General features: G+C 45.8%; 3 protein-coding genes and 2 non-coding genes across 11 annotated transcripts; 4 read left to right on the forward strand and 1 right to left on the reverse strand.

Annotated features, from left to right (window-relative positions):
- The first annotated feature begins 220 nt into the window (after nucleotides 1-220).
- LOC141425399 (small nucleolar RNA U13) lies at nucleotides 221-319 on the forward strand. The gene has a single exon (XR_012450445.1). It is a non-coding gene; the product is annotated as a small nucleolar RNA U13 (small nucleolar RNA).
- A 12,952-nt stretch (nucleotides 320-13,271) lies between these two features.
- Nucleotides 13,272-40,379, reverse strand: Abraxas2 (abraxas 2, BRISC complex subunit). The gene is made up of 9 exons (XM_074078117.1): nucleotides 40,271-40,379; nucleotides 36,036-36,126; nucleotides 32,131-32,167; nucleotides 29,516-29,582; nucleotides 21,660-21,850; nucleotides 20,545-20,664; nucleotides 19,944-20,028; nucleotides 17,909-18,023; nucleotides 13,272-15,422 (listed from the first exon to the last, which is right to left on the reverse strand). The coding sequence occupies exons 1-9, from the start codon at nucleotides 40,367-40,369 to the stop codon at nucleotides 14,953-14,955; spliced, it is 1,275 nt and encodes a 424-aa protein (XP_073934218.1). The 5' UTR covers nucleotides 40,370-40,379; the 3' UTR covers nucleotides 13,272-14,952.
- On the forward strand, nucleotides 39,731-125,398 carry Eef1akmt2 (EEF1A lysine methyltransferase 2). Of its 6 annotated transcripts, none has more exons than XR_012449593.1 (7): nucleotides 48,843-48,977; nucleotides 50,190-50,255; nucleotides 50,939-51,053; nucleotides 67,644-67,751; nucleotides 71,281-71,497; nucleotides 75,463-75,647; nucleotides 125,261-125,398. XR_012449593.1 is itself a non-coding variant. In XM_020157864.2 (6 exons), exons 1-6 carry the CDS (start codon nucleotides 48,868-48,870, stop codon nucleotides 75,555-75,557), a joined length of 711 nt encoding a protein of 236 aa, XP_020013453.1. In that variant the 5' UTR covers nucleotides 48,843-48,867; the 3' UTR covers nucleotides 75,558-79,585. The 6 variants fall into 6 exon arrangements, 3 of the variants coding, with proteins under 3 accessions (XP_073934224.1, XP_020013453.1, XP_073934225.1); XR_012449594.1 differs by lacking the exon at nucleotides 125,261-125,398 and adding an exon at nucleotides 87,595-91,169; XR_002212014.2 differs by lacking the exon at nucleotides 125,261-125,398 and adding an exon at nucleotides 74,699-74,815 and having other exon boundaries at nucleotides 75,463-79,585.
- On the forward strand, nucleotides 66,864-66,945 carry Trnas-gcu (transfer RNA serine (anticodon GCU)). Its single transcript has one exon. It is a non-coding gene; the product is annotated as a tRNA-Ser (tRNA).
- On the forward strand, nucleotides 125,381-201,294 carry Fam53b (family with sequence similarity 53 member B). 2 transcript variants are annotated; one of them, XM_020157848.2, is made up of 5 exons: nucleotides 125,421-125,522; nucleotides 130,282-130,374; nucleotides 133,501-133,555; nucleotides 145,837-146,612; nucleotides 197,232-201,294. In XM_020157848.2, the coding sequence occupies exons 1-5, from the start codon at nucleotides 125,445-125,447 to the stop codon at nucleotides 197,589-197,591; spliced, it is 1,362 nt and encodes a 453-aa protein (XP_020013437.2). In that variant the 5' UTR covers nucleotides 125,421-125,444; the 3' UTR covers nucleotides 197,592-201,294. The 2 variants fall into 2 exon arrangements, with proteins under 2 accessions (XP_020013445.2, XP_020013437.2); XM_020157856.2 differs by lacking the exon at nucleotides 130,282-130,374 and having other exon boundaries at nucleotides 125,381-125,522.
- Nucleotides 201,295-204,595: the final 3,301 nt, after the last annotated feature.

The following is a 204,595-nucleotide window of genomic DNA, read 5'->3' on the forward strand; positions in this document are numbered from 1 at the left end:
GTGCCTTCTGGACAAGGACCAGCCCTCACCCACTGTGGGGAAAGACTCCCTGCTCGGAAACAGTGGTCCTTGTCCACCAGAAAATTCCCACCCACCACCCACACTCAGCTTGGGAACTCCTTGTCACACAGACAAAAGAACAGAGGTTCCCGAAGACAATGCCAGATTACTCAGCGCTGAAAAGAATTGAGCTATGTACCCATAAACAGACATAGGGGAGATCCTTCTTTGGTTCATATGTGATGATGGGTTGTCCACGCCGTTGAGTGACATGTCTCCCTAATACCTTTTTACACATCAGCATATTACCTGTCTGATGTGGAAAAAAAACAAAAGGAAAAGACATGGAGGAAACCTATATGCAATTACTAAATGAAAGAAGCCATCTGAAAACCAGATCAGATGACCTTCTGGAAAAGGCAAAACCATGGGGACCTTAAAAAATGGTTGTCAAGGTCAGGGGAGAGAGGGATAAATAAGCAGAGCATAAGCAGAGCACAGAGAACTCTTTTTTTTTTTTTGAGACAGTCTCTTGTATGTAACCAGGCTGACCTCAGTCTTTCAAGTGCTGGGATTCCAGGGGTATACCACCACACTGAGTGTCATTGCTTAAGGCAATTGCTTAAGGTTCTGCAATATTGTAATTATGGACACACCACTATACATGTATCCACACCTAGAGGGTGTACGACACCCAGCGTGAACACCAGCGTAAACTGGCCCTGGCTGGTTGATAATGGCATGTCAATATGGGTCCATTGACTTACAAATGTAATACTCTGGCACCTGAAGTTAATTTTTGGCAAGGCTGTAGGTGTCTGGGCAGAGAGCATATAGGAACTCCTGGCACTTTCTACTCACTTTTGTTGTGAACTTAAAACTGCTCTGGAAAAATAAAGTTTATTAATTAAAAACAAAACTCAAGGCTGGATACAGTGAGACACACCTATAGTCCCAGCTCTTGGGAGACTGAGGCGGAAGGATCGCTTGAGCACAGGAGTTTGGGACCAACCTGGGTAACACAGACAGACTCTGTATTCAAACCAAACCAAACCACCCACTGAGCACACCAAATTACTTCCTGTCTCTCGCCTTTGCACTTGCTGTCTCTCTTGCCTACCTGGCAACCTCATCTCCCAGCTTTCCACCTTGTCACGATGCACTCCCTCCATGAAGCTTCCCCTGACTCTCTTTTGAGCTATTGCTACACTGTGGAAATGCTTTTATGATTTCATGTATCACGTATTCTAATAATTCGTTTCATAGCTATTGTCTTGTCTGCTGCCCTCAGGGCCTAATGAGCCTTTGGGTTTTCTAAACCGTGCTGTCTGCTGTCTCCCCTAGGCACATGGACACTCCTGAGGCTTCTCCCTGCACTCCTCCAGGTTCCCAGTCATCCACTGATTTCGCTTTTACACTCGCACCACGAGTCAACCAAGTAACTGACATTTGTTTACTACTGGAGCGGGGAATTGTTGTGCTGTCTAGAATTCTAGGCTGCAAAGTCCTTGGAGATAAGCAAAGGTTTTATAGTTACAAGCAATGTAAACAAGCCCTTTCTAACTTTTACCTGAAGGATTATGAGTAGCCTGAGCCAGGGCCAGCACAGGCAGGAACCAGGACATCTCAGGGATCTCCAGATATCTTGGGTGCTGAACCCCTTGGGCCATCCCCCTAGGCTGTGGCCACCAGGTGACTCAGCTCCAGCCACCCTTCAGTTACATACATCTCCACTTAAGATTCAAATATCTAGAAAGTGTGAGTGGATTAGTTTGGGTCAGGTGTCCACCTCCATGATTAGGGACTCAGAGTCTTCTGCAAGCCATTCTGGGACTGCAGGAAGAGGAATAGACGTGGAAGCATTTTATCCACTAAGGCAGGATTGTGTCTTGCACACCAAACAGTGTCAAACGACATGTGCTCAAGTATTTCAAAGGTGACGAATGAGCGGATGAACCAACATTCCCTCCAAGTCTTCCAGCCTCTTCCCCACCCATGACTGGCTGTGCCTAGGGGCTTTACACTTTCTAAATCTGTGAATGACTTCTCTCAGGGTCTGCCCTGCTGAGAAGGGCACTATGAGTTAGACCAGCTGCTCAGTAGAGCCACAGAGCCCTGCTACAGACTATAGAAAGCCAAGCCAGAGACACCAAATCAAGCCAGAGGAGGAGGAAGTTTCTGAACTATACGGGATTCTTCATTCTATGAGATTTTTCTCAGTTGTGAGTTCCCAGTGTACAACATTGACTTTGCTCAAACTATCCAGGAAGATGGATGTACCAAAAATTGGGAGTAATGGCACCTGACAAATCATCTTTAGCCACCTCTTGCTCTCATAGGGCGAGAAACTAAGACCCAGGGAGGTACGTTTTGCTCAAAATCAGCACATATTTATGGCAGGCCTCCTAGATCTCAGTCATGGATCTTTTTACTGTGCATTGTGGTGGATGCTGGAGACCTCAGCCATGGGCCTTTTCTTGCTGATGTGGACATTAACTGTCTTCATCAATTTGTGGAAGCTGTTTCTTCCACTCTTCCTATCTTTGGGGTCCTCAGATCCAGAACGGTGGCGGTTCTTCCTCAGGGCTACCTAAATGAACTATAGCACTCCATGTGATTTCCTCACTTTTCACCGAGGTTCAGTGTTAATAACCAGGCTTGTTCCCACTTGTAGTGGTTAGCAATCACTGCCTACCAACTCATCCCCAAAACAGTAATAAATAAATTATAAGAAATAATAGCCACATATTTATTAAGATAAATGAAAATATTTATAAAATAAAGCTCAATAATAATCATTTAGTTCACAATTCTACAAGTTGGCAGTTTAGGCTAGGCTCAGCAGAGCAATTCTAGTCTTGGTTCATCTTCCGTTTTATGTGCAGTCAGCCAGCTATAGATGGGTCTTCAGACAATGGCGATGGGGGAGTGCTATCTTGATGGGGCTCTCTCACGTATTTAGGGATCAGTGGGTTGGAGACCATTGGGCTCTGCTCCATGGTGGCCCCCAGGCTTCAGCAGACTTCTCTGGGCTGTTCTCATGGTGAAGGAAAAGGTTTAAGAGGGAGGCCAGAATGCTCATTTTATTTGCAGTACTTTATTGGCCAAACAAAGTCCAGCTCATATTCAAGGAATGGAAGGGTTTACATATTATTGCAAAACTCATTGCAAAGCATTATTCATAATTGCTAAAAAATGTAAACAACTGAAATGTCCACTGACTGATAAACGGATAAACAAGTGTGCCCTAACCATTCAATGTAATGCTATTTGGTCATAAAAAGCAATGGAGTACTGCTACTTGGGGAGCTAAGATCGAGAGGATTGTGGTTTGAGGTCAGCCTGGGTCTGTGATGCCCCACCTTGACTAAACAAAGCTGAGCATGGTGGTGCTTCCTGTCATCCCAGCCTCAGTGGGAAGCATAAAATAGGAGGATGGAGACCCAGGCCTGCCTGGGCAAAAAGTGAGACCCTATCAACAAAATAACCAGAGAAAAAGGGCTGGAGTGTGGTCAAATGTCTAGCAAGCATAAGGCCCTGAATTCAAACCCTAGTACTACAGGGGTATGGTGTGGTAGGGGAAGCAATGAATACTGACACATATGGATGAACCTTTTAAATGTTGTAAGTGAAAGAAACTAATCACAAAAGATAACATATTGTATAATTGCACTTATATGAAATATCCTAAATCATAGTGACAGAAAGTAGATTAAATTTCCAAGGGCTGGGGTGAGGGGGAGTGATTTCTTTTAGGGACTATGAAAACGTTCCAAGATAAGATCGTGGTGATGGTTACGCAACTCTGTGAATGTACTGAATTGCACACATCAGGCAAGCCCTCTACCACTACCTCCATCCCAGTTAAGTTGTACACTTTAGAAAGGAGAATTTATGGTATATGAACTAGATCTCCATAAAGCTGTTATTTTTAAAGTAGACAAGCGAAAAAAAAGTCCTGCAAGTGAAACCTATCAAAATAAGAAAATGTCTTTTTGAAAAATTTATAAATCAAGGCAATAACATTTTCATTCTCAATGAATCTTTCTTACTATTTAATAATTAAATAAAAGTGAAATTTAAGATTTTAAGGATATTTTATGGATTTTTTTTTGTCCTCAAGGAATATTTGAAATAACATAATTTTATTATTGATTGTTCAGAACCATGGTTCCACTGAGAAGAATTTGAATGTAGAAATTATTGATTTGGTATAGATAGAGTCAATGTAAGTTAGAGAGAAACTCTAAAGTTTTGGCCAGAGTTTAGAAAATTATTGGAAAGTTTTCATTTGAAACTGAGTATTTTCAATTATCTGTGAATGGTGCCATGAAAGATATAAATCAGTTATCACTAAATCTTTTATTTAAGCAACATTTATCTTCATGCGAAATATCAGAGTAAATTAGTATGTTAAAAGAGCTGAAAGCTGAGCTGTGCATCAGTGGCTCATGCCTGTGACCCTAGCTACTTAGTGGGGCTACCTGGGAGGACTGTGGTTACAGGCTACCCAGACAAATAGTTTGTGAGGTCACATCTCAACCAGTAACTGAGTGTGATGGTGCAATAGGTAAAATAGGAGGAAAGAGATTCAAAATGGCCTGGGCAACAGGTGAAAACCTATCTCCAAAATAATCAGAGCAAAAAAGGCCGGAGGCATGGCTCAAGCCAAGACGTAGAGCACCTCCCTAGCAAGCACAGCACCCTAAGTTCAAACCTCACACACAAAAAAATTTAAAAATAAAAAAGAGGTGAAAACCTAAAAATTGGAAAATAGAAGGATATTTCAATTTCAATGGACAGTCTGAGGAGGTAGAGCCACAATAGTAGCTCAGAACTTGAGTCTGCTGTTCTCTTTGGTGGAATTAACTTTGTAACAAGGAGAGTGTTGGGCCAATGGACTCACCGAAAGGGAAGGTGACATTTCAACAGAGTGGTCTCCCTTCCTGCGGGTCTGTAAGAAAGAAACGCCCTGACTGTTAAAGTTGACAGCGTTAAGGGACTGACCATGTAAAGCAGATAAAGGAAAGCATGAAAAAGGAGCAGAGGTATTAGAAAAATAAGGAAGTATCTATGCCTTTTGAAATATCAAGGTTGCAGTTACTAGGAAAAAAGCTATTAAATTATCTAATAAATGTCATGAGAACATATCTACTGTTCTACAATAGAAGTAAGCAAATATAATAAACTTTGAGGTCTTTTATTTAATCCTGAAAGTTGGCCAACTGATGTTTGCAAATCTCTGTGGATTTTATTTATTTTACTTAATTAATTAATTTAATTTAATCTTTGTAGGGCTGGGGTTTGAACTTAGAGCCTTGTGCCTGCAAGGCAGGCATTCTACCACTTGATCCAGGCCCCCCAGCCCAAATAGAGTTGAGCTAACTTAAATGTTATTTAAGTTCAATGATGTTCTAATCGTGCTCCCAAGAGAGCTCATGATGGAGATTCTGGCTACACATAAAAACCTAGGTAGAACCTAAGTCCAGGAAAATTCTAAAAGTAGATGTGTTGGGTTAAGCAGCAGCTGAGGGAGAATTCAGCCTTATGAGTAAGATCGTGGATCCCCTACTTCATTGTACTGCGTTGTCACTTGCTGCTGCTGGTTTAAGGAAAAAGCCACTGAAGAAGTTTGATGCAATTCCCAAGTCAAATCAGGGCCCAAACAGGCACCATTTTGCTAATGACAGCTGTGCTAATAAAAGTTTAAAAGGGTCTGGAAACTATTAGAATGACCTGATTAATAATTTATTCTATAACATATACTCCTTCCTTCAAGATACACAAATATTTGAAATATCTTTATAAAGTTCAATAATGAAATATATTAATTTTATTATTTCCATTAACTTATATTCCATACCAGTCATTGAATTTTTTTTCATTGAATATTTTTAACATTACCTTGCCTGTCGGATAGGAATTATCAGCCCTGTTTTGTTTTTATTTTCCCCCAACTTTCTTTAATATAAAATTTCAAATTCTTTAATTTTTTTTGCAGGGGCAATACTTGGAGTTTGAACTCAGGGCTTCTTGCTTGCTAGGCAGGCACTCTACTACTTGAGCAACTCTGGTGGTCCTTAACATTTTTTGGGGGAAGGAGGGTGCCAGTGACTCACACCTGCAATCTTAGCTACTTGGGAGACTGAGATTAGGAGGATTGTGGTTCGAGGCCAGCCCAGGCAAATAGTTTGAGAGATCCCATTTCCAAAATAACCAGAGCAAAATGGACTGGAGATTGTGGCTCAAGTGGTAGAGCGCCTGCTTTGCAAGTGCAAAGCCCTGAGTTCAAATCCCTGTCCTCCCTTTCCCCCCCACCAAAAAAATTCACCAACGTTGGAAGAATAGCACATGGACGCTCACCAGTCCATCACTGTTGGCTATTGTTAGCGTTCGGCTACAGTTCTCTGTGTGCTTTGTGCCCCGGACCTGCAACTCGTATTTCACAAATAGTACCCAAAACCCTCATGATAATTTCTGATCCAAAGGTCTCCATATGTCCCATATTTATCTTTTCCAAAGTGAAAGCCAATCGAAACGCTGTTTATATACTCTCTTGGTCAGAATGGTTCCTACATCTTTTTCCTCCCATGACATTGACTTTGTGAAGAAACTAGGCCAGTTATCCCAGACAAGAGTCCAGATTCTCGATTTGTCTGATCTCATATGAAATAGGTTAATCAATTCCCGTGTATTTCCTGACAACTGGACGTCAGGCCTTCATCCTGGATTAGATCCCAGTTGCAAAGTGGGAGGGATGCTTCAGAGGTTATGAGTAATTTTTAACTGAGTCACATCAGGAGACTCCCGACGTCATGCTGCCTCTTTCAGCGATGTTGATCAGTGGCCACAGCAAGGTCTCGCCACAACAAACACTTTTGAGACAAACAAGGACCTCGGGAGGCAACAGAGCACTGGGTAATATTAAGAATGACTAACTTCATTAGAGTTTATGCTGCTTAAATGTCCTCGGGCTGGAGGAGTGGCTCACGTGGTAGAGCACCTGCCAAACAAGCTCCAGGCCCTGAGTTCAAACCCCAGTACTGCCAAAACAAAAGGAAACTGTACTCGATTTTTAGGTGTTTGGGGTGGCTGAAATGATGAGATGCTGGGGATATGCTTTAAAAGTAAAAGAGAAAGGGTAGCTTAAGCAAGTGCATCAAATTGCTAGTGATTCTTGGAACTGGGAGAGGGAAAAATAGTGGGGTTTTTACTATCCTTTCTATTTTTGTTTATCTTTACATTTTTCCTACTTAAAAAAAGAGGAGAAAAAAGCCAGGTGTGGTGGTACATCCTTGTAATTCCAGCATTTAGGAGGCTGAAGCAGGAGAATGGAGAGGTTGAGGCCAGCCTGGGATACATGGTAAGGCTGCTTAGTGAAATCTGCCCTCCCCTGCAAAAGAAAAGAGAAAACAGCAAGACGACAGGATTAATTAGGAGATGCCAAAGGCAGCCAAGCTAACTTCTGAATACATGCTGGTAAGCTCCCATTCTCAGTCCCTTGATCGCTCATCAGTCCTTGGTCCTGGCTCACATTATTTTCTCCCAGTGTACCAACTGAATGCCCCACAGCCACCTTTGTAAAACAGATAGGAGCATTTCCACAACAGTTTTAAAGGGTAAAATACCATTTGCAATCATCACTTTTTAAGGTTCACTAGCACTCATTTGCCCAAGTAAAAGGCCACAGATAATTTTCCAAATGTTTAAACAGTGACACTAGCTATTTCTTTTTTTCTGTTTTTTTTGGAAGTACTCAAGCCACTCCACTACTCTTTTTGCATTAGCTATTTTTTTTTTTACAAAGTTTTACTGATAGACCTAAGCTATTTGAATAAATGAAAATAATTCTGGTTTTAGACTGAATGTGTAAACCATAGCTCTCCCTCCCAAATTGATTTTTTTTATTATTTTATTATTCATATGTACATACAAGGCTTGGGTCATTTCTCCCCCCATTTCTCCCATTTCATTGGGAGAAATGACCCATTAGCTATTTTTTTTCCTTTTTTTTTTGCAGTACTAGGGTTTGAACTCAGGGTTTTGCACTCACAAGGCAAGTGCTCCACCACTTGTGCCATGCCTCCAGGCCTATTTGCTTTGGTTATTTTGGAGATAGGGTCTCACTTTTTGCCCAGGTCGGCCTGGACCATGATCCTCTTATTTTATGCTTCCTGCCTTAGCTGGGATGACAAGGACACCCACTCAGCTTTTTTTCCATTGAGATGGGGTCTCAACTAGCTTTTTGCCTGAACTGGCTATAAACCATATCTTCCAGATCTCAGACTCCCAGGTAGCTAGGATTATAAACCTATAGGGTTATGAGCCACTGGCACCCAGCTTGCATTGGTTATTTTTGAGACAGGATCTTGCTTTACACTTGGGCTGGCCTGGACTGTGACTCTTTTTATGATCCCTGGAGTAAATGGAATGACAGACTTTTGCTGCCACACCCAGCCATTGTTTGAGATGGGGTCTCTCAAACTTTTTGCCTGGGCTAGACTACAATGGCTATTTCTAAAGGTGGATTTTGTTCTTTGACTAATATCCTTGGGCCCGTTTCCTATCCTGCCTCATCATCCTTTTTTTTTTTTGGTAGTACTGGGGGTTGACCTCAAGGTCTGGTGCTTGCTAGACTGGCGCTCTACCACTTAAGCCATGTCCTCAAACCCTTCCTGTCTTAGCAGACAGTTCTGTGAGCTACACCAGGGTTTGGGTTCAAATGCAGATGGCAGAATCTCAACATGGGCTTGCAGCAGAATGCAAGTAAAGAAAGGAGTGCTTTTCTCCACGCCCATCCAGCCTCCTTTAGGAGGCTACCTGTTTTCAGACGATGACCTTGGCTTCTCAGGTCACTTTGTTGGAATAAAGACCCTCTGGTGTCAAAAATAGACACACCAGAGACAGAAAATCTTGACAAGGCAATTTCTTTTGATCAAAAGGTGCAAGCACATATTCACTCCAGCTGAGCAAGCACAAAATGGGTGACAGTGGCTTCTCCTTATATCTGCCCCTTACCTGGGATTTGTCCAGGTCAAAGGTTCACAGTCTTTCCTGATTGGCTAAAAGGCTTGGGGGATGGGTTAGGGCATGTAATTTGGAGGGTAATTTTCGCAGGCAAAGGCACAAAAAAAAAAAAAAAAAAAAAAAATGAAGGAGAAAAGAAGCGGGGAGGGGCAGGAGAGGAGAGAAGAGAAGAAAAAGGTTATAGTGTAGGCCGAGAAGTCAGAATTGTTACCAGCAACCTCTGTCCGGGTGGTAATGTCTGTCTTATCACAATTACTTAGGTGAAATAAGTTTACCTGTGGGACTCTACTTGGCTCTCGTCTGTTACAGTTCCTACCCTTTCTTTAGCACCACGTGTTTACTCTGCAGGAGACCCTGGGGATTCTGAGAGGCCTCAGTCACTGTCCCACCCTAGCGGGCCTCTCCATCTACCCACATTCAGACATGAGGTCTGCCTGGGCTGAGCCTGCATCCAAGGTATGTGCAATCCTCCCAGTGAGTCAGACGGGTTTTCTAAAGGTGACATTTGAGCTGTCTGCGGAACAATGGGTAGGATTGTGACAGACTGAGAAGGAGAATTCTTTAAGGGGTCAAGTTCTTGCCATCTTGTTTGTGCCAGGGCACTATATTATTTCTAGAGAGCTCTTACTTCCCCCCAGTTCCTCCCATACACACACTTCAAAACTGTTGGAAAGGTCTTTTGTGTGATCAACATTGCAGTACAGCTAAACCACATCTGTTTGTAATCAGTTCTGACCTAGTGGCCCCCAGCTCTATCAACCACATTTGGTTGTCAACAGCACATGTCCTAAACAAGTACAAGCTTGTTTTGGAACAGAACACCTCCCAGGCTGTGTGGATATAAACTGGACTAACAAGTCTACACCTAATACTCAATATACTCTAAAGTATCCCCAGCAGGAAGGGCTCCGTACTGCAGCACAACAGGCAGGACACACAAATCTTGCCAAGTATCCACAAAATCAAGGAAATCATTCTTACTTTTTTTTTTTGCTGTACTATGGTTTGATCTCAGGGCTTATACCTTGAGCCACTCTGCTAGCTCCACACCCCCCCCTTTTTGTGTGTGGTGGGTGTTTTCCAGATAGGGTCTTGAGAACTATTTGCCTGAGCTGGCTTGGAACCATGATCTTCCTGATCTCTGCCTCCTGAGTAGCTAGGATTTCAGACGTGAGCCATCAGCACCCAGCTCATTCTTACATTTTAAGACTCCATGGATATGAGGATGACCTGGCTGTGACATCTGTCACCCCATTGATCGCTAGGGTTGATTTGGCTGATTTGGCTGGCTAGATGGGTATCCCCTTCCTCCCTCAGGGCTCCATGTGAGTGAGTCCTTCCCGAAGCTGCACACTTGGTCGAAGAGGACGACCATCCCTGGTAAAGGAGGACCATTTCTTCCCTCAAGGGTATAGGAGTAGCTGTGCTTCCCTGCTAGGACCTCCAAACAAGCTCTCAAGACTCCAAAAATCCATGTTGTAGTAAGCACCTTTGCCTTAGAGAAGTATAATTCCTCTAGTTTTGAACCACCTTCAATCTCTGAAGGCGTTTTTTTGCAGTACTGGGGTTTGAACTCCAGGCCTATACCTTAAGCCACTCCACCAACCCTTTTTTGTGATGGTTTTTTTCGAGATAGGGGCACACGAACTATTTGTCTAGGCTGGCTTCGAACTATGTTCCTCCTGATCTCTGCCTCCTGAGTAGCTGGGATTACAGGCGTGAGCCACTCACATATGAAGGCCTTTCTTAAGGAAATTAAGGAAATGGATTCTGAACTAACAAAAGATGAACTGGCCCCAGATTTATTAGGGGGGAAAAAAAAAAAGGAAAACAGTGTGAATGCAAAGCAAAATGTGAGTATGCAATTGTAGTGGGCACGAGAAAGGGCTGACTGTATGCTGACCACAAAGCTGGAGAAAGTGGCGCATGGGGAAGAGAACCAGAGAATCAGGAACATTTCTAGAATACTTCTGGTGGTATGCATGGGATAATTCATATAGTCAATGACCCACATTTTTGAAGTCTTATTACACAAGCATTTATTGCAAAAAAAAGTTATGAGGTATGAATAAGTATGAGATAAGAAGAACAGCCCTCATTGTCACGAGCCAGTGACAACAGGTTAACACTTAGGTGAACAGCCTTCCACGTTGTCCCACACTGTTTTCTGCCAAGTGCAGTCCAACACCCATAAAAATCAGCTCACACCTCACACACGCTTTGGAAACCTGCATTTCCTCATTTGACATCTAGAAACCATCTCCCCATGTCAAGAAATCTTTTTGACTTTTACCTCAATCTTTTTTTTTTCTGGTGCTGGGGTTTGAATTCAGTCCTTCTAGCTTGCTAGGCAGGCATGCTTCTATTTGAGCCACACTTCCAGCGTACCCCTCAATCTTATTTTTGGGGGTGGATATAACTGTAGTTTGAGCTCAGGGCTTCACACTTGCAAAGCAGGCGCTGTACAGCTTCAGCCATTCCTCCAGTCCATTTTGCTCTGGCTACTTTAGAGATGGGACCATGACCCTCCTGATCTCAGTTTCCCAAGTGGCTAGGATTATAGACATGAGCCACTGGTACCCAGCTCTACCTCAATCTTTTTAATGGCTTCAGGGACTGTTTCTTCTGGATAATGTGCCAAAATGTAACCACTTGACTATCATTAGTAAATGGTACTCCCAGCTTTTGACTACTTGAAATATGAAACTTTGCACAACAAGCACCTACTTCTAGGTACTGCACTACAGTTCAGACTCTGGGTAACATCTGGATTCAAGGGAACATCTCCTATGGATGTTCCAAGGCTTCGTTGCTAGAGGGTGCTCCTATCCCAGTGTCCTGGGATCAAATAGCCAATTCAGCTGTACTCTGTATCTTATTTAGGACATCACAAAAACCACTGTAAAAAATCAGATAGTTAAGCAAAATCCTAGGACTTCTCAAAAATCTGTTTGTCATTGAGCTGAAAAATAAACTTTCCCCATTATTTATTAGTGCCACATTTGCAGGACTATTGGCCTTCAGGCTTCCGGTCTGGCAGAATTCAGGTTTGCTGTGTGTGGGGAAAGTATGAAGCAGAACCTCGTAAACAGATGAAGATCTTTTAGTCACTGAAATGAAATCTACAGTGAAGGCAAATCAGATCCAGAACAGTTTCTATGGGGTTTTTATTTTAAATTCTCCTAGTTTTAATTAAGGGTTTGAAAGATAAGTTAATTTAAATCTTTTTATTAAAGCAATTAGTGTCACTGTCTTCACTGTCTGTAATTTTAAAATATGTATCTTGAATATTTGGGGATGAGATTTCCATTTGTAAGGTTTTTTGGGTTTATTTTTATTTTTCAGTACTGAGGTTTGAACTCAGGGCCTGGTACTTGTTAGACACACTACCAGTTGAGTTACTCCACTATCTCCCATTTTTATGTTTTCATTAAAATCAATTACAACACATAATTAAACATTTCCAGATTTCTAAATAAGCTAAAGAATAGTCTTCTTTTCTCCAAATAGTTGGAAGAGATTAAAATCATGCTGAAAACAGACACCTTCGGTTTTGGAAGAGAGACATCATTCAACTGCAGTGACATCCAGAATTCAGAACACCCCCACTAGCCAGCAGGTCTTTATTCTATGGAGACCCCAAAAGACCTATGACGATCTCTGAGCAGCAAGTTCTTCATCTCAATTGCTGGGTGACACAAACCAAGGACCCACTTCAAATAAGAGCAGTTCTGGGACAGGTGCCTTGTGGGGACCTCTCCCAAGTTCAGTTTTACACTCACTGATTCTCTAAGTAGGTTGGTACTCAACATGCTCCCTGTGAAACCAGGCACATTTTACTAAGTTGTGTTCTTGGCTTCTTCCTGAAACCGCTCTGACACGTAAACTCTGTATATGGATTGGAGACAAATTTTAATGCTCTTAAAAACCCCTGTTATCACCAGTGGCTTACACCTGAAATCCTAGCTACTCAGGAGGCAGAAATCAGGAGGACTGAGGTTCAAAGACAGCCTGGGCAAACAGATTTCAAGACCCATTCTCAAAAATACCCAACATGAAAAAGGACTGGTAGAGTGGCACAAGTGGGAGAGTGCCTGCCTAGCAAGCATGAAGCCCTGAGTTCAAACTCCAATACAGCTAAAAAACCAAAAACAAAAAAAACAACCTTATTATCTACTATGAAATTCCAGAAAGAGTCCACCGAAGCAAGACTTCGGTGTTGAGACAGACATAAAACAATAGTATCATGATTAAATAAGTTTTTATTGTCACATTTAACTGCTTTGTCAGATATACACTGTAGATTTCAATATGGCATAAAAATAAAAATATTTTCCTGAATGTCAAAATATGAACAGAGGAGATAGCAATGGCACTTAAAAATTAAATTCACACTGGTGCTGAAGCGCTAGTAGAGAGCAGATAAAAGCTGGAACACATTTGCTGACACAGTGATCTGCAACATTTCAAATCAAATGGCAGTGGTATAAAGCCAACAAAACCAGGACAGCAGTTAAAACATAGACCCCACATAGTGCGTTCCCAAAGAATGGCAGTTTTAGCATCTCAAAAGTCCATATCAAGTCGTCTGATTTAGTTTTGGAGCTGGAGCTCATGAGTAAACTTCTCTCCTATAAAATGAAACTGTTGTTTTGGACCAGGATTTTAACCCCCTCTAATGACTTCCTTCTTCTCACAGGTTTTAACTAGTCCAAAGGAAAGGCAGTTAAGCTCCAAGTATCAACTTCATGGGCTGACCTCATCATAAATGGGGGGGTCTGACCATTTCCAAACCAGGAGCCCAACATAGTTATGAATGTCTTAGTGGTTTCACACATTCTGGGCAAAACTAGGAAACAAGCAGTAATTAAATAAAAACATAAGTGCATCCCAACAGTCTCTACACATTCTGTAATTATCCCCCAAATGGCAACTTAAAAAAAAGTAAGTATGGTTATTTGGACTTAAAATTAATCTTTATTCAAGTCTCAAACAATTTATTAAATGCCTTTTCTCCACAAAATAAAACTAAACCTAGGATTTGTCAGAAGATCTAAGTGAGTTATATCCCTTACAATGAACTCAGCTAACTCCACTGTGTCTGGAATCTGTTCATTGTAAAACGCAGGCCCAGCATGTAACTCCTTTCTGTTATCCACCGCTGTGTGTCCCTCCTCTAAGACTCCAGAACAGAGATCATCATGTGCTACTGTAATCCACCAAAAGAAAAGTAATTACTTTATTTTATGACATAGTTATTTGGATGATTACTTATTGGTAATTAGTATTTCTAAATTTTTTAAAGGCAACCATTTAAAATGACAATACACTCAGGCTAGTAGAAAAAAGTTGAAACAAAGCCTTCTCTTTCAGATCTTACAAAGTCATGCAAACAAGAGAAGGTATATCTGATTTGTTCCAATCAGGCTTCTTGGAATAAACAAAATTTCTCTTCTGGCAAAGATGAATTTGGCTCATCACAGAAAGAAGCTCTTTGAAGGCTGCTGCTAAGCTTGCTTCCCTTTGAAAAAGTAAATTTCAAGGCATGACAGTGCAAGAGGTAAGTTTTGATCTACAGAACATTTATAGACAGATTGTGCTTAGTCTATAATTTCCAATTTATTTTTAAAGAACAGAAACTACACTGATAAGTTTCATTTTGCCTAGATTTACCAGTACTTCCACGAACCGCACCAGAATTAGGACAATTTGATTATCTTAATGATTCTGTCATGAAACCTGTGTACTGCATCCAGAGGTGAGGACCAGGGATGGAGGCTTCTACAAGCTCTGTGCACAAGGACCCTCCTCTCAGGAGCCATGGTATCTGAGAAAGCAGTTCTCCCTCCAGATTTAGTCCTCAACAAAACTTTTTAATAAGCCAGTAAGAAAAACAGTGCCAAGTGGAGAGTTTCTTTTGCTTAGCTAAATCTGGGAGGTCTGAATGTTCCGGGGGTCCTCATCGGGCTGTGTCACAGGTTGTGAATCCTTTGAATGTGAATATTCACGATTAGATGACTCTGTAGGGTCGACCAAATTTTCATAATCACTGTCATCTGACTCCTCACCATTGTCTCCAGCTGCTCTTTGGGAAGGAAGAAGATCTGCTCCACTTCCAGGATACTTCAGTCCAGCACTGGTGGAAGCATAATTGGAAGAGCCCACGGCTTGAGGTCGAGGCATGAAGACACTCCTTTCCACGCGAGAATGGCTCAGAGTACTTTCTTGATTGTTTGGGTGAAAATCAGAGTATGGGGGAGGAGGATCAGAAGGCTCTGCATCTGCAAGTATACTTCTACCTTCAGCTGCGAACCCAGAGTAGGGCATCCGAGGACTGAACGCTGGATCTGAGCTTTCAGATGGCATCTGTCTGCTTAACATCGCCTGCTGCAATCCTGGGTGAAAACAGGAAGAACATCGTAACACCTGTGCTTTCATGTCCATGCATAACATGAATAAGCTGAATGTTCTGGAAAATAGCAACAGGAGTGTGAAATTCATTGTGACCATTATTTTACAACTGAACATTATGTTGCCACTTACAAAATATTTCGCTATACATTAATTCATTTAGCCCCATTAACAGCTTTCTGATCACTGTTATTATTATTTCTATTACATCTGCAAAGAAACCCAGAGTTCAGAAAGACTAAGCAATTTGACTAGAAGTGGGGCCCTGAGACACAGAACACAAGCGTTACTCCAGTCCTGTGCTATTTGCCCATCTGTTGCTCACTGTGCTCAAATACTTGGGACTGAAGGACTGACTTAATCCTTACCAGCTTTCATTAGTCTTTCTTGACACCCGCACATCAAATACAGCAGATCCTTTGTATCCCTGGGTCTATGGCTCCAAGCAGATTCTCCACTGAGGAAAACCGTGAACGCACAGGGTACATAGAGCTCAGAGCCATACTGCGGTTGCTTGGTTCATGTTCCCATGACACTGCCCAACTTCTGCTAAAGACGTGCCGCCCTTCAATGAGTTTAAAGTTTTTACTTTTTCAACTCAATTAACCACACTGACTTTTTACCTTGCTTTTAGGGCACCATTTGCTTTTGGGGAAGGCAGATTTTCACAAAATTAAGGGCAGGGAAACAGTAGATCACACAATGATTTAAACACAACTGATGATAATGCATCTGCATCAACTCAGCTGCGTAATCTGTGCATGGGAATGAAAAATTATTTATTTTCTATTATTTTATTTACTTTTTTTTTTAACCATACTTGGGGAAAACCATGTGTAAGGACTGGAGGAGTGGCTCAAGTGGTAGAGCACCTTCTAGCAAACTCAAAGCCCTGTTCAAACCCCAGTACTGCAAAAACAACAAAAATAAATAAAAAAAAAAATGGTGGGCTTATTTTACTGTCTAGCTACCCATCACAATGCACTTATGCACCTCCTTCTTCTTAAAAGTTTAAAAGCCTGACATTACCTCTTCTCAATCTTTAGGCCAAGATCAAGTGTAAAAACCCTACGTCAGGTGGCCAGTTTTCCACTTGACCACGAATTTACCAGTTTTAGAAATGCTCTGAAACAGCTACAGTTTTTAGTCTACACAGCATTAAAACACTTTTTATGGGTTGGGAGTATAGCTCAGTGGTAGAACATTTGCTTTCTTACATGTGCAAGGGCCTAGGTTCAATCCCTAGCAACACACACACACACACACACACACAAATTATATGTTGGATGTTAATCCAAATTTACTTCAATGGCCATCAAATATTCCATTATATATTTGTACTATATTTTTTTAATTTTTATTTTTTTAATTTAAATTGAGCTGGGTTCTGGTGGCTTATGCTTATAATCCTAGTAATTTAGGAAGCAGAGATCAGGAGGACCACAGTTCGAAGTCAGCCCAGGAAAATAATTCACGAGACCCTATCTCGAAAATACCTAACACAAAAAAAGGGCTGGTGGAGTGGCTCAAATGGTACAGTGCCTGCCTAGCAAACATGAGGTACAGTTCAAACCCTAGTACTAAAAAACCAAAATTATAGCTCTATATGTTTATAATATATTATAACTCATTCAACTACTCTACTATTAATGATTCAATTACCCTAAATCCCTGTCTATGTTTCCAATTTTTTTTTTTTGAGACACAGTCTTCCCACATAGTCCTGGCTATCTTGAACTTATCATCCTCCTGCCTCAGTTCCCAGAGTGCTGGGATTACAGGGGTATGCTATCACACTCAGCCATTTCTGATTATTTCTATAAAAATAAGTCAGACATCATTTTCCTGGAAATATAAATTAATATTATATTAAACAAATTGCATTTTAATTGGTATATTCTTACTAAGTTAGAAAAGCTTAGCCATAAGCTTATTTCTTTTACACTCGATATTATTTGTCATACATTTTATAAATTTTATGTAAAAATGTTAAATCTGGTGATAGAGCAATATGTCTGCTACCATGCTATAATTAGATATTCATGCCTAATTTTCATCTACCAGCTGGTTCACAGCTATCAAAAATCAGACATGTCAAGCCTTCTTCATGACCCTGACTATGAATCAAATCTGTATGTTAAAGAATTTTAGATAGCTTTTTGTGGGATTATAATGAACACAGGATATGTTCTCTATGTGTGAGGCATACCAGGACTAGCTTAGTAATGATCATCACACCACTGGATTTGCTCCAACTTCTGCTTTAGCTTTTCGATCTGTGGTCTTTTCCTTTCAGTTTTAGAGACTTAAGGGATGCTATGAAAAACAGCACATCCTCTTAAACAGCTTAACAACAAGGTTAACTTGGGGCTTGCTGAGAGTAGAAGAACTTATGCCATTAAATGTCTAATTTGTATTTAAAATAAGACATTTTCCTGATATTAAATGGTAAAATTAGTAAAAAACTTACTTCTTTCTTGTTCCTTTTCATTTTTCCTCTGAGTGATTTGTCTTCTTAATTTGTTCACTTCTGCCTGGCAAGATTCAACAACTCGCTCACTCTTTTCTACATCTGCACACACTGCCTGAGAAAACAAAGCCACACAAGAAAGATTAGCTTCAAATCCAAGCATGAACCATTCTGTCAACTCAGTCTTGTTATAACTTTAGGAAAACTTCATATGGTTTATCAAGTTGAAACACAGACACATTAGGTAGGACAAAATCATGGAGGTCCGAAAGACCAAGAATTGTATTTTTTTGAGACAGGGTGGTGCTACGGTATGTAGCCCATGCTGGCCTCAAACTTGCGTCAATTTCCCAAGTAATTACAGATGAGTGTTAACAAGCCTTGCATAGGATTGTTCTTATTCACTGATTTGCTTTCTTAATTTTAAGATGACTGTGCAATTCAGCTTGTAAATTCTTGGAAAATAAGGATAAGATGGGAAAGATACAATCTTTTCCTTTGATTAATCATTTTTATTGAAATAAAAAGGGAATTTTGATACCAGTCTAGCTTACAAGGGCAGAATAAAAGATAAAACAGAGAGATGCTTTCAAAATTTATTATCAGTAATCAAAAACCAGCGAGGACAGATTCACTTAACTGAAAATACTTATAATGAGGGAAAACGGGGAAAGAAAATAAACTTCAAAGTCAAGGTTTAACAAAAGTAACTATTTAAAACTGCATCTGTGTAATTCAGCCATTAATAATCACTCTGAGATGCCAGTGTCTTCAGAGCTAGCCTTCTTCATAAGGAAATGTGTGACAGTTACTTTGAAGTCCTTTGGTTACTTTGGTCAGTGCTGGTAATCTGAAAAGGGCATGGGCATAAATTCAGGACAAAAAGCTGTTTTCCACTGGTCATTCCTCACATAACAGAAATACCAGAAACCTCCAGAAAGTAAGTTTAACACCAGTGAGCCTGTACAGAGTTCCTTATACTGCGAGGAGGTGCAGAGTGAGCTAATTTGGAACACAGACACTAGAAATTGCCCTTGCATGTTTTCTCACTTTGCCCCAGGTGGTACTCAGTCTGCCTTCCCATTTTTTCAGATGCTGCCTTCATTGCCCTCTCTTTTCCTTGGAGCTGTCTTCTTAAAACCAGACTTTCTCTAATCCTAGGAGTGATTCCTCAACCTTACCACTTTCCTTCTGGTCTTCAAAGGCTAGTTAAAAGGCTCTTTTGCAAACTACTCCTAAAAACACATCAGGGTTAATGAAAAGAATTGGGAAAGTACTGTTAGCAGTCAGCTTAGTATCTGACTCACAGAAAATGATTCCATAAATATTTGCTGCATGAATGAGTAGGAATGAACAGGCTCCACTGCAGTCCTCCCACTCAATAGACACAGCTGAGTGCAAAGCAAGTAGACTAGAAGGAAGGAAGAAGAGCTTTCTTAAACTTCTGACGTTGTCTCTACTTAGAATATGCCTGATGGAGACAGTCGTGTTCTTAGCAACCTCCTTTAAATTCATTTTCCCAGAAAAAAGCTCTATTGCAAATGGGGTCATGAGTTGTTTTAAACAGTAGTATTAATAATGTACTTCAGAATCTACTTCTGGCACATAATGAGTAGCAACCTCCTTTAAATTCATTTTCCCAGAAAAAAGCTCTATTGCAAATGGGGTCATGAGTTGTTTTAAACAGTAGTATTAATAATGTACTTCAGAATCTACTTCTGGCACATAATGAGTAGGACAGGCTTTTGTAGGCTGACATGAGTAACTACTCTATAGATCTGATAGAATTTCAGGAAAGTACATTCCGAGTTTGGACCACTATTCATCTGCCAGCTGGAAGATGATAAAAAATTAAAAGTAAGCACAGGTGATGTGGCTCATGTGGTTGAGAGCCTGCCTAGCAAGGGCCAGGCCCTGAGTTCAAACCCCAGTACTGAAAAAAATTAAAATAAATAAAATAAAATAAAACCTAAAGTAGAGTTAAAGCATTTGAACAATATAAACAAGATGAAAACTAAAAAATAAATCAGTTTACCTGTACTTTCTCCTGAAGTGCATTATAAACCTGATAAATTGCCCTGATGTCTTTCATTACTCCATCCTTGTCAAAAAAGTCAGTACTAGAAGACAGAAAAAAGATGTCACAAAGTTATTAAAACAAACATGAACCTGGCAGGTACTTTTCCTTATCACTTCTACCACAATCTATTCATTAAATGCTATGGTTCCAAGGTGATAATGACTAAAATGCCCGTACTGCTAGAATTACAGAAGAGAAATAAAAAAGAACCCATGCTATCAAGACAATTTAAAATACAGTAAGTTACACATTTTTCAGTGATTATGTTTAACTTTTAGAAACTTAGAAATATACATACCATATCCAAACTTTTACATCAAATATAAAAAAAACTGTGGCAAATGATAAAAACAGTAAAAGTAAACTAGTTTTTCAGTAAGAACAAAATGTTGATATATGGTGACGGTGATGGTCGAGAGAATTGCCTCCCTGCATTCTTTAATATCCATCACAACAAACTTGATTTCACGTATCTCCACACACTTTTAAAATATTGACAAAAGAAATATTTATGACAAAAGAAAGGAAAAAACTCTCCTTTTACCTTTAAACTTACCCATGCTCTTTAATAACTTTGGCATAACTCTGAGAAGTATTTGGCACTGAAGACACTTTGTACTCTTGCTGGCTAGTATTGCCTAGATTGGGAATAGCAAGTGATATCCTTTGATTATACCTATGAAGAAAATGGAGACAGACATCATGTAAAAAGTACCACTTTTATACATACATACATGTGCATATGTATATATACATGCTATATATATAGCCTTGCTATGCTGCTTGGGCTGGTGTTGAACTTGTGGGCTCAGACAATCCCAGTCCTGGGATTACAGGTGCACAGCTTTTAAAATATCACTTTAAGAATGGTTCAGCAATAAGATTCTTAGTCTCTGCCATTGATAAACTAATGGAAGGTGTCATAGAGCACCTACTTCTACAGACAAACCCAGGTTGTACGAATAAGCAATGGTTTCCCTTCTTTTAAAGTAGAACTTGACTGCAAAGTCCTTGAGGGCAAAGGTAATATCTTATACATCTTTTGCATACCCACAGCAACTGACAAGGAAGAAAAAAAATCTATGGAGTAACTAATGAAATCTTGTAAATAGTTATATAACAACAATGGTTATTTAACTAAAATATTCTTTAATAACAGTTGTTTTCACTGATGTCAACTTAATTTATCCTACTGTGAATGAATTCCAGTGGGAAAGCTTTCTGCTGTGTACAGGCAGCAACACGACCACATAATCCTGTTTTTTCACTTTAACAAGTTTACAATGTAATGCCTTCATTAGCCAGTAGGTGGATCAAGTTTATAATTGTCTTTGAAATCTATGTTCTAAAATTACAATCAGATTTTTGAAGCAATAAAATTGCATTTCTACATGATGGGCTATGAAGAGGCAAATGATGGTTTCTACCTGCTTACTCCCATACTAACTTATGCATAATAAACATGTCTTGCTAATGCTTGTTGATCTAAAAAACACTACAGTTTATATAAACAACTGACAAGGAAAATACTTTCTCTAACTAAAAAGAGAACAATAAAAGCTTTTCTTTAGCGATGCTGAAAAATGCGCCACACATTTTCAAAGTCATGACTCTGTTACTTGTACCAATTTTTTTCTTTTTTTGTGAGGCAGGAGGATAAGTTTTCTTTACCTGCGATTTGGTCTAAAAAGAACATATTCTAAAGCATGAGTGGAATTGTTGGCAGTAGAGATGAAGCTGAAGAGGAGGAAGACGAGGTCAGGCACACCAAGGATGCGGGTGAGTTGTTTATGGATAACCTGCTCTCTGTATGACATCTGCTGCTGTGTGTTTCGTCGAAATCTATACCACCCAATCACTTTCTGCAGCAAAAACAGAAGTGTTAAAAAGTTGTACGAAATCTTACAAATTTAATTCTAAATGTATCCAAACAAACGCTTGTACACAAATGTTCACAGCAGCTTTATGTCTAATAGCCCAAAACGGAAAACAGCTGATCAACAGGTGAGTGGATGAACAAGCTGTGGTACTTCCATACACTGGAATCCACACTAATAAAAAGGAAAAAAAGAGTGGTACATATAACATGCATGAATCCCGTCTGTGAATCAAAGAAGTCAGACCCAAGGGAGGGAGGAGTACATGCTAAATGATTCTATTTATCTAAAATTCTAGAATATAAAATGAATCCATAATGACACAGCACAGTTCAGTGGCTGAGGGTAGAGAAGGGTGAGGAAGTGGAATTACAAAAGGGCACAAGGCCCAGTACCACAAAAAAAAAAAAAAAAAAAGGCACAAGGAAATTTTGGCAGGTGTGTTGTACTAAGGTGGTGGTTTCAAAAGTGACCAAAGTATACACTAAATATGTGTACTTTATCATATGCCAATTATACCCAAAGCCTATGTTAAAAGTTTAGCTTCATCAGTTCTAATCACAACTAAACTAAACTGGGTAAGTAAATTAAATGCTAGGGAGAATATGTCATAATGTCCCTTGCTGGACATGTGGAAAACACACAAGAGACATCTGGGAGCTTGCCAAAATGCATTCCTGGGCCCCACCCAAATCTGCACAATTAACCTGGAAGGTAGAACCAGGAATCCAAACTTAAGATAAGTTCTCTCTTTCTCTCTCTCTCTTTTTTTTTTTTTTTTTTTGGTGGGACTGGAGTTTAAACTCAGGACTTTGTGCTTGCAAAGCAGGCGCTCTACCACTTGAGCCATGGCTCCAAGATAAGTTTTCTTGATCATTGTTGTTCTCACTCTAGAGATGATCTGCTTTCAGCCTACTGAAAGTGTACTCCTTTCCTAATAAACTTCACTATCACTTTAACTACAAAGAAAAGGTTTTATTTTGCATATTGAAATTTGTTATCCTCCACTGTAGAAATAGCTTAATTCCTTATTAGAAAAACAATCTTCATAAAGCTTCCTTCTTGAAACAAACACTGAGTAAAAATCTTGATTTAAAAAGTAAAGACAACCAGGAATGGTAGTGCATGCCTCTCATAAGCTTTCTTGCAAGCTCCTGTTCCTCCTGACCTAACTGGTGGTGATGGGAGATGCAGAAAGGACAAAGGATAGAAGACAGACATGAATAAAGTTGGGGTCAGGTGTGCTAGGTGCTCAGCTGGAGACGCACAACAGCCTCTTTACTTCTTTTCTCTATTATTCTCTTCTTTTACTTTGATTCTTTTCTTCTCTATTCTTTAAGGCTTTACTTCTTTACTATTCTTTAAAACCTGGCTTCTTTTCTATTTTTTAAAGTCTCTCTCCTCAGACTTGCACTGTCCCATGTTCCCTTTTAAAGTCTCGGTGCTCAGATTTGCACTGTCCCATGTTTCCTCTAATCTCTAACATAACTCAGCAGCAGCAGCAGCAGCCAGCTGCATCATTCAGCAGCAGTCCCCTCATAAGCCGCCCAGGCAACAGCTTCTGCTTCTCACAAGCAGCCAACCAATCAACCCCAATCAATCCATCAATCCAATACCATCAATCAACCATGTCCTCCTTCAGTGAGTCTTTCATAAACAAGGAGGTCATGCCTCTCAGGGAGGGGCATGACATTGTAACAAGAGAAACCTGCAATCCTACTTCTCTGAACTTAGGAAACGCAGCTGTGCTGCATTCTGCCCTCTTCTGTGGTCGGGGCCATGCCAAACTCAGCCTGCAGATTATTTGACACAGCTGTGCTTATGTCAGGTTCTCATAGGCTTCTCATAATCCGCTCCCTACAAATGCCTATAAGCCCAGCACCAGGGAGGCAAAGGCAGGAGGATGGTAAGTTTGAGGGCAGCCTAGGCTACATAGCAAGTTCAAAGCCAATATGAACTATATAACAAGAGCCTGTGTCTCAAAAAACAAAACAAACAAACAAAAAAAGCCACCCAAAAAATAAAGGTTAATTTAAAACTGTTAACATTACATTAAAATAGCAATTTAGATTGGGATCTGGCACTTTCATATAGAAAGGAAGGAAACTAGCTGTCACTGAGCACCCATGCCAAACCCTCCTTTTTTTCAGTGTTAGATCTTTCAAGAATCGTTTTGTCTGAAGTCACACAACTGAGTGATAGCCACAGTGTGGAACTCGGCTACCTGTCTCCACTGTGGAACACTAACTTTCAAATTCTGTTTTGTCACATGATCAAAAGAAAAGCAGGGGAGGGGCTGGAGGCATAGGTAAAGCAATAGAGCGCCTGCTTTGCAAGTGTGAAGCCCTGAGTTCAAATCCCAGTCTCTCTCTGTCTCACACACACACATACACACACACAAAATGCTAAAAAGCTAAAAGTAGTTTTCCATTCAACCAAAAGTAGTTAGAAAAACTATGCACTGGCTAAAGCTATCAATGTATGTGAACATGTGAACATGGCACTTTCATTCCATGAAATAATCCTCTGTACTTAATACTAGAACTACCTCTGTAGGCCTGGGGCACATCTCATACTTTCTCTGTCTCTCTGCAAAGATTTGCACAGCACTCAGCATATTGCCTGTTTCATGAAATAGTCACTGATTAGCAGAATCTTGCAAGAGGTGAATGGATGAGTAACACTGTTCTTCAGTTATGACAATTCCAACTGCTTTTATTTGTTGATTTTCTAAGAAGCAAATGAAGGGTGAGATGCCAAATTAATTCACATTGGTGATACCTACAACTTACCTTTTAGAACAGAAGAGCTAGTTACAAGATTATTGAGAAACTAGGCCACTAGTGTTGACAAGCACATTTTGGATGACTATGTGTGAGTCAGAACAAAGAATTACAGGTATCTTTCCCTAAACCTTATGTTCCACAGTTTTCCAGACTCTTCCCTAATTTTGACATTCACTTACATTTTCTGGAGCCAAAGCAACTGTCCTAACACTGGGTACATTTATTGGCTTTAGTTTGTGTTCTTTGGTACAGATGATAATACTGAGCTAGCTGTTTTGTTTTTGTTACCTATTTCAGAGTAGATGCTTTCAGAAGATAGAAACCCTCCTTCATATTTCATGCTTGTGTGGTGTTAGATAAACTGAGGCCTGTGGAAACTTCATAAACACAATACGGCTTCTGTACTACTGAGGGCTTTTCATGTGAAGCACATTGGCCTCTATCTCAACCCTAACTTTTAAAATGCTCCTGTGTAGGTAGTATACCATCCTTGGAAGTGAAGATATGATTTTGTGCCTGTCCTGGGCAGAAAAATCCAAACTCGAATCAATCATAAAGCTTTTTTATCACATAGATATTACATATCATCTTTGCTTTTGAACTAAAAATTTGGATATTTGAAAAAAATCTGGGGTGAATATGATGGAAATGTTATGCACTCAAAACGAGACCTGTCAAAACTATTCTAAGAATGGAGGAAGAGGGAATAAAGGAGAACGACAGAGGCGCTAAATTGAACTAAGATTGTAAGCACTTTTGTAAATGTCATACTGTATCCCTAGTACAACAATATAAATTTTAAAAAAAGGAAATTTTAAAAAGAAAAAAACCTGTACATATTAAATGCAGAGTACCACAGGAAGTACAACTTTATACTGTGAAGTGCAGTTTCTTAACAAATCTGAAAACAGAACATAATTTCCAAGTAAAACGAAACAAGCAACAAGCTCATCTATTTTATAAAGGGAAACTTAAGCATTTGTTTAGCACCAAATTCTTTTGCAGTACTGGGGACTGAACTCAGTCTCACACTAGCTAGGCAAGCCGTCTACCAGAGTCACACTCCCAGTCCTTTTGCTTTTAGTATGATTTTCAGATAGTCTCCTATTAACTTTGCCCAGAGAATCCTCCTCCTCTTGCCCTACCTCCTAAGTAGCTGGGACCACAAGCATATACCACCAAGCCTGGCTTGTTTTTGAGATTAGGGTCTCACTAACTTTTGCTCTGGACTGGCCTCAAACAGTGACCTTCCTGTCTCTGTCTCCCGAGTAGCTGGAACTGCAGGTGTGGACCACTATGCCCAGCCCTGTTTTAGCACTAAATTCTATACAATCTAAACTAGAGATCAAAGCAGACACTGGTGGCTCACGTGTAATCCTACCTACTTGGGAGGCTTAGATTTAGAGGATTGCAGTTCAAGGCCAGCCCTGGAAAATAGCTTGAGAGACCCCCATCTCCAAAATAACAATAGCAAAATGGACTAGAGGTGTGGCTCAAGCAGTAGAGCACTTTACAAGCACAGAGTCCTGAGTTCAAACCCCAATCCCACTCCCCCCCAAAAAAAAAACCCAAACAAATAAACAAAAAACCTAGACACCAACATTTAACTTTTTTGAGACTCTTAGTCCTAGAAAAAGCAAAGCCAACTACAAATAATAGTCTACAAATGGTCTACTGTGTTTCAAAAAACAAATCCTACTTTAAAACCCCCAAATTAATTTGGAAGCATGTCCTTACCTACTAGTGAAAAAAATACATAAAAGAGTCCTTTTCTGTTTTTTCAATTATAAAACACATGGTAATTGAAAATTTTTGAGTGGACTGAGATTTGAACTCAGGGCTTCCCACACATGCAAAGCAGGCACTGTAGTGTCTGAGTCACACGTGCAGTCCATTTTGGTCTGTCTATTTTTGGAGATGAGGTCTTGCAAACTATTTGCCCAGGATGGCCTCAAACTATGATCCTCTGATCTCAGTCTCCCAGTAGTTAGGATTACAGATGTGAGCCACTGGCACCCAGCTCTACCACAATCTTTTTAATAGCTGCAGAGACTATGCTGGTCATTAAAATTTTTATCAAATAATGTCTTTCTTCATCACTGGCATTTCCCTATCCATTTTCTACTTCCTTTCACAAGTTTGGTTGGCTTCCTACCAGATCTATTTCTGTGTATTTGAACTCTCACACAAACATTTGTTTTTAAATAAAATGGGTTCAAACTGTAATAGTGCTTTTTCATGGCAGTGGGGATGTATCTCATAGTACACTGCATGCTTAGCATGTGTGAGGCCCTGTATTTAATCCCTGGCCCCCAAAATAAAACCCACTGACTGTTTTCATTTAACATAACTTAGGAATTATTTTATAACCTAGGCACTGGTGGCTCATGCCTGTAACCCTAGCTTTTCAGAAGGCAGAGATAAGGAGGATCACAGTTCAAAGCCAGTTCAAATAGTTCTCCTATTTGAACTCTATCCCTATCTCGAAAATACACAACATAAAAAAGGGCTTGTGGAGTGGCTCAAGTGGTAGACTGCCTGCCTAGCAAGCGTGAGGCCCTGAGCTCAAGCCCTAGTAGCATTAAAATAAATAAATAATTAAGAAATCATCTTATGTCATTACATGAAAAACACCCTTTTTTTTTCAGTACTGGGATTTGAACTCAGAGCCTATACCTCTCTCTTGCTGTCTCTCTCTCTCTCAGTGCTAGAATTGAACTGAGGGCCTCATGCATTCTAGGTAAGCACTCTACCACTGAACTATATCCCTAGGTTCTCAGTCTTTCTATTCTTTTCCCAATGTGATGGGCAAAAATAAAATAAATTTTAAAATGGTATCTCATTGTTTCAATCTGTTTCCTGGTTGACGTGGGACATCTTTTCATTTCCTTTGTGGCCATTTATGCACTTTTTTCTTTTGTGAATTTCCTATTCATTTTCTTTATTCTCTTTTGGTTTTGTTTTGTTTTAGATGGTACTGGGGGTTTGAACTCAGGGCTTCAGGCTTGATAGGCAGGTGCTTTACAGCTTGAGCCATGCCTCCAGCCCTTTTTGCTCTGCTTACTGTTGAGACAGGGTCTCTCACTCTTTGCCCTGGCTGGCCTGGACTTCAATCCTCCTACTTATGCTTCCTGCAGTACCTGGAATGATAGCTGTGTGCTACCGTGCTCAGACTTTTCTGCTGAGACCAGGTCTCATGAACTTTTTCTTTGTCAGGGCTGGCCTGGAACCAAGATCTTCCTGACCTCTGCCTCCCAAGTAGCTAGAATTATAGGTGTGAGCTGCCAGAGCCCAACTGTTTATTTGTAATACTGGGGTTTGAACTCAGGGCCTTTTGCTTGCTAGACAGGTGCTCTATCACTTGAGTGACACCACCAGCTCAAGCTGTTTTATTTTTTTGAGACAGGGTTTTACTATGTAGCTCAGCTGGCCTCGAATTTTTTTTTTTGCAGTACTGGGGTTTGAACTCAAGTCCTACACCTTGAGTCATTCCACCAACCCTGTTTTGTAATGGGTTTCTTTTCAAGATAGGGTCTCACAAGCTATTTGCCCAGGCTGGCTTCAAACCACGATCCTCCTCATTTCTGCCTCCTGAGTAGGTAGGATTACAGGTGTGAGCCACCGACACCCGGCAAAAACTCAGCAACTTGAATCTTGATTCTCCTGCCTCAGCCTCCCAAATGCTGGGATTATGGATGTGTACGACCAAGCCTGGCTCCTTATTTATTCTTATCACCTAAAGTTTTGAAATATATTAAAAACTTTCTGGTACTTTTTTTCTTAAGTACTTAATGTTTAATGAAAAAAATTAAGAAATTGAATATCCATAACACAAAATATCTGAATTTATTTATTTTGGTAGTAGATCTGAATTTTTTTTTTTTTTTTGGCAGTACTGGGGTTTGAACTCAGGGCCTGAGACTTACTAGGCAAGCATTCTATCATTTGAGCCATCCTGACAACCCAAAATATCTGAATTTAAAATGTATATGCACTCCAGTGGTGAGTACTCTATAAAACTGCTCCAGTAAGTCTCTCCATGGCACAACTTTCATTTTTATGAAATATAATAAAGGCTCATAATAAATATGAAAATGAATGAAAAAGTAAGGTGGCACCGGGAGATGAAGGATGGACTGCTAAGAGATTCCAGAATGTTTGATCCTGGGCAAATCCCTGAAAGTAAGAGCTGGATGGCATGTGACTTCTGTGACTGCACTACACAGGCAGTCTGCTTGGAACGCAGGACTGAGCACCACTGAGCTCGTTCTCACACCAGAAGCCATTACTCCCTCTTTCTAATCCATCCTTTCAAAGTTCCTACTTCTTTTATCCTTACCCACTTATTCAGACTTGCTTACCAGACATAACCAGACCATTATAAGCATATTGACGGAAATAATAAACATGTGACTTTTTAGAAAAATGTGTTCAACTTCAGTTGAACTTCAAAGAGTAACATATCCAATGATGTTTGATTGCAAATTACATCTTTTAGAAATTCTTTTCCTGGTTATAAAATTAATGAATGGGTGTTAAACAGCTGTAAAATTTTTAAATTACAAATTAAAAAGAATTTACTTCCAAAGTCAACTTAACTGTTAACTTCCCAGAATACAGTTCATTTTTTCTTCCCATTTATCAAAATGGACTCATGCTATAAATATCTATTTTTTTCCTATTGATAGAGTGAAGCATTGTCTCACATCTGCAATTTGCCTTTAAAATATACTTAAGTTAACAGAACTCTTTTAGTATGAAACCTCAAGGTTCAGTTTTTACATTCCTTTCTGTTTTTAAGTTCGGGTGCTAAGATAAGGAACTATTTCTGAAGCTGACTAAACAATAAATAAATAGAACATACCTTTCTTCGATCTTTAAGAATCCTGTCCAAACTCTCTTCATTAACTTTGCTTGCGTAATCATAAAAACTGTTTTTGTACAGGAAAAAATATTTTATTAGAATCTGATAGCACATGACATGAATGTATTTAGCTGCATGTATTTATGGGGTATCTAAACTTAATAAGGATATAATTGCCTGTCTTCAGAGATATATAAAGAGAACTCAATCCACATGCTTCCCTGGTACGAAGCTTTGTTTCATATCAAAGAATACTCCAGAGATCGCTACATTCCAAAGGTGTTACTTCCACATGTAGGAGGTACTGATAGCAAGTAATTACAAAATGTGTGGTTTCAAATGGCTGTGACATCTTTCCTTTGTTTCTAAGTACCAATTACTTATGAGAAAAGATAACAGCAGCTTATTTTCTGAGAAATGAAGAAGTGAAAAGAATATTTATTGAATGGTTAGTAAGATACTCAGTTGCATGCTTTCTCATAATTTCTCATGATTCTTACCTGAGTGCTGGAATGTATGAGTTTAGCCCAACAATCAACAAATTTTATTCCTAATTTTGTAGATAAAGATAGCAAAATTAACTAACCTGTCCCAATTTGCAGAGTTAGAAGGAATGGGACTTAAAGCTAGGTCTGGCTGGCTTCAAACAATGCACTCACCTACCTAACAGACTGATGTGACAGGATAGGTGCACTTTCCTATCACTAGTCATGATCTTAGGAATCCCATCCTTCTCTCCCTACCATAAGCCCAGGTCGTGAAGGCAGGAATGAGTTCAAGGTATAGAAAAAAAACACCAACTCAGGCATCAGGAGACACAAGTTCTAGTCCACTGTCTACTTCTTTTTTTTTTTTGCAGTCCTGGGGCTTGAACTCAAGACCTTTACCTTGAGCTACTCCACCCACTCTATTTTTGTGAAGGGGTTTTCAAGATAGAATCTTGCAGAACTGTTTGCCTGGGCTGGCCTCGAACCACAATCTTCCTGATCTCCGCCTCCTGAGTAGCTAGGATTACAGGTGTGAGCCACGAGTGCTGGCTACTGGCTACTTCTTACTGTAGGATCTGAGGCAAGTCACTTAATCCATCTGGTCTCCATTTCCTTTTTTTTTTTTGAGTTTGGAGTAGACAGGTGATTTTCTTTTTTCTTTTCCTTTCTGAAATTTTGCTGTACTAGGGCTTGAACTCAGGGACTCTTCAACTTACGCCATGCCTCCAGCCCAAGACAGATGATTTCTAAAAGTTTCTTTCAGCTCTAAGTGTCTGAATTAAACTCAATCAAATCTTTGTTCTAGTACTACTGTGCTGACAGTGCTTTAAGGAATTCCTCAGCAGAGTGAGGAAGAGCACATCCAGTGGCGCTGACAGACCCAAACCAGATACTTCCAGAGGCAATCTGTGGACCTGGACCTGACACATTTCATCTGCTCTAACATTCTTTTCAAATGAAGCAGTAGTTGTTTGTCTAGCTTCCCCACTCCTTTTTCCAGTTATGTGTAAGTCTAAAAGAGGTGAGGTTTTTGGCTACTTTGAGGCTTTGTTTATAGATAGCCATCTTGCAAAATGAAAATACTCTAAAGTAATCAGTGAGTAGGGGGTGTATGTGTGGAGTGGATGTGGCACAAGCCCTTAGGGGTGCTTAGGTATAAATGGACTGGGTGTTTGGAGTGGTCGGAGTGAAAGCCGCACAGAACAAATGGCAGGAATAGCCAGGCAGAAGGGACTGGTGGGGGTGAAGGAAGGATGGATGTGCTGATCAAGAACACTGAATGATACTTGATTGGTACTAGGGGAAAGCACCGGCCTGCCTTCTGGCAAGAGAGAAGTAGGGCCTCAGGGACTTTTATTAAACACACAGCTGAAATCATACCAGCCATCAAGTGGAAAGGTTTAGGGCTAAGAAAGAGGGTGGTGGTTTGGGAGAAGTTTAGTTGAGTGGGAGATACTGGACTTTTCCCCCTCACTTTTTCCCTCCTGATATCTTGCCATTGTTTGCTTTTTCCCTTCTGAATGTTTCTCTTCCCATTTCTTTCTTTCTGTGCTTTAGCTGATAATATGAAACTGATGCATATTAACTTAATTCAACACAAAAAAAAAGTCTTGTGTTCCTTTTCTTTTTTTAATTTTTTTTTTGAGATGGGGTCTTGCTGCATTGCCCTGGCTGGTCTTAAACTCCTAGGCGCAATCATTTTCCTGCTTTAGCCTCACAAATAGGTGCAACTACAGGCGTGAGCCACTGTTCTTTACATTTTAAAGTAAACCACTGAGCACTTTTTATTTACTAAGACCCCATCTCAAGAAAAACACTCCTTAAAGTATTTGATCTTTATGTTATCCTTGATTAACTTTGATCTCTATGTACAGAGCTCTTCATAGGGAAGCTAAGGGGAAGACTTCCATTCTAAATCACCAAAGCCACAATATATACATTCCCTCTCCCCTTTTCCTAATCTAACACAATGCCATGCACACAGCTAGAACTCAGTGAATAAGATTTTGAGTTCTCTAGTTATACTTGTGACTTTACAGCCATAACCAGCTATCAATCTAAATTCACTAGCTTTTTAATCAATCCTTTCAATAAGGGCTGAAAACTATAAAGAAGCATGTGGCTTACCTAAAAAGTTTTGAACAAGGCTGATGGTTATGAATTTCTGTAATTAGAAAGAGAAATACATTTCAGTTAATCATGTAAGACACAGGCAACTATAAAATATCTCAGAATTTTTTTTAAAACCAAAATCTCAGACAATAAGGACAGTTTTCCTCTTCCAAAGAGGTGCTGCATGCATAGTAGGAAAGGCAGCATTGCTACTTACCATTTAAGACCAGGGACAGTCTCAGAACAAAGTAGACTGCAGAATGAGTTCTGCTTCTATTTATCCGTGTGTGACGAGCACACAGCTGAAGGTTTTTATTCAGGAACACACAGCTATTGTGTGCCTTATTCAATCTTACCTATTTCAACAAAGCATCATAGGAAAAAGTAACCACTGACTGCAAGCATTTAATCAAAGGGGATAAAAGCTGGAGGACAGCTTGGGAAGAGAAGGACCTTAACCACCCCACCATCAATAACCAGCTAACAACTCATGACAACTTGGGCCAGGTGTTTTGAAGGGGAAGGAATTCTGAAAGTCTATTTACCCTTTCAAAAATGGTCAGTACTGAGGAAGATAGTCATTTATAAGGCAGATCCTAACAGCTTTTGAAAAGCTGCTGTGATTTAGCAGAATGAACAATTTTTTCAAGCTCCTCAGGGGGCTTTGGGTCTGGTTTCTTTATAAGTCTATGAGACTAATTGACCATTCAATTCTATTTATCACATTCTCCTAGAGAGCAAGGAATCACCTGCTGTTTAAATAAAGTCACAGCCTCAGAGTTCCAGGCTATAATTTTACCTCAATTAAAATGAAACCACAACCTTACAGGACACAGGGCTATCACCATTAGCTTCTGTTCTTATATTAATGCCACCGAAACAACTGGCACAAATACAAAACTTCCACAAGAGAGAGGAGCTCATTTGCCTAGCTACGATGTTGATACAGTGATGAAAATAAGACAACGCCATCTAGAAATACTTCCGATTTTGGTGCTAAAATTGATATAGCACACCATTGGAAGTTATTTCCCATTAGTCTATGGTATGTAGGACATTTTTAGCAAAAGTATTACCTAGAGTCAGAGAAAACAAAAACTCATCTTCTACTTTAAGAAAATACATTTTGTTTAACAAAATTCTTGGGGGAAGTTCTGAACTCTAATTGCACACTCATGTCATCAGACTGCCCTACCAGTTTCCTCCATAATCTCTAACTTGGGGGCTGATGGAGTGGCTCAAGTGGTACGAGTGCCTGCCTAGCAGGCGTGAGGTCCTGAGTTCAATCCCAGCAACACGACAAAGAAAAAAAAAAGTTAGGTTCAGACATGTGGTACTTATCATGTGGTATTTTCTGAAGGAAGTTAAAGCTTTCTTGATTTTTTGCAACACTAAGCACCACATGGAGAAAACAGGGTGTTGGTCTCAAACACGACAAAGCTGCACATTGGAATGAAGTTGGAAGACACAATAGCTGACAGGTAGACCCTCGAAGCAGGTGGAGGTTGAGCTGGGATTTCCAGAGCTTCCCACTTCTCAACAGCTCATCCGTACAAGTGACTCATCTGGAAGGTACCTTGTTCTTGCTTCTCTTCCTGGTGTACAACATTTCCTCTCCTTTCCCCTTCCACTCCCTCAAGTAACTGTTACTGTGTAACTTCTGAGAATACCTCTGTGTCTGCCTCCTTCTATCACTCCTACAACTAAAGTACCAATTGAAATGAGTTACTGCAGATTTTTAAATATATATTCAAAACAAGATGCAGACATAGAAAGTACTCCTTATTGTAGACAGTAATGTAAAGGTGTCTGTGTGTGGACTTAGATGTTTTCAACAAATAATAAATATGGTCAGTTTATTTCACTTAAAACACCTATTCTGGAGGTTCACCTATGCCAACTCCTCACACAGCTGGCAGGGAATACTACTCATGGCTCTTAATGTCTGACCTTTCAGCCTAGGGTTTCCAGTGTCCCTGGTTTCCATTTTCAAAAGAAAAATGCTACAATGGTAACAGTACCTTTAAAATACTAGCAAACTGCCAGGCACCAGTGGTTCCTGACTGTAATCCTAGCTACTCAGGAGGCAGAGAACAGGAGGATCACAATTCCAAGCCAGCCCAGGCAAATACTGCACAAGACCCTATCTCGAAAAATATCCAACTAAAAAAGGGCTGGATGAATGGCTTAAGTGGTAGAGCGCCTGCCTAGTAAGTGTGAGGCCCTAAATTCAAACCCTAGTTAACACCAAAAAAGAAAAACAAAACAAACAAAAAAACTAGTAAACTGTCCATGAGATCCACAATTGTTTCAATCAATGAAATGAATACAGCTAATAAATTAAAGATTGTATACTATATTCTTGGCAGTATATTAACTGGGACTCTATTGAGAGGTATTTCTCCATATCTGGAATACCATGGAAACTGAACAAAATCCAGAATGCTTAGGGATCAAAGAATCAGAACATTATGCTATGTAGAATTTGCATTACTTGGATAGAAGAGTTTTCATTACCACTGTTTCTTTAAAAGTGAATACAGGCTGGATATGTGGCTCAGTGGTAGAGTGCTTGCTTAGCATGTATAAGACTCTGAGTTCAATCCCCAGCACTATGAAAACAAACAAACAACAACAACAAAAAAAGGCAGAATATTCACCAGAAGTGTGATTTTTACTGTCAGCTAGCTTCATCTGGCAATTTAACCTTTATTTCCCAGATCATTTTTGAAAACCCAGATACAAATTACAAATAACTACATGGATGGATGTCCTATGAAATAAAATCCTCCACTTTAGGATTTTAGAAAATAAATCAAAACCACTTCAATTAAAGATGAACTAAACCCTGCACACATAACAAGTTTTTACTTAGATTGCAGAATTGTGGTGACAGGCTTTCATAGTCTTGACTCTTTTGAAGACACCTCAACTCTATCCTTACCCTTGTCCCCTATTCCACATACTTGAAGGCTATCAGACCAGGCTTGAAGCTGATGACTTGATCCCAATGTGACCTAACTTGCCAGCAGTATTTCCAATCACAAGCCACTTGCCTTCATATATCCTGAATTTTAGTCACAGAGAAGCAGGCCAGATTCCCTTGTCTTATGCACTCCGTGCTCTCTGCTGCCCTGAATGTGCAGTCCTCTGGCCTTGCATTTGCCTTCTTTAAAATGTCCTTCCTGATTTCTCCACTAGCAGTTCTTCTCTCATGTTCACACACTTAATGGGACTTTCTTTGCTTCGTTCTTACAACATTCATCTTGCACTATCTGGTATTTCTGTTTACCTGTCTTAACCTCCCCGTAATTCCAGAAGACAGGGATGTATCTGGATATTCCTTTCTCTGCCTAGCACATGCTTCAATCAAGGAAGTTCTTCAATAGATGTTTGCTGCACAAATAAATGAAACATACTTCACCTTATTCTGCGTATCAGGACATGCTGTTTGGTGAGCTGCTCAACATGTACCTGAAAGAACTCTGCTAATTATCAAAAGGCATCTGATCCAAAGAGAGGGGATGCATCTATAAACACTCTTTCTCTTCTCCAGCCATCTCCCCGAAAGTGACTTTTTGGCTTTTATCCCTCAAAAGGCTGTGTAGGTTTAATAAGTAACTCATGTAAGCAAGTATGACAGTCTTTGCCACATCCCTCCAGGAAGAACCAGGATAACACATTCACTCATTATAGGATGAAGGGATACTGGCAAGGGGGAGAACCTGATCTACAAACTTCAACTCACTGTGGTCACAGTGCTGCAGTAAAAGTAAGACCAGTTGGTGGGTAAGGGACAGCTTTACAAAAAAACACACTTACTCTGTGCACTGACATGAGTCATCTCATATCACTTATTAGTGCAAATAACTTTAATTATTAAAAAGGATATTTCTAAGGTCAATGATAAACTTACTTACCAATTACTTGCAGAAATTCTGTGTTACTGATTTGTGAGTCGCTGATGCTAAAGGTTTCCTCTTGCCTTACCTCTCCCAGCAAAAATCCTTCCTAAAAGTAACAAAAGAAAATAGTTGTAGACTAAATATAATTTTTTCTAAAATTAAGAAGATTGAGGACAATGATTTTATTTTTCTAAGAGCAGATATTAATGGTATAAAGGGGTTTCATTGTGATAGTTACAATATGCATGTAATGTACTAATTTTCCCCCATCTGTATTACTCCTTCTCAACTACCCTTCCTCTTTCACCCTGAGGATGCATTATTTTATAATTTTAACAATAATTCAAAAAAGCTTGGCATGTAAGCATATATTTTATAAACCAATAGTAGACTAAAGCAATCTGGACTATAGATATATTAATTGGATTGTTTGAAAAAAGGATCCCATAATAAAACTTTTTTTTTTTTTTTTGAGGTACTGGGGTTTGAACTCAGGGCCAACCACTCTGCCACTTGAGCCACTCTGCTAGCCCTAAAACATTATTTTTAATCCTGTAAAATCTTTACTGTTTTTAGGTGAACTCATTACCTAAATCCTACTAAGTGTCAGAAAAGCCCAGGGAGCAGAAATATCCCAGGGTTGTTTTCTTGAAATGGCATACAATTTATTTCATGTTTTTAAAACCCTGCTAATGATGAAATGGTAAAGAAGTTAGCACAATGACAATTAAGTACTCTTGGATAGCTGGCATAAGAAATTAGGATTTCAGCAAATACATTTCGTACCATTCACATGAAAATTTTTCATAAATTCAAAAGTTAATTTATAACTTTGGAGACTATCACCAAACCAATCTGGATTACTTCGAAGATTATCTACTGTTTGAATGCTGCTGCCCAAGCACAGCTGCAGAAGATAAACCCTAAACATCAAAATAACTTTCCTGCAGAGAGGATGAATTGATAACGTGCCTCAGAAGCTCTCGCCAGATAGGTGCATGGCTCACTCCTTCTCTTCATGCAGATCTTTACTCAAATGGCACCTCACCAGAGAGGCTTTGTCAGACCAACGTAAGGGAAGTCACATCTGCCAGGCACTCTGTCCCCTTTACCATGCCTTCTTTTCTTCTTAGTCTTCACACTATTTGCTATTTTAGTTACAGAATGATTGAAGTAAATAAATGCCTACCCCCGGCTAAAATGTGAACTCCACAAGAGCAGGTGGTTTGTGCTTGCTTATTGCTGTACCTTTACACCTAGCATAGTGCCTAAACCTACTAGATACTCAACAGTGGTTGAAACAATGTCCTTGTATTATACATTTTTCAATTTTAGGTTGATCCATCGAACCAGGCTTCCTACTTTAAAAGCATTTCCAGTTACAAGTGGGAATGTGTAGGGGTGAGAGGAGAAAGATGCTTTACAGTCTCACTTTTGTATTTGATTTGGGGAAGAGGAGTGTCCTAAAATCCCCAGTTACCACATTCAGAGCATTCCTCAAAGTCAAGTAACATATAGATTTCCTTTACAAAAACAATTTCAGACCCAAATAAGAGTTCATGACTGTAAGTTTGAAAAATACTGATGAAACAAACTTGTTTTACCCCATGAAAGTCTTTAAAGTATATGTTCTCAATATAAAAGAAGCTTTGTCTTATAATACACAAAAATAAAACTTTAATCAAAATTTGAAAAATTAATATTCCCAGAGAACTTTATATTCTTAAGAATATGGTCATGGATTCCTAGCGTTCTATAGCTGAGGGTTCCCAGAATTAGCAAAAAAGATACAGCATCCAGTTAAATATGAATTTCAGATAAATACATTCTAGTATAAATGTTCTAAATATTGCATAAAAATTATGTTTCCCTGAAATCCAAATTTAACTCAGTGTTCTGTATTTTTCTAGTAGTCGTAACAGTCCTCAGTGTGAAAAACAGCAATATGAACCAACAGTAACATCAAAACACTGTGAAGCATGGACATGTACCCATTGGTCTGCACACCTAAGTCACTGTCACTCCATGGCAAAAGGCAAACTATACTGTCAGGCTCAATCCAAATCCAGAATAATGCCTGCTAAGGGACAGCCTGGAACATAAGTACAGTTTCTACATTTTTAAATGGCTGGAAATAATAAAAATAGGAATATTTCATAGGCTGTTAAAATTACATGAAATTCAAATTTCAGAGTCTATAAATGAACTTTTATTAGAACAGTCATTGTCATCCATTGTCTACAGTTGTTTTCTCCATACAACACCAGTTGAACGGTTGCTACAGAGACCATATGGCTCCCAAATCTTAAAAAAAAAAAAAATTGACTGTCTTTTACTATCTGGCCCTTTGCAGAAAATGTTTGCTAACCTTAGCTCTATAGAATAATGTCTGGGTTTAAATTCATTTCTTGCCTGGACAAAACATGCACTACAAACGTAAATTCTTGGTTCTTCCGCTTTAAGACTGAAATTACTTTCAAGCATCCCACATCCATAATTGTGGCAAGGTTAACATAAATAGGCATGGTCATCTAAAACACAGTTGCAAACAATTGTCATTGGTGAAACTTTCCATCAAGATATTAAGGGGATAGCTCTTAAGATAATAATAATCTAAGTAATATGGCCATCTCCCCACAGTTTGTAGAAAAACTATTTTTCAACAGGTAGCTTCTTGTTCTTAAAATAATCCTGCCTAGGGCTGGTGGAGTGGCTCAAGTGGAAAGGTGCCTGCCTAGCAAGCCTGAGGCCCTGAGTTCAAACCCCAGTACCACCAAATAGTAGTAATAATTGTGCCTTAACCATAAACTATGATATTACTAGGTACTCTATGAGAGTAAAGAAGCCTCATTTGAACCCATATTTAATAATCCATGGACAGTAGGATTATCACAAATCACCTAAGTTATTTAATAGCTGACTGCAGTACGAAAGGCCAGTGTCCAGAGCTCCCTCTGAAAAAACTTGTACTGTATATATTCCTATCATTAATCTCTACCATCAACCTTGAAGAGATGAAAAGCATAATAACCATTCACTTTACTAGTGGAATTACCTCTCTGTGAATATTGTTATTAATGGAAGCTAAGACGGCTGACATCAAATGCAGTATCTCCTTCTGCAGTACAATTTTGCTTTGTAATGACAACCACAACCTCCCACACATTTAATGAATTAACTATTAACGTCCCTTTAAAATAGCCCCCTCTCCCAATTTGATGGGCATCCTGTAGAGATGCCCACCAAATTAAGTATCTACTTTAAGAGAGAAAAACAATCTCGTTTCACAAAGATTTTCCAACCACTGACATTAAAAAGCAGTTCGCGAATCAGGTGCGGGTGGCTCACGCCTGTAATCCTAGCTACTAAGGAGGCAAAGATCAGGAGGATCGCGGTTTGAAGCCAGTCGGGGAAGGCAAATAGCTCGCGAGACCCTATCTCGAAAATACCTAACAACACAAGAAGGGCTGGTGGAGTGGCTCAAGGTGTAGGCCCTGAGTTCAAACGCCAGTACCGCAAAAATAATTAGAAAAAAGAAAAAGAAAAAGAAAAGGCAATTCGTAAAATACAGGCTCTGAAACAGACAGGCTTTGCTTCCCCTGGAAGCATTAACCATTAGCATTTCTAATCACTCCTACGTGGGCCTGTCACTTCCCCATTTCACTGCGACTAGTTCCGTGGTCTCAGAACATTCGCCTGGGAACTAAATATGCAACTTCAAGGAAATGCAGACAGACCCTACACCTCACACTCGTTTACATTCTCCATTTCCGTCGGGACGAAACACACACTCACACAACCGTGTCTACCAGGTAGGAGTAGTGACAGCGGTGGTTTCACTCATTGCACCCCACGACAACCTGTGAGGCCGGCGGGCGGGGCTCGGTGCTTCCGCACTAAAAGCTCTGCCCCTGGGCTCTTGCCGACCCCGGGTGCCCCTCGAACGTCTACAAGCCTGACTCTCAGGGAGGGGCGACCCCTGACACTGTAGGAAGCCGGGCGGGACAGGATTGTTAGACCTTGGGACAGCTGTCCCGGGACGGCCGGGAGGCGAAGGGCAGCAAGTGAGGGACCCATCGGGGACGAAGGGGCTCGCCGGGGGCGGGAGCCGCCTGGGTCACCAGCTCCTCGGGTCGGCCGGGGAGTCCAGGGCCGATCCGCCAGTGGTCCCGCGGTCCACCCGGGAGGACCACTTCAGGAGGAGGCTGAAGGCCCCCCCAAGCGGCAGCGGCAGGGGGCCCGGCACCTACGTGGTCAGCGTTGCTGTTGGCGCTGTGGAAACACACAGCGCTGAAGGTGTAGCCCGAAATGGAAGCCGCCATGATGCAAATCTCCAACTTTCCCATCATGCCCCGCGGAGGGCGCACAGCCTTCCGGCCGGCTCGCCGCTAAGCATCCTGGGAAATGGAGTCTGCAGCTGAGGGCTGGGTGGCTGCAGGAGGGAGGGAGGCAGACTGGTGGGGCTGTGCGCGGAGCGTCCAGGACCGAGTGCGGAGAAATGCAGGCTTTCAGATCAAAAAACCAGCAGGCACCCATGGCTCACTTCTGTAATCCTAGCTACTTGGGAGGCTGTAGGATTGTGGTTCAAGGCCAGGCCCGACAAATAGTTTGGATGGTCTTCCCCTCCCCCAGTCTCCAAAATAATCAGGGCAAAATGGACCGGAGGTGTGTCACCCCAGTCCCACCAAAGTCAACAGCAACAGCATTGTCGCCTCTGTAAGAGTCTAGCGCTTGACAGGCCTCATATTCCACAGTTGACCCTTTTGCAAATGAAACTTTTAGTATTAAAAACCAACATTTGCAGATATGACGGATGAAAGGCGGGCGATAATTCAGGCAATTCGAGAATGACATGAGGTGACTTCAACTTGAACAGAGCACAGCCTGCCTGGTTGAGACTAGTGCATAGAGGAGACAACAGAGGAAGGGGACTCACATTAATCCGGTGATGGCGGAATGGGGGTTAGAAGTAAAGGGTGGTGAGAAGTGATTGGATTCTAGGTACAAAAGATTGCAAATTTAAGCCGGAGGTGGTGGCTGGCATTTGGAATCCCACCACTTGGGAGGTGGAGGCAGGAAGATAGCAAGTTCGAGGCCAGCCTAGGCTACATAGCCAGCCTCAGTCTGTAAACAAATAAATAAATAAAGTGCCAATTTAATGAAAAATCATGAAAGAAGATTAAAAGCAACAAATAGCTAAAATAAACTATCAAAGTTAGAAAAAAAGAAACCTACTAACATTATTAATCATTATATTTCAATTTGTTGAGTCATGTTCAAAACTGGGCTCTTGGTTTCCAGCAAAGCTCCTTCTCTTACACCCTTTTCAAGCTCAGCAAATCGAACTGTTTTCTGACGGTTACACAAGTCAAAAACCTTAGAGTCAGTCTTTCTCTCACACCACACCTTTGATCAGCTAGCAGTGTTCAAAATATATCCAGAGTCCTACAGTTCACCTCCAGCATACCTGCCACCTAGTTCAAACCACCATTGTCTTGTCTCCTGGTTACTACAGTAATGTTCTATGTCAGGGAGCCCCAACAGGTGGCTGTTTTGTTCCTCAAGAGATGCTTGGCAATAGTTGAAGACATTTTCCGATGTCAAACTTAGGAAAGGCCTCATAACAAAGAACTGCCCCTTCCAAAATGTCAGTGGTGATGGGGCTGCTTTTGCCTTTAACCCTCTCTGCCAAGTAGTAGCCAAAATGGTCATGTCAACATTTTAATGTAAAATGTAAATCATGCTGCTTCTTGGCCACACCCCAACCTGACCCTTATTCTACTTCTGACTTCATTTTCTGCTACTGCCCCCTTTGTTTACTTTTTTTTATTTTTATTTTTTTCATTTTTCTTTTATTATTCATATGTGCATACAAGGCTTGGTTCATTTCTCCCCCCTGCCCCCACCCCCTCCCTTACCACACACTCCGCCCCCTCCCTCTCCCCCCTACCGCCTCAATACCCAGCAGAAATTATTTTGCCCTTATTTCTAATTTTGTTGTAGAGAGAGTATAAGCAATAATAGGAAGGAACAAGGGTTTTTGCTGGTTGAGATAAGGATAGCTATACAGGGAGTTGACTCACATTGATTTCCTGTGCGTGGGTGTTACCTTCTAGGTTAATTCTTTTTGATCTAACCTTTTCTCTAGTACCTGTTCCCCTTTTCCTATTGGCCTCAGTTGCTTTAAGGTATCTGCTTTAGTTTCTCTGCGTTAAGGGCAACAAAGGCTAGCTAGTTTTTTAGGTGTCTTACCTATCCTCACCCCTCCCTTGTGTGCTCTCGCTTTTATCATGTGCTCATAGTCCAATCCCCTTGTTGCGTTTGCCCTTGATCTAATGTCCACATATGAGGGAGAACATATGATTTGTGGTCTTTTGGGCCAGGCTAACCTCACTCAGAATGATGTTCTCCAATTCCATCCATTTACCAGCGAATGATATAACATTTCGTTCTTCTTCATGGCTGCATAGAATTCCATTGTGTATGGATACCACATTTTCTTAATCCATTCGTCAGTGGTGGGGCATCTTGGCTGTTTCCATAACTTGGCTATTGTGAATAGTGCCGCAATAAACATGGGTGTGCAGGTGCCTCTGGAGTAACCTGTGTCACAGTCTTTTGGGTATATCCCCAAGAGTGGTATTACTGGATCAAATGGTAGATCCATGTCTAGCTTTTTAAGTAGCCTCCAAATTTTTTTCCAGAGTGGTTGTACTAGTCTACATTCCCACCAACAGTGTAAGAGGGTTCCTTTTTCCCCGCATCCTCGCCAACACCTGTTGTTGGTGGTGTTGCTGATGATGGCTGTTCTAACAGGGGTGAGGTGGAATCTTAGTGTAGTTTTAATTTGCATTTCCTTAATGGCTAGCGATGGTGAGCATTTTTTCATGTGTTTTTTGGCCATTTGAATTTCTTCTTCTGAGAAAGTTCTGTTTAGTTCACTTGCCCATTTCTTTATTGGTTCATTAGTTTTGGGAGAATTTAGTTTTTTAAGATCCCTATATATTCTGGCTATCAGTCCTTTGTCTGATGTATAGTTGGCAAATATTTTCTCCCACTCTGTGGGTGTTCTCTTCAGTTTAGAGACCATTTCTTTTGATGAACAGAAGCTTTTTAGTTTTATGAGGTCCCATTTATCTATGCTATCTCTTAGTTGCTGTGCTGCTGGGGTTTCGTTGAGAAAGTTCTTACCTATACCTACTAACTCCAGAGTATTTCCTACTCTTTCCTGTATCAACTTAAGAGTTTGGGGTCCCCTTTGTTTACTTAGCTTCAGCTACACTCCTCTCTTTTCTGCTTTTTGAATATCCCTAGCTCTTAGAGTCTTTGCACTTGCTGTTTCCTTTCCCTGGAATACTGGTCTGCTGGATAGCTACATGACTCACTCTTTTATGTTTGCCCTAGATGCTTTGATGGACCACCCAGACCTCCTCTTGCAGGAAGGATTCACTTATTATCTTGATTGCTGGGGAGGTTGTCTTCTGACAGCTCTCAGCTTTCAGTTTTCAGCTCTCTCCTGGAGTTGTCCCTGATGGAACAGTATGTCATCGCCCAAGGTCATCCTCCCATCCTGGGTGAACAACATTCAATGCCTGGTCAGTGTGGCTCCTTTACTCCAACTTGGGACAAATCCAAAAGACTTTCTAGCTTCTGAGTGCCCACAGTCCATGAGGAGAGGGGTTTGCTAGAGCTCCATGGTGAGGGTATCCCAGCCCAACTACTTCCTCCAGCCAATGCTGCTTCTTTTCCCTCACAGCAGATGTTGATCCTGGGAGCACTCCCTGATCAACTTCTTCCATATTCATCTCAGTCTCAGACTCAGCCTCTGCTTCTCTGGTATACAACCTTTGACAACCTTGGTTAGGTTTTCACTCAGTGCCACACCTCACAGTGTCCTTCTCTGGTCACTGGAACGAGGATGACAATGCTTACTCCATCTTTCTTAATATTTCTTCCCCGATTTACTTTTCCCTTTACCACATCACTATCAAGAGCATCATTTCTGTTTTATTCATTTATACTGTCTATTGTCTTTTCCCCTCCTCCAACCTCTTCTGAACTTCATGAACATGAGGATTTGTGTTTGATTTGCTTACCATTGCATCTCATCAGATGGAAGAACGCCAATACATAACTGGTGGTCAAATGTTGCATGAAAAAGTGAGAGGGTCCCAGGAAAGATGGTTTTGTTCCATCGGCAGGTGGCTGTGGGGGGATGGAGACAAAAGAAGGCTTGCTAATAAGGAGGGGTCTTGGCTACGCAATCAGGAAACAATTTGGGATACAGGAGATGAAAGAGGAAAGAGAGCCAGATGTACTGGCAGAGTTATGGGAAGGGAGAAAGAAAGTAGGGAGAGAAGGTGAGTAGCTGCAGTGAGATTCTGGATTGTGGGAAAGAGAGACAAGGATGAAGGATGTTTAGGATCTAGTAATGTGTGTTGTGTGATGTAATCTCTCTTAACTGCCTTCCTCATGAAAACCTTCAGCAAAACATTTAGAATAGCCAGGTACCGGTGGCTCACGCCTATAATCCTAGCAACTCAAGAGGATTGAGGTTCGAAGGCAACCCAGGCAAACAGTTTGAGAGACCCTATCTCGAAAATACCCATCACAAAAAGGGCAGGTGGAGTGGCTCAAGGTGTAGACGCTGAGTTCAAACCCCAGTACTGAAAAAAACAAACAAACAAACCTCAAAAACATCTATGAGTCTGAGATTGAGGCTGTATGTCGTGGTTTCACTTGGAGTCTTTAGGATAGACTTCGTGGGCTCCAGTCTTAGCTCTAGCACTTACTGTGCAACCTTGGACAACTCTGTGGATTGACAACTGTGAAAGCTCAGGTAGCTATCTATAGGTGTATCTGAGAAAATATACTGGATGTGGTTACCCAGTTCCTGGCACACAGTACAGCCTAATGATTGTTATTCTTATTATGAAGTAGTTTAAAAAATAAGCGATCAATCTATAGGCATTGACAAGAACAAGGATATCATTACAGCACCGCGGTTAAGTGAAGATGCAAGAGGCTGGGTTGGTGGTTCATGTCTGTAATCCTACTTGGGAGACAAGGCAGGAGGATCCTGAGTTCAAGATCAACTTTCCCTGGGCAGAGTTATCAGGACCCTATCTCATAGCCAAAATACAAAAACCAAAGGACTTGGTGAATGACTCAAAAGGTAGAAAGTTTGTTTAGCAAATAAGAGGTCCTGAGTTTAAAAAAAAAAAAAGCAAGTTGCAAATACTGCAAATGGTCAGATTCCACCTATACATATAAAAAAAAAAAAAAAAAAAGAAAGCAATGTAGCCAGGCACCAGTGGCTCAGGCTTGTAATCCTAGCTACTCAGGAGGTGGAGATCAGGATGATCGAAGTTTGAAACCAGCCTAGGCAAATAGTTCTTGAGACCCTATCTCAAGGTAAAGGCCCTGAGTTCAAGCCTCAGCACTGCAAAAAAAAAAAAAAAAAAAAAAAAAGCAATGTGTTTCCATATGCATATATGCATGGGAATGACACACTCTGCTAGGATGAATCTGAAAGTGGGAACAAGTCTAGTTTCATTTGGATTATGCCCCATATTGCAGCTCAGGAAAGCAAGATTTAAGAGGTTTAAGTTAAGTAACTTGCCTAAGGTCATTCCTGGACAGAAGTAAGCTGCGATTGATGTTCAAGCCTGCTAGATGCCATAGTCTGTGATCAGGCAGGAAAATGCAAAGGAAAAGAATGAGTAGTGTCAGGTGCTGAAGGAGAGGGTAGCTGGCTGAGTCTTGAGGATCTATTTGGAGAAAGAGAGGGTAGCCAGGCAGAGATGGGGCCTGCTGAAGGACCTGGTGCTGAATGGCTCATGGAGGTTTATTGGGTAGCTGCTGCAATGGCCTCAGCGAGCAGTGAGCTGTGAGTGTGAGTGGTAGGGAAGTGGTGACTGGGAAATGCCTGAGCCCAGAGACCAAAAGGAGACTGTGAGGGAGCGAAGGACAGGGATGATGCCCCACTTTGGGTGACGGTATAGAGGGTCAGGGACAAATGGAATGCAGAACAGGTAAGAGAGGCTTTGGAGGCATGGGAGAGCCATGCACTTGAATTCAGTTTCATCCATTTTACTGTAACAAGGGACATCCAGAGAATGGCAAGAAAAATACGAAGCTTGGTCAAGATGTTAGAATAACTACAGGCCAAGAATCCTTTACTGGAAATGCTTGGAACCAGAAGTATTTCAGAATTTGGATTTTTTGGATTTTGGAATATTTGCACAGAATTTACTAGTTGAGGCTCCCTAATCCCCAAATTTGAAACCTGAAATGTTTCAAACTCTGAAAATTTTTGAGTGTGAAACTTTGGATTTTGGAGCATTTTGGATTTTGGATTTTTGGATTAGGATAGGCAACCTGTAAGAAGAATGATCGCTAATATTTCCTGAGCCCTGACAATATGTCAGCTCCTATGCTAACCTCTTTACATGTACACTGAATTAATCTAGTTACTCTTCCTGACAACTCTCAGAAGTAGACTCATTTTAAATTCTATTTTACAATTGAATTCTATTTTACGATTGAAGTAACTGAGCTCATATTTACTGAGCATTTGCCATGTTCCAGGGAGGTAGGAGTTTGACTAGACTGATGTAATTTATTCTCTACAATGCTCCCATGTGACAGGTATTACTATTATCCTTGTAATAAGAATGGGTAAACTGAGGCCCTAGGAAGTAAAAGAATTTGCCCATGGTCACAGACCATGAGGTCAGGACTCAAAACTAGGGGTCCAACTCCAGAGCCAGGTGCCCAGTGGCCATTTTTGAAGACTCATGTCAGAGCAGGAGGTGGTGAGAAAATAAAGAGGGGTTTTCAGGAAGGGTGTTCAAGGGCTGGTGGAGTGGTAAGAGTACCTGCCCAGCAAGCATGAGGCCCTGAGTTCAAACCTCAGTGCCACAAAAAACAAAACAAACAAAAAAGAAATGTGTGTAACAGTGCTGACTGCTACAGAGTCAAGGAAGGTAAGCCCTGCACTTAACCCTCAGGTTTGCCAATTGGGAAGTGCTTGAGAACTCTTGGGAGTGTGGTTTCAGAGGCATTATGGATGAATAGGTGCCAGTCCACAGGGATCAGAAAGCTGAGACAGGCATGCCTGTCTCGTAACTGCCTCATGTAACTGGTACCTGGTGGGAGGGACTGTGTTCCTTGGCATATTCTGCTTCCCTGGTGACAGGCTGTTCACTTGATGGAGGTTCTCTTCTCCCTACCAAGAATTTGGTTGCCCTGGTGATCAGAGGTGGTACCCCCAACAGCATTTTGAATTAAGCAGAGTAATCCTGCCTGGAGTCAGGAAAGGAACTTTGTATAAACCACCAGTTTTTCCCAGGCTCCATACCAACAACTGTTTATAGCTTTCATCACACACAGCAGAAACATCTTAAGTGTTGACGTGACACCAGGCTGAAGATGGGCTTATCTTTCATGGTTACTTCTTAATTAGAACTTAAAAGTTTTTAAGACCCACTCAGTCACACTCAAGCTTGCATTTTCTGTCATCTAGAGTCTAGAAAAGATCAAAGCAACCATTCACCCAGGGCAGCACTAATTGGCTGTGGTATCCGGTGGTTTTATTGCTCTGTAATAAGGTTACTTACACTCTTTCTTGAGTTCTTTAATCACTATGCGCATGGATTCCCATCTGCCTTTTACTTTATTCTATCATCAGTGGTTGCCTGAAGAACTTGGAACACTTTGTATTGGAGGAGATGCACATTCGGTTCTAATCAGGATTTCTGTGAGCTAGAAGAGCTGGTGGTGATGCTGACTACCTTCAGGGACTTATTACTGGGCTTCTGTCTGCTGAGTCAACAAAAGTGTAACCTAGGAAACAACTTTTGGTTGGAAGGCAGCCTTGCTAGGGGCCTCTGAGATCCTTGCCTAGGACATTGAACTATGCGTATTTCATTACTGCTACAGAAAATACCCTAGACCTTTGACCTATAAGGCAGTCAGACAAAGAGAAAGATGTCATCTCAGGTTCACAGGTTGATGAGTTTTTTAGAACAAGTCACCATTTATTTATTTGGAGCATGGTACAGTGACCAAAGTGGAACATGCAGAGGTTGAGACTTGGATAAGGCCAGGTGCCTGGCTCAGGGTAGAGCTGAGTCCTACCGAGGCATCCTATCATTGTGATACTCTTTTTGTTACACCTGAGGCTGGTGTATTGTGGGGTGCTGTGTGTATGCGTGTATGTGTGTGTGTGTGTGTGTGTGTGTGTGTGTGTGTGTAGGGGGTAGGGACATTCATTTCCCTGGGCCTAAACTCCCATGTCTGCCGGTGACATCAAGTCTGAAGAGCTCAAGCCAGAATATCAGTCACACATGGAATTAGTTGGGAAGCCACTAATGCGAACGACTGTCCCACTCACTTCCAGATCTGCCCACGACATAGTGAGATGAGGTGACTTGTGTATTAATTGGGCTGAGCAGTTGTCGGCTTTAGGTGATTCTGTGGTTTCTGCCAGCCGTTATCCAAATTGCAATCCTCTGAACTGTCACTTACAAATGTCAGTGTCCAAATATGGTTGCGCTAAGACCTAAACGATGGGGTTGCCGCTGACGTTAGCTGGAGGGTGCAGGCTGGAGGCGAGGCTCTCCCGGCCAACGCCTGCACTGCGCACCCGGCAGAAGCTCAGCAGCCCCGCCCTCGCCACGCCCCTCGCCACGCCCCTCGCCACGCCCACCGCCGACTCCCGGCGGCGTCTGGAGCAGTAGAGACGGCCGTCTTCCGCCGCCTAGAGCTGCCAGGCCTTCGCGTCCGCTCTGTCCGCGCTTCATCTCTATGGTGGCCCCAACGGCCGGTCTGGGCGCGGAGCGAGATGAGCGCGGGTGCTGACGCCGGCAGTGGCGCTGTAGCCGCGGAGTGGTCGCGACAAGGGAGTCCCGCGAAGGATGGCTTCGTCCCTTCGGTGCTGGGGACCCGAGAGCAGTAAGTGTGGCCCAGGAGTGGGGACGGTGAGCGGCGCTACCCGGGACAGGGAAGGGGATGGTGGAGTGGGACCCCGGGCGTCTCGGGGGATGGGGGATCCTAGGGAGCGTGGCGGGAGGGAGGCTGTAGGGCCTCCTTGGAGGTTAAGGGGTTTGATGAAAGGGAGGAATTCGCAGGAGCCGCCTTGGGCGCGGTACCCCGTTTTCAAGGGGCTTTTGGGGTGCGGGACGGACTCTGAAACTCTTGAACCTAAAAGGGCCTGGGGGCCAAGGGTAAGAGGCCGAGGGAGAGCTCTGGGGCCTGGGAGCTGGAAGGCTTGGGGGGAGGAGAACGACCCCAGTTGGAATCGAGCAACAGAAAGTGACCTGACCTAAAATGGATGCTCAGTAATTAATGAATTAATAGACGGACAAATGAATGTGGGGAATGATTAGGATTAGGGGTAACTTGGAGGGACGAGAGGGAGCTGGGAGTCTAGAGAGGTGAAATAGGAAGAGAAAGCAAATAAAGGGAGTGGGGGAATACTGTGCTTAAAACGAAGAAGAGAAAATTTAAGCTAAGGGCTAGAATATAGGGAGACTGCCCAGTAAGGGAACTAGCTTAGTGCTGAAATCTTCAACTTTACTATTATTATTTTCTGTTGTGGTACTGGGTTTTGGACTCTGCCACTTGAGCGATACTTCCAACCTTTGGTTTTTGTTTTTGAGATACAGTCTTGGAAACTTCACTGGGTCTGGTCTCCAACTAGTGGCTCTCATGCCTCCATCTCCCAAGTAGCCGGGGTTACAGGCGTCCCGTCGTCGTCATGTACGTGTGTCATGCTTTCCCCCCCTCCCCCATTTTAAGCTTAACTTTTAGGTCAATTTGGTGCAGTAATAACTTAATGCTTGTACAGTAAAGTGGTAGACTTGGGTCTGGGACTTAGAAATCCCAGGACAATTGTCTCTTTATTTTTTAAGCTAAAATTTATATAGCATTTATTATGCATCTGATTCAAAGTACTTTAAACATCTAGAGATGTAGAAAACTTACTCTGCTTGTCCATACTTTTCATTCTTTTAACCCAGTGCTGTTGAGAAATTCAACTATGTGCACTTACTGATAATGCTAATAATATTTTAAACCTGTCTTGTAACATATCGGAAGCATCCATTTAATTCACAATACAGTTTAGTTCTAGAATCTCACTTTGTATTTTCATTGTTTACATAGTTGGGATGCTGTCTATGAGAGAGAGCTGCAGGCTTTCCAAGAATATGGAGATACAGGAGAGATCTGGTGAGTTGGGGAAAAAAAGATCAGTTATGATCCAGAAGATTGTATATGTAGGGGTGTGTGTACGCTTATACCAAAGAAAGCCTAAGACTCTGGAACCCTGAGTTGAGTGTGGCTTAAATTGGTAGATTTAAAGTATCTCTTTTCTTTTTCAGTGACCCAGATTTCAGCTGACCAGAGTATTAGGAAATTGCTTTCATTCTGTAGTTGTCATTTTTCAATAAGAAAGAAATAAAATTTTAAATCATCAACATGTACTCATATCTCAGACAGCAGGTGTCAGAACATTTTCATGAGTTAATGCTGATATAGAGAACTATTAATAAATAGTATAGTGACCTTGTCTATTCTGTACACCCCGCCTTTGGTGGGACCGGGGTTTGAACTCATGCAGGCACGCTACTGCGGGAGCCACACCTGCAGTCCATTTTGCTGTGGTTATTTTGGAGATGGGGTTTTGAGAACTGTTTGCCTGGTCTGGCATTAAACTGCAGTCCTCCTACTCTCAGCCTCCCAAGAAGCTAGGATTACAGGCATGCCCAGCTTGTTCTGTTCTTACACAGTCACAAATACTACTACTTACTTTCAAAAAAGACCTAATAGGGCATATGGTATAAACAACTTAAGTGCAGTATAGTTGTATTTCGCTCTTTTCTGTTATTTGTAATAAATTCTGTTTCTAACAGGTTTGGGGAAGAGAGTATGAAACGACTAGTAAGATGGATGCACAAACACAAGATTCCATTGGATGCCTCTGTGCTTGATATTGGAACCGGAAATGGCGTTTTCCTGGTTGAACTTGTTGGTACTTTTAGTATTCATGTGTTTGAGCCAAATTTTGAAATGAAAGTTTTAAAAAGTCTTGGAATTGAGGGTATTAACCATCTAAATATAAAGAGTTAAGGTCGTCATTCCACTTTCAGTAGTAACATGATAGGACAGGAGACTGCATGGATTGTGATAAAGGACTAAGTGTGTGGTGCCCACCACTCCTGAATACTGCAGTCTTGAATGCCAAAATCCTAGGTGAAGTTTAAAATCCCTAAAGAATAAAATCCTGAAAACCATAATCCTGAAAGATTAAAATCCTGAATGTTGAAATTATGGAAGCCCAAGTCCTGAAAACTGCAATTCCCGTTGGAAGAAAAAGGTTGTATAAAGGGTAGACAACTGAATTTTGGGGAAGAGATTAGTACATTTTCAGTTGTATGTGTCATAGTTGTATCCTGTTAGGTGTAATGAATACCAAGAAACCTGGTTAAGCGTTAAACCTGTTACGTGTGTCTGTGAGGTTGTTTCCAGAGGAGGTTAACGTCAGTCTAGATGGAGTATGTGGGAATGTCCAATGTGAGTGGACCCCATTTAGTAGGATGGAGGAGTATAGAAAACAAATTGAGAAGGTAAATTGTCCCTCTCTGAAAGTTAGGACAGAGTCCTTCTCTCCTCCCTCTCTTTTTTTGAGACCTGGTCTCTATGTAGCCTAGGCTGGCCTGGAATTTGGTTTGTAGCTCAGGACACCCTCAGATTCTTTATCCTCCTGCTTTCAGCTCCCAAGCCTTGAGATTATAGGTGTGTGCCACCATGTCTGGCTGTAGGGTAGAGTTTTCTTCTGCTGTCTTGGACATCAGAACTCTGGCCTTTGGATTCCATGACTTAGACCCATCACCCCTGGGTCCTCAGGCCCTTGGACTGAGAGTTGTACCATTAGCTTCAGTGGTTCTGAGGCCTTTGGGTTTGTACTAAGCCATGCTATCAGCATCCCTGGTTCTCTAGCTTGTAGGTAGCTCGTTGTGGGATTTCTCAGCTATCATAGTTGTGTAAGTCATTTCCCCCAGTAAGTATTATATATCTCTATACATATCCTCTTGGTTTTGTTTCTGGAGAACTCAGTCTAATACAGATTCAGTATTGGGGAAGCAGACTATTATTCCTTCTTACTGTATTCCTCACATCACAATGGAAGAAATTTGCAAAATTGTTCCCTTGCAAAAAGGCTGTGATAACTTTTAAGTGTATTAGGCCATTTGATGGTGAAAAATGAAAATTAAAAAGCTATTTATTAGTGGTATGTGAAAATACAAAATCACTTAATTGCAAGACCAAGTAATAACCATGATTTCAAAAAGACTTACGTACTTAAAAAATTTGCAGAACAGAGTCTCCAAATAAAAGTGCAGTGAATGTCTCAAAGACCACAGAAGTGAAGTCACAGGTAAAAAATGCAAGAAAATCTTCCTTGCCCTTCATACATAGCACCATACTTAAAAAAAAAAAAAAATGCCCTTTCTCAGAAAAAAAATTGACAAGATCAGTGACCTTCTGAACCAAAGACACTGGAAGATAAGAGGTTCCTCCATTGTTACAAAGCATATTAAATGGTGGACTGTTATTACTGTTCTTGGTTAGGGGTTTGACTGTTGAAGAAGATAGATATATTTACTATGGAGTCTAACATGAACCAGTGCATGCCTCACTTTGCCTAATGGATGGCACTTTAATGACTGGAAAAAGGGAAGCACTTTTAAAAGCTTATTTGAAGATTTGGTGGACTTTGCAGAAGAAAATAGGTTTCAGTTGAATTACCAGACCATAATGACAGATTTGGAATTAGATATGATCAGGCATTCTAAAAGTAAATTTCAAGGTATGACCAATAAAGTTTGTCTTTTTCCACTCAGCCCAATGCAGTTGACAGAAAATTTGGGTGTGACTGGGTACATTTAGAGTGATGTGGCTGTAGACAGCAGAAAATTCAGATGAGTGTATTGGTCATACAGTAGTGTTTAAAACTTTAGTTTAAAACATGTCATTTGTCTGCATTAGCATTCCTTCCAGTTGATACAATCCCAGGAGCTTTTAATGAATTGAAGCCATGTTTGCTTGAGGAAGCCAGCAAAGTCACTGACTGGTTTGAGAATAATTTTGTGTACAAGCAGGGTAAGATATGCAATGGTCTTGCTGTTTGATCATCAGTACGGTTTCTGCCACATTTGTAGTCTGTATATGAGTGGAATTCTGTGTACCCCAAACAACCTAGAAGCATGGTGCTGAAGATGGGAAGTTTTAATAGAGAACAATCGTGTTGCTCTATATTGAGTCATAGAAGAATTTCAAAAGGAGCAGCACCATAGAAAATGAATGTTAATGTGTTCTCCAAGGGGGGCTGTGCCCTAAGAAAAAGCAGCTATTCATCTCAATGTAAGACTTCAAAATACAGTGAATATTTTGAAAGCTGGTCAGTACTTAGGGACTACCTCTGTGCAATTGTCCATAATATTGTAATATGTTTTTTTCATGAGTTGAATTTTCACGTTTATTTTTTTTTGTTTGTTTGTTTACCAGTATTTTAAATTGTCAGCATTTAATTTGCTGTGCTATGTATTTCATCTTTGGCATCATGTTTAATACCAGAGGTATAAATTACAGAAAGACTTTTAGAGAATTACAGTTTATTATTTTTGTGAATTTGTTTCTGCAGAAGTGCATTACCACAACCCTGACTTGGTGCGTTAAATGTTGGCTTCTATGTAAAAACATTGAGACCTCCTCAATAAATAAAGAGGTGTCTCTTTTGCTCATCTGCATTTATGAAAGATAAAATTTCCCTCCCTAGCTCGGCTCTTTGAGCAAGTGCAAGTGCGATTTTAGCTCATGACAGATTTTGATCTGTCTCCTCGAAAGACATAAGTTGTCTTTCAAGGTATTTCAGGTAACTGCAGTTAGAAAGCTGGGTGCACACGGTTACCAATCATAATAGTTGTGTTTATATATTTCACTTTTTTTTTCCTCTAGTGCTGGGGATTGAACCCAGGGTATAAAGCACCCAAGGCAGACGCTCTTACCGCTGAGCCTCATCCCAGCCCTACATTTTACTTTTTGACTTGTTTATTCCTCCCTGCCTTTCTCCTTTCCTTCCTTCCTCTTTTTGAGACTGGGTCTTGCTGAGTAGCCCAGATGGCCTCAAATTCACAACTGTCCTGCCTCCACTCCCTCAGTATGCAATCATGCCTGGCAACCTGTTTCTGTGTGGATATGTTTTGTCTGTTCGTAACTGTTAATACTTGTGCAGCTGTCCTTAATATACTTATGCTTTCAAAACATGTATATTATTGCCTAATTTTTTTGGATAAAGTGTCTATGAAGTGTTCTGTCATGTTTCTATGTTCCTCAGATCTTACAAAAATGTAAATAAATGTCTTTTTAATTCTTTTTTTTTGTGGTGCTGGTAATGGAACCTAGAGCCTAGTACTCTACCATAAGGTAGAGCCCCAAAATGAATCCTTTAAACAATTTCTAAAAATTAGTTTTCCAGTTACATTTCTGAGATTTTGACCTCTTAAGATTTTATACTTTAGGGATTTTGATTTTTTTGGATTTCAGCATTCAGGATTGTTGTTTGGGATTGTATCTTTTGGGATTATGGCCAAACCCTTAAGTGAGAAATTAGGGGAATCTGAGTCCTAGTATTGGTTTTTCTGGCTATGGTCTTGACCTTGAGTTAGTTTTTTTGGGCTTCAGTTTTTCCTAAGAAATCTATATGTATAAAAAGAGGATGGCTCTTTGCAATTTCAGTAGGGCGTATATACCTTATCTTAGGTGAGTATATGGTGTGAAAAGAAGCACTTAGTACATGGAACTGAGCTTATATTGATACAAGTTCTACTATTGGTTATACCATCACTGTGCCTGTAGTTTTCTCATTGCTATGGAGGAAGTATAAGATACAGGCTTCATCCTAGATGGTTTTACAGTCTGATGTGTAAGGATATAAACATAGGCATGAAATTGAGTGACTACCATGTGCTAAGCCTCATGCTAGACACTGGAAACATGAAAGTTTAGATCTTAGTTTCGATTGTTCCCAAAATAGCGGAGGATGGGCTGACATGTAGACAGTTAAGCTATAGCTTAGTGTGTGTGATAATGGATGTACTGAATAAAGGAGAGGAGGTGGTTAGTTTTGGAAAGGAGGGATGGGAAATGACCTTGGAGGAGTTAATATCCAAGTTGGGTGGAAATTGCAGGAGTGTGGGTGAAGTGTGAAGGGGGAGACAATTTCACCAATGAAACAGTGTCTAAAACACATGAAGGCTGAAGCAGCATATTATGTCTTGAGTCTGTAAATAATTGTTGAACTAGAACTTAAAGCATGTGTGAAGCATGAACAGAGTTGAGAAGTTAAAGGTAGCAGCTGTGTCAGATTTTGCCATGTTTAATAGTTCAGGTTTGTGACTTTAGGGGGAAAGGGAAATAAAACTATTAGCATGCTTAGAAAAATTTGTAATGGACTTTTTTGAAATATTGAGACATAGCTATGTACCTTAAAGTATAAGAATCAAAAATGTACAGTTTGATGAGTTTTTACAAAGTGAACATAGGCATGTAACAATCACCCTGGTCAAGAATGTTACAGAACTCTAGAATCTGGTCTTGAACTCCCTAACAATCATTGTTCCTTCTCTAAAAGTAACCACTGACCTCTAACCATTAGCCAAGTGAATGTTCACTTCATAGATTAAGTTGTTTGTTTTTGAATGTGTAAGTGAAACTCTTCAGTATTTACTCTTAGGTTGTTCACTCCATTTTCTGTGAGGTTCACTCACATTGTTTGTAGCCGAAGTTTATTCATTTTTCTTCGCTGCATTCCTGTATGGAGTTCCTTACAATTATACTAGTTTGATTTATTCATGTGTTATTTTTACCTGTAGATTCTTTGGTATTTTATTTATGTTTGTGGTACTGGAGAACAAACTCAGTGTCTTGCACATGGTAGGCAAGCGTGCTGCTGCTGAGCCAACTATATTCCCAGTCTTTTTTGGGGTTTTAATAGTTTACTTGCAGAAGCTAATAGTTTGTCCTTTGAGACTAAAAGTTTGTAGTTTGTTTTGGTGATACTGGGGTTTGAACTCGGCTTTGTGCTTGCGAGGTTGTAGGTTCTTTTAGATGTTCTACATCTGTAGTTAGGCGCTCTGTGATTAATGACAGTTTGAGTTTTTCCTTTTTAACCTTCTATAACTTTCTTCTCTTTGTTACACCATCTAGGACTGTCAGTGGAATGTTCAGAAGAAATGATAGAAGGCATTCTTACCTCTTTTTCCTTTTTCAGAGAGTGCTGTCAGTATTTTCTTCTTCCTTGTGGTGTTATCTGATAAGATTTTTTTTTTTTCCAGTACTGGAGATTGAACTCAGGGCTCCTCTACCATTTGAGCCACACTTCCAGTCCTCATAAGTTTGTTTTGTATATAAGACCATACCAAATTGAAGAAGTTTCCTTTTATTCCTATTTTGCTAAGAAGGGTATGTGTGCGTGATTCTTACAAATCTTATTTATTAGATGTTTTTCTGTGTTGAGATAATCATGATTTTTCTCTTGTAGTGTATTAATGTTGGTGAATTACATTGACTCATTTTCTAATATTAAGTGTGTTCTTGGAACAGATTCAAATTTTATATGCCATTAGCATATAATACTTTGTTTAGAACTCTTGCAGCTTTGTTTGTGATAGAGATTGCACAGCGATTTTCTTTTCTTGTAATATCCTTGCCTGTCAATTTTTGGTGTCAGGTTATGCTGGCAACATTGCACAAGATTCTATTTTGTGAAAATGTTTAAGATTGATAGATTTCTTCTTTAAATGTTTGGTAGAATTCATTGGTGAAACCCTCTAAATATGGAGTAACTTATGGGAAGTGCTTCTCTAAGCATGGAACTTTCACAAAATGAATACCTTTTTGTTTCTCACGAGTCTGATCAAGAAATAAAACAATACCAATACCATAGAAGTCCCCTGTGCTGTTTCCCATTCACTCCCTTTAAAAGGTAAACCACTATTTGGAGTTCTGTCATTATAACTTAGTTTTTTTTGTGGTGCTAGGATTTAAACTTGGGGCCTCGTGGTATAGTACCTATAGTACCTATAGGCAGGTACTGTACCACTTCAGCGACACTCCCAGCCCCTTTAGCTTCATTCATTTTTTGAATAGGGTCTTGTTTATGCCCAGGTGGCCGGGACTGCCATCCTCTGATTTATGCTCCCGGTGTACCTGGGATGACAGGCATGTGTCACCCCGCCCAGCTATTGGTTGGGATGGAGTCTTGTGAACTTTTTGCCTAGGCTGCCTCAAACTGTGATCTTCCCATTCTCCGCTTCCCATAGCTAGGATTAGCTGTGAACCACAGTGACAGCTAGGTTAGCTGTTTTTGATGTTAACCGTAGTGGTTTCTCACTGGGATTTTAATTTACATTTTCCTAATTAGTAATGGTGGTGAGCACCTTTTCATGTGATTATTTGCCACCTGAATGTGTGACCTTTTGTATTGCAAATGTCTTCATCCCCTCTGTGGCTTGCTTTTTCACATTCTTTTTTTGGAGGTACTCAGGTTTGAACTGGGCCTTGCATTTGTTAGCATGCACTCTAGGTAGAGTTCTTGAGCCACACCTCTAGTCCAACTTTCTAAGTCTTTGTATTTGGTTAGTGAAAGTTCTCTAACTCTGATCTCTTTTCCACTATTGTGTTGGCTATTGATTTTGATAACTAGCTTTTAAAATGTTAATTTAAAATTTAAAGTTAATCATTTCTTTGGGAAGAAAACCAAAATGACAAAAACCCTGGGACTTTGTTTGGGAATGCGATTCATCTGTTAATTTGGGGAGGATTTATATCTATAGTATCAGGTATCTGAATCCATGAATATGATGTATTTATCCATTTTCCAATTTATTAGGGTCTTTGATTTTCTTAGTAATACTTTATAGTTTTCTCTGTAGAGAGCTTAGATGTCTATTGTTATTAACCTAGAAGGTAACACCCACGCACAGGAAATCAATGTGAGTCAATGCCCTGTATAGCTATCCTTATCTCAACCAGCAAAACCCCTTGTTCCTTCCTATTATTGCTTATACTCTCTCTACAACAAAATTAGAGATAAGGGCAAAATAGTTTCTGCTGGGTATTGGGGGGGAGCGGGAGGGGGTGGAGTGGGTGGTAAGGGAGGGGGTGGGGGCAGGGGGGAGAAATGAACCAAGCCTTGTATGCACATATGAATAATAAAAGAAAAAAGAAAAAAAAAAAAAGATGTCTATTGTTAGATTCATTCCAAGCTGTTTCGCTTTTTTTTTCCATTTTGGTTGCAGTTATGCTTTTTAAATGTTCATTTTCTAATAGCTTATTGTTAGTATGTAAAAGTATAACAGATTTTTATATTGATCTTGTATCCACTAAGTCACAGTTAATTCTAATAGTTTATGGTTTCTCGGGATTTTGTTATTTTCAGCAATATCATGTGCAAATAATAGCTTTATTTCTAATTATCAGTATTTTGTATTACAGTGCAATGTATTTTTTTTTTCTTTTTTTAATGGGACTGGGGTGTGAATTCAGGGCTTCATGCTTGTAAAGAAGGAACTTTACCATTTGTTCTGTTTTGGAGATGGGATCTTTTGTATTGTTTGCCTGGGCTGGCCTTGAGCCTTGATCCTCTGAGTCTCAGCCTCCGAAATAACTAGGATTACAGGTATGTGCTACCAACTCCTGGCTGGTTTTTGTATTTATCAGAGTTAGGACATTTCTCTCTGTTCTTAATTTGTTATGAATTTAATCATGAATGGCTGTTGAATTTGGTCAGTTGCTTTCTGTGTCATTTGTTAAGATAATCAGATGTTTTTATTTTTAAATTCTACCAGTGTCAAATTATTTTTTTTCATGAGGGCCCTTAATTTTTTTTTTTTGTTTTGTTTTTTTGATGGTGGTGGGAGTTGAATCCAGGGCCTTATGCATGCTAGGCAAGCACTCAACCACTGCATTTCATCCCCAGCCTCCAACCTCTTAATTTTTAAATTGACATTTTTATTGAGATAATTTTAATGATTAATAAATGTCAAAAAAGACTTACATTCCTAGAGGAGACCAGTTTTGACTGGGGAAAAGTACTCTTTTATGTGCTGTTGGGTTTGCTTAGGATTTATATAGTTTCATGAGATAGGTTGTTTGACAGTTGCCCTTATTTGCAATTTTCTTGAGTGGTTTTTCTGCCAAGATTATGATGACCTCATGAAACAAGATGGGAAGTATCTTTTTACTTTTTAGTAGTAGTTCTTTAAGCTTGGCGTTGTTTCTTCCTTAAATGTTTGAAGAATTTCTGGTGACACTCTCTGGAGATGGAGTTTTTCTTACAGGGTTTTAAATTATAAATTAAATTTTCATATATTTAAGAATTCAGATTTTCTTATTCTTTTTGAATCAGTTGTGTTTTTAAGTAATTTATCTAAATTTTCAAATTTAATTGAATCATGATCTTTGTGATTCCTGTTAAATTTCTGAAAATTAATGTGTTGAATCTTTTTTTTCCTTGTCTATAGTTTTTTTTTGGTTAGGTTCTAATTGTGTAGTCACAGCTGGCCTTGACTCCTGGTCTTCCTTCAACCTCAGTCTGGCAAGTGCTGGGCTACAGGCATAAGTCACCACATCTTGTACAGAATTTTAGCACCTGTAAAGATACCTGTAATCCCATAGTCAGGTTCAAGATAGTTTTAACCAGGAAACTCATATTATCTCATGCCATACTAATAGTCACTTCTGTTCTTATCCCTAGTTTTGGATTTTCAAGAGTGTCCTATAAAATGGGATCATGTGGTGGGTAACCTTTGGAAACAGAGTTTTTGACTCATTATAATGCTTTTGAGGTTCATCCACATTTTTGCATGCATCAGAAATAAGTCTTATTGTAGGCACAGTGGCTCCTACCTGAGATTGGGAAGATGAGACCAGTCTTGGCAAATAGTTCCAGTCCCCATCTCCAAAATAACTAAAGCAAAATGGGTGGAGGTCTGAGGCAACGGTAGAGCCTGCTTTGCAAGGAAGGGTCTCACTGTGTAGCTCAGGCTGGCTTTGAATATGCTATGTAACCCAGTCTGGCCTCTAGCTCGTGATCCTCCTGACTCAGCCTCCCATGTGCTGGGAATACAGATGTGTGCCATTATGCCTGGTTTTGGAGATTTCTTTCTTTTTTAACAGTACTGATGTTTGAACTCAGGGTCTTGCACTTGCTAGGCAGGTGCTCTACCACTTGAGCCACACTTCCAGCCCAAAGAGTTTTTTATTTTTCCTCCTGGGACTGGGCTTTGAACTCAGGGCTTCATGCTTACAAAGCAGGTGCTCTACTGCTTGAGCCATACCTCCAGCCCACACCCCAAAGATTTTTTTTTTTTTTTTGGCAGTACTGGAGTTTGAACTCAGGGCTTGCTAGCCAGGTGCTCTAACACTTGAGCCATTCTGCAGCCCTTTTTTGTGCCTTTTTTGAGATAGGGTCTTACGAACTATGTGCCTTGAATCAAGATCCTCCTGATCTCACCCTTCCAAGTAGCTAGGATTATAGGCATGAGCTGCCAGTCCCTGGCTTAATTCAAAGATTTCTTTTTTTTTTTTTTTTTTGTAAAGATTTATTTATTTACTTGTGGGTCAGGGATTGAACCCTCGGCTTGCCACATGCTAGGCAAGTACTTTACTTCTTGAGCCATACCCCAACCCCCTCAAAAATTTCTTAATGTGATGTTTTAAAATATGAATGTTTTTCATTCCTACTGCTAGGAATTTGTGCCTTTTTTCTTTGACAGTGATGCTAAATATTAGTACTTTTAAATTGTTTCTAAGAACCAGCTTTCATATTTGTCTATTAATAATTTTTATGTTTCAATTTCAATAAATTCCTTTTTTATTATTATTTTGGTGGCACTGGAATTTGAACTAAGGGCTTCATGCTTGCTAGACAGGCACTCTTACCACTTGAGCCACTCCACCAGCCTTTTTTGTGAAGGGTTTTTTCGAGATAGGTCTTACAAACTGTTTGCCCACAACTGGCTTTGAACTTTGATCCTTCTGATCGTTGTCTCCTGACTAGCTAGAATTACAGGCATGAGCCTCTAGTGCTCAGCTCTTTTTTTTTTTTTGATGGGGGGAGGGAGGTTTGAGCTCAGGGCTTCATACTTGCAAAGCTGGCATTCTACTGCTTGAGCCACACCTCCAGTTCATTTAGCTAGAGTTATTTTGGAGATGGGGTCTTTCGAACTGTTTGCCTGGACTGACCTCCAGCCACCATCCTTCTGATATCAGATTCCCAAGTAGCTAGGATTATAGGCATGAGCCACCCGTACTTGGCAAATTTGCTTATGCTCTTTTTGTTTTTTTGCAGTATTGGGGCTTGAACTCAGGGCCTTTACCTTGAGCCACTCCACCAGCCCAATTTTTTGTGATAGGGTTTTTCGAGATAGGGTTTCCTGAATTGTTTGCCCGACTGGCTTTGAACCGCGATCCTCCTGATCTCTGCCTCCTGAATAGCTAGGATTATAGGTGTGAGCAACTGGTACGCGGCACACTTGCTTATATTCTTGATTGTAGTTCATTTTGTTTCTTTTTTGTAGGCTTATTAAAGATGGAAGCTTAGACTATTGATTTGAAGCTATTCATTTGTGACATAAACATTACTGAAATGCTGTGAATCTATGTGTAAGCACTGGCATATCCTGTGGTTCTGATGGGTCGCATTTCTATTTTCATTCAGTCTGAAGTACTTGTTTTTTTCTTTTATCTGGATTGTTTAGAATTCTGTTACTCAGTTTTTAAATAGAGGGGTTTTTCTATTAATTTTCTGTTGTATACTTATGGTCTAATTCATCTGTAGGTAGAGAACATACTTTGTATGATTTCAGTTCTTTTAAATTTGTTAGGGTTTAGCCAGGTGTTGGTGGCTCATCCTTATAATCCTAGCTACTTGGGAAGCTGAGATAGGGAGGATCACAGTTCAAGGCCAACCAAGGCAAATATTTTGTGAGACCTCCATCTCCAGCATAACCAGAGCAAAATGGACTGGAGATGTGGCTCAAGCAGTAGAGCATCTGCTTTGCAAACATGATGTCCTGAGATCAAACCCCAGTTGCACCAAAAAAAAAAAAAAAAGTAGTTAGGGTTTGTTTTATAACCTCCAAAATACATTCTATTTTTGGAATGTTTTATGTGTATTGGTAAGTGTATATCTTGCTATTAGAGTGGAGTGTGTCCTGTAAATGTTAAATTCTTCCAGTAGTTTGAGGGTTTTTTTTTTGGTGGTACTGGAGTTTGAACTCAGGGCGCTAGGCAGGCACTCTACCACTTGAACCATGCCCTCAGATGTTTTTTGCTTTATTTATTTATTTAATTTTATTTTTATTTGTTTTATTTTTATTTTATGTTTTTGCCTGGGGCTAGCGTCCCATTTTTTTTTTTCTTGGTACTGGAGATTGAATTCTGGGCCTTGTACTTGTTAAGCAAGCACAGTACCACTTGGGGTGCCCCCCTAGTCCTTTTGCTTTTAGTTTGTTTGCAGATAGAATCTCTTGATAACATTGCCTGGGCTGGCCTGGAGCCACGATCCTTCTGTTTCTGCCTTCAGAGTAGCTGCGACTACAGGTGTGAACCACCACACCCTGCTTGTTTTTGAGATAAGGTCTTCTAATTTTGCCTGGGGTGCCCTTGAACTGCCAATACTACTATCCCTGCTCCTCAGTAGTTGAGATTACATGTGTGTACACCCCCACACTGTGCCCTGGGATTGAACTCAAGACCTGAGTTGCTGCTGTGGCCGTGCCTCTCAGCCTCTCATTTACATTTATGTTGTCTTGAGTACAACCTTTACGGACATTGTGAGTCTTACCAGATGGTATACCTTCCTTTCTACAGAACTTCTTTAAAATTATTGTAGAGACATTTTATTAATTTTCCTTTATCTGAGAATGTCTTTATTTCACTTTCATTACTGAGGGATGTCTTTGATGAGCATAGAGTTTTGAACTGTTTCTTCAGTACTTTGAAAATGTTATATCACTTCTTTCTGATGTGACATAAATGAGAGATCTATTATTTGTTTACCCAGAAGTGTCATTTTTCTAGTTGTCTTTAAGATTCTTTTACTCTTTTGTTTTAGCAATTTGCTTATGATATGGTGCTTCTTTGCATTTCTTTGTGCTTATCATATTTGATGTGCACTGAACTTTTTGAATGTGTAAACTTGTGTCTTTCTACAAATTTGGGATGGTTTTTGCCCTCTTCAAAAAAAAATTTTTTTTTTATAAATATGGTCTTCTTTCTTTTTGAATCTGTAGACATGAACATCAGTTCTTTTTGTATTGTTCCATAGGTTCCTGAGACTGTTCATTTTTTTCAATCACTTTTTCTGTTGGTAAAACTTGATCATTTATATTGATTGTCTTCAAATTTATGGATCTTTTCCTCTGTTGTCTTTATTTTGCTATTGAGTCCATATGTTGCAATTAATTTATATGTTTCATGGATTCTAAAGGTCTCGTACCCTTTCTTTTTTTAACTTTACACCTTAACATATTGTAGAAGGTAGTTCATTTGTCCTAAATGGTTTTTGGCAGTGTTGATTTTCTAGATTCATCTCCATAGTAGCCCTTAATGTGTTTTCTGCTCCCTGTATTTTCTGTAAGTTGGAAATAGATGTGGAATGGAGTTCAGCAAACTGTAGTGTATGTGTCAGATGCAGGCTCCCTTGTTTTGATACATGTTGACGGGTGCAGCCTGGTCTGCTCATTTATGTAGTGTCCATGCCACTGAAGTGCTGCAGGCGAGTTGAGTAGTTGTAGCACGGACCGTGTGTCTGAGAAAGCCTGAAATCTCTTACTTTCTGTGTCTTTATGGGAGAAGTCTGCTAATCCTTCATTGAGAGATCTTAAATTCATGTGTTTGAGGAGGTGGTAGCGGTAGTGGTGATGCATATTTTCATAGATGACATTGTAACATTTGCTTGTTATGTTAATAGCTATCCAGGAACTTTGCCAATGTATAGTATGTTTTTATTGATTATCTACATTTTTTTTTTTTTTTTTTTGGCGGTAGTGGGGTTTGAACTCAGGGCCTACACCTTGAATCACTCCACCAACCCTTTTTGGTGAGCGTTTTTTCAGGATAGGGTCTCAGGAACTAATTGCCTGGGCTGTCTCCGAACCCCAATCCTCCTGATCTCTGCCTCCTGAGTAGCTAGGATTATAGGGGTGAGCCACCAACACCCAATGATTACCTACACTTTTGCTGTTTAATCTTAGATTAATATTTATCTTTGATTGTCTTGTGGCTCTCATTCTGTATGACTTAGTGTCAACTATAAGCACTGTTCTTGGTCTTTTTTTTTTTTCCTCACTCATGTTAGGCAAGGATTCTACCATTTGAGCCAGGTCCCGGCCCTTTTTGTTTTGTACTTTTCTTTTTCTTTTTGGTAGTACTGGAGTTTGGGCTCAAGGATTTGCACTTACTTGGCAAGCATTCTGCCACTTGAGCTAGCTATGCCTCCAGTTCTGCGTTTTGTTTTTGAGATGGGGTCTGCATAACTTTTCCTTGACTGTCCTTGAATGGGAGATCCTCCTGCTTCTACCTTCTGAGTAGCTGGGATTACAGACGTGACCACCATGCTGAGTTGTTATTGGCCTCTTGAAGGTGTTCCGTCTTCTTGTGCCCCAACCACTCCTTGGGTTCTGAGGATTGAACCAACTATGTTCCCAGTCCCTCCACCTTTTTTTTCTTTGGCAGCACTGGGGTTTGCACTCAGGGCCTTGCACTTGTTAGGCACGCACTCTACCACTTCAGCCATGGCACCAGCCCTTTTTGCTTTAAGTTTTTTTGAATATATTCTCCCTTTTATTCCCAGGCTGGTCTAGAATGCTTCCTGTGTAGCTGGGCTGGCAGGTGTGCGCCACAGACTTTTTGTCTGAGCTGCCCTGGAACTGTGATCCTCCTGATTTTTGTCTCCAAAGTAGCTAGGATTATAGGTGTTAGCCATCTTGTCTTGTTTATGAGACAGGGTCTCTCTACCTTTTTGCCTAGGCTGGCCTTGAACTTGAGATCTTCTGCCTCTGCCTCTCAAGTGTTAGAATTACAGCTCTGTGCCAACTACACCTGACTCTGACTTTTCTTTCTTTCTTTCTTTCTTTTTTACTAATCCTTGTATTTAATCTGCTATCAAGCTCACTTGAGTTTCTTAATTATTGCATAATCAATTCCGCTATTGTTTGGTTCACAACTCTGCCAAAATTCTGCGACTTGGCGTTGTCATTTATTTCAGTTATTTTAAAATCTGTTTCTGAGCCAGGTGCTGGTGGCTCATGCCTGTAATCCTAGCTACTCAAGAGGATTATGGTTCAAAGCCAGCCCTGGACAAATAATTTGAGAGACCCTATCTTGAAAATACCCACTATAAAAAAGGGCTGGTAGAATGGCTCAAGTGGTAGAGAGCCTGCCTAGCAAGCATGAAACCCTGAGTTCAAGTCCAAGTACTGTACCAAAAAAACCCAGAAATCTGTTTCTGCTGATTCTTTTATTTGTGTCTCCTTTGAAGTTTTCAAAGAGAAAACTTCTCTTTGAAATTTGTAATATCAGTTTCTTCCCATGGTTTTTAATCATTTATTGTTTCCTTGAATGACCACCTATTTTTCACTTGGTACCAGAAATTGAATGAAAAAACTGAATGTAAAAATCATCAGAGATAGTTTGAGGTTCTTAGTTTTATAAGTTGCACTGTAAGAGTAAACAGGTGTTGGAGAAAGAACTGGTAAGAATTAGCTAAAAGGATCATCCTGGGTTCTAGGTCTGATAGAGAAGGAATTGAGGGAAATAAGAAGAAAATTAAAATCCCAAAGAGTAGGAGATAGACAACTAAAAAGGTAGGACATCAGCATCAGAAGAGGGGATATTCGACATTATGGCTAAAAATAAAAATGAAGTTAGTATGGCACATCCCTTTAATTCTAGCATTCAGCAGGCTAAGGCAGCAGAATTATGAGTTCGAGGCTAGCTACATAGTAAGACCCTGTCTTAAAAAAAGCAGCAAACGACAGCAACAAAGGAGCAGACTCTCTGGAAAATAGGTAGTGTGTATGTTCCTTGAGTTTAATTTAGGAATGAACCACTTAAGTTGAGAGGTGTAGATAAATCTTAGTGGTCAGTGCAGGAGTATGATGACTTTTGAAGGAAGTGATGCTTGGTAAATGGAGAAGGCCACCAAGTGAATTGCAGGCCACATTGTACTTTGCAGCTTCCTTTGTTTTTTTGCATTTCCTTTGAAATTATTTTTAGCCTTTTGGTCTAAAAATGTCCAGTATAGTTAAGCAAGTAGGTGAAGAATAGAAAATGCCATGCTTTTGACACAGTTGCCTAGAAAGGTTTATGGTTAGCAGACAGCAAAACTCTTGCCTCCTTGGGGACACTCATTCTTGCTCTGCCTACCTCACTGGTGCTTGGTAAAGATCTAGTGGAATGTGTCAGCTCTTTCAAAGGTGAGAAAGCACCGCACAAATGGATGGTGCTTCATAATCACGTGGCTGGTGGAGAACTGAGTCATTATAATTACACTAAAGGGAAAAATTTAAAATCAGCCACTTAACTGCATGCATTAATGTATTCATATAACTTAGTTGGGTTAAGTAATATTTATGATAAATTTATGTGTGAATTGGGGAATATCAGCATCAGAAGTTACTATTACATTTTTCTGCCTGAGGGCTTCTACATAAATTTTCATTATCTTTGGGAAAATGAACTTCCTTTTGAGAAAGCAAATATTATTGTGATGAGGTGGCTGAGTGGTTAAGGCTGTGGACTGCTAATCCATTGTGCTGTGCACTCGTGGGTTCAAATCCCACCTTCTTTGTTTGGAGTCTTTAACCTGGCAGAGTGGCTTAACTGGTTAGAGTGCCTATCTAGCGAGTGGGAGGCCCTGAATTCAAACCCCAATATCATCAAGGTGTTTTTCCTGGGTCTTCAGAAAAAATTGAAGGCATGACTCAAGCAGTAGAGCACCTGCTTTGTAAGCGTGAAGCCCTGAGTTCAAACCCCAGTCCAATCAAAAGAAAAAAATGTATTTTAGCTGGATGCCAGTGGCTCATGCCTATAATCCTAACTTCTCATAAGGCTGGGATCAGGAGAATTGCGGTTCGAAGCCAGTCCAGGCAAATACTTCGTGAGACCCTATCTTGGAAAAAACCCATCACATAAAAGGGCTGGTGGAGTGACTGAAGGTGTAGGCCCTGAGTTCAAGCCCAAGTACCTAAAAAAAAAAAAAGAAAGGAAAATATAAAAGATCAGTTGTCATAAATTTAACCTTTGTTTTTGGTGGCACTGGGGTTTGAACTCAGAGCCTTGTGCTTGCTAGGCAAGCCTTCTACCACTTGAGCCACTCTTCCAGCTAAACTTTTACATTGTTAATGTTAAACATTGTACATTACTGGATATATTGTCATTTGATGTATAACATTAAAACACTTTTAGTAAAGTAATACTATAATTCATAGGCAAAACATTATATTAAAACTTTTAAACTAAAGCATAAAATTGTTTCTCTGTCTCTAGGCAAAATTTGGTTTCTCTAATATTACTGGAATTGACTATTCTCCTTCTGCAATTCAGCTTTCTGGAAGTATTATAGAGAAAGAGGGATTATCAAACATTAAGTTGGAGGTAACTATTATTTATATTACAGTTTTTATTATAGAAGCTATAACGTTTAAAAGTTCGTAATGTATAGTAGATGCTGACATCTTTTGAATTCATAAATTAAAGATCAATTGTAAATAATCCAAATTGAAACATTAAAAAGTAACTATTAAAAATTTAATCTATTTAATTTAGGGAAGTTTCTCTTCTTCCTTGTGTACTGTCTATTCATACACTACCCACCTTCATGTTTGCAAAAACACCTGATACCTAACTGTGAATTAACCAGATAAGAAAGTGGCAGATACTCAGTGGCACAATGCAGCCGGAGATCAGTGAGCGTATCTTCACATATTAGAATCTGTGAGACCATGCCTCACTTCGAAGCTCTAGAATTATGTAAAAGCTGACTATTCTGAAGTCCTGCTTGGATAGCTAATAGGCTCTTGGTTAGAGACTTTGTGAAAACTCATGGTTTTCTCATGAAGTGCTCTTCTCAGGATTTCCCATCTCTGTCGTTGGTACCACCGTTCACCCTATTGCACTGACCCAAAGCCCAAGGACCCATGTTGATTCTTTTCTCTCCTTAAGTCCTGTGTCCAGTTTTGTTAGTTTGTCTTCAGAGTGTATCAGGAATATGATCACTCCTTGACATTTCAGCTGCTGTGTGCCAATTCCAAGCCACCATTATTGCTCTCCTGTACTACCACAAAGTCAGCCTTTTATTTTGCCCCCTCATTTCCAGTCTTTCAGGCCAGGTGTACGTGGACATGATAGCCAGAGTGAGCTTTGAAAATGAAAATCAGTTGGTATCACTTCCTTGCTCACACCCTCCATTGGCTTCTCTTTGCATTCAGAATGCAGTCTGAACTGTATACCAAGCCTTAGGAAATCCCTCATTTATTACTTCTTTCCCCTTTATCCGATACTCCATGGTCACACTGGCTTGTTTTCTGTTCCTGAAACATGTCAAACCTGTTCTTGAGTCTTTAGACTTGCTACTCCCTCTGCTTAGACTGTTTCCCCAGATCTTAGCACATTGAGTTTGTTTTTATCATTGAAGTGTCTGCTCAGATATCACCGCAGAGAGGTCTTTCTGGACTGCTTTTTCCTACATATTTCTTTTCAGGGCTGGTGGAGTGACTCAAATGGTAAAGTGTCTGCTTAGCAAGTGAGAGGCCCTGAGTTTGAATCCCAGCACCACTAGAAAAAAAAAACTAAATATTTCTTTTCTCAGTCACTTACCGTCTTATTATTGTTTTTATTTTCTTTCTTTTTTCTCTGAGGCCTCTCTTCTTGACTTGCAGATGACATCTTCTCCCTGTGTCCTCATGTGGTCTCTCATTGTGTCTGTTTTTTATTTTCTTAAATGCACATTATCTGAAATAGTTTCTTAAGCTCATGTGTCAGTCTTCTGTTACTGTGACTGAATACCACAGATTGGATAAGTTTTACAGAGTAGATGTTTATTGAGCTTACCATTCTAGAGACTGGGAGTCCAAGAGCGTCGCACCTGCATCTGGCAATGGCCTTCGTCATGCATCGTAACTTGGTGGAGGGTGTCACATGACATGACAGAACAAGCATGCTAGAGAGATCTTCCTTTTATAACAAAGCTACTCTCAATAATCCATTAATCCAGTTATGGAGAGAGCCGTCAGGACTCAGTCACCTCCCACGGGCCCCACCTCCAAAGTACCGTTAACTCATGAGCTGGAGTACACACTCAAATCATAGCAGCTTATCTCTTTCTTTATAGAGTAAAAGACATGTTCTGATACAGGGACCTTTTCTGTTTCATTTACTGTTACGGCCTGTATCTGAAAAGTACCTATAGGATAGTTATTCACAGTAGATTTGCTGAATGCAGGAGTACTTTTCTACAGGTATTTAAGATGAGGAAATGTCTCCAGAGTTAGCACTTCATAGTGGGAGTCATTATTTGGCTTCAGATGCAGTGAATACGGTGCTTTGGATATGAGGAAGGTGGACAGACCTGTCTTCAGATATAAATACATGCTGAGTGTGATGGTGCCCACACAGCAAGACCCTACTCAAAAGAAACCAAACAAAAAATATGTAAATATGTACTTTTTTTTCAGTTCTGGGTCAGGGCTTCATGCCTGCTAGCCAGGTGCCCTACCCCTTGAGTCATGCTTCCAGTCCTTTTCATAGTAGTTTTTTTGGAGATAAGGTCTTGCTTTTTATCCAAGATCCTCCTATTAACTCTTCCCACTGTAGCTGGGGTGACAGGCATACACCACCACATGCACCATTTTTCTATTGACATGGGGGTTTTACAAGTTTTTATTTACCTATTTTTTTTGCTCAGGTCTGTCTTGAACTGTGGTCTTCCTGATCTTAGTCTCCTGCATAGCTTGGAATGATAGGTGTCATTCCATAAACCACTGCACCCAGCTATGTCTGTGGCGGGGTCTCGATAACTTTCTGACCCGGCTGTCCTTGAGCAATGATCCTCCCCAACTCAGCCTCCCAAGTAGCTAGGATTAGAGGCATGAGCCACCTGCACGGCTGATGTCCACATTTTTAAGTCAATAGTTTAATAAAACTATTTGTAATTACTTATTTGTGTGAATAAATTGTAAGATAATTGCTTGTTTTTTCAAAATAGTTTTTCAGAATTAAGTTCATTAGCAAATTTTTGTAACTGTTTTATAAACTTGAGGCATATCACTGTTTCAAATACTTGTATTATTTTATTTTATTTTATTTTTTTTTGGGGGGAACTTGGGTTTGAACTCAGGGTTTTACACTGCAAAACAGGCACTCTACCACTTGAGCCACACCTTCATATCATTTTGCTGTGGTTCTTTTGGAGATGGGGTCTTGTGAACTATTTGCCAGGGCACCTCAAACTGCAGTTCTCCCAGTCTCAGCCTCTCAAGTAGCTAGGATTACAGGTGTGAGCCACCGGCCCCTGGTTGTATTAGTTTATTGAAAATAGGAGGCTGATGTATGACTAAAGAATTACTGTGCATAATATTTCCCAAGTAATTACAGTTAAGTAGCCACTTAATTTCCTAAGCTTCGTGCCACTCATATCCATTAGTAGGTTTGCAAGCTGCTGAGTCAAAGCAGAAGAACTTCTGAGGTGCCGTGTGTACTTCAGGTCACACAGCTAGACTATAAGCTTAGATTCTTATTTCCATTGACCTGAGTTCCAGGTGAATTTTGTCATTTTGATAAGCATGAACTATTTTAGTTTTTGAGAGAAACAAACTTTTTCATAAACCAGGCTTTTGACTCCATAAGGTTCTGGTAGTGGGCATGTGTCTGGCTTTGATTTGTTTCCACACTTGTAGAGATTTGGGATGTCCAGGAAACACGGTCAACCTCTCTTAGTAATTTTGGCTTTAATGATCTTGGAGTGAAGCTCATAAAAGTTACCTGTAAAGTTGAAAATATGTTTATCATATGTAAAGTGCCATCATAATTAATGGGCCCTTTTATGTATGACTTTTTATAGCTTGTAACTTAAGTTCTATAAAGATAGTGCTAATTGTTCTCACATAGACCTTGATTTTTAATATAGGTAGAAGACTTTTTGAATCTTTCCACAAAGCTGTCTGGATTTCATATTTGTATTGACAAAGGGACTTTTGATGCCATCAGCCTTAATCCTGACAATGCAGTTGAGAAGAGGAGGCAATATGTGAAATCTCTCTCCAGGGTGTTGGAAGTAAAAGGCTTCTTCCTAATAACCTCATGTAATTGGACCAAGGAAGAGTTGCTAAATGAATTCAGTGAAGGTAAATGGCTGCATGGTATTTAAATGTGTGTCTACCTTAGGTTTCTTGTACTTAAGTCATTTTTTCCCCCTGTGGTGGTATAGTGTATTATATTTCTATTTGTAGGAATTATCTGCTTTTCTTCTGTGTTAATGACCTTGGTAATAACTTTTAACTGTATATATACAAGGAAATAACATTGGTTGAGATCCAGAGGCCTCTTTAAAAATTTTTCCCAGAAATCCTGGCAGTTGAGTACTAAAATTTATGAGCCTGTAAAAATCAAGTTCTTTATTTAAGCAATACAATCTTTTATTTAAATTATATAATGTATTATTTAGTAAGTTAAAAAAAACCACGTATTTTAAGTTTGTAATAATGCAAGTGGTCTTTTTTTTTTAAGTCTTACATGATGAAAATTTTAATTTTATAGACACTTTACATATAATCTTGCTCTAGTGGTCATTTATTATTCGAGAATTGTCTTCTTATTTTCTGTGAATATTAAACTGTTTTTTAACAGTACACAGAAACAAAATTTGGGGAACTGATAGAAGTTCTTCCTACTAATTCTTGAGAAAATCTAATTCTTGAGAAAATCTCTTCTGCCTTTTCCACGATTTTGGTGCCCATGCAGGATCTGTTTTTGCCCCATTAGCCAAATGTAATTAGTTTTGTGTCTTCTAATTGGGGTTTGTGAGGATTGATAATCTTACAATATATACCATTTTGGGTTTTGTGACAGACTGTTCCTTCCATGTTTTAAGAAATATTTTAAATCTGCCAGCTTACATATGCAGTGCACAGGTATTTGTAGGAAGTATTCTGAGAATCTTTAGGTATTTGTTTACTTTTTCTTTACAGTCTTTTTTCAGGTTAGTATTAAACTTTTTTTTAGAGGAATGGGAGGAATTTTCAGGGTAGAGTTGTAGGTAAGTGATAGGGTACTAAATATTTGGTTACATTTTGAACCTCAGTTGTCACAGCTTATGGGAAATCAGTTACTTCAAGAAAGCAGTGTAGTGCGTAACAGTGTGGATATCATTTATAACCATACCACACACACCTTATCTTAGAACAGGGAGAGAACTTAAACACATGTCCTTGTGTGTGCATTCAGTGGCTTTGTTAGGTTATAAAATATAGAACCTGAAGTGTTTGATGCTGCAAATGTGAGCTGTGGCTTCATTTCCATTGCCTCTGGAATATAAGAATAACATGCAATATATTATCTTTTATTTTATGCCACTAATTTTATTATCTTCCATGTGAAATGTTTCCTTGAGAAATGTTGACTCTTGGTATTGATAGTCCCTCCCTCTTCCTGAAGCTTGACAGTTCTAATAAATGCTCACAGTTACACTGAGTAGGGCAAGTTCCTTTCCTGGTTTTAAAATACAGGTGTTCTTTACCCCTTGGAACCAGCAGACAAAAACATATTTGTCTGTCTTTGGTAATGAGGAACAGACTTTGGCCTGGTATAGTCTGGTTAGAAATGTGTCTGTGTCTGAGAACTATTGAGTAAACTCTCTATGTTTAGAACTAAATAGAGAATTAAAATAAGCAAAATGTTTTAACAGGAAATGTTAAAGGAATATATGTCATTGAAGATGTTTTTAGGCCTGGGTCTCTTAGGGGATTGTGTTTGGAGTTAGGATACCGGGTAGTAACAGTACCCTACCTATAAGGCTCCTTCAGTAGCTTAGATTGGCTGTCACATTCCATTGGCCTAGAATGAGGCTTGCTTCTCCAGTCCTTTAAGGTTCTTAGCGTCTTTCCTTATTTGAAATGTAAGCGTTCATGAAACTGTTGACATCTTGCATTTTTCCTTGATAGTCCTGTTCATACAGTATAAATATTTTGTGGTGTTATTTGTTTCACTCAGGTTAACTTGTATCACTTGTCAGATATTAGGGTGTCTAATTTGATGTCCAAGGGACTTGACTTTGCTACAGCATTCCTATTTTACTATAAAACTAATAATTATGAAAAAATGGAAAAAATATCAATAATTCCAATATGTAAACATACAGAGTAAAATTACTAAAGCCATTTGTTAACCATCAGTGCAGTACAACTACCAGTAAAGATTTTGATGTGTTATATACCGAAATATAATAACTTAAGTTTTATAGTGTTAAGTTTAAGGAGTTAAAAAGTTAGTCCTGGAAGATTGACACAGACAACTCCCGTTTTCTCTTGAAAATTTTTATCTTAATCATATGTAAAATTTCTCCAAACAAAAATGGGTATACACCATGTACCAACACAGCAGCTCCATTTTCTAGCATTAAAATAAAGACCAGGTGTAGTGGCAGAAGCCTGTAATTCTAGCACTCAGCAGACTGAAGCAGGACAGTTGTGAGTTCAAGGCTAGTGTGGGCGTCATGGTGAGACCCTGTCCCCCAAAAAAATGTGCATACATACATATATATACACACACATGTAGACTGTATACCTCATATAAAATATATTTCTCATGCATATATTAAAAACGTATATCATGCTATTTTTTTCAGATGGTACTGGAGTTTGAACTCTTATCAGTTTTTAATGAGCATTTTAATATTTAGTTACTAAGATTTGATAGTTTGATAAGAATTTGAAATAGGATGTGTAATGAAACAAAGTATAAAAGTCTAATTGATAGCACAATATATAACCTTAATTAAACATGTTTTTCTGTTTACAACAGGAACCTACTACCCCAGGAAAAATAATCATCCTGCAAATTATTAGTCCTTTTACTGAGTCCTGTTACCTAGGTCTCTTTTTTTGTGGTCCTGGGCTTTGAACTTAGGGCCCACACCTTGAGCCATTCCATTAGCCCTATTTTGGGAGGGTTTTTTACATATGGGGTCTCAGGAACGATTTGCCTGGGCTGCCTTCTAACTGAACTCTTCCTAATCTCGGCCTCCTGAGTAGCTGGGATTACATGCGTGAGCCGCCGCTGCCCGGCTTGTGTATTGTTTTATTGTCATAGTTGTTATTATTTCTAGTGGTACTGGAGTTTCAGTTCAGGCTCTGTGCTTGCTAGGCAGGTACTGTCACCTGAGCACACACCTCCAGCCCCTGTTAGTGTTTTTTTTTGTGGTGTTGGGGATCAAACCAAAGGGCCTCATGCATGCCAGGTAAATGCTCTACCACTGAATTATATTCCAGCTTTGTTTTATTTTTTAAAAACAAAATAGTAAAGTGTTACATTTGTATCTTATCTTACAGTTTAGGAAAAATGCCACATTGTTTTATTTGGATCTTTACTAAAATGAGTGCCATAGGGGCATTGGCATCTGTATCCTCCTTTCACAGAACTCAGGATTCTGGAGAAGGTATCTCTCAGTAAGTGAGAAAGCAAAGACTCCCACCCAAAGCTAGTGTTTCTTTTAAAACTATATCGTGCTGCTTTGAAAGTTACTAGTTTGTTTTCTTCTACAACATTTGCCAGTTCAGTTTGGATTTTGATCTTTGTTACAAATTCTTTTCTAAAAAGCTGTGGTAATTTTGAAGTATACACTTTAGGGCCTTAAGTACATTCACATTTGTGTGTCGTATTACCACCATCTGTTCCAGAACCTTCTGATCTTCTACGAATTCATTTGTACTTTCAAGTCATTTAACCTTTCTGTGCTAAGTGCTTTTAGAGATGTGAAATGGATTGAGTTCCTTTGTATATAGCCAAGAATTCAACACATCAGTCCTCTCTCCTGAGTAGGAGATAGCGAAGTAGGCTCAGAGGGATGCAGGGGAGGGAAGGGTAAACAGGAAGTGGAGGAAATGGGGGATGGAGGGAAAGCCTCTTTTCTGAAGTTTGGTTTTGGTCCTGTCTGTTTTGTTGATTTCAATGTGAATTGTGGGTGAGCTGGAAAATCACAAAATGAAATTCAGTTCCACAGTTTTGTAAAGTATCTGAAAGTACAGGGGTAATACAGTTTCCCTTAACTGTGGGATCCATTCCCTAATACAAATATTTTAATTTTGTCTGACAGGATTTGAACTTTTCGAAGAGCTGCCAACACCCACGTTCAGCTTTGGAGGTAGATCTGGAAACAGTGTAGCATCATTGGTTTTCCAAAAAACTTGAGACTCCTTGGACAAATTCAAGTAGCTTCTAAAAGAAGCTAATCAGAGAGTAAACTTGAACAGAGAAAATACAAGTGCAAATAAATGCTTAGTAAGTACACAGGTACATGTGCTGAATGCTTACAGTGAATTGGTAAAGAAGTCGTGAGCATGTGGAGTGGCTTTTAGATGTCGACCAAGAGTAATTTTAAATATTTTGTATTTGAAATGTAAATATTTTTCTTTTTGGCTTAGTAATTGCTAGTTAAAGCTTTAAGGGAGTAAATGAATTTACAAAAAGCACGTATTCTTGATTTTTGTGCCTTGGTAAAGTTACAGAATAGCATGTAACAATTTATGAAGATTTGACCAGACTATTCCCAGGCCAGATAATCAAAACAACTTTTTTAAGTGTTTTATTAGACCATGAAATATAATAAGTAATATTATTTTGGGTTGAGTGATACTTTTTTGCTTTTTGGTGGTACTGGGATTTGTTTGAACTCAGGTCCTTGCACTTGCTATGCAGATGGTCTACCACTTGAGCCACACCCAGCTTTTAGTGATTGAAATGGGGTGCTTGTGAACTTTTTGCCCAGAGTGGCTTTGGACCAGGGATGTTCTGCCTTCTGAGTAGCTAGGACTACAGCGTGAACCACCATACCCCAGCCCTGGTGATTACTTTTAAAATTGTTTAATACCTGGGAAAAGTTCCCTGGTCTTCATGTGTATAATTAAACAAAATCAGAGAAATCTGTCAGTTGATCAAGCAATATTAATTTAGGTCCAGGTGTGGAGTCTTCACTGCTATAATCCCAGCTACTAGAGAGGTGGAGAATGGAAGATTGTGGTTTGAGGCTAGCCTGAGCAAAAAGTTAGTGAGACTTCATCTTAACCAATAGCTGGGTGTGGTGATGTGCACCTGTCATTCCAGCTACTCAGGAAGTGTAAACAGAGGAAGATCCTGGTCCAGACTGGCCTGGGCATAAATGTGAGACCCTATTCGAAAAATACCTAAAGCAAAAAGGGCTGGGGGCATAGCTCAAGTGATAAGAGTATTTGCTTTGCAAGCATGAGGCCCTAAATTCAAACCCAGTACTGTCCCCCCAAAAAAAGAAAAAAGAATTTCATTTGAGCCTGTATTTTGTAACTGATGGTCTTCTGCATACTGTGAGGGATAAACAAGTAGTAGGAAGACAGAGAACTAAAGCTTGTTATATGCTAGCCCTGTGTTAAGCTATGCTAATTTATTCCATCATTGAATCCTCCTAATTATATATGTATATCCTCCTAATATATATAATGCATATATATACACATGCACACACACATACTATATTGTTGGTACTAGGGTTTGAACTCAGGGCCTTGTACCTGCTAGGCAGGTGCTCTATCACTATGGCACACCTCCAGCCCTTTTTCACAAGACTCTTTTGGCTAGGGTCTCACTTTTTCCCCAGGCTGTCCTGGAATTGTTATTCTCCTGATTTCATCCTCTTGTGTAGCTTGGGATGGAGGCATGCACCACTGTACCCAGCTATTGGTTGAAAATGGGGTCTTGAAAACTCTTCTCACAGGCTGGCTTCTAATCTTGATTCTTCCCATCTCAGCTTTTTAGGATTATAGGTGTGAGCCACAAGTACCCAGCTCTCTTAATGCCTTCTTGACATTAGGAGAATATTACTTACTCTTCTATGGTTCAGGAACACTGCAGCTGAGAGAAGTGAAGTCACTTCTACGAGGTCAAAATAGCTAGTTCAGGATGGAGCCATAATTCTTACCTGGGTCTGTCTAAAATTCATTCTCTTCTAGCATAGTGTGTCTCCCAGGTGCCATGTGTATACTTTTATAGCATTTTTAGCGCAGCGGGGGAGCTGGGACTATCGCATATAAAATTCAGTTAGAGAAGTTGGGCAGTTCTCTTTAGGAGCTCCTTGTTGGTCTTGCTCACCAGCAGCTTGATAGTGCTGATTGTGGGTTTTCAGAATAGTGAGTCAGCCTGGTGAGTCTCATCATCCTTTATTACTTTTTACCATCTCTGCACTTGTCTTCTATCAAGAACTGAATTTTGACATTCTTCTGTGAAAGAGGGGTGTCAGTTATATAAACTCTTGGGGATACAAAGACAAGAATGTTCTAGTTAGGGGATAATTTAGTTTGAGAGAGAATTTATATATTGCTTTGAAAAGATAATGTATATTGATACTTAATGCCACTTTGTATATGAGGTAGTATTTTGGAGTATTAGTAATATATTGGAGTCATAATACAAGGTTTTGAAAAGTTATATAACTTTTGATAGTTTTCACCTTTCGGGGCCTATTTGGTTACAGAACTAACAAATTTTATTAACTTGGCAAATGTTCCTTAAGTATTGAGTAAGTCTAGCATCACATCTTTTTTCTTTTTTGAGGATGGGGATGGGATAAGTCTTTTCATTTAGATCAACACTAGTTACTACTTGCCTTGAACAAGATAGCTGGAGACATGTTTCTGGACTTCAAACAAAAATAACAGTTTTGGAACAATTTATTTTGAGAAATTAGCTGGGTGCCAGTGCCTCATGCCTATAATTCTAGCTGCTCAGGAGACAGAGATGAGGATGATCAAAACCAGCACAAAAAAGGGCTGGTGGAGTGGCTCAAGTGGTAGAGCACCTGCCTAGCAAATGTGAGGCCCTGAGTTCAAAGCCTAGTACTGCCAAACAAACAAACAAAAAAAAGGAAATTACTTCAAAAATTGTGTTAGTTTTTTATGAGACTTGGGATCTTAAACTGTAGAAATACAGTTTTCTAATTTTTATTGAGGCAATCTGGTCTTTGCTGTTTTTTTTCACATAAGTAGTCTGTGGTTTCAAATATAATAACAGATAAATATTCTTTTAGAATTTTGAGTGGTTAAATATAAGCTAGTTTATTTTTCAGTCTTACTTGGTTTTTCGTGTGTGTGTGTGTGTGTGTGTGTGTGTGTGTGTGTGGTGATAGGAATCAAACCCCTGGCCTCACATGTGGTAGGCAAGTGCTGTACTACTGTACTGCAGCCCAGCCCTGTGTATCTCATTGCACAGCACCAGTCCCAAATAATAGGCTTTCTGTGCGACCAGCCTGAGACACTGGGTTTGATTCCCAGAAAGCTTCACTCGAGTCTTTGTTGAAAAAGCTATGTGGGGCATGTTTGTTCGATTTGCAAAGGTGGAGGCTTTTTTTTTTTTTTCCTTTCTTTTTTTGAATCATGGAGCTATTGGTAAGATTAGGAAAAGGGAATTGTCATTTGTTCTTATCACTTTAATCCTGTTAGAAGGCAGCCTCCAAGGATTGAAACGAGAACAAATGGAAGGTCCAAAAATGCTAACAAATCAAATAACAGCCAGCTGTTAAAAACCAGGTCATTAAATGTCCCCAAGTTAATGAAATGAACCCTAAATACATTATTATTAAGCTTAGTATTGTTAAATCATACAAGTATGTGGTAACTGAACAAAATTATGCCATTAAAAGGAGCATAAGTTGTGTAGTGAATGCTGCTTTTTGTGGATAAGAAGTTGGAATTGTAATTTTATTTAATCAAAAGACATTTATTTTGAGGAAACTTGTTTGAAATGCAAACGAGATTTCTCTGTGGAGCCTGCACAGAGTTGTTGCTTTTCATGATGACGTTACTGCTGCATAACAGGCCACTTCTGTGTGTAGGAAGTGCGGATGCAAGTCCAAAGGGAATTGAGGCCTGAATGGGCAGGCTCCACCAATTAACAAACAAAGTTTTTTTAGAACATTTTGTTTAAGCCAGGTGCACAGTTAGAGTTGCTTTTTGGGACTGGTGTTTATGTAAATGAGAGTCAAACCTGACACTTCTCTTGGCAGCTTGACTAAAGCCATTTTAAAATACGTGTAAACTGTCCTTGATTTTTTTCCCCATTGTAGTAGCAACAAGCTTGTCTTTCTTTTTCATCTGTGATATACATGCAATCTTCTGTTTATTTTGAGGGAAGAAGGGAACCAAACAGATACTAAAGACTTTCAGTCTTTTTATGAATAAAAAGCCTCAATCGACTTACTTGTTTTTATATTCCTATTAGTACAGTACTGCATGTTGACCCCAAGTCGTAATCATCCAAAATATAGTAGAAAGCTTCATTTCTGAGGAACCTACTTTAGTAATAAAGTTTTGTATAGCTTTGAAGTAATTTTCCTTAAATTGGTATGCAAAGAAATAAGAGTATCCCTGCATATGTTAATGAACTTTATGTTTTCTTAAGTAATTTTATATTTGTGTGTGTGTGTGTGTGTGTGTGTGTGTGTCTGCCTGCCTGCCTGCCTGCCTGCCTCTTTCTCTGGGCCTACATTGAAAATGTGTATAAATGCAAACAGTTTGTCTCTGAGGGAGGGACCTGCATGCTTCAGACACAGTCCTCTGCTTTGGGAGCGAGAGACCAGTGTCTTGTGTTCCACAGTAGTAAGCCCTTCAGCTAACTGTAAGGGGTTTGATGGGCTCTGAAAGGAGTCTCGTCCAGGATAGTTTACTGGAAGAGCTGCCATGACCTAGAGCTTGGTTGTGGGAGGTGAGGAGCACATTAAGGCTACAGACAATTGCATAATGGAAAAAAATGAGAAAATCCTTAGAGTTTCTTTTGGGTAGGCAGGCAACAGAGATGTCCTTAGATGAAGGGGGAGTACAGGAGCATGTTTTATTAACAGTTAATGGAAGAAAATTAATGCTAATTTATTCTTCATACACACCATGCAATTTGTTAGAAAAGTAAAAGAATAGTTTGAAATTCTTTGGTCAATTGATGGATTCCTGTGTTAGGGGCATAGAAATGAAATCCAACATTAAGCAGACAAATACCGAAGCCCACAGGCCACATAAATGCTGAATAAAACCAGCTCTACAATAGAACTCTGAAAAGCGACGGGTAAGAAGCCTAATGAATGATTGAATATGACCTTAGCAAAATCCCTGGAGTGTTGTTGAAAGATCATTCATTTCCAGCTTAGATGTCAAGATGGGCTCCAGTAACCAGGAAAAAAAAAAAAAAAAAAAAAAGAAAAACTCGAGTCGGTACTTACTGAGTTTTAAAAATCTTTATAACTCAGTGCATTAGACTAAGCATTAAAAGGGCTTCTGTAGCTGAATTTTGAGCTGTCAGTGTATGGACCTGTAGTTTAGGCTCAGGTCCAAATTAAAAAGAGGAATAATTCCCAAGACCTGAATGTGTCAACATGCCACTTTTATGGAGAACTTCAAAAACTGGGAGATACAGGCTGGCAGAATGTACATTTGTCATGCTGATACTATTGTGAGTAAGTCTTACAGCCAAGCCATCAATTGTGCCTTAAAGTATTTTCAAATTACTTGTGTAGCTTATTAGAGAGAGATATAAAATCCCACATCTACATTTTTCAGAAGAAACAATTTATGTTTTTCTGAAGAAATGAGAAAAACTCTTCCATGTTGTATTTTTACATATGTGTTGTTTCTGCGTTAGCAAATAACTGAGTAATCTGTATTGTGAGTGGTCTTTATTGTGCATGCCATCTGGAAGCTTCCTAAGGAGAGGGAGTCTAGTCCATCCGTTTTCCCAAAGACATAAACATTTACACATGATCCAGCAGTTAGCATATCCTGGATAATCTCAGAGTAACGTAGAAGGAAATACGGAAATACTGTCGTAGCAGGACTGTGAACTACTTTTATCACTCTTCATTAATGTACTTATAGATAAAGCAGTTTATTATCAAGGATGATAGCAGAATAGAATTGGCACTGGCATGGCTTTTTCCTGTGCTATTGCCTGCCTTACTGCTTCAGAGAGGAGCAACTCCTGAGAAGAGGCTAAATGTAGACGAGTGTGGGTGCTGCAGGTTCACGTTTGCCTCCTAACCCCTCTGCTAATATGAAAATGTCAGGCCTTTGTTCCCATCTAATTTTAGTACATCCTGGCTAAAAAATGTTAGGATGGGTTCCAACCACAGAGCTTTGAGGGGCGGGTGCAGGAGGAAGAGTAGAGGAAAGAGCAGTTTATACTCCATATCCTTCTGCCTTTCTGTGACAGCATTTAGACCCTACTCTGTTGCTTTTGGTAGTGACATAAATTTAGATGCACTGAAGCAGTGGTAATTAGGCTTTCCTTCCATGCGCTCACTACGAAGCCCTGTTGGAGACTGAATACGGAAAATCGTAATATGTATTTAATAAAACATATCAGATCAAATTGAAAAGCTGTGTGCAAGCCTTGCAAGAAAGCCGAAGTTGTGAGTGATAGCTTATGTGTTGGGTTGTTTCTAAATGGAATGTTCTAGTGAAGCTGTTTTTATACTGTTTTGAATGAGAGTGATATTTGTTGATTTTTGAGGTGCAGTCATAAGCAAGAAACTCATATTTGAGCGGTTTATCCCTCTGCAAATCACAGTAGGCCTGGAAGGAAAGCTCTTAATTTTGTGAAGAGAAACAGTTGGGTCAAATGATTGATAATGTAGTTTATTCAAGAGATAGGATAAAATTCCACCTGTCCTTATAGTAGGAAATGCCAGTTGTTGTTGTTATTTAATTAAAAAGCAATGAACTAGATTAAACTAAAAAGGCAGCCTCTTCAAGTACCTGGCCTCAATGAGAAATAAGCTGTCTTTCTCAGGGTTATTTGGATAGTGAGCCAGGGTTTCCTGTTGGAATCTCTGTATAACATGGATGCTATGTGACTAGAGATAAGAGAGATCACTTTGCTAAAGGTCCATTTGGCTAATAATTTGCAACAAATAGATTATTTTATGAACTTGAAATTTAGTTGCATTTATCTTGGTTCCTTTGATTTTATAATTGTAGGTAATTTGTGTTTAAAATATGTAAAGTGAGCTGGGCACCAGTGGCTCACATACATTATCCTAGCTATTCAGGAAGCAGAGATCAGGAGGATCACTGTTCAAAGCCAGCCCAGGCAAATGGTTTGACACCCTATCTCAAAAATACCCAGCATGAAAAGTGGTTGGCAGAGTGGCTCAAGTGGTAGAAGCACCTGTCTAGCAAGCATGAAGCCCTGAGTTCAAACCTCAATACTGCCAAAAAAAAAAAAAAAAAAAATTCTGTTAAGTGGGCTAGAAGTATAGCATAGTGCTAGAGCCTAGGATGTGTGAGGCACTGGATTTGAGCCCCAGCATTGCAGAGTAATAGAGTAAGTATCAAAGAGAAATGACTGGATTGGTAGTTGAGATCTCAAGTGGTAGAACATCTGCCTAGCAAGTGTGAGACCCTGAGTTCAAATCTTAGTACCCCCCAAAAAAGATAAATGACTTAAAATGTTCATTTTTGAATTATCAATGTTAATAATACAAGTGGATTTCATTGTGAAAATTCCAGATATGTGTACAGTGTACCTTGAAGAAGTTGACCCCCTCCATTATATTTCCACTCCATTTCTCCGTCCTCCCTTTTCAGACAGTGTTTGGTGGGTTTCATTGTGCAGTCTTCATATGTATATATATAGCCTACTTTTATCTTTACCTCTCACTATACTTTCCTTTCCCCTTCCCCCTTTTTGGTTGCTCCCTACAAATCAAGAAATGATTTTTAAAAGTTTTAGGTTTTTGGGAAAAATTGTTGGCAAGTCACTTTCTTTTTAAAAGGGCATTCAAAAGGTGATTTTATTTAAAAGTTCTCTGCCCCTGCAGCTCAGGTTGTCATAATACACTTCTATAGACTAGGTGGCTTAAACTACAGTAATTTTACTTCTCACAGTTCTGGAGGCTGGAATTCCAAGATCAAGGTGCTGGCGAGGTATGATTCATCTTGAAGCTTCCTTCCCTTATTTGTGGGTGGGTGCCAACTCCCTATGTGTTATGACCTCTTTGTGTAGGGAAAGAGAGGGAGGGAGGGAGAACAGGACAGAGAGAGACCATGACTAGGAGAGAGAGAGAACAAATAGGGGGGAGGGAAAGAGAGAGAGAGAGAAAGAGAGAGAGAGAGAGAGAGAACAGGAGCTTATAAACTCTGTGGGTCTCCATTTTATAGGGGCACTAATCTCATTTTGAGGACCTTACCCTCATAACCTCACCTAACCCTAATTATATCACAAAGGCCTCATCTCCAAATACCAACACTTGAGGGTTAGGGCTTCAATATGTAATTTTAGGAGGAAGTTAGCATTGGGTCCATAATCCTTGACATTGATTTGCGATTTAATGAAAAAGACCTACAAAACAGGTTTCTAGTGTATATGGTGACATCACATACTCCATTTGCTAAACATTAGTTGTAAATTGATGGTTGTAAACCATGGTATCCTATATGAAAAAAGATGTGTGTACATAAAATATTTGAAGCAATCAGATGAATATTTTTTCAACTTAAAAACCTTTGTGCATGCTTTGCTAAACTTTAGATCTGAGTGACGGCTACACATTTGAGGAGCCAGTTTGTGCTCCTTTGAGCACAGAGATGGCTTCTCCAGTAAACTCAGAATTTTTTTTTTTTTTTTTATGCGGTATTGGGGTTTGAACTCAGGGCCTACACCTTGAGCCACTCCACCAGCCCTTTTTTGTGTTAGGTATTTTTGAGATAGGGTCTTGTGGAATTAATTGCCCGGGGTTGGCTTCGAACCTCGATCCTCCTGATCTCTGCCTCCTGTGAGTAGCTAGGATTACAGGTGTGAGCCACTGGCGCCTGGCAAACTCAGAAATTTGTACCCTGTTGTTTAGTCCACTTACAAATATTTAAGACCAAGACTGGGCCTAAGGAAAATTGTGATAATCTGAAGGGTTTTCCTAATTTGGTTCCTCTGTGCCGGTCTCACACAACTCATGCTCACAGATGATTCAATTTACAGTCTAAAGACTCAGGGTTTTTTTTTGTTGTTGTTGTTGCTTTTCCTTTGCGGTACTGGAGTTTGAACTCAGGGGCTCATGCTTGCTAGGCAGGTGTTCTACCACTTGAGCCACTTCACCAGCCCTTTTTTGTGCTGGGTAATTTTGTGGGTCTTTTTGCTTGGTCTAGCCTTAAGTAGCTAGGATTACAGGAGTGAGCCACTGGTGCCTGGCAGTCTCAGGCTTTCAGGTATCTGACTTCTCATGCTGCACAGACACAGAATGCAGTTCAAGCATGCCCTTTTGTAACCTTTAACTCAGTGGGCTGCTGGCAGTTTGTCCTGTAATTGCTTGTCCTCCCAGTGAAACCCAGAGTGCTCTAGTAAAGTGCCTGAGGAGTGATAAACACCGTTTCTTTGAGGCAGTTTGATAGAATAGAGAATCAGTGGTGTAGACCCTACCTAATAGGGTTGCGAATATTTTTCTAGATTTCCTTTTTCTTTTGAACTCAGGGCCTCATGCTTGCTAGGCAGGTGCTCTTTACGCTTGAGCCCCTCTGCCAGCCCTGGGGTTGTGAATATTAAGCTAGGCAATTTAGCGGGATTCCTAGCACAGCAGTGCCAAATGCCTGTTCTTTCCACCATGGAAGGGCCCTTCTTGCCTCTTGGAGCTCTTAGGTTGGAAGGTTCAGGGGTTTATCCCTCAGTGCCACCAAGTTAATGTATTCATTTCTATTGGGAGGTATTTGTATTCTGGGAGTGTTTAAATGAGTGACCAGGAGGAGGAATGGTACAGGTGGAACAGGTGGGCCTTCCAAAACCTCTGTCAAATATACTGTTGAACTGCTTCTTCCTTAGTTTCTGGCTAGGGCTGGTGCTGAAATGCTTTTTTATTTAGTTAGTTAAGGAATGAGGACTAGATATCATGATGCTAGATTTTTCACAAGATTTCTTTTTGACATTTCAGTAGAGGCTAAGAATACCTTTCAGATTTAGGTCATGATCTGTTTCAGTGGTAATTAACCATAATAAATGTCAAAATTAACACCTGAGAATGTCAGCTTGGGTGCATTTGAATTGAAAATAAATGGGCAAGGTTAAGGTGCACTTTCCTTGATTAGCTTTGACACCAACTGGACCCAGAGTAGGTCCCCAAATGATCATGCACGAGGAACCTGGCTCTATGGGGTTTATTACAGTCTAGTTAGGTAGCAGTGGACTAAGATTTTACAATTGGTTTCCACCTTGCATCATCAGATTTCATTTCTTTGATCTGTGAGTCATGTTTTATTTTCCTTGCTGTAAGTTAACAGTGCCATTCACGTGGTATTTTAAAGTGTGATGTTGAGTAAAAATGTAGCTTATCCTGTTTGTTCTTAGTTTATACCAAAACTGACAATATAGTAAGTAAAAGTATAGTGAACCAGTAGTTTAAGCTAGTCTAGAAAACATTCGATTTTCAGATTTACTTCTTTAACCTTTTTGTTGGTAGTTAAGTATCTCAGCGAGTGCCTAATATGACTATAAAAACGTTGGACAAAGCAGTGTTGCTTCTTCTGTTTAATCCCAGCAAGCTTTAGTTTTTCATCCTTTTATCCTTTTCTGAGTCAGGGTCTCACAAGGTAGTCCAGGCTGCTTCAGCCTTCCAAGTGCTGGGATTATAGGTATGTGTCACCAGGCCTGACAAGTCTTTTAAGAAAATTGTATAGATGAGGTCAATAAGATACATATTTCTTTACAAACAGAAGATAATCAGAACTTCACTTCTTTATATAAAATGGCTAACAATATAACATTGACTAAACTGTTTCTGAGCAAATTTTTTTTTTTGGCCGGGGAGAGGGTTCCTCATGCACTTAAAGGAGCAAATTGGGTGGTGGAGTGGTTCAAGTGGCAGAGTGCTGCCTGCCTGCCAAGCATGAGGCCCTGAGTTCAAGCCCCATTTCCACCAGATAGATAAATAAATAAACAAACAAATAAATAAATAAGCAAGCAAGCCACTTCTCACTCACGTCGGCTTTTTTCTGTTTCTGGTGGTGTACTAAAAGCTGCAGGACATGCACATGCAATACAAACTGGTGGGCCAGTGTCTCTTACAGTGGTAATGGTGTCAGTTAAACAAGATCACTGCTTTGGGATTGACAGTCTGCTGAGGAGCATGAAAAGATTCACAGACTGTTTGTAGGACAAATGTTCCTCCTGCTCCCAGGAATGCTCTTCCCGTTGGATTGGAACCAGATTAATTTTTTCCCCTGATATTTTAAAACCAAAGGATTCAGTCTTCAAATTGAGCATTTGAGCTCTGTGAGATCACAACCTGTTTCCTCTCTACCTAACGAAAGTGAAGATTTCATTTTTAGGAGAATACTCAGGATAGCAGTAGTTCTGAGCATATCATTAGGAGTGAATTAAAAATACATTTTTCTTTAGGCAATGACTTATATGGCAGGTAGTTGACAGAAAAATTGAAATTTAGACTCGTATGTCAAATAGTAAATGCGAATTATTCTAAAGAATATTTAAGAAAAAAAGTTAATGTTTTTCATTTAAAGATGATAACATAAACATTTATCCTGGATGGTACAGTTGAAGTATTTTTTAGATTAAATTAAACATATAGCAATGTAAAAATAATATAAGTTATTTTAGCTATGTTTTTTTCTGGGATTGGGGTTTGGACTCAGGGCTTCATGCTTGCAAAGCAGGCACTCTACTGCTGAGTCATAGCTTCAGTCCATTTTGCCCTGGTTATTTTGTTCTTTTTTTTTGCCCTGGTTATTTTGGAGAAGGGGGTCTTATGAACTGTTTGCTGGGGTTGGCCTCAAACTGTGATCCTCCTGATCTCAGCCTCCCAAGTAGCTAGGATTGCATGTTTGAGCCACAGGTGCCCAGAGACTAGCTGTTTTTGGTGGAGTCACTAAGACAAATTATGTTATAGGTGACTAATCATGTTACTGTGATACTAGAGTTTACTTCACTTGAGACTGCTGTTTTAAGTTCAGTATTGGAGTAGTAAAATTGTTTTGGTAAGTTTTCATGTGCTAGTAACTGAATGTAGATAGTAAAACCCCCCTTATTACACTGTTTTCTTTTTATGTGCCATGCATAAACTTTTCAATGTCTGATTTTCATGCTTGTGTTTTTTTTATAGCACATAACACTAATAGTACTACTAACTGCAAAAAGTAAAGAAAAAAGAAGAAAAAGTTAATATCATATTGAAATGAGTCTTAACTGTTGCTCTGTTCTTCTTAACTTAATTTGCCAGAGCTCTTCCATCCCGTGAGTTGCAAGCGTGACATTTGCTGTGTTTTCAGCACCTGCCAACTTGGAAACCAGGGTTTGTGCTCAGGACGTAGGCTTACAACCCACACTTTGTGGTGCACAATGCCGTCCCAGCTGGCATGCTTTCGAACCTCAATGGTGCTAGACATTCAGTTACAAAGCTGTGTGGCTTCGAATGCGCTGATTCAATAGCCACTCCTCCTCAAGCTGCCTCCAGCTCTTACTTTGTGTTAAAGGAGTAAGATTGGCATCATTAAATTCACTGCTGTGGTTATTTTTCAATGAAAATAAATTTGTTTTATTCTTGGATCAAAAAGTCATCTTTAAAAAGGTTAAAATATATATATTGCATACAATGCATACAGCATATACAATACGTATATATACCATATCTATGTGATTCTGGCCAGAGCCATAGCTCATTTTTATCAGTGGATAGGAAGAACAGAAAGATGAGTGTGTCATTACGCGTTTTGTTAGGTACTAGTTGTAGTTTTACATAGATGTGGGAGATACTACAGAACTCATCTTCTGCGTAAGAGCCACATAGGAAAATTGTCCAATAATAGGTTCAGAGTTTTGGTTTTTATCTCTAACCAGAAACTTTTTCATGTTTTTCATAGACATACATTCTTCACCTTCTTTTCTGTAGTCATTCTGATTCTTTGAGAATATTTCAGGTGGATTTGGTGATGTCTGTCTTCCCATAATCCAATATAAGCAATTTTAAAAGGTTTTGCTTGAAAAAAGGTCTTTTCAGATGTAGAGAGAACAGTGTGAAATGTGAATGACTGGCTTTTAATACAACAGTTGTGACAAAGAGGCAGTGGCTTTTAGAGACTGAATAAAGGCATTAATACACATGCATCTGCATACTGCTGTTGGACCCAATGTATAACACATTTGACATTTGTTTAGTTCACTTTTGTCAGTCTAAAAAGAATAGTACGTTTTTCTCTCAAACCAGTTTATAATTTTTTAGTGGTAGAGATAGTGTTGATGGGAGAAACTGAACAACATTTACTGGCACTTGCTCAAACGTCAAAGCTTAGCTCTTTGTTGTTTGAACATCACTATCTGGTTCGTAAGGCATAAAAATAAAACACCCACTAACTGCCTCAGACACTCCTTAGTGCATATCAGAACCCAACCTTTACCCTTCTCTGCACAAATGTGCTTAGGTGAATACTTTTATTAGCTTGTTGATACAAGTTATAGTTGGTTACACCCTTTCTTAATAAAATACACCCTTATTGTCCCCTGTTGCTTAAAAGCTTTAAGCTTCATATGAGGGAGTTCCAATACAGGGTGATTCTCAGTTTAAATCTCTTAGGCAGTTTTGAGTTGGGTACATGATGCATCCGTGCACACAGGCAGCCCTCTATTTGCCAGTCTTCCTTTGGGGGGAAGCCAAGAGTGCCAGTGGTGCTGTGCTTTCACCTGGGTTTCATATATTGGTCTTGGAGAAAGAGACTGTAAGTAATCCCTGCATTTTACATTTTCTGGGGTGTTCTATGGCCTAATCAGGTCAGTGTTTGTCGAAGATAATGGAAAAGTTACAAGTGATAATTTCTAGATTTGTGCATTTATTTCTGAATTGGCCTATAAAATTTGTGTTTAGGTGTCTGGTTGTACTCTAAATCTGGTTCTGATTTGGTTGACCGTGTAGGATTGAACAAAGGTAGACAGTTTAGCTCCCCTCCCCCACAATTGCTGCTTACCTAGTTTTAAATTCAGAGTTCCACTGGGTTTATATCTACTATTCTGAATTGAGCAAAATTTTTTTTTATTTTTTGCAAAATAAAAAAACCCATGAAGTTTAGCACTAAGAAGTGAGGGTATTTTATAAGACTTACTACATCATATGGGAAGAACCTATAATACACAAGACTTAAGTGACAGAGGCCTTACTATATGTATTTTTAGCCTTTGAAGATTCACATTTAGAAGATGAGAAATAACTTTTCATTGGTTTAGCACAGTTCTGTAAGCAGGAATTTGAGTTCTAGTCACTGTCAAAGCCTCTGAATCAGAAAAACAGGCTGTTTTGGGTTGGAAAAGAGGTGGTACAGCTAAGGATCTGCCCATAACCCCCGTCTCTGGAATTTTTTCTGACTCAAGTCGCCCTGAAAGCAACAAGAATAATGGTTGCAGTAATTGTTTCCAGGCTTGGGACCCCTGCATTTTGTTTTTCACCCGATGAACTAGTAACTGCAGGAATAAACTGAATGTTTGCCAGCAGGAGTCACTCTAGACCTCCTAATAAAAAGTTAGTAAATTAAACTATATCCTAAAGCTCTCAAAAGCTGAGGTGATAGATGCTGTGAGAAGATGGCTTTTGGGAAATGCCGATCTTTTTGTTCAGTGTAGCAAACGTCTCATATTTTCCCTTGTGCTTTCCTTTGTTCATTCTCGGTTATGTTTCTTTCAAACTAGCCCTTAATGTGTGTGTGTGTGTGTGTGTGTTTGTGTTTGAGACAGGGTCTCTATATGTAGCCCAGGCTGGCCTCAAACTCAGTTCCTCCTTCCTCAGTTTCCAGATTGCTGGGATTTACAGGCATGTCCACCACAGCTGGCTCTCCTTAGTACATTTTTTAAAAATGTATATGGATAGGTAAGGATAGCAGCATCTTAGTATTCTCTCTCTTAGCTCACTTTGGCTTCCTTCGAATGGACTGATTGTATTCTACACACATATTCCTTTCTGCTGATGGTTGTCCATCCGAATCTTGCAGGCAGGATCACTGGAGTGAGTGAGCTTAGTTACTGTGAAGAGATGTTAGCTCATGCCATCCTGAAAACAATGGGTCCAGCGTGATGACAAGCTGAAATATTTCAGCAATAGCCATGAAATATAATAGTTTCCCAAGCACACACAAGCTCAAAAAGTTAATTGTTCATTTATGCTAGATACTAGGATTGAAACATTGGATTAAAACCAATTAAACGTTCCTAGAAGCAACAGAAAAAGTTCCCTGATTTATGAATAGAACCATTCAAATGGCGCAGACACAATCCATGTAAAGTAATGAGGTGTTTTGTTTTTTTGGCAAAGCAGAACACAAAACAGAAATAGGGAGTTCTTGTTTAAAATCTCTTTAAAAATCTCTTTATGGATACAAGGTCAATAAAATAACATACATCAGCAGGAAGGAGTAATGGGAAACGTAGGGCTTCACTTCACCAGGAAAAAAAATCCCCTCCCCCAGGTGAGCCGCACAATGAAAATACTCTGCTTTTTCTATCAGGGTTACATTCCTGAACTTAAGTCAACATCCTAAGTTACAGAACTAAACATGCTCTGCTTCTGCTTAGCAACCACAAATCCTTCCTTCGCCAGTTGCATATATTTTGGATGTGGCTTCTGAAGTACACATTCCTTTATTTTGATCGAGCCACGAGTTAGCAAAGTAGCGCTTTATTTTCCCAAAGTGGGACAACACTTCAAGGTTCTCCCTTCTTTGCCATCCTGCACGCCACTGAAATGATCGTTTCTTTTAAACCTCTACACCAAACAACCCGGAAGCTGGACGTCTGAAGTCCACGCGGCCCCGGCCGGGGGCCACTTCCCGCGCCCCGGGGCCCCGCAGGCGCGATCCCGGCGCGCGGCGCGCGGCTCAGCTCGCAGGACGCCCTCTAGTCCTGCCGGCGGCGCGCCGCGACCCCCCCACTCCCCGCCCATCGGCGGCTGCGCGCTCTGCACACTCGCCCGCCGCTGCCGCACGCCGCCCGGCTTCTGCACGCCGCCGCCGAGTGCCCGGGCCCCCGACACCGCCCGCACAGCGCCGGCAGAGCCCACGCAGCCGCGGTCGGGCGGGCCCGCGGCGGCGGCGGGTGCGGACAGCCTGGCCGGGGTCGGTTAAAGGGACGAGTTGCAAATAGTTCAGGAAGTGACAAGTCGATTTCCTCCTCCCCGGGAGCCGCTCGGTACAAAGCGCTCGGCGCCGGCAGGAGAGCGTGCGCGCGGCGGACGCGCGGCGGGTAGCCGGACGACTTCGCGAGCGCAGGCGGTGACGGCGCGGGGCCCGCGCCCAGAGCGCCCAGCCGCGCACAGTAAGCGACCCCGGGCCGGGCGGCGGCGCCGCCTGAGGGGTGGCCCGGAGCAGAGGTCCCTGGGTGTGCGTCCCGGCCGCCGGCTGGAGGAAGCCCGGCTCGCCTGCGCGCTGGGCTAGCCTCCCCCCACGCTGAATGTTGTTGGTTTTCTCTTTTCCGCCTGGTTTCGCCTTCGCGTTGGGTCGGGTAGTTTCGGCCGGCGCTGAGTCTGGCCCCTGGTGCAGGCGTGAGACTTGTCAGCGCGCAGGCAGGGGGACGAGCAAGCCTGGCTGCTGCGGCAAAGTCTGTGCTCCCCGGGCCCGGTCGGCCCTGCGGACGCGGACCCGGCTGCGTCCCAGAGTGCCCCCCGCTCTGCGTCTCAACTTGAGCCCGGGCTCGTGGCAGCAACGAGGGCGCTGAGCCCTGGGAGCCGGCCGGCCCCGCTCGCCCCGAAGTTCCGCATCGTTTGCAGACAACTCTTTTGTTCGCGGAAGTTTGCACCCGCCACCCCCGGGATGCGGGCGCGCTGCGCGGAGCTCCACGGCTGCCCGACTGGCTGGTGCGGTCGCGCTGGGGGTGAGAGGGCGTTCTGTCCCGGTGTGGGGGGGGAAGCCCCCGGGGTGGCCCCGGCTGGGGCTTGCGGAGTGGGGGGCGCCCGTACCGGCGTGGCTTTTGCACATGGCGAAGAGGGCCGTCCGTCACAGGCATACTGGTTGAGTCACATTTTTGCCAGTTCTTAATTTGCAAGCCCGTGGGAGTCAGATTCCCCGCTCGGGGTTTGTCTTGGTGGGGCAGAGGCGAATGAGGCGAGGAAACCCAGAATCTGGGGAGGGTCCGCGGTTTGCGTTGCCCCAAGTGTCTTCTCGGGTACCCCCTCTCTCCCCCAGAACAGCCCCCCTCCGCGCTAGCTGGTCTCTGCTCTCCCGGACTTAGGGGACAATGCTCGTGGTGCCGGACAGAAGGCTGGAGCGGCGGCGAGTCGCTCAGGCTGGCTTGCCCAGGTCCCTCGCCTTCGGACGTCCTCTGCTGCCAGGCTCCCTCCTCCCTCCGACCGCCTGGGTTCATTAACACGTACTGTACTTAGTACCGTGGTGAACAAAGAAAAGCTCTTCGCAGCATTTGATGAATGGGATTCTGCCTCCTATAGGCCACACTCCGAGGCTTCTGTACGGTAGGATTTGGACTCGGTGGTGGTGGGAAAGTGGCCCCCATGGTGGGTTGCATTCCGGTCCTGGGCAGGGCATTTGTGCTGCCGCGGCGCTCGCCTTGTAGGAGCTGGTGCAGATGGAGCCAGGCTGACGGTGGTTCAACAGGAACAAATGTTTGTTGAATTGTTGCATGGTGGAGAAGGGACTGTTTTCCGTAGACTGCTGCAGGAGTTGGAATGGCATTGTTTATTGGCCTGGAAAGCCAGGCAAGCGTCTTGTGCTGCTTCAACATATTAGCAGACTTCCAAATGACATACTAGCATATGTGTTCCCAGCAGTCCCCTGCGGCTGGAAGGGGGATCTCTTCTTGCTCCAGACCCTGGACTCTAGATTTAAAAGATGCTTGCCACATGGTTTGAGGACCCGGGGGAGGAATGGAGGCAGCCCACCCGTGAAACTTAACTCTTCCTGACTGGGCCAGGTTTTGGTTTCATTTTAATTTATCCACTTAGCGGCAACTTACCTCAGTTACCGTTTTGATACTGAATTGCAGGTCTAGAAGTTTCTTTTTTCCTTCTTAGCTATGGACCAGTTAGTTGAAAACAGTTACTGGGTCCAGTTGATTGGCCCCTTTTAATAGAAGTCGCTTCAGGTCTTGAGTTCAGGATTGGTGACTGTGCCTCTCTGTCTGCCCTTGTGTATGGTCTAGGTACTGTAACCCATTCTGGGGGACTGTTGTAGGTAAGAAATCTAAGGAGAAACAGATTGGGGAATACCTGTGTCTTTCTCTCCAATACTCGTTAAGAGAGCAAGGTGATTTTAAGACCACTTCAAATAGTTGTTGCCTGCGGACTTATTATTTTTGCCTGTGAAGGTGTGTGACCTTGATGTATGACCATTTTAACATCAAAGACAAGTATTACATAAAAGTTAGCTGTGTCATTGCTACAGAAGTGAATTGGAACTTCTAGGTTGTTCCAGCCCTCTGGGGATATAGTACAACATTTCACTGTTTTGATTGATAAATGTTTCTGGTCAGTTTCTCCCTTCTGTCTTCAAGTTAGGGTATGTGGCACATGATAGCATTCTAGAAGTTCGTAAAGTTCTTTTACAGAGTCTTAACTTACTGTCTTCGTGGTGGCTACGCTTAACTGACATTTACCAGGAAGCTCTGGCTTTATTTCCTGGGCTCTTTCTCTCCCCATCTTCCTAGTACTGTAGAAGCATGGTAGGTTGGATGTCCTTTAAGTGGGTCCAGTGATGGAAGCTCAGGAAAGACCGTCCAGCTCTCCTCCTCTTCAGCCTTCTAGAGCCTGGTTTAAATACTGGGAACTGGCAGCAGGGGACGCTGCAGAGCAATATGGTCTCTGTCCAGCTCTTTAAAAAAGCACACCCTTCTCAGCTACTGCTTGAGCAGTGAGCGCTAAGGACTGAGTGCTGGGCCCACCTTTCAGTTACTTGGTTGATGTTTTATCCAGGCAGTGTGACTTTATGAAGTTACATCGTATACAGTGTGGAACACTTGTTCTTGCCCTTAAGGAAAAAAGACCTAAATAAGCAAATATTCAGCTCAGCCCAACCCCCATCCTTACTGCCACCATGCACACCTCTCTGATGCGTAATAAAAGAAATCTGCAGCCGTAATTTGTTATGTAATATGCTGATAATATGAGTTTCAGCTTTAGATGGAAACCAGATGTGGAGGGACTCTGTTTAATTGATCCAGCAAGGGGGATGGGTGTTAAAAGATTAGTGCTAGCAAAACCTGGGGTGGTTCTTGTTTTAACTTTGGGGAGAACCCCCATCTCAGGGCTTTTTCCAAGGTTTTTGCCTCCCAGCCTCTGCTTTGCTGCAGCTGTCCTTTTGGTCAGGCTCCTCCTCTCTTGAAAGAACAGTTCCTTGCCAACTCAAAGCACATGGCTGGGCTGGCTGGGCTCGGCTCAGCTCTGCTGGGCTCCACTCCTCCTCCCCTGGTCCAGCTGCTGCCCTGTCCTGCACCCTACAAAACAGGGCCTGGCCCAGGGACTTGGGTGCTGTGAGCAGGTCTCCTTCCACTCCATTCTTAAGCATCTGATCATCTGGGGAAAGTTTCTGTTTAAACTTGTTCAATTAATACACTTTTCCAAAAATCCTTGACTCTCCTCTGATTAATTTCTGTGTTTGTTTCCTTCCTGACTTATGAAGATTCTTTCTAACCTTTATTATATTCTGGGGTTGGGACTGTACTGTAATAGCTGACCCCATTAATAGTAGTTTCCTTGTATGCTGGCATGTGAACTTTGGAAATACACCCAGAGGTTTAGATATGCTTATGTGCCCAGAGACTTGGCTTGGAAAATTTTTGTTTTAGTGCCGTTTACATTGACATGATTAATGACCACGCCACTGAAAAAGTCTGTATTCAAAAGCAATTTACCATTCCCTAGGGTTCTTCTTGCACAAGTCATTTTCCTTGCCAAACAACATTGTTTTAAGGTAACTTGTTTGATATTTAATCCAGATCTCCTGTGCACATGGTTTTGGGTCAAGGTTTGGGCTTTGTACATTTTGCGTTGTAGTTTTGGTCTGTCTTAACCTTCAGGAACCTGGCCCCGGCAGCAACCTGGATTCTTGTCTAAGAAAGTTCTCTGAGGTCCTGAGCAGCTGTTTCTGCTGTGACTATTCAGATGGGGAGGAAATCTTCCCAGAGAAAACTTGGCTGCAGGGTGTTTCTTGGAGGGGATGCTGGGAGGCTTGAGCTGAGGACAGGACTTTTTTTTTCCCTAGAAGGGAATGGAGATGCTTGAGCTTTTTTGAAAAATAGAGATGTCCTTTTTTTTGTTGTTGTTAAATGCAGGTTGATTGAGAGAGGAAATGCTGATGGGCGGGTCTGAGAGCAGCCTTAGGAACCAGAGAAAATAAAAACACATTTGAAGGGCTCTGGAAGACTTTGCATTTCAAAGGGTCTACCGTGTAGACTTTCACATCACGTCAGGGGTTACCAAGAAGTGTGACAGGCACCCCTGCTTCTTTAACTCTTCTCCCTCTCTCCTGCTGTGGGGCTGCTGGAGAAGCTGCTTTTTGCATGGGGGCTGGGAACAGCTTGGCTAGACCATGCAGGGACATCATGGAAATTAGAGCACCTTGGAGGCATCTGCTAGTCTCTAGAGGGACATTTTCCACGGTGCCACTCTCCAGGGCGAAAGCAAATCGTATTGGTAAATAGCTTATTTGACCCCAGAAGGGGGCAGCAGGCCAGCTCCTCATCTGTTCACTTTTTCATTCCCTCACTATACAAAGAAACAGACCTACCCCCTGGCACTGGTATGATGTGGTTCCCAAGAGTGCAGCCCAAATGAGTGTAGGTTATTCAGAGCCGCCTAGCAGTACCTACTGGTTCTGGAAGGCACTCCTTGGGCCCAGGCTTTACATATGTGTAATTCTCAAAGCCAGCCTGCAGTCACAGCTGAAGACATTGAAGTTCAGAGAGGACAGGCACCTGGTCCAAGGCCACACAGCTGGAAGGCAGAGAAGCCAGTAGCACTGTGTGGGTCTCTGTGGAGCCTGCCTGCCTTCCATACACCAGCTTATGGGGTCGAGGTGTTGGAAGATAGAGGCACTAGGTTCTGTTTTATCTCAAAGCATAAATTTTGTTTAGTCTTGTTAACACTGCAGGGAAACTTAGAGATTTTAACTGCCTTTTCTCCCTGCCTCTCCCTTTCCTGTAGCTTTTTTTTTTTTTGAGTGATTGAATTGAGTATCTTCTGCAGGAACAAATGTAGTGGCCTTAGCTAGGGAGGCTGAAATGTTTTTGCTTCGTCCTTACAAAAGACAGATTCACAAGAAAATATAATTATTCCCAGTGACCTTCTGGGGGGAAACAGGAAATAAACCTGGCAGCTTGCTGTAAGCATCACCACTTACTCAGATTCCATTTCTATTCAAGAGATTGTTAAAATGGGTTTCCAACATTTTGTGGTTTTGTGTGTGTGTGTGAGTGTGTGTGTGCGCATGCACATTTATAATTCAGATGTCTCAAAGTAAATTATGTTGTGTTCCCCGCCCCCACGTTTGTATAATATCACATTTTGTTTACATGCCTAAAGGAATCAAATAACTAAGCACAATGTACATTTTCCAGCCTGGGGAACTGAGGACGCCCTAGCCAGGGCTGGGCAGAGGCCCTGCATTCTGGCTCAGACAGATGGCTCTTTGCAGACTAGTCCTGGTTTGTACATATGAATTGGAGGGGGAGCAAGGCTGCCCATCTCCAGCAAGGTCTGAGTGCCCTGGTCTCCTTGTCCTTTCTGTGCTTAAAGAATTTGTGGGGGAGGGCTGGGGCCCTGTGTGCTGGTTTTCTAGAAGTTAGTGTAGTGGTTCTTAACCTTGGCTACACATTAGAGTTATCTGGGGAGGTTTAAAATAATCAGGTCGCCAAGGCTCATCCAAGACTCATTATATCACAACCTCAGAAATGGCAGAGGACCCAAGCAATGGTATTTTTGATGTTCCTGAGTTGATTTTTGAGGACCAAGGGCTGGGATGGATGCCACCATACCTCACTTTCCTTTGTAGGGGATTAGGGACCTTCCTGTGTAGGAATGGAGGAAACCTTTTGGAATTTTCCATTGTTGCCCTGTCCTGTTGAAGGAGGACCTCAGAGGCACCCACCCCTGGGTGAGGTGCCTGCTGTGGATGTCATCTAGATAGTTCATGTGTCTGCTGGGCTAGGACATGAACACCCATCCCCACTCCTGCCCAGGATTCAGTACAGTCTCTGAGCCACTTTCCTTGTGATTGGAGAGGGCAGGGGTTGCCCAAACTGTGGTTTCAGCATGGTTCTCACACAGGCCTTGACTCTGCACCATCTTTGTGTGTAGTTTTTTTGTACCTGGCTCGGGAGGGAAGACGAAGCATACCCATCTTGGTGAGTCTCAGTGAATGGTTGGTCCTTTTCACCGGGGATGGTTTGCAAATGAGGGTCAAACTCTCAGCTACCTGATTATACTCAACTGTTCAGAACTGTCCTACAAACATACCTGGGATTATATTTCATAGAGTTTGCCAGGGGCCTTGGGAGGGAGAGCCTTTCTGACCTGTTGATACAGGCGTCCGGAAGAGAGATCCAACTCCCCAAGAGTGAGGTGACTTGCCCAAGGTCACGTGCCCGTGCTCAGGAGTGTGGACCTGCACCTCCTGAGACCCTGTCCTAATGCTGTGTTCACATGGGACCTCATTTCTGACTGCAAGACACTCTGCTTTCATGCAGAGCAACAGAACTGAGTCACTTGCTCTTGGGTGACTCTGTTCTGCCATTTTTTATTTCTTCCACTAATGTGTGTCCAGCTATTAGAAGGCTGAAAGTGGATGGCTCACCGTGCTCTGCCAGAACTGTTTTCCCCACTGGAAGACAGGCCCCGCGGAAAGACTGAAGCCCTGTGTAGGCGGGCTTTATGCAAAGCATGCTGGCTTTTCTGCCCAAACTCTGTCCCTCTGCCCTTCTGTGCTGTGGTGTTGGTGAGTAAATGGGCTCTTCCCTGTTCTCAGGAGGTGGGTTTGAGCCTGGGGTGGAAGAAGCGGAGAAGAGAACTGTTACTTTCTCCAGGCTGGTTATTTCTGCAGTGGTCCAGCAGATGTGGACTGGGCCCTTGCTCATACCACATTGTTCATTTGCTCCCCAGCTCACTAGCTGAGGCACTAGGCCCATTTTATTTCTGATGACATTGCTGCTCTGAGGAATCTCTTGTCCCAGGGAGAGTGCCATTGGGATTTGACCTCAGCCCTATATCCCTCCCACTGTACTGTGCTTCCTCTTCATCCAGTGCCTGCCAGGGCAAAGGCAACAGACTTCCTGCTATAAGCAGTATGTGCCGTCCTATAGGCGCTCCCTGGCGACACTGGCCAGGGAGTCATGCTGCTTCTTCCAAGGTGGGGACTCAGGTGGCTGTGTGTGGGCTTTTGAGCTTCTGGCGCACTGGGCCTCTCTGGAGCTCTTAGGTGTCCCAGCAGTGGCCTGCAGAGGAGAGGGGGTTTGTACAGCTTCTGGAGGCTGCATATACCTCTGTCCTCCTCACCCCATGGAGGTCACCTTCCCTCCAAGGCTATAGCATAAAGTACCCTGCCGGACAAAGCCCAGCTGGGAGAGGCCCTGGCCACGCCTGGAATTCCCCTTGCTCCAGCATCTGAGTTGGCCAGGGGCCTGAGTGGAGGGAGGTTCCATCTGCTGGCTGGGAGAAGCCTTTCTGCATGTTTGGAGGCGGGAAGATAATGTCCTCTGCGGCCGGCCAGCTGCCTCCATGCCCTGGGTGAGGAAAGGGAGCAGTCTTCTGGGGTTGGGGGTAGTGGTAGTGGGTTCTGTAGTTCTGAATTGCCAAAAGGGGCATAGAATGCAGGGGAACCCCTCTGGCATAGTAATGGGAACCACCCTCCCATGAGGTCCTCTGGCTGTCAAATGATGGAATTTCCCAGGTAGAAGCTGGTGGGGCTATGTTACTTGCTTGTACCTTGCTGGCCTGCTTCTGGAGTTCTTAGGAGGATCAGTTTGGGAGTATGTTTGAGTAGCCTGATGCAAAGGGTGAGGTGCCATGCAGAGGGGTGCCAGGTAGGAGATATCCAGCAGCACAGGTTCTGCCTTTTCACAGATGCCGAGAGAATGGACACTGGTATTACTGAAGAGTAGGTGAAACCCAGGTCTGCGTCATTTCGGGCAAAGGCAGCACTCAGTGCCTGGGTTCAAGTCCCAGGCCTGCCGTTTGCTAATCACGTGCCCTTGAGCAGGCTACTGTCCATGTTTCTCTTATCAGGATCTGCCGATGCTGGTAACACTGGGCCCGTGGGTTTGGGGCACCGAATGAGACTGGGGGTCACTCACAGCCCAGTGGACATTAGTGCCATGCTGAGAGTGGGTGAAGGACACAGGACAGAGTAGATAGGACTTACACTTGGTCTGGGCTTGGCTAGACAGATCAGATGGTGACACAGGCTCTCTGAACATTCTCTATCCTCAGAGAGTTTACAGTTCTTGGGAAGAAGGGTTGAAAGTATGTGTTAGCTTGTAGTGTATCTTTTTTTTTTTTTTTTTTTCAGTACTGGGGTTTGAACTCAGGGCCTTCACCTTGAGCCACTCCACCAGCCCTATTTTCATGAAGGGTTTTTCAAAATAGTGTCTTGTGAACTTTTTGCTGGCTGGCTTCAAACCTTGATCCTCCTGATCTCTGCCTCCTGAGTAGCTAGGATTACAGGCGTGAGCCACAGCTGCCCGGCTGCAGTGTACCTTTTAACAAGAGTTAGACTGGTGAAATCTTTTAAGCTTTCTCTTTAGAAAACTAAATCTCTGTTTATCAAAAGTGATTCTGTTTGGTTCATGGAAAACCGAGTGCACATATGGGTCATGATGTGACCTCAGAGTCTTGGTTGTGCTCTGCCTGACAGTTTTGTGAATGAATTCTCTGGAAACCTTGTCACCTACACACCTGTCTGGAGTGGGCACAAGGGATTCATTTACCCCATCTTAGATTTTCTTCAGTTTTCAAAGCTGTTGTCTGCCATTTGACCCTTCCTTTTAGTTGGGGAGCTGCCTTTGATAACCATAATCAGTATCCTCTTGGTGCAAGTGTGGTGGTCACAGCTGGAGCACTTTCCCCAGTGATCCCCTCAGTTTTCCCAGCTCTGCCTGGGGCATGAGTGAATCTGGCTGTTTCCCTGCACCCCCCTCCCCGCACATCACTGCAGCATGACTACAGCCTCTTCAGGAGCACGGCTCATGCAAAGCTCACCATAGCCTTGGAAATGGGTCCTTGGCTTCATGACCGAGGGCAGAGCCTGAATACTCCCAGTGGTATCTTGGTGCAGGCTGCCCGTTGTTGACATCTGTACCTTGTGTCTTGGTGTCACATGGCAGGAACCCCAGCTCAATATCCTATGGTTGGACAAAATGGATAGTCTTGACATGTGAGATTTCCTGCTTGACTTTGGGCAGCTTTGGGGTAGACCCCTTGGCATACATAGGAAGATCCACTGTCATTTACTGGATTTTGGGATAGGGATCTGGTTCCAGGCTGCAGTAGTCCCTTCCTTCAGGGGCTGGCCTTGACCCTCTCCAGGAGGCCTTCAAGGTGACTGGGCTTGGGCGGCCTTGACACAGACCTTCTTGTTGGGTAATTAAATCATGAAGCCTTGTTACTGAGACACCTGAGCCATGCTGCCTGCCTCTGGTCTCAGCGGGTGTGACAGGACTCCTCTGCCAAGCTGAGTATATCTTCTGACTCTCTCTGCCCTTTTCTGTGGAGAGCACAGGACACATCTGCCATGGTGGCAGTCACCAGGCTCAGCTCAGTTCATCAGTATCTAGTGAATACCTGCCGTGTGATACTTCATTAGACCATGAAGAGCCCACAGAGGAGTAGAGTTGTCCAGTGCTCAAAGGCTCGTGTTATGACCAGTCAGAATGCAGTTGTTTATTTACCAGTGTCAGACATGGGTGATAAGTGCAGAAAAGGTATGTGTACATAGGTAGTGGAGGGTCTCACAGTCCTATGGAAGTCGTAGGTCACTAAAGCCAAGCTGAAGGGAGGAAGGCAGGAAGGCTTACTGGAGGAGGTGACATCTGATCTGAGTCTTAGGAATGAGCAGGGGTGTAGACAGATGAAGAGTGGAGAGCAGCAGGGGACCACCTCTCAATGCCCTGAGCACCTGGGTGAGAAGAGTGCAGATGGGAGCAGCTAAGTTGGTCACGGTCAGGGTGGCAGAAGCACAAGGCGAAAGAGTCAGAACTTCAACCCTGAAGGGCTGGGGGCTGCGGCACGGCGTGCTGATACTGGCAGGCTTGAAAACTCAGTGGGTAGGGAGTGGCAGAGCAGAGCGAGTTTGGAGTGGACAACTTGGAGGCTACTGTGTGACCTGGGAGGGAGGTGGCTGACAAGGGCAAGGGGTGGGGAGGACCAGGGCAGGCAGCAGTGGACAGTCACCAGGTGGTGAGTGAGAAACATGTCTTCGTTCAGTCCACATTGGCACTGAGCCTGCTCACACTGAGATTCGTGTAACTCTGAGGGAGTGGGATTCTGAGGGTTTGTCTTCTCCATCAGGCTTCACTAGGGGGCCCTATTCTAGGTACACTGGCTTAGCCCTTTTGACCTTGGAGTGACTTTGGAGGTGCATAAGACTGGTCCCCATCATGGAGTTTTCTTCAGGTGCCACCTGCTTGGCCAAAGTGATGTGATCTTGTTTATTTTAGTCACGGCACTTCAGAGGGAGCTCCTGGGATTCTGGACTGAACTGCCCCCATCTCTTGCCTGAGCTGAGGAGGAGCATTTTGGCCTGGTATGAACTGAAGGCATCTGATTCATTGTAAAACCACCTTTTTTCTTTTTTGTCCTGAAAGTTAAAAATGCATGTGACTCTGTCAGTGTGATTGAAAGGACTTGCAGCACCCTGAGACTCTATTGCAGCATGTTCTTGAAGGGTGGGGGTATTGCTGACATAGGCACCAGGTCACCTGACTGCGGTGGCCAGCACTCCTGAGCCTGACCGCGCTCAGATGCCAGTCCAGATTCCAGGCTCAGTGGACTGTGGCATGTGACTCAGGCCTGGAGGAGAAGGAAGGACAATAATGAAGCTGTGAGGAGTCAGTGCTGTGGCTCGGCAGCCCATCTCGGCTTTTTTGAGGCATCTTTTCCAGGCCCTCTAGGGTTTTGCTCATGAGCACTGGCTCCTAAGGAGGAAAGTAAGTAAACTTCAGATGGTCTGCATTTTGGCAGTGAACCTCTCTGGGCATCTCACTCCCAGGGAAGCCACAAAGGCCTTCGCCTAGTATAAAGGAAAGTAAAAGACAGATGGGGCCTGCGTGAGCTTAGAGAGGCCAAAAGGTGAGGTGCAAACTGCAATGAAAGGGTGACATGGCCAGAAATAGGAGATGAGAGCCTGTGTGGATCAGATGCCCGGGCTGCTAAGTGTGCAGTAGGCCATAGATGAATGGGTTATAACTTGCCATGGGGAGAAAAACCACTTTTTTTTTTTAAGGCCTGTGAAGTTCAGGCATGTCCCTGTGGGTTGCAGAAAAGAGTCCAGGAAATCACTGTGTTCTGACATGGTCCCAGAGCACCAATACAAGGCCCCCTACCCCCCCCACTCCCCAGACCAGGGCCAGCAGGTGTCTGCTCTCTTCCTCTGCAGAGGTCCCAGGCCTGCTTGTTTCCTGCCCAGCTCCCTACCTGTGTGCAAATGCCTCGCCCAGCCCTTCCCTTGCACATGGGAGAAAATGAGCCAGCACAACTGCTCCTGCCCGGTTTCTGGGGAGTCCAGGTGTTGCTCCTCACAGCAGGCAGTGATTGGGATGGCTGGGCTTCAGGTGCCCTTAGAGATAGAGGACTCAGCTTTCAGTCCTGAGCTCTGGCGGAGGAGAGAGCTGGACCACAGGCATTACTCCTGGGAGGCTGGGACCCATCTCTTTTGGCCTTTGCTCAGTTTTTGGCCCAGCTCCCTGGTTGCTGCTGGTTCCAGCATGGTAGTCGTAGCTGGTCATAATTTAGGGCGCTCTCCTCTGCTTAGGGCTGATCTTGTCAGACTCTACTGAGTGGAGGGAACAGGAGACCTCGTGCTCTTTTGCTTGGGTGGGGGTCCAGGGCCCAGTGCTGAGCAGAGTAAGGAATGAGCCTTCATTCAGTTCACGTTGGAGCCAGCTGCTCATGTGGATAGTCGTACAATTCTGAAGGGAACTGCAGAGGGTGTCTCTTTGTGACCCCTGGCACCAAGGTGAGGGGGTAGCATTTTCCAATGTGAAGGTCCATCGGCCAGAATTCACATGGCCGTTGAGGTCCTCCAGTGTGCAGACCTCATGCCATTCTGCACGATAGAGGGGTGCCACCTCAGGAGGGTGTTCCTGTGTTCGTTACTGGTGGTGACATGGGGTCCAGAATAGGACTTAAGATAACGTGGTATCTTGGAGCCCTTAAGAAATTGTTGATTTTGTGTTTCTTAAAGACTTCCTTTGTTGAAGGAGTCCTATACAGAACAAGGCAGTACAAGTGAGTCCAGACAGTCAAGCAAAGTTTTTGTAGTGTTGCTGTGTCCTTTGGAAAAGACTGAGAGGAAGAAAGTAGGGCATGGAACCAGGAACTAGGAGCTCTAGTCCTGTTTCCCCTGGTCCTGTCACCCCCACCTTTATTTTTGGTGCGAATGGTGTTTGAACTCAGGGCTTTGTGCTTGCAAAGAGCAGGCTCTCACAGAGCAGGTGGTCTACCGCTTGAGCCACACCTCCAGTCCATTTTGGTCTGGTTATTTTGGAGATGGGGGGGCCTCTCATGAACTATTTGTGTGGGCTGGCCTCAAACTGCAGTCCTCCTGATTTCAGCCTCCCAAGTAGCTAGGATTACAGATGTGAGCTGTTGGTGCCTGGTTCTAGTCCTGCTCTTTGATTGTGTTTGACGATCACTTTACTTTTCTAAGCTGTGTTTTTCTCATCTGTCGATTGGGAAGAATAGTGCCTACTTACAGTGGAGGAGGAATGCATAAGATAGTATGAGTCACAGCCCCCCAGGACCTTCTCATTTTCATTCATTCCTCAAGGATTTTGTTTTTCAGTACTGGGGATTGAACCAGGGCCTTATGCTTGTCCAGCACTTGAGGCACACCTCCAGGACTCTTTGAATGCGCACGCTGTGCTTCTCATTTAATTTTTATAACCACCCAAGAAGTGAGTACTGTTGTTGTTCCCGTGTGTGTGTGTGTGTGTGTGGTGGTGGTGGTGGTGGTGGTGATAGTGGTGATCAAACCCAGTGCCTTACACACGCCCAAGCATGTGTTCTGCCACTGAGCTATACCACTGGCCCTATTGTTTCCTTTAAAAGAGGTGAAGAATTTAGGGTTCACCGAGATGCCCATGGTCATTCAGCTGGTGGCAGTAGTCCTGGGACTTGAACTTTCAACTTTGTACTCTTATCAGAGTACTCTATAGCCTGAGGACCAAATCTGGCCCAGTGCTTGCTTTTATAAATAAAGTTATGTTGGAACACAGTCACACACTCTTGAATATCTAATATCTAGGGTTGCATTCATGCTGCACCAGCAGAGTTTATAGACTGAGATGTCTGCCACTCAGGTCTGAGATATTTGCTACCTGGCCCTTTACACAAAACATGACCCCTTCTTTATATGGTTACTCTGTGCTCCAGACCTGCTGTTCAGAATAGTAACTGCTTAAATTTAAACTAATAAAACCAAATGAAATGCCAAGTACCCAGTAGTCACTGTGTGGACACAGGTTGGACAGTGCAGGTAGGGACTTTTTCATTACTGCAGAGTGTTCCATTGGGCAGGAGGGCTCTAGACTGTCTTCCACGCTGTAGGAAATCCAAACTTGAGAGGACCAAAAGAGGAGGCATTCTGATGAAAAAGGCCATTGGAGCTTCCTGGCCTAACAATACAGAATTAGGAATCTGATTATTGCATCTGAGGTGATGGAGAAATGTCTGCTGGGGCAGAGGGGACCTGGGTCTGACATTCAGAGCTGCCCCAAGTCTTCCTCCTTGTGATCCCCATGTGCCACTCTTCAGACTGTGATCCTCACTCTTCCCTTCTAACTCTGAGCTCCCCAGAGCCCTTGGCTCTGCTATGTCCAGTCCCCATGTGTTTGCATGCTGGGCCCTCCGGAAATCTGCAGAAATCCCTTCCTGTGTTCAGGTCATGCTCTGTGCTGGACCATCTGGACCTGACAGGTTCTACCACTGTTCCTGCCGTGCTGGACTGGAGAGATTTCTGATCTGTTGCAGTGGACATATTTTCTCAGGCAGCAGATAAGAAACTCCTTTATTCACTGAAAATCGTGGCTCCTATGTGGTATGAGGAAGGAAGATGAGCTCCAAGTCCCTCAGCTAGCTGATGTCACATGGCATTCTCCTTAAACTGCTATCAACAGCAAATGCCAGTGTATTCTGGTGAGTAGCTTGGAGCTGGGCTGAACTAGCTCTTGTCTTGCATGACTCAAATATACTTGATGAAGAATCTGTTGGAAGCTGATGAGGGGCAGAGTCAGTCATTTTGAGGTATAAAGGCCAGTATAGAGAGCGTGCCTTCCAGTTCATTGGAGCCAGGTACAGGTGCATCAGTGCCAGAAGCATCTCCTCTGCATGCTGACAGCCTGAGCGTGGGGAAAAGCTGTGTGGCTGCTTGCCACAGGGCTGGTCATGGTCTGGGCTGACTGGATTGGCATCTCTGAGTTGGGCTATGGTGTCAGGAGCCCAGTCTGTATGAATCTGCACTTGTAGACAGTGGCTACTCCCTTTATATTGGGACAAAAAACATTTAATAGATGCAAGAATAAGATTCCTGGATTACTTTTCAGGACCTTAGGTCAGATTGGAAAAAAAAAGGAAAAAGCCAGATAAGCCTGGGGAAGTTAGTTCTAGAATAGTTGTATGAAAGAGGTACCTAGTAAGGAAGAAGGTGTGGTTGGGAGGATGTACACGGAAACATTTTTTCCTTCATGCTTTAAAGGAGGAAATGGCCCTGGAAAAGCTCAGGAAGGCCAAACTCGATTGATTGCGTGTCTCTCCCTCCCTGCCCCCAATCCCACTGCAGTGGAGGGCGAGGTCATGGCTGGCAGACCTGGCTGTGCTGGGAATTGCTCACCACTGTCCCAAACTCAGAAAAGGAGCAGTTTGCATGCTGCCCCCCGCCCCGCCCCACCCAGAGAACTCTAGTAGAAATAAGTGTGTAATGGAAATTGTCTGATTTTTTTTTTTTTTTTAACTTGGAGGCCTGCCATTTGTGAGCACCTACTGCATGCCAAGCTCTGTATACATCTTCTCATCAGATTATCTCACAGTGGGTTATCAGGTCACTAGTCCTGCTTTACAGGGAAGCACCTGAGCTTTAGCTATGTCCTGAGAGCGGAGGCCATGGTGTGTTGAAGTCTGTCCTCTATCCTGAGTTCCTCTGCTTTATTGCCTGTACCTACTACCTGGTTTTGTCCCAGGCATGCACCAAGCTGCTGTTCGAGAGAGTTTGAAACAGAAATTTTTTCCTCTGGATGACTTCACTGATCACAGTTTTAATGTGGTCTGTGGGCAGAGAAGTAGGTTGTTCTCTGTGGGGTGACATTTAAGAAAGCCAACTCCACCGAGCTTTCCCTTTGAATATGTTGTTATGGTACAAGAAGTCTTCGCTAGTCCCGGGCTATTTTGAAATAAAAGGCAGGAAACTCCCCTCTTGTTTCTATATCTTGCAAAGAAGTCATCAAAACACAATCCTGTGTTCTGTGCAGTAGTGGCTTGAGGAAGCAGCTGTTCTGTTCATGATGACCCAAACAAAGCCAGCAGACTGGAGGTGTCAGGGAGCCAGAATTGTCTGTTCCATCTGCTGAGTTTACTAGCATCTGTTTAAAATATTTGGTATGGAAACTTTCCTTCCCTCCCCCATCTTGTGGGAGAGGCCAGAGGGAGCTCTCCTGGTGATGGCAGGGCAGCCCCTGGCCCCTGCTCTTCCACATAATGTCAAGGCTTACCTGAAGAAAGCCTCACAGAAGGACTAGACTGACCATCTCTCCAGTCCCTGGTTGGGGATGTAGGCCTTCCCTGGGATTGGGAGTCTCATGGATCTTTCTGAGCTCTGTAGTCATTTTGAGGCCTCCATTTAGCTCACAGGGAGTGTTGCAGATGGGTACATATGCCTGGAGATTGCTGAGGCCTAAATGAATCACATGGCTCTTTGAACAAAGATGGAAATGTGTGTCATCTGGATGTTCTCAGGGGTCTGAATAGATAGCATCATTTAGACCGGAGTTTGTATGCTGGCAGTCTGGGGGCCAGATGTGGTCTCAGACATGATTTGTTTGGTCCAGTGATGCTTTAACAATTTTTGGATTTCTTGACAACATTTAAAAATCAAGAAATTGTACAAAGAAGTCTACATTTTTGGTGTCTCTTGACAAGCTAGAAGATTTTTTGGGGGGGGCATGGGGTGGAGTGGGGCAGTACTGGGGTTTGAACTCAGGGCCTCATGCTTGTTAGGCAGGTGCTCTATCACTTCAGCCACTCTGCCAGTGCTTTCTGTAAGTTAGGAGATTTTTAATATTGGCCTGGGCCCTCTTACCCTCACAGCTGCACAGTAGTTAACAGTAGTAGACAGGGCAAGTCCTCTGCATGCATCAAAGCTCCTACGCACAGGAGGAGCTTCATTTACGTTCCCATTGTGGCCCGAGAAGGCATCGAAGTTTGAGATCTCTGGAGTGGTCAGGCCATCCAGAAGACATTCACAATTTCTGCCTCTCTAGGCCGTTTGGAGCATGGAGGCCAGGCTGCTCTTTCTAGTGCCAGGTCATTGCCTCTATAATCTTGCTAATTTTTCCACCAGCAAGGAAACCCAGGTAAGTGTGAGCTCAGAAATCAAAATACTCCTGCAGGAGCTAGTAATTAATGGGATTCTGGAAGCCCAGCTGTATCTCTAAGTCCTGAAGTCTCAGGCCAGTCAGCACTCTGCTCCTGTGTTTGCTCCAGATTACCCATCGAAGCCAAGTAACTCTGGACCCTTTTTCTTCCAACCCCCATAAAGTCACCCAGCTAATCTTCTTAGTCTAAAAAGGACCTTTGTGATTTTAACAGATGCTGCAGGATTCTTGTGAAAATAAAGATTTTATCTTTAAAATTCTCTTGACAGGCAGTCTCTAACTTCTGCTGGTGCTAGAGAAAAATTGCTTAGGGTAAATTAAAACATGCGTCTTAAGAGTCTTCTAGCTTATTCTTTCCAACAGGAGCTTGGTGAAGCAACTGGAAGTAGAGTCTCCAAATGGCAACATATGTTTCCTAAGACTTGAGTTTTTCCCCTCAGATTCTCCCAAATATTTAATAGCAGTCACCCTCTTCATTCATCTTTTTTATTCAGCCTTGTTTTCTCTTGTGGCAAATATTCTGTAAACTTTGTTTTCTTTTTTTCTTCTGATTCGCACCCTTATTTCACTACATGGCCAGCCTTTGGGCTTCTTAGTGTCACTCTGGATTTTTTTTTTTGCTGAATTTGAGATGTGTGGGCCATGAGAGCCCTTTCCTTCCCTGATTTACAACAGAAACATGGCGTCCTCATCTGCTTCCCCCGTCCTGCACCTTCTTGTAGTCCAGCTCCTGATTTTGCTAGGCTGAGGCTCTGGAGAAGGGACCCAAAGGCCCTGACAATGCCAGTGTTCTCCTTGAGTTCATTTTAGGGACTGTTGGGAACTCCATAAGGACAAGTACTAGGTTGTTTTAGTCTCACCCCAGGGCCTGGCCCAGAGGAAGCGCTTCCCGTACTGGCCTCATGCTTTTTGGAAGAGACGTGACCTCTTAAGGATCTTGGGTCTCTCATCTTCACATTGCCCCTCATGTTGAGGCAGGCTAGAGCTAGGCAAAGTACGGGACTCATAGAAAATACATGACTCAATAGTGTATGTGTGCGTAGGTTGCCCACGCCTGGCACAGGGAGGCTTGGACCACCCTCACCTGGCCTAGTAACCTCCCACGCCCCTCCCCACTCACTGATTATTGGATGGGAATCACCTGGTTCCTCCCTTCCCTTAGCGTAAGTTTTAAAAGCACCCGGAGAAGAGAGAAGCATGCTGTCTCTGCTTTGCAGCTTCCCTAACTTTTGATAGACCCTGTTTACAGCCATGTGTCCTGTGGAGTCTTCCAAGTGGGACACAGGGACTTTGGAAATCTGATCACAGACTGCACCAGTGCCGGTAACAGTGTTAGCAGGGTTCTGGGACTGAACCCCCTGAAGCTGTGGTTTGCAAATGGGGGAGCACTGGGCTCACCTGGAGGCTCATCAGCACTGACTGCGGCTGCACCCCAGAAGTTTCTGACTCACGGTGCTGGGTGGGGACTGAAGCTCTCCGTTTCTGAGCTGTTGTCTGGTTCAGGGACCACACTTTGGGGCCACATTGTGGAAGCAGGTGCCAAGGTATTACGAGTATTTGCCTGGCAAGGGTGCAGGCCAAGCTGGCCTACAGGGCTTTGGCCTCCCCCTCCCCGCCTTGTGAGCGTGGGCTTCCCTTTGTTTGATCTACTGTACAGGGGTGCTTATTTAAAACTTTGCTTCTTACTTGGAAGCTTGACCCCAGATGCCCAGACGTGTTCTGTTTTCCAGTCAGCCATGGTCTTGTAAGCTGGTTGTCTTCATATTCTCATTCTAATAGTTGGAGACATACTTATTTTCTATCTTTAGGTAATTCTTTTCTCTTGTATGTGACACCCACTGATCATCCCTGCCCTTCCCCCTCATCTGGACCCTGGATGCCAAAGGTGACCTTGGTAAGTTTGCGTTTTGAGCCTTGGTTTCCTAGATAGATTTACTTCAGCCACTATCACCAAAGATAAGCTGAACCCACAGTACTGGTACGAATACACTAGGGTTCGCTCTTCTTTGGACTATTCCCCAAGACTTCCCACTGACTCCCGACAGCCTCAGGCTGGCTTCCTTTGTCTCAGGTGCCCTGAAACTAGTGTCACTGTGCAGTGGCAGAAGTGTGATACAATGCCCAGAATCAACTGCTTCATCCTTTCCCTTAATAGGGGATCGTGGCCTGGGCTTCTGGAAGTAAGAGAGACCTTGTGATGGCCGGGGAAACTGAGGCCCAGAGCCAGGAATCAATGTGTCTGAATTCATATGGGGTCAACAGTGGTTGGATCTCAGTTGATAGTGGCAGTTATCTTCCAGCCAAGATTGGTTCTGTCTCACTTTTAGTTTTTGGTTGTCTAGAGTAAATGTGAAATCACTGTGGGCCTTGTGTCCTTGGCTTGAGACAGACTGGTTAGCAGGTGATGGGTAGTCACTGTCTTTGCCTAGCTTTGAGTTTCCTCTCAGTTTTGCTTTGTGAAGGCGTGCTCCTCCCCGCCCTCCCATTCCCACTCTTCCAGGAGCCACTAGATCAGTCATTGTTTGAATGGAGCGTCTCTGCTGTTGTTCTGACTCCTGTTTGTGGCCGCAGTGCTTGGCCTTCTACAGCCCCCAGCCCTGGCAGCTGTAGCACATTGGCCCTTGTGTTTTCATAGCAACAAAAGCACGTGGGGAGCGCGTGCCCTGCACATGCCTTGATCACATATTTATGACTGTAGAGTCCGAGCTGATCGTGACATTCTCATATGGGTTTGGTGTGGCCACTCCCCTTCCCCAAGGGAGAGCACAATTGCTGTATTGTCTGTTGTGTTCTGGGTTAGCTGCGTGGGTCAGAGCAGGGGCTGTTGGTTTACTGGGAATTAGAAATAACCATTTTTGCAGCTTTGTACCCATATGCTACTGTTTTATGAAAGGGAGAGGTTTAGGACACTGTCAGAATCCCCTGTGCCACCTGACTTTGTTCATCTAAGTAAACCACCAGTCCCTGTAACTCAGCTCACTTGTCTGGCATCCTTGGGGAGAGGCAGGCCAGGCTTGGCAGGAGCTAGAGCTAGCAGGGTGGTGTGGCAGAATCTTCTGGGCCTCCTGAGAGGTATTGGCCAGACATTGTGTGCTGCACTTGTTTGGGCATCCAGGGGTCCCTCCCTTTTGCAGCTGAGAGCCTTCAACTCCCAACTCCCCTGGAGCCTGCTGGAGTGTCAGACATGTCACTTAGTGGCTTCCTTTCAGAATGCTCTGACCCAACTCTGTTGAATTTCTACCCATCTGTTAAGATCTAAAACTTATGCTGATTTCTTCAGGAACTCCCAAATCTTCAGCTCTCTTCTTCATGTTACAGGCTCACTCCTCTGTCCTTGGCACTCATCTTTTGATACCAGTTATGCCTAGTGGTAGTCCCATTTGAACATTTGGTGTTTGCACTAACTCGGCTGTGAGCCTGTGCCTTACTCCCTCAGTTCCTAGTGCAACCAGTCCAGTGAGGGTTAGACTTGGGATGGGACTCTGATACCAAGAGAAAATAATGATGAAAGAAACACAGCACAGGGTATGCATGGGAGCCACCTGTTGAAGTCAGCGAGAAAATACTTGGTTCTGTGTAAAAGTCTGTTCTCAACAGCATAGCGTCACATGCACATTTGACCCCCCTGTGACATTTTTGCCCTTTGACCCTCCTCACTCACTGTGGAGGCTTCTGGGTGTTTGGGCCTCCTCATTGCAATAGTCGGGGCTGTCCAGGCCCTGCCGGGCTCGGGGCTAGCCCTGCTTGAGCTGCCTCACATCAGACCCTGGCTGCAGCTGGCCTCTTTCTTCTGAAAGCAGAACACAGGAAACAAAGCCTTTGGAGCAGGGCTCTGGGCTCCCCACTTGTCTGTGCCAGGGGTGGGGAGTATGCTGCCTTGCCCTTGCTCATGGAGGCTCTGATGGGGGTGTGCTGGGAGTGTGTGAGCATTGTCAGGGGTTTCTTGTCTTCCACAGGTTCTGCTCTGCTGTTACGGAGTCTGGACAGCTTCAGCCCAGCCCTCTGGAGGTGCAAGGCTTTGAATTAGTGTTAGTAACACCATTTCGATAGCAGTGGGAAACACCCCAGACAAGAGATTTTAGTACCTTTGGGCATCAAGGAAGTTGAGACTAAATGTGACAAGTGTGTTGCTTGCTTCAGCAGACGTTTCCTTTGTGCTGGGGACCTGAGAGACTAAGTAAGGTGGGACTCTTGCCTTCAGAAGCTCACAGTCCCTGGTGGTGACAGAAACTCGTGGCTCAAGCTCTGAGTGGTATGGGGCCAAGGGCCTGACTGTGTGGCGTGGGGAGGAAACATGAGCTTGATGACACTTAGTCTGGAGGCCCAAGAGGCTGAGAGGGCAGAGGGGGAGCTGGGAGCAACTTCCAGCCAGTGTGAGTGAAGGTCTGGAGGCATGAAGCAGCCTGGGGCATTTGGAGTATTGCAGGCAGTTTCTGTATTTAAATTGATTCTTAAGTAACAGGCGATACGTGCATGGGACCAGATTCAACAGTGAAAAGCATTTATCTGCGCCTCCTTGTCTTCTGGCTATACATTTCGTCCCCTTCCTGGAGGAACTCCTGGTGCCATGTTCTTGTTTATCCTCCCAGAGGTAGACATGCATAAGCAAGCATATGTGTAACTATATCCGTAGCTCTACCTTATATGCTTCTAAAAATACTTTTTTCGCACAGGCCAATGCCTGCATGTGGTGCAAAAAGGTATTCCTTGGAGTCTCCTCTCATCTCTGTTCCTGGCTCCCCATTCTCCCTTACTGAAGACAATTGATAATAAATTTCTTTGTATCCTTGCAGAGACTTCTGTGTTGTTAGTGCAATCAGTTATCTAGTTTCTCCCAAATGGGAGCGTGCTGTACCCACTTTTTTGGTCTTTGTCTTTTTACTTAGCTATTTTGGAAGGTGTTTTTTCTGTTGGGACATAGCGAGCTCTCATAGTTTTCTGCAAAGCTGTGTTTTGTCCTTGAGGTGAGTGTCAGCATTTATTCATCATGCCCTCCTTGTAGGCATTTGGGATTTTTCCTATCTTGGCCATGCCAATTGGTACACGTTTTTTTGCACATGAACAGATTCTTCGTAGGGTCTTGTGGTTCAAGGGGACAATGTAGAGTGTGACAGTAGAATGGCACTGGGACATGGACAAATTATGTTTTGGGCTCATCTCCAGGTTGAATTGTTTCTCTTTGTGGAAACTGGACTCTGCTGAGTTTTGGAGGAAGCCCCATTACTCCTAGCTGCCTCCTATCAATGACCCCTCTGCAGAAGGGTCCCAGGCCTCAGAGTGGGCTCTCAGAGCGAGGCTTGACCAGGGGTGTGTTGCATATTGCTCAGAGACTTGTGTGGACTTTGACCCTTGGGCCATGAGCAGCAGCAGGCCGGGCAGCTAAGCAGAGCAGCTTGTAGTATGGCTCTGCAGCCCTGCCTGCCGGGGGCCTGCTGCCTGAGGATGCCACTGCCAGGTACTTCTGAGGCTTGTGCCACATGAACATCACAGCTCTAGTCAGTCCTTTGTCAGCTTTATTAATAAATGAAGTAAGCAAGGATCTGTCCAGGCAGACCTGCAACAGTGTGGGAGGAAGGGACACAGGAAGCTTTGCGCCCACCTCACACCCTTGCCATGCAAGTTTCCAAACTTTGGAAAGTCCAGTTATGGCACACTAGTTGTTTTTAAACATATATTCTTCCTCTTAGTGTTTGATTTTACTTTTTACTTCACTCATGGATCAGGTATTAGGAGTTTTCACTTCCTTGGGAGCAGGAACTGCTGTAGCTTCTGACTGTTTGTATCTTCCACCCCATGTGATCTTGACAGGCACAAAGCACTCACTCAGTAAGCTAAATGAATGGATACAACTGCCAGTCACAGAGACTTTTCAGGACTGAGAGTCTGCTGTTAACTGTTCACCCAGGGAACGTCAAACTTGGTTTTTGTGTCCAACTGCCAGGCTCTGACCATGCTAAGACATTTTGTCCATTCTGAGCCTGTGAAAATGCCTCCTTCCCCTCCTTCTAAAACATCATTATTGTTGTTTCTCAGTCTGAGGATGTTGGGCACCTTTGCCACCTCCCTAGTCTGGCTCCTGGTTGAGGTGGCCAGTGTTGGTGGCTTCTGAGAGGTTTCTTCCTGTTGGACGATGACGCCAGGGGAAGGTGCCACTTGGCCTGGAAGGTGCGTGGAGCTTGGAGGCTGGTGTACATGGGCTGCTGACCTAGTGAGTGAGCTTCCTGAGAGCAAGGAAGTCTGCACCAAAACTCGGTTCAGATGGCGCCACTAGGGGGATGATGACAATAATGCAGCAGCTATAGCAGCAGCTGGTGCAGCTGGCAGTCCGTCAAGCACTTTGGGGTATGTTGTGGACAAACAATAGACCAAATTTTTTGTTTCTTCTGGGGCGGAGGCCATTTGTGATGAGGAAGGTGATACTCCCATCTTTGGAAACTGGGTTAACTCTTTCAGGGTCCTAGAGCTGTACAGAGATTGGCCTTGGGGGCCTGGAAAAGTTCACCGAGGCTTCCCAGGGTACCTTGCTTCCAGGCTGGGTCATTTTCTCTTTACTCCCCCCCTCCCCCCAGCTCTGTGCTTTTGCTTTACAGGAGGCCTGGGTGTCATATCCAGAGTGCCTAGAAGGAAGTGGAGAAAAGTTTGCAAATGAGGCCCCACCCCCTTCCCCCATGCCCTGCCAAGAAATAAAACAGAAGCTCAAGACCCAAAGAGCGGCTGCTCCCCAAATTTCTTACATTAATTCCGTGGCCTATTGAGAGTAATTTAAATCCGAATGCCTGGTCTTAACTTTGAATTACGGCTTACTGAAGCCCTTAGAAGGAGTCTCCTTCTCTATCTAAAGAGCCAAGAGTCTGGTGCTATTTTGGTCGGTCTTACAGGCAGATGGCTGACTTTACACATCCAGAGTCCCCCTTTCCCCTGCTGTGGTGCTGTAGCTCATGGCAGGACTGGTTCTTACTGGAGTCAGTCCTGCCCTTCAGAGCCCTCTCTGCCAGTAAGGACCAGATGGACAGCTTTGGCAGTTTGACCTGAGAGGTGCCATGGGTTTGGTTGTACTTGTCATAATGACAGACCTGTTGGGCAGCTCTGAGTCTTTCCACATTTGTTTTGGCAAATGATGGTGTTCTTGAACTTGAATGTGTGTAGAGTTTGCAGTGATGTAGGATAATGGGGAGAAGTCAGGAGGCTTCACGTGTGATTGTTTAGCCTGTCTGATTAATTTCTAAACCAGCCTCTGTAAAATAAATTGCGAGGTATGACTCAATCCAGACCAAGGTGAGGGGAGTCCTGAGTGGGAGCCAAGGTCAGGATGTGATCTATGAGTGGGCGATAGATGGGAGACCTGGTGACCCTCATGTCTGCAGTGGTTCCTATAGTGCTCAATGGTCTCTTCCTGTTTCACTTCCAGTGTTCCAGTTGATGGTATGATACTGTTTTGAATGAAACACAGATTTAGCCCCTAAGCCTCTGAGATAAAGAGATCACTACCCCCCACCCCCTGATGTGTCCTAGGTGAGAGTGGCATGGGATGCCACACTGGTAGGAAGGTGGTGTGTGTAGCCTGGGCTGGGGTGGGTCTTCCTGCAGAAAGAAGAGTGTTGCTATGGAAGGGCCCTATGAATCCATGCATGTTTTGTAAAGGAAGAGGACTTTAGCCTGAGACGTGGGCAATGAAGGTGTCAAAACTGGTCAATGGCTAACTTCTTGGTGGTTCTGGAAACTCCTCTAATTTAGAACAGTGCTAGTTTCACCAAAAAGATGCCCAGATGTTGCCATGTGCTCCTGACAGAGCTTGGAACATGCACTTGTGCATAATCCCCCAGCCCATTCCATGAATGTGTAAGAGGGGAAGGTTGGCCCTGCAGTCCCGTCTCTCCCTCCCTCCACCCACCTCAGGCAGATGGTAATGTCATTGTGGCTTCCTGCTCTGGCTTGGCTCTCTGGGAAGTCATACCTGAATCACTATGGCAGTGAGTGAAGATTTGGCCTTTGCTGGGGTCCAGCTTCCTGGGACCTTGAACACAGCAGGTCAGCTCTGAGCAGGACTAGGATAGCCAACCTGCACACAGCTCAGGATAGTAGTTGCTTCAGGACAGGTTGTTCCTGTTGACATATGACAGGTGAGGAAACTGAGGTTCAAAGGGGTACAGTGGTCCTTTTAAAGCAGCAGATTTGTGGCTGCATTTGAACTGTTGTTACTAGTCAGAAACAGAGCTTGTCTGGCCTAGACTCTAATTTGGCAGGTGAGGGAACCAGGCTCAGAGAAGGGAAGTGATTTGGCAGATTAGGTGTTGTTGGTAAGTGTCAGTCATTGCTAGGATCAGAACCCATACCTCCTGAGTCTCAATCTGTTCACCCAAGCCACACAGCCTCGTGTTTGGGTATCTCCACTTTTGGTTTTGTTTTTAATTTTTCTTACCCCTCATGTCTTATTTTTAAATCGTGGTTTGTTGGTTAAATTCGGTATGCTTGTAAGTAGGTCTGACTTAAGTAGGTCTGTTCTTAAGCCTGTTTAGGCTAAGTGGCTTAACAGTACAGTAGATTGTCTCTGTGGCCCCTTACTGTCCTCTCTCCATGCTCTGGTTCTTTGTGCATCCTTTCCCTCACCCTGGTTTGGAAGAGAAGGCAGTCTCTAGTTCCGTGTCCCCGGTAAGTATTAGTTCTTGTCACCTCACGCCCCCCATTTCCTTCCTTTTGAGTCTGTTCTACAAATTGTGGTTTGTAGCGAGCTCTCCTTTTGTACTGTTTGGTGGGCTAAAATGACAGGAACAGTGGTGAGAATTACAGTAGTGCTTATAGGAAACTCATCTTTCACTTATTTCTCATTGGTAAAGGAGTTCTTGACAAGTCATGCATGCAGTTGGCTTCAGTTTCAAGAAACAACATGGGCTGTCTCATTCCCATGTTCAGATTTGTTTTGACTTTGGAGCTCAGCACCTCCATGTCTCTGAATAATGCCATTCCTTCTCATCCCCTCAAATGTTACTTGCTTTAAAAAAGCAGAAAATCCGTACAACACTGGGATAGGGCTGGAAAGTCCTGGGGAACTGAGTCTTGGTTAGGTTCAGCAGCTTATCTTACTGTTGTGTTTTCTCTTTTTTTTCTCTCCATTAAGAGACCCTCATAGGGAACCCTGGGCCACATTGTTTATCAAGGGGGCATGGGTCAGGTCCTGTTCTAGCCACTGCTAGCCTTTCCCCAAATGTGGGCCTCTGATGGTGTTTGGTAACCTGAAGGACCAGGTGGGGGAATATGTATTCATCCTAGGTAGTGAAGAAAGCATTTCCAAAGATGTGCCTTATTCTGGAGTGGGGGACAGGGATGGAGTGTCTAAGGACAGCCGGAAGTATTTGTCACCTGCTTCTCAGTCCCAGGAGTGAGGTGCACCCAGGAGCTCATGCTGTAGCTGTGAAGACAAGATTCTTTTTAGCCCATTTACGAGAATTTAGTAACTGCTTACTCTCTGCTGGGAATCATGCTTTCCTTAGAGATGTCAGTACTTCCAGGGACGTGTTTGCAGTGCCTCCACCTTACAGGACATCAGTTCCTTAACCTTCTTGTACCTGTGATCAGCAGAACAAGGATAGCTTCTTAAATATTACAACAGAAGAAAAGGCACTTAGCAAAGTTAGGTGGCTTGTCCAGAGTCACACATCTCATCTGGAACTGAGCTGGGAAGTGTGGCTTCTGGACTGAAGGCCAGTGCTCTTCCCACTTCTGATAGTGGTGTAGCAGGTGGATGCTGATGAGTTCTTGCTTTGGGCAGGCTCTGTGCCAAGGCAGAGAATGACTAAGGTAGGTCTGCAACTAGGCTGCACAACTTAGAGAGGAACTTTGAGAGAAGGTTAGAGCGGGCTGTGGTGGATGTACAGTGGGAGGCAGAGTCTCAGGGAAACTGGTAGATGAACAGATTCTGGCTGGGATAACAACAAGCCAGTGTAACTCCCTCCATACCTAGGAGCATCCTGAGTTTCCTAGGTGACGTTTCACCCTCTTTGTGCACCCTTCTTAGCTGCACATCTGTGCAAATGAGAATGGACAGTGATGGCTTTGTGTCCCACTCCCACCTTCTCCCAGACTCCCCATCTGTCCACTCCCCTTGTCCTCAGGGGTACCCATGGCTCCATGTTTCAACATAAGTTCTGGAAAACTGGTGTTTGGCCTGGAGTTGTTCAGGAAGAGCTGTATTCGAGAGGCAGTGTATTGCAAACTCAGTGTCTGGGCTTTGCTGTTCAAGCATTTAACTGAGAAGTGAAATGTGTGCTTACAAGCTAATCATGAATCATACAATTCCTGGAATAAAAGGGTAATGACTAAGTTGACCTAAGGCAGAGCCTTTGGAGTTCAGCATATGTGGATTGAGTCTTTGTGCCATATTCACAACTGGGCAACATTGGGCGTGGGCCTCATTTTTCTTTTCTGGAAAATGGAATAACCGCAGTGCCCTTCTGAATGGATGCTCTAAGGATACAGTGAGCAGAGGGCCTGGCTCTGTTGCTGTGGCTATTCCTGCTGAGTTGAAAGGTAGGCACTTTGTCACCCTTATTTCTGCAAGTAGAGACCAAGAAGAACTTGGAATTTTTTTTAATAGGATATCTTTTTTTCCTGGATGCTGCCTCTGTTGCGGAGTTTCCTTAAGTCAGAGACGTTTGGTATTGAGCGTGTCCTTAATGTTAAAGTTAATGACTAAAAGGATTTTATTTGTCTCTGTTTTCCATCTTTTATCAGAGATCTTTAAGTTGTACCCAGAACCCTGTGCTGAGAGACAGTGTTCACTACAGTGGGAAACATAGCTTCTCAGGACCTGTTTTCTGGTTGAAGTTCCAGACTCCTGGAACTGCTTAGTCTGGGAAAGTAGAGCTGGGACAAAGTTCCTAGGTAACTTTTCACTTTACCCCGTCAAAAGCAGATGCAGATGGCTTAGTTACAGAGTCTGCAAGGGAAGGACAGCCTCACGCTGGTTAAATTCTCTACTCTTGGAGGGTCAGGAGGTCACCTGCAGGATGGGCAGGCAACCCTTTTTGTGCTTTTGGTTTGTCACTGAATTTGGCAGAAGACAATGTGACCTCGGGAGAAACGCACTTTCCCAAACGTTCTAAATTTGCTTCAAGACCCTGCCTACACAGGACTCGTGCCACTTAGAAGTGCATAAGACCTTCACAACGACCTTGTGGTCTTGCTGTTGTCCTCCCGTTTCCTTTGCTTAATGGGAGGGGAAGTGGAAGCTCTGAGAGCAATGACTTGCTTGAGCTATCGGGAAAATCACCGTTGGTGTCCAAGTTCATGTTTAGGATTTGTTCAGAGTCCTGTTTTTAAGGCAGTGAAATGTTACTCCTCCAGAAAACCGACATGAGTGGGTAGCACAGACTGAATAAAGACATTAGGAGAAGGAAAAGTGTAACTGTCATGATGATTTCCAGCGTGGTTGGTTTCTTTTTCAGGAAGAGACCTTCAAAATGCATTCTGGAAGCCTCCTGAAGATTCACACAGAATCATAGTTTGCAGAACTTCCTTATTGTATGAATGTATTTGCATGCACTTCTCTTTCGAAATGGATGCCCCAGATGGGGCTCCTTCCCCTTTGTCAGACCACAATGCCATCTCACTAGAACTGTGTTCAAGGGTTACAAACAGATGAATGCTCATTGAAGATTGCAGAACAAAAGCAAGACAATTTTATGTTAGGAATAACTTGTGTGAGGGAGCAAACTGTCCCTGTCCCTATGTTGTCAGACAGCTACCCAAGGAGGCAGGTTAGATTTGAGTGCCACCCTGCCTTGCTAGCTGTCAGATATTGGGCAAATATGTGACTTCTTTTCTTGGAGCCTCAATCTTCCCATCTGGAAAATGTGAATGCTCTTAACAGCAGTGGCTAGACATAAGAATGTGAGAGGGTTAAGTAAGAGCCCAAACTATGGTGGATGCTCGGGGGAGAGGTTGGAGGGCTGTGGCCTGAAGTGTGGGGGTAAGGTAGATTCTGGGGCAAGGGTTCCATAGCTCTGGCCGTAGGGCTCTTACCCTGTAGGTTTTGCGTTGGGCACAGTGTGAGAGAGTTTGGTTTTTTTTTGTTGTTGTTGTTTGTTTGTTTTGGTTTTTGATCCAGGGTCTCACTATGTAGTCCAGGCTGGCCTTGAACTCACAGTCCTCCTGACTTGGTCTCCTGGAAGGCTGGGATTACAGGCATGTACCACCATACCTGTCTTGTGGCTGTTCTTCTGAGATTTACCCTTGTGGGGAGGATTTGGGGGTGAGCAGGAGCCTCTGCTGCAATGTTGGCACCCAGGGACCATGAGGGTGGCGGGAGCCTCTGCTGCAATGTTGGCACCCAGGGACCATGAGGGTGGTCAGGAAAGTTGGTTTAAGGAGCAGTGGAAAGTCTGACTTGGCCTTTTGCTCTGTCCGGGGAAATCCTGGTAAAGATGAGTCACTGACTAGGGCTCCTGGCATCAGAGCCAGAGAGCATTGTGTCCTCATGTTTGGATCAAAGGGGACCCCTCCCTCAGACAGTGGGCAGCCCACAGGTGGGAGGAGGCCTCTCTCAGCACTGACAGGGAGTCACAGAGATGGATGCAGAATGAGGGGCTGGATCGTGTTAATGGAGGATTTAAATATAGCCATGGAAACTGCAGAGCCAGTGCTGGGATGACTGGACAGAGAGGTGCTGTCCCCTTGCTCTTTGTGCAGAGGGAACTGGGCATCAATGTCTGGGCCTTTGTTTTGCAGAGCTCTTTTTAACACTTTCTTATTTAAATTTTCCAGGGGCCCCAGGGCAAAAATGTTATTCCCATTTTCAAGATGAGGAAACTGAAGTAAAGGGAATGCTGAGGGTGGGGGCTGGGGCTGCCAATTCCCCAGTGCACCCACTCCCCTGCCCTTCCTCACCTCCCCCCTGCCTCTCCTCACTCCCCCCTGCCTCTCCCTATCACCGCCTCCCTGCCTCTCTGTATCACCTCCCTGGTGCACGCCGTGGGGGATTTTGTTTTTTGTTTTTTTAAATATTCAGTATAATTTACTCTTGGCATTTAAGTCTATGAATTTTAACAAATGTGTACATCAAGTGAGACTTACTTAAAATTTTTTTTTATTTTGAGGTCATTTTACATTCGTGTAGTTATAAGAAATAATACAGAAAAATTTGGGGTACTTCTACTCAGTTTTCCCCAACAGTAACCTTTTGCAAAATTAGTGTGACATCAGAAGCAGGATATCCACAGGGAACAGTGACGATTCACAATGTGTTCACCTCTGTTACCTTCTCTACACACACCCCACTGGGGTGCCCTTCAGTTCCATGACTCTCCAATTCTAGTCCCACTCTTCTCCAGCTCTGTTATCTTTGTCATGTCAAGAATGTCATATAAATGGAGTCATATACCAGTGACTCTTTGGGGATTGGCTTCTTTCACTCAGCATAGTTCTTTAGAGGTTTCTTTAGAGGTTTCTCCACATTCTGGTGTGTATTAGAGTCCATTCCTTTTATGGCTGAGTAGTATTCTTTGGTGCAGAGGAACCATGGTTTGTTTGACCATTCACCCGGCAAAGGACATCTGGGTGGTTTCCTGGTCTGGGCTGTTATGAATAAAGCATTTGTGTGCAGGTTTTTGCATGAACATAAGTCTTCATTTCTCTGGGATCAGTGCTAAGGAATGTGATTGCTGGGTTGCTCGAGTGAGTTTCTAAAGGATGCATTTGGCAATTTTTGGAATTTCTTTTTGTGGTACTGGGGTTTGAACTCAGGGCTTTGGGGTGTATTTGGGATAGAGAGATGAGCACCACAGGGAAGCGCAAGCCTGGGTCCACCAGGGTTTAAATCCCAGAACCTAGGCCCTGGTGCATTGCTACATATGGCTGTACAATGGGGACAATTGAACCTTCCTTGTTGCTAGTGTGTGTAAAGTATCAGGTACATAGTAGCGCTAGGGTCAGTCCATTTTCTGCTACTATCATGAAATAATGGTGCCTGGGTAACTTTGTAAAGAAGAGAGGTTTATTGAGCTCACCGTTCTGGGTTCAGGAGCATGGTGCCAGCATCTGCTAAGCTTTGGTGGAAGCCTCAGGGCAGATGGTATTTGTCACATAGTGTATGCAAAAGAGAGACAACACATGGTGGGACAGAAAGCCGGAGTGACTGGTTGAGGCCAGGCTTGTGTTTTTTTATAACATTCTCTCCAGAAAATAACTCAAGGTCCCATGAGACCTACTTTAACCTGCCCTGGAGGGCAGCGCATCCTGCAAGACCTAAGGATCTCCCCCTGAGCCCAATCTTTTAAAGGTCCTACCACCTGTTAACATCACTACACTGGGGACACGAATCCTTCAGAGGTAAACCACAACAATGCCCAAAGAAGCTGTTCTTCGTGTAGGTTCAGAGGAAACCCACCAGGCCAAGCAGGATCTATGCTTAAGAGGTAGCCTCTGGGATTGCCCGCCCCCATGAGATCACCCCGTAATTGTCTTTTCCAAGGCCATACCAGATTCTCTCTGAGAAAACCCTGGCCCTGTTCTTACGGGTCTGTGTCACTGACAGGTGCCACCATTCCCCAGTGAAGTTGACCCAGCCCTTGCCATGGATCAAAGGAATCCCAGGGGATTGCAGATTGCGCCAGGCTCTGCTGGTCTGGATTTGCCTCACCAGGTCTGAGAATATGCCATCTTTCAGAAGTTGCTATGATTTACCCAGTTCCAAAAGTGTGTATTGGGCTCTTACCTTGTGCAAAGTAGTTATGGGTGTTGTAAAGGTGCAGAAAAAGTTACAGCTTTTTCTTCTCAAAACTCAAAGCAGCACCTCCTTTGGGAACTCCTTTGGGACCCCCGAGGCTGCAGGGCAAGGTTTGCTCTCAACATGACTTTCAGAGCCTGCTCCAGTGCAGCCTCCACGGTGCACACATGCCCCATGTCATGTTCCCACTGTTTCAGTAGAACTTTTAAAAACCCTCATGCTATTCCTTTGCACACGGCACTGTGATTTATTTCAGCAGTCCCCTGTGATTGAACATCTAGGTTGCCCCCACTCTTGGGCTCTTAGAGTGGTCCTATGTGTCTTTGGTCCCTGTGCCAGAATCTCTTTCAGTGCCCCTTCCCTCTGCCTTCAGTATGGGCAGTGCCTGCTTTGCAGCCTCTTTCCCCAGACCCTGAGGGCAGGCCTGGTGCTGTACCCCTCTCTCCTCCAGGGCCTGTGGTTGTTGCTGACTCCAGGGTACCCAGGAGCTAAGGGTGCTGTGATGCATGTCTGTCATTCCTCATGCTGCCTTTGCCTGTCCTGGTCTCTTGTAGGGGCTACTGTGGGGACAGAGCTGATGACAGCAAGGGAGGCCCCACCACTGCCTTGGTCCAGATTCCTGCTTTGTGCAGAGCTGTGACTGGATGGGCTGATGTGTTTCCATGGCAATAGACTTGTACAGCATCATTCTTACCGGCCTCCCACTGTTTTACCAGAGGGATGGGCCATAATACAGCCAAGCCCCTTGTGGTGGAATTTAAATAAATTTGAGAGGATGATGGCCTGGGTGCCCATTGCGTAGAGAGAGAGAGAGAGAGAGAGAGAGAGAGAGAGAGAGAGAGAGAGAGAGAGAGTACTTGGCAAAGTTCGCTCAGACAATATATTTCAGGAGCAGGGATCACAACTCAGGTGTGCTTGACTCAGGATTTCAATTTGAAACTCCTGAGCCTATTTGCCTTAGAGAAGAAGAGGGTTGGTGTGGGGAGGTGACCTCCCAGGCTTGTGCCAATGGCTGGCTGCCTTCAAACTGAATTGAGGCTCACACCCAGAAAGATGATGGCTGTCATCAGGCCTCCCCCACTGAGGCGGCACAAAGGGCCCTTTGAAGGGTGAGTCCAGGGCACCCCTCCTGGCCTGCTCCTGAGCCAAGCATGCCCGGGGCCAGCGGGCATTTCTGGCTCAGCTCTTTGGCCAGACCCCAGAGGAGTGGTCTGAAGATCTTTCTTTGAATGGATCACACTTGGTTAGGATGTGCTGCTTCTAGACTGGTGTATTGAAACTGTGTCAGGTCTCCCAGTGCCCTCTGGGACTTCTAGACCCCCTGGGCCTCCCTTCCTGAACAGTCAGCCTTTGAAAATGGATTGATTTCCCTCCTCCCCTTCCCCGATTTTGCACTTTGGATGAACCTTGTTTTCGAAGAACAGTAGAAGGTAATTTTCCTGTGCTTGCCAGCTGGCCTGTAATTGAGCAATTTCAATAACACCCACTGTAAAGTCTAATAGAAGTAAACAGGAAAATATGATTTACAATCTGGATGGCAAGTAAATACCAGGGTGCAATTAATTTTTACACAGAGCAGCAGATTCTAAAGCGTTTTCCTGTGCTGAGCAGTTTGTTTTTAATTACAGATTAGGACCTGCCTTTCTACTTATTTATTGTGATTACCACCATTATTTTCTTGGGTTTTGTTGGTGTTCTTTAAGTCCCTTGTATCTGTGTGACTTTCTCTGAAGGTTTAGCCACAGAAAAGTGGATGAGGAAGTAGGATCAGAGAAATTAACTTGTAAGGAATGGTTTTTCAAACTTGAAGCTTGCACTCTGCTTGGTGGAAAATGATGTTTGGTTGGGGTGGGGGTATTGACAGGCTGTGCACAGCAGTGATGTTGAGGGGTCCTGTCACTGTTGGAAGGTCACTTGGTTTTGTTTTGGTTTGTTCTGGGGAAGAGGACAGAGCTACATAGGCCCTCAGTGTTGCAAATATGTTGATATTCAAACGTGGCACTGCCAAAAATGGACAATGTGTGCTTTTAAATAGACCCTCCTGATTCTTTGGTTGCTGTTGTTCATAAGTGGGTAGAGAAGAGGAGCTGGTCTGCCAATTGTGGGTCTCTTGTGGATACCCCAAGGCTGGCATGGGGGAGGAGTTCTGAGAAGTCTTGGCTTTGGTGACCTCCCACAATGCACTTTCTTTTTTTTTTTTTGCAGTACTGGGGTTCGAACTCAGGGCTTTGCACTTACTAGGCAGATGCTCTACTGCTTAGGCCACATCTCCAGCCCCAGAATGCACTTTTAATAAATAAGGAGGTGGTTTCATTCCCACTGGGTCCCCAGAGCCATTGGGAGTGGGCTGTGCTCTCAGGATGCTGATCTTGCCTATTCTTTGTCTTGCCAGGCTGTTGACCTTGCTTGGTCCTCTCCAAGAAGGGTCTCATTCCAAGGGTGAGTGACTGATGGGGAGCTGTTTCTGCTGACTTCATTCCCTGGAGGTGCCCAAGCATCACTGCTGACCAAGTCTGCCCTCTTGAAGATGGCTCGTGCCTGCCCTGGGATGCAGCCCAGCGCCTAAGGTCCTTACCATGGTGATGATCCTAAGGAGAAACCTCGCCAACCAGGGAGCTGACTCCATCACATGCAGGACTTTCAGCCCTGAACTGGTGAGCACTTACTTAGCAACCTTCATTTCTTTGACCTTAAAGGCCTGATGTGCAGGTGGGCTGTGGACCAGGCATCCAGGCCTAGCAACCTGGGGTCAGAGTACCCCAGAGTAGAGCTCTGTGAGGCATTCCAGGCTGGGACCACAGGGCAAAGGAGCACAGGAAGGAAGTAGCCCCACCCAGGTTAGAGCTGCTCTGGTGAGAGAGGAGGGGAAGACCTCCACCTGGTAGATAACACCAAGTGAGCCCAGCATTCCTTCTGTCTCTGCCCAGCAAGGGAAGGCTGTTTTCAGAAAGGGGATGGTGCTAGAGTGGAAGGCCAAGATAAGGCTGAACCTCCGAAGGGCAGTGCAGAGTGAGAGCCACTACCTCGGGAATGTTGAGAGTGGGAGATGACTGGGAAAGAAGGCACCGCCTGGTAGGAAGGTGATAGGCCATGGTAGCAACCACCTGCTGGCTGCCCTCTGACGAAATGGTGGTGGTCTGCGGCTGAGAGACAGCTAACTGGGCCATAGACTGTGAACAGAACCACCTGTTCTGTTCTAAACCCCTTTCCAAGCCCAGACCTCTGAAGTGAGTGGGCCATCCCTGTGGGGAGCAGGAGCCACCTTGGCAGTAAACACCTCAGGACTCTGCAGCTTCTCAGTGTGCTGTCACCTAGGCCTCACCTGGCACCCTTCATGGTCCCCTGGAAGGCCTAAATAGGAGAAGAATCCCTATTAAGACCCTTGGTGGGCTTCTTTTCCCAGTTCTGTGCCAGTGAGCACCATGATGAGAGCAGGCCACTGAGGGCTTTGGCTTTGGGAAAGCCACCGAGGCCTGTACACATCCTGTAGGCCATCACAGAGCTCCTGCCCATGTTGGGCGTAGGCTGGCAGAATTCATCACGACTCCAAACTGGGCTTGTGCTTTCTGCCTTGAGTGGTTCCCAGTCCAGAGGAGCATTGTCTGGACAGGTCTGCATTCAGCCACCCTTCAGGACCCATTAGTACTAACTCATAGCTGAAGCCCAGATGATGAAGTCCAGGCTGTGAGCAGGCTGGCTGGGCTGGAGCATGTCAGGAAAAAGCACACTGAGCAGGGACACTAGATGTGGCCTTGAAGGAGAAGTAGAAGTGCTTTAGAAACTGTTGGGTCCAACTTCCTCATTTTACAAATGCACAGCAGAGACCTGAAGCAGGCCACACTGCCTCACAGGTGCTGTCCCTTACCTCACAGCGGCCCCACCTTCTGGTCTTTGTGCAGGCCTCTTCCCTCAGACTGGTGTCTGGACCCCGGTCTCTGCGACTCCTCCCTGTGCCCCAGCACTACAGGAACAGGGCAGAGAGCAGGCACTCAAGGTGACCTTCGTTGTTGCAGCAGGGAGTGGAGCTGCTACGGCCAGCCAGGTCTTCTGCCATCACTGCATTGTTTTCTTTGTGTTTAATATACATCATCAATTTGATCACTTCTCATCACTCTGCTGGCCTCTCAATGTGAATTCTTATAATGGGTCCCCTGCTTCTAGCTCTCGAAACCTGTCTTCCACTCCTCAGCCAGATGGAACAGCAGTCAGATCTGTCCACCTTTTACTTAGAACCATTCATTGGCTTCCCACCTTCAGTGGAGCACATGCCAGAGCCGTCAGTAGGAAGTACGACACCCATGTAGCCTTGCCTGCCGTGCCCACTGTGATCGATCGATCCATCTCCCTGCTGCTCTTCCCACTCACTCTGCTCAGGCCACACTGGCCTGGCTCAGACCTGCTGAGCGTGAGCCTGTCTCAGGGCTTTGCACTTCTTCCATGGTCCGGAACCCTCTCCCCTTGGCATACTCCTCTTCCTTTCTTTCATTCTGTGGCCACTCAGCCTAAAATTGAATCCTATCCCTTTTCCTGCCTTCTAGCCTTTGCCTTCTATCTCCTCCACACATATCTTCTGTCCTCCTTTCTCACCTGTTTTCCTTCCTCGGCTCTTAGCACTGTTTAACAGTTCACTTGTTGGACTTGAGTATCACAAAAGCCGGACATTTATCTCTTTTGCTTGTTGCCACACAACCCAGTACCTAGAACAGGGGCCTAGTGCCTAGCAGGTACTTGGTAAATATTTGTAGAGTGGTTGAGTTTACGGGTGCCCATGGCTCCATGGCTTCTGAGCTTGTCATTGTTTTGGTCCTTCTCTGGCTGCTGCTGTGCTCACAGCTGAATGGGTGCAGATGTGAGTCTCTTTGTTTCATGCTGCTGCTGACTTTCTTTTCCTGGGGAAGTCTGAAGAACACATCTGTAGTAGCTCTGTCAGAAGGAGTGACGCCCAGGTGAGGATCCATTGAGAGGGCCAGAGGGAGGCAGTCTCTGATGAGATTGGGCGTATTCAGGGTGGTATGGCCATAGACAGGCACCCTCTCTGGACCTGGGCTTCTGGCTTCCATGACTTGTCACTGTGCTGTGTCCTGTGTCAGGGAGTGACTGGTTGGTTCCTGGTCCCCTGAGCCCAAGGTCAGTTGAGCTGCTCTTCCAGAAACATGGTTTGAGCCTCTGCCAGGAGCATGGCCTCTGAGCCCTAGCCAGGGAAGGGAAGACTTGTCTCCTCAGGCAGAAGAAAGTTGGGGGTGGCCCAGGGGAGTCTGCTGCCTGTAGTCGTTCCTGTAAGGCTGTGGTCTTCACTTCCTGTTTCTCTTCCCTTCTGGAAGCATGTCCTGGTGTTTTTTGTTGCTGGCTGATCTGGGCCAGAACCACCTGATGCAGTGCTTGGGGCCCATCTTGTCTCCTCCTCCTTTTGACTCCAGTTGGCAGGTCAGTTCCTGGGTGGCCCCTTTGGAGAGGACTCTTCTTGTCTGTTAATTTGTCGACACACCGCACCAATGGTTGGCTACATTCCGGGCCTCACCCAGTTCTGCTTGCATGGTGCAAATGGAAGCACAGTGGGGGCCGTGGAAGGCTGCTGAGTCCAGGGCCTTCCACACCATCTCTGCCTCTCTAACAAACATGGAACTGTGCCTCCAAGGATGTACAGGGTGCAGGGTGCAAAGTTCAAGTCCAGTTAGCTACTTAGCTTCTAGCACCTTCCCACCGGAGCCCAGCATTGGCTCTGGAGGCTGTGGTCATCTTGGCTCCTCTGACCTCAGGGAGAGCTGCTGTGAATAACTGAAGAAAGACCCCAGAAAATCTCAGTCTCGTGACAACCTCCATGGGATAGTACCAAGTTGATTTATGTCAGTGTTTGTTGTGAGCAGCAGCAAAGGTGTAGAGGAAGTTGTTGGGTTTTTGCTTCACATCCTAAACTGGTCACATCATGTAAATACCATCAAGTTAACAGCAGGAGGTAGAAAATAATTTCTTTTATTTCTGTTCAGACCAAGAAGGTAACAGAAAAGGAAGTTTAAGATTAAAAAAGGAATCAATTCTGGGGAGTCTGGGGACAGTGCAGCTCGGGTCACTTTGGGGATCAGGGAGCAGGCTTCTAAGGCACAGACCCCCTCTCTGCGCCTCTTCCTACTCACAGGAGAGAAGGTTTTAGGCCCTGGGCATTTTGGCCTGCTGGAGGAGAGCCCACAGCTGCTGCCTCGAGACCTGGTGAGGAATAAGGGGATGCCTTTGTGTCTGCCCTTCCGGGGCTTCTTGTAATGGCTTTTTTTTTTTGGTGGGCTGGGGTTTGAACTCAGTGCTTTGTGCTTGTGAAGCAGGCACTCTACCGCTTGAGCCACATCTCTGCTCCATTTTGCTTTAGTTATTTTGGAGATGGGGTCTTGTGAACTATTTCGAAACTAGACTGGTTTCAAACCATGATTCTCCCTATCTCGGACTCCTAAGTAGCTAGGATTACAGGTTTGAGCCTCTGGTGCCTGGCTTTATTCCCCTTTTAAGAAACTAAATGTTGGAGACAATGTGACTGTCCCTACTCTCAAGAAAGGTATAGGAAAAAAAGAAAAAGAACTAACAAACACTTGGCATTTTCCCTTTCTAGGCCTAAGGCCCACTTGCCCAGGAGCAATGGTCTGAGCATACAGGCTGTTCCCATGGCCCTGGCTTAGCTCACACACACGGCAGCCATGACTGTGCTGGGTCCCTTCCCTGCTCTGCTTGGTCACTTTCCTCTGCCGAGCAGGCTCTTCCTCCTTGTGTTCTAACATTAGCTGCTGCCACTGGAAGGCAGCCCAGACATTTGACCCTGGAGCCCTCTGCTCCCCCAGCTCCTTCCCGTACGCCCACATGCAGGCCAAGGGCTTGCTCTCTCGTTTCCACAGTGATTACCCTCCCACACCCCTGTCCTTAGCCAGGCCTGGCCTTCTTTCCCCAGCTAGGCTCCCAAACCTCTCTAGACCAGAGGGGGCTGGCAAGTGGCTGCTCCCAGGCGGGGGGTGGTACATGGCTTCTGGCTGCCTGACTTGCACCACAACAACTCAACAGTCTTTCCTGGAGAGGCTGATCCAGAGGTAGAAGAGGTACTTCTTCCTGCACTTGTCAGATTGGGATGCCAGGGCTAAGTTACTTGCCTAGTTGAAGAGTTAGTGGCCATATCTGGCTTTGTGTCCAGCTGCCTAGGTAGTTGAAAGTTGGCACTTTGGCCTTCACAGCCCCAATCTCTGGCAGGCCATGGGCTGGCTGAAGTTAGGACTGAGAGTCCCCGGAATTCTGGTGCCTTTCACCCAGGGCAGGCAGTCAGATTTCCAGTCTCCCTGTGCCTATGTACCCTGAAGCTTCAGAGTCAGGGCTACCATCAGCATCTTTGAGAGCCTCCCCCAAGGGCCCTGTTCCTTTGTTGCCTTCTCTTTCTCTTCTTAGGCCTGGATCGCTCTTCTGCTTTCTTCCACTGTGGTTTCACTGAGTTCTGTTTCGGAGGCGTGGGTGCCCTGCTTGTTCCCCTGGCGCATGGGTGTGAGTACCTCCCTGTTGAGCTATGGTTGCCTGTAGACTGTGTCAAGACAAGGAAAAAATGACTTGATTGTTTTAGTCAGTAATCTGCAGAATAGCTGTGTAGACCCAGGGCTAAAGCCTGACATTTTCCGCATGGGCTGGTTCCTCCTTTGGAGCCTTAATTGTGTCTGTATTTAAGTCAGGGCCTCTTTCTTTAATCAGACAGATGGTACTGAAGCCTTGGTTTGATTTCTAGCTTTTGTCTTTCCTATGAGGATCTGATTCTGAGCACCTCGTGATATGAGGAGTCTCACAGGGACCAGGCCCTGCCCTCAGTGGGCTCAGGCACAGAGGCCCTGCAGAGGGAGGGGTAGAAAGAGGAAATGTGCTTTTACCTTCCTTCACTGCAGACCTCAGCTGTCTGCATACTTCTCTGCTGTCCAGGTTCCTCTGGGGCTGCTGCACTTTAGCATGAGGAAACTGGTTTGCTCTCTCTGCTGTGGGTATGCAGGGTTCAAAGAGTTGGAAATAGAAAGGTTGGTTTCAGGACTGGCACACGCTGGTGGGAATGTTCTCGCATTCTTAGTAGACTGGGACTAGAAAGGCTCTGCTACCCCAGAGTCAGCAGGAACTCCTGGGTGCTACTTTGTCATTTGAGGTAGGCCCTGGGGAGACCTGCTATTGGTAAGGATGTGCTGGGGCCTCAAACCCTGGGAAACTGTTGGGTACAAGATGTTCTGGCCTTGCTATTGCTGGCCTCAACTCAAAGACTGCTCAGAAAGCAAGATAGGATCCCTGATCCCATCTTCAGGTTTAGCTTGAAACCAGCCAGGGTTCCTAATTGGTAAGTAGCAGAGACCACTTCCGGCCAACTCACATGGAAAAAGAACTCACTTGAGCCGTGGCAGAGAGCTTATGCCCTGGAGAGGAATGGGACGGTCGGGCCCAGACAGGGGCCAGGGCAGGGGAGGGCTTTGGAGGTAGGTGCTCAGGGCAGGCTGAAAACCTCCCTCCAGTGAATTGGCCCTGTGGCCCTGGTCCATGGCCTAGAACTTGCCAATTCAGTGGAGTGAAAAGGCTGTGTGCATTGTCCCACTGACAAGGCAGAGGGTGGCTCTCCTCTTCTTACTGTTTTTGTCTGTAAAGCCCCAAGCTCTCCTTTGTGGCTTCTGCATGCTAGTGGAGCACATACTCTATGCCAACCCTGGTGGACCTCTGTGGGCACCCCTCTGGGTGCCTTCACCCATCTGCCTGGCACAGGGTAAGGGGGGCTGTGCTTCCCCGGTGGGTGTTGTCCTTGTGTCTGGGGCTCTCTGAGTGCTGGGAGCTCATGAAGCAAGGCAGGGGTACATCCAGTTTCTCTCTCTGAGCCCTTCCCCTAGAACAAGGGGCCTGCCTGGCTTCCACAGGCTCTGTGCTTGGCTGTGCGGATGGCACAGCCCCAGAAGCAAGCACTCATGTATTTATCACTCAGTCTTAATCAGGTGGCTTTGGTGTGGCTTATAGCTGTGCATCCTGCAGTGTTAACCTTGTCGTCTGGGAGGGAGGCAGGTGCAACTGTCTTTTTACTCTTTCTAGATATTTCCATGGATGGCTAATAGAGTAGATGGCTGTATCACTTGAAATGCAAAGGGTGACCTGGCCTGATAGTGTAAGGATTATTTTAAACCAAGGAGTGGCCAGAGAAGGGCCACCTCTAAGTCCCTTCTGGTCTTTCAGACCCTGCTCAGGTGTTCCCTAAGAAGCTGACCATGACCTGCACTTTCATCCCACACATATGCCCTGGACCCCACGCCAGCCCCAGTCCCATCTCTCTGTCTGTGTGACTGTGTCCTTCATGAAGTATGAGCCTTCCTTCACCTTTGTGTCCTCATACTGGTCAGGATGGACCCTTAAAAGTCCTATGGGAAAATGCATCACAAATGATGATCGAGTGGAAATGTTCCCAGATGGGGATGAGGTGAGGGTATTGATGCCAGGGACTTGCCACCCTCTTATCTGAGTGGGCCAGGTGTTTCTAGTCAGCTCCACCCTCCTTGCAGGACTTCAGAGCCAGGGCCTGGGTTCCCACCCACCTCTCAGCCTGGAAGCCTTGCCTGTCCCTATTATGAGGGGCTGGCTGAGTCTCCTCTCATGGGGCTCCTCTCCAGCTACAGCACTGTGTGGCAGGCTGTGGCTGGCTTCCACAGGCTCACGAGAGCTACTTGCACCGTCTCATGGTCAGCTTGTAGCACAGACTGCGCTTGAGTAACTGCCAGCTCCTGTTAACCAAGTGAGGGGATAGCTAAATGAGGGAGTGAGGCAGGTGGTTTTTGGAATTCTTGAGATAGACCTTTCTGGGGTCCTTAAGTAGGTGGTCTCCTCACCAATGGTCAGAACAGGCCTCTAGACAGCAGCTAGCACAGGGAATCCCCAGAATTATTCCACATTCAGCTTTCTGGGTAGCCATGGAGCAATTGCCTGGTTTGAGGGCTTATCCGGGTTCCCGTGACCTGTTTTTCACCCATGTTGTTCAGCTGAGGTTAGGTGTGAGCTCTGAGGGGAGATAGAGAGTGCTCACAGTCAAAGCTGTGTTTAAATATGGCAGCGCTCAGGAGTTGAAAGCCATAACTCTGAGGCTGAGAATAAATGGAACCAGTGAGTTTCTGTTTTGTATCATAGAGTATGACTGGAGGCCTTGCTGAAGGCACAAAGCAGCTTCAGAGAATAAGGTGCACTTCCGGAGAGAGGACAGCTGTCCCCATGTCTCACAGGGAGGGGCTTGGAGTGGGAGAGGACCTTCTGCTCTTCACTCCCCGGAGGGCCCTCCTCTCCCCGCCTCTCCCCAGACCCTGGTGAAGTTTGTTCAACTGTTCACCATCACCCTCCCTGTGCTCTCCCTTACATCACGTGTGTGGAGAAATCCCCTCTGTCAGAAGTCAAGGGCTTTACTGTGTGTTTTAAAAGCACTTGGATCCATAAGTTACTGGAGACTCAAGACAGAGTCCAGGCCTAGTCCTGCCCAGATGTCTCTTCTTTCCCCTATCTGACACTGACAAAGGGTAGTTCCCTCTGTAATTGTGACTTTAGCAGGAGATCAGTGCAGAGTCATGTGCAAACGTGCTTCTGATGACTTGAAGAGTGAATAGCTTTTCTGGTTGTTTTCAGCACACGCCAAAGAAGATGAGTCAAGGACCTACCCTTTTCTCTTGTGGAATTATGGGTGAGTAGCCACTCGGCGTGGGCCGTTCTCCTCTAGTCCTTCCAGTCAGGTGAGATACTGAAAGAAAGTGATGTCTGCACATGAGTGCCAGAAGAGCACTGAAGAATCTCTTCTGTTATCTTTTAACTGTTTCAGTCCCCAGCAGTGCTGGAATGGACCAGGGGGCTCCTGGGGACAGGCAGTGGTGTATGGTTTACAAATACCATTTCCAACTCTTAACATTCAGAGTTCTGTCTGATTATTAAAGTAATTCATGGTGATTTTTTTTTCACGCAAAAATATACCATAGTTTAGGAAGTGAAAATCTTGTTTTGCTCCAATTCTTAGTGATAGCTACTGTGGATAGTTTTGTTTGTTTTTTTGCATTTTTTTATCATAGCCGAGTCCATGGTGAACATATAATTATATACAACTGTGTTTGTTTGCTTTTTCACATGGAAGTCCCCACAGCAAGAAAATGACTCATTCCTTGCATTTTAATGGTCTGTAGTGCTGTCTTGTGTAGATGTATCAAAATGTCCTGAATGATGGAACTTTTCGTGGTTATTAGGTAAAGGGGCTGTTAAATTTGCTGTCTCAATGAACAGTGACTGTGTGTGAGTCTTTGTCTTTTGGATTGTGGCTTAGGATAGTTCCCAGAAGGGGAGCAGAGAGGCCAGAGGGAAGGGATCTTTTTAAGGTTCTTGCTTCATATTGCCTTCCATTGGTGCCCCATTCTCCTGTGTCTACCCATGTGTGACTTGCTGCTTCTACTGGGGGCAAAGATGACTGTTGATTATGCCAGGTGGGTTTCTGTAACACCCATGAGTCAAAGACATGAGGATGGAGAGCCACCGTGGGTCGCGTGATGCTGTCCTTCCTCTCTTTTCTCAACCCTTTGCCTCCATGTCCAGTGGTTTCCTTTTCTTCTTTCAAGGCACGTCCTGTACATGAGACCATAAGTGAGGAGGATGTTGAGTTGAGCACAGTCACTGTGCCAGGCTCCTTGTTTGCTGCTTCAGGGCCAGGCAGGTGCTCATTCCTAAAGTCCCTTGGAGGCAGAATTGGATCACATGGGGAAGAAGGAAGTCCCATGCCACAGAGCTGGGAGAGCTGAGTAGTCTTTGATACTGCCACCATTTTCCTCCATGCAGAGAAAATGGAGACAGTGAGATCACCAGGCCTTAGTTTACCAAAGGTGTGATACGCTTGAGGCCTGTCCCCACGTGATTAAATACCTCCTTGATGGTTTAGTGGCTTTCAGAAGCCTGCTGCACCGCCTGTGACACAACTGAGCTGTGTTTCCTGCCTTCTGTCATGCCAGGAGAGGGGGGCTCCCAGGCATGCCTACTCCACCCCAGACTGCAGCTCCAGCAGAGCAGGCCAGGAGCCGGGGTGTTGGGATGGTGGCCTTGACTTCCAGGCTGTTCCTGCACTAGGCTTCCCTGGTATTTGCACGGTGTTAGATGTGATAAGGTGGACCCTCATGGGTTTGCAACAGTGTTGGGGCTCATACAATCATGCTGAACTTCTAACTTTTCTGAGCCTCAGTTTCTTCATCTGCAAAATGGCAGCACCCATCTTGTAGTCTTTTTGTGAAAATTATGTGACATGATTTTTGTGAAGAGATCAGCACAGAGAGAGCATTCCACAGGAGTAGTTGAAAAGAACTGTGACCTCAGCTGAGGATCCTGCTCTCCACACAAAGGCCTCCATGTCCAATCACAGGGACCACAGTGACTTCCTTTAGAGATGGGGTGTTGCCAAAAGAGCTGACCTGTGGGGGCCAAGACAGAGGTCTGGGGGAGGGAGGCATGTGGGCAGAAGCTCAGGTTGCTCAGGATGGTCCACTTGAGCCTGTGGGGCCCAGCAGCCTATTGTCTATCTGGAGAGGCCTGCTTTCTACCAGGGAGGTCTACGGCATCCGGGAGATACCAGGCTGCATCTCCAGTTCTGGTTTACAGAATGGCCTTTTCAAAAGCCCTGCCCTGATCTCAGGGCCTCCACCCTGCCTCTTTACCACAGGCCCTGCCTGCCTCCTGTTCTGCAGGGCCAGCACCATGACCCTGCCAGCCAGCCAGGCTTGATGCTTGAGGAGAGCTGCACAGGTAGTGGATCAGTGGCTTTCCTGGGCCCTGGCTCTGCCTCTCCCTCTTCCTCTTCCATGTGACTCATCTTTCCACAGCTTAATTCCTTCCTTGGTTTAGGAGAGCCCTGCCTTGTGTGACAGCATGCATTACCAAGGTGCTTCAGGGACTGGTTCTCAAAGATACCGATCATAAAATTAGCTTGTGCCAGGCACTTAGTGCAGGAGGGAGTGAAAACTCCGAAAGGAGCTTTCTGTCTGGTGGAGAAGAAAGAGTGACAAGTAGTAAATTCCTTGTGGCCTGGTCTGGCTTCCAAAATGAAGGAGGATGTAGAGCCAGGGGCTCCATCATCCTGTATCTTGGTCTCCTCCTTTGGCAAAGTGTAGGTGTTGTAGGGATTCAAGTACCCCAGAGGTGCTTCCTGCCTCCCTCCCTTCCTTGCACCAGCTGAGGAGTGGTAGCTGGAAGAGGACCTGTGTAAGTTGGTGGGGGCTCAAATTACATCTCCAGCCGTGAGTGGAGTTTTTATGGCCTCAACTTGCCCTACTGTCACAAACTGGGAGTGCACCCCAGGCAGTGAGATTTCATCTTGGGCGTGCCTGCTTTTCAATAGCAGGGAAGAGAACACCCCGAGGGGCTGGTCAGACTTTTCAAGAGGGTTTTGGGTCCTTCTAGGGCTAGACAATGCTGAGCAAAGATAAAGCACCAAATTGTTATAATCACCAATCCCCAGCCTGTCTCCTAGAGATAAAGGGCTCAAGTGCTGGCCTTGACCGGTGCAGTTCTCCCATGAGAACTGGGGACAGTTGACTCTGGGTTCATTATAACATAATCAAGTGCTCACAACATTTTTTAAACTACCTTATGCTTTGTGATTGAGAGCTAGCTACTAGGCCCCTTTTCACCCTCCATCTCCACTCAAACTTGGGAACTTGATACAAAGAAGTGGTTTTGTACTTTTCCAAAGTAGGGGAGAGGACAAAGTCAGGATTAGGTGTGAGTGAGAGAAGCAGGGCAGAGTGGAGCCCAGCCCTGCCTGCCTGCTCTGCACAAGGCCGGCACTGTCACTACAGTGCCCTTCTAGCATAGGCTAGCTTTGGCCTCTTGGTTTCCTTTCTCACCTCCCAGGTCATCCCCTGCTCACCATCTGTGCTGAAGCAGAATTTCCCCTGCAGAATCCTCTTTGGGGGAAGAGCCATTTATGACCAAGTATGTACTTCTTGACACAGGAAACATGGGTCAGGTGGCAGCTCCATGGGCGTGGTCTATCCACTGGTCAGCTGACCAGCAGGGAGTCAGCCTCCTGTTCCTGACAGTGACTTCTAGTGGGGGCAAAAAGGGGGTCCTCCTGCATTGGGTGAGGCAGGGACTGCATATGAAGCCTCTGTATGCAGTCCCCAGATCGTCTGTCATCTGCCCTGGGAGATACCGCTTCACACTGGCCGGGGGTCACACGTGTGCCAGTTTAATCTTTTCTTGGTGAAACAGGGCAAGTGGGGTGAGAGCAGGCTCCATTCACCACGCTCTGCTAATTGCAGCCATTAAATGAGTTCTGTGTTGTGGAGACAATGGACACTGAACGTTCCATTTTCCTCACCACTCAGGCGGGAGAAGACCTGGAAATCACACAAAACGTGAGCCAGCAAAGGCAATACCAATTATTTCAAAAAGTCCACTAGGAAAAGTCTTAGAAATGCAAGTCAGTGGACAGAGAACAAAACAATTCATATGCTAAAAAAAATCGGATGGAAACCCATAATTACTTTAGGAGTTATGGTAATAAATTATTTATTAATGTAAATTATTTCACAGGCAGAGAACATAGAGGAAACTTGAGCAGAAGGATCATACATTATGTATAAAAAGGAATTGTAAAAATATTATAGCAGCACTCCTTGTGCCTGCCGCTCCAGTTCAGGTTTGTCAGCATTTTAATTATAAGCCCTTACTTTCAGTGTTTAATTACTTGGCTGTTAAAGTCTGCTCTGTACATAAAAGGCTTGTTCCCGGGGGCACTCTCTGGATGGATTTCTACAGGGAAACACATGGCTGTGTTGAGCATTGTAGGACTAAAAGATGTTGCTTTCAGACTTGGTAGCTTTTGGTTTTTTAGCTCAGCCACTATTTTCCACTAAAGATGGACCATGATTATACCTTATATGAAGAAGCTGGCATTCAGGGGCTGAGTGTCTTCTCTTTCTCAGAGCAATCAACCAAATGAATGAAACAAAAACAGCAATAACAAAATCAGAGCTGTGGAGGCTTAGATTTTAGTCTTTGCTATATTTTCTGTCTGTCAGAGATAGCCATTTTGAATGTGATCATTGGGCCGAGCCTCCTAGAAGAAACTGCTTATTAACTAACGTAGCTAGCGTGAGATTGGTTTTCAGTGAAAAATTTACATCCGTGCGGCGGCTCACGCCTGTAATCCTAGCTACTCAGGAGACAGAGATCAGGAGAATGGCCGTTCAAAGCCAGCTCAGGCAAACAGTTCTCAAGACTCTATCTCCAAAATCCCCAACACACACAGACACACACACACACACGGCTGGCAGAGTGGCTCAAGTGGTAGAGCGCCTGCCTAGCAAGTGTGAGGCCCTGAGTTCAAACCCCAGTACCACCAAAAAAAATTATACCCATATACAAGTACATGCATGCGTATGTATGACTTTTTAAAAAAAAGTTATTGTTTTAAATTTGCCACTATTGTGGTTATATGTGTGATTTTTATTTATTTATTTTTTTTATGGGACTGGGGTTTGAACTCGGGGGTTTTACACTTGCAGAGCAGGTGCTCTACTCCTTGAGCCGCACCTCCAACCCTATATGTGTGATTTTCAAACCTCGAAAATAGTTCACGAGCCTCCTATCCAGGGTGTTGTACCACTTACTGGTGTCAGACAGTGTTTCTGGAATAAAGTTCAGACTGGAAGTAGACAAGGAATGGAGTTGGTACGTGAGAGCTGTTTGCAGTGACAAGTGAAAAGGGGCCTACTGGGCTGTTTTCTGATGTAGGCTGAGCTGACCTGGGGTGGGAGAGGTGGCCCGCAGTGGTGCAAGGACAGGGGCTGTCATTGGTATGCCCCCGTGTGGAAGATGGCCAACTGCAAGAGCACGGTCTTGAGATTGCAGATTGGGTTTAAGCCTGGGCTCTGCTGTTTGCTAACTGGTGTCCACAGAGGAGACATGGCACTATTTTGCAGCTCATTTTCTCCACCAGTGGACAGGGATGGCTGTGCCAATCCATTAGATGCGTAACGTGATTGAGTTACGCACTTCTGCTCTTTCCCTGCTTCAGCAAGGAGTCCATCAGGTATTAGCTCATGAGCAGTTGTTCTGCATCTATTGACAGTTTCCAGAAGCGCTGTCGCTGCTGCCAGTTGTCTTGTCTGTACAGTCACCCAGCCTTGCTGTGTGCATGGTTTAGAGAACTACCCGTTTCACATGCTCTATATACACCCACAGTCAGGAAGGGCTCCAAAAGATGGACCAAACTGACCTTCCCATCCCTTCAGGGTTTTGTTGCCATAGTGAATACTAACTGTCCCCACACATTTGTCAGTGCTCCTGGGAGCTGGGGGATGGTGGAGCCAGGAAGTCCTTGTCAGAACTGCAAGGCTGTCACAGGACCTCAGTCCACCTGCTTGTACAGATGGGGAAGATTGCTCCCAGTGCCCATTGTGCTGTGGGAAGAGCAAAGACTTCCCAGAAGCCGTGGCAGCTGCCATGGGCCATCCCTCCCCCCATCCCCCACCCCATTACCGCCCAGTCAGTCTGAACCCTGATCTTTGTCCTCACCAGCCTCCCTGGCTTCTCTTAGAACCCCAGGTGGGGCCTTAATGGTGTGTCATCTTTAGCCATCATAACCCCTTGTCCCTCATAAGGGCCAGAGGCTGAGGCCACTCCTCCTGACAGCCCCGAGTGAGTATCCCTTTTTTCTTTTTGGGTGGTAGTGGGGTTTGAACTTAGGGCCTTGTGCTTATTAGGCAAGCGCTTACCACTTGAGCCATGCCCCTAGCCAAGTGTGTCTCCATTTTGGTGACACAGGCAAAGAGAAGCCCCTGTGGGATGGGGCTCCATTAAAAAACAGATGATACCATTGTGAGCAAGCTCATGTCCCTCCTGCCATGTTGTCATAAGATGACTTTAGCAAATCTGTCTTCAGAAAGACACTTCAGTTCTCTAGAGTTCCCCTAGAAAGGGTTGGTGAGCTTCCATTCAAGTCAAGCAGAGTCCTTGCAGCCTTGAGTCCAAGTTAGCACCACCCAGCCCACATGGCAGGGGAGAGAAACTAATTGTCAGCACCAGTAGACAGGTGTGAAGCCCAGGAATGAGTCAACCGCCTGATCTGGCTGAAAGTTTGTCCCTGGGCCTAGGAGTCGATGAGAAGTTTGTCTTGTGGGTGTGTATTTAGGAGTTTCCCCTATTCTAGAAACCATACTCTGCTGTGGTTATGCCACTTTAAGAGACTATCTGAAACACAGCACTGAGATCTCAGGGCCATAAAACTCCTCCATCCTTTGAACATAAGAAGGCTTATAGCCAGTCCCCCAAGAGTCTGGGCCTCTGGGAATTTCCCTTCAAGCTTAAAAACAGAAATGGGAACAAGAACATTTGAGGTCAAGTGCTATTTGTGTTCCTCTGCGTGTTTTTCTTTCTTCAAGCTCTAGATCTGCACCCGGTGGCCTCCTGTCCTCCTTGGTTGGGGTGGCAGGACCAGATCTTGTGTAGGTATCCAGTTCTGTGGTACCTCGCAGGGCAGTCAAAAGTCAGAAACTTCAGCTCAATCCTTGAGCCTGGGCTTTGGAAGAGACTTTGGCTGCTGAGTTCCTCTGTGAGGGAACTGGTCCCTGAGTGTCTGTGTGGTTCACCTTCCCTTCCATAGACAGTTTTATGCTATACATGATGTGTGTGCTCCTATGTAAATCTCAGATCCGTGATGGTGTACGTGGCAGGGACATCTTTTGAATGCTTCTGAAGGTTAAGATAACGGGCACAGCATAGAGTGTGATCAGCTGTGCTATCATGCCTCTCTCAGGTCAGAAATATGGGGAGAGGTTTCTGTCCCCAGGAGCTGGTGGCCTCACAGACCTCTGCCACTGTGGTTCTTCATCCAGAGCTGGCAGTGCCCCTTGAGAAGAAAGCCCTGAGGAGCCCCTACTTAGCCTGTGAAACACAGACTTCTAAGACTTAAAAACTAAGTGATCCTTCTCCACAGTTCTAGTTTCTGTAATTGCCCAAAGCAAAAGCACAGCAACTTCCCAACTTCCAGTGATGTTATGAATCCACATTTGTAGAGAACAGAAGCATCAACTGTCCAGAAACTTTCAGTGTTCTGGGTTGCTATTCTGACCAAGGCCTCTGTGCAGCTGGTAGTCCAGAGCAGTGATTCTTGGGTTTTTTAAAAAATTTTTATTGTATCAAAGTAACCTGAAGAGCTTATTTAAATGATTTTTCCTACTCCTAATAAAGTCTTATTTATCAGGTTAAGCACAGGGCCCAGGAACCTTCATTTTAACCAACCTCCCCTCCCCACCAAGGATGGTGCTGCAAGTGGTCCAAAAACCACACTTTGGGAAATCCTCATGTAGAAAGTACAAGGTCCACAGAGGTTGGTAACCAGGTGCTGAAGAGCATACAAGCATGTCTACTACTATCGTATTGGAATTATAACGATGGCTTCCAGGGCCTCTGTTTTCTTCACTCAGCAGCTCTGAGAGATTAAAGAACTTGCAGAGCTGAGGTTTGAACCCAAGGACACACCCTTCCCATTGCACTTTGTCACTTTTGGAAGAGTTGTAGTTGTTTGTGCAGAAAGTGATACTGAATGGAGGGGCGGGGGCACCTTGTCTCCTCTTCTCACAGTCCTACCAAGGTCCTTTGTGCAGTGTGACATTGGAACCCAGCACGTGGGGCAGTTTGCCATTAAAAATTAGCTTCTATTCCTGTTTCTTTTGTCTGGTGACCTGACCCAACAAATTGCTTTCTGTTCCCTGAGTGAATGAGGAAGCATAGTGTCGGTTGTTTTTACTTTCTCATGTTGTACTTCTCAACCTGATAAAGATAGAAACAATCACAACTTTATCTGCACTGCAGGCAGGACAAGTGGCCACCTGGCTGGTGTTGATACACAGGAGCAGTGCTTTGAATTTTCAAAATATCTCAGACATAACACTGCTAGCCAGTCTCCTGGCTGCTTCAAATGCAGCCATCTATGGCCTGGGTGGGGGGTGGAGGGTTCATTTAGAGCCCCAGTTGGAACTTCCTGGCCAAGGAAGGGTCACCTGCACCATGGACAAATAACAAGTAAGACCAAGTGAACATGAAAGTCTTCTCTGCAGCTTTTGCTTGCATTTTATCATCCACTCCCTCTTCCCCCACATCTGCTGTGTGCCATGTTGGGCTATGCTCCAGAGCTAGTGAGTGGCCCAACACGTAATCAGATAATTAAGGCCCATTTAATATGGAAGCCATGGGACTGGAATTCTTGGCAAATTGCTCTGGGTGCACAGGGGGGCCGTATGGAGAAGGTGCATGTATCCTGAGAGGAGGTTTTGGTGACTCTTCTTTTCTCTGAGGACTTGGTACTTAACGAGGTAGGCACTCTACTGCTTGAGAAGCACCTCTAGCCCATTTTGCTCTGATTATTTTTGAGATAGAGTCTCGCTTTCTGCCAGGGCCAGCCTTGACTACAATCTTATTTATGCTTCCTGCTGTAGGTGGGATGACAGATCCGTACCATCATGCCCAACTTTTCCTATTGAAGCCAGGTCTTGTGAACTTTTTGCCCAGGCTGGCCTCGAACTTCCATTCCACCTATCTCCACCTTTGATAAGTTAGGATTTACAGGCGTAACCAGCAGCCTATCTTGGTTGGCTCTCAAATGAAGAATAAGAGGCTCTTTTTGTAGAAGAATAAAAGCAGAACAGTCTAAACCTTTGCAAAGAGTGAAGGTGTGAAGGAGCTGTTTGTGGAAGACTGCAACTTCAGTCTCATTGAACCGTGGACCAAGTTAACTGAGACCTCCCTACAACAAAGAAATCTTAAACAATGAGGTCTCACAGGACTCACTCACGGGCTCAGTCTTTAAACTGGAGTAGGACCTGCAGCAAGCAGGCATGTTAGAGTTCCCCATTCTCCTGGTACCCGGGGGAGATTTGATGCTAGGCTCAAGGCCAAGTGAGTTAACACCCTCCCCTGCTCACAGCCTCTGCATTTGGATTTTACCTGGGCTCAGTCATGCTGCTTTATGATAAAACTTTTACTTTAATGAAGAATTACTGGTGTATAGGAATTACTTTTCAGGGCTGGCTACACAAAATCAGAAGCGGTGTAATTTATGCGTTGCTCAGGGATTTTCTTTTTTCTTCTCTCTCTTTTTTTTTTTTTTTGGTGGTATGGGGGTTTGAACTCAGGGCCTTGCGCTTTGTAGGCAGGTCATTCTACCATTTGAGCCATGCTTTCAGGACTTTTTTTGTTTGTTTGTTTGTTTTTATTTTGAAGGCAGGGTCTCTCTGTGTAGCCCAGGCTGTCCTTGAACTTGCAGTCCTCCTGCCTCTGTCTCCCCAGTACTGGGACTACAGAGGTATACCACCATACCTGGCTTGACCAGAGATTTCCAAGGGCTGTTTTGACTCTGTGATTCTTGTCTGACTTCCGATGTCATTGGAAACTTGATACCTGGAGTATAGGGTCTGCTGGGGAACCAGTGAGTGCCGGCCCTGGAAGCAAGGCTAAAGCACTCGTATCCTTTCCAGGAAGCTGTTACTCATATCATTTTGGTGAGCGTCATCATGCATAAATCTCCACTGTTTTCTCACAATAACTTTCCTTGTTCTGTAACAGTCACGACCCATTCCATGTTACTTTATATTTCTTCTGGTTTCACTTTATTATTTTATTTCACTGATCTTTGAATTGCTGGCTAATGTCAAGTTGCCACTTTTTAAAAAGTATGATGAATACTGGAAGGGACTGTTTTTATGGGTACAGAAGACATACTTGAACAACAAACACAACTTACAAAAAGATCCCTTTTGGAAATGTTTATATGTTTAGAAGCAACTCATTAAAACCCGACAGGGGATAGGTGTCTGGACACACAGTGGTCAGAGCCATGGTCGGCTCCTGGAAAGATGCTGGGATGAGCCAAATTGCATGTTTAACCACAGCCCTGCTTTGTTCTTAACTGGCCTGCCTGGGCTTACAGAAAATCTCTTTCTTATACCTGCAGCCTCTTAGGCCCTTGGTGGGTACAGCCCCTGGGCAGTTTCTCCCTGTATCTCATGACCTCAGCAGGGTACTCGAGAGGAAGGAGCATCACATTCAGCCCTGACTTGTTTTTTTTGGGCTTGAGGACCCCTGCTTTGGGGTGCATTGTTTACTCTCTTGATCTAGTGGACCAGCTGGTGGTTGTGATGCTCATTCCAGAGTGGGTCTCAGTGGCCTTTGAGAAATGGCCACAATAGAGGAGCTAGGTGCATAGTTCTTGCTGCCTGGAGCACACATTGCATGTGGGTTAAATTACAATTTTCTGAACTTGTACCACTTCTTGACTGATCCGTGAGTCGGGGCCAGCGTCAGGCTCCCTGGTGGTTCCCCTCAGCACTGTAGTATAATGAAGAGAAGTGTGGGCTCGGGCTCAGACCAGCCTGAATTTGTATTGGGTCACAGTTAAGCTGCATAGCCCTAAACCAGTTACTCAACCCTCACCAGGGCTTGCCCTCCCAATCTGGACCGCGATGGTCCTGCACTCTGCGTGCTGTGTGGGTTGCAGGGCCCAGGATGCTCAGTGAATGCTCCTCGTTGCAGTAAGACCAGAGTGCATGTAAACACCTGCTGAACGTCAGTTCACATCTGTCCTGCTAACTGCTTGACTCAAGCCATTCCTATTTGCACTGTTTATGAATGTTAGAAAAAAGAGCATATTGTGTTTCTGAACTTTGCTTTTGTGTTGTACTGTAAAGTTGAATACAAGAACTGTGTCAAGTTTTATCTTAGCATCACCTAAAATTCCCAGCATGGCACATGATTCCATAGTGGAGAAACAACTAGTAGTTCTTCAATATTGTAATAAAATGAAAGTTACAATGCAAATTCAGCATTTCATAGCAGGGTTAACTTATTTATTCATACATTCAAGTACAGACCTGAATGTGTAAGTTTACATTTAAGTAAACTTTAAGTGTCTGCAGCCCAGGACTTGCTCTTACAGATTTTCATTGTTTTAAATATCCTAAGTTTCAGTCAAGTGAAGCCAGGCATGGTAGTTCATGCCTGTAATCCTAGCTACTCGGGAAGTATAGATCTGGAAAGATCGTGCTTTGAGGTTAGCCCAGGCAAAAAAGTTAGTGAGACCTTCTCAACCAGTAAGTGGGTATGGTGGCACATGCTTGTGGTCCTAGCTATGCGGAAGGCTGTGAGTGGTAGGATTGTAGTCAGGGCCTGGCCCTGGGAAAAATTTGGGAGACCCTATTTGGAAAAACAACTGAAATAAAAAAGGCTAGTGGTATGGCTCAAGTGGTAGAGCACAGTGCCTGTCTAGCAAGTGTGAGGCTCTGAGTTCAAACCCTCAGTATCACCAAGAAAAAAAAAAAAAGGGCAAGTGAACACAGCACTGTGATCGGCTATTGTTGATATCATTGAAGATTCTGGTGGAGAGGGAACATAGCTCAATAAAAGTCCACTTCTTGTTATCAGTAAGTGCTTTAAAGATGAAATTCAAGTGAACTAACCTGGTAGAACCCCAGACCCGTTTCTTCCTCCATCATCTGAAGTACCAAGACTCAGTTTTGGTGGTGGTCTTCTGCCAGGGCATTGAGTCCTGTCCTGAAACAACAGAGAGCTGAGAAAGGACTCAACAGACACACTCGACTCTGCCACTTCTGGGGTGTGTCAGTTTCCATCTGAAGATGAGAAGAACTTTTGGGTGAAAAGCATTTGTTTTTCCTGGGAGGCAGGGTAGAACCACATCTGGAATCTTAGGGGTTTACCTGAATCTTGGGCCTTGCTTGGTTTCCAGCTCAACACTTTGAACTCACTTTCACTCTCTAAACCCCACTTCCTTATCTGTGAAATGAAGTTGAACTGGTTGGCTTTTAAGGGCCTTTATGGCTCCCAATCCTATGTGACAAACAGGCTGTTGGTATAGAAATAGAGGGCTAGGTTTATAAGGCCTCTCAAGTCCTGTTTTTCTCTTTGTCATTTATGCACCAGAAAATGACAGATGGCGAGATCTGGATAGGAAATGCCCTCTTCAGATTGACCAGCCAAGTGCCAGCATCTGGGAATGCCTGCCTGAAAAGTGTCAGGATGGCTCCCTATGGCACCGGGAGGCAGTGACTGCCTGTGCAGTGACCAGCCTGATCAAGGACCTCAGCCTCAGCGACCACAATGGGAACCCCTCAGCACCCCCTAGCAAGCGCCAGTGCCGGTCCCTGTCCTTCTCCGATGAGATGTCCAGTTGCCGGACGTCATGGCGGCCCTTGGGGTCCAAAGTCTGGACTCCCGTGGAGAAGAGACGATGCTACAGCGGGGGAAGTGTCCAGCGCTACTCCAGTGGTGCCAGCACCATGCAGAGGAGCTCCAGCTTCAGCCTCCCTGCCCGGGCCAATGGGCTCTCCTCACCCTGCCACCAGGTGGGACTGCACCGCTTCGGGGGACAGCCCTGCCAAGGGGCACCAGGCTCGGCCCCCTGTGGACAGGTGGGTGACACCTGGAGTCCTGACCCACACCCCATGGGAGGGGGCCGGCTGGACCTGCAGCGGTCCCTCTCCTGCTCGCATGAGCAGTTTTCCTTCGTGGAATACTGTCCACCCTCAGCCAACAGCACACCTGCCTCAACGCCAGAGCTGACGAGACGCTCCAGTGGGCTTGCTCGCAGCCGCTCCCAGCCATGTGTCCTTAACGACAAGAAGGTCGGTGTGAAACGGCGGCGCCCGGAAGAAGTGCAGGAGCAGAGACCCTCCCTAGACCTTGCCAAGATGGCACAGGTAAGTGCCCCAGTGGCCTGAAGGAGCTCACTGCTCCATGGCATAGAGCTCCCTGGAACCTCTGCTGCTCCTGGTCCATCCAGCCAAGTGCATGGTGCCCATCTCAGAGATGACTAGGAGTGAGTTCATTCCCTTGTTTTTAAAATCCTATTCAAAGAAGATGGTCTTGGGCTGGGATGTAGCTCGGTGGTACAGCGCTTGCCTAGCATGCATGAGGCCCTGGGTTCGATCCCAGCACCAAAAAAGAAAAGACAAAAAAAAAATGGTCTTAAGTTGTCGATTTCCCTCTGTTTAAAATGAGACATGCTCTTTCCCTGTGAGGCACAGTACTGGTGGTACAGGAGCACACAGATGGGGAGAGGCAGGCCTGGGAGGGCAGTCCAATGTGACAGAACTCTATTCCCTCCAGACCCTCCTGGATCCTGGATCCTTCTCTCTCAGGACCCACCCTCCAGCCACTGTAAGACACACAGTGGCCTTCAGTGGCCCTCAGGTTATGCTGATCTTAAGACCAGGGCCACAGGCGAGGGAGGGAGGAGGAACTTACTCGTCAATTAAACTATCAAAAGTGTTAAGTCACCAAGAAATTGTGGCCCATGTCCTATACAGATGTCCTCGCTGTCACTACACGAGGAGCTTCTGGCATGCGCCTAGGTGCCTCAGACTTCATCCTCATTGTCTTGGAGCCTTGCTTTGGGTTTGGTCTGAACGAGATGACCTTGATACACAGGGTCATGAGGATGGTCAGAGCCTGAGGACTGGCTGTATTTGATTCTTGCCAGGAGGCTTGAGGATGGGAATGTGTGATCACGAGCCCTGGTTGTAGGGTTGGCCCTGTGACAGTTGACTCTAGTATGGGCAGGTGTGGTGGACAGAACACAGCACTCTTTGCTCTCTATGGTTAGTGCCACTGTGTGACCATTGGTTTTTTGGTCTTCTGTATAGAAACATCAGTTGTTGCTCAGTTTGAGGAGATAGAGATCTGTGTGCGGGTGAGGGGGTGGTCTCAGCAGCATTGACTTTGCTCTTCAGACTATGGCCAGATCCAGGGCAGGGAGACTCATGGTGTCTGCTCTGCAGCAGGAGGGCACAGCCATTACCCTTCAAGGCCTGATGCTGTTTTCTCAGCTGGGCCTCCTCTGATTCAGAAGAAAGACACTGTTTCTGTCCATGGAGTTTCCTCCTGTCTCCTTAGTTCCCCCCTCCCAGCCTAGAGGTCCCCACAAAAGAAGAGTAGCATACCTTGCCCTAAAGTCTGGAATTTTGGGCCACCTTTGTTCAAGAGCCCTGGCTCTGGCTGGGGCATTTGGAGGGCAAGTTGGTGATAGGTTTGTGCCTTCTCTGTGGCCATGGGTCCACTTGGAGAAGAGCCTGGAGAAGTGTGGGGCAGAATGCCTGCTCCCTTACTGTCTTCTTATCTCTGCTCTGGGTGTGTCCCTTTTTCCTTCCTGTGCAGTGGACATTTCTGACTTGACTCACTGGACAGTAGCTGAACACATGCATTGGACAGACACAAAGAGGAAGTCCCTCTTTTCAGACAGATTTAAATAGGTAAAAAGTCTGGAAAGGTGACTTCTGAAGGAAACCCAGAGTATTGAGTTCTGAGTATAATACAGAGCCTCAGTTAGCTTTTGAAATGCTGAACTTATTTTATTAGCTAATCAGATAGAGAGGTAATAAAAACAACTTACACATGTTATTATATTTTACTGGCCACAAGTTGTAATAACACCACTGGCACCACTGGAGACATTTTCCAGCCTCACTTGGGTAGAAACTATTTAAAAATATATTGCTCTGTGGGGCAATGCCCAGATGTATAAGTTGTCTCATCCACTCCAGGCAGGCCTCCAAGATCCGGAAAGACACCTTGGAGCCTGAGGAGGCTACCCAGGTTCAGACTATCTGTCCTTGGCTGCCTGCTTGTCTGGGAGTCCTGTGTAGGACAGAGTATAGGGAAAGTAGAGAGGGTCCCTTGTGAAGCTTGTGTACCCAATGGCCTGTGGCCAGAGCCCTGGGGATGGAGCCTCACTGATCTCCCATTGAGCATCTAAACTGGACCAGCTCACTCTCTGTGAGGCTCTGGGGCTCTGCCTGCTGCGACTCCCTCATCAGATAATTTATGGCCTCATGAAATGATCCTTATTTTCCAGGGAACCCTGACGACCAGACTTGGGGCAGTCCTTATTTGTTCATAAAGAGCCCTGGACTCAGCCAGGACATGGTAGGGCCCTGGGCCTGGTTTTGTAACCCTACACATTGCCAAAGGATGGTTGAAGTTGGATCAGTGCTCACAGACCCTCCCCCCCACCCCGCCCTCATGCTGTGGCTTCACTCAACATTTATAATACCAAGAAAAGTGCAGGGTCTGCTTGCTTACTAGAGAAAGACTTCCTTTCGTGGAAAGGTTTGATACCGGCCTTTGCTTCCTTCAGCTGGCACACGACTGTTTCATGGGTCTTTGCTTTTAGAACATACTCCACTTGTGCGTTCTTTTGAAGGAGTCCCTTTGTGCATGACTTCTGGGACCAGGCATGTGAACATTTCAGATTAAAGGGACAAAGTGCCTTTCCAGTTAGGCATGTAGAGTAGCTGGGTGTTCTGATAAACCATGGCTCCCCTGAAACACTGATTGGGGCCCAGAGCAGACCTTGAGTGTGTGCAAGCATGCCAGGGCTTCCCTCTGGCCATTAGAGCAGCCAGAGGGACAGTGAGAGCCAGTCTGCCAGCAGAAGTGGGGCCAGGGTGAGACTCACGAGAATCAGACAGTAGGCAAGGGCAGAGAGCTCTGAGGTCCTGGCCCTGCACTGCAGCTGGGTGAGGCTGGAGTAGGTGACCTGGACATAGATTCTGGGTAGAAGCAGGTATGACCTTGAGGCTTGTCCATTCCAACCCCTCCTGGGGAAACAGACTGTATTGGTTGCTAAGCCTGCCAGGGCCCTTTTAGATGTAGTATTCATTTTGGGGTTCACATTCAGAAGGGGATATTGACAAACCAGAAGGCCTCCAGAAGAAGAGCAAGAGGTAGGAGCCATGGGCAAATGGCTTAACATCTCTATGTAGCAAATACCACAACCATATCAACCCAGGACTGTGGGACAAACAGGGGAAGTAACGTGTATGTAATGAGCTTACGTGTTCATGTGTGCATATGGGCATGTGTGTCTGTATTGATAAACGTGCATCTCTGTGCGTGTGTGCATATACATACACATATCACCCAGCACACAGGCTGAGTGCTGACAGACACTTACATCATCACAGGCAATGGGACTGGAGGGAAGGTGTGGGCTCACAGTGGGCAGCTCGGGAGTTAGAAGTGTGACATGGAGGGTGGGTGTTCTGGAAGGCACCCTCAGTCTAAGAACTCCTTTTCTCCTTTTTGTTCGCCTTGCCTCCTGTTGTAGCCTCCCTTTCTGTCTTTGCCACTGACTGCTTCTTGTTTATTCATCCTCTTTTCTTTGGAAATGGGAAGGTGGCCTGTTAGCCTCAGGCCTGCCTGCAGCTCAGCCCCACCTGCCATGAACTCTACGTTGAGAGCCGAGGGTTATGAAATGGTCACCGAATTGGATTTGCCCCTCACACAGGAAGTTGGCCTTATATGAGCATTCTTGTTTTGTGTCTATTGCCCTTGAAACCCAGAGGAATATATCCCGGGAGCCCACTAGCCTCCCCTTCCCTGTGCATCCCTGGGGCACAGCTGTTGTTAGCCAGTGGCGGCGGCCCTTGGCTTTTTCAGCAGTGAGGATGAGGCACAGTGGGTGGGGTGAAGAAATTGCTTTCAGATTGTCTTTCCTCATTCTGAAAACCATGGTGCCTTGCTGGGGGGGTGTGGCTCAAGTGGTAGAGTGCCTGCCTAGCAAGTGCAAGGCCCTGAGTTCAAACCCCAGACCCAATGCCAAGATTGTAGGCAGCGATGCCAAATGAAGCTGCAGGTGCCCTGGCCATGTGGGTTTTGAGGGAGGGAGATTGATGGCAGTGAGGAGAGCTCTAGAGGGGGAAATGATGTAAGGACCTAGTTAGAAAATACCTGCCTTCCCTGTTCTTGTTACCACCTCTTGGCTCTACAGAGTGAACTGCTCAAAGGCAGCCCAGGGGATCAGTGCATTCTGATACACCCTACAGTCCTCCTCCTATACTTTCTTCCTTGCATGGTCTTCTGGGGCATCCGTGTGAATATAGCCTCTACTTTGCACAGTGACTGTGCTATCAAGTGCAGGGTTGACGAGAACATAGGAGTTGCTTATTGGCAAGGCTGTTGCTAATCTTAGTTACTGTTTATTGAGACCTGGTTTAAACACCAAGCATTGCTTGTCTCCCGGCAAGACTCAAGCTATGCATGGCCATTTAGACGCAGATCATATGTGTGAGTAAAGATTTCAGGAAAAGCAACAATTAAATTAATAAGACGAGTCATTGAATGCCAGGCCCCTGGGTGTCACAGTCCTTGCCATATTTTTAACTCCATGCTGGTCAGCTTGAAAGAGCAACAAAGTCTGTTTTTCAGCAGTGCTTCAAACAGAAGCAAGACATTCACAGGGAGGGGTGGGGATGCCGAAACAGAGGTTTGATTGATTGCAGCTGCCCACACACTGCATTCCCCCCAAGCTCCCCGAGGAGGCCTCAGAACAGGCAGCAGCTGTTGTGTTAGCAGCTGTTTGAAGGACCCGTGAAAGCTGGCCAAGGCACTTTGGGGAAGAAAAGGAGCCTGGGATAGAAATGAGAATGCCAGTGCATGCTATAGATGCTGCTAAGTGCCAAGGTCCTGCTGATAAATGCAGGAAAGATGGGTTGAGCAGCGTTCATGACAGATTCCTAGCAAGAATTTGTGGCTCTTTGCTGGCACAGTCTTGCTTGGGTGAAGTCCCTTCTGACCAGCCTTCTGGACTCTGCCCTCTTTGCCAGTGAGACTGCCTTTAGCAAGGGACAGTGGCCTTCCTTAGTTGTCATGTGGAGTGGGTTCTTCACACCCCTGGCTGCATGACCTTCTTGTCCAAGCAGCCCTGGTAGCTTTAGCTGTGCCTTTTCTTACCCATGTCCCTGGGCTGTAGGCTTGGCTGGCCTGCACCTCTGCAGCCTTCTTCTGTCTGTCCAGGACAGGAGTCACTGGCTAGCACTTCAACCATTTAGAATGCCTGCTGCCTTACACCCTTGGCCTCCTCCTGCAGGTGGAAGAAACCTTGCTGAAGGCAAGGAGAGAGATGCATCACCCTTTACAACATGGAACTTAGTCAGGGTTAAAGATCTGCTGAGAGAGGGAGGCATGGAAAACCCTAGAATTCCAGTTGGAATGAAAGAAATGCTTAAAAGTAAAGGCAAAGTCTTCTGTTGCCTCAGACCAGAAACAGTCCCAAGATGAGCTTGAATAAAAGAGGAGGTCCTGAAACCTGGGCTGTTGGGGTTTCTGGATGCTGAGCTGTGGCAGCTTTGGGCACTGATACAGCATGCCTTCTTCCATGCTTGTGACAGACATTGCTAATCGGTTGTGATCACATGTTCAGGTGGGCTCAGAGGAGGCCATCTGGGCAGCCGCTGCTGATCATTCTGTGGTTGAGCATCTGCTGCTCTGCTTTGGTTCATCCCCTCTGGGCCCCTGACTGCGTGTTCACCGCTCCTGGAGTCATGCTTGGGCCTGGGTGAAGCCTGCCCAGCTGGCTTTTCCAGGTGATTGACATGCATGGGATGGGAGCTTTGGATCACTTGCCCTTTAAGGCCTCTGTGGCTATGTCTGTAAAATGGGGTAGCAGTTCCTTTTCTCAGGATCATGGAAAAGAGTTACGTAGTGTGGGTCTGAGAAAAAAGAAAGCCAAGGCCTGCAGTTTTTCTCCCAAGCTTCACAGCAGCTCCGCTGGCACAGCCATTCTGGGTTTGTCACTGTTGGTGGGTGGACCGTGGTCCTGCCAGCCATAGAGTGTGCTGTGATCTGGGAGTTCAATCCCTGGCCTTCCTTTTCTTTCAGAGATACATGTGTCAGTAGCCTCATAGAATCTAGTAAAGGTTCTGTTCTTTGAGGAACCCCTCCTCAGATGCCTCCATTGCTGCTTGTTTGGTCGCCGCCCTCAGGTTGCATAAGCATCTGCTGAAGGTCATTCGGGTCAGGGCCCAGTGTTGACACAATATCTTTGATCTCCTGGGAAGAGAAAAATAGGAGTTCAGCTGGGGACATGCCAGGGAGGCAGCTTTTCATGACACGTGGTGATTTTTTCCATGCTTCAATTGATGGCCAATGTGAGCAGGGTGTGTGGGGCAATGTGTTAGGCAGTGATGCTTCTGGGTGCTCCAGGGCTCTCTGGAGTGGGCATTTCTTCTTCCCAAGATAGTTGCCCAGATGAGGGCCCCTGCAGCCCCTTGGGCATGCTAGGATCACCTTCACCTTGCCAGACTTGCTTGGTGTTGGCACTGAGGCCTGCCTTCAAGAGGCCATGGCCTGTGGGTGAGAGGAGAACAAAGCCTTCTCAGCTGAGCCATTAGCACCTCTCTGGGTGGCTCCATCTCTGTTGTGTGGAAGCGAGCATAGGAACAGCCTGTGGGCCACTGACCCTTGCCTCTGACCAGCTCAACTGAGAAATTCTCATGTTTTTCCCAGGCTACTGAAGGAGAAGCAGACAGCATGAACTGAGACAGAGAGTGGTGGGAGACTGGGATCCGCTACAGAGCCCTGACTCCAGGGCAGCTCAGTCCTTATCATGGGGACACCTGCCTAGATATGGACATGGGTGTCAGAATTACCTCAGAAACCAGGGTAGTACATGTTCCTGGGGCAGCAGCCCATGGCAGAGGTGGGCTAATGCCCAGCCCAGGGAACTCTGCAGAGGCCCAGGGGACTGGCTTGTTTCTCATGGAGACAGCATTGAGAGTTGAGGCCCCTCATTCAGGAGGTATAGCAGTTCAGCCTGAATTAGGAAAGGCAGGTCCTGGAGGAGGGATTCCTGAGCCTGGCCTTCCAAGTATCCTGTGCAGCAGGTCAAGGGCATCCCCACCTCCACAGCACCAAAGAAGGGTGGGATGACTGATGTTGAGTTGGGTTCAAGGCTGCTTCAGAAATGTCTGTAAAAACTGTTGTAACCCATAGTGCTGGACATATCCAGGGCAGCCAGTTGCTTGATATCCCAAGTCTTGTGTTTGGCAGCAAAGTGAATGACCAGGAACACATGTGCCCTTCCATGTCCTATGTGTAGGGTATCTCTGGCCACTGGTAAGTGTTTGAAAAAGGCCATGCTTCCAGAGTGTTCTCGGGAGTGCACTAGCATCATTGCCACGAGAGAAGCGGGGCAGAAACAGCAGCCCCAGCAGTGTGAGCAGGCCAGGGAGTGCAAGAGCCCACCACGGGAAGAGGACAGTGTCCCAGGCAGAAGCACAAGCGCACAGATAGAGGTCAGCATCAGAAAGGCACTCGGAGGAGTCTGGGCGACTGGAGCAGAGTATGTGAGAGGCACACAGACCTTCTTGGTAGGTCCTCAAAGATAATTGGCTTTATTTTGAGTGCAGGATGGAAGTATCTGAGGGCTTGAAGAATGGGAGAACAGCACCCCCAAAAAGCTCCTATAGACTGCAATGAGCAGCCTGGTCTGAGGGTTCTGGGGGAGGCAGGGAGGATGGCCAGGAGGCTGTCGACAAATGTGACAGTGGGCTAGAGTGTGGTAGGCAGTACACGTGGTGATCCATGTTAAGACCTTGGGAGACATGCTGGGGGTGGGGCCGACAGGATACGCTGAAGGGTTGATCTTGCTGTTGGCGTCAGCACAGACCTCACTGGGCAGTTAGTCACCCTGATTCCCCAACAGGGTAACTCCTTTCAAGCTACCCTGTTTAGTGTTTGCTGGTTGTAAGGCTTTTTTGTTAACTGGTCTGCAGCCTTTTGACTGAGTTTCTTCTCCATCTCTTTTCAGCAGAAATGAGGTGTGGTAGATTGGCGTGACTCACTTTGTTCCTACATATGTCCTTGGAGCCATCTTGGCCCCAATCCTTGCACTCATGTCAGTGGTTTACCAGCCGGCTGCCTTTCCCTTTGGGAGGCTCTGTCCCTCTGCTGACAGTTCTCTGTCCTTGTCTATTTGAAATTGGGGGCTGGAGGAGGGATAGGTGGCTGCCGGCCACAGGATTCTTTCGTGGTTTTGAATGCTTGTCAGGTCGTCTCTTCTCAACTGTGCCACATCTGGTCAGTTTACAACAGCTGGGGCAGCATCCTCAGAACAAGGGACCTATGATGCCCTCTCTGAATCTCCAAATAAAACAGAGTAATCCTTAGCGGGCCTCGAAGGATGGAGGGGAAAAGGATACCTGACAGCTCCTGGAGGAGTTTGTCATTCCCTGTCTTGTTCCTGCTCCCTTACCAGGGACATCAGAATAATGCCTCCTTGCAAGGATTTCCATAGTCCTTGATGAATGTGGGATTCTCAGAGTCTGTGACAGCCCAGGTGAGGGCTAGAGCTGGAAACAGTGGTGCCCCCAAGATGGACATGTGATTGATGACTGAGCCAGGCCCAAAGCTCAGCCTGTCTACACCTTTCCCCGAGGCCCTGCAGGCTGCTGGCCTACTTGGGTGCTCCATAGCATAAAGCCTTAAATGAGCCTATTTTGCCTTTGACAACGGTCCTCTGCCATCCCAAGTACTATGTGGACAGCATCTCCCTGTTGATAGGCGCCAATTTATCTAGAACATTTTGTGGCAGTGCTGGATTGCCACCCTTTTTTGCAGCTTTAAGCCACAATTGAGAACTGAGGAAAGCAAATGCCACAAAAAAGCAGACTCTGCTGCAGTCCCTAGGCAGCAGGAGCTTGGTCTGACTAGACTCAGTGGGTGCTAATTGCCTATTTATGGTCAAAAGATTAATAATGCCTCCTTTGAAAGTTAGAGCAGAACTCTGGAGAATTCCTTTCTGGGGCGAAGGGTGACTTTTTTTTTTTAATATTGGAAAATATAAAAACAGTTGGTTCTAAAATAAATAAATACAATCACCAGAAACTTAATTATTTATGAACTGTAGCAGTGAGTTCACATTAGTGTGTGTCACTAATGTGTATACAGCCCCTTCCCTGACACCATACAGGGCCATCCATTCTCTGTTCATGGTGGGGGGGTGGCAGGGTAGGGTGGGCAGCCGTCCCTTGTCAGAGCTCTGGGCCCCAGGAGAGTGTGCCAGGCCCCCTGGATCATCTAGGGCCTGGCTGGAGACACCCTCTCTTCCTCCTGTGTGTTGTGCTTAAGGGAGTCAATGAGAATGGCTGTTAGTTAGGCTTCTGGAGAACCAGAAAGCCAACAAGAGAACACAAGGTAGCATGGAGAAGCAACTGCAGGAAGCTGCTTCCCAGCCTGGAGCCCTCAGGGCAGAAGCTGCCTTAGATTCTGAGGCTTGGCAGCCTGCAGTCCACAGGCTTCTCTGCTGGGCCAGGCCCACGGAGAGGGAGGGCAATGAGGTCTGTGTATAAGCACACGGAAGCAGCTGTTGAGAACGGAAGCTCTGGTGGGATCATGCAGCATGGGTGGGTGACAGTGACAGCACAGGAAGTGGACAGGAGGGGCAAGCCCTTCTCCTCTCCCTTCTGCAGTGTCAGTGCTCTTCTGCTGAGGTTAAGTGTTGTGTAGCCTCCTAGAACATGACTGGAGGTTGCCCAAGCCCTCTTCTTGGGCCTCAGCATCCACTCTTCCTTCCGCAGGTCTTCACCTGTGTCTACTGGGCACTTACACTTGGCTGGGCCCTGGGGATATCTCTGCCAGACAGGAAGGGGTGGATAATGTGTAAGCACATGACAGGCAAGACCATCTCTCATGGTGATGTGTGCTGTCAAGAAAATCAAACAGGCTGGTGGGACCAAGATTGCCCAGTGGGAGGAGAGGAGATGGAGGTGGCTAGCTTTAGATACAACCAAGCCATGTGACTGAGGGTGGGGGGTTGGGGGGGTGTCTCAAGCTTGGGATGCATGGGTGCTCAAGGGGTTAGCAGCTCTGGGAGTGGGCTTTTGTTCTACTCTAGGATTTGAACATCATTGGGGTTTGCAGCTAGGCTCCAATGGGGCACCCAGATCAGCTGCCTGACCTCACTGCTGTGGTTATTTTCAACCCTGGGGACTTGACCTCAGACACCCCGGGAAACTGTAGTACAGAGACCAGGAGAGGAAGGCGTGTGAGGGTGAAACCACACTGGGGGAGGCACTTGAACAGGGCCCCTGCTTTGGGGGCAGGGTGGAAGGAAAAAGTCAGGCGCCTCCTGTGAGTGCCTCTCATGTTGAGAAGTGTCACTTTCCATCCCCTGTGCTGGCTGGTGGCAACAAGTGGCCCGAGACCCCAGGGCTGCCTCCTGTGTCTCACCTACACACACATCAGCCTGGCCGTAGCAGTGAGAGGCCAGGTGCCAGCTCCTACGCTGTGGGCCAGTTGTTTGGCTTTTTTTTTTTTGGTGGGGAGGGGGTTCTCTTGAGTACATGGTTCTCACTGTTCTTGGGATGGGCTCTTTTCATTTCACTTTTCAGGGAAGAAAATGGGGTGTCAGGGATATTTGCTTGCAAGTAGCAGAGCGGTGAGTCCTCCTGTTCTCTATTTGGTATTCCAAGGCCTGGGGGTCCCACCTCTCCAAAAGGGTGGGGACTGTCTTCTGGGGTTTACCACTTATGAAGCATGGGGCCCAGGAAAGTCTAGGATCCACGCTTAGCTTTAAGTTCCCTCATGGTAAGGTAGTGTTGAAGATGTCACCTCACTGAGGGGGCTGCTTGCAGCCTCAGGCCCAGAGCCTGGTACACAGGATATTCTCTAGAAGAGTGATTATTTCTTACTGTCTCCACCAGGCCCATAAACTCACGGGTCCTCAAAACCTCACTGGCTCAGCCTCCTTGTCCACCCCTAAACAGACTTTACACTTCTTGAGGCATGAGTTTTCAGGTTAGTAAACCAGGCATAGGGGCACAGGAGACCCCAGGCTCAGCTCTGTAGCCTCTGGGAGAGTGCTTCAGCTCAGCTCTGAACCATAACTCAGCTGACCTGTGCCAGGTGCTAGGTTACGTGGCCAGTCATAACGGAGAACAGCCCAGCCACGTGGCATTCTGCCATCCTGAGTGGAGGCATGTGGAAAGTTCGGGTTGTCCACAGTTGGGAATAATCATCTTACGGTTCAAAGCAGAACATTTGTGAGGTTTTTTTTTTTTTTTGTGACTTTATTAGAAGATCTCTAGGCTCTGAGCTGCTTCCATCCACTCTCTCAGCCTCCCGATGACTTCCCCAAGTGGCTGGCCTGGCACTTTGCCTGGCTTCCTCACTCGGGCCCTTCGGTCACCGTTCCAGTGGCAGTTCAAATGCTCCTCACCTTTTCCTCCAGGGTCTGCTTTTCCTCCTGAAGAGGTGCCTTTGAGGGGGCCATATGGCAGGGCACTGGGAGAAGAGGTGTGAAGAATTGGCTGCATCCCAGGAGGATGCCTACCAAACCCTAACTGAGCTGACTGTGGACTGGTGGGAGGGACAGGACGCGCCATACCAGGCCCTGCCATACCAGGCCCTGTCTGTGCTCACACTTGAGGCAACTTGAGGTCCTGTCTACCTTATTGCTTGTGTGGTACCGGGATGAGGAGTGTGCTCTCCAGGGCTATCTGGACTCTTCTTGTCTTGCTTTCTGTCTCACCATCTTGTGCTCCGTGGCTCTCAGTGTTGTGAGTGGGTCCTCCAGACAGTTCCAACTGTGTCCACTCAGGACAGCACATATACCGTGTCAGCCTTGATAATTGGAACCCAACCTTACATAATAGGCCTAATTTACCTACAGAGTTTCTGTCTCACTTTTATCTAGAACAGTCTTGGACAGTGGAGTTTTTTTGAGGATTGATGACAAATAAAAATGGGAACAAATATGTAGGCAAAGGAGCAGTGGCAGGAAAGACCTTTTTGGGATATAGCATACCTGCTCAGAAACAACCAGGCAGAAGGGAAGAGGCAGCAGTGCACTTGGGGTGGACATCTTAGCAGAGGTGAGCTATATTAACTGTTCAGCAAGAAGCAGATCTTGTCTGAAAGGGTGTGAGACTATGTCACTCAGCGAAGACCCCAGCCTCTGGGGAATTCAGCCTGATTCACAAGGAAAACCTAGCAAACACATATGCCAATGTGTGCCCAATCCCAGGGCAACAGGAAGTAGAAGGCAGGGGCTGGTGGGGTTCTTTTGGCACCCAGATGCAAATGGGCCTGATGCAGGGTTTTGGTGACCCACCTACCACCTGGCAGCTCTGGGTAGATCACTGCTTGTCCCTGGGGCTGTGTCCTTTTCCTCATATGGAGGATCTGGTAGCTTCCTGTGGGAGAGCATTGTGCACAGATAGGTTGTGGTGGGCCTCGAAGACAGTGTTAGCACTGCCTTTTCTTTGCTACTCGTGATCTTGAGCAGGATCTTTGTTTCTCATGTGACTTTCCGTCTTAAGCATCACTAGGGACATCACTGACGGTAGCAGGAGAAAGCTGGTCCTGTGCATAATGTTGAGGATTCTTGTAGCCACAGATGGAAGAAGAAACTGGTAAAATTAATTTAAACAATATGTTGTATTTTTTTAACCCACTATTTTCAAAATGCTATCATTTCAACATGTAATCAATAGACGTAAATCATTAATGAGATGCTTGATGTTACTAGTACTGAGTTTGCAAGACACAGTGAGTGGGTTGCCCTTACAATGATCTCATTTTGGTCTAACCACATTTCCAGTGCTTAACGGCTATAAGTAGTGGTGGCTTCCATTGTGGGCAGTGCAGGATCTGGTCATACTGTATTAAGGGGCTGAGCTGTCAGACTCCAGTGAGTCTCTGGTACTGGAGGTGGGGAGGTCTTGGGGTGTGGGTGTAAGAGATGAGATTGGGAATCAGCCTTGATCGAAGTGATTTGGCGCTGCTACTCAGACCCTTTTCCTTCTGTAGGCCCTCTGTGCCATCTGGTAAAGGATGGGTCAAATAAAAGGCCCTACTTTGATGTGCTGAGTTCTCTGGGGATGTGCGCTTCCTGCATGGGAACTGAGTCAGAGAAGAGCAAGCCCAGGAGGCCTGAGGAGTAGTCGTAGAATATCTGGGTGTTCTTAGGCTGTTCCATCAGGGATGTCCTCCATCCCTCTGTGGGTCTTATTCAGGCCAGGAGGACGTGGAAGACCTGCTGGTTCTCTAATCTCTCTGCTTTTGTATCTGCAGAATGCTTTGCCACTGAATTAACTGTATCCACATAGCCTCATATCATCTGATAATTCTTGCTGTGTGGCTAGCACAGCTGGAGAACTGGAAGGTGGCAGTGAATGGGGGGATAGGAAGGTGGGAGATTCTTCGGGGGTCCTAGTTGGGAGCCTGAGAAGACCTTTGCAGTGATAGGTCTGGGCCATTTCTGCATGCATTGGTCATGCTTTTGATGATTGGGGTGTGCACTCCTCCTCACACATTGCTTAAGTGAACCACCTGAGCCAGGCTCCACAGAGCTGACCATCTCTAGGTCTTTTACAGGGAGCTGTTGGAGGTCAGGAACTCAAGCAGTGAGTGCAAGCCTAGAAGGGGATGGTACAGGCAGGGTCCAGCCCCTGTCACTGCCCAAGCAGAAGGTTCCAAAGTTTTTGATGCTTGGTAACTTCTTAACCAGTCTTTTGGAACATGGCATTTTGACTCCAGTTTGCAGACTTACAAGAATGTCTGACTTGCAGCTTCTTTGGCCTGGAAGCTTCAGGGATGCAGCCCATCTACCATGGGAATTTTCTGGGCTCTCAGATTGCACGCAACCTCAGCTTCCAGCTTACAACAACCCTGGAAGCTGGTTCAAATCAGAATGCATTGTTTGAACACCAACTGTGTACAAGGGCTTAGGGTCAGGGGCTCCAGGGAGACAAGCATATGTAAGACCCTTCCTTACATACAAGGCACCTGCAGGCTTCAGACGGCTGGGTGGAGCAGCTGTGTCTACGAAGCTACCTGCAAGCTGAGTCAGAGCAAGAGGAGGTAGTCGTGTCCTTGAGAACCTAGATTCAGTTCTGAATTCATCCCTTCATTCAGCCACCATGTGTTTACCAAGCACCTGCTGTGTCAGGTGTCTTCTGCCAAGTGTCCCTCAGATTGCAGGGACACAGTAATAGAGAAGACAGCCCCAGCCTCTTGGAGGTCACAGCACCATTGTCATCCCTTAGACATGCGGAGAGGCCATGCTACCTGGCTGTGTGAACAATGCTTGAAACTCTGCCCTCTGAGCCGTGGTCTCCTCACCTATTAAACAGGATACAGAGTGACCCTTGCTAAGATGAAATAAGGTGATAAAAGCAGGGCATTGCTTGGCATGTAATTCACATGCAGGAATTTGGGCAGCCAGGACCAGCTTGGAGTGGGACATCTGGGCACTTGTACTGCATTCTGGCTGTGGGCAAGTTTGGGACAGAGAGAGAAGGCTGTGCCCATGTGTTTGGTGCCCCTCAATGGGAAGAGGGCATTGGGAACCATGCAGGGAACTGTTTGGGCCAGGAACCATTGCGGAATTCCTGTCTTAGTCTACAGGCCCAAGGGCAGACAGGACAGGCCCGTTGGCTAGTTACCCTGTGTGAAGCTGTGCAGGCAGGCTCTGCTCTCCCTCACCAGCAAGACAAGAAGGAACGTCATCATTTTTGTCCTTGAGTAGGCAACTGCTTCAGAAGTGGCTTCCTTTTCCTCTCAGGAGCCGAGAAAGCTAGAGGCAACACTTCTGAGTTAGGCTGTGAGGCGAGGCTGCTGTGTGCCCTTCCTCTGGCCTCAAGTGCTGAGATGAGGGAACAGGTTATGTAACCCCTCTGTGCCTCAGTTTCTTATGTGAACTAGTTTGGCAGGGCCTTCATATAGTACATCCTCTGAACCCAGGGCTGCCCCATTCACTTGCGGAGGCTGGGGTGGGGGCCATCAAAAGAAAGCCCAGGTGCTTGGTCTTGGGCACAGCCAGGTCCAGCCCTTTGCCAGCTTTTGAGGAGACTTTGTGCAGTTGAGGCAGCAGCTGACCCACTTTGTGCAATATGCCTGAGTTCCATCCTCAGAGCTGCATCCTGAGAGTTTTAAAGACTTGAGGACCTCATCCTGATAAAAAGGTGGACCACGATGGAGCTGGGTGTGGAGCTCAGGCATCTGCCTTTCCTGCCCAGTGTCCTCTTTCCCCCAGGTCATCCCGTTTCCTAGAGGGGAACAGAGTGGCTTGAAGGCTATACCAGTTACCAAAGACATTCAGGCCCCAGAGACCTTCTTTGATTGGGACTTTCCCTGCCCTTCCTGGCTCACAGTGAGTGAGAAGAACCTGGTAAGATGGGACAAATATCCTCAAGTCTGATGGGGTCCATTTTGAAGCTCTGAGAAATGTGGGCCCTAGCTCTGAAGGGTACACAGAGTCCCAAGCCACCTTACAGGGCTTTGGGAAGGAGCTGAGGGGCTGGTAGATCTTGCGTTTGATTTGCTGTTTGTTGTTAGGCAGCCTTGGAGGCTGGTCTCGAAGGGGAGGTTCCACGTCTTCAAGTTTTCCCCTTTCTAAAGTAGAGAGGGATACCTGCTTACCATGTAGGTGTCCTGGGCAGGTGAGACATGAGCCACATAAACTCCACGCCCAGTGCTATGGAGAATGGACCTTGTGCTGTGGCTGGAAATCATCCTAACCTCTATCAGTGCCGACTCCTCCCCCTACCTGTCAGCTTATCTCCACCTTGCAGTGTTCGGGTGGATTGTCTACTGGCACAGAAGCCGGGGCACAGAGGTGTTCCATACTTTGCCCAAGGGACCTTAGAAATTTGGTTCAGAGACTCTCAGGTTGATAGGAGGACAAGTTCAAGGTCTTTATATTCCCAGCAGCCTTAGGATAGATGTCTCTGGTCTCCAGAAAATCCTGAGAGCAGGCGGCTGGGGCATGGGCTGCTGGGAGGCTCCTTGGAAGAGAATGAGTCCTGGGGTAAGTTAAGACTCACAGAGAACTCTTGTTAGAGGCCTAAAAATTGCTGTGGGAAGCTTCTAGGTCACAGTGTTCTGTCCTTTGGCCATATTCAGCCCAGAATCACTGTTTGATGGAAAGTCAGAATTTGGCCCTCACCCCTGACCTGCCAAGTCAGAATCTGTATTTTCACAGATTACCAGGTAGCTCATGTGTTCCCTAGGGTTTGGATGGGTCAGGGATGGAGAAAGTGGTCCTCTGTAAGAAGTCATCTTTGGTCCTAGGCAGCCCCCCTATAGATTTCCTCTTGTGGCTAGGGATGGGGGTTGTGCCTGAGTTGGAGCCTTAATTAGAAGTCACCCTGTGCCAACTTGTCCCTGCCTTTTGGTTTGGCTCACCTGCCTTGGTCAGCCTCCTGCCACTGTCCCTTCTTCTAGGAATGAGGATAGCATGGTTCATCTTGGAAACATCTCACTGGAGCTCTGCACCTCATTTGGCCCAGCCCCACCCTCTGATACTTTGGTCAGAATGCAAACAACAACATGGATGACTCCTGTCACGCGCAGGCTTCATACTTGAACTTGGCATATAGCCTGTACTTGGCTGTGCTCAGTGGGGCAGTGATGAGGCTATGAAGGGGGTGTAGCTTGCCTGACTCCTCCCTGACCCTGCTTCACAAGGAAGTGGCACAGAGCTGCTGTTGTCTCATGGCATTCACAACTTCAGTGCTAGGCTGGCCCAGATCAGTGGTGGGAGGGAGAACACAGATGGAGACCATGCTCTGAACAACTTGTGATCTTTCAGGGAAATGCTCACATGACGTTCAAAGATAAGAACAAGAGGGAACCGGCTTAGATTTGAGCCTTGCCCCTTTGTGTGCAAACACTCTGTGACCCCTTCTTGTTCCTGTGGTCCCTTTGCATCTGGTGGGGCTTATTGTTGGGTCAGTGTTGGCAGTGCAGTGACTGGCAGTGGTCAGGGGAGAAGTCCCTGAGCTGTGTGAAGAACATGGAAGTTGGTCTGTACCCTGAGCACTGGAGGACCTGTGCTGGTCTAGTTCTCAGAAGTTCAAGAGGTGCCAATAGTTTTCTACATATTTACTGAATACTTGAATGAGTGAATAGACTAATGAACTGAGGCGAAGGGCCTGGGGGCTTCCCTGATGGGCAGATCAGCTGCTGCGTTGATGATACTTAATAAGTAAAGGTGACATTGTTACTGGGCACAGGGTGGCAGGCACTGTACTGTTTGTGTAGTTGCATGGTGTCATCATTACAACCCTAGAAAGTAGCTGCTGGTTGTGACCCATTTACAGAAGGAGAGACTGAAGTTCATAGTCACTGCCAGGAGTTGCTCCAAGGCCTGTGTTTGTTGCACTTCCCATCACAGGGCCTAGCCAGGCTCAGATGCCAGGCCTTTCCCATCTCAGGTATCTCCATAGGGACTCAGGGCCAGTAGGGGCTGGAGTCATGGAGCTAAGGGTCAGCCAGGCCTTCCATGTCATGATGCATAGCGTTCTCAATGTGAAGACAGCTAAGCAGCCAGGCTCAGGAATAGGTGACCAGTCCTAAGATGGCAGTTGGAGCCCAGGCTGGCCCCTACTGTGCCACCCGTCAGAGCCACCTAGACAGTCTGAGGTGACAGTTGTCACTGTCCTGGATGAGGCTGGAATTGGATTATTACTCAAATCTCAGCCTTGAGTTTGAAGCAGTGATTGAGTTGGCTACTAAAGGTTGTCTTGATGAAGCCTGACAGCCTCCTGGTGGGGTGGACAAGAACAGTGGTGGGTGGGGTGGAGAAAATGAAGAGCTCCTCTGTCCCCCACCTGGACCTTCCTTATTGCTCCAGCCTCAAGGCCTAGAGAAACCCCACAGTGCAGAACTGTGGCCATGAGACTGCCCAGAATATGCCAGCCAGAAGGAGAAGCACAGGCACTGTAGTCCTTGTCCCAGATTTTGAAGTCATGTTAGGCCTCTCTGGAGGCCTGGTTTGCAGGGGAGCTGGACTCGACCTTTTCAGTTCCTGTGCAATGTGAGATGGGTCAGAGGGGACCCATTAGCCCCTCTCCTCCTGGGCTTCTCTGGCCTTTGGCCTCTTGAGCTCTGTAGGAACCACTCTTGTCCCAAAGCAGGAGCTGGGAGGCACTGGCGGGAGTGAGGTCCAGTGTCTGATGGGCTTCGTGGGGGATGTGACTCGCCTTCCTCTAATGTTCTAACTAAAGCTCTGTGAGTGGACCTGGGGCCACTGAGTGAGGTGGTTTGTGGGACTCAGTTTGGCCCCTTTCGTCCAGGAGTATGACAGCACTCACCTCAAGTTGATGCGGACACAGCAGGCCACTGCCTACAGTCCAGGTTCCTCTTTATGTAAATAAAGTTTTAATTGCACACAGCCATGCTTCTTGGTGCATATGTCGTCTGTGGCCACTTTCATGCTATAACGGCATGCCAGGTTGAGTCCTGGCAGGTCTGGGAAGTTACAGCAGAGACCTGATGGCCTACAGAGCCCAACTGTTTATACTATATGGCTTCTAGTGTAGATTGCCCTGTGCCTCAGTTTCCCTACTTGGAAAGTAATTGGATTTACTGGGCAGTTTCTCATCAAAAGCTGGCCCTTGGGAGGGCCTGGGGCCGTTATCTTTGTGGTCAGGAATGTGGTCACCCAATTGTCTCAGGCCCTGCCTCACCCACAGCTGGCTCCCTGTGGCTTTTCCTGTGCTCCTCAAGTGGCAAATAAGAATGCTGGTAGGAGGGGCTGTGGAAAAGGAGCTCCCCTCCCGGTACTCACATGTTTTGGCTAACAGGATGCCTTTCCCTAGGATGAGGTGTACATTCCACCTATCTCAGTGCACAAAGGCAGGACTTCTTAAAAGATTAAAGCTTTGCTCCCCAGTTGCCTGGCTCTGCAAGTTGTGAGTTGTGCATCTACTCTTCCAGGGCTGTCTTTTCTGGACTGCCTTTATATAGCTGTCAGGCTTGAGAAAACGTTGGCCAGAGGGTGAAAGGACTGTATGCTTCCTCTGCTTTCACTCACTATCTCCTTTCTCTCCTGTCCCTCAAAGAATTTTGGTAGGGCTGTTCTGCTCAGTATGGTGGAACACAACACAAACAGCCAGGGCAGCCCTAGGATTCTCATCATTCAGGACAAGCCCCTAGAAAGTTCTCCCTAGCTGGAGACCCAGAAGTCTCCCTGCTGGCCAGATGTCTTCTGGCCCCTGAGGCAGACAATCAGCTCAGAAGTTGCTAGAGGAGATTAATTTGTGGTAACAGAACTTGGCTCTGTGTGGCAATTTTGCAGCAGCTTTGTAAAAATAAGGGTGGGGATGGATGGGTGTGACATTTAAAAGCCTCACATAGCCACAGTTTTATCCTGTGCCCCACCTCAACTTTGGTCAGTAGAAGCCTAGGCTGCCCTGGAATGGGGTCACCCTTATCTCAGCAAGCCGTAACAGCCAGCAGAGTTGGGAGGCTGTTCATGGATTGGAGTGTCTTTGGGGACCCAGGAATGTGGCCGGAAAGTTCTTAGTGCAACCAAGAGCCACTACCCCTGTTGCTGTTGGCACAGGGCCTGCTTTGCAGCTGGGAGGAGGGGTGAGAACGGAGTGAGGAGGCAAAGCTCATCATGAGAAGTAGTGCGTCTCTTCTTTAAATAAAGCTACTGCCTGGCCCCTGGGGCAGCTGTGCAGGGGGTAGCTCTGCTCAGACTTCAGGGTGTGATAGCTGAGTTGCAGAAAGACCAGAGGCTCAGGGAGTCATGATCTGCCAAAGGGGCTTAGCTTTCAAGGCCATATAAGTTCTACAAGTTCGATAAATGTCCAACTAACTCTCGCTGTGTGCAGGGGCTGAAGGCTGGACAACCTCTGATAGGCAGAGGTGGGAGCGTGGAGGAAGGTGAGAAGTGTGGATTCTGGTGTCCCCACTGCTAGGCTGTGGTCTGCAGTTCGAAGTATGGAACCTGCCTGGTGCCAAAGTGCCAGCACATGTGGACCACGTCGTTTTACATGTTGTCAGGTCAAAGGTATGGGCAGGTCACAGGAGGGGCTGCTTGACCTCTCTTCTGGGGTCCATGGCCTGAGACCCTGCTGAAGTGATCAAAGCTTCTGGTCCTGAAAGCTTCTTAGTGGCACAGTGCATAGGAGTCCAGAATATGGGCAGGCCTCCACCTTTGCCAGTAGAATCCCTGTCCCCAGACACACCAGTGTTTTCTTGTTTGATGTCTAACAAAGTTTCTCCCCAGGCTCGACAGCTGCCCTTTCCCCACACAGGACTGTCTTCTGGATGAGGCTGGGAATTGACCTGGTTCTGATGGTGGGAGAGAAGGCACTGGTCATGACCCAGATGCTGCTGGAGTGCCCACCCAGTTCTGTGCTCTCTAGTATTTGTGGGGTTAGTCTGACTTACATATATCATCATAGCTGCTTTTAGTGGCCAAGTAGAAAGGCAAGTAGAAAGGAGTCTGTGGTGAGGCTGTGGAACAGGCTGGCTGGGAGTAAGGCCTTTGGAGCAGATGGAGCTGGGTGTGGGTGCAGCTTTGGGACTTTGAGTAATTCACTGAATTTCCCTGAATTTCTATTTCCTCATCTGTAAAATGGGACTAAAATAGGTAATTATGTAAGAGAATGTCTGTCTTACCTTCAGGACTTAATGGCACATAACATAACAACTAGTAATATTCTAGTATACTAGAATAACTTAAGAGTAATTTCCAACCTGGGTATGGTGGTGCACACCTGTAGTTCCAGCACTCAGAAGGCTGAGGCAGGAAGATCATCACTTGAGCCCAGGAGTTTGACCAGTTTGGGCAACATAGCAAGACCCTGCTCTCTCTCTCTCTCTCTGTCTCTCTCTCTCTCTCTCTCTCTCTCTCTCTTTCTCTTTCACACACACACACACTTTCTAGGGTCATTATTTATTGTTTCTCCTGTTTACAAAATTAATGCACATATGTAAGAAGTTTAAAGTTCAAAAGGTTAAAAAATATAGTTCAAAAGTACAAAAGCACAGAATGATCATCTTTGAATGTTTGCTGTAGATCCATGTAGCTCTTTTTCCAAACAGCTGTCATACTGACTGGCGACTCCATCACCCCCTCCAACCACAGGAATACACTTGAGTCCGCAGGTTCAAGTACAGATTTCAAATAGTCCACATACACCACGTGTGGAACAATGACAAGAAATAAATTTGTTCCCCTAGAAGGGGGAAATAAAAGAACTGCTAATTAAACAAAATATATTAGTTTAGCAGTGGTTTCTCACTGTGCAATAAGAAAAGCAGGGGCTGGTGGCTTGGCTTAAGCGGTAGAGTGTCTGCTGGCAAGCATGAAGCCCTGAGTTCAAACCCCAATACCACCAAAAAAAAAAAAAAATCCGAACTAACCAAACAACAAATAGAAAAGCAGACACACAGTTTAAGACAAATTATTCTTGGCCCTATGCAAAAGTGAATTCTTTCAGGTCACGCAGGCAAAGCTTTATGAATGTGTTGATGCTCTTGTGTCCTTAGTTTGTAATAATGTTATTTTTCCTTTAATAACAAACTACACAACTCCACCAGTGCAGAAAACATGTCACCTATGATTTAATAAACCCTGCTGTCCATTGGAAAGGGTGTATTGTCTGGTCACATCGAGCACAGCTTGGCCAGATATTTCAGCCTGTCCTTGAAATAAAGTAATTTCCACCATCGGTCCTGTACCAAGACTCTGGAGGACCAGAGTGAACAATCTAATCTGCACATGAGTTCAGGCAGCTGCTCTTACTCATTTTCTCCCCAAGCTGGCCCTTCCAGTATTGCCATGGGCCCAGCCATGCCTATGCTTCCCCTTTAGCAGGGCCCCTGGGACCATTGGTCTCAAAATTATTCAGGACCTGTGTTTGTGTGGCCTCTTGTGCCTCCACAGTGCCACGCACAGCTGGGATGTGTCTTTTTGGTGAGTAGGCCCAGGTGCACCTGTATTGTGTGTCCATCTCCCAGGGTCTTGGAACCTGTTCCACTGGGTAGAATCCAGGCTTTCCCTTGAATTTCCATTGTACCTAAGAATGACCTAGTTCACTTCTGTCTGTCTGTCTGTCTGTCTCTCTCTCTCTCTCTCTCTCTACCCCCCTCGTCTCTCTCCCTCTCTCCTGTTCAGTCCAACACATCTTTCTTTGGGCCTACTATGTGCTGGGTGGGAAAAATGGAAGTAAGACAACTACCCTCATACAGAACCCACCCCTGGGGGTAGTTCTGTTTGGTGCCTATTCACTAGGGGCAAATATTGCTCTTGGCACTGAGGATAGTGTAGAGCATGGTAGCCAAGGGCTCCATTCTTTGGAAACTTCCATTTAGTGTGGACAGACAATAAGTAGTAGCAAAGAAAATTGTACCAGACAGAGCGTATCATATCATCAGAAAGTTATATCAGACAAAGTGAGTACTATAAAGACAAGGAACATGGGTAATGGGGCAGAGGTAATGGGCAGAGAAGCAGAAGGCCTCCCCTTGGAGGGAGGCTTGAAGGGACTTCAGAGGCGGACATGGATGGCAGCAGCTGGCCATGGCTGGGCAGGATGTCTGGCAGAGAATGGGAGCTGAATGTCCACATGTGCTGTGTGAGTCTCCTACAGAATCTGGAGCTTGCACTTGGTCTAGCCCCAGCTGCTGTTAAGCAGTCTCTTGGATGTTAATAGCCCATTGCTTGGAGTAGCAAAACCACTAAAGAAGGGGCATCTTCTGAATCCCAGCCCTGCAGCTCTTCCTGTTCTTCAGCAGCCTGTGAGTCTCGCTGCTATAGGCCTGAAAAATTCCATGGGATGAAATGTCTTCATGGGGACAGGTGAAGAAGAGTCAGGTTCAAGAGCCCCAGGTTTTCCTGCTGACATCCAAGAGGCTTTCAGGCCTCTCACCATCTCAGTGGGTCTTGGTGCCAATTCTGAATTCGTGTGGAGGCACTGAGCTTCCCAACAGTCTTGTCTGCTGTGTAAGAGGGAGTGTTGTTGGTGTGGGTAGAGATGACAGGTGGCTCTCCTGAATCTAACTTTGCCACTTGAATGTGACAAGACACTGTGGACAGTGAACCTCTCCAACCACACTGTCCAGTGTGCCAGTATCCTAGGCTGGGCCTGAGGAGGCAGTTCTGGGCCCTGGAGCTCTGATCTGTGTCCCTGTCAGCTGAACTGTGTGTCCATCAACTGAAACAGGATTTCCCAGAAACCCATGGCCTGGATAACTCCAGTAACCAGGGCTCTGGGACCTATCAGTCCAGTCAGTCTTGACCGTTGGCTAAGTAATCATCATGCCATTCCTATCTGTCTTGCTTTTAAAGGAAGCCAGTGACTTGGTGTGAACCCACCCTGTCAGGATCCTCAGACCAAATGTGGATGGGACCAGCAGAGTTACACAGGGCCTTCTTAACCTGTAGTCAGAGGCTGGCTTGCAAACCCAGGGACTCAGGCCCAGGAAGCAGAAGCCAAACCGTTTGTACCCTTGCCCCAAACACTACATTTGTCCTGAGAGCTGCTTATTCCTTGGTAATACAAGAGAGCAAGTTGCTCCTATCACCCAGCAAAGCTTTGGAAGGAAACCTCTCCAGCACCAAGTCAGCCATCCTCCCAGCTATCAGTTCTGGTGCGTACACAGCTTGTGCAGTGCTGGTCAGCTGCAGGGCAGGAGGGGCACAGGAGAGATGAATCAGAGGCAGGATCTCCTTCCAGTAACTGTGTTGTTTGTTCTGCTGTAGGTGGAAAATCAGCCCCTCACCAAGCCACTGCCATCCTTACACCTGCAGACATTTGGGGAACCAGAAATCCCTTCTTAGGGGTGACCTTTCCTCTCATGGTCCCCAGCATAGCAATGATTGGAAGCATCTCTTTTCCAGGGCTCAGGTGCTAGTACAGTCTGCTTTCAGTCCTGGTGTGAGAGTGGAATGTCACTGCTCAGGTCCAGGGTTGGGAGGGAGAGCCAGGCCTCAGGCTCTGGTTCTTTGTTTCACAATCTTTCTGGGCACCATATTGTTGTACGAAGATGGCAGTCATACTTAGCACGTGCCAGACACAGCACTCAGCTCACAACATGCGCTTTTCTCATTGGATGCTTTGTAATCATTTCCCTTGAGAATATGAGCCTTTTTCTTTAGGATAGCACCCAAGAGTTTGCAGAGCCACATTTTTTCCAAATAAGGGGATATGTGGCAACCTAGTTAGTGGCTGGTGTCCAGTGGGTTCCTTAATAGCTCCAAGTGCCTGTCCTCCTTGTGCCAACAGAGTAGCCTGGCAGGGTTTGGCCTAGGAAGGATGCTGACAGGCATCCTGCCTGGACAGCTTCTGGAAGTCTTCCAGGTGGAATCCAGCCCCTGAGGTTTACCAACTGAACCTCTGGCCAGTGCTGGTCAGTGTAAAAACCAGCTGGAGAGTCTTAACAGTGCCATCGCTGAATATAACAATGGACTTTCCAGATCTGACCATGGTGTGAACTCCTCCACCTGCCCAGTGCCTCAGAGGTCCTGAGGCACGTTCATCATGAGTCTCATTTCTTTTCTTCCTCATGGGACTCCTCTGAAATGGGCCCTACTTACCCCACTCAGATGAGCAAAGTTAGGCTCGGTGTGGGGGAAGGGCCTCCCCAAGGTCACACAGTTCAGAAGTTGAAGAGAGGGCTTTGGACCCAGATCTGTTCTGCTCCTACTTTTGATCCTGCTGTTCTGGTAAGACCCAGTTGGGCCCCTTTGCACTGCAGACAAGTGTCAGGCCCCCTGGCCATAGAATAGCAGTCCACGTGTCCTGGGCTCTTAACATAGCCCTTTGAAGACAGAGGATAGAGAAAGAGGCCTGGCCTCCAAGGTTCCAGGCCAGTCCCTGCTGCGCCCCAACCCTCTTGGCATAGAGGAAGCTAGTGGCCCTGGCCTCAGGCATAACGCCTTCAGAACTATGGAAGATACTTCTTCCAGGCTGGCCTTGAGCTTGGGGCTTCATGACAGGAGTCCTTCAAGCCTGTAGACCTAAACGTGGATAGGAGTCATAGCTAGCAGGGCTCTGGCAATATGTGAGGCACGTTGAAGTGCAAGCAGGCAGCTCTGACTCCTTTCTCTGAGTTCTCTGAGTTCTGTGCAGGGGCCTTGGGGACCCAGAGGAAAAGTGCTATCCCAGCCTCGTGGGCGCGTGGGTTCTCTCTCCTAGTGTCTGGCAGCAAAGTCTCCCTGGCCAAGGCATTGGGGCTCCCAAGGGAAATGGGATCCTTTGGTCTGCATTCCTCTGCATGTACTGTCATGGACTAGAGGGGCCATAGACGTTGCCTTGCTTCCTGGGGACAAGTCTGTGAGTTTTAGCTGGAAAGAGACTGGGGAACCTGTTAGGGCTGGGGAGCGTTCTGTTTTGGGTCCCTCTACCACAGTAGTTCTTTGTGGTTGTTAAAATGTATATCATCTGTTCCAACTGTCAGTGAAACTAGTATTTATTAGCCCTGAGATGTCGGCACCGGAAGCACTGAATGTCTCCTGTCTTAGTCAACCCCTTGACTCTGCAGGTGAACCCACCAAGGCTTTGAGGAAGAAATGGCTAGGTCATGGTCACCTAGCAGGTTGTCACCACTTGTGGCAGGGCATCTGGGGTTGAGCTTGTTCTCCTCCCAGAAGCCCACTGCAGAGAAGCTGTGGCCCTAGCTTCCCCTGCCACTTGACAGTCGAACAAACTGGGCACCTCCCAGTACCGCTCAGGACCTCACCTCCCTGCAGGACCAGGCACGGAAGTGCTGAGCCTGTGCTAACCATCAGCCTGCCTAAGTGCTGCTGCTGTGGTTTGGATCTGAGGAGGAACAGCTGCGGATTGGTTGTTCTTCCCTCACGGGGTTTCACTGCTGTCCTGGGCTCAGGTCAGAATACACTTGGGCAGGTCTTGGACCCAAGTGGGAGAGAGAGCCAGACACAAAGAGCTTGGAGGGATGGGACAACCTTCAGAAGACTGCTCAAATAAGCCTGAGGCTGTAAAGTGTCTGGCACCTCCCGTCACACTGGACAGTAGCTGTTATTGTTACCATGATCACCATCATCATCATCCCATCACCACCATCACAATCACCTTCATCACTGTTGTCACCGTCCTCTCGCATGGAGAGTCTACTCAGGCCCAAGGCTGGCTCTGACTCGGGTGGCAGACAACTATCCTCTCAAGTGCCTGGCTTCCTGGACTCCTTCCCTGTCGCTAAGGCCCCTGTCACCTTTGGCCTTCTCCAACTGGTAGAAAGGTCTTCCTTGTAGGGAAAGACCTGTTTCCTTAGCATTTACTCTGAGAGTAGGGCAGAGCCTGAAGTATGGTAAAATTATCCTATACATAAATTATATTCCTAAGAATAAAATATTCTGGCTCCGTTAGGGAGAAAAGTTGTCTGTCAGATGATGATGTCGTCTGAACCTGTCTCCAGATCACCTGTTACAACTTTAGCTCCTCATGCTATAAATATTCTAGTAGGTGACTGGAGATTTGCAGGCACACAGCAGTGAGCCTGGGAGTGAGAGGGCCTGGGCGCTCCCAGCTCTGTTGTGGGCTGACTGCAGGGTCTTGGGCAAGTTACTTCTCTGGGCCTCAGCTTTCTTATCTACAACGTGGGGCTAACAGTCAGTATCTGCCTTTTAGGGGCACCATGAGGACACAGAACGCAGCTCCTGGGTCCTGTAGACATTTGGTAAATGTTAGCTGTTTCTGGAGCCTGAAAGAATGAAGGCCACGTTTCCCAGTGGGTGCCAGGGATACCATGGGTGGCATCAGCCCATGTTCTGTGGAGGGTGCTCTCAGCTCTGAAACCCTGCTGTCTTCTGCTCTGGCTCTGTTCATGCAGGCGTCCTTCTGTAGTGTGTGAAGGCCGACTGATGCTTGCTCTGGCAGGTTTTGTAGGACTGGCATTGTCCACATCTTTGCAGTTGTTGGGATTTGGGCAATACCTTGTGGCAGGTGATGGAGAGAGGTCTGCTGGCAAAAGCAGCTGCTGACTCATGGGGAGGCAGGTGGGCCAGGACTGTGCTCCAGTTGCCATCACTGTGCCTGTGCCTGGCATGGGGCCTGCAGCAACCTTTCCACCCTACTTAGCCTGCTTGGTCAGGTGGGTGGTCACAGGTGGCCATGCTGGTCCCAGCACAGCACAGGCCTCTGCTGAGACAACAGTGTTTTCCTTTAGGAAGACATGAAAACTTATAAATGATCAGGGCTCGTTACTCCAGTTTTGAGGTGGAAGAAGTAGGTGCAAAATGCCTTCACCTGAGTCTATAAGTCTCAGAGAGTAAAGGGATCTGTCCTTGCATATCTGGGGAAACTGAGACCCACAGAAGCAAGGCTTTCTGCTCAAGGTCACTTAGAAGTTAATTGGTACCCACGCAGCAACCAGACCTGCTCTGCCCCCTTGGTACCCTCCCAGCTGCCTGCAGCTGCTTCTGCAAGTTGGGAGGGCATGCACTTATCTCTCTCCCACTGGTTCCATCCAGTCCCCTCCACCTTCCAAATTCCTGGCTTGTAGGGGCCGTGCTTTCTGTTGGCCTCCAGTGGCGCTGTACATTCCTCACTTTCTCATCCCAGGCAGCTTCCCATGCTTGCTAATCCCAGCTCAGCCTTAGCAAGCGGCAGAAGAACCCTGAGCAGACGAGGTGTGACTGGAGGACCTTGGGCAAGTCACTTAATCTCTCTAAGCCTGAGTGCTTATCAGCAAAGAGGAGCCCCTCTCAGGGCTTGTGGTTGGCTCACACACAGTGCCCAGCCATTGACGAGGGGAAGTCACATTCCTGGGTATTGCTGGCGTCCTGCAGTGTTTCTCCTTCTGGAGCCTCAGAGCCAAGAGTGTCATGTCTCAAGCAGTCCTGCCAGGTGGGCTGGACAGAGACAATTATGCTGTCTTACAGATGGGGCCATGATGGCTCCAACAGGAAGGAGATGAAGGATGACTGCAGCAGGTGGTGGCAGAGCCATCCTTCTCTCAGCCCCCAGGCCTGTCTGCTCTGTGAAGGCTATAGGTGCTGGGCACTTGGGTCTGGCAGTGGCCACTGCCCTGCTGTCCCTCTCCATTGCTGAGGTGTCTTGCCCCAGACTTGGCCCTTTGCCACATCCCTGCCTGTGGTCTCAGCTCAAGATTTTCCAATAGGCATTCTGGCTGAGGAGCCTCTGTATGCCTTGCTTGTTTCTTCCCAAAGCCGGGGTCCCCAGTGCTGCCATTGTGAGGGCTTTCTCAAGGAGGAGGAGTAGTATGCCATTTTGCCCTATAGATGGGAACAGACTTTCAACATCTGAGGGAGAACCAAGACTATAGAAGCCTGCTACAGGGCATGTTCCAAGGGTATTTCCTGTTGACACTGTCCTTACCCATACCCACTTCCTTTCTCATCCTTGTCTCCACCCTGGTCCTCCTGCTGACTGTAGCTCCATGCAGCTGCTGACGTGCTTTGTGTTTGCCTCTCTGGCTAACCTGGACATCAGAGAGAAGGCTGAGCCCTAGCTGGTGCCATTGCTCACGTGGTAAAGCTTCTCTGTGTGTCTCTGGTAAAGCCAGTGACGTTTTCCCTGGCTCATCTCAGGCTGCCATGTCCTAGCACCCTTCCAGCAAGGTGCTAGGAGCGACCCTGAGGAGACACAGGACCCTTGTGGGATGAGCTGGAAAGAGCACAGGCCTTTCCTGCCCTCTGCTGCTTCCTCACTGGAATGGTAGGTGCAAATCATTCTTCTCTGAGCCTCAGTGTGCAGTCATGTGGTGTTGGCATTTGTTTCTCCTTCCGTTGATATATGGGCCGAATTGTGCTCCTGCAAAAAGTCTAGCACACAGTGGGTCTTTAGCAAATCGTCCCTCCTTCCTCCCTCTGCCTGCCCATCTGGAGACTGATTCCATTTAATTTGGAGTTTCCAGTGTACAAACTGGCATTCGTCCTGAAGCACTGAAGCTCCTGATCCTTGTAGCCTGGCATGTGAGGTGAGAAAATGAAAAAAACTCCAAGGACTGGGACTTTAGGCAGTCTCCTTCCAGTGGGGAGATTGGCAGTGGCACTCTGCTAGCCATCTTTCAAGTCACTCAGGCCCAGGTCCCCATTTATGAAATGAGATGATATAAAGATAAGTCCCTCAGGGGAGGGGTCCAAGTGAAATAAGAAGGTGCCTGGCACAGGCCGAGTGCTCAGCAAATGGTGGGCACTGCTCACTGACCACCCCACCCCGACTGCATGCTTCTCTAGGGGGATTCAGATCTTCTGCTCTGGGCTTCTAGTGCCTGGCACAGGGTCAGCCAAAGTAGGCTTTGTGTTTGCTTAGAGACTGATAGGTCATCTCTGTTGTGCTTCCAAGGGTGCTTGGGAGCTCATGAATGGGGCCTCATCTTATCTTAGACTTGGAGACTTCCAGACTTATACTCTGCCAGAGGTGCAGCTGCAGAGGGGAAAGGATATGAACAGTTTGCTCAGAATCCATCCTGGCTGCTTCCAGCCTCCCCAGAAGTAATCAGATTGCCCCAGGATTGCAGGCTCACAATTAAAGGGACATCAGAGTTGGCATAATGGGGTGTGGTGGAGACCAGGTCTTCCAGCAGCGGGAGACTGGGGAAAGAACAGCAGAGAGCAGCCATTGCCCCTGGGCTGGAAGGCAGTGACGCTGAATGTGCCATGAAGCCTGCATCATTGCACACTTCCTGTCATATGTCTTCAGCCCTTGTCCTCACGTTCCGGAGGCTCAGGGCTTGAAGCAAGGGATGAGGTGGAAATGGAAGTGGCTGGCATGGTGACAGAGAGTCTTAGGCACATTGTCAGAAAGCAGTCTGGCGTGTTTTAGTTCCTTGCACATATTGCTATGGAATTACCTGCTTCTCTTTTCCCCTCCTGTCAGGCATTAGAGGCCTGGGAAAGATGTTTGGGGCCAATATGGGGCCAGAGCAAATACAGCTAATCTGCATTAAAACAGGAACATTCTTTTGGTGGTACTGAAGTTTGAACTCAGGGCCTCTTGCTTGCTAGGCAAGCGCTGTACCACTCTGAGCCACACCCCTAGCCTGGGAACATTCTTGAAGGCAGTAACAAGTGCCTTAATGAAAGCTACTCTTCCAACTGCTATGGGAAGGGGGTGGGGTGTGGGGATGCTGTGATGTTAAGACCAGAGTGGAGTTTCTCGGCCTCCTTGCTGTTGATATTTGGGGCTTATTGTTCTTTGTTTGCAGATAGGGTCTGGCTTGCATTGTAGGATCCCTGTTCCCACCCATTAATGCCCACAGTGCCTCCCACTCCCAGTCATGACAGGTGGCAGTCACCTGGAAGCAGCTTGGAAAGGTTGAAAACACTTGAGTGAAAGGCCATGACTTTCTTAGTGGCTGCAGTCATTGAAGGCCTGTCGCTAGCCTCACCTCAGACAAGGAAGCTGATCCTTCTGAATCAGCTGATGACAAAGGAAAGGTACCTGCTCATTGCCCACCCAGCTCAAATCCCATGCAGGGTGGGGTGGAACTAGCAGCAGAACATCTAATCTCCTGGAGACATGAATGTGCTGTGGGGGATTGCTGCAATGGGGTTTTTACTGTCCTTGATCCTACATGTTTTGTCCTCTCCATTTCTGAGTGAGTCCATGTCCCCAGGGACTGGGAAGGATGGTGATATGGTCCCATGACTTCTCAGCCCACTTCTGCAGTCTCCTGAGTTTGCTCTGAGCCTCTCCAATGAGGCCAGGCAAGCAGGCGTTTTGCCAGATAGCTGCCAGCAGTGTGTGTCGCTGCTTTTCATAAGAAAAGGTGCCTGACTCCCACTGCCAAAGTATAGAGCCATCTTGTCCATTATTCAGGATTTCAGGATTCTTGAAGTGATCTTAGCAACTGCCTGGCCAAAGTCCTACTAGATTACCATTACCTGTCTGCCTTCAGTGCTGACTGTTGTCCATTGCCCCCTCTCCCAAGGCGAAGACTTTCTGAGCAATGGGGCAGGCCACTACCCTGGGCCCACTCTGACTCCTGGAGCCTGTTTCAGGAGCCAGGCCTTTGCATCTGTCAGCAAGTACTGAGGTAGCACTTGTTATTTTTATGGCTGCTCCCAATTTTCCATTTAAAAAAAAATTAGAAGAGTAAACTGGACCCACAGTTTCTAGTATTCCCTTGAGGAACAGGTGTCAGAAAAGATAGGTGAGCTGACCACAGGATGGAGGTGAGGCTGTAGGGAGGTCCCCCTTTCTCCATTGAGGGCTCAGGCCAGTGCCTTTCAGGGCCATTGGCACCCTGGGCCCTTCCCCTGAGGCTGAGCTTGTTCATTACTACTTCTTACATGTCTGTGACTATTGCTGGGTACTGGGGGGCCTGGCCTTTGCCCTGCAGGCAATACTCATGTGACTTTTATTTTCTGGCATCTGGGGGAGAGTGAGGCAGCCCCTCAGGGTCCTATAGCAGAGGAACCATCACACCATCTGCTCTGTCTCTGTCCTTCCAAAGGAGGCTCTGACTAAAACGATGGCCTGTGTGGCCCTTCTCTGCCTCCCTGAATGTTCCCACGCACTATTGCCCAGGCACCATCTGCGCCTCAGGTCAAGATCTGGGGCTTTACTGCTGTTTCCAGAGCCTCTGCCCACATCCACCTGGGAAACCGAAATCCTGAGCCTCTCCAGCAACCCAGGGAGGTCGCCCCCTGCCTCCCTGTGTGGTCGAAACCTTTGATAAGTGCAGTTCTGAGCCATTCCTGCTAGGACCACCATGCATTCAGCAATTGTGATACCCTGTTAGTTTGGAAAAGGGTTACTGAATGCCAGACAGGTCAGCCGGAATTAACTAGCGCTTTGCTGAAAGAACAGTTGCCACCCACATCTCCATCCATGTATGGGCTAGGAGCTGTTCTGGAATTCTAAAGGGAAGGAAGAAGGAAGGGTATTGAGTGCTCCCAGTTCTGTCCCTGAGGGTTCTCATCTGTCTTCAAAGACCCAAAGATTTTGGTTTGCTGGCAGAGCATCTCCAGCATGTGGCCACTGGATGCTAGGTTAGCGGTTGCTCAGCTGTCAGTGGGGGCCGGGGGTGTGTGTTGTGACCATGCTGGCCCAGCTGACTGGTGAGCTAGCTTTTCTGTTGTGGAAACAGGTTCAGAGGGGCTGAGTGACAGGATATGTATAAACAGCTAGAAAATGTACAGGCTTATGTCCCCTCTTTCCCCAGTGGTGGCTGACTGTAGTAACCACTGACTGGCTGGCTTGCTGTCTACCAGGTGCCCTGGAAGCAGGCGGCGGGTAGTGAATTGCTCTGGGTTGCATCATCCCTAGAGCAGGATTGCGTGAACCACAGGCTGGTCCATTCCTACCCCTCAGGTCCCCCCAGATTTGGACACTTGGAACACATGCAGGGATACTAGAATGCTCCAGAGACCACAGGGACTAGCCTTTTCTGGGGTCAGATGTCCATGTGGGGGCCCTGTTCCCACTGTGTGCCCTGTGCTTTTGAGGATGGAGTGGTATAAAGGGAGCCATCCTCCTGGCATGCGCAGTTGCACTTCATCTTCTGAGCCTTCTGTCTTCCCTTCTCTCCAAGAACAGCCTAGAGGGAATCACACTTTTAATTAGCCAAGTTCAAGGAGAGTACCTCTGAAGCTCTAGGAGGTAAATGTAGCACCTTGCCTTTGGAACCTGCTGCCAGTGGACACAATGTAGCTGTAGGAATGAAAACGAGAAAGAGAAAGGCCTACGAGAAAGAGTTTTTAATTGGCTCTGTTCTCCCAGCCCCGTGCCCGCTGGCCAGCCCTCCCGGGGCTCTGTTTGGGCAGCCTGGTTCTGGAGGCAAGTGATAGAGTCTTTCACAGCTTCAGACTGATTTAAGTGGACCTCTGTGGATTCCTGCAGGCATGCTGAAAGAGTGGGAGCAGTCACCTTGCTGAGAAGCCCTTGGGAAATGTCAGCCACCTGCCAGTGGTGAATAGCTGGCTCTGCCTGCCTTCAAGAAAAGATTTTTCTAAAGCTGCGATTTTCCCCTCAGTCCACTGGAGGCTGCCTTCTTGCTTCAGCTGGGAGAGTGCAATCCTTGATTCCGTGGTTCTGTTAACCCAAACACTGCCCAGATTATGTTTCTCATGAAAGATGGAGAGCCATGGAGGAAAGGACTTTATGGTTTGTGTTTTGTGCGATTTTTTTCACTCTTTGTTTTCTCAGAGCTGCTCAAGCTATTAGTGAGAAAAAAGGTACCTGGGAGCAGTTGCACCTGGACGGGTTCCACAAGCCCCTCTTGCTTTCACGTAACCACTAAGGTCTCACTTAGAGGGGACAGTGCGGAAGATTAACGAGGGAAGGGCAACAAGTAAACGGAAAGTAGACATGATGTTGGCCTGACTGCTAGAGCCGGGTTCCACAATTTAAAGGGGTTCCTCTAGGCTCCCCTCACCCTGCCAGAACAGTTTTGGGGAAAATGCTTGGCTCATACTTAGTTGTAATGAGAACCAATCTTAAGTGTGTGAGACAAAGACAACACCTTGTCTCTCTGGGGTCATATCTGAAAGTGTGTCCAAGCAGTGTTCTCAAGTGGGTGTGAGAATAATAGCCCTCAGGGCTCCTGCAGCTCCCTCCCCTCCAGGAATAGCATCTTGGTTTGCAAAGGGAGCGTGCACCTATCTTTTTAAGAATGGTCTTAGGGTGCCCACTCTCCAGATGATGACCATAATAGGCTCTTTAGCCTGTGTGGTCTCCATCTCTTCATCCCAGATTAGCTTACATTTGCCCCTTGTGCCCCAGAGAAACCAGTGAGACTTGGTGTTCTATAACAGGCGTAACAGGTTCTGGTGCTTGGGGTTGTGGTGTTACCAACTTTCAGTTTCTCACTGTGACAGGGTGATGAAGGTGCCCCTCTCTCTGGGGTCCGTGAGGTGCTCTTAAGGCTGTGGTGGTGGCTCTTGGAGGGAATTTGGAGTCTTACCTCCTGACTTCCTTTTGGCTCTGAGCCCCACCTTCTGAGTGAACATAGTCGTTGGCTGATTACAGGGTCTCACAACTCCTTTTTGTCTGACAGTTTTGTCCTTGAAGGTGGAAAATGAGGGACTTCCTCCAGGGTTCTGTGCCTCTTCCAGATCACCACACATTCTTGAAAGCGAGAAGTAGCCTCATTTCCTGACTTGGGCTCAGCCCGTGACAGATGGGTGTTAGGCCAGAGGTCTCCTAGCCTCCTAGGGTAGACACCTCCTGTTGTTGCTCCTCTAGCACAGTTTGGCCCACCCATCTCCACCAGGAGAACCACTGGGACTCAAGAGTCAAACCAGCCCCAACGTCATTGGTCATTGTAAGCAGTGCAAAATTTAGAAGTGATTCCAAGATGGTGGAAGGAGGTTTGTGTGACATGTGTGTACACACATGATCTAAGGGAAGTAAGGAAGTGAGGGCCAGACTAGATCCTTCAGGAGGACTCTTGGGACTGTGCCCAAGGATATCATAACTGGATGGACACTGTGCTGGTTTCTGCTATTTTGTCTTTGCCTTCCTGGGAGCTTTCAACCCTTCTCCCCCACTCATCATTCATTGACTGGGGGTTGGCTCCAGGGGACAGTCCAGCTTGTCACCTTGCCACTGTTCTGCAGCAGGGAGACATCACCTTTTTTTTCTTTCCTTCCTTCCTACACTTGGCAGGGCAGTATGGTGGTTAGCACTTGGTGTTGCAGTCCTGGGGTTCACATCCTCCCTACTTTCTCCTTGTGTGGAGAAAGGAGGTTCAGTTCCTGAACCCCTGGTAATAGTAAAGCCCCTCTCAGGGTTGATGTGAAGGTTTGGTGAGCTAGTCCCTTAGAGGTCAGAATATGTACTTAGTAAATGTTGGCTCTATAATCACTTAAGGCACCATAGCTGCTAGGACACAAAAACGAACCTCTAGAAATGCTCTTTGTTCTCGGAACAACACAGGGCTCCAGGGGATGATGGATAGGTGGGCTGGTGGGCACCCCAACCTCTGGGTTGGCTCTCTACATAGGAAGTAGTGTGTGGCTTTCAGAGTGATTGAGGGAGCGCTAAGCCTTGCACATTTCTTGGGGGCCACCTTGGGTCACTGTCCCAGCTTCTGCCCCCTTCTCCTGGGCTGAGGCATGGTTGGTAAGTAGACATAACCCCACACCCACCTGTGTGCCAGTGTATACAGGGATGAAAGAGGGCCTGAAGCCATGTGGGAAAGCTAGAGCATGCACCTGTACAGAGGTGTGAGGTGGGGCTCCCCAGACCCACGCTTTCTGCAGTTCCAGTTGTTAGGGAGACCATGCCTGAAGGCCTTTTGGGCTGTTGTGGTTGGAAGTTACTACCAAGTAGATCAGAATTGGAAACAAAGTTGGATTTTTGCCATCGTGAATTCTGGTGTTTCTGGGAGCAGTGAGGTGAAAAGCATGGTGGATAAGGTCCAGGCTTAGGATGACAGATCCAGCTTAGAGCCTGGCCCAGGCACTGCCCCATGCGGGGGAGTTCACCCAAACCAGCCTTAGCCTCTCCAGGCCCAAGTGGGGAGGTCAGCAAAATATATCTTGGGGTGGAATACGAGCTAACAAAGGTGAGAGTTTCACCCAGTGTCTGCCCAGGCACCTGCTCAGGTGAATTTACTTGAACTGTGAGGCTTCTTGGGCTTTCTGATTGCTTCGGGATGCAAGCAATCAGAAACATTTCAGCACAAAGGGAAAAATAAGCCTATCAGGAGACTCAGTTATGTTGCAGTGTGTCTTGGGAAAGTCAAAGCAACACAGGCCTGTGTGGGCCAGCCCTTCCAGAGCCTGCAGGTAGGGGCTATGTTCTGCTGAGCCCACCACGATCTTGAGCTGAGCCTGCCACATGCTTCCTCTCCTAATCCTGTCCACACAGCAGCCCCAAGATCAGCACTGCCATTCTTATTGTGACTCAGAGAATGGACGTAAGGAACCTGAAGCTTCCTTGCCGGAAAAGGGCATACCTCCACTCCCGTGCCTGCTTGGTGGCAGAGAGCACATTCTAAACTGTGCTCCTAGACAGGATCTCGTGGAACTTCCAGTGCCCTTGAAGGAAATGGTTCCTGGGTGCCTGTTCTGGCTCAGAAGTGCATCTCCTCTTGGGGTCTTTGCTGGGCTCAGCTTGGTCCTGGTGGAACATACAGAACCCCTATGCCACAGCCTCCATCCTGGCTACCCAGTAGTGCTGCACCGGGGGCTCAGATCAGGTTGGAGAAAGGGGCTTCATGGGCTAGAGGGTAAGCCAAGTCAAGAAGGGTGCCTGGTGGGCATGAGCCCAGGGTGTGGCCTTGCATGCGCCCTGTGACTAAACAAGTGTTTTGTTTGCTTGTCCAGGTAAACTGTCAGGAAAGGCAAATGTTTTAATAGGTTCTCCAGGACTCAGGGGATGCCTGGGACACACACCTGACACTCACCTCTTCTTCTGTGAGTGGAGCCAGCTGAACCCAGACAAGCAGCATGCTCCCAGGCATGTCCACAGCGGTTGTCCTGCCTGGGCACGCTGGGACATGCCAGCCAAGCCCAAGTGGCTGCTGCCCCATGCTCACCCTCACAGGACTCCAGTGGCCAGTGCAGCCCCTCCTTTCCCCAGCACGCCAGGGATATCTGCTCCCAGGGACAGTTGTGGATGTGACTCATTCCGCTTCCACCTGAGGCTGCTCGTCCTTAGTCTCGGTGAAGCTGGGCACTATCAAGCATTAGTTAAATCCCTCTGATACACTGCCCGTGATTTCATTTCAGCCACATTATAACTCCTTAAAGGCAGTTTTACTTCTCCATTTTACTGACGGGAAAGAGAAGCTCAGGTTGCGTAACAAGTCCAAGAAAACACCAGTTCTAGGGTTAGAGGCAGGTTCTGCCCCATATGAATCATTTTTTCTCCCTTCCCTCCTATCACCCCATTCTGTCTTCCCTCTCTCCTCTTCCTCTCCCTCTCTTTCCTTTCTTTCTGCAGTGCTGAAGATCTAATCTAAGGCCTCACACATGCTAGGCAAGTCCTGCACCTCTGAGCCACACCCACAGCCCCTGGATCATCAGTTTCAACTCTGCATTCATCCAGCCAGGGTATAGGGTATAGCCAGGAGGTCCTCAGGCAGGCAGGACCAGAACACTCCAGGGCCCCATCAGCCTGCCCATGGTGTGGGGTGGCTCCAGGATGGAGGGAAGGGATTCCTTCTGCTGGGCAGAGAGGCTCCAAAGAAGGTTGGAGAGGGTGGGGGATTTTTAGCTGGCCTGGGAAATGTTCAGTTTCTCAAGGGGGAGAAGTTTATTAAAGCAAAGGTGGGAGGGGGATTCTTGGCCTCGGAAGATATCCCACGGGGGAGTCCAGTATCCCTGGGAGCCTGAGTGGGCAGGGAGAGCGGTGGTGAGACCAGAATGGGACTGTCAGACCTCACAGTACACAGCAGGCATAGCCTTTGGCCTTGAAGTGAAGCATTTGCTCTTTCTGAAGGCTTGGGAGGAAAGTGCTGGACCAGGATTGGGACTGTGCTGAGAGGCCCCTGGGTCATCTGCAGGGACATGCCTATTGAGTCTGGCATTTGACCCAGGGAGCAGCCAGGAAATGGCCATTTGGAGCCACTGTGGTCAGCTGTACAGGGTTTGATGCCAGGCCTGGTCTCCATGCAGCAGTCGCTCAGGGCAGGATGGGAACACCTGTGATTTTTGTTGTGGAGAGATGGGCTCAGGGCAGGCCAGAACCAAAAGCCAGCTGCCTTGGAGCAGATTGGCTGCCTCCCACCATGTACAGACTGGAGGACAGTAGGAGTGATCCCTGGGAACCATCCCTTCTCAGAAGGCAGCAGCTACAGACTGCAGAGGAGGAAGTTCTGCTCAGGCCCCCATTTCTGACTCAGTCCTCCTATGTGGGAGGGGAAGCACACTGCCAGTGAGTAGGGCTGCCTGTGAGGGGCAGCAGGGCGTCTGGAGTTGTCTGCGCTGAGGCTGGTAGGGCAAGTCAGTCAGGCAGCTGCGTTTCTGCAACATTTGCCTGTCTTTTTCTCATGGTTTATATTTTCTTACTGGGAAGAAAGACATTTCCGTCCCGAGATGGAAGGAAATGTAGTGAATCTGACACTTGGAACACCTCTCTTCTGTTTGCCAGGTGTAGAGTATGACAGGTAGCACTGGACTCCTTCCTTCTCACACCAGAACTGTAGACCTCTCCCCCAAGTCTCTATCAAAATGTTCCTGTGGCCACTAGGCTGCTCACAGATGCAAGGGGCCCTTCCTCCCAAAACTGTTTGTGACATGCAGCCTCCTCCTTTCCCTACTGATAGGTGGAGCCTTGGGATGAGGGGGCACTGAGTAGCCTTGGTGTTCCCAGAAAGCCCAGCAGCATTCTTCCCAGGAGCAGGAAGCCCCAAACCAGCCTCAGGTGGGCAGGTGGACAGACAGGTCAGCAGGAGCATTGGCACCACCACAGCAGCCCATGCTTTCCAGGGGTTCCTGGTTCCTGTGTTCTATGAAAGACCTAACAGCCATGTGCAAAGGCTGCCACGCATGAGCCGATGTCTGCACAAGTGTGGCTACTGGTCACCCGAGGGTGACCTCTTCCTCCTGTTTTCTCCTCTCCAGCTTGTGTGAAACTCAGATGTAATTGTTGGTTATTAAGCGCAGAAACTTGGGAATGGCAGGGTTTTTTGGTCCACACAACTTTACAAAGTGTCATTTTCTAAAATGCGTAAACTTTGTTCCTACCACTAAGGAGAAAAGGAAAAGAGCTTTGGAGGAGAAACAGCAAAAAGTTTTCACATGGAAGTGGAGTGAGGGCCTCCTCTCTGGAAGAAACAAGTGCCAATTTGAATAAGATTTTGATCTTTTCTTCATTTCTAACTGACTCTGTCCCATCCTCTTGAATAGACTTGTGTGCAAGAGTATGTATTTTATTTTTGGATAGTACATTAATGTGTTTGTCATTTAAAGCAGTACACAGAAAACCATTGCTCCATCTTTCCCCTTCCCCATGGCCTCAGGTTCAAAACTTGTTTTTTTGTGCTGTGTTCAGTCATATTTCCATCATGGTGACAAAAATACCTGAGATATACAACTTATGGAGAGGAAAGATTTATTTTGGCTTGTCGTTTCAGGGCATGGTAGCTTAGCCCTGCTGCATTGAACTTGGGGCAGCATATGGTGGGTGTACATGATGGAGGAGGTCTGTTTACCTCATGCCTGCCAGGAAGCAAAAGAGAGAAACTGAAAGGGACCAGGGTCCCAATTTCCCCTTTAAGGGCCTGCCCTCTTGACCTGAATTCCTTTCTGAAGGTTCCACCACTTCCCAATAGTGCCACAGGCTAGGGACCAAGCCTTCAACACTGCGTGCTCCTTCTAAAGTTTCTGTACACAGATCCAAGCAGCAGGGAGTTTCAGCTCTTACTCTGTTCTCCTTTTTCCTATGGAAGACACTGCGCCTTGTGCCTTGCCGCCTTAACCAATAACCCCCGCGTTTCTGTGGCAGAGCGAGCTCCTCGTCATCTAGCTGAGGCTGTTCATTCCCAGCCTCACTGATGGGCCCTCGTGAGTCCACACGAGTTGTGGCAGCTGTATCTCCTGTGGGGTGAATTCCCTCCGGAAGGATTGCTGGGTCACAGGTGTCATCTTGGAGGTGGTTATCAGGTCCCCATCACAGGAGCTCATGTAATCGTTTTTTTGCCACCTCAAACGAGTCCAGTTAGTCCTGAGGTTTTTGCCAACTGAATAGATTTTAAAAAATGCCTTCTCTGTGTCATTTTAGTTTGCATTTTTCAAATCAGGTATCTTTTCTTATTTAAAAGCCATTTGTGTGTCCTTTCCTGTGTTGTTTATACTTCCCCTTTTTATAAAATTGAGCCATTGGTCTTTTTCTTCTTCTTAATTGCATGTTAGGGAGATTAATTTCCCTCGGGCGTGAATTGGAAATACTTATTTTTAATTTGTGTTTTGTTTTCTAGCTCTTCAGTGTGATGGTTAATTTTTGTTGTCAACTTGACTGGACAGAGAGCTGTCTAGGAGATTAGTAAAGCTCACCTCTGGTGTATCTGAGGATTTCCAGAGATGATTAGACCATAAGGACCCTGATCTAGCCAGTGGGCTCATCTGTTGATGGATTCTTACTGATATAATGGCCCTAATTGGAGGAAGTGGGTTGCTAGGGCCTCTAGAGTCTTGCCTGGCTCCTTGTTCGCTCCTCTCTCTGCTTTGCGGCCTTCATGACATGAACTTCTCTGCTCCTCTGTGCCCTCAGCGTCCTGATGGTCTGAAACTGTGAGTCAAAATAAATCTTTCCTCCTTTAAGATGTTCTCTCAGGTATTTTTGGTCACAGCAATGCAGAAGTAACTAATACATTGCTTTATGATAATTCATACACCACACAATTCATGAATTTCAGGTGTACAATTGAATGGTTTGTAGGCGTCACCTACAAACCTACAGGCGTCACCACCATCAATTTTAGAATATTTTTATTGTCCCCAAAAGCAGTCTTTTCTCTAGCCCCTGGCACCCACTGGCTTGCCTTCCGTCTAAAGATTCCCTTATTTTGGACATTTTTTGTAGATGGAATCACGTAATATGTGGGCTTTCACATCTGACTTCTTCCGTTTCACATAAAGCTTTCAGGACCTTCCATGTCACAAGCGTGTGTCGGTGCTAAGTCACACTCCATCTGGACGTATCGCAGTTTATCTGTCTTCCACTGTCGAATCGACTTTGGGTTGTTTCTGCCTTTCGGCCATTCTGCCTAGCGCTGTGACCGTGTAGGTACAGGTTTCTGCATGGCATGTGCTTCCGTTTCTCCTGATGATACACCTAGGAGCTGACCTACTGGGCCTCGTGGACACTGTGCTCAGCATTCTGAGAAAGTGTCTGTTCCCCACAGCGACAGCACAGTTGTATGCACCCATGCTTTTGGCATCTTTTGATAGCTACATTTTTTTAAAAAATCATATCTATTAAAAATTTATGGCTCCAAATTCTGAATTTTAGAATGGCCTTTCTGTCTCAAGAGTATAAAGGAATTCATTGTTTCCTTCTAGGACTTTTTTCATTTTATGTTGATACTGCCATCTTGTCTTAAATAGTATGTGGGGTGAATATGGAGCCAGCCTTTTTCTTCTTTTTAATGTGACTATTTGTCTCAAGACCATCTACTGAAAATTCCATCTTTTCTTCGGCCTTTGTCATATATTAAGTTGGGTCTTCTGGAGCGGTCTCTGCTATTTCCTTAGTCTCCAAGAGCACGCATTTACTAATATACTCACTCTAATTACTGAGGCTTTGTAATAGGTTTTAACATACCCTATGGTGTGAGCTAGTCTGGTAAGTTTAGCCTTTCTTTATCAGTCTTCACAGAGCTTTCCTGACCAATTTCGCTTCTTTCTTTCTTTTTCTTTATTTTTTTTAAGGCTTTATTTTATTATTATTTTTGTTGTGCTGGGTGGGAGTACATTGTAGCATTTACAAAGGTTCTTACAGTGTTTCTAATATATCATACTTGAATTCACCCCCTCCACTGCTCTCTTCCCCTCCCCCCCAATTCTGGATCAGTTTCAACAGGTATCATTTTTGCATTTGCACATGTGTGTATATTATTTGCACCTTATTCATCCTCCTACCCCTTTCCCTGCCACCTCCCCCTTATTTATTTATTTTTATTAACAAAACAGCTGGGTATGGTGGCACACACCTGTAATCCTAGCACTGGGGAAGCTAAGGTAGGAGGATTGCAGGTTCAAGGCCAGACTGGGCTATATAGTGAGGCTCTGGCTCTGAACAAACAAAAACCAAAAGGATGAACAAACTTATAACAAAGCAGCTTGTCTTAAGATCATGGGGGTGGGAAGAGCTCTTGGTATTTTAGGTTGGGGTCATGTTGGACTTGTGAATTAATTTAGGGAGAGTTGACACCTTTTTTCAGGTTGAATCTTCTTTTCACAGTATGGGACACAGGGTGTCTTTCTATTTGTTCAGTCCCTCTGCTGTTCTTTAAGGTTTTGTGAGTTCTTACAAATTTATTCCTACATATTTTGTCTTTTGTATTGTTGGTCTGTCTTCTTGCTCTTGAAAGCAGGTTTTTGTTAGAAACTAGGGCAGTTATGTATAGATTCTGTACCAAAAGCTAAGTTCCTAGACAACTTAGCTCTGTGTTGCTGTGTGCCGTAGGCATACCCTCCAAGCCCAAGCATGGTGAAGTGGGTAGAGTGGGAAGGGGGAATGTCAGCCCCTTCACAGGTGGTCTCAATTCATTTAATCCTCCAAAGAAGTCTGTGGCTTTGGGGCTCTAATTAGTCTGGTAATGAGAAATTGAGGCTCAGAAAGTGAATGACCTGCCAAGGTCCTGATGGGCACGCCCCATCTGGGATTCCAGCCCAGGCCTGCCCAGTCTTTGCCACTCTGCATCCTGCAAGGACCAGGTCCCAGAAGTTCTGAGGTCTGATTGCACATCCACTAGCAGTGCAATTTGAGACAATCCCTTCTCCTTTGGCCTCAGTATGCCCATCTGCAAAACGAGGTAGTGAAAGCAGGTCAGGATTTGCTCACTTTTCCAAAAAGACTCCCTTTCTCTGGGTTGTCCTCCATGGGAGTGAGCAGTAGGAATGGAGATGTGGGAGTTGGGGTGAAGCCAAGAGGACCACAGTGCACAGCAGTCCTGCCTCTTGGACCTGGATGTGGTCCCTGGGACACACAGCTCCCGGCATCCAAATACCCACCAGTGCCCATCATCCCCAGAAGTCCTGAACCCACCTCTGTGCCCCCAGTGCTGCTGCAGAAGCTACCCCTCCACATCCTGCTGGCTGGTGCTGCCCTGAGGGTTGTGGGCTTAGGCAAAGTTAGCTTTGGCCCCCTGCCAAGGCCCTGTGTGCTTTGGAAAGGTCCCTTGACTTTTGTTAGGCAAAGAATTCTCTTCACACCAGACTGTGAGCAAAATAGTTTCACAAGCCTGTCCTGAGTGTGTGCTGGCCTGAATGCACAATGCAGAAACAAAATGTTTGTTTTCCAGTTGCGATTGCTCCGGTAGGCGCTTTGGCATTGGCTTCCACACCCTCTGTGTTCAGGCAGGCCATCTGCCACGCAGAGACAAGGTCCACTGACATTTGGCCTGTGGGACACCAGCAGAGAGGGGCCACTGGCTAGGTGTCATTCAGAGGACCTTCAGGCCTTAGGGCCTCCAAGGCCTCTTGCACCACAGTACCCCAGGTGTAGGTCTCAGAAGGCCCATGTGAGCCAGGCCCTGAGCTGGGTAGTAGGGTGCAGATTGCCCCTTGCTGGCAGGGAATGGGGAACACATAGGAACTCGAGGTCTGTTCCCAAAGGGGATGATGCAAGACTGTGTTTAGTGGGTGAGAAACAGTCTTGTTAGTGAATAAGGAGATACTGGGGCTGGGCAGCCAGAAGGGTTGGGAGTAGAAGGGAGTTCAGGTGACTAAAGAAAGAGCCAGAGCACGTGGGGAGCAGCGAGGTACTGGGGGAATCACATGAAGTAGAGCCCTGATGAAGAATGGGTCTTGAGAGAGGCTGGCCCGGGAGTGGAGGCCAGGCTCAGCCCTGGTTGGAAGGTATGATCCAGTGAGCACCATACTAGCCACCTTTACAACTCCCAGGGTCAGCTAGGTTGATTTTTTAACTTCCCCTTTGGGAAGAATTACCTCCCCTGATAGCCTCCTGGGTGACTGGTGACAGTGGAGGCTCTGTTGGAGCTCCCCCTGTCCCCGAGGATAACAACCCTGGCCTTAGATCATTTTTCTTTATAGTCCTTGTCCCTAAACAGACCTGGGGCCTCCAGAATTACTAGAGGCAGAGTCACACTGCACATAGAATGCAACAGGAAGGGAACCTCTAGAGGTGAGTAGCATGAAGGCTCTAAGAAGGTCATCAGAGCTCGGACAGCCAAGGCCAAGGATAGCTGTTAGCAGGCAGGTGCTGCTCCTCCCAGGGTGAGTATACCTGGTTCTGGCCCACCTGGGGCTCCCAGACTTGGAGGCAGTTAGCAATTGAGGCCCATCACTTCTGCTGCCGACGCTCTGATTTCTTGTCTGGAAAAAGGGACAAAGGGTCCTGCCTTAGAAGCCTAACTGCCTGAGCAGAGACAGTCCCTCTAACCTGTGTATGTCTCTACCCTGTCTAGCTCTGGGAGGGGTGGCACAGTCCCTCCTGCATGGGGCAGATGCTTGGGGAGTGTTTTTTGGCCTCTGCAGAGATGTGCTGAGGAAGCAGTGGCACAGGAAGGAAGGTAAGGACCTCCCCGGTGAATAGCCAGGCTTCCTTGGGCAGGTATTTACTGCTGCCACGGGGCCATTTGCTCTTAGAACCTGCAATCTGGGAAGTGCTAGGGTAACCAGTGCCAACTCAGTGGTGCTGCCTAAGCCCCAGAGGCCCTGCCCCATGACTTCATTTTTGGGCCTTGGCTTTTAGAGCCAGTATGTCCTCTGCTCCTGAGGGCAAGGTGGCAAGCCAGACTCCTAAGTGCCTACCAGTGAGCCGTGCACAGACATGGGCTGAGCATGATGCTTTTAACAGTGGACACCAACACAGACGTAGCAAGTAGCTGAGCTCAGCAGAGGGGAGGGACTGACTGCCTTGTGTCCTCTAACACCCGCCTGCCACTAGCTCTCCCTGAGGCAGGACAGCCTGGAGGCAAGGAGCTTGATCACCTGGCCCCACTGGCCCCAAAGACAGGGTCTCTTTCCTGTGAGAGTGCAACCTGTATAACAAAACTCAGATTTACTGAAGATGGATTCATGATAGGCCAAAATAGGCTTTATGCTTGAGCCTTTTTTCTTTTCTGAGATAGTTTAAAAAAAAAAAAAAAACCCACATGCCTTGCTGTCTTGTTTCTGTGCCAGCCCCTAGCACAAATGAGACTTAGAAAATTTCTGGGCCATTGGCTATCCCTTCCCACAGCGTGGTGTTTTTTTTAATACTGACAGTTTTATTCTCATGCAAGCATCTGCTTAGGGAGGAAATACCTCTGTCCAGGCAGAGCCCTGGGTCCAGCAGGGTGACTTCACGGCCATGGGCCATGCTGTTCACTCTGCCTCAAGGGCTGCATTTGCTGATGTTCCAGTTGCTGGCTCCCAAACCCTGTAAGATGAAGAGATCCATAAAACTGGGTTAAGAAGAGGGAGATGGCATTGAAAGGAGAAGGCCTCAAAGGGTGGTGGCCACAGGGAGAATGGGCATATTCTTGTCTGAGAGGGAACAGACCTGGGGAACCAGGTCTGTTACAGTCAGATACTTCACTTTGAGAAAGTCCCATAGCACAGCACTTAGGACACTGGCTACTCAAGGAGCAGTGGCCCCAGCAACCATGACTCTCCAACAGACAGCTGAGCCCCTACCAAGGCCTCGTGGTCAACTTCTGCCCAGGGCTTAGTGTTCCTGTTCTGGAAGAAACAGTAGTGTTGACGAGCAGGTGTATAATGTACTGTATCGTAGCATAAGAAGTGCCTCAAGCTACCTTTGGTTGGTTCAAAGACAGAGCCTCCATGAATTTTTGAGCAGGCAGTTGACTGAGGGAGGCTCCCAGGAGAAACCATGTAGGGGGGGCCAGGAGGCCTAAAGGATGGGGAGAAGCTAAGCAAAGAGGCAAGCCTCAACCTAGGTCCTAGGGAGTGTGACTGGCACCTGGGATAGATCTGGCTAGCAGTCATGGGCAGGCTAGAAGGAGCAGCTGTTAGCCACGAGCAACCAATACTTGGGTGGTGGGGAGTGGGTGCTTTTGTGGGCTGAGGGGTCTGGCTAGAGCACCAGCAGCCCTCAATTTGCCTCCATTTGCTCTTGTGGTCCTTGAAATGGCCCAGTGAAGCAACCGAGCCAGAGACAAGTTTCATCATCTTAGGTGGGAAAGAGGAAAAAAGGCCTCAGGTCGGTAGAGGAGCCCAGCCTATCTGACTGCAGAATCTGTGTTCCTGCCCTCCTCCTCCTCCTAGTGCTGCAGTTTCTAGGAGGAGGATCCTGTGAGGAGAAGAGACCAGGATGCAGGGATGCTGTGCCATCGGCCCTTAGACTGTCCCCTGCCAGCTGGCCTGTTTTTGTCCCCAGATGCCCACTTCTGTGTGTGGAGATGAGACTCATGAGTTTGGGGGCTTTGAGGCATCCAGGCATCATTTCCTGGAGCAGCACTGCTGTTCTTAGCCTTTTGGGTCATCCTGGCACAATATTCAGGTTAGTGGCTCAGCAGACCTTTCTGCCTGCAGCTCCCTGGGTAGGGAACCAGGGCCCCTGGGGAAGGACAGGCTTGTTGAACCTGAGATCCCACAGCAAGAATAGCTGATGGAGGGAGGCTAGTGCATTTGAGATAACAGGCTCCCTTTGGGGGATTTGGTTTTCAGTTTGCACCAGGCCACTTTTATCTCCGTCTCTAGAGCTCAGCCAGGAGCCTCCCCTCTCCCAGAAGGGGGGTGTTTGAACAAGGGTGTGCACAGAAAGTCCATTCAGCAGAGGGTATTGGCTTCCTGGCTTGGAAAGCCTTGGATATTATGGAATGGGAGGCTGAGCTAGAGACCCAGAGTTGGGGCAGTGGAAATGGCTCTGTCGTGGCTGGCTAGAGCTGAGGTCTGGTGCATCAGGGCTTCATTCCAGAGTCACCCCTACCACAGGCTGCTGTTGCCTGCCTCTTGCAGACTTGGTGTGGGGTCAGTGTCTCTGGCCACCAGCCTGAGGCCACATGGACAGTTCTTACCAAGCTTTTTAGCTGGGCAGGCCTGTACCCCCATTAGTTTGCTCATCCCTTGGCTAAGGCTTGGTCTGGAGAACAGAAGTTGGGGAGTGGGGGCGGTTTGTTTGGAGAAGCAGTTTCACTTTGGGATGATGTGCTCACGTGGCACTTTGAACTTTGATGTTCTGTGCTTTCCCTAGACATTTTGGAGGGCACCCAGGCCTCCAACAGGTCTGTGTAGCACTCCTCGAGGGAGCGGGCTGAGCTATTAAGAGAGCCTGGGGTGGGATCCTGCCCAAGGACATGGTGGGCCAGGCTTAGGTATGGGGACACTCTGTGTGTCTGCTTGCACAGTGGGCTCACCATGGATGGTATTCTTGGTAAGGCATACACTGCCCCATTGTGACAACCATATTCCTTCCTGGCAGGTGGGCTGTGCCAGCAGCTGGCTCTTGGTTTTCACTTTCGTTGAAACGGCTGAGTTTTGAGTCAAACAAGTTTTCAAGGTGACATTGACTTTGCAGCCAAGGACATCAGTCGGTTTCAGTGGCACTCTATGGTTTACTTGTGACAAGATTAACCAGTCTAACCTTGTAGCCTTTCATTCTGCTGCCAAGCAAAAAGGGCCAAATAATTCCAGACAGTTGAAGCAGAAGTGACCCTGGGGTGCCGTTGGCTGTCCTTATTTGACAGGGTAGAACCCAGAAGTTGGGGAGTCTTGTCTGAAGCCTTGTGGGGGCCGAATTTGAATCTGTAACAGCCTGTCTGACCTGAGCCCTCTCCAGGTCCAGCATTTGGGTCCCTGACACCATGCTGTCGGCCATGGCCAATGCTTAACTTGGGTCTGAGTCTTCTCAGGCTGCTATAGCAGCAAGACCTTAGCACGGATAACTTAGGAACAACAGAAATTCACTTCTTTTTTTCTAGAAGCCGAGAAGTCCACCATTACCCCACCAGCAGGGCCATGTCTGGTGAGGGCCTGTTATTAACAAGTGGCACTTCCTTGCTGTGTCCTCACATGGCAAAGGGAAAGATGAGCTCCCTTGGTCCTCTTTTATCAGGACACTGGTCCCACTCATGATGAATTCACCCTCACAACCTAATCACCTCTCAAAGGCTCCCACCTTTTAACACTGTTGCGTTGAGGATTTGCATCAACATTGGAATTTGGGGAGGTACACAGTCAGAACACATACGCTGTCACATTGGCCACAAGGTCACGACCTCCCTGCTGCACCTGGCCTGCACCCTGCTGGAAAAGATCAGCAGGATGACTCGAGCAGGAGATTGAAGATGACCGTAGCGTGGAGCGCTGAGCACTGGGAGTTTTCTGTTCACGTTATAGCTCATGGAATCATGATACGTGTGCAGGCATCCAGCAAAGTAAAGAGATGTGGCAGTAGCCAGAGCTGTTGGCGTCAAGGCCTTAAAAGCCAGTCTCCTTAGAACCCTGTCATAGCATGTCACTCAAGATGCTCAGGCCCAGACTACACACCTATTCAGGCAAAGAAACAGACTGCTCAGCCTGGGTCGCCTAAGGGTGGGCCAGGCTCTGGGCTCATGGGTTCTTGACTGGTCCTGGCCTCAATCTTGGGCCCCATCCATCCAATCCAGTGCAGCCTAGCTCAGGGACACATACACAAGTTGAGGCTGCCAGGACTGGGCCATTTTCCCACTTTCTTATGCCCTGCTCAGTTCTTCTGTCTTATCTCAGGCTGGTCAAGAGAGTGGCTGTGAGTCAGAAGGGCCCTCAGAACCACTTCCTTTGCAGGCATCTGGGGCCCCCACCCTACCAGGTACCAGGTTTGCATTCAGAATTGCTGCTCTTTTATCCAAGCCCAATCTGACAGTGTTGAAGACCATGGGAGCTGTGTTGCTGTGGTGAGGGAAGGGATGTGCTCTGCTGGCTGCATCGAGTCCAACCCAACCCATGCAGGGGCTGGCAGGTGGCCTGGGCCATCATTTCAGAACTAATTGGTAGCGTGGCTGCTCTCTCCTGATCGCCATTGCTGAGCCCCTTAGTACTTTTCAGCCTTTACTGTTCTTCCATAATCAGAAGGTTCCAAGAGAAGTGAACCTATCAGAAGAGTGTCTCCTGCACAGTGCTCAAAAACACTGAGTGTGCCCATGGCAGGTGTAGCCACCTGCCTTCAGAGAGTGCCTTTTATTCCTTGTCTGCTGCATCTGTTCTAACAGCGCATTTGCTGTGCCAGCTGGTGGTCATCTTTATTTCAAAGCAACACACAAACACTGTGGGTTTTGAAAGGACCAGTGCTCCTGGGACAGGTCTGTGCTCTTGGCATTTGTAGGCAAAGCGTGGTGGGGCTTCCAGGTCTCTGTGCAAGGGAGAAGTGGGAGCCTGCTGTTCCTCTTTCCTGTGCAACTCTTCCTTCTCTGAGAAGGGATCTGGTTGCTGTGGGTCCTTTGGGAATGTCTGGGGCTGGACCATGGGTGTCACTCACTGCCACAGTCTCCGTCCTGTCTGCTGCAGGATCGAGCTTTGTCTGGAGAATGGGTCTAATTTTGTGCTTAGTCAAGAAGGCCGAAGTTCAGGTGCACCCATCTGTGCACACTGTTAGTGACTGTGCACTCTGGCCAGTGACTTCAAGCAGGACTGGCCCTACTTGGAGGGCCAGCCATGTTCAATCTCATTCATCACTCAGACAGGCAAGGAAGCTCTTTTGCAGCTATGTTCTCTTTCTCTCTGTCTCTCTCTCATCTCCAAGGGACCTGTAGGACAGAACAGGTGGGAACTATCACATGCCCTTCACATGAGGCCACAGAGGTTCCCAGCTGGTGAGAGATGAAGCAGCCTGAGCCTGGTCCTTCCCCCAGCAGAGCAGTGCCCCTCTGGCCCGGTGCTGTGAAAGGCCCAGGGACACTGCCATGTAGAGAAGCAGCATCTTTGTCTCCAGGCAGGGCTTAAGAGCCAGCTCCCCTGATGGTTCTGACTCATACTAGGGTCAGGACATTGGCTTAATGCCCCCTGCCTTGCCCTACCTGGGCATGGGAAGTGGATGGGGTGGATATAGTGGTCCCTGTGTGCAGCAGCCTGGCAGTGTTTCTGTGTAACTTGGGCCCCTTCTCATGGGGAACGTTGTTTTGTACCAGTATGTTCATTGCTGCCTGTTCTGTGTAAGTGGCTACATAGTGACCCGGCCTCAAAATGCACTTTATTTCACCATCCTGTAGGAATTTGGGTTACTCTCGTCGTTTCTGTGCATTAGCATGAGTAAGGATATTCACTGAGTCTGGAGATGTAATTCAGTGGTAGAAGGCATGTGTGAGGCCCTGGGTCCAGTCCCCAGCACCAAAAAAGTGCGTGCGCACCCACACACAAAAGGTGTTGCTGAATTTTTGCAATTTGTCTTCTTAAAATACAAATCCTAGTACAGTCAGCTTTATGCATTCATGGGTTCCACATCCTCAGATTCAACCAATCTCAGATAAAAAATATTCAGAAAAAAATTGTGCCTGTATTGAACATGTACAGACTTTTTTCTTGTCATGATTTCCTAAACAATAACATAACAACAACTACACAGCACCTACACTGTAGCAGGTAGTGAAAGTAACCTGGGATATTCTGAGGTGTAGAATAGGGTTGTGTAGGTCTGGGCAGATTCTGTGTCATTTTACTTAAGAACTTACATCAGCATTAAGGAGGGGTCCTAGAACCAGGCCTAGATAATGAGGGGTGACACTAGTGAAACCGCCTCATCCAGGACCAGGTACATTTTTTACCAGAACACCTTCCTGAGAGGCTGAGCCCCATATAAATTGTTATGAGTGTCTCTGTTCTCACTGCAGGGTGTCCCTTCCCACTCCCTTGCCCTGAACTAGGGTCCATCGCATTTTTGCTCTGCCAGTCAAGTAGGTGAATTTTGCTTTTTTTTTTTTTTTTTTTTGGTGGTACTAGGATTTGAACTCTGGGCTTTATGCTTGCCAGGCAGGAGCTCTACCACTTGAGCCACATTTCCAGCCCTGAATTTTGCATTTCTCTATGGGTTGCAGATACCATGTCTTCTTAAAGTAGTGCTGGAAGAAGAGGGTAGCTATTGAGAGGATGTGTTCGCTGGACCAGGCATTTCTCTGTGAGGGAGCCCAGGATTCAGTGGTCTGGCCAGAGTTGTCAGACCAGGTGCCAGCTAGGTTTTGGCTGGCTTTGTAGGGTGTTTGGGTCTGGGTTTCAGGAGAGTGGCCCTTCAGTGACCTGTATGTCTGTCTCTCCACAGAACTGTCAGACTTTCAGCAGCCTCAGCTGCCTGAGCACAGGGATGGAGGACCGAGGCCTGCAGAGCCCCTTCCCTCTCATCAGCAGCACGCGCTCCTGGACCGCCTTGCTCTCAGCCTCCAGCCCAGGGGGCAGGACCCCGGCTGGGACCCCAGTCCCTGAACCTCTTCCCCCATCCTTTGATGGCCTCCTTGCCTGCCAGGAGGACCTGTCCTGTGAGGAGTCAGATGGCTGCACCTTGGACGAGGAGTGTGGCAGGAGGGGGGAGCCAGCCACAGCTTGGCAGGACCGCGGGACCACTGGGAACAGCCTCTGCTCCCTGGATGGCGAGCTGGACATTGAACAGATAGAGAACAACTGAGTTGCGGCGGGGGGGGGGGGTCTATGGGCCCTGATTTGGGGTGGAGGTGCTTCCCTCTGGGCTCAAGGGGGACACTTGAAAGGGGAGCCCAGCTCCTGGGCCTGGTGATAGTTTCCTGAAGGGTGTCAGGTTTCCAGGAGGGAGCCCACCAGCTTCCCAGGGAGAGACCACTGCCCTGCAGTGCCCTGGCTCCATGAGGGTTGACTTGGCCACACCTGGTGGACTGGTCAGCCTCCACCTGCTATCAGACACGTCGGCCACCAGGCCCATAGAACTACTGTAGCCCAAGACAGCTTTTTGGTTTGGTCTTTTCTGCCTTGTTCCTCACGGGATGTTGGGTTGCCATTCCCCAGCAGGGCTGGGCCCATGCTGCATCCCTCGGGTGGGGACGTCAGGGCCCCTGCTCAGGGCTGGGGCCAGCTCTCTCTTGGCCTCGCTCAGGTTCAGTCTGGGGAGTCGCCCATAGCTTCCTTCACTCAGTTTATTCCGTGCCTTCTCTCCCACGTCTCCCTACTCCAGGCTTGGGAAGGTTCGGGAGACTCCTCCTGTAGTGACACCAGAACCGTGTGGCCTTAATCCATGTGTGGGCACTGGCAGGGCCCTCAAGGGGGTAAGCCCGTGCCTGGACTCCCAGGTCAGAGGGACCCCTGGGGTGCTTGTTAGAGGCCACCCACCCTGGGTAGAACTTGGTGAATTTGTTGGCTGGAAAAGCAGTCTCACTTGCCTCTCCCATGGCAGGGAGAGTCCCCCACAGCTGTCACTTCAGGGGCAGCCTCATCCCTGAGGGACGAGCTTCGTGGATTCAGCTGAGTGTAGCGGTGTCATGACAAAAGGGCGACCTCTTAAGTGTCCTCAGGAGATAGGAAGTACGAGTGGGTGCATAGGCCTAGGCCCTGTGCACATTTCAGGACTGAGGGTAGTCTGCTGGCTGCTCTGTGGGGGCCTGGAATGGGGGCCAGTGGGCCCCCTGCCATATCCCTAGCACATTCTCGCTTGTTCGCAAGCACTGCTGGCTTTAATCAAAGTGCACCGTCCACCTCACGACCCTCACCCCTTGCCTGTTAAGGGAAGTGTAGTCCTAGGTGCCACCTCCCCAAGCAGGCCCAGCCACGGTTGGCTTGACTCACACTGGCTTGACTTGCACTCGCACCCTCCTGGCTCCTCACTCTGGCACAGCCCCCTGAGGCCGTGCACTCAAGCAGCTTCCCTGGCCCATCCTGCAGACAGGACACAGGGCTCTGGGAACCTAGCTTTTAACAAACTTGGCATCTTCACAGACAATAGCAAGTGGACTGACTTTTGAGTGAGTGGCTCATTTTCCCATAGGCTAAAAATAACTGGTGTGCTCTCCTGAGCTTGCAGACATGTGATCTAAGCACTTTTGTAGTCACCCTGCTGTGCCATCTTCTGGGAGCTTCTCCTGGTAGAGCCCAAGTGGTTCTCACCTTTCTCCTAAAGAAAGAAAGATCCTATTTGGGAAGCTGTGTTTAAAGCTTCACTTGTGACTGACTACACCCAGGGTGATGGCTCAGGCTCTGATGTGTAGATAAGATGGCCATTCTTTAAAATCAGCCGTAAGATGCGTGCCGGAAGCCCCACTCTAGCAGCCCACCAAGATGTGCACAGCCTCAGGTGGGGCACATGGTGTGTTTCTCATGGCACAGAGTAGGTCCTGCAGTGCTGGGACCAGATTGTCTCAGAGGCACTGAAAAGCCAAACAAGAGCTGGTGGTTCTGGGTGGGGAGAAGCATTGGGCCTGACCCCTGCCTGGCAGGTTATGGAGGCCATGTCTTCTCAGAGCGACTCTGGAGAGGAGGGTACTTGTTGAGAGGATGTGAAGAGCACACGCCCATGGCCTCATGGCCCCAGAAGGCCCAGGGTGGGAGGTTCTGGTACCTGGAGTGGCCACAGTAGGAACACAGCCCCAGCAGTAGGCCTTCCTCTGGAAGATCCATTCTGTAGGTCTGCCAAGGCTGACGTGTAGTATTGCTGCCAGCTGTGTCTTCTAAGGAGTAGACTAGAGGTGCCTAGGGCAGGTGTGTGTCATTGAGTGTAGTGTAGGTGGCCTGTGGTCAGATATCCTCCCCTCAGGCCTGACAGCAGAGTCAGCCTTATCCTTCTAGTTCCCTGAAAGCCAGTCCCAGCAACCAGCAGACCATCCCCAGGGCAGAAATGAGCCAGGCCCAGGGGAGGAATTGGCCCTTCCAGACTCCTCAGGGCCCCTCTAGACTGTACCAGTCCCACCAAAGCTCCTAGTCCAAGACTGTGACAGCCACTGTCAAGGAGAAGATGATTTGGGGCTGGGCGGGGAGAGAGGGGTGTCTTTTCTGCTTAGAGAAATGGCCTTTAATGAACTTGGGGTTGTGTTTTGACTAGACAGAGCAGGCCCTATCTAGAAGGTGCCTCACTGTCTTCTCCACAGCCATGCTACCCAGAGAGGCCCATTTCCATACTCTGCTCTGCTGGCCCCATGTAGCAGGCAGGCAGGCTCCCCACCAGCACTGTGGCCTCAGCCAGCAGCAGCAATAGGCACCTCACTCTTGTCAGACCTATCCCACCTCTTAACTGGAAGCTGAGGACATGGCAGGGTCCTGGAGGATGGGCTGTGCCAGCAGCATGGGGAAGAGGGACCTTCTGTCACATGGCTTTCCTCATCCAAAGCCAGTGAATTGACAGGAGCTGCTGGGTGCCTAGCTTGGGGTCAGGGCCACAGCCTAACCGTTTACATGACCGCACACCCTCTTGCCTTACTCTTGGGCAGTGGAGGCCGGAGCCCATGGGGAAGACTCACACCCAGGCCCCAGGGAGCTTGTGTTGACTATACGTATACATTTTCACTCTCAGAAAGCCTTACTTTTCAATAAAATTTTTGTAGTAGGAAAGTTTTGTGAATTTGTATGCTAAAAGAAAATTTAAAGGAAAAATCCACATTAAGAAGAAAACCCCCAATTTTCTAGATGAGCCTCCTACTGGAGGTGGGTGTGATTTTCCACGGTGCATTCCAGGGCCTGGCCTGCCTGAGCAAGCCTCACAGCAGTTAAACACACCCCTGGGTCCCGTGCCCCATTTCCACTACGGAGGTTAAAGTCACATGCACTCCGTGGTCATGGGAATGAGCTCCCAGACAGTGACCGCTTCAGAAGTTAGCCTCCTGGGACAGCAGTCAGCCTGATACGGGGCTCAGGGAACCCTGCCTGGTCACTCCACCCGCGTGGGCAGTGACGTAGCACCTGGCCCCAGCCACACTGCCAGTCCAGCCTCACCTGCTGCGCCAGTCCACGAGAGCCTTGCCTGTAAAGAGAGAAGAGGAAGGTGGCTAGGAAAGTTGCAGACGGAGATGGAGTGCTCTTAGCCTAGGTAGGATAGTCTGACCTGGCAACTGAGTTGTGTCGTCGGTGCGTGGGGGTGACGTGCAGGGCTGGGGATAGGCACGGGGGCTGTGCGGGCATGGTGCATTCTGTCCCTGCTGGGCAGTGCTAGTGGCGTAGAGCTTCAGGAAGCGTGGTGCCTGTGCAGTGCTAGGCCAGGCCCCCGCCACGGCAAAGCGGTCTGCGTGATGGGGCGCTGGGTTTTTCTGCTACCGCCCGCTACAGCCTGTCCTCCCTGCACAGGCCACGACTGTCTTGCACTAGAGCCGCTCTAGTCTCAGGAATTTGCTTGTTACTTTTACTGTGTAAATAAAGCTTCCTGGTTCAATACCCAGCTTCCTGGGCACTGCTGTGTGGCTTCTGTTGGGTGTGGTGAACTGGGAGGGGCACAGGCTGGATCCTCTGTCCCCACAGGATCGTGGAAGTGGCTGTGGAACAGCTGCAAGGGGTGAGGGGTCTCCCCGCAGCCACAGCTGCCATCTTGGGGAGGCTTCTGGAGGCATGCCATCTGTGTGGACCAACACTTGGGTCAGTGTGTGCATTTGAGAGCAGAGGAGCCCAGCCCCTCACTCCAGCCAGGAGCCAGGACCCTAGGCCAGCAGAGGGGAGACGCTCCCACTGTCATTTCTCTTAGAGCAGTGGACAGGGCTGCCCTATGAGCACATCAGCTCAGCCTTCGACCTGGCTGGGGCGCAAGGCTGCATGGCAGTTTTAGGTCTTGCTGCTGAGAAGGACCCCACCTGGCCTGGAGCCCTGCAGGATCCCAGGTGACTCAGGAGGCTGCACAGGCAGGGCTGGCAGCTCAGGGCCTCTGCCCCCATGGAGGGGCACATCTCCACTGCTTGGGCTCTGGGACACCAGAGCATGCAGCTCAGCCCAGCATGTGCACATGGCCCTGTGCCTGGCCCTAGAAACCAGGGACCCCAGGGAACCAGACTTGGGAGGTGCAGGGTGTCAGCAGACCAGAGGACAGGCTGGAGAGACAGGTTGAATGTCCATAACTCTTGTATTTTCCCCATCACCTGGCCTTGCAATCTTTGCCTAGACCCTCTGCTAGGCCCTGAGGGATACCCCTCTGGGAATGAGGCCCTGGAGCACTCTTTTCTCTTGTTTTTTCTTTTTAGCTCATGGTACTTTTTCAGACAAAATGATTTATGAACATCCAATTCAAGAAACAGGTGAAGCAAGGCTGCTGGAGGTGAACAGCACCCAAGGCCCAAGGACCCACTGACGTCAGGCTGGGCATCTTGACCTTCCCAAGCCTCACTTCTCTGGTAGATAACTGACAGGGCAGAGGTTAAGGGGGGCTTCTGCCAAGCACAGTGGCCCCGACATGTTCCCCTCCTGAGGGTGGCCACAGAACAGCCCTGGATGACCCTCTTGCCCCAATAGCCCTTTACCATGACATTGGGGTCCCTGTTGGCTCTAGCTGACCTTGGTCCAGGGGTGAATGCCTACCTCACTGCCCTGGCACCTTCCCCCCAGCACTGCATCTTCTGCACCAAGGCTGGCTGAAACTAGGATGCGGCTCCACTCTGCCCCGCCTTTGGACGGCCGCAGGCCTCCCTGTCTGCAGCCCTCAAGCTGGGCCAGCTCTCAGATGCATCTGATGTGTGGCCTTGGTGGTGAACTGTGACGTGGGCCCACCCTCTGCGCAGGCTCCTCACTGTACGCAGTGGGGTCTTGAGCAAGTTGATGTGATCCTTGGCACGCTGGGGAGCAGCCCTGTCCAGAAGGGATGTGGAAAGAAGACCTAAAGGAAGTGCCCCTGCCAGGACAGTGGCCAGAATGCCTTCTGGTTTCTTTACACTTTTCCTGTTAGGTTTCCGACAATAAGATACACCGCTTTTATAACCTAAAAACATCAAAATTACATTTTTTTAAAAAAGAAAATGCAATGTGCCCCATGTATTTATCATCTGAGGGGGACTGGAGCTACTGATGATCACGCCGGGATGGGAAGTGGATCTGTGAGCACCCCATAGGCATGGCACGAGCATCAGTCTCTCCTGTGTCTCTAAGGTGGAGGTGCAGGAGCCTTTCCACCTGCCTGGCTCATCTGCTGGAAGGAGGGGCTGCAGCAGCCAGGGCTGGGCCCCTTACCACATCCCCACGAGCTGGTGATGGCTCGGCAGCTGGAAGAACCAGGGGAGAGGCCACTCCACTTCTGGGCAGCTTCATCACCTTGGGTAGGCAGCAGGGTAAGGGCCATTAGCTCCAGAGGGCCGAGGGTACCCAGGGCTCAGTGTGTCCCTGTGGAGGAATGAGTCCAATTTTACAGATGGGGGACGGAGGCTCAGGGCTACTACCTGACTCCGCACAGATGGGCTGGACCCCAGCCGCCAGAGTAGTGCATCTGGGAAGAGAGGACACCTGTGCGCTGGCTCTGCAGAAAACCACAGCCACTGGGGTCACCATAGGCCATACTCACAGGAGTTTGGAAGAGAGGGGAGATAGCATTTCCGAAGGCATTGGAAAGGGCAGAAGATGTGGGGCAAGACCTTCATTGTGTCTCCACTCTGCCCCTTACTGCTGACCCTCGGGGAAGTCACTTTACCAGTTTACTTGCAAAAGGGAAAGAGTGACAACAACCACTTCCCTAAGCCCACTGCAGCTAAGGGCACAGTGTGTTCTCTGCCCGGACCCAGGGTTTCTGTACCCCAATCCTGGGCAACAACTTGAAAGAGGAAGATCAGCCTTTCTGGAGAGACTAGCCTCCTTCAGAGGGCCACCCTGGCTACATCCACCAAGGAGAGCTAGCGGGGAAGCCCGCTGAATACGAGAAAGGCCCACAGGACAAACACTAGCACTTGCGAGGGCAGATTCTGTAGCCCAAACCCCCCACGTCCTTGGGTTCTCCTACAAGCTGCTGAGGTCGGGGCTCCACCAGGAGCAGGCCTTCTGTACGTTCCCTGGATATTAGACCAAAGGCCCTGCTTCAACACTGGCCTGGCCTGTAGCCTCTTGAAAAGAAGACTGAGCTACCATTTCCTCCTAACCCTGATCAAATGGAGCCATCTGCCTGGCAGGGCCCTCACTGGCTCACAGCTACCATGCCGGGGGGCTCGGGTTTCTGGGTCCAGTGCTTTATCACTGCCTTTGTTTAATGGAAATCCTATTACAGAAGGACCCCTACTTCTTTTATGAGACATTGTCTCCCAAGATTTATCAGTCGCTTCTCAGTGGACTTGGTGAGATGCAGAGCAATCAGCTTATCCATTCAGCTGATTGATTTTGAAACCTGAAACTTGGGTTAGGAAGGAATTCCATCCCAGAGGCCTTGTGGGGAAAGCTGCTGCTATCCAGGTGTGGAAAGTGCTGCTCACCACCGCTGGGCCTCAGTGAAGTGCCATGCTTTGGCTTAAGTGAATCCCTCTCAGAGGTTCTTGTGTTAAAGGCCTGATCCCCAGGGTGGCCAGATCAGGAGCCTAGTGGGAGGTCCTTAGGTCAGGTGGGGGTGTGTCCTCAAAAGGTACTGTGGGACACCCCTGCCCCCCCCCCCGCCCTGCCACCTTTCTGCCTTACCATGTGACTTCTTGGTCTTGCATATGCTCCCACAAAAATGCCATGAGATCCTTACCAAACCCTACTCTGCTGACAATAGTGTCGTACCCTCCAAAACTGAGCGAAGCAAAC

This window comes from Castor canadensis, chromosome 7 (genome assembly GCF_047511655.1).
Source record: "Castor canadensis chromosome 7, mCasCan1.hap1v2, whole genome shotgun sequence".
Taxonomy (NCBI): domain Eukaryota; kingdom Metazoa; phylum Chordata; class Mammalia; order Rodentia; family Castoridae; genus Castor; species Castor canadensis.

Excerpts from the sequence above, each read along its gene's own strand:
- Abraxas2 (XM_074078117.1), bottom strand. The coding sequence starts at position 40,369 with ATGATGGGAAAGTTGGAGATTTGCATCATGGCGGCTTCCATTTCGGGC. Across the intron at positions 32,168-36,035 it reads AGAATTTCTGCAAGTAATTG|AAATTCATAACCATCAGCCT; the intron begins GTAAGTAAGTTT and ends TTCTAATTACAG. Across the intron at positions 15,423-17,908 it reads TGAAAAGGAACAAGAAAGAA|GATTGCAGCAGGCGATGTTA; the intron begins GTAAGTTTTTTA and ends GTTTTCACCCAG.
- Eef1akmt2 (XM_020157864.2), top strand. The coding sequence starts at position 48,868 with ATGAGCGCGGGTGCTGACGCCGGCAGTGGCGCTGTAGCCGCGGAGTGG. Across the intron at positions 48,978-50,189 it reads GTGCTGGGGACCCGAGAGCA|TTGGGATGCTGTCTATGAGA; the intron begins GTAAGTGTGGCC and ends TTGTTTACATAG. Across the intron at positions 71,498-75,462 it reads GCTAAATGAATTCAGTGAAG|GATTTGAACTTTTCGAAGAG; the intron begins GTAAATGGCTGC and ends TTTGTCTGACAG.
- Fam53b (XM_020157848.2), top strand. The coding sequence starts at position 125,445 with ATGGTGATGATCCTAAGGAGAAACCTCGCCAACCAGGGAGCTGACTCC. Across the intron at positions 130,375-133,500 it reads TGTTCCCCTGGCGCATGGGT|CACACGCCAAAGAAGATGAG; the intron begins GTGAGTACCTCC and ends GGTTGTTTTCAG. Across the intron at positions 146,613-197,231 it reads ACCTTGCCAAGATGGCACAG|AACTGTCAGACTTTCAGCAG; the intron begins GTAAGTGCCCCA and ends GTCTCTCCACAG.